Source organism: Serinus canaria, chromosome 5 (assembly GCF_022539315.1).
Source record: "Serinus canaria isolate serCan28SL12 chromosome 5, serCan2020, whole genome shotgun sequence".
NCBI classification, from domain to species: Eukaryota; Metazoa; Chordata; class Aves; order Passeriformes; family Fringillidae; genus Serinus; species Serinus canaria.
Window position 1 is genome coordinate 54,832,867 of NC_066319.1, and position 204,043 is coordinate 55,036,909.

General features: G+C 42.1%; 2 protein-coding genes across 3 annotated transcripts; one reads left to right on the plus strand and one right to left on the minus strand.

The window, feature by feature from the left end:
- Positions 1 to 28,748: 28,748 nt before the first annotated feature.
- BRF1 (BRF1 RNA polymerase III transcription initiation factor subunit) lies at positions 28,749 to 200,752 on the minus strand. The gene is made up of 18 exons (XM_009101684.4): positions 200,461 to 200,752; positions 186,724 to 186,804; positions 157,579 to 157,752; positions 132,196 to 132,227; positions 123,357 to 123,429; positions 114,226 to 114,375; positions 112,582 to 112,675; positions 102,805 to 102,931; positions 101,794 to 101,833; positions 101,612 to 101,704; positions 100,648 to 100,926; positions 76,636 to 76,697; positions 74,431 to 74,512; positions 74,277 to 74,332; positions 72,197 to 72,453; positions 37,779 to 37,830; positions 34,590 to 34,758; positions 28,749 to 32,418 (listed from the first exon to the last, which is right to left on the minus strand). The coding sequence occupies exons 1-18, from the start codon at positions 200,645 to 200,647 to the stop codon at positions 32,381 to 32,383; spliced, it is 2,046 nt and encodes a 681-aa protein (XP_009099932.2). The 5' UTR covers positions 200,648 to 200,752; the 3' UTR covers positions 28,749 to 32,380.
- Positions 118,300 to 121,527, plus strand: BTBD6 (BTB domain containing 6). Of its 2 annotated transcripts, XM_018907140.3 has the most exons (5): positions 118,304 to 118,648; positions 118,899 to 119,196; positions 119,391 to 119,481; positions 119,758 to 119,876; positions 120,111 to 121,527. In XM_018907140.3, the coding sequence occupies exons 2-5, from the start codon at positions 118,988 to 118,990 to the stop codon at positions 121,141 to 121,143; spliced, it is 1,452 nt and encodes a 483-aa protein (XP_018762685.1). In that variant the 5' UTR covers positions 118,304 to 118,648; positions 118,899 to 118,987; the 3' UTR covers positions 121,144 to 121,527. The 2 variants fall into 2 exon arrangements, with proteins under 2 accessions (XP_009099930.1, XP_018762685.1); XM_009101682.4 differs by having other exon boundaries at positions 118,300 to 119,196.
- Positions 200,753 to 204,043: the final 3,291 nt, after the last annotated feature.

Below are 204,043 nucleotides of genomic sequence, written 5' to 3' on the forward strand. Positions count from 1 at the left end.
CCTTCCCGCTGAATTTATGGCACACTCCAAACATGTTGCACTTGGGTTTTTCCCCTCTTGCGTTGGAGAAGGAGGAGTAATTGCATTTGTCACCTCTGAGGGCACACCCAGAGCCCAGGGAAAGTGAGCCATTATTCTCATTTACAAACAGGTAGGTAATCTCTTCTCACATGGCCTCAAAAATCTTTGTGCTATCGGAGCAGGCTGTGCAAATTAGCCGATACTGGGAGATTGTCTTCAGCAAAGCAGTAAAAGGCTTAAGTGCACTAGATTGGTTTTTGATTGACTTTTGGAGGAATAGTATATCAGAAGAATCCCAATATGCTCTCCCTGTGGTACTTTAAGTGGATATAATGGTCAGAACTGACAGACAGTAATGAGCCTTGTAGACAGGGGCAACTGTATGTTATTTAATTTCCACTAAAGAAGATATCTCAGCATGGAACCTCAGGTCTAAGACAACACACACTCAACAGCCAGATTTTGTTTCTAACACTGCTGAAGCACAGGCTGGTGCAGTTCTCTCTACGCCTTAAAATTTGGGGGCAAAAATCCTATATGTCACCAGGCAAGGAATGCAAATAAAAAATTACTTCCTCTTTGGAAAGGCTGAGTGAGAACTCTCTCATACACCCCACTTCCTACCATCTAATGGCTTTCACACAAATCATTTCAAGCTGAAAATGTGAGATCACTGATTAGTATCTGGGGAATTTCAGCTTGGATGTGGGAGAATGAATCCCCTTTGCATCAAATGTCAGACAGCAAAACATGGACACCCTGCAGCCAGGGATATGGTGGGGTTTTTCTTTGAAGTTGTGAGACTTGAAGTAGTAGTGGGTTAATTACCCTGTTAGACACTCCACACCAGGTCTCAGGAGGGCTTCCTTGGCTTTCCACTATCTCCTGATTCAGAAAGAGGAGAAGCAAATTTTAAAATAACACTTTAATGAAAATTCCGGACGATCCATAAAACATTTGCTAAAATAAACAGGCCTGGTTGGGTGCTTTCATCCACTCTACCAAGATGTAAACAGACTCCTTTCTGACTCACAGCACTGCTGTTTTCTCATGGTTTCTTCCCAATGGACAGCAGAACACTGAATTTCACCTCTCTCTTTTGGGATCAGATGGGGCTAAAGACAGAGCAGGCAGCTGCCAGGCCAGCAGGGAGGAGCCACTGCCCTGTGAATCCCCATCCCCATTCCTGAGAGAGAAGTGGAGCCAGCCCCCACTGCCTGCACTGCTCCAGCCCCCAGCCCATGGCAGGGTCTGTGTGAGCTCTGCTCTCAGCAGTGCTGGAGTCAGCACAGTGTCACCATCATATTTTCTGGAAAAATCCCCTTGCCCAGGATTTCTCTCCTGGGAAGCTGAGAAGCCTCAGAGAAAAAGGAAAACAAAATTATCTCATTGCTTCTCCTCTGTTTTGCTCATGTGGAATGAGTTTGGAGATTGTTTACCCACAGGTGATTGTTTCATAGCATTCTGGTGCGAGTGTTTTTTTACTCATTGTCCAATCAGGGCCAAGCTGTGTCAGGACTCTGGAAAGAGTCACGAGTTTTTCATTATTATCTTTTAGCCTTCTGTAAGTATCCTTTCTGTATTCTTTAGTATAGTTTAGTAAAGTTGAGTATAGTATTCTTTAATATAATATATTATCATAAAATAATAAATTAACCTTCTAAGAACATGGAGTCAAATGCATCATTCCTTCCTTCATCTGGGAACCCTGTAAATACAAGAGCACAGCAAACCAGCACAGCAAACCCCCTCTCCTGAGCCCCCTCCCAGCCCCTCATCCCACTGCCTGGCAGACCCCATCCACCATCATCCCCTTTCCTTGTGACAGGGGACTGAAGTGGAAGGGGAAAATATTATATTGCCCCTGCTCTTACAGTGGTGTAAATAGCTTTAATGAATTTATGACCCTCCCTTCCATTTCCATAGAGCTTGCTCTATGTGGCCCTAAAAGCTGCAGCTATTTTGAATGTTTTTTCCTGGTTTTCTCATATTCCTCTTGGTTGTCTCAGCAGTCACCCTAATGTTCTGTGCTGCAGCCCATCCACTTACTTCCCTGTCCTCTCATGTCCCCTTTTTAATTACATGCAGACAAAGATGTTAAGTCTTTGACAGATTTGGATAAAATGACCCTAAGCCTGGAGGTTTTCCTTTATGGCAGCTGCAGCTTGTCCCCTCACCTACAGTCAGTGCCAGCCAGCAGCCACCACGCCCTGCAAATGTGCTTAAAGTCCTGACACTGTTTGCCCCCGGATGGGGACCAGACTCATCCAGCCTGCTGTGGGAGGCACAGCAGATAAGAGGCTAATGCAAAATCTATAGGAAATTAGAAGGCAGTAAATCTGCTTGTTTAATGAGAGATTCGGGTGCTGAGGCTTGGTCTGCTTTCAAGAAAAGAGGAATTAGTCACTGCTCAATCCATCTGCTGCCGAAGCAGAAAGACCAATATTGAGAAAATGCTGTTTGTGTGCCCCAGATGTGTGTCCAAGGGGTCCTAGCTGAAATGCACTGAAATGTGTGGAGCCAGTGACAGCTGTGAGTCCCTGACAGCCCTGCCTGGAGCCACAGATAGGGACACACTCTCCCACAGCACCCCTCGTGGACTGGGGGGATAAATGGTTCTGTATGTCCTCAAGGGAAGGGGAAACTTCCTGTCAAGGAACACCAGTGGAATCCAGGGCAGGCCTCAGCATGGCTCTGTGGAGTGGCTTTCTACTGTGCTGTTTTCAGCACACAGGTGTGAGAAACAACTGCTCGCTTTGAAAATTTAAGAAGGTTTATTAAAATTTAACAAAAATACAACAAAGGACTACATAAGGAAACAGCTGCAGTGCTGGGAACTGCCCCTCATGCATACCATGCAGCCAGTTCCTCTTCAAGATGGATGCTCATCTTTTATACCCCTGGGGTTGCATCAGCCAGTCCTGGCCCCTCCCAAAGTCTGTCAGTCAGCTCTTCTTTGCCATTTATCAGTGCAAACTGCTCTCCTGTAGTTTGGCTGGAGGTCAGGTGTTGCCATGCTGCACCCTCTAAGCACCAAGCTTTTCCATTCCCAACTGCCCCATGCAAGGGACACGTGTGCAGCCTTCTTTGTACCTGGCCTAGACAACCCAGCTGTCTGATGGCAGCAATACAGGGAGGGAAAGGGAGCTATGGGGAGAAAAGAGGACATCTAAACTATAATAACATAACTCTACATCACTAAAGCTTTTACTAATATTCACACAATAGTTATCTTTTAATTGACAGAGCCAATCATCTCATTATCCATCTGTAACACAGGCAAGAAGAAGCCAGGTTGTGGCCAGGGCTGGCCATCACCCCAGGGCTCTGCTGCTTCTGCAAGGGCTGAAACCCCTGCTCAGCTGCAGCTGCTCTGAGGGGTGGTGGCAACACCCCAGCATTCCACCCCCTTGTGCCATGTTTTTCCATGTCCTCCTTTCTCCTCATGTGCAAATTCTGAGTAAATTAATTCACTAGCAGTGAATTAAGGGGTTAAAAGCTGCCTAAGTATATTTCTAATCCCACAAAGCCATCACAAGCTATTATTTTTCTTTAGTTAATGTTTTACTTAATTTCTTTGATTTTTTTTTTCCAGATTTTGCAGCATTCTTTTCTCTCTAGAGATACTCTGAGACTTGCTGCTGGTATGCCTGGGGATGCACTGGATATTTGTGACCCCACCCAACACAACCCCATCCTCCAGCCCACATGAAAATCAAAATCACATTTGCTGAATTGAGCCAGAGGTGGTAGAGAGGCTTTTCTGGTTCTCCTGGGGTAGCAGGGGGCTGTGACAGCTGGGAGGCCCAAGAGTCTCCATGATTTAAATGGGCTCCACTGATCAGACAAGAGATGCAAATCCAGCACAGGCAGCTCCAGATCTTGCTATGACTGTGTATAGAAGATTTAAATAACAAAAGACACATACATAAAACCCCTGGTTGTCCTGCCTCCTAATTACAATCCCAATATACTAAAACCTGCCACTGCACTCAGAGACAAAAATTCACACAGGAGCAGTAATTCAACACACTGAGCAAGCTACAAAAATCTCCTTTCCAAACTCATCTCCTGGTGCCTCCCTTTCCCCTCCCAGTGGGATGAAAGCTCTCACCTTCCCAGAGGCTTTGCAGAAAAACTCACAGTCTGTAAATTCATTTTTACCGAGCTCTGCATCCCTCAGCACTGGCTCAATGGGCCTTGTCCTTAGAGGAAAGTTCAGGGAAATTAACTCACACAGGAAACAGCTAAGCAGGATTTGTCTTGCCTCTCACAACTCTTGTTGGGAGTTGAATGACAGGGGAGATGTGATAAGGCTCTGAAAGCTCAGGAGTCTGGAGAGGGTGAGCAGGGACTGATGTCTCATTGCCTTCCACAGCACAGGAACAAGATGGCATCAAACCAGTGGATGGCAGGTTAAAAACAAACAAAAAGAGGGCTTTCTAAAAAAAAAAACCAAAAAATACCACAAACGAAGAATAAGCCTAAAAAAATCTGACCAACCAAACAAAAAACACAAAGAAACAAACAAGCAAAAAAGGAATTAAAACAGCTCTGGGAGCTCCTTGCAGCACTGCCCTGGGGATGCTGATGGCTTCAAGGGGAGAACGAAAGAATGAACATACCTACAGCAAATAAATCTGGGGGTGGTGAATCAGGCTTGGGAAGTGCCTGGTAGGGGCTGGGGGTGTTGAGGGGAGCCCCTCTCTCACGTTTGCTCTGCTCCTACCCTTCTCCTGGTGTGACCAGGATCCAGGCATCCCAGCAGCCTGGGGGATCCTGGGGCTGCTCCTGTTTCAAATCCAGCCATTCCACAGGCTGAGCTGGAGCAGCCCCTCCAGGCCAGGCTCTGGGAACACTGCAGCACCAGAGGCTGCAGGCACGGGCTGGTTCTTCAGGAGTGTCCACACCAAGCAGGAAAGGCACAGATCCATCAGATGGACTGTGCAGGGCACAGCCAGGGCTGCCAGGCTGGGCTGGGGCTGCCCCCACACCCAGACATGTCCCATGGCACCACCTCTGACTGGCTCCATCTCCAGCTGCACGCTCAGAGGAAGAACAGCATCGAGTGCTTGGATAGTGGTTTTCACTTTCCACCACTTTTTAATCAGTGACTAATTAATTCTCAATGCCCCAGTGAGGTAAATATATCTGTTTCATGCATTAATACATATCTATATTATGTTTGATCTTTCCTTAACAAGTCCCTATAGCCCTGGAAATCCACACTGAAAACCGAGAGAGGGGGGTAAAAACAGCACCAGCTTTGAAATCCAAAAGATCTTCATTTGTATGTGAGAATGAAAGTAAAAAGAAAATAGTTATTTAGCAGGTCTGTTTCCACTGAGGGATTGGTTTGCCTCAATTTGTATTTAATAAGTGTACCACCAAAAAGTATTTAATGCATAATGTATAATATAATACAACTAGCACTACACTAAATAATATCCTCTGACTTTAAACATTAATGACTGTGTGTGATTATTTCTTTTGAATTTCCAACTACACAGAAAATATTTGTCAGCAGTAAAAATAAGCTTGTGATAGATAAATAAAATATTGGTGCAATAAACTCGAGCCATGATGTGCCTATTTAAATGCATATATACCTCTGTTTAATGCAGAACAGTGAATGCTGTTTTTGGATAATATTCTACTAATGTGTACACTACAATATAGTAATATTCAACATCTTTTTCCCTTCAGCTGCAGAAGAATTGCCAATTCAGTACAACACTTGCTGCTGAAGGATATGTTTATACCTTCTCATTTTTATAACTTCTTGGATTTATGCAAAGATGAAAGAAATTGTTTCACCCACATACAGACGGGAGATTTCACACCAAAGAGTATTTAGATGACATAAATCCAATTATTGCCATTTTATTTAACTGTAGTTTTTACATTTCTGGGAACTGTGCACTAGGCTCATTCTCTTTGCCCAGGGAGGCAACAGCTTTCATGGGAACCTTTGGGACAGCAACACACTGAGCTCTGGAAAACACATGAGCATTTTTAGGGCCATGCTTAGATCCAGTTTAAGTGCATTCCTAAGGCTGGGAACACATTTAAGTGCTGTCCTAGCTTGGGCTGAGTTGATTCAACTTCACAACTGTTATCTGAGTTGGGACTTGAGCTCTTCTATTTTTATTTTTATTTTTTCCAGTTGGATCTGATATCACACTTGGCTGGCAAAATAAGATGCAGTACTACAGCAACACACAGGCTTGTCACTCTGATGGTTATGTAGATCAGAGCCTAAAAGTTTGTCCCTCCCAACATTTTTTAGTCCTTCTGTTGTTCAGAAAATTGCTGGTCTCTGGGAAGCTGCCCTGAGTTGTCATAGGAGACCATCCTGAAGGACCTGATGCTCTTCAAGCCAAAGTCACGCTTGACAGCACAAATGTCAGCTCACCCACAGCTTTCACATGGGGCATGGTGCCAGGGGCAAGACTTGGGGGCGTAAGATTGGGAGCTCCACACAGGAAAACTAGCCAGAAATATTAAGGTGTAAAAATATTTTTTTTTTTCAATGAAGTTCTTAAGATGACCAGATTTTATTGGCTTGGACTGAACTTCTTGGGTATGTTCCAAATTAAAAAAAAATAAAAATGAGGGGAGTGGAATTCTTGGAAATTCAGGCATGAAATACATGGCTTTGTTTCAAGCTTCATAATGAAAAAATAACAGAGTCAAGTACCAGAACAGTCAGACTTTATGTTCTCAGTAAAACAAAATATTTTGCTTAATATTTCACCTTGCAAAAATACTTTTAAAAATCTACTTTGAACTGATCTAACCTGAGCTTCCTTCACATTTTGGCCAAAGAACAAAAAATAGAAATCCAGCATTTGCACAGTTCCCTTGTGTTCATGTGGGCGTTCTATTTTGTTCTGACCCAAAAAAGATCTTTCAGTCCTCTGATACTTGGTGAAAGGGAGCACCTGTGCCTCCCACCTTGCTCTGCTCAGGATATGGAAGCTGGGCACAGGCAAGTGTCTCAAATGCCTTACAAAGCCTCTAGAAATTCTGTTTCCAAAGAAAAGTTAAAAGTGTGGAACAAACACAGGTGACGCAGAAAAATTTCCTTGAGTGTGTTGAGAACCTGGAACAAAGATCTGTGGGGTGCCTCTCTCAGCTGATGGAGAGATGGTTCTTTCTCCAGCTCTTCAAGGCAGCATAGGAAAAAATAACTAAATGTATAATCTGGCAATCCCTGTAAATAGCAGTAGGTCAAGGACATGCTCGTTTTGGTACAAGGAGGCCTTTAGAAGGCACTCAAATTCTGAATGCTGTGAAAGTGCTGAGTTAACCTATCTGCTGGTAAGTGCAATTTTAACCCAGGGTGCAGGCATTCTTGTGGCACACAGTTGTCAGGGTGGGGTCAGAGTCAGGAAAAGATGGTTTCTGAGGCATTCAGGTCTGTGCCACTGCTTTATTACATGAGAACCAGTGATAGCTCTGAAGTATGGGCCACATGCTGCTCTCTGTTATACCGGATTAAATCTGTAACCCATAGGGTGCTAAATCTGGGTTTACACTTGCTTTGAAAATGCAGAGTCTGGTCTCTGCCCCTGCAGAGTCTCAGGAGGTGCAAACACTCAGACAGTCACTGCAGCATCCCCGGACTGCACTGAATGCAGCATCCTCTGCAACCCAATCCTCATTCATGAGCACCCAGCCAGTTTTCCAGCCAGCCTATCAGAGAAAAATGGCCCCAGAAGAGCAGAAGTATTCCCAAACCATGAACCATTCAGTGTTTTCATATGCTGCTCAGTTGATTTTAATGAGGTTTCTTCAAAGAGTTGCAGTGGACACTCCATGCTTTTACAAAGAGCCACGCAACCTCCATCACCTGAACTTCAATTATCCAATTTCCCTGGTACCTGGAAAGGCAATGCATGGTAATTACACTGAAAGTTATTTTAGCAACTCAATCATTCAAATTTCGCCAAGCTTCTCATAAATTCAGAGAAGCCAAGGTTATGCTATAGACATGGGTGTGTTCATATGTCAGCTTTAGGTATCTAAAAAATTAAAGACTTGACAGCAATTTAGAAAATGAGTTGCTGGGTTATTTCAAACACCAAGCAGATCAAAGGACTGATGCAATTTGGGGAGATGTTGTAATCATTAACTATTTCAGAAGGGATCTCCCAGCCAAGTGCTCAGCTTGAGGAATTGTTTGGAAATGTACAGGATAACTCTGCATGTCCCAGCCTCAGAGCCAGCACAGAAATATGCATGGGATTTACTGTGACAGGGAAAAAACCCCTCTCATTTGGAGTTGGGCTAATCTCAGAGCAGGACAGCTGAGGCAGGAAAAGCCATTTAAGTAATGTCGTGTTTAAAAGGCCTTCTCTGACCTTCATCTCTATCTGCTTTCTTGCAGGGCTGCCTCTGAAGTGCTGTACAACATAAATAGCATCTGCCCTGGGATTTTAGCCTGAGCTTAGCAGAAATGGCTCTGGTGGCTGTGATGCGCCCTCTCACAGTGATTAGTCACTGAAGTTTTCCAGTTCTCCTGCCATTTGGGGCATATGTTACACTTCTATTTATCCAGACATGATTGGGGAGGCTGCTGATTAGTAGTGACTGAGGGCACTCTTACTCAGCAAACCTGTGTGCCAGATAAAAATAGCAGAAAGCACATAAAAGGGGAGGATGAGAACTGGCCCAGCAGAGAAGGCAGCTTCAGGACACAAAGTTTTCCTTCAGCCTCCAAGTCTCTTGGAGTTAAACTTGTCTGCAGAGCCCAGTGATCAGACTGGCAGGGACTGCAATGACTTTCTTGCCCCCTCTGCAGCACAGGCAGCTTCCTGGGGTGAGTTACACAAGAAACTGCTATTGCAGGGACTTCAGCATTGCTGATTTGCTCAACCTCCTCTGCACCTTTTCTGATGCATTTACTCTTAAAAAAAAAAAAAAAGTCCTGGGTCATACAGGGTGTCAAGAAATTTCTGTAACCTATGGCAGGGTATTATATGGTTCCTCAAAATGACTGCCTGGTTCAGGAAGAGGCCAGAAGCAGGATCCCTGCAAAATTTTATGCACAGCTCAACCTGCAGCTGCTGCAGTTTTCATAATGCTTCTCCTCAGTTCATCACCTCCTGTCTGATCACATTTGCACCATCATCCCTTCTCTGCTCTCCGAGTGATGTGGTTGTCACTGTCATATTTTCTGAAAAATCCCTTCGCCAGGATTTCTTCTCCTGGGAAGCTGAGAAGCCTCAGAGAAAAATGTAAATAAGAATTATCTGATTCACTTCTCCTGTGTTTGGCTGCTTTGGAATGTGGTCTGGAGATTGTTTACCAACAGGTGCATGTTTGATTGGTTTCATGTGAATTGTTTTAACTTAGTGACCAATCACAGCCAGCTGTGTCAGACTCTGAGGAGTCAGTCACGAGCTTTCATTATCATTTATGTCAAACCTTCTGATGTATCCTTTCTCTTTCTTTAGTATAATTTCAGTATAGCATTTATAATATAATATAATATCATAAAATAATAAATCAACCTTCTGAGAACATGGAGTCAGATTCTCAATTCCTCCTTTGTCCTGGAGACCCCAGCAAACTCAACAGTGTGGTCACTGAGTGGAGCTGGGGAGCAGCAGGGGTGATGCTCACTCTTCCCTTGCACTGCACAAAATGTCCTGCAGCAAGGAAGGCAGAGGGTGACCTGCTGCTGGTGGAGAGAGGGAGGAAGGCAGGGAGGGGTGCTCAGCCCTCCAGGGGTGCCCACATGGACATCAGGGGCTTGGTGCAGACACAGGAGCAGGGACGAGTCTGCAGAAGCACAAAGGGAGGCTGATAAAACATCAAACCCTAACTGAAAGCAGAGCATAAAACAAACCAAGTGCCAGGCACATGGATGTCCTTATTGGCTTTAACAATGTTATTCATTCATTTAAAAGCAAGCACACACACTCACTTTCCAGCCAAGGACCTCAGAGGGGCTGGCAGGCAGCTACAAAGCCTTCTTGGAGAGGGCCTGAAACCAGAAGAGCAGCTCTAATTTCAGCAAAGATTTTGGGACAAATATTTCACGACATTTCCAAGCTCTGTCTGACCTTCTGGGAACCTCACAAAGTTTCTCAGAGCACTGGCAAGGACAGACTATATATTAAAGGCCTTTTAAAAGCCCAGCAATTCTTAGCACATCCAGCAAGCTGCCAGCACCTGATGGAGCAGAATCAACAGTCCTGACTGGACAGTGAAATCACTCAGAAACATTCAGCCTCAGGCACTCACTTGTAACAGCAATCGGGGCACTGAACAATTCAAGCATTTCTTCTCACTACATCTCACATGTTGTACAGGAATAAAAAAACAAACCACCAAACCATGAGACATCTTCTTAGTGCAAATCTAACTTGCCAGGCTCTTAATCCAGAGCTCTGGATAGCCAGGGACATAATTTCTCTATAGGGTTACCTAATACACCAGGGGGTGGGATGATCCCACATTTATCCTCTGGGAAATCTTGAGATCCCCATTAGCTATTTGTAAATTCTTGCTTGAGGTTTCTCTTACGGTTCCTGCCTGGACATAGCAGTGTTTCTAAATGCTCCACACAAGTCCACAGGCCCCTCCTGTGATACCTCATCCAGACCCCTGGGTTTACAATCTCCCACCCAGACAATGAAGGAGGGGTGAGGAAAATTGCAGAAGTGAGGATTGAGTGAAGTGAAGATTAAGCCCCCAGTTTTGAAATCCAGTTTCCAAAGTTCCTCCTTCTCATCAGACCCCAAAGCTCCAGCTGCAAATAGAGCCACTGAAATTACCCCAGGTTTGATCTGGTTTTAACCTGGGGTCAAAAGAACATGCATCCAAAAAGGATATCTTTAACCTGGATCAGGTCAGAGATTCAGTGTTCAGTCATTGTCAGGGCAGAGCAGGGCATTGTGATCTGACCCTGACATGTCCCTGTTTCTGTCACATCTAGACCTGGCCAGCTGAGCTCCCCCCTGGAGAAACCATTGGTCCCACGAAGGCACCTGGTGAGCAGAAAGGGTTTGCAGAGCTAGCAGAGACACTGAGGAGCATCTAAGTACTTTGGATTTCCCTAAAAAGCAAAAAACTGCTCTGGTAAGAACAAAGGTTTTGTTGCTTCCTTCTGCCAAGATGGAAGTTCACATCTCTCTCTGGAAAGACCTGGAGCAACGTGTGCCTCATCACTAAGTCAACTGTCATGAATGGGAGCTGGGTATTAACTTCCAAGACCAAAAGTTCCAGTCCTTAAACAAACAGAATATGAAATACAGACAGAAAGTGATCACCATTTCCAGCATGTTTTCAAAGAGTAGTGTTCACTCCCTGAGATTGAGGAGAAATCTCACAAAGACAACAGGAAGAAGTTAATAAAGTTTTTCCATGTGATTTTTATTTGGTGTCAAGTATCAGCCAGTTTGCCCATCTGGGATATTAATAATGCAAATAGTGCTAAAGGTTGCTTTGCTCAGAAAAAGCCACGGGAACTTATAGAGTTCATTAGACTCACATATTTCCTCTCCTCCCATTTAAATAAAGAGAGGGGACGCCATACCGTTTCCTTTCACACAAAAGTGTTGGGCTTTGGCAAGGTTTTTACATTATTTAATTAGCCCACTCAAATTTCACGGGATTGGGAATATTCTAGTGACAATAATGTCCCGCTCCTGCTGAGTATCAGAATGTGGAAAATGAAAAGCTCTGTCATGCAAATGCAGCCTCAGCAAAGTGCCTAAGGTGGTTGGAAAATATCGTTTAGTCCAATTATTCTTCCTGCAATTCTCGTGAATTTGGGGAAATGAAAATGAACCCGAGATGTTCCTTTCTCTGAAACCTGCTGCTGCCTCACCCCATGAAAAAAGCCACTCCACGGATCAGCCTTGCCCACTGTTGGTGCAGTGCCCCAGGAAACCCTGCAAACACACCTTGCAGTCACCAAAAGGAAAAACAACCAACACAACAGGACCCAAAATATGATTAGCAGACAAAAGCCCGACCCAGAGCCTAGTGTAAAATATCCTCCTGCCGTTCATGGGAGTTAGCAAGCAGACAGATGACTCACTGATTGATATATTATCCTGCCCTGCCAACACATCTGGGTACATGGCAAAGTGGAAAACAGTGCATTAATCTCTGTCAGAGGGAAATCAATGGGAATCAGGCACCTAATTCCCTTAGCTGCTTTGGGAAGTCCCGCCCTTTCTCCACTTATCATAAATCAAATTTAAAAGAAAATCTTTCTCTGCCTGTGAACATACTGTATCTGCCCAGCCATGATCTCTTCCCTCTGAAATTCATCCCTCAGCATCTGCTCCTGGGGCCTGAGGACCAGGTGCCTTCATGGTTCTTTCCAAGGTCCATGGATGATGCTGCAAGAGGCTGTTATGGCTTTGCTCCCTGAGTGAATCACCTCCTCTGCACCCAGTTATCCCCGAGCTGGTAGGTACAGGGGAAAGCAAAATGAAGGTGACACCTTAAAATAAATACAGATCTGAGAATCAGTCATTAGTTTTGCAGTCAAGTACCTGCTGGCTGAGCTACTCTGCTCCTCAAAGCGCTGGAGCTTCTGCCTGCAGTAGGAGCATTAGTCAAAATCACTTTTGTTATTGGGTTGGTATCAGTTCAGTAATTAAGATACATATCTATGAGTAATCACTTCCTCATTCCTGGCTTGCCATGTTCTGGGTAGGATTTTCATAGGAAAAGCTGATTAATCACAGGAATTGAGGGTAACAGAAGGGCTGAGCAAGATGCCCACCAGGTGAATTTCTCTTCTGCACAATATGGAGCTGGTTCCACAAAGTGGAAAAATGTAGTCCCTGCTGCCAGGCTGCTCAAGTTCACCCCCAAATCTCTGTGTGGTGGGCTGAGCACATGCACATCCCCCTACATTTCCCACAGAGGGAAGAGCTACACATGGAGGAGGTTTCCTGAAGAAGAGGTGGTGCTGCCTTCAGACAAAGAGGAAAGAGATGACCACCTGTCCACCCCCCTTTCCCACTCCTCTAGAAAGCATCTCAAACCAAACTATGAAAGCACAGGGCAGCCAGTCTGGGGCCAAGTGGGCCTTACACCCAGCTCAGCCATGCCTTCAGAACCCCTCTAGCCCGGTTTCTGCTCAGGTCCCTCCACCAGAGATGTGGGTCACTTCCAGCCTGGGCAGCAAAAACATCAGTCTCCAGTACCCACTGCTGAACAGCAGTACCACCACCATGCTAAAAGCAAACACATTTTCCTTTTTTTTGGTCCTCAGGTGGTGGTGTTTTGTTGTGGTGGATTTTTTTTTCATCTTCAAAAGACATTGATTCATGTTAAATTGTATAGAAATAATTCTCCTTTCACAGCACTGCCAAAGTCCCTTTCTGTCACAAAGTCCCACCTCTGTAAAGCTCTTGGCTCCCTGCCTATTAATTTTCTCCTTCAGAAATCAGGAGATTTCTGAATCAGGAGGACAGGCAGAAGTTATCCCTGCAGAGATGTGAGCTCAGCCAGGAGCAGGGAACACTGTAAGGCCGCAGCTGCACCCCAAAACCACAAGTGCTTCAATACAGAACAGTGATTTTTTATTTTTTTATTTTACACTCTGATACTGCTGCTCCAAAGGAGGGATGCAAAAACTTCCCAGACAAGAACAAAAGGGAGGAGAGGAGCAGGGGCATCTGGTGGTGTTGGGGGCAGAGGATGCAGAGCAGCTTTCTCAGTGCAGGAAGGAAATTCTTTGTTCAGAGCTTATGCAATTGAAAATGCAGATTCAGACAGACCCAAAGAGTTCACAGATGCATGTCAGGCTGGCTAAAGCAAAAGGGAGCTGACAAAGGGGAGTTTGACTACAGTATTAGCAATTTTTTTAAAATTAACTTTTCTTTGTGAAGCAGTGTTTTAAAAGTTTACACATGATCCTTTACTATAAATACTAGAACAAGTGTGCATTAAATGTAACTTACATTTCAGGGGTGTGTGTGGTAAATATGAAAAAATACACAGTTTCTCTGAAGTGAAATCAGATATCTGGACTGAGATCAAACAAAATGTTTAGAACAGTTTTTTTTTTTTTTTTTCCCCTTTCAGTGTTTTAGCTCAGCTGGCAAATCTGAGCATCCATCATCGCCCTGCTTATTCTTCCGTCCTGTCTGATAATGCATCTCCACATGGGGATCAGAAGCTGTGGCTTCCCATAAAGCCCACCTTCCAAAAGCACAAGTAAATCAGCCTCAACAAGCCCCACAAGAGCTGCCAAGGAACAGAAAAAACACACACATGAAAATGAACTAGATCAAATCAGGAGCTGTGCATTCGTTTGACAGGTTGTGTCCTCTGTAGTTAAAATAAACCTTCTGTAGCAGGGATGTTTTCTCTGTAGTGCACAAACATCAAGTGCTAAGAGCATTTCAGTTTATTGCAAAGAATCTGTTTCCCAGCAGCTGCTCCAAATCCAATTGCATTTTTCTCTGATCTTGCTATTTTTGCATCTATCAGAGACTTTAGTCTCCTGCTACTTCTACAGGATCTTAAACCTGACTCTGACAGGCTTCAGGAAGCAGGACAGCCCTGAGAAACCCCTGGCAGAGCAGGCCCTCCTCTTGCAAGCTGCTTTCCAGTTTGTTTGTGCTGTTGCTGAGTTAAGGAGGGTGTGCAGGCACATAAAAACCAGTGCATCATAGAAACCAGAGAATCACAGATTGGTTTGTGTTGGAAGGGAACTTAAGGATTCTTCTAGTGCCAACGCCCCTGCTGTGTGCAGGGACATCTTCCACCAGACCAGGTTGCTCAGGGTCACATCCAGCCTGGCCTTGAACACTGCCAGAGATGCAGCATCCACAGCTCTTCTGGGCAACCTATTCCACAGGCTCACCATCCTCACAGTAAAGAATTTCTTCCTGCTATCCAATCTAAACTTATCTTCTCTCAGATTGAAGCCATTCTCCCTTGTTTTGTCACTCCATGCCCTTGTAAAAAGTCCCTCTGCAGCTCCCCTTATTTAGGTACTGGAAGGTGCCATGAGGTCTCTCCAAAGCCTTCTCTCCTCCAGGCTGAACAATCCCAACTCTCTCAGCCTTTCCTCACAGGAATGGTGCTGCAGCAGAGCAGTGTCCCGAGGGATCCCAGCTCATCCTCACCTCATCCTCATGGCACAGCTGACAGCCCCTCCATCCTCACAGCCTTCCCTGAATGTGCAGTTCATTAATACAGGGGAAAACATGAAATCTACCACTGTTTTGTTTCTTCAAGCCTCTGTGCTGGCCCAGTCCCAGGCCAGTACTGTCCCACTTGCTGGCAGCACAGCAACAGCAAAATAAGGATAAAATGCTTCCCCCAGCCATCTGAGCCTCCTCTGGCTGCTTTCCTGGGGGTAAAGGGATGAGCTCCATCAGAATAACACTGCTGCCTGCATAATCCTACAGCAGGAGTAAACAGTCAGGCTTAACTGTTTTGCAAGCACAAACTGAGCTGGCACAGCAGGAGGATGCTGTCCCAGTGCATCAGGACTGCAGGTGTCAGGGCTTATCCCCAAGAACCTGAGCTCCTACAAAAGGAAGATAACCTCATTTAGGGTGGAGGATCTTAATACAAGTTGGGAAACTCCTGTTTCATTCATTCCAGCAAAGCCCCTTTGCCCTCATCCCTTGCAGAGCCTGTGGCAGCACCGGGAGGGAGAGTTCTGGCTGGGATATCACTGCTGGCAGGGTGTGAACCAAAGCTGGGGACACAGCTGCAAAATCAGATGGTGGCTTGGCAAACAGAATTAGCTGAGTGTTATCACCTCCCTGGCCTCAGAGTGGCTTCCAAAGCACATTAGCATTCCTGAGTTTTATCCTTGCCCATCCACAGCATCTCACCTTGCCTTTGTTTGCCAGCTCTGCTGCCATGGCACCCTGGCACATACCTGGAAATGCCATCATAACTGAGGAAGCAAGGCAAAGTTTTTGCTTGAAAAAGAAATAAATGCAAAACAGGTCAAGTTCCTTTTAGGGAGGCTTTTGCCCAGGCCCCATCAGTGGGTTCCTTCACTGAGTGATTGGTGTGAGGCTGCAATATGATGTGTGCTAGCAAGTGGTAGGTGGGAAAAAGAGCTGGCAGGGAAAAAGCCAAGAGCTATAAAGGTGCAGGGGGAAAAAAAAAGGAGGTGAGATTTCAGCTGTTAACACACAGCTTCATGTGTGCAAGCAGCACTTGGCACCCACAGTGGGAGGGGTGGGAGTCGCGTTCATTGCTATCACAGGTCACCCCACCAGCCCTGCCCCTGCTCTGGGGCCACAATCAAGGCAAAGCTCATGTCAGCCCATGGACTGGGTGCTGCAGGGGAGACCTCCATCTCCCAGGGGCTGGAGCCACCTGGGGTCCCATTCCCCTGGTGGATGGGCCCTGTGGGGACTGGATGCTGCTCCATGGGAGGACAGCTGGCTGAGAAACCTGTACCCACCACAGAGCAAAACCAGTATTTGATCTAATTAATGCCAAGAGTGGTCATGAAAATCAGTGTAATCACATCCCTCTTCCCGTGACATTGATGCATTCACTTTAATTGGCTTTTCTGTTTGCCCAACATCCCTTGATTTGTAAGCAGGAGAGGTTTTGCATCACCAGTGCTTGACCCCATTGAAGACACTTCCAGGAGCCAGCCCCAGGCAGCCCTGGAGGTGGGATGGAGGGATGGTGATGCCCACCAGGGGTGCAGGGCAGGGCCCAGGATCATTCATAAGCACATTCATTTTATGTTGCTGCCAGAAGCAATCAGCAGCAGGACAGTCAGAGATGTTGGCATGAACATGTTGGTCATTACATTCCAGACTCATCCTCTGGGATTCAGAGGGAGCAGCCTTTATCTCCCTCTCCTGAATAAACAGAACATAAAACCAGGAGAAACTCCCCAGAATACCAACAAACCTTCTAGTTTTCAGCCTAGATTACTTCATGGTTAATTTATTCTTATTTATTCTTATGCAACCTTGGGGTTTTTTTGCTTTCTATTTTCCCTGGTGCCTGCCCCTTTGAAGTATTTTTAGATTGAACTCAGATCCCCTCTTTGCCTTTGCTGGGTAAGACAAGACACATTCTTCTGAGTCTCTCCTAAGATAAATGCTCTGTTTTTCTATCAATCTGCTCTCATTAACAGCCACATCTCAGAAGTGACTACGACATAGGATCTGGTAGTCCAGGGTCATTCTCACACAACCAACTCCTTCCCCTTTGGGGCTGCACTTCATGGTGACTCTCCCTTGCTCAGCATCCCATGGGCCAGACATCCCTTCTGCAAAAGGGTCCCAGGCACTGGAGTGAGGATAAGCACACAATTTCTGTTGTGCAAGGTGGTCCTGTCACAGAGTCACAGCATGGTTTGGACTGGAAACAAAGATCATTTATAGTTCCAAACCCCCTGCCATGGACAGGTTGCTCCAAGCCCCATCCAGCCTGGCTGAGAACACTTGCAGGGATGGGGCATCCACAGCTTCTGTAGGCACCCTGTGCCAGGGCCTCACCACCCTCACAGTAAGGAATTTCTTCCCAATATCTGCTCTAAATCTGTCATCTTTCAGTTTAAATCCATTCCCCCTCATCCTATCAAGATTCCCTTATAAAAGGTCCCTCTCCAGTTCTCTTGCAGCCCCTTTATGGTGCTGTAAGCTCAGCTCAGTGCCTTCTCTTCTGCAGGCTGCACAGTCCCAGCTCTCCCAGCCTGTCTCCATCAGCAGAGGTGCCTCAGCCCTCTGAGCATCTTTGTGCCCTCCTCTGGACTTGCTCCAGCAGCAACATGTGCTTGTTTTGGAGCACTGTCCTGGTTCAGGGCAAATTTTAGAGAGAACCCCCAAGGGGCTCCTCTAGGAAAGCAGATTCAATCGGCCCCTCCCCTCAACCGGTCCGGGAGAAAATACCTCCTTGGAGAAAAGTGGGGAAAAAACCTGTTTATTAAACAATAAAACCTAAAGAATATTAAACAATAAAACCCCTTGCTGCTCCAAAAGAGATGACAAACCCAGAAAGTCCCCTCTGTGGGCTGCAGCTCAGCTCACTCAGTCTCTGATCAGTCCCTCCAGCAGTGGAAATGCCGCGGCCCAGGCCCGGCCCGGTGGGCCTCAGGTGGAGCTGCCGGTGCTCTGCTGGGTGCTCAGGCCAGAGCAGGTTTGAACAGGGCCAAAGAAAAGGGAAAAAAACACAGTCCAGGGAACTTCTTTGCCTCAGCCAGCTAACACTAACTAAAACAAAGGAGAGCTCTGTCCTGCTGTCTGTCCATCCGCAGACATCGCAGTCCAGGAGCAGCGATGTGGAGGAGCAAGTGCAGAGTCTGAAAACAAACTGCAGCTTCTCCTCTCCCCCTTCACTCTCTGGAACAAGTCTTAAAGGTGCAAAACTTATTATTCAGCATGAACAGAACATGACAACTGGGGATAAAAGCATCAGATAATCAACCCAGGCCAGAGCACTCCAGAACTGGGCACAGTGCTGCAGGTGGGGTCTCAGCAGAGCAGAGCAGAGCAGAGGAGCAGAACAGGCAGAATCCCCTCACCCTGCTGCCCACACTGCTCTCGATCCAGCCCAGATCATGTTTACCCTTCTGGGCTGGGAGCACACATTGCTGGGTCACAGTGAGCTTCTTGCCAGCCATGACCCCAAATCCTTCTCCTCAGGGCTGCTCTCTGTCCATTCTCTGCCCAGACTGAATTTGTCCCTGGGATCGTCCTGACCCATGTGCAGGACCTTGCACTTGGCCTTGTTGAACTGTGCCCAAAGCCCAGCAGGTGACTGGGAGCTCCTGAATCAACACCAAAGCTGAGGAAGGGAAGAAGCACAAGATCCAGGGATGCAACCAGGAACACCCAGCCCTCCTTTCTGCCAGCTGCTCTGAGAATCAGTGGTGGATGTCACCAAATGCCCTCTTGCTGCCACTCAGGATCCAGTCCCTCCCAGCAGGATGCTCCAGGGTTTGCACAAAGCTCCTGACCCAGAACCTTTTAGTGGCTGCCCCACTCAAACCCCAGCAGCTCTCAGCTCTGTGGTCCTGCCCTTGCACATCTCATCTTCTCCTCTCTGGCAGGAGCATTTTTGGGAATTTCACAGCAAGGCAGCTCCGTGGTGCTCAGCAGTGTTTGCCTGGGAAACAGCAAGCAGCAGAAATGGTCTAAATACTTTCAGGCTTCTGGCAGTTCACAGAGCAATACCCCAGGCAAAGAAAAAGATATCTTGATTAGAATAATTATAATTGTCTTTTCCTTCGTTCTTTCTACAGAAATTCCAGTCTAAATTATCATCTAATTTCAGAGAGCTCCATGACCAAGATTATCTATGAGTCATTTGTAATTATGTGCCAGATTGTATTAAAGCATGAAAATACAAAGGTTTCTCATCAAATACTAAGGGGGTTGGGGGAAGAGAATCAAATTACATTGGAGCAAGATAACTGTTCCAGCCACTTTCTGATTCATGGCATCCAGCAAACGCAAAGGAAAATCATGGAGAAAATTCTCATTTTAATAATTGTATAATTGCGAAAGCCGACAAATTACAGGAAATCTCAGTTTAGGGCTGACACACCATCCCCTTCTACTGCTGCTCTAGAAAACACTGTAAGGAGCTTTAAGGCTCTCTGATTCTGACTCTGCACTAATTCCCATGGGAATTTCTACAGCAGCTTCGCCCTGAGCCTGAGTTTAGTGTTAAAAAGTGGATAAAAACTGCCCATTTAGAAATGCAGTCTGTATCTATCCAAACAGCTTTAGCTGGGGGCAGCAAACACAGCAGCTGTCTTTCTGCACAAAAGAGAACACTCCAGCAGCAGGAAACATCCTGGGACTTCTGCATCTCTCCTTGGCAGCCTCCCTAGCCTGACTCTCCTGGGACAGGAGCTGGAAAACTGGGACTCCTCTCCCACAGCAGCACATCCAGGCCCCAGCTCTGCAGCATCATTGAGGAGCCCAGGGTCAATCCAGGCATGCTGCATACTGCAATTGAAATACCCAGAGGGAAGCAAAGGAGAAAATGTTCTCCATGTGGATGTCTGGGGAGGAGAGGAAGGAGGAGAGGGGATATTGGAATGAGGGTCATTGGCTGCAGGGGCAAAGTTTGGGGTTATGTGTCAAGGGAGACCCAGATGACAGCCTTGACAAGGCTCTAATGTATTCACTTCATAAACAAATGCACACATGAATCATAAAAGAAATATTAACATACTGTAGAACTTGGATGGGACCAATTGTCCTTCCTGAGAGAACTGAGTCCTGTTTTCCCCATATAACTGTGCAGTCCTAAACAGCAGGGAGAAGTCTCAAATCCCAACAGCCATGTAAAAAGAAAGCACAAGATGATGAGAGCTTCCATGTGATACAAAGGTCTGGGATGAGTGTCCCACAGATTTTCACACCTTTGGTTAACTTGAATGCTGCCCATCCAGCCAGAGCCAGGGCTCCTGCACCTGCCTGCCACATTCCAGGGCAGCTCACACCTTCCTCTGTTCTCCAAAGTCACAAACATGGCAGGGAACTCATCCTCACCATCACAGGCACAGCTCTTCCAGAGAGCTGTTTTGGGAGGAAATTAACTTATTTTGTTTTCCTTGACTTTGCTGATGGCCTCTGACAAACTTGCATTTAGAGCTCTACCACAGCCCACAGGAATTCCCCATTACCCTGGGAAGGTGTTGCACTGGGATTCCCTCCCTGGAGCCCTGCTCACAGGTTTGCTCAGCTCCAGGGAGAGAACAGCTATAGGGTTACACAGGTGCCTTCAACCATGCTTGGCTCACACAAGCCAGGTGAAGCAAAGTGCCAATAACAGCATTTGTTTACTCAAGCAGCACCATCACAAATCTGTTTGTAAAATCCAGGGAGTAATTAAATAAAAAAATATTGGCATCTGGCATCCCTAGCTTGCCCTGGGAACTATCTCCCTCATTCCTGGGAGTTACCCTGTGCCTTAGGCCACCCCTGCCAGCTGACCCCATGACACACCTCACTGTGGAAAGGAGAACCCTCCACATGTGCCCATAGCACAGCTTTGAAGCCTCCCAGGGGACCTGAAAACTTTATCTTTTACCCAGAAACTCAGTCCCTTCCTGCTGCCAGGAGACATCCTGTTGTTTCACTCCACTGAAACGAGGACAGCTTGTTCTCTGTGGGATGCAAGTGTCTCCTGGATCCTCAGGTACCTGTCCTGCCCTTCAGTGACCCCCTGCCCCAGGGAAGGGCACTGACTCCCCTTTCCCTTCTCCATCACTCTGGTGTGCCTGAAAACAATAAGATCTTTCAGGTGAACCATCATTTTAAAAAGAGTTCCAGAGGCAGATGGAGCAGTCACTTCTGGAGGGATCAGAGCATCCTGGGAATCTCCCTGGAGGGCTTCTGATGAGTCCAAGCTGCAGCACATGGACCCAGCACCACAGCAGTGAGCCAAGGGACAGGAGGAGACCCACAGCATTCAGGATGTGGCTTAACTTGGCACACATGAACTTCAGATTTCACTGATGGAGCCCACATTAAACAAGCACAGGCACCAGGATGTGACACAACTTGAGTAATAAAGTTTCAGTGTGGGAACTGCCAGAGGAAGAAGCCAGCAGCAGCATCAATAAATGTGCAGGGCAAACGGGCCAGCTGAAATTTATTCTGCATGTGCTTCAGACATTTCACATTGTCTTCATTCCTCACAAAGTTTTTGTGATGCCTGTCTCATGAGCATGTTCTAAATGCCAAATTTAGCTGCAATGAGCATTTCTTAGCAGCCTTATTAATGCTCCCCCTGCCTATTGTGGAGGGGAAAATATACAAATTATTAATCTGAGATATTTATGGTGCAACATTTTACGATGACTAGTCAGCCTGGCTATACATTAAAAGCTCTTTTGTTTTGTTTTGTGGCACAGGATGGCTGGTTAATAGCAGAAGGGAGGTACTCCAGCCTCTCCTTTCCTCAGAACAATTAGGACTATAATGGAAAGGTGAGGCAGGTGGGAATGGGATTTCCTCACCTCATACCTGGTGCCTACAAGATTGACACTCTGTCCCACCAACTCACTAGCAGTTCCTTTACATTCAGTGGAGAGCAAGAGGCAGCCCATAAATCCCCAAGCTAAGATGGATGGCTTTAAGTGAAGGAAAATGTTCCTAGAGAGTAGACTGCCATATGTTTATCCATGGGTGTGGCTGGCACTGCCACACCTGAGAGCACAGAAGGGTGAATTTGGAAGCCAGTGAGATAAATGGGCCAAATCAATGGTGCACAGGCAAAACAGAGCAAGAGTGAGTCCCTGTATGTTTTTGTGTGACCATGGAGACACAGGTCTGCTTCTTCCCAAGAACACCCTGGCATGGAAACCTTCCCAACTGCAAAAGTGTTTCTTCACCCACCTGAACGCATGGCTCCTTCTTGCCCCTTTGTCCCCTTGGCCACCACATAAGCCAGCACTGCAATCTGAGAGTTGGAAACTGCAACCTCTGCAGTGCCAAGCCTGGCTGAGCTGTCAGGAGTGGGTTGACTGGAATTCTGCAGGAATCACAGAGCTGTGGGTGGCAATTTGCTGCTCATCAGCCCTGTGGCCACTTGAAGGCTGTATGCCAGGGCTCATCATGTAGGGCATCTGCTGCAGGGGGCAGAGATGCTTCTTGTCCCTGGCAAAGGGAGGGATTGTGTTTCTCTTGGCAAGTGACCCTTCTTTCAGGACAGGGCTCCACAGAAATACCCTCTGTTGGACAGAGAAAGCAGCAGAACATGACAAGGGTCTGTGTTACCAAAGAGCTGCTCAGGAGCTAATGGGAATGACTGTAGGGATGGTGACAAAATGAGAGGGAATGCTTCCTATTTGGTATTAATATCACAAAGCTGGGGAGAAGATGAGCTGGTGCTTCCCTTGATACATCCCTTCACTACTGGGATCCTGAAAGGCAGTTCACCCTGCCCTCCACTTCCCAAGCTCCTCCTGAGCAGCTGGCAGGGAAACTGCTTTTTGAGGAAGGAAACTTCATGACAAGTCTTTGAAGCTCAAAGGGCTTTTCAGACCAACTGTTGTTTTCCTCAGGGCTTCTAAGTAGAGAAATTCTCCTCTGCTGAGTATTAATATCCCAGTAAACAGTCCTGTTTTCCCTTCTATGCATTGGTCAGGGCATTTCTAACAAGTCTATCACCAGAGCTCCTACACACATTAGAGATGTTATTTCTTGCTGGTGTCTAGTTGATCCTACACACACTATTTGGAGAGAAAGGGGAAGGTTTTCGTTGAGGACCTGTGCTTAGCTGTAAGGCTCTTCCAAATCTGAAAAAAAAAAAAGCATTTGAGATTAGATCAGCCAGATCTAGAAAAACCTGAAGGACAAAGGTCCCCAGCAGTGCAAAAAGCTGACACTGAAGCTTGGCCAGGTGTAACATGGTCAGCAGTCCAGGGGAGAACAAAGGGTTGGACAGCCTAAGGAGGTAGCCAGGCAATTACTCATTTAGGAGGCATTTTTATTGCTTTTGTGAAGCATGATTCATCTCTCAGTATGTGCATGGACAGTCGATCCTCTGGCTGTGCAAATGAATCAGCACATGCTCCCCTCTCCCTGCTCCCTTGAGGCTGAGACCCTGCACAGCCCAAACCATCCCTGGGAGGAAGCAGGTCTGAGAGTCAGCAGCTGCTCACACCACCACAAACAAGAATTCACATGTTTGAAGGGATAAAAACCCCTCTTGTCATGGACTGGGTGTTGTGGATGTGAACATATTCCTGTAAGGCAGCTCACACCTTCTAAGAAGGTGGCCCTGGTTGCTCAAGAGAGAAATACAGAACTGGAAGAACCATCAAGGCCTTGAAAGGGTTTTTTGTCAACCATGTTCCTACCTGCTTTCAGCACAAGCATCTTATGCCTCAGGAAATTAAGCAAGAGTGGGATACAAGGCCAGGTATTCATGGACAGGGTCTCAGTGCTCTCCAGCCTCATTTATCTCATCCCCACATGCTGCTGGTGCTGACATCCAAGGATGTCCAGAGGGAGTTGGCACATTGCTGCACTGCCTGTCAAGGGGCTGCCTCTAAGCTTCCCGAAAAGTGTCTTGACTGCAGCAAGGGAATGAGGTGAATAGACAAGAAATGTACTATTTCTCCTGAGCTGCATCAAGTTAATGATATTTTCCTCCCCGCCTTGCACCTCTGTAAATCAGCACGTGACTGTGGGACTCAGCAATGCTACACTGATGTAGAACCACACTTGGGAGGGAACTGGTTGGTGTAAATCATCCCCTTCTATTTCCTAAAACATAATCTGGTGCTAAGTTCTGTCAAAAACATGGAGAAAACATTCACTAGATTTTTCCAATGGCAATAGTCTGTCTAAACACAACTTTAAAAGTCTGCCATTAAAGTTTTCTTCATCTCATTAAAGTGACTTGCAAAATCATAATGAAATATACGAAGGGGAAAACAGGACAGGTATTTAGAAAGACAATGGCAACAATCTGCTGTTCTTCCATAGAAAGCTGATGATGTTCACTCCCATGGCTAATTAAAGTGACTGAATGCTTCAGCCCCTTGAATATTCCTTGTACAAATAATACAATTCCTATTCTCAGGATATTTGTCTAACTCACAGCAAATGAAAGCAACACTTCCAGGAACTATTTCTCAGCACCCCTCTCTTCTAAAAAAGCAGTGACTGGTACATTACAGAGAAGGGCAGACATTTCTGCTAAGGGTCTACACGCCCTTGCCAAAATCCCTTGGTGGTTCTAGATTCCCTCAGCCCTCACATTCACTTCCTTGAGTTACTCAGAAATTGAACAAGGGATGAGAAATCATGGTGAGGTCATCAAGGACAGTGATCAGCCAGACTCAGAGCAGAGGCTGGGCCAAACCCCAAGGGACAGCACTACTCTTTCCAGGATCTGGCTGTGATCTGGCTGTAATCACCAGCAGGAGGAGAACCAGGTTCATGCCCCTGTGAGCAATTAATGCCAAGGAGCAAGGGAAGTCATGGGGAGCCATCTGAGATGGTTCTACCACCCCCCTCAGCAGTATTAGGGAACAGAGAGCCCATCTCAGAGCTGAAATTAGGAGGAATTTAAGGTCACAGCTTACCAGACCAGGTCTCCTCCACTTGCTGCTCGCTTCTTCACCTCTGATGTGGGACATCCCTGGCTCTGATATCTGGACAAACTGATACTTTCACACTTCATGTCTCACCATCATTCTCTGTTTGTGCTGCCTTCCCCTGCTTTTTGTTCCATTTAACATCTCTGCTCCTCAGTAGTGATTGCTTACTCCTGCTGAGCACCAAGGACTGCTCAGAAGGAAAGCTGCAATCCTAAGCACGGTCCTTGCAAACTATGGCAATAGAGGGAGTAACTTAAAAAAACACAAACATCCTACCCAACCCCCCTACCCCAAGCACTTTCTTGGACAGCAAGTCACCCTATGGCCCTATCAACCTAAGATATATCCAAGAATTTAATGACAGCTAAGCCTGACATTAAATTCTTGGATATATCCAAGAATTTAATGTCAGGCTTAGCTGTCATTAAATTCTTGGATATATCTTAATTTTGACTGTGAAAGTAGGCTTGAAATTGACTGGCAGAGCTACAGCCTACCTTCCAAAGCTCTGCTACATCCTATAATGGCTGAATCTTCATCCTGCCTACTGCTGATCTTCACTTGAGGTGTCACAGATGGCCTTAATTGCTTATCTCCTGCTGAGCTTCATACCTGCTGTGGTATTTTCACAGATGGGACTGATCAATGGGCTGAATGCAGCCCTTGGGACCCCTAAACTGCCTCCCTGCACAGTGATTAGTGCAATGCTTCTCCCCACTCACACAAAATTTGTAATCTTCTAACTGAGGTACTGTCACGTCCCACCTTTGGTGTAGCCCTCCTCACTCTGTGCCACATCCACAGGCAGTGACAATACCTGGGGGCTGTGCTGGGCACCTTTACAGGGCTGGCACTACCCCTGCTGACAGAGAGCTTTTACCCACCAAGAGGCCAGGGGAGATCACAAAGTCCACACTTGCACATATGCCAAGAGCACTGACCAAAAGTGTTTCAGATGGCATCTTATTCATGCAGTGCAGCCAGCAGCTCTGAACCAACATAAATTATACTGGGAAGATGAACAAGATGAAAGATCATTCATCTTACCACAGGCAGAAAATACACTCAGACTCTTCCTTGTGGTGCCTGATGGCCCAGAAAGAAAACACAATGATTCACATTGTGCTGATTTGCTGTTGGAGACCTCAGAGCTTATGGTAGGTCCTCCTGATTTAATGCACCATGCAGCAGTAACTAACAATTTCTCAGTGGCCTTGCCCAAGAGTTTGCTTGAAAGCAGTGAGTAGAGTTTTGAAAACATTTGCTTTAGCTGTATTTTATGTCATGCCAAGCCATGAATCTTACCTGAATGTGCTGGTGTGTGTTGGACTCTCCTCTGCTGAGCTCCCAGAACATGGGCAAGGATCACAGCCAAAACAAGGATGAATCTGTTTCCCAGACACAATGCTGTGCTGAAGAACTGTTACTCAATTACAACACATCCACCTCAGGGTAAGGCTGTGACCACCTAGAAAGCTCTGACACCCATTTCTATTAAAAGCAGCAGAACAGATAACTCCTCTTTGCTGTTTAATTAGGCATGGCTTGACAGAGTAAGGAGACTTAGCACAGTATCTGGTTTTACTCCAGGACTGATTTTACCCACAGGCCTCTGTTTTACCCCAGAGCACTTCCATCCCCTCCCTTACTACTGCTACCACCTCTAGAGACTGTTGGTAACAGCACAGATCCTGGAGTGATGCAAACCAGCAAAGCTCTTCTTGCCTCATGCTCACTGCTCATTGCACAGTCCAGTGCACATCATTACAAAGAATATTCCAAACTACAACCCTTAAACTCACTCTAAATAATTAATCTCTTTTTTTTTTTTTCCACTTGAGAAACAATGGTAGCTCACCATCTCTTCTCATCTGGCTTGGCATCCTACCTCTATCAATACCCTCCAGTGGACTGCTCAGGCTATAAATTATGAATATCATGCAGGATATACCATGAAACAGAAGAGTCTGGAACTCTTGTGTGGAAAAGGGACAACACTGCCTCACCTCTGCTGCTGCCAAGATGCAGCTTTTGCCCCTCTTGGTCTCTGTGTACAAATCCCTTCTGCTTTTCCCACAGAAGAGCACTGAAGGAAAATCACCAGAAAATCAGAGTGTTGGTGCTGTTTCTTTTCATTGCTCTGCTCAAATTCCTTTAATTTGCTGTGCTTTTCTGCTTTTAAAGAATTGAGAAACTTTACTAGGAGCACTGAAAGCACTGAGAAAGCATTCTTGCTGCAATTTGGCAATAGAAATAGATAACACAGTGATTGCCATCCCTGTGCCCAGTACTGTGTGACTTACTGCCCTCCCACACAATAAAAAATGTACAGTTCAGGCTAAAAGTTGTTAAATCCTGTGCTCCTGGAGTCCCATGGCAAGAAGGGAATTTTATTTTGCATTTTTATGAACTGTATGTGCCTCCCTAATTTCCATGAGAATGCACAACAGGTCCTGTAAGAAAAAAATAATTACAATGAAGCAACTCACCAAGTAAATTTGTTATGTCCTAAGTCCTGAATTCTCACTGAGCCTCCTTTCTCCTGTACTTAACTCCTTTTGTTAAACAACCATCACTCACCAAGATCACTGCCAGGTATCAGGGTGGGCAAAAAAACCCACCTGAATAATGTGCTGTAACTCTTCTTATAGATGAGACAGGAGCAGAAAACTGCAACAGCCTCTTCTGTATTACAAAACACGAACATAAGAACAAATGTGCTATGACCTACTGGTGACAAATGAAGGTAATATAAAGCCTTGTAAGATTTCAGCTTTATTAGCATTATTTAACTTCTGAGACCATAAAAGGAGGTATATTTGATGAATGCAGCTGTGGGGACTGAATGGTTTTTGTTATGAAAGGCTGGTGTGGCAGAGAAGAGAAAAATTAGAGGACAAAGCCAAGAGCTGTACAGCTTGAGAAGAGAGAAAAGACGAGGCCAAGGTGGTCAGTACTTTTAACAGCTCAGATGCTAGCAGGGAGAGGGCAGCTGTGATGGGCACGGCTGGAGAAGTTCCCAAGTCCAAGTGGAAATGGAAGAGAAATTCAGATAAAAACATCCCAGTGTCAAAGAGAGCAGAAGTGTGCCTTGATCACACTATGGGAACACAGTGAAATGCTGGAATGACACATACTGCCTTATCAAATCCACTGTTAATCATCCTTTTATAGGCTAAAACTTTGCAGGAGACCCTCCTGAGGATCCAGTAGTACCTCTTTTTCCAGCAAAAACTAAAAGGAGCAAACACCCATCTGTACAAAGGGCAGATGAGGATTTTTGTCTACAAACTGTGGCAGCCAGATGTTGATGAAATAACATGATTTTTAACTCAGCACACACCTTATTTATCAAGATACAACTTTGAGAAACAAGCACTGGAAGAGTTCCACTAAATACACACACCATATATTGTTCCCACAGTCAGTTAATTATACAGCTTAGTGGAAAAGCCTCGTTAATGTTATGCACTTTACAGAAAGTATCTACATCTATCAGTGGAACAGTATCTTATAAAAAACACTTGCCTGATTGCTGTGTCTTCCCTTTTAGAACAAAAGAAAGCTCTAAATGACAAATTTTGGCCATGACCAACCAATCATGCAGCAATCAAAACTGAACATTTTTAAGAACTAAGACAGAAAAATCAGAAATCATCAAGAGAGCATCATAGAAACAGATGGACTATGTAAAGGTTTTATTTTTTATTTACAGCAAATATATTACAGTAAAAAAGGTTAACATGACTCGTGGTTGTGGAAGGATGGTACACATGCATACATCAAAAACGTTTCAACTCCTTGGCACTATCTGAACTGAATATGAGGATTCAACACAAAAATAAGAAACAGAACATTTATTAGGCAAACTCTAACTGTACACATCTGCAACTGGGGTTTCAATGCAATCCAAAGAACACAAACAAGTCATCAGAATGGCAAAGACTTTTTTGATGAACATGTTGAACCCTCAAGACAAGGCTGTCTGGCACCATTTAAAAGTTGCTGTACTGAACAACTGATTTTAAAGAAATGTCACAGATGATTAAGACACTGAAAATGCATTCAGCACACTGAAGAAGCCCATTATTTTCCTTATTTCTTCTTCTACTTCCACAGTACCAGAGTGTTAAAAGGCTGCATGGCAGACAAGCTGGATGCAACAGCTGGAGAATTTTGCCTGTCAAGCAAAGTGACTTGTAGCAAGAGATGTGCTTTCTGCAACAAACCCAATGATACACAGCTTGTGTGCCTTCAAGGAAGATGATCTAAGAACAACAAATGTTGAAGCCTTATAAGCTCTTTACATCATAATCAGAATCCTGAGAAAAGCAGGATCCAAATTACTCCAAGTGAATTTGGGCTTACTTATACACAACAAAATTGTCCAGATATACCAACAGTAGTAAACAGAGTTAATGCAGTGTTAATCCTTTTACATTTAATGACTAGCTATAAAAACAGAAACTACCATGTTCAAATCTGTTTACATTTCCTGAGCTTAGTTAAATGAAGAAGGAATGAACGTTACAAAAATCCCGGTAAGTCACCAATAAATTAAAAATGTACATAACCACTATAGCTTAAGAAGCTCAGAGTGAAGTCTGCCTATCCAATATCCTTTCTTTAGGAATTCTGTACAGAAACCATGCCATTAATTTCACTAGCAATACTGAGATGCTATGGAATTGTAGGTCTTTTTCTTTTTTTTCCCCTTGCTCTTCCAGCAGATTGTCTGATGGCCTTTCCTAATCAAATCATATGAGAGCATTCAAAAACTGCAACCCTCTACTTGCAGTGCACAAACCAATGTTCTCAGCAACACAATGTACTACTGAAATTCACATTTCCTAGCTGCAGTTATTTGGGTGGGCTCTCAGCTCTCACACACACCACCACCACCACCACCCTGGGAGCAGGTTTGGTATCCTTTAGGAGAACAAAGCAGGAGACTGGAGGAAAGACCCTCAGCAATATCCATCTTAGAGGTTTCTTTAAGAGCCAACATCTTGCATTTGAGAAAAGCATTCGACCTACATGAGTCATACACATGTTTATTTATGCATGTTTATTTCCTGCATAGAGAATACTGTGTACCTTGGAATAAAACCCAAGTCTTGAGAATATACTGAGTATATTTGTAGCAGTGCTATGGAAGATTAATTCAAACCCAAACAATCAAACTCAACGGTCTCAAAGACTTGCAGAGCACAAACTTTGATAAAACAAACCACTTTTTAGAAAACTGTCTGCTTATAGCATATTCTATTTTACGGTGTAGATAAAAGAGAGGTAGAAAAGTTTATCTCCTCAATATCAGCTTCTGTGCAGTATTTATAAAATGTCAGAAAAAAAATCTATAGCTTTTCAGTGAAAATGCCAGCTTTTCTCCTAAGAATTATAAGGAATCTCTTCTTTCCACTTAAGTGCTGTAAACTAAGTAACTGGAATCTGGTTCAGAAGAGCTATTCTTTCCAGTAACCTTACCACACCAATTTTGTTACCAAGTTCTGCTTTAAGAAGTCATTACAGAAATACTCCTATACAGGGCTCAAAAATTCCTCACAGATACAATGCACCAAGCCATATTCACCAGCCAAATAGTATCAAGTCTGCTCCTAAAAAAATCATTCACTCTTGCTTGACTTGCATGATCCATCTTATGCAAGCTACCAACGAGGACAGACTGGAAGTATAGAAGGCTGTGTGGTCCTTCCCCTCTTTGGTGATGATCTCAGATGTGAGCACCATTCTCACCCTGTCTGGCAGAGCATCCTGAAGCAGCTCCTCTTCCTGCCATGAGCCATGCTCTGCAGCAGGAGGATGGATGGTTCTTTAGTAACGAGCGCTCCTCAAAAAAGGCAGGAAGGAAGACCCGACCAGGAGACAGCTGAACAGAAACTGGGCTGGTAAGATAAATATCCATCTTTCCCTGGTGTTAAGAGAAGCCTGCAGCACTGCAGTGTTCATGATTGTCACCAGATAAGGGAGAGAGATGGAAAGATCAGTTGCAGACATCAAGAGTGTGATCCAGAGTGCAGTGCATTTCCCACGGAGCCGAGAGCCTCGGGCCCAGCAGTGCCAGGGGAAGGCAGGTCAGAGGCACCAGGGTGGGATCTGCCCACTGGGGCTCCACTCCTGACCCCTGCTCTAATGGCACTGCCAGAACAGATCTATCTGTGACAGAGGACCTGCCTGCTGACATTTCAGGGCACACAGGGCTGGAGCTCCAGCTTTATTCACATAGCAACGACTGTTCAAGGATGGGATTTGAGCCATGAAAGTCAGGCTGCTGCATGGTGACCTTTAATTTACCCAGTGAATGCTAAGCAAATTACATTAAATTAAATTCAGTCAAAGCAGATGCTAGCTTATTTATTAAAAAGCTCAGCTTTCTCTTTCTTTCAACTGGTTTCAGAGACCAGCAGCTCTTGCGAGCAGACCTTCACTCTAACTAAGTCAGGCAAGAGCAGCTCCACAGAGATGGCCAGAGTGACTCTCCTGCAGCAACACCAGGCTAAAGAAGACCTGGCTTTCCCTAAGGATGCCCAGCAACAGCTCATGAGCACAGTATCTTTGCCTCCTTGCTCCCTGCACTTCCTACCCAGCCCAGGGATTCTGCCTCCTTCCACAAAAACCACACCAGACTCACAGTGGAAGACAATTGTTCATTGCCTTCTACTGCCAGATATTTTAAGAAATCGATGAATTTACTAATATGAAGACGTGTTTACTCTGTTTCAGAAAACCAGTACTGCTCTGCAAATTTATAACTTGTCATTAACTTTTGACAGGGTTGGGTAAGGGAACTCGTATACAGTAACATGGTCACGTTCACAATCCAGGTTGGAAACATTTCCTTCTGTCAGTTGTAGCATGATGAGACTGACTAATGCTCCTGTACTCAAATAATCAACAGACCCTGTCCTTCAACCTGCTCCCTTTCAGCAGTATGCCTAAAAGCAGTCACATAAATAAGAGATGTGCTGCTTTCAGCCACACAGCCTTCATGCACAGTCTGTTTTGGCTCTTTTCTTTTGTTCTATGGAAACATTACTCTCATTAATTTAATTCTCCAACTATGATCCACCAAAATAAAAATAAATTCAAGTAGGAATCCAAACTGCTTATTGCTGGGTTATGGGTCAATGTAAACTGACCAGACCCAATGCCAACCTCGAATTCACTTTACAAAAGTAAGGATTGTTCGATTACATTTGCTGACCATAGACAGCTTCTTTCACTATTCATACAGCTTGAAGACCGAAGATTTGCTGAGAACAAGACACAGTCCATGTCCCCTGGAAGTAAATGGAGCTAATAGCCATCATCTTCATCCATATCACAGCCATAATCTGAAAGACACAAAGACAAGGGCATATAAAAATGCAAATATTCCGGGTAGATGGAAGAGACAATAGAAATATTGCTTCTTTAAGGTTGTTTTCTTGCTATGTAACTACAGGATAAGTTTTGCCTTAGGCAAGCATTTTAAAAATCATCTATTTTGTTAGGCCTACATAAGTCCTTGCATGTACTTCCCTCAATGAAATAAAATTATTTTTAAGCATGTCTGTGTAAATATCTCTTCTCACTTGTCCCTAGACCCTCATTTAGGAATACTTGGCTCATATATATGTGAAATACTGGGCTTAATTTAGAGGCTAAGGTGATCAAGCCTGATTGTCACAAGTGACTTGGCACACAGTGGCTGATAAGCAGCAGCACTACATTTACAAGTAGGCACGTTTTCCACTAGATATAGGCACCCAGGAAAAAGCTGGTTTGTTTATATTATTCATGGATTTATGAGCTGAAATTGCAAGGGTTCAGAGATAGCTCAGAGTTCCCATCAACATCAAAAGAGTCATGGAATGAATCCTGACCAATGCATCTGACTCAGATCTCCCTTATCTTTTTACTTCTGGACTTAAATTTTTTTCTCAGCTTTTTTAATCCAGTTTTATTTTCTTAAACAATGCTGAGTGCAAAGACTGTGTGCTGCGTGTCAGAAGGCATGTCTGTATGTTTCTAATGCACCAATTTCTCTTCTGTGTGCTTCTGAATGCACTGACACAGATACTTTCTGTTGTGTAGATGAACCTATGGATAATTATTGCATATGAGCACTGAGGAAAGTTAAACTTTATATTCCAAATCCAATACAAGGCAACATCTCACCAAAAGAGACAAGCAAATGCTCAAAAGCAGAATTAAGTGTAATCTATAATGATTTGTGTAGAATGGGTGAAGTTCACCATCTGTAATTCATGTAGTTATTCCAGGCAGACAGGTCTAAAATCCACAGAGAAAGCAGCTAGGAAAGAGTTATTTGCTGTGCTGAGCAGCTCTGTACACCTGCATTCGAATTCTGGCAATACTCCTTTCCTTTTTCTTTTTCTTTTTTAACTCTAATTTTTCAGCTGTTGTCCAGACCAAACAGGGAGTAGTGGAATGTTCTCAGAATGGTTCAAAATTAGTAACATTTACAAAGAAAAAAAACTCAGTGACCTTTATTCTATTTTTGTGGGGGGTTTATTAATAAACATAGACCCACCCTCCCCCACATGGATGCCTTTTCTTGGGAACGTTATTCTAATAATAAATGCAGGCAACAAACTGTTTTTCCTACAGTTCAGCAATTATTTTCCAGCAGAGAAATCAATTTAAAAGCAACAGACACTTTTGTGAAATGTATACATATTGTCCATGAAAGCTAAATGAGCAGTGATGGAAAGACTTTTTCAGTAAATAACATTTTCAGTGGGAAACTTATTCCCATCTTGCGTCTTCACAACCCATAATTAGCAGCTCCCATTTTAAAAATAATTTTGTGTATTTTCAAAGCTTAACTTCTAAAGGGAAGTTTTTAATAAAGGATAAATGTGGATGTGTCCAGCTAGGAAAAACCACAGTGGAGAGGAGACTGCCTTTTCCTGCCAACAAAGAAATCTAATTAAACCAGTGGCTTTGCTGGGTAACCCAAAGAAATTAGCACACATCTGTGTACCATACATGCACCACCAATGCCATTCCTGCACTTGGGGAACAACTGCTTCCTCCTATCACCTTCCCCAGAGACAGAGTGTGATGATTTGTTCTGTTTTGAGCTGGACAGACACATCCCCAGGGCTCATGGACAACCTGGACATCACTGCAGCCTCCAATGAGGAGGCACAAGGAGAAGGGAGGGGAGGCTCAAGGGGCCCCAGGCACTGCTAATGCAGGGGTTACTGACCCCCTAACTCCTCAGATCCACCTTAATAAACCTAATTCTGGAGAACACCTCACACTTCAGTTTGTTCTTGGGAAGCCCTCTTAGCCTAAAGCTCAAGATGCAAAGTTTTCTCAGGCGGAGTCTCTAAGGTCGGGTTTCAGACAAGGGTGATTCCAGGCTTCCCACAGGGACAGGCAATGCTGAAAAGGCAGCAGGAGCTCTGGGACAGGGACAAGCAGGGGAACCCTGTGTGTCCCCACCCCTGCAAGAACAAAGCCCACAGCACCAGAGATGGTAACCCCAGCTCACCATTTCCTCCCATTAACTGCAAGGCGCTCATGCAGTGATCTTCATCTTCTTCTGCCTCTTCCTCTTCCACCTCTTCATCAGGGTTGTAAGCTACTGGGCCACTCTCCACAAGCACAGCTGCTGGTTTTTCTACATCAGAGGCCTCAGCCTGTGCATTTGGGAAGGTTACCTGCACAAAAGAAGAGAGAACAGTAGAGCAGCCCTTCCTTTGGTCCAGTATTTGTAAAGAACTTAAGCAACTTCCAAACAATAGAGACACGAGAGACAGAAGCTCATGTCCAGTGCTACAGGTTCAGCTGTTCTAATGGAAGTCTGAATGAAAGTCAGGCAAAACCACCCAGTTTTCACTTAGTCCAGAACCAGGCAACTGAAATATCCTGTAATGGTAACAGCAGAACAAGGATTCTCTGGCAAGCACAAGGGGAGGAGAAATTTGGGAGCGAAAGCTCCTCAGTAGAGCTCTGTGGGAAAACTTACAAACCTCTCCCACAGTGTGCTCAACTCACATCAGGCCTATTACAAAATAACAACATTATTGACAATTTAATGATAGCAGAAATGTACCCTTCAAATCAGAAAAAGCCCAACATGTATTAGTTTTGACAGCTCTGCTTGGATTTATTTGGCGGCGCAATGAGCTGTGGAACAAATAGCACTCTGTAGACAGCACTTAATGTGATGGCAGAGCACTCAGTTGATAATACACACTGGCACCTGTAGCATTACCTGTGGAATTCAGCAGAATAATGATCTCCAAACACTAACTTGGGAACCAATCATTGACTGACCTGTTCTGCACATGGTCCTCCCCAGCTGCTCCATGGTTAGGCAGGACAGCATGGAGGGAGAGAAAGGGCAGCACCACAAGGGAACAGAGGTGAATTTGGAGTAGGTAATGCTGTATTTGGTTCACTAAGGAGAGATCTGGGAATGGCAGGAAGCAGCAACAAAGCCTGTGCAGCACAGCCCAGGCTCTGCTCTTTCTTCTCATTTTCAGGGTGTGCTCAGTCTGGAGCTCCACCTCCTTCTCTCATCCAGGCAAGAAACATCACAAGAGCTTTACCTCCATCAGCGATAGGGTACTTTCCACACCCATTCTGTACTTGGACTGCTGGGGGCTCATACATGGCACACAAAACCAGCCAATTAGTAGCAATTGGAAGAACCTTAAAGATGAACCATGAATGCTGTGTTGTCATGTAAAGAATTCTGAGAAGGGAATATTGACAGTACCTGTCACCAGACAGCTGTTAGCAGCACGAGTCATCTTACCTAGCAAGGAAGGTGGAAAAGTCTGGGACCTCTTCCTTGGAAGGACCAGTAGTGAAGTCCTTCTAAAAATGAATGGTCCAAAGAAGACCAAAAAACCCCAACTCCTCTGGTCCACACCATGAGAAAAGTGCCACAATGCTCTAGGTTTTAAATTACAGTACACAACTATGTACTGCTACATGTTCTCCAATTCCATAGGCAGCAAGCTCTGATAAAATGCTGCAGTTCCCTTTTATTTATTTATTTATTTATAAATGTATTTATTTGGGATGCAGTAGCTCCCAGAATCCCTGTAACTCCAGGCACTTCAGAGATATACCGTAAGAGAAAATCCCTATACCAGAAAGTTGATAGTCTAATTATTCAAACATCAAAGCTGTTCCTGAACTTGTCATATACCATGACAGTCAACCTAAAGAATCTGCCTGAGTTTTTCAAAGTCACCTCAGGGTTTGCTCCAACAGCTCATTAATAGGGCAAAAGACACCCATTAATTTTAACAGAAAATCAAGTATTTAGATATTCGGATCAGTCAAAGACAGGTTTTCATTATTTTTTAATGCTCAAATTAATCATATCATTTAGAGGAACTTCCCTCCAGTTTATATTTCCTACCACTGCTTTTGCCTCTAGAGTGATCAAATTGAGTCCATCTTGGTATAAGCAGAAATAGACACAAGAGTTTGAAACAAATCAGCATCATAATATACATCAATTTATATGTTTAAAAGTATCCATCTGCTCTGAAAAAGTGGGTGAATATAAAGGAGCTACAATTGAGTCATTATTTTTTAAAATTGCTCCATGCTAATTAAAATGTGACCTTCTTCTAATTATCATGTCCACTTCCAGACTGCTGTACTTCTAAAAATGTGCAGAGTTTTCTAATGAGCATAGACTAAGAAGTGAAAATGTATTTCCCTAGGCAGGATATCAAACTGTTTCTGAAAATCAATGACTTTTAGTCATGTTAAAAAAAAAAAGGCAGTCAAACAACACCTTTAAATAGAACTTCCTGAATTCACTTCCAGACATCCTGGACTGGAGTTTGGCACTTAGCTTTATGTATGGATGGGCAATTAATTGTCAAAGGTGTTAAACTATCCTAGGGAACTGGTTCACTTTCAGAAGGGTGTCAGTGTCACACATTCATGGGCAAGAGGCACAAATACTTTTGGTATACTGAATTTTTAGATATGCAGTAGACATTTTGTTATATACAAAATGCCTGTGAATACTCTGTACAGTGTGAAAATAATAGTGAAAGAAAGCAGCTATCATTGTCACCTGCTTTCACTGAAAATAATAATGATGTGAAAATAATCATGATGCCTTTGGGAGGTGCACAAAGCCACCTAAGGAGGGCTTCTGGCAGTGGCCAGTTACCAGCACTAACTTTTCTGTGGCACTATTACATTTCCAAACTAGACAAACAAAGCAAGAGTAAGCCAGGCTGTATAGGGTAAGCTCTTTCCACACTGGTCTCTGACAGAAGCCCAGCCCATGCCCGGGGTCAGCTCTGGCTGCACAGAAGTGGGGTTTGCAAAGTCCTTCTCTGTGAGGACAGTCAAGTGCAGAGAAACAGGAATGAGCTCTGCCCCCTCCTACTCCTCCTGACCATTTATTTACCATGGACCTTTTTAATGCTTGCAGGGAGTTTTCTCGTTTTTGCTGTCCAATGAAGCATCATGAGGCTGTGCTAATGTTCCTGATGGGTAAGTAAGGCAAGTCTGGGTTAGCAAACAGCCAATCTCAGCTTTGATGTGCTCACAGTAACCAATTCCTGGCCTGATCAGACAAACAAGACTCATTTCTTTTACCCTTATCTACCACACGACCAGAGCTAGGCTGAAAATAGCTTGTGGGAATTCCCAAACTCAACCTGTTGCACCAGGAGAAGTGCTGGACTTTTCTTACCTCTTCAGTGGCAGCCTTCTTAGCAAACTGGGTTGAAATCAAAGGTCTTAATCTGCAAAGAAAGAAAGAAAAAATGCTGAACATCAGAAAAGTTGCACAAGAGTTTGACACAGAGTATTCATTCTCCAAACAGTGAAAGCACTTTGCTAGTGTTAGGTTGTGCAATTACTTTTTTCATGATTTAAGATAAAGAGCAGAGAGCCACAATTGCCACGATAATTAACACACACATTCCCTTGGAAGAGTCTGGCCCAGATCAAGGTAATAATAAAAGATGCCAGCACAGTAGCAAAACCTCATCTCAAACTGCAGCCCCAGCTTCTCCCCAAGGTCTTTGAAATAGCTGTGTTTGTCACATTTTACAAAAATCAAAAGAAAACTGATTTTTGGAAGAATGCAGACATGGCAAGACTGGGCCACACTCTCTGATCACCTAGCACTGGTCTGCAACTGCTCCTCTGCATCTGATGATTCAGAGAGAATACCAGTAAGATTATGCATGCAGGATACCATAATCATCACAGACAAGAATTTAATATCCAGCTACAGAAATGATAAAAAAACAACCCAGGGACCCTGAATACCTTGAATGAGAAATGACAGAAACTGAACATAGACATTTTTAAAAACTCTGCATCAGATGTGAAAGAGACCTGAATAATTGGGGGAGAAGAGCTGGATCAGTGTAACTTTACAGCTAAGTGTTAAATATTATCACTTCTGAAAAGCATTTCATAGTCTGTTGTTTCCTCACTGCCAAGAAGGCTGTTCTCAATCCATCATTTAGTGTTACTTTCTGGTCTCTCCTGCTCATCTAGATGTATCTAGTCATGAAGAGGATGACTTGCTTTCCACAGAAACACTGCTCAGACAGCTCCTCAAGCACGTCTTTTAACGAAGTCTAGGCAAACAACTTAATGAACACCAATTTATGCCTCCAGAGATACAGTCTTTTATGATAAGCAGTATTTTACTCTCATTTTTCTCTTAGTCATTCCTCCTTGTTAACACACAGAAACTTGTTGTTTTCCTACTTATTTATTTATTTCAAATAATCAGCAGGAGGAAACAAAACCCCAGAGAATGAGCAGGGGAGACTCAGATCATTATCTCTGATGGTGGAGACAATATTAAAATACAAGATATTAGCTAAGCTGCAGAAAGGTTGAAAAACTGGTCATCTCTGAAATGCATTGCAGGACCCAAAAGGCATTTCAGCAACTCAAGTAATTGAAGGTGCCTCCTCCTAGCAGATCAAAACAAAAAGAAGCTAAGGGAATGTTTCAGGAGCTGTGCCACTGAAGAATCCAGAACACATTATTCTGCTACAGATAATTCTTGTCATATTATATAATTACAAAAAAATTTCAAGAAAGAGATTCACTTGACCTACATAAATATCTATTACTTACAAATCCTGGTCGACTTCTGGGCTCAGAGAGATTATATTTGAAGACATGGACACACTCCTCCCTGTGTGCTCAGCCTTCTCTTTCCATTGTCTAACCTCAGTTGTACAGTTTTCACCTTTAAGTGCTGTCAAGTCCAACCTGCTGCAAGGAGCAGGGATACCTTCAACCTGACCAGGTTGCTGAGAGCCTGTCCAACCTGACCCGGAATGTTTCCAGGGACAGGGAATCCACCACCTCTCTGGGCCTGTGCCATTGCCTCATCCCCCTCATAACAAAAAAAAATTCTTCCTTAATTCCCAAGATTTGAGAGTACCTACCTACTTTCAATCACTGTTTTCCAAAAAAATCACCCTGTTTGGATGCTTATAAACATACGGATCCAGCAAAGCCAAAAGGTTGCATAGCTGAAGAATTCTAATTACCAAACAGGTTGTGTTTCACTGACATGACTGAAAACTACACAACTACATTGATAAGAAATGAAAGACTTTTATTTTAAATTCATAGTCATGATTATTGCAATTAACATTGTACCAAAGATAGCACCTTTTCCCTCCTGCTACCCAAAGACATCAGACCTCCCTGGAGCACCCTGAAAATATTTCCTCCCCCCAATTAAAATCAAGCTGTTGAGTAAGACTCACAAGGTAATCAGAAACTGCTGACATTTCTTTTAGAGCAAATTATACATGTGCTCACACAGTGAAGAAAACAATCACAGCTACAGGAAGCAGAGTAAACATTCCAGTTTCATTTTAATTAAAATGGTCCCCTAATGAAAATAAAAAGATTCACATTTATGAAAAGCCTATTTGCAAAAACTTTAGTGCTATATCCAAGAGCCCTTCTATACCATTTCTCAGCAGCAAGGGATTCTCACACCCAAACTGAAATTAAAGCTGTATTTCTGTTCCACGAGAGCCACTCATAACATGCACATCTTCCTTACTACAAACACAGCACTGCCATCTGATTTGGCAATGCACTTTCTCTCTCAGCATAGTATAAAATGCATCCAAAAGCAGTGGGGTGGATCCTGCTCCTGCCATGGATGGTCAGCACCTGCTGCAGGCCAGATCCAAGGGTGGATCTCATCATCTGGTGGAATGGCCCAGTCCACTGCCCCTCCATACTATCTGCTTCCTAAAGCACTAACCACGACACTGGAAAAAGGTAAAACCATCACAAAAACTTATCTCCCTGCTGAAATAATGGCTTTGATTCAAACTACAGCTACAAAAGTTATAAATATATAACCCCCTTGGCTCTCCTTATGCCTAGGGAGAGACCTACTATTACTGTACAAAACCATTTAAGAAGGTTTTATAGTTGGGGTGTTGTTTTGTTTCTTAAATGCCCCAATGTCCTGACCTCCTTAAACCAGAGCAGCTGCTGCCACACCAGCCATATGGAGCAATAAATTACTGGCTGCCATGGATACAGATACAGGCTCCTTCTGCTGTCTGGCTGCACCCCAGAGGGTGGAAAAAGCTGTCTTCATAGAAAGGCACGACCCCTTTTGAGGCTGGGACAGGTCTGAGTATTAATGATCAAAAAGTAATTGAAGTATCTTATCCAACTTTCACTGGGCACGACTCAACCTCATCCGCAGAAGTCTCCAAGGGACACACATGCACAGAAGAAAGATCTTCTCCATCAAAGTCCAGACTGAATTAGAGGTTCCCTAATTCAATAAACAGCTCAATAAATAATAACAGCCTACATTAACGTACAATTCCATACAATTCCACATACTGATGTGACAATAGCATCTATGTAAATGTAATGTTGTCACTGGGAAATAATGGGGCTCCTGGTCTTCCAAAGTGTGTCAGTTGTCGTTCACTATTTATGATGACTTTTAGTTTGGGGCATTTTCCTTTTGAACTTTGCAAATTAACACAGTACCTTGTGGGAGGGAAAAACAGAACAAGCAACTTTCTGAACAGCAACGTGATCCGTAAAAGGGGATAAAAAAGATTTCACACAGCCCCAAGTGTGTTACATCCACACTTCAAACTACTACAAAATTATGCAGATCTACTAATGCTCATGTCAGCCAACACACATAACACTGGGAGCAGATTATCTTGACATGTTTGTGACAAAAACTAATGGCATGGTACAAGGCATCAGAGGCTGCTCCCTGCCGAATCTGCTCCGCTCTCAGCTGAGATGTGCACGATAACGTCTGGGTTTGTCCTCCAGCTTAACAATTTAAAAGAAGATTCAATATAATAGCTCCTGACAGGGCTGGAGATCACACAGACTGAACTTTCAAAGTGTTTTTCTCTGCAAAACAAGCTGGCTGTGACAAACAACAGTTTTTATTTTGCTTATTATTTAATAACAAAAGATTACACAACATAGCACATAAAAGAGAAAGAGCAGCGAGGAGTAATAAACCCACCTCACTTGCACCCGACTGTTCATCCACCAAAAAGTTTGACAATACCATAACAATCTCCTCACTGCAATCCTACAAGTAATTTGGAAACTCACCCAAAGCTCTTTTCTTACTGAATTTTAATTTAATCCACCCATGTAGGGAACATCTTATTGCTGCCTACCGCCCATACTAATTTTATACACGGATGGTCCCAGAATACACAATGGGAAGCAGAGATTGAGCAGAGCACACAGCCACAAGCCTGCAGTGTAATTATGGTCATCCAAGACAACTGCCCATGAAACCTATATATCCATGCACAGGCCTTTCATGTGCAGGGACAGAAAAAACTATTGAGAAATGACTCAACGAGAGACAGGTCAGGTTTTTCACGCTGGCCGAGATCCTCCTCCCACCTGAGGCCAGATGGTTTTGCCTCAGGAGGTCAGTTTACTAGACATCTGTGTGAGAAGGAAATTAATATAAATGTTTACACAGGCTAAGAGTACCCTTTAATTAGGTACCATCAATGTTATCCTTACCGGAAAGCTGGGAATCACCTCTCTGCAAGGATTCAAATCTCTTCTTGGAAACACAACAGCATCAGGAGATACTGCCTGCTGTCCTGCCATTGGGTCAGGACAAAGGGGTGACCCTCCCATACTTGGATGACTGCTGTTTTCCAGAGGGCAAAACAAAGGCTGCAATAACAACTATAACCCTGGAGCACTGCAGGGTTTGCACATCCAGCTGTGGATCCCACCATCTTCTACATCTGCTTCTGCCTGAGAGCCAGATGCTCACAGGAGCCATTCCCTCCACTCGAGGGGAAGTGGAGGCACACAGCCAAGGCCAGGGCTGGCCATGACACCCATGGACAGCAGCATGATGCCTGAAGACACGGGCTGGGGGTCAGGGTGCCCTGCACCACCTCAGAAGTCCAGGCACAACCACAGACACCATCATGCTCTGCAGAATGACAAAGCACCTGTGATGCTCACACCCTGAAAGCATGTGTACCTGAACAAGAGGTAAGCAGGTGGTTTTGGCTTTCTCAAGACCAGGGTCTTCATCCTGTCCAGCTCACCATCACTGTGAAAGCCCCAGGGAGCTTCCCTGAATCGTTCCCCCAAGTGCCAGGGTTGCAGAGACCCCAACTAATGGCAGAAAGACTGCAACTAAGAGCATGTCCAAACTGCAACAAGCTCAGCTCCCACACAGCAAGGTCCCTTTGGAGATGGCTCAGTGCTGCCAGCTGTACAGATGTGACTGATGGAGCAGCAGGCAGGGTGTGAACCCTCCTGGATACCAACAGACAGCTGAGCCAGTTCCTGCTAACTCTGCTCCAACATCCCTGTGTGAACTCCAACTCCACCAAGAGTCAGTGCTTTTGTCCTGTTTCTGAGCAAGCAACACTACAGAAAGAGCCATTTCAAGCAGGAAAAAAGCAAACTGAAGTTGACACCAAAAACTAAAGTGAAATGAGAACTTGTTCCCACTTCTGATTCCTACTCAGTCCTCTTTCATGCTGGATCAGAGGAGCTTGGCTTTCATCAGTGCAGCACCAGACAACATGGCACTGAGAACATCTTCAGTGCTAATGAGAGCAGCCTCTCCCAGCAAATGCCTGGAACTGAGCACTGAGGGACCAAAACTAGCAGGAGGAAACTGAAAAAAAGTAAGAACCTCTATCATTCACTAAGGAATAGATTTACCACTGAGGAACTAAGCACCTACATCACTCACCAACAGACTTTTGAAAAGCAGGAACTTTGCTAGTGTGTTGTGAGTTAAACACCTATTCAGGCTTTTCAGAGAGGGGCAGGGGCTATAACATCTGTCTTCAATAACCCAGCTCAGAGTGGGCAATATTTTTCTGCATAGCTGCAACACTTTTTCCTCAGTTAGATGCTGGAAAACAGCAACTTGCTGTTCTTCCCACTGACTAAACCAACAGATTTTCAACAGCAAAAATGAAAAGAATGACATCTAAGGCCACCTCATTGGGACCAAATGAAATTATGCTCCTGCAGCAGATCCCAAACAATATCTCCACATATCTGCTTCTAAAGGAAATTGCTGCAGACCATGGGAAATTACAATTGCTTCAGGACAAGACAAGCTGACTGATCTAATATTTCTGGTTGACACACCTTCTTCCTGAGTTTGTCAATAAAGACACTGATGAGCTCATCTCTCCACAGGTCAGGAAAGTATTAGTTGAAAATATGTTATTCCTTTCACTACGGAAATTTTTCCAGATGAAATGATGGCAGCAAGGCAAATCTGCACCTTGCTGAGAAAAGCTACTTAAAATAAGGAAGCTATGAAGCATTTTAATGAAGGTAAATGAGTAATCATAATGGTCTCAGTTAAGCAAGTCTAATGGCAGTGTCACTTTTAAAACATGGGCATGAGACAACTCATGTGGTGACAATCCATATGCCTTAACTATCATGTAGTGCAGTCTTTCAAATGGTAACAGTGCAGAATGCAACTGCTATGGCAGAAAGAGCCATTATTAGCAGATAAGGCAAATAAAAATAAATTTCAAACGGTGCTTGAAACTATAGTAACAAGAAGTGAAATTTTAAAAGTTAAATGAACACATTATCATCTCAACAGAAGGATTATGCTATTGAAAAATTCTCAGCAGTAGCACTGCCGTCTGTTTCTGGTGCAAATGTATTTTTCTAGACTCAAGCAAGGAGGATTACAGATATTTGCTTTTGGACAAGTGTTTTGATCAATCTTAACCTTATGAAAGTTTCAAATGAGGCAAAAGATAAAAAGAAAACACCTTAGTAACCTGCAGTCTCTGGGAACAATTCATTGAGGTTGTTATACCCAGAGGTGATGCCAGATCGATCGCTGGATCTTCCCTGTCGACATTACAAGGACAAAAATCATGCCAGACAAAAGAGGAACTCACTTCTTCCACACCTCTAGCAGCCTATACCACTGGGCAAATTCAGCTTCTCTCACCCAATTATGCAGGCAACACTAATACTTCAGAATTCAGGCAACTATAGATTCATACAAGTAGTCCATCAAGGAATAAAGATGGATGACTGTTTTTTTTTTTCCTTGTGTCTGGTCTATTATACATTAAAGAACAATTTCACTGGCAGCCATCTGGAAATCAATGTATTCCAAGCTTTATTTTATGATTACCAACATTCCCCTTCGTAACTCATTTCTAATTATAAGCAATAAATCATTCCTTCTTGCTTGTAATTTATAACAGCCAATTATGGCAAACCTCTTATTTAAATAGCAAATCTCACTGTAAAACATCACATATTTTGAGGTATGCACAGAACATCTAATCAGGCAGCTGAATGGTAGAACAGAGATTTAATGTGGGTTTTGCAACCACCAAGAAGACACAAGAGGAACTATCCACCCTCCCCTGTGACCTGTACACACCAGAACTTTTCAAAACTGAAAGCACAGGTCTCACCTGCCTGACTTGATGTAGAGGAGAATTACATGCAGCAGTAAGAGAGCCAGGACACAACTCAGGGAAGGCTGGTGTCAAGAATTCCCTTTACTGTGTCAGGAAATGAATAAAGAGGCTGCAGCAGAAGAAGCTGTAGGTTGGTTAAGTAAGAACTTCTGGGCAATGTCTAGTTTCATTATATGAACTAACAGTGAAAGAACACAGCTCTAAATTTAATATTTAAAAAAAACAACTCAAGTGGCATTTCCCATGTCTGTATTTGTGTTTGAAATGGGCTGGCCTCCTCTGCCCAAGCCAAAGGACTCCCCATGCACTGCCCAGGTGCTCAAATCACACCTACTCCCTGTTACACAGGTTTTGTAGGTGTTAACATGGAGTATGAGCAAGGCACTCACTCAGATCTCTTCTCCCCTTCCCTCCCAGACAGGAGAGAATCAGGCAGAAAGAACAAAGCAACGAAACAGTCGGCAGAGAAAAAGTGTCACCAAATAAATCCAGATTCTTCTTTCGGGGAGAAGCCTTTAATGGCGGTTTGCTATAGCAACCTTTACCAGCAGAACACCAGCAAAGAAATGTAGTGGAGGATCTCAGATAAGACCAAACAGGGTCAGTCCAAAAGCACAGGCAAGGACACAGAAAAAATGTTAGTTATATTTGTTCTTCAGTGTAGGTCTGAGTAACAGGCATGTGAGTGCAAACACAAGAGAGAGGCTTCTTATAAATAGCTCTGCTGGGATTTGTCCGTTAGGAAAAAAACCTCACTCTTGTCAGAAAAGTATTTGATACAATTCTGGATACAGAATTTATTACATGAGAAACTGATCTCAGGAACGTGGAAGTGGCTCCCACTGAGATTTTATTCGGTCATCACACAGTTCGAGTCTGTTCCAGCTTCACATTGTGTCATCTGGTAAGCGTTTACAGTAGGAATCCAGGGAACTGGATTTGGAAAAAATCCATCACAACTGACCTAAATCTGATCTGACCTGAATAATCAAACTAAATACCAAATTCAAAAATGGCTAGACAGGAGACAGGAGTGGGAATTCTTCAGCTGCAGGAGTTATCTCCTGCTCTCCTCAGCCATACATTGGGTTAGGCACCCCTCTTTTCTTTTCCCAAACAGCCATGGTGATGGAGGCTATGGGAACATCCCCTTGTTTCAAAGGTGTCAAAGACAAATGCACAAGTGCTGCAGGCTCCACTGTGGTCCCTTTCCTTTTGAGACACCATTCACTCATGAGAGAACGTGGTGGTGCATTCCTCCCTGTCAGGCTGCACTATGATCTAAGCAAAGCACCTGGAAAGGGGGAATGGAAGAGAGCAAGTGAATAATAAAATCCAAAGAGAATGCTTTGGAAGGGCAGTGGTGACCATGTCAGTACCATCTGGCTATGTCTGTGCCACAGAGTCACCCCAGAGGGTGGCCTTGGCTGACCTGGTGCTGCAACAACCACAGGGAAATGTTTTGTTAGAGCCATGGCCACACCAGCCCACCCTACAACCACATGTCAAAGTCACAACCTGCCTTGTCACCAAGCCCTGCCTGTATTGCTGCTCCAGGGGGTTACGCTGCCAGCACTTTATTGCTAGACACTGAGCTGAAGATGTACAGGTGCAGCACCACCTAAGCAACACACAGCAACTCTCCATAGATGGATCATTATTTACAGAGACCTTGTAGTGATGTGTTCAACAAAAGGTTTCACCACTTTCAAGATTCCTTATCTTCTTTTTATGAGAGATCTAAGTATTATTTATTAGTCTTCTCCAAACACAGAGCTCAAAGGCATTTTGGCATCTGGTTTACTCTCTCAGCACTGAGAATAAAAACACTCTGAAGAAAACTAAAAAATCACTGGCTTGATGTTGGTGAAACTTGGGTAGTATTTCTGGCAAAAACTTTGAACAAAGATGCAAAAAACAGCCTGTAGAAATCTAAAGGGAGGGAGAAACTGACACCAAAGCCTATAAATTTCATTTTGAAAATAAGGCGTCATTCTTAATGTGCCTGTGGATGTGTATCTTCCCCATACAAAGTTTGAAAAGCTTTATATAAACTACACTTCTAAGCAAGTTTGTAATTAGCTAGGGGCAGGCTTGGCTTTAATTACAGCTTGGAGAGGCACACATGATGGAAATACTTAGCTAATAACCACAGCCATGCTCTGCTGATGGCTGAGGTCAGGCCAGCATGTGATTGCCATGGAAGCACCTGAGTACTTTCTGTCCTGGCTAAAGCGAGCAGGACCGGTCTGTCAGGTCTTCCTCCCTGCTCTGCCACACAGACTAAGCCAGGCTTTGCTGGCAGCAGTGCTGAGCTGTCCTGAGTGCCTGCATCTGGCCTCCCTGCTCCTCACAAGAATGCTGTGGGATACTTGTTCTCAGCTCACCTGGAGATGGTGTGCAAAAGGAACCTGACAGAGAGAGATGAAACTGCACCATTTCAGCATCAGGCAAGAACAGCCTGCACCCAGGGCATGAATTGGTCAGATATCAGCACACACTGTGAATACATACACATTAACCTGTACAGCCTTTTTCAAAGTTAATACGAGGTTGATCCCACATCCCATCCCAAAAACCCAACGGGACAGTCAACAGGAAGAATATACCTGCAGTACAAAATTCCTGCAAGTTGATACAGCTCTCTCGCAATTTTGGATCCAACCTTTACTGGCATAAGAAAGGACCAGAAAGTAAACTGTTCTTTATTCCAATCTCAGAAACTGCTTGCCTGGCAATCTCTACTTGGGTATAGCTACGCATGGATAATGAAGTGCAAAACCAGTACAAATCACTGGGAAAATGGCTATTTACCATTGAATATGACACAAGCTTAAAATATGCATTGCTACACACTGTGGGTGGTTGCTCATACACTCTGTTATGAACCAGTGAATTGCTGAACTGGGTCACAGGAGCCCTTCATGATCTACAAGTCCTGTCTCCTTCACAAGGCATTTGGTACAGATAAATAGAAGAGTATAAAAATGCAGCCACATTTTTTTACAGAAAGAAAATTCCAAATGGAAAAGTTATGAAGGAAAACAATAGTAATTGCTGTTTTAAAATCTGTGTAAAATACATGCAACTGCTTTTGAGAGATGAGAACACTGCTGCTGGTGTGGGGAGCAGACAGCACCATCTTCTCTGATGTGTGTAAGGTTGCACATCTGTGGTGAAGTTAGGTGAGCTTTTTAGGGAAACCTATGGGTAAAGCAGACTTACTTGATAGTGTTTTGCTTTAATACAGCTTAATACTAGTGTTAACAGATAGAATTATCCAACAGAAAGCTCACTCTAACTGCAGGGGAGATGCCTCTCACAGCTGCTCACACTGGTTTAACTGGATCAATTGGAAAACCCGTCCAGGTGAAGAGTGCTGCCCGCAGTCAGCTGCACGTGGCTGGGAAGAGGGGGCAGCTCTGGGCCACCACTCCCTAATCTAGCTCAGTCAAAACAAGCCAGGTCAGCCTGAGGAGAGCTCTGCTAACTATTACATTTGAAATTGCTGGAGTTTTCACAATCAATCAGCTGAAGAGCACTTGCACAAGCAGGTCAGGCAGCAGATCTGAGCACGGAGAAGCTGAGTTCAGCTGGGAAGATGTTTTCCTGACCTTGACTTACAGCCAAGGCTTCCAACACCTCCTCTGCACTGAGCCCTCACCTGGAGAGGTGGAAGGCTGACCCCAGTCTCCAACACTCAGATGGCCAAAATTTCTGTAAGTGGGAATCAGCCACTCCCAAAGCAAAACATGGCAAAACCCACGTGACAAGATCCATTTAAAAATCTTAGTTCACCTCAATTTTTTACTCAGCCCTTCCAAGAAATTGTGGCCCCTTGTGTGTAGTTCTTCAGCCAACAAAAATCCAGTTTCTGAGAAGGGCCAATGTGAAAACCAGGCAAGCAATTCCTCTTGCTGAACATCCTCTCCTGCACTTCACTGTAGCTATGGAAGATGCATTAAAAAGAAAATTACTACAGCTACAAGACTCCATTCAAAAACTGCTCATGCACATCCTCAGCTCTGTGTACACAGAAATACTGAGGGGCTGGAGTTGTCCTTCAGCATTGTGCTGCTCCATCTGAGAGAGAGTCACATAAATGCTGTGTAAGCTACACTCCTACCACAATTACTGAGATATGGGCTGTGAACAGTAAAAGAAGTTCAACTGACCATGAAATGTGCAAATAATACAATAAATAGATATTTATACACTGTCTTATTCGTACAGATTTCCTCCTTCCCATCCAAGCATTCATATTTTGTCACTGTATTGTGTCTAGTTTTTCCAGACAATTTTGGACATACAACAGATTTTAGTACAACTCTAGTGACAATATGTAAAATCTTAAACAAATTCTATGCATCTCAAGTAAATCCCTGCTTTTTCCTCTGTACTTAGCAGAGCTTGCTCTCCAACCCCGTAGTGAAATAATTGTATTGAACAGAGAAGACAGCAAATTCCTACTGTAGTTCAAATCCCTCTAAATACTAACCTACGTTTGAAGATCAATAAAAAAAATGTACGTTCAGGTTAATCTTCTGCCTCTCTCTTTTTTTTTTTTTTAATATTTTGAACTTCAACTCCTTGCAATAAAAAATCCCAGTAAAGAAAGCAATACTCCTGCAAGACCTGAGCTAGTTGAAGTGCTCAGCAGCACTGTGAGGCTGGGTATGCACAGCCCCTTCCCAGGCTTTGTGCTGCATGCACCCTCTCCAAAGGCAAGGGGCTCCCTGCTGCACACAAAGACCAGGCTGTTTGGGCTGAAGTCACAACTTCAAAGACCAGCAGCACAGAATTTGCCAACTTGCTTGGCCATTCAAACAAATGTCAACTGAAACAAAAGCACACCAAGGAAAAGTTGTCACTGAACACCACGCTGGGAAAATAATGCAAATTTGTATCAATGATCAACTTAGCTTTAACTGAGCCTAATAAGCAAGCTGTTTATATTCTTGTTTTTTTATCACCACACTCATTTTCCTCTAAAGGCATTTCTGAAGCATCAGTTTCAGAAAAAATTTGATTAAAAAAAAACCAAAACAGTGACACTCTCCCTTGCTTTTTTAAGAAACCTCAATGCATAAAGTTTAGATCTCCTACATTCTGTACTTGGTCAAAATATGCAGCAAATGCCTAAGAAGTGCTCGGCCCCAGGGAGACAACAGTCTGCACAGACTCACTGGTAACACACCCGCCCTTCAGCTGTTTAATCTCCATACACTGGATTTCCTTTATCAGCACCACAGCATCGCTCCATTCTGCCTTAGTTTTCTGTGTCTGCAAAGCATCGTGAGAACATCAATATTTGGCAAGCTAACACTTGGGCTTTTAGCATGACATCACAGATCTCTGGGTTACTTTGCTCCCTCGGTTAGTAAAATGTTACAGCAAATAAATAGTTGTATAAAAAAAGGTTTTTGGTTTTTTGTTGTGTGGGTTTTTTTAAAATGCAATTTAAGTGCTATATTGCAACATAAACACTTTTTACTGTGAATGTTTTTATAGAAAAAGTTTTACAGAGTAAACTGCTTTAAAGAAACTGAATCAGATTTAACACATGCACAATAGACTTACATTAGAAATTAATTTGGTAGCAATTTATGATCCTTTGGTGTGAATTTTCACAGTCATTCTTAGAGCAAGAATGTATAAATTCAGAAGTGTTATGTTTTGCCTGGCCTCAGTGGGGAAATTACAGTTCTAAGGTTCTTGTTACCTCTGGGCTTCTGAGTATTAATAATTTATTTGAAAATACTAATACAAGAGCACAAGAAAGCAGCCTAACCTCTTAAACAAAATACATGTTTCTACCATAAACACACTTCACACAAAGGTGCTAAAACCAATTGCCAACACTGGCAAAAGTTGATCAATCCAATACTGAATTCATTTACTGCCTCTACATCTTCCCACTGAATTCTGATGCCCATGCAAGCAGTCCTAACCTTCAAACTCCCCATCCATCTCACAGGATAAATGATAAATATGAAAAAACACACTTCAGACACGGCATACGAGTGATGTGGTGTTCACACCAAATGGCAGCACCACACAGAGAGTCCAGGAGCAGATTTCTCTCATCTCCCAACAAAAGCAGTCTGGGGAGGTGCTGTCACTGCAGCCATGCCCTGGGCTCCTGGCCCACCAGCCCTGCTGGCAGCACAAGGAGTGTGTTTGTGTTTGGCAAACCCACCCTGGAGCAGCTCCCCTCGCCTGCCATGCGCCGCTCCCTGAGATCCCTGCAGCCCCCACTAACAGCTGTGGGTGTTTAATGCACTTTAGTTCACAAAATCCACAGGGTGTTCCAGCTCCCAGGAAGCTCAGGGCACAAGCTCTGGGATTGCCAATCACTCTCCTGTAGACATCACCTGAACAAATCCTCCAGAAGGATGCAGGAGAGGCCAGGCTGATGCTGATGCCTGACCCATCAAATCCAGCTCTGCCCTCCTCCCATGTCCCAGGTCTCCATCAGACTCACCCCAGCTTCAGCAACAGCATCTCAGACCTGACCAAACCCAACTGCTCCCAAATGCTGGTATCCACCTTGGCCAGCAAGCAAGCCCAGGTGTGTGCCCTCTTACACAACCAGCATTTTTACAGCCTGGCTTCTGCTTTCCTTTCCCTCACACATTTCAACATCACAGTTCAGATGAGAAGATGTGAAAGCCCCTTACATTTTTTTAAGGATAACAACACCCTGAGTAGGTATCTTTAGCAGCAAGAGCAAAAAAGTGAAGACTCTACATGTCAAACTGCAACTCAAAGTTGGCTTTAGTTCTGACATGAACAGCATGCAAGCCTCATATTTATTAAAAACAGATGAAACAAGTCCCAATTCTTTTTGAATGGCAAAACTACTGACGAGACCTGGTAGAGTTTAGCACAGTGGGAGGTTTAGTTGTCTAACACCACACGTTTAAACACTTGAGGTCTCTGCAATAAATGTTGAATTGAATTCACCATCAAAAGACAAAATCCATGTTCTATCTGCCAAAATCTTTAGCAGCCTAAACAGAAAATGTCACAATTGATTTTCAGCAAGGGTATAGAAATAAAAAACAACGTTTTCTAGTCTTTAGGGGACAGATAGATAGACAGATAAACAGCATGATAGATGAATTTATTGCTACAGGTAGTTTTTTCATTCCTCCTAAGCAAAAATTAGGCTTCAAATGGATTGTTACTGCTAAACAAATTAAGAAAAAAACCCCAACTAATGAGTTATTTTATAGTTAAATTCTCTAGTCTGTCACAACCATCGGACTAGAGGTAGAAAGCAAGCAGATTTTTTTCCAAAAACACTACTGTTTTATTTGCATTAAGGCTAAAGAGCTTTCTCTCTCCTTGACTGGTATCAGATATGGTAAAATAAAACCATTTGAAAGGAGAAAAAAGAAAATAAAAAGCCCAGAGAGATTGAAAGTGCTGTTCTGGAGGCTCTTTTCCTCTCTCTGCACTCCTCTGACAAAGTCATGAACTACCTTTGGGCTCACTTCACACCACAGAGCTGCTGCTGCTGCTGGGTTTGTCTGCAGAGCCTTCCCAAACTCCATCCCCCTCTGGCTCTCTCTGGCCAGGAGATGCACTGCTGGCCATGCAATTCCAGCAACTGGAATTCCCTCTTCTCTCTAAATTTAGCCTGGGTTTAAAACTCCTGATTTCAAGAGTGCAGTGAAATCCAGAGCAAAGGAAACACGAGCCAGTGTCTGTAAACTCCCAAGGTTGACTCCCAGCATTTACTGAACACACGATGCTGCAGAGGCTGCCGAGCTGATAAGCAGTCTGCTCTGCTCACAGCCAGGCTCCCACGTTTGAGAGGACTGTGAAATAAGCAACTTCATACACTGCTCTAAGGGAATTAATGCCAATATTAGAAAAACTCATTTGAATAATCAGGCTCTGCAAAATGCAGACCTAATAAGCAGCAAGCTGGATCACTTTCAAAGCCACCACGTGACCTGTTTTCATACAACCCTTTCGACATGAAAACTGACCTGCACCCAGCATCAGATTTTACTTTCCCCCTTCTGTTTGTTACACTGAAAGTCCCAAAAAAACAAACAAAAAACTTAAAACAACTGCTCCTACTTGAAATGGTAAAACATCTGTGACAAGGGCCACCAGAGTGGGGAAATAATTAGCTGATGATTTGTTTCTTTAGGACTAAACTCACTTTAACAGGGTCAACAGGAGCAATGGTGGAGAGAGGTCAAGACAGCTCCACACCAGCAGGGCCCAGGGTTGCAGGCAGGAGCTTTTGGCTGTCCCCATTCCAAAGAGCTTGTGACAGCCCCACTCATGCAGGAGAAACAAACCAGCCCTGGTGATTTACAAACTCCTTCTGAGATGTTTTCAAACCCTTTTGCACTTCTACTTGTGTGAGTAGCCAGAAAAAAGAAACTTTTCAAGTGCTGACTTCAATGAAGGGAGATGAAACTGGCCCAGCCTGGCATCCTCATCCTCCCCTCTCATCCATTAGTGACTGGGACATGCAGCACCCTCTGACTGCACACAGTGATGGCTCACCTCCAGCTACAAAGCATCCTTGGAAGTGAGTAAATTCTTCACCATCCCCATTTATCTTTCTTCCAGTTCATGAGTGCACTAAGGAAGAAATTCAGACCTTGTCTAATCAGATACAGCTCCAAAAGGAGAGCCTTAATTCACTTCAGTATTTTTGGACCTGTATTTTGACTACACTGTCTTCCCACACAGCACCCAACCTCACCACCACTGAGACTCCTGCTGTCCCACTGAAATCAGCCTTTTCCTCAGCTGTATCCCAGCTCTCTCATGCCATGTGCTGCTGTTTCCACCATCTACATCCCAAAAAGCTTGCACACCTCCATGTTTCTGGGCTTCTCACTCCACACTCTGGTTAGGGCTTCAGCATTTCCTCCATATCAACACCACTATTTTCTCTCCTGCTGAAACCACACTAATGACTCCCATTCTCTCATCTGCAGAGGCAAATGGTTCTCCAAGACAGGCCTAATGCCTCCCTAATCTGTCACATGCTGTTCCTCCAATGACTGGCCCAAATTGGTCTTTTTGTAGAGCCTCATATCTAATTTGCAGTCCACTATCTCTTTATCTTTTTCAGCCTTATGGCTTTTACAGCTTCTGCTCCCATGTTCCTCTGCATTTCAGATTGTATTTCTTTGGATGCATTAGCCTGGATGTTTTCCAAGATGTTCTTTTTTATTTCCTATTCTCAGTTATATTTTTTTCCCTTAGCAGCACTACTTTGCACAGCCATTTTCAGTCGACTTTGCTGTGTGACTCACTTTATTGTCTCCTGCAGATTTCATTAGTGCAGTTCTCCAAGTCATTATGGGGTAGGACTGAATTTCATGCATTGTTCAAGCTTTCCACAAAACATCTTCTTGCAAGTTAGCACTCTCCTTGCTGTTCACTTTGGCAGTTGTGGAACTGCTCCTCAAAAGGAAAGATTTTGGGGTAAGAGAATCTGCCTAAACAGGGCAAGTTTCCTAAAGTGCTAGGAGGAAAATGCTAACAGAGGAACCGGGTGTGCTATCACCATTAGCTCCTGGAAGACTTTGGTTTTTCCCATGACCTGTTTTGTTAGGTATTTGAAGGTAACTCCTTGCCAGGAACAGATGGTGTTCAAGCAGACAACTGGCAAAGGATCCAGAAGAGTGCACGGAGATGGTGGTGTGTGAAAGTCTGGCCCGTTATCCAAAACAACGGCATGAATACACCAGGAGCTGCCAAAAGGCATTGTTTTGGAAAGAAAATGCAGTAAGTAGGACAAAAAAACCCTGTAGGTGACGAAATTTCAGAAACTTTCTGATACAAGGATGGTGCCTTGGCTATTAGCTCAATTTTTGAATTTGTATCAAATAGTCTACAGATGGTTGGAAGTGAGTAATGCTTTGACACGTGCCCGCATAAAAGAATATGATAATGATCTTCCACAGATGTGATGGCACAATTAAAACAGCGGACAAGAGAAGCACTTTTTGAGAAACACTTAAAACTAAACAAATCTTAATGCCTTCAAGAGGCTGAATAAATTTCCTCCCCATTTTTACTCCAATATTACCTTACTTCAGACAAAAAAAAGGATAATGCAGGAGACCTTCAAAAGAATTACATTATACATTATGTATGGGTTTCAGATAATCCCTGCTAACTCCAAAAACATTTCATTTTCAGAAATTGCATACTCCCCCAGCATAAACATTTCTAATGAGACAAAATAGAACCAAAAGAGATCCATCCCCTTTCTAATGCTAAATATTGCACAAGTAACTACCATCTTTGTAATCTTAATGCTGCATCAACACAATATCCAAAATAGAATACAAAATTGAGAATAAATTGTTAGGAGATTACTCTTCAAGAAAACTATTGCCAGTATGCTCCTAATAAGACCTGTCACTTTGACCTTCATGCATATTTTTTAACACCCTCACTTGCTGCAATGTTTGTGTGAGTCTAAGTGCAATGAAGAGCCCATTTAGGGAGCAGTCCCTTGGGCACTATGCCTCAGCAAGCCACAACCTTGAAATACCCATGGAACCATTTAAAATATTTACAGCCCCCAAGGTCAAGCTCTGGAGTGCCTGGACAGAAATCTATCACACTCTGAGAAATGTATACATTTCTGCCAATCCTCCCTCCCTGAAAAAAGTATGGTTAACAACGTCAAAGAATTGTTTTAAGCAAACCCAGCAGATACAAGGAAACTCACACATTCTTCCTCATAACTCGCCTCTCTGCAAAACAAAGGTAACATTAATCTTTAGAATGCCCCCTATAAAACTGAGAAGGAAGCAATCCTAAGCACAAGATTTCATGCCTTTATTTTGAATGGCTGTATTTCTGGGGAGCAGGGGATGCTGCAGGGGGGAAGCCAGGGCCAGCATTACAAATCCAAGTGCCAAACACAGCAGCAGAAAAGCCCCATAAAGCTGTTTACCAAAGACTGCCCTGTTACTCTATTACTCATCAGGGGGCAGTGGGGCCAGAGCAGCTGCTGCATTTCAGGTTGTGATGTAACTCACTGCATTGCTGCAAAGCCTCCCTGAATGCCCTGAGGTGTCATCACCCATCCATGCCAGCTCCATATTTCTCTCATATCAGTGCATGTATCTACCATGTAATGGACATATAGCCAACTCCACACTTTGCAACATCACAATCCATTTAGAATTCACTTTTTGTACCTTAAGCATCCCTCCCTGCACATCATCTGTAAATTATTTTGATTAGGGCATCTTAAGTACAGTCAAATGATTTTGATTATGATATGATGTTCTCATAATTGAGCAATTCAGGGAAAGTTCTAGTTTTATGCAGGCACCATTCTGAAAGAAGTTGTCCTCTGTGTTCCTCCCACTTAAACAGCAAGTTGATCTTTCTCATCCTAACCAACAACTGAAGGCTACTGAAGAGCTACAAAGCCCACAAAATGATACTTGCATAACCATTAACTGGATGTTTGCTGCAATCAAGGCAATAATTAAAAGCCATTAAAAACAAGCCACAGGCTGACCCAGCATCAGTCTCAACCCTTTCAGGCAATGAGAACTGTCACTAGAAGTGACAACTTTCTGGCTCATCAGGACACTGGCAAAAAAAAGGCCCCAAGAAATCCTGTAATTTTTTAAAAAAATATCCTAGTCCATCTCACAAGTGAGGTTTTCCACTGCCAGATGGTCGATAGGAATGCTAATGGAAAGAGTTGAAGCTGAAATAAATCTGCCACTTTTAATCAATCACAGACAACCGTGTCATCAATAAGGGACTCGTGTTATGACAAACTCCCTTTGGTTCTCTACAAGTGAAGTTGATAAAATGCATCACACCTATGTATTCATTACCAATATTGGGCAACTCTAACAGTTTTTGAGGGTTAAAGGTTATTTTTGAGATTATTCTTCCCCTAGCAATGAGGCGATTTTGGATTCATCTTGAAAAAACAACAGTTTCTAAATGTTAGAAGATATTTAGATAGTCAATCAGTTGGAAAAAAAAACAAATAAAAACCAACAAAACCAAACCCCACACCACTATAAGCTCAGAAAGTCCCATTAATTTATAGAATCATAAAACAATTTGGGTTGGAAGTGACCTTTAAAGTCCAACCCCCAAAAATCAGCTATTATCTAAAAGAAACTCACTCCTTATTTCCAAGACAAACAGGGTGCTCTCTCCACTGTTTAGAAAATATAACTATGCAAAATATAATAAATTATAATTATGAAAAGATAACTATGCAATATCCTGACAGCTGGATATCTATGTCTCTTACACTCTACTCCAACCCCTCCAAACATCTGGTGACCACAAAGAACTATGGAGGCAGAAGTCACCAAGATAAACAAGTTCCTTTGTGAAAACTGGAAGTACAAAGAGTTCCCTCACCAAAGGGTAAGGAATCAACCACATGCCACACAGCCACCAGCTGTAGAACTGGGGATCTTGCTTCAGGAAAGGAAGAGAATGTCCAAGGGAAATTAGGTGCCCACCAGTAGAAAATTAGACTTTGCTACTTCCATTGTTGACTGCTTGTTTTCCAAACATATTTTTAACAGAGACTTCCAGATTCAGCCTCAGTACAAATTGTGTCTTTTTGCTTTCACTGACAATTGTCCATCACTGCTTGAAAATGTAATTGCAAAACCAAGACTCTACGATTAGGTGAAGGAAATCTAATATTTTCCCAGATTAGAGGCAATATGGGATTCAGTTGCTTGAAAGAAAAAATAATAAATGACCAAAGTTACTATAGCACAGGAGCAAACAAGTCATTTCAAATCCATTTACAGAGACACAGGAAATTATAATTAGCCCAAACTTCATAACTTGTCTATCAGCACAGCCATAAATACATCACTAAAGATGCTTCTCCCTCCTCAACCAATTACAAACTCACAGTATCTAACAAACAAAGACCATAAGTCAACAGAAAAAAATTTCAAGGTGGATTTGCAGCTCTCACTGGGAAAATCTGACACAGACACTCCTTTGCCTTCCCTTCATCAGCCAACTGAGAGATGACATCTTTGCAATGATGAACAGCAGAAATGAAGCTGTCACAGTTTGCTTGGGTTTCTTGGGTTTTTTTATATCCCCATCCAAGGGTAACTGTGCTGGACAGGATCACTGGAACAGCATGACCATCCTTCAGTATGATTTTGAAGGAATATTGAACTGTGTCTGCACACAGAGAACACTCTGGATCCATTTTATGAAATAATGAATGCCAGGATGAGTATCCTGATATCTCCGAAATTTAAACCCAATAATTTTTATTCCAGTAATAATACTCTGAAAGATAATATGTTGGAGTGATTATAGACTCCTGCAGCATCATAGATTAGTTTCACAGTATTGATTCTCAGGAGACCAAAATGGCAGATACGTGAATGTTCCCTACAGTTAAATCAGTGAGCCCCTTTCAGCGTTTCTGAATTATTTTTCTCTATTTTCCTGTTTAATTTTTTTATGCCTTTGAAGTTCTAAGGGAAAGAAAAACACAGCTATTTTCTCCTCTTCATGCCAAATGAAAGGTTCTTTTTCTAGATTTTGAGAGAACTGCAGTTAAAAAAAAACATGCTTAGGAGCCTGTTAGACAGAAAAATATTAAATCACACTGAGATATACTTGGTAAGAGCTGAAGAAAGATCATTAAAAACTAGGGTGATGCCCATCCTAAAAAGTCTCACAAAATAAGAAAGGAAAACATTTGCACCAGTAGAATAGACAGCATCTACAGTAACTTAATTATCTGAGAAAGCTGAAGCATAAATTGGCAAAAATTCAGATATTTTAAAGAAGACTGTTTCACCATTTTGTCCCAAAAGCATGCACAATGCCTGAGAACATCCATTCAGTCAAAGGACTGCCTTGTAAGGGACAGAGCCTCACCATCTTGTCTGGTGCCTGTATACATACCAAAAAATCCCATATACATACCCAAACACACCAAAATACACATTGCTCAGGTGTGAGGGCATGAACCAAAGTCCACCAAGGTCAGTGAGACAAACTCCAGGCTGAGATAAGTACAGAAAATCCTCAGGTGATCCATTAACAGCAGATTTGGGAGATTGGAATCACGACTCACTAACCTAAAGCATTCCTTATCTCATCTTAATGACATTTTAAAAGCAGCTCCATCTAAATACCTCCTCAAAAATTCTCTTGAATATCAGTGCTTCTGCAGCTCCTGGCTTCGACCCTTTGGTTATGGTGGTAAATTGAGAGTGTTTAAATCATTTCAAATTTCCCCTATTAAGTGAATTTAAACTGGAAGCTGGCCAGATATCTCTGGAGCAGTGATGTGGAGCAGAGTGCACAGGCGAGAGGAGCTCTGCTGTTCAGAGTGCTTTAGGAAAAGATAAGTCTTCCAATAAAAGCCTGAAAATCTTCATCAACTTTGAAAATTACTTGGAAGTAGAGCCTGAAATGGGTCGCCTCTGCTCCACTATGTCTCCCACAGCATATACCAACACCCTGCCCAGCACAGGCCAACCACAGCACAAACATCAGCTCTTAAAACTGTGGTCTGAAGAGAGGTAGGGTATTAAAGGTCTTGATTACTGTGCTAGAAAAACCCTTAGCTATTTCATTTGCTTTAAAATGGGTTTTAAAATGAAATCAGCAGATACTGAAATTGAAAAGAGAGGGAAAGTAATTTAGACAAAAATGCATCTGTTCCTGTGGTTGGCCTCTTACAAGCACTCTGCAAAAGCCATCTGAAGTCTGGACTTCCCTCAGTTGCAAATCCTATCAGCAAATGCTGAACCATAAACTTGAGTTTTCTAGTGTCTGGACTTCACCAAAAAGTTAATATAAAGCTGTGCTTAATACCTGTGAGCTACTGAAGTAGTAACAAAATCATGAATATATACTATACTGCAAGCTCACTCAGTGCCTTGGATCTCAGGATTTCCTACTGCTTCATAATTTAAGACTTCCTTAAGCTTTAAGGAGTAATTTTAAATTGTGACCCAAAGCTAACAGAAAACTACAGCCTAGTAATCATCAGATCTCAGAAATGTTGTCAGTTCTCCCCACGAGATAGAAATAAATGCATGAAACCTGCATTTTCCTCCAACAAGTATCTGAAATTTTTTTTCTGTAAAACCTGTGTGTGTGAGTGTGTGTGTATAACTGCATGTGTAAAAAATATATATATTTAATTTCTGTAAAAATCCAGACTCTGGGGATTACTCTGTTGAAAGGCAAACTTTCAATGTGATGCAATTACATTCGTATTTTCTGCCACTGAGCACAGGAGTTCTTTATCCACTCCTGGATAAAACACAGGAAGCACCTGAAAAATGTTGGCTCAATAAAGCCAGCAAATCTTCCAAACAAGTTTGGGCAAATGAACCCCGGAGTCGGGTTTCCCATCCATCATGTCAGGAGTGGTGGGTTGTTTTTCCAAGGATGGCCAGGCTGACCTGCAGCCAGGGCTGCATTGTTGGTGCCAGCGGGGGAAGGCTCCGGAGCAGGAGCAGGCTGCTGCTTCCTGAGAAATCCCTCCTGAACACAATGGGGGAGACATTGCTGGGAGACAATGGTGGCTACGGCTCCTTTTGATGTTTGGAGTTGTTCTAATCTCTTCAGGTTAGATTAAGAGAGAGGCAGCCAGGGTCAGCAAAGGTCAGCGAGATGAGGTTTATTTTTACAGAAACCTTTCCCTTCCATCCAAGATCTCTTGAGCTACTCAGTCATTTGCTGTGAAGTTATTTTGCATTATACAGAATTTATGTTCAGAATTTATGATTCCTTATAGCTTATACACACACCACACTTTACATTCAACTCGGTTTGCTGGTGGCAAAAATGTCCAAACCTCAGTGGCTTTAAATCCTTAATTAGCCCTTTTTCTTTGTCTTTCTGCCCTTCATGGCTTCCCCACCCTCCTTATTTTTTTTTTTTTTTCTTAATCAGAGGCAACTATTATGTCATCTCATGCTTTTAGAGTTGCTGAATTGGTACAGCATTAGGTTTATTTTCATGAAATCTGACAAGGTCTATCTGAGCCATACAAGATCAATGCATGAAATCCAGTTAAACCAAATGATTCCATTACCCCAATGCTTTGCTCTTGAAAAGGAACAAGAATGTTTCAAGAAATAACAGGAAAATGAAAATAAGAATGGATAGAAAGTATCTCTATTCCTACAGGGATTTATGGAAATTTAAGGTATGTATACTCTGGAGTTTTCCCATGATGAGACTAAAACTTTCTCAGCAAGCTTCTCTCTTGTACTTTTGGAGTATTTATGCTCTGACTTAAAAAATAAATTACATGTAATCTGATAGTAAGGCCCAGTAATATTTTATATTCCAGACTTCCCAGGGATCAGAATCATATTTGGACTAGATCAGGTTGTAGGCAAAGCAAGCTCTCAACTCACCACTGCCTTTAGATGGCTTTAGAGGTGGGGCAACAAGTGAACACGTTGGCAAACAGCAATATTTTTGCAGTGCCACATCACTGAGAGCCATTGATGATCCTAATCTCCTGGACAGTGTCCAGAGGTGGAGGAGAAGGCTCAGAAGGTACAGCCTGACATGAGAACACCCAGACAAAGCCCACAGTAGGCACCATCAGTGATATGAGCAACCCAAGCTGCTCTCCCAGACATCTTGTTCCACAAACAATCCACACAAAGGAGCTCACTGTTCTGCTGCTCTGTTCCCACCATATTTCTCTGTAATATTTCAAAAGGAATGAATAAAGTGCAAACATGTCTAAGACGTGCTGTATTTGCATATCAAATTTTAAGCCAATATTGCTTGCACACAGTTTATCTGGCAGGAAAAAGAACAAGCTTCTAAACCACCTCCAGTTAAGCAGCACCTTCAGGCAAAAAATTACCCATTCCATTGACTTACTAAGCCCAGACTGGGTGGTCCCACTTGTGCCTCCAGGAACAGGGCAGCAAGTGACACTGCCTTGTAATAACCTGCAATGTTTTAAACTACCCTGATTTCTGTCTCGCTTCTCTTAATCTAATAATTTGATTCATTGTTGACTTTCATCTCTGTTATTAATTCATCAGATGACTGACTGGTTCAACTACAGCTTTAATCTGATGATTATCTCACTCAACTTCAGCAACAGCTTTAGTTAGGATTCCAAATTATTTTGTTTCTTTACTGCTCCATGATAAAATCCATACAGAAGCGTGCAAAGCCATTTTTCTCTTAAAACTACTATGTTACCCCTCTAGACAGGCAAAGATAACCTTACAAAATAAATATGCCAGCCACTTCATTCCACTTCCAAATCTGTGTGTCCTTCATACTTCAGATTAAGTATCTCAAACCACTCAGATTAAATATGTTGATAACTTCTTAAAAGAACACTATGCTGTAACAGCATGTATTTCTTTCACATAAATACCACATCTAAAACCATTTCAGAGTAAAGAGGTGACAGACTACTTAAGATATATCTGAATACTTCTATTCTGCACGTGGCCTGAGAGGGCTCTCAATGTCCAACATCTTTCAGTGCTTTAATTCAGCAGGAAGGTTACACTCAACTCTGAGCATAAATAAAGATTTAAAATCTATAGCACCATGTCATGCTGTGGGCTGTTACAGCCTCACTGTATCCTTTCAATTGTCTGGGTTTTGACAGCTGTTGAGCCAAGCAATGCCTGGGAAGAGTGCTCAGGGCCAGAGGCTCTCCACTGCAGATGGACAGCAGGTCCTGAGGTCCACACATGCTGTACTCTACTCTGTGTCTTCCCATCTGATCTCTGTGACAGCAAAGTGTTCTGTTCATGGGCAGAACTTTGGGGGAGAGCAAAAGATCTATAAGAAGTTGGTGGTTTCCCTCCATCATACTTTGTAGGTGACAAGGAAGGGGCCTGTATGAGAGAAGGAGATGAGCTGCTCCAGAGCAGGTCAGGAAGTGTCCTCGGTTCTGAATATCCCTAACACAGCAATGGGTTTGCTCAATCCATGGTCTTGCAGCACTGCAGGAAGGGGAAAATGCTGGGCAGAGATTTCTGACTCACAATAAATTGGAAATCCAACAACAGAAGAAAAAGTTATATTTGCTGCATATATCTTCCAAGACCACATGCAGAAGTTATCTCACAGAATGCTTCACCCTATATTTAGCAACAACTGCAGCCAAGGTAAAATTGAACTCAGTGAGTGCACCAGCAGCATCACTGGGTAATGGAACAGCACTTACACAAATGACTAAGTTCCAGCACACTGGCTGATTTAAAACTAATTATGTGGATGCTGTTAAATATTACGTGAGCAAATAGTACTTCAAGTTTTGTAACAAACTGCTGCAACTTTCCAAGCCTTTACCCTGCCATGGTGAAGGAACTGCACTCCTAACCACAGAATGGCTGCCAGCCATCCCATCTGGAAATGCCTGCACACAGCAAGGAACAAGAAGCTTCATGTGACTGCTCCCCTAGCTTGGGTATTGGCCTTGGTAAAATAATGTATGCCATATTGCAGTGAGGGAAAGTTAATATTTTGTTTGGTTGGCTCCTTTCCCTTCAACATTTTACAAATACTCACTGAAGAATCAACTTCACTGACACATCTAAAACACATCAGACATACACTTCCCGTGGTTTAAACCGGAAAAATGAGCAGACACACACTGCAAAGATCAACAAGCAGACCCTGCTGGAAAAGGGGTCAAAGAAAAATCAATTCAGAAACCAACCATTTTCCACCCGTGAAAAAAAAAAAGAAAAAATAAATCAAAAAATAAAACCTACAGACTGAGAACAAGCATTTCACAGTGCTGAAGCCCTCTCAGCCACAGGACATGCACCTCCAGGGTTTGATAACAAGACACATAACACTTCCAATTTTTTGTTTCTTCCCACTCTCCTCATCCCTGCACCACATAGAACCATATAACTATTTTTGCTAACACGCTAGAAAGTTCAAGAGACTGCACATACATATTTATATTGTCTCCCATTAGACCCACTGAGTGTAATTTGGAAGAAAAAAGCTCACAGAGTCTTTTCTTATAACCAACCTGAAAATGAGAACATAGATAAACAAGGCGCTCGCAATCCAACTGTCACACAAAATTATCTTCTGGGCTCAAATTGCTCCTATTTGGTTTTAAAATACAAGAAGAAATTATTTAAAACCCCTCTGCATTTTTGTGCTGCCCAGCCACCCTCCCCTAGAATTCAACAGGGGGATGACTTTCTTGAGTGGGAGGCAGAAAAGAAATATCCAATTTATATTAAACAAACAAAAAGGCTGCTGTACAAATAAGGAGACTTGACCTGGGTCTGGGCCACAAGGTCGAGCTGGATCAATGCCCTTTTAGTTTTAAATTGAAGGCATTCTAATAATTAGGGGTGAATGGAACAGAGCACTGGATTTGGCAGATTCTTGCTATTCCTGAAACACTCACACAAGTCAAGATGTGTCCTCACCCAATCTTGAAGGGTTTATATATGTATATTTCTCAAAGGTTCTCATAACTCCTAGTAAATGACAGCTCAGAACACTCCTCTGCAGTCCCAGCAGACAATGGTCCCTTATCCTTACACTAAACCACATTCTGACAGCATTTAAAGTCTGTACTCTAAAATTTGAAAGCTCTTAATGAATGATGTACAACTAGGGATGGATGATTTGCAGCATCACTGAACTTAAATAAATTGGTACAGGTCACATCAAGGAGGCTTCTTTACATTATTTCCCCTATCACTAAGCTATTTTTTCTCCAACTGTATTTTACAGAGTGAGGATACAGGTGGGTTAATTGCCATACTGAAATTCTGGCATTTTATTCCAGTATTCAGAAACTAATGAACCCCAAACTGGGATTTTTAACAAGAATACTCATTTTACTAATATAACAGGCTAGAAAATATTTTAAGTTGGTTTCTCTTGACTCACTGGCAGAACAGGCATGAAAGGGGAAATGATTCACCTCCTGCTGAAGGAAGGAAAGAACTAAGGGATGAAGGAATGAGGTTTTTGCTAACCTCACCCTAAGAAACAGGACAAAAAGTTCAGAGATGCTGGAATGAGCAGGGAATGACTGTCAGCAGCAGCTCCTGCAGCAGGCTGGGGACAAAAGCCATGCCAGGCAATGGCTGGGTGGGAGCTCCCTTCCCAGTGATGCACTATTCATACATGTTTCAGAGTTTAATGCAGCTGTATTTTGTGAGGCTGAGCCTGACAGATGTGAAATAAAAATGATATTATATCAGGGGAATTGATCTTCAAAACAGTCTGAATAATAAGAATAAACATCAATTCCTGACAAACACCTGACAGCTTCTGTAAGGACAGGTTTGGGGACAGTTTAGGGGGGGAGGAAGGGTTGCTTTTTTGAGGCTTTTTTTGTTTTGTTTTGGGAATTTTTTTAAAGAAAAAATTGTTCTTTCCCCATCTTTCTGTCCTAGCTCAGTGCCAAGTGAATTTCAGGGTAAAGGAATAAGCTGCTGTATCATTGCCTGGACCCCAAGCTGGCTCCTGCCTCCCAGTCTCACAGGGGCATTTGCTCAGCTCTGCATCCTCTGAGAGAGTGGTGTCACATGCAGAAGATGATGCCTTTTTCCTCCTGTGTCCTCACTTACTGAAGAAGGAAAGACTGCTGGTCATCACATCTCAGGGTTCAGACACAAACCACACACTCTCCTTTAAAACCTGGGTCAGATCCATTTCTCTCCCATTCTTGCCTCTGCTTTATCTCTTTATTACAAAAGGCTGCTTGGCTCACAGGAACAGCAGCAACCTGCAGCATTAGCCAGGTTACAACACTACAGGCTTGAGCAGATCCACTCCTCAAATCAACTGTGAACAAGCAAACTCCAGTGTCAGCTCCTTTCAAGGTCATTGAGGAGGCTCTCCCCCAAAGAGCTAACTTTAATAAGGAGATGCATGACTTAAAAGGCAGAACCCTGGAAGCCTTGAACTCATTTTTTTTCCTTGGCTTAGCTTTTTGTAAATAAGATACTAAATATAATTGGTATAAGCTTGCCCCTCTAAAAGTTACAAGATTGGAAAATACTGGTAGGATTTATTTAAAGTGGAGGTACTTATCAAATGTCACCATTTTCCTGTTCAAAATGAGTAATCATTTTGATTAACCTTTGATTTAAATGATTATATACCACAGCAAAGCAGAAACACACATGAAAATACACTCCAAAGAAACTCCCAAAGTGCAGATCACATAAGAAAACAGTTATGTCCAAGTGGTTAAGAGAATTTATTCAGCATGTACACAATATTCAAACCAAAAGCTGACTCCACATACTCCCACCACGTGTGCCCAGGAATCACAGTCTAGCCAGAATCCTGCAGCCAACATGAGACTGCTTCCATACAAAACACTAAATAATATCAAATAACAACTAAGCTATAGAATAAACTCCTAACTATCATTTCAGCAAGGAATCACAGTATTTTCTGTAAGGAATTTTATTCCAGGTGGGAAATCAGTGTTACCCCTTTAGTCACATATAAAAAGAAGGCCAAAAGCAGCACAAGAAAAGAAATAAAATTTAATATCTCACTTTGAGTAAATACACATGAATTCCAAACCCTGTAACGGAATTCAAAGCAGAGAGAGAAAAACAGGATATCAAAAGTAAATTAGACAAAGAGCTGAAGGCAATTCTGAAAAATAAAAATATATGGTAGAAAATTAGAGCATATTAAGATCTCATCTGAAAGGGCCCATTTGTAGAGAGAATGACCACCAAAGCCAGCACAGAAAAGACTCTCAAAAGCTTCATATCTACAAACACAGGAACTGTCCCTCTTCAGGAGCTCTGCTTCATCACCAATTGCCAACCTGTAAGGACTGGCTGCACACACCCACCAGCCCACCAGACTCCACTGCACCACTTGCAGACAAAGAACTTTTAAAATACCCATTCCCAAACTTTTAAATTATTACTGCAATGTCATTTTTCTTAACAAAGAAGGTTCTGAACCAACAACTCTCTTCTTGATGCGGTGAATCAAAAGAGCTCTAACTTTTGTAATCACCTGGTTTAACTAATACAAAGGTTTTAAGATGCTCAGGAATCCCTTAGATTATTCAAGCTGAGCTTTGTTTCATGCTGTTTTGGAAACATTTTGGAAACATGAGCTGATGCTCCTCCCCTCCACAAATACCAGTCTCATAACGCAGAACTAAAAATACTGCGCATGGAAAAACCCATTTCCTTTGGTTTTATAAAAATCAGTGACAAGCCATGGCCAATGTAGAATAAGCATTCATACAATCAAGGAATCCTAGAGTAGTTTGGCTTGGGAAGGACTTTCAAAAGCCACCTAGTCCAGCCCAAGGGACAGCTTTCACCAGACCAGGTTGTTCAGAGCCCCATCCAACCTGGCCTTGAACAGTTCCAGGGATGGAGCATCCACAGCTCCCCTGGCCAACATTCACACTTGCAGCTGAGTTTGGAGCACCCAGCCTTACAGAGCAATAACCCCATCCTGGACACCAAAAAGAGACAATTACCACAAGGGTGGAGGCTGGGGGAGGCAGCTGAGGGCCTCTCATTGTTTCCCCAGGGTTCCTGGCAGTGTGGCTCCTTGCAGGCTCCTCCAAAGCACCAAAATTAGGCTTCTGCCCATGTTTTACTCTCCAGGGAAATATGATTCCAATTAGAGGCAAGAAAGCACCATGCAATTTATCTGGGTAAACAAGATGTCGCATGCTAGGCTGCAGAAATCTCATACATTCTCCCTAATAAAAAAGATTTTTCTGGAGTTGTGACACCCATTCAAAACCTAACAAAAATTTAGCTGGAGCTAAAAATTTAACTAGAGCAGGAACTTGAGCAGCAGAACAAGCCCCTGGTACTGAAAGGGCACAATTCCCAATACCCAAATCCCATGGCTCTAAAGCACAGGAGGAGCCAGGCACCAAGCTGTACTGGCAATGTGGACAGTCAGCAAATACAAGTGAGACTGTGGAGAGAATCTGGAGGTGAATTTTCAAACCTAATCAGATCTGAGATCACTACCAAGGGTTTTTGTCATACTCACAGAAGGCATGATTTGGTTTGCTATTATCTATTCAGATGGTTCCATTCAGAACAACCTTGTTTCATTACAGCAGATTCCACTGTGCTTCACAGTCCTGCTTCATTTCTTCCAAGGCAAATTCTTCAGGAGATTAACCTGACACATTTACTCCCTTGATAATGGATCCTGTCTTTTCTGATATCATTACCAATTTCAAGCACATAGCAAGAAACAGGCATAAAATTTTTTAAAAGTAGTGCCTTGAAAGCTTTCTTGTTTCCACATTTTCTTGGTACAACACATTTCACTTTACATGTAATGTTGTAAAATTCAGCTCAAGTAAATATAAAATAAATTATTAAGCTTCTAACCAAATACTTCCAGTCCTAAAACCCTCTTTATTGAACTTGAAGTGCTCCAGTGCACAGCACAGCTCTAACTAGAGTTCAGATTTTAAGGAGCTGAAGAAGCAATTGTTCTTTTCTTGGAGTCCAACAAATTCTTATGTTTCATATGCACAGGAGACATTAGTGAAGATAAACTGTGCAACTGGTAATTGAAATTAGAGTTGCAACATCTATTATGGTAACATCCACTGTGCCACATCTTCAACACACTGGAAAAAAAAGGATTTTGCATATGAAGCACCAGTCGTGATACTCACTGGAGCAAAAATGCAATAAGAAACAGAATAAAATACATTTACACAATATAAAGTTCCCTAAAATTACTTACATTGTCATTACTAGTCTTCTACCATCTTGACAGATAAATTAAGTAAACCCCCAGTACAATTCTGGGAGATGTGTCTGAGGAAAGTCAGACTAAAGCTCAAAAAGTTCGCAGTAAAGAAACCTGTTCAAAACATCAGTTTCCTTCTGAAAATACAGATATATATAATATCTGCCCACCTAACAAGGAGAAACCTGCATGATCTTTGTAAGAATTCTTTGAACTACCTTCCTACCAAAATTGAAGAATTTACCAAACATTTCTGAGATTTCAAAACTAGGATTTTTGATAAAATAAGACATAGATAAAACTATATTGTCTTTGAAATCCAAGAAACCATTAAGTGATTAGAGTATCAACAAAGCTCAAATAAAAGGGCCACCAACTGAAAGACTATCCACTTCAAGCATATTCCTGGGACCTGCTTAGCATTTCAGCTCTTTATAAATTTCTTCCAAATCAACAACTTTTTACAAGACTGTAAAATTTGCCTTCATTATCACATCAGGAAACAAAAGCTTTTCTGTATTTTAACTGATTATCACAATAACTGCTACTTGATGTGATATTAAAAAAAAAGAAAAAAACCCACAGAGATTGCACCCTGTCTGGTTGGGGTACCCATTCCTAGGGGATAATCTAAAGTCCTCTGTGTGGAAATAACAGCACAGACTATTTTAGAGCAAGAAGCAATTAGAAAGATGGAAATTAATATCAACTTCCTATTTCCAGAGTGCTTCAAACTGTGTATGAAGATGGTTTCTAAAACACATGACAATCTAGGCTACATCATCTGTCCAAACCTGGTGTGCTAAGTAAAATGACTTAAAAGGAAAGCAAGAAAGATATTTATCTATAGATATATAAAAAATTTAAATTTTTATACCATTACAGGAGCACTGCTTTAATCAGCAAGAATGAGTAATCATTTCCCATCCTGTAACTTGGTACTCCCAGTATTGGCATCTTTTAATTGGAATCAGGACTAAAGAAACAGCTCTTTAAAATCTGACTACAACTCCAATGAACTAAAGGACTGGATCAAAGCCTGGTTATCCACGGTGATAACAGAGTCAGATTCAGCTTACTAAATATTTAAAATACATAAAGCAAATATGCTGGCCTGTAAATCACCACAAACCAAAACAAAAGATGATCTTTAAGGTCCCTTCCAATCCAAACTATATGATCCTATTTCTGCAAGTGCCTCCTGGAAAAAGACAGATTATCTGCTTCATTCATTTTCTAATGAGCAATGTTCAGGAGTTTTATTATTATTAATTGCATATAAATTATCATGATTTTTGTATCCCTGGGAAAGTATTTAGCCATTCACCTCTCAAAGGAACAGAGCTGAACAAAGGCAATGAATGCAAGGCATATAAGAACAATGCAGAACACAGAAATTTATGCATGCCATGTAAAAGGCATGGCATTTAAAAAAAATCAAAAGTATGTCATAAATCTTTAATTATAAGGAAAAAAAAAGCCCAACTAATGTTTGTCAAGTCCTTGATAATATTTAAGCAAGAGCACTGCCTACTTCAGGAGTGCAAAATCTTCTTAGCTCACTTATCTGCATGTATCCTCAACCTCCTCTGAAGTGTTCTGCTGCAAAATTCATTGTATCTGAGATCTGCTAATCATCATCAGGAAACTCTGTTATGCATCTTAAGGATGTACTTTAGGCTCTCAAGAGGAAAAATAAATACATTTTATTAGCTGCTTTTGGAAAATACTGATTTGTATTTATTTAGAAACCTTTTCAAGTTGCACCACTGTTAAATTAAATATTTATGGCATGATTTTCCAAAGGGTTTAACACCTGTTAAGAGTTTTACATGCTGAATTCAACAGGAGTTCCAAGGGCTCAACATTTCTGGAAATCTCAGCAGCGACGAGGTTGGGATGTGGCAAAGGATTTTCAGCTTGGATGTCACTGCTGAGCTCTAAGATGCAACCAGGATCCTGCCCAGCCCCTACTTCCCACCCAGCAATGCATTTCAGGCAACTGAATTGGTCCTACTTTACTTGAAATACCAGAAATATGACTCATTAATACCTGTTAATTGCAAATAAAGCACAAGCTAAATGCTGTTAAGTTAATCCTCAATGCATCTTCCCCTCCTTTGCCAGTGTAAAATTTACCTGCAACTTACAGGGGAGCCTAAAATCCCCAGTGAGTCAAGAGCTGGAAAGCAATGCTTTTCATACTGAGAATGAGAAGCTGAATGAGGATGAAGCCAAAAATACAGAATAAAGAAGAAAAGATATCTGATATACTGTAAAAATCTGTATCTGGTGACAGTGGGGCCAGTGACTTTGGCATCTGGCTTCTCAGCCCAAACTGAAGCCCATGACTCTGGCCTCACTGTTAAATGAAGTTGAATGAGGAGTTAGGTTTTGCCATCCTTATTTTCCTCAGCTTCTGAGAGATTTGCACTTAGTAATCTTCCCAGCATCATGTTTTCAGGTACCCCATGTATCCTGTTCTTTCACAAACAGGTGTTTTCTCACACCTTGTAGGTGGCTGCCCTCCTGTCCTCCCTGGTCCCTTACTTGGTTTCAACACATGCCTAAACCTGAACAACACTGCAAAGACAACATTTTATATTTCAAAATTAAATACTGAGATTTCCTTGTGGCATTTGGCCCATAATTCTGGCAGTAAATAAATAGACAATAAATAAATAACATTTAAGTAAGAAATTACTATACGTCAAAATTATTCAAAAGATGATCCAACGTGACTTCATAAACCCCAGAGAGATAAAATAGCTGAATATTGCAGATTGGACACATCAATCTCCTTATACATTTTATTGCACACTACAAATCTGCCCAGCAAGTTGAGCATTTCTCTCATTAAAACAGGAGCTTTCATCACACCATAAAACATTTTCAAATGCAGACCAGAAAACCGACAAGCATATTTACTGTAAAGCTTTGTATTTGTGTCATCAATTAACAACAAAAGTTTGGAATGAAACTAAAATAAAAGCTAATCAAAGCAGCTAGCTGTCAAAACAGATGGGAACTATAGTTTTCAAATCAAGCAAAAAGGAAAAGCTTTCTAACATTTAGTGTCACATCAGCTCACACAGACAACTTAAAGGAAGGACAGCAAATGTCAGGTTTTTAGGAAAAAAAGGTGTCCCTGTCTGATAGATTCACATTTGTGAATTTCCATTGATTTTGCGGGTTTTTTGGCTTTGGGATGATTAACCCACACCAAAGCAGACCTCTGAAATGTGAACTATAAATAAGGTGTCGCCATGACAGTGCAGGCAAAATAAATAAAAACAGAGCCTCGACATTATTTTAGCCTCAAACAAATGTTTCAGTCCCTACATTGTCTGGCTCAGAAAGATACATAGACAGTCTCACAGACAGAGATATAAATGAACAATTGCAGTACCTTTTTCCCACACTGTTTACAGGGTTGGCTATATTCCTACTGGCAATAGATTTTCTTCTTGACAGCTTCTTGGTGTTGGTGCTGTCATCAGTGCTGTCATCCTCTTTCTTTGGTGTGTTACTTCCTTTGCTGTTCAGGTCCCTTAGCACATTATAATTAATTTTACTCGAGATTTTCTTCTGTTCTAACATCTTTTCAATTGCCTCTCCTGCTGTGCTGGCTTGAATTGGCTCCCGCTTCTTTGCAGACTTCTTTGGCTTAATTAAAATATAAAATTAGTGATGTAGGTACAAACAAAGTTTCCATGAAGCAGAGGGGCAAGCTGGAGTGCAGCAGTCCTGACTCAGGTGCTGCTGATGTGGGGGATGCAGGTGATGTGCCCAGGCTAAGCCAGTGCTCCATCTCCTGCCACTCAACAGGATCAAAGGGTCTCTTTTCTCCAAGAGATGAATGTTTGCTTTTTTTGCCAAATGCCCAGAGAGTTTATTAGAAATTCTTTACTTAATAGAGAGAGAGAAGAAGGATGGGCCATGTTTCACATATGGAAAAAAAAAAAGAAAGGGAGAGTGAACTCCTGTTACAGGAATAGGGACCTCACAGCATCACCCAGCATGGAAATAAAGAACCTCCCCTGCTAAAACTGCCTTTAAAGTGAGAGTGAAGCTGGGTCACGACTCCCCAGAGCACTGACAGCACCATGGAACTGCGGCCGTGCTTCGGATCAAATCTGAAGGCAGCGTGGGAAAGGCTCTGCCCAACTCCTCCTCCTCGCTGCCAAGGGCCCAGAGCAGGAGCAGCAGCAGCTTCCCAAGTGTGGGATGCCATGGGACAGGGAGCAGGAGGCTGCAGGCACAGGAGCTCTGGCACCTGCAGCTGCCTTTCCCAGGCACAGGCTGCGAGCCCGGCTGATGCTGTGCAGAGCCAGGCAAGCAGGAATGACACCAGAGAACATTTCCACTCATGTCCCATGCCTGGGTAGGTAGGAAAAAGAAAACAACCCAGAACCTCTGTTTCTCATTTGGCATTTTCCTATTCAAAGGAAGGTTTTAACACCAAGCTCTGCAGGAGATTTATTTTTTAATGGATAATAGCCCCTCTGTTTACCTACATGGGTCAAGTGCTACCTTGAAATTGGAAAGCACCATATTAATCAAGTTCTACTCGAGCTGTCAGAAACAATAAAAGGTTAGAGAAAAACTCCTGTGTTGTCCGAACAAAAAGTGGGTGTTTGGGCTACTTGGCAGTGCCAAGGAGTTACACAATTTTGAAAATTGCTGGTAGACTGCCACGTCTGCATAAACGCAGGATGAATGAGAAACTCTGAAGTCTAAAACAGTGTTTCATTGTCTGCTTTTGTTTTTATTGTTGAAATACCTAGGGGAAGCAGGAAACTCTGCCTTTCACATTAGTCAGAAAAAAAGATAGAGGATATACATGCTAAAAACTAACATGGGTTTAGCTGCATGTGGAAGATTTGAGTTGTCACTTGCTCAATTACACAAAATACTAATGCTGTAAATTGTGAATATACGGCCAATTAGGCTTCTTTAAACTGCTACACATGGAGACAGGACATGCCATTTGTTAACATAACTGCTGCATTCTTTATGAAAGGTAGAACAAAATACCCCTTCAAGTGACTGTAACAAGGATCTGTTCAGTTCTTCATAAAGAAACCATTATAGTAAGAGCAAAGAAAGCCACTGAAGTTATGGCAAGTACAAACAAATTCTCCGTGCACACGTTAAAAAAAAAAAATCAGACGTCTTAAAACCTGTATTTTAATAAGCAAGCAATTAGAACAGCAATCATAAATGCAAAGAGCTAGCTCTGACTTTGACATGCACAGAATTTTCTCATAACAGCAATTTAAAATAAAAGTTTGGGCAAGAAAGTGTTTTACTCACCACCTAAAAAAATACAGCCTTGCAATTCAGTAACAGCTAGATATACTATAGCTTTTGCTCCTTTAGTGGTGACCTGTCCCATTATGTCCATACATCTACATGGAGCTGATCAGCAGATAAAATGAATTTGCAGGACATTTTCAAACAGACACAATTAACACATAATTTAATACCTTGTGTTCCTTATAAATCCCAAGTTCTTTCTCTTTTGCTATTCTTGCTTCCTTTTCTGAAAGATGACAAAAGGGTAACCAGCATGAAAATTACACAAGACTGCATATTTCAGCAACACCAGCCAAAAGGCAAATTTCAGTCCTATGTATTTACCTTTTTGTTCCTTCAAATAATCTGCATTTTCTTTCATCCATAGCTCTGCTTTTATCTGAGCTTCAGCTTCATTAAGTATATACTAAAAGAGAAAAGAAATTTATCTACATTCAGAAATCAAACTGAAAATCACAGAACAAAACTGAACTAGAAAAACACAGGCAAAGTCACTCCATATCCCATGTTTGAAAATACATTAAAAGAAAACATGAATGATATAAGACAATCAGAGAGTATTTCTAGTAACATCTGAAGCTGGCACAAGCAACAACCTGTTTTCAAAAAACAGTGCTTGGTTTCCAAACTATGATGAAGTGACCAAAACCACCCAGGACTCATTATACATGGTCTGTTAATTAAACAAAAATGATCCTGGGTTTATGATCTTTTTCAGATGATACAAGAGGTTATCATGACAACATGGTTGTCTGCAAGTAATTCTGTGTGTTGATGGTGGTCTGTAATTCAAAACAGGATGGGAACCATTGCTCTGTGCGACCAAAACAAAAACATGTGTCTTCTGGGTAGGTTTCTGTGAAGCTTTACACTGAGATTATTAGTTCAATGGCCACATCTGTGTGAAGGAAACCAGCTCAGATTGCTGGAGCTTCAGCCCTGTAGATTTCAGCTGGGTTCAGTAACCACAAGTAGATGTTTTGCAGTTAACTCCACCTAGTCTCGGTGACATCTTTAGTGGGAATGGAGCTGTAAAATACATCTAGGACTATTCAGATGAATCACAGAAATAAATAGACAGCTAGGTAGCAATTACTTAATTGTAAATGACCTAACTGTAAAAATTAACCCAGTATTCAGCACAATTAGCAATGAAACAGAAGTCCTCTACAGATGATGGTGTTTGGGAGTGAAGAACAGCAGAATGGAGAAGACAAATGAGGTCATCCATCATGAACAAGACACTTTGGTTTTAAGCAGTGCACCTGAGACTTGTAAAATTATGTTTAAGTGCAAGAAAAGCAATCTGAGGTTTCTCCATCTTTTGGGTCTGAGCATTCAAGATTTTCTCCAAAGTAAGATGTACATCTAGGATTTCATAAGAAAAATAATTCCAGTCAAATGAAACTAATGCAGGGAGGGGTCCTTTCTCCAAGGGCTAAACAGCAGAGCAAATGGCTGTGCAAGTCCTGGTTTATCAGACTAATATTTTCACTCTTTCATCTGCTTCTATTAAAAGTGGGCCATAACAGTAAAATCCACTTTTCCCTAGCTCAGTTATTCATCCCTCTTAGGCTTTCACAGATTTCATAATCTTGGACTTACAATATTACAGTCTATTGCCACAGAAATGAACATGAAGTCATAAAAGCAGAGTTATGACCTCATCACAGAGCCTAGGAAGAGCAGCAAATGTGTTCTTCCCCTGTGATTGTTTTAATTATGGACTGGCTATGGTGAAAAACCTCAGCCTTCCTGCTCCCTCCATTCAATGTCTGCTCAGACTGTGAGACCCTAATGCCCAGCCTAGCAAATCCCACCTCACAGCCACGTTTTGGAGATCAGCATTTCCTCTGCAACCTCATCAGTCTCAGTGATTTTGTACCCCAAAATGAGTTTTTAGCACTGGCATTATCTGTTCAAATGACACTGTAAACCAGTGTGGCAGCTGGAGAGGGCATCAGGCTCACAGAGCTGGACTGTGGCATGTCCACGTGCTGACCAGCTGTGTGGCCTCCAACAAGCCCTTTTCCACAGCCATGTGTCTGTCCCACTCAGTCTGTATGTTAAATGGTATTTTTTGCTGCCACACAAATAAAAATAAATCCAGAAAACATCACAGAAATCTTTGGAAGTACATAAGAGCCGCACATACTGGTTTTACAGTTTGGTTTCCATGGCAGCATCCTATGTTGAATCTATCTTAATTAAATAATCAATGCAGAGCTCCACCAAACTTTTTAAAGTTCTCCTTTGGAATAAAAGACATTCTAAAACATAATTATTCCAGCATGTTAAAAGCAAGCAGCAGCAGCCTCATAAATATATATGTAACTTGGGCAAGGAACACCAAATTCACAGGTTTGCATGAACATTAGATTTCAGATCGCTGAAATTGCTCAAACCTCCCTATAGATCAGAGAGAAGAGGCAGCTGCAGAGAGGATAAACCAGGTTAAGGACCATTTTGTCTTCCCCAGTTATCCAGACAACCAGGAAAAGAGACACCAGGGACAGCAGGGCACCTTACCCGATCTATTTCATTGTCGTCAATTCCACTCAGATCTAATTCTCCATCCCCTGTATTCTCACCTGGAGAAAAGAAACACATTTTAATCAGCCCATATGTTTGTCCAATACCTATTGCAATTTAAGTTCTGCAGTAATGCAGCACTTCAGGACTGTCCTTCAGAGATGTGCATCCTTCTGCCTTCATCTGGGAGGTTTAATGTGCTGCTGAGTATTTTCACTACAGAACTTCACACACACAAATGCACCACATTGGATTAATTTAAAATTCAGGAACCAGCACAGTCTTCATCAACACTAAAAATCTGCCAGAGACTTCCAGTCGCCTTTTTTTCCACCCATTTTAATTTACAGGCACAAATGTTCAGCAGGAAGCTGGAGAAACCATTTCAAAAAGATGACCACTTTCCTTTCATCATAACAAAAGTTTCTCTGTTAGAGCATATAGGTCAGTAATTTATCTGTAAATTATGACTTAAAAAATATTTTCTATTTTCAGGGAAGCAGCACAGACCACTGCTGACAGTTACACCATGGCTTTCTTCTTGACTTTCTATAATTACAATTTCACTGCAATTTTGCTAGTTTGGTAGTTATTAAGACTTCTGAAAAGAAATTTTCAAATATTCCACCCATTAAAAAGCATAACAGCACAGAACCGAGGCTTAATTTGGGACTGGAACAGCGTACAGCTGCAAAACCTGATTTTCCACATCACATTAAAGAACTATAGTAATACACTATTAATGTAGTCCAGGTAGAGAAGAAAACAAATTATTTAACAAAGACTTATGCTGGGGAATGAAGCAATCTTCTTGGTCATCTCCATTACATCTAATAAAGATCAAACAAGAGATGACCTCACCAGTTCACTTGCAGAAAAATATAAACAAATTAAGTTTCAACAATCAACAATAACAAATTAAAACCAAAGTGGTGCAGAACAGCATGGCATGTTCACAGCTCCCACTCCCCAGTACTGGGGATGTGCCTCCCCACAAACCAAGATCTCTGATGGATTGGTTCCCCAGCCTGGTGCTCCTGCACAGTGCTGGACCAGCAGAGGGTGATGCCAGGATCCAATGGCAGGTCATGGCAACCAAATGGTAATGTCAAGCAAAGCTTAGAATTAAGAGCATTCCCAGGAGATAAAACAATGATCTGCTTAGCAAAAGTCAGGGGTTTAAACCAGTTGCCTGTAGTATGTGAAATAACAGGGCTGGGAATCCAACCAAAACACCTGGTTAGGAATACAGTCTGAGCTTGTGCAAAGGATATGGCTGCTCAACTCAACAGAAATTCCCTGGGATCAGCCACTGAGCACTCACAAATGTCTTTTCAAAATCCACCTTAAATAATCAACAGAAAGTTTTATACTTTCCACCCCAAGCCACAAGCAAAAGGGGTTTTAATCCCCCAAAGATGTCCCATCACAAGGAACAGCACAGAACCAAAGAATGGTTTGAGTTGGAAGGGACCCTAAAGATCCTCCCAGCCATGGGCAGGGACACCTTCCACCAGACCAGGCTGCTCAAAGCTCCATCCAACCTGGCTTTGAACACTTCCAGGAATGGGGCATCGTCAGTTTCTCCAGGCAACATATTCCAGTGTCTCACCCACCTCACAGTAAACAATTTCTTTTTAATATCCAGTCTAAACCTTCTATCAGTTTAAAGCTGTTTCCCAGTCACTCCATGTCCTTGTAAAAGGTCCCTCTCCAGCTCTTTCGTAGCTCTTTAAGGTACTGAAAGGCTGGAGATGGCCCTGAAGCCTTCTCTTCTCCAGGCTCAACAGTTTCAGTTTTCTCAGCCCTTCCTCACAGGAGAGGTGCTCCAGCCCTCCCTAACACTATAGTTTGATTTTTTTCCTGAGATTGTCTCATAAAGTAATATCAAGTTTACCAGCTCAGATAATGTGGAGCTAATTTGACCAAGAAAGCTTTAAAGAACATTTCTCACTGTCGTTACATTTATAAATCAATTGCATTAGTCCCAGGCACCAGATTTACTTTACAACCCTTTTTCCCCAAAATACTTTAGAAGTGCAGAAGATTTTATAATAAGTACATAACTGATCAGTACATATGCTTTTCTTCTGCTCTGATCTCTGCACAGTGCAGTAAGAGCAGAACTTTCTGCACCAGTGCCAGCAGCTCCTCATGCAGGCACCCTGCTACCAGCCAGGCAGGGATGCACCCCCAGGACATGGCCAAGCACTCCCTGGCTTGAGGATGGGAGGAAAAACAAGGTGACAAAATACATAATGCAACTGACTGACATTTTTTTAGCAAAGAATAATCGTTCAAAGCATGGAGAGGAGTCAGCCAAGGGAGGGCAGGGTATTCTTCAAGACAGCACTGTCCATCTCTCCTGCTGGAACCAAGACAGAAACACCCAGTGAGCAAAATGGCTGAATTTTCACCAAGGAAAGGAGCAAATACTGTAGCCCACTGTCTAAGAAACCTGCCCAGGAACTGGTCTAAATGTTCCATCACACAAAATAAAACAAGTCAACAACAGAGTGCAAGGTGAGTCCAGACCAGGATAACCTGGCTCCTAGGCTGGAAGGAGTTCATACAAAAATGGGACTTCAACTGGGTCTCCCATATTCTGGGTAGCACTTTAACCACCAAGTTGTAGGACAGAAGGGGGGATGGCCTCCAACTTCATTGCATTATCTACCCCTTGTTTCCTCAAGGGTTTTTTTGGGAGAAAAAACCCCAAATTTTTAATTTGGTTTACCTGCACAAATAAAGGATTTCTTTTTCTTCACTATTCATTGTACCAGATAAACTAAATTGTCCACTGTCAAAACAGGCTTGGAATTATCGACAGAGAAAAATGGAGCCAATCTTGAAAATCACTAGTGAGTTCTAAAAATCATAGGTTATAAAACCAAAACTTGGAAGTGGTGATGGACATATTCACTGTTCAACTTTACATAAATTGATCCCAGTATTTATTGTAGTAAAAACTGCCAAAGCATCTTAAAAACAATAAAAGTAGCCCACTGAAATTGAGCTGCCACTGCTTTTCATCATTATACACCTTGCTCCTCCTATACCCCACTATATTTTTGGATCAGAGGTTTAAATTTTAATATGTCACAGTACAGTAAGTGCCTGTTTTCTTATACAACCCTAACATGCCAGACTGAAAACGATGCAATTTCAGGCACCATGAACAATTTCACTTGTCATTTTAAATATAACTTGTTACTGAATTAGGTGCCAGTTTTTCTCATTGGATCAATTAGCAACAGGGACAGAAAACTCATTCTCCAACTGTTAAATTGCAGAGAAGAATCCAGAAGCAAGTTACATGTAATAAGCATTTCTTAGACCCCTGTAACAGCAGCAGAGGGAGTAATTGCAGGATATCCCTCTGCCTGCAAATCTTCCTTTTTCCTGCAATGGCGATAGGCATTCATTAAATGAGTTTTTCAGAAGCAAAGGTGCCTTCAAATCCCTATTTTAATGCTTTCACTGAGAAAAAAAAATACATGTTTCATTACAGAATGCCAATTCAAAATAAAACACATCCATTTTGGCATAAAAATTTCCATGGCAATCGTTTCCAACAGGAGTAGACCCTACCAACTACAAATATTTGTCTTCCTGATGCTACATGGCTCACTGCAGGGCATGGAAAGCAAACCCACTGCTTTTTTATATACCAGAAAGATCTTCCTAGCTGCTAAGCTTTAAAGTGATTTTGAAATTATCATTTTCTCTTTTAATAAAAGGGTCGAAATGAAAAGTTTGACGAAATAAAAACACAGATGTGGCCAACATCTGGTCCAGCCTCTTAAGAGCTTATTTAAAAGCAGAAGCATCACGTGGCACAGCTCTGAGACATCATGGATTTCTTCTGTTAAGAAAAACAACCACTTTACTGCAGGGCACAGGCAAAAAAATAAGTTGGGCATTAAGAACAACAACATTCCTCCCCTTCCTTCCAAATCCAGTTGTTAAATGAAGGATCACCAGGAAGAGCTTAGAGCAAGGACCAGCCTATTCCACCCTCACCCAACAGCTCTGTAGCAAGTGGAAGAGGACAGACACTTCAAGAGCTTTCTATCAAGGTACTGAATCAGCAACATTCATACTACCTAAAACCATCAATCATCCAGCCAGCTCCCCAAAAATTTAAAAACAAACTCCCCCAAAGCCCTCCCTTTACAGCCTTCTAACATCTTTCCAACCAATTCCAGTAGACATGAGGGCTACAATCAGACACTGGGGATTAGGTTTGTAAACCTGTAGGATTATTTACTGTTCTTGTCATTACTAAATACCCACTAAATCATCTTTTAACACACCCTCTGCCTCTCTCCCTACCTCTGTGCAGCCAGTTAAATGTATACATAATGCACTATTATGGGGATTTATTACAGAAGAATCATTCCACCCGATATATTTTAAACCCCACATTTTTAAAAAACAACCATGTGAAGAATATGTTTTTCTGTTTCTATTACAGGAGGCAGCACTATTTATTGCTCTGCCCAGATAAGAGGATTTCCTTACAGACAGAAATGGAGGCTGAACACTTCCCAGGAAATCCTCTAGAGCAGATATAATAGAAAGGCACTTGGTCCTCTGGACCTATGGAGCAAATACATCCTTCACCACAACGTTTCACAGCAAGGAGTTTAAACAAAGAACCTTTCCACCTATTTTGCACAAAACCAGACACTAAGCACCTCCAGTATTCAAGAAATACTGTGGGTCTAGAGCACAACAAAATCTAAAAAGAATTGGGAGATGCATTTTCAGCGACAAAAAATCCTTATGCAACAAACCAAACAACCTGAGCCTGGGGCAGCAGAAACACTGGGATTGATTGCTGCTCTCCAGGGAGGGATTAAATCCAATGGGAGCCACAGAAAGCTCCCACACAGACCATCAGAGAGACCTCATGGGCAGAAATGCTTTAACATCTCAAACTGATGAGCGATGCCGGTGCCACTTTGGGGAGCTGAAACGAGTGCGAAGGGAAGGCGGTGGCTTAGAGTCGAAAAAGGCTGTGCACAACCATGCCAGGATATAATTGATTGGCTGATCAGAGGGGACACAAACCCATCTGGAGGGGGAGATACCTGATTTACAGGGGGAGTGAAGGGAGCAGCCATTAAGGGTGGGTACCCGGGAGGGGAGCGGCGCCGGGCAGACAAAGTGATCGCGCTGCAGGGACCAGGCAGGGAAGAGAAATGGATGTGAAAATGCAGCAGCAGCAGCAGCACAGGATGAAGTACAAGGATCGATGGGTGTGCAAACGAACACACCACACATCAAGCCGTGAGCAGAGTCTGCAGGGCCGTAAGAGCAGAGAATACTGTGAGTTTCACTAACACAGGGCAGGAGCCTCCCTCCAGAGCAGGCTGGGAGGTAATCCTGGCTGTTTTAAGCTGTTGCCAACCCATTGCTCCAGGTAAGGCACCTCTTTGTGCATTCCCAGCCCGCCCTGCCATGCTCCCATCCAGCAGCAGGCACCCTGCAGCTGCCAAGGACTCCAGTTCCCCCTGCTCACCTTCAGCAGCACAATCATGTGCTGGCACAGAAGAAGTATTCCACAAAAACAAAACATAAGGACAGAGCAAAATGAATTGCACTTGCTGACGAAATAAGGTCACAAAACACAACGTGTACGCTCGTATTTAGGAGAAAATGTTTTTTACTTTATTGTACCTGGAACCACCTTGGAAATTACAGCCTACTCCTTCACAGTGCCAAATCACAGTGCCAGGATTTAGGTCTGGTGATGTACGGAGCACACGAGGCCACGCACACAGCATAAAGATAAATGAAGTCTGTCACTTTATTATTTCCTTCTGCCAAGACAAGGTTAAGGGGTCCTCTCCAGCCAAAGCCAAGTTTCCAGCCTGCTAGTTCCTCAGAGAAAGCAAACACATCACACCACCCAGAACGAGGCCCCGACTTCCCAGAAACATTCATTGCTGCCGACAAGGATGGTGGGAAGCGCTGCCGGCTGGCACCGGGTGCCCAGCACTGCCAGGGCACACAGCCCTGCCTCTGCAAGGTGCCCACGGGCCAGCTCCTCACCCTGGGACCATAGGAAGTGTAGAGATAAAGCCCAAAGTGGTGCAAATGAAGGGCAAAGAGGGAAAAGGCACCATTTTAAAGAGGCATAATTAAAAAAAAAAAGAAATTCCACATAGTCCAATATTGCAGCTGTGCAAGGTCAGCCTGTACTGGGATGAACAAGCTCATCAGCTATTTCCTCACTCCTGCCTACTGAAAATAGGACTTCCTCACAAAGCAAAGCAGTGTAACAGCCAGGGCAGGGCACTGCATGGGGCTCATCTGCTGTAGGCAGAAGATTTTCCTACAGCATTGGGCCTTAATGCAGCACAGAACTAGAAACCCATCCTTATTAAATGCCTGCTTCCATTTCCCCACACTGAGACTCCAGCTGCAGATGCTCTGTCTGTCCTGCACAGCTGAGTGACACCCAACAGCATTCCCCCATCAGCCACCTTCCTATGGTGGTCTCAGAACCATTACCCCGTCACAGGAATGGAATTTCAGATTTCTGTGCTTGATGATATATGGGAATAAATTATGAGAAAAGCTTTTTCCTGCAGTCAATCACTCTCACAGAACTTTTATTACATAGTGAACATATCTTTTATAAATTAAATTTCAATTTTGAAAAAAAAAGCACCTAACCACCAACCCTGTTGCTTTCCTGAGCACATCCATACTGAAACAAATGCTATTGTTTCACCTCATAGTCCATGGAGGACAAACCAAACCACATCCTCATATTTTACATCCAGTTAGAGGTTATACCACTCATCTAACAGACATGGAAACTTTTTAACTTAAACTTAATGCTTCAGAGAAACACTTAATCTCACCATTCTTTCCAGAAACCCTCCCTGAAATATATATTTCTTCAAAGCAGATAGTACAAAACCAGTCCAGCAATAAACAAAACCCTTCTGATTCTGAAGAATTTTCTTTGAAAAGGTAAGCTCATGTTAATTGAACTACATAGCAACATAAAAAGCCCTTAAGAAAAAAAACCCTTTTCAACCTCCCAAAATAAATACAGCTGAAAATTAGGCTTTTGAACAGAAGAACATCTTGACACTGTCCTCAAAACCAGCAGCAGATGTTCTTCTTCTGGAATAACGTTCATGTTCCCCCAACACCTTTGGAAAACAATGAAAAAGAGCACGGTTTATGCAACCTACTTGTTGCAACCTGTCTTTCCCTTCTGAGCTCTCAACCCCGCTGCTCTGAGTGCTGAGAGAACAGCTGCTCTGAGCAGTACCAAAAGAGCTTTCTTTTGCTGATGGAACCAATAACCAATAGTCAAACCGACCAATACTCACCAGGAAACATACAACCTAACTACCACAAATGACACCTATCAATTTGACCCTGGAAATTGTAAGAGCTCCCATGCACAGACACAAGTCTTCTCCAGCCTATGATTTCTGCACCCAGCAGTGCCATGACTGACCATGGCACTAGTGCCGAAAGTGCCACACGCTCACGCCTCAGCCTACACTCGTACATCCACCCCCTCCTGCCTGAACAGTTATGGACTTTAAACTTTTTAAAATGAAAACTATAAAGACAGATTTCCCCTGCTTATTGTGCTTTTCCAGCCAATCACCAATTCCCTGCAGTATTTTCCTCCTTTGCCTTTTATGCTGTTCTTGGCATCTTTTCTCCCCTTTTCCCTCCCCCAGCCTTCTTTTTTTTTTTTTTTTTGGTGCCTTCTGGCCTGTATTTTCTGCATTTTTTAAAAATCTGTGCAGGGGGATCCAAGAGTAACAGTTTATACAAAGGGAGAGACCAAGGAGAAGAACTGATCAGCATCTCAATCAGCTCCCCTCTCCAAACCCCACAAGGGCAGAGCGCTGCCGCTATCTCTGGCAGAGGGCGAGGGCAGCCCAACACCCTGGAGAGCCGACAGCAAAAGCAGCCAGGCTCAGATCCCACTCCAGCTCACTTTCCCCATTCTGACAGACCACTATGTAAAACAGCAAGAGCACTTTACACCCGAGCCAGCCACAAAGGGAACAGCTGGCTTCATGTTTAAGTGCTGAAGCATCATTTCTGGAACTCTCCAGGTCTTGCTGCGGGCGCTAAATGCTCTGCTGTCCGTCCCTGCAAGCCCAGGGTCCTTGGCTGGGCAGCACTCAGCCACCCCAGCACATGTTTTATTGAGAAGTAAATCTCCTCCTGTAACCCCCCCACCCCAAAATAAAACCTCTGCACTACAGAGAACTTAGAAGCAGATCCTAGAATTTTGCTTGGACTATTATAGTTGTTTGGGGTTTTTTTTTTGGTGTTGTTTTTTTTTTTTTTTTAATTGTGAATCAATTTCTGTTCCACCAGGAAAAAAATTTAAATATATACAGCCATATAAGTATTGAACATACACAACCTGATCTAGTGGGTGACACCCCAGCCCATGGCAGGAGGTTGAACTAGATGATCTTTAAGGTCCCTTCCAACACAAACTGCACCAAAGAACTGCTCCAGGTCAAAAACAGCTTACCAAAATAACTTACCCAGCTGAGCAAGAAAGTGAAAGGAGTTGAATTTTCCACTTATACTTACATCTACCACCCCTTACCATCTTTTAGCAAAGGTGGGCTGATTTCTAACCCCTCCTTGGAGGTTCAGAGCTCTTCTATGGTAGATCTTGTGACAAACTCAGCACCAGCCACCAGAAGCCACCAAGACCACAGAAATGCTTCAGCAGAAAATTATTAGCATTAAGGCAATATCAAAACACAGAGTATGAAATTATATACACAAGTCTTTATTTAAAGGAAAAAAATCAATTTGTGGCCTGGCCATTTACCACACTGTCCGGGCGGGCTGAATGGTGAGAAGCTGTTAAGTGAAAGAAAATTATTAGGTAAGAAATTTCTCATTTTGTTACCCAGCTTCTTCCTTCCTTCATTGCTAATGAGAAATAGCAAGCAGGGAATTACAGAGATGGGGAGAGGAAAGAGAAGTTAAAAAATTATTCTTATTATTAAATAGAACAGACAAGAGCAGAAGCTCCCCTATCAAAAGCAAGGTGGGTACCTGGCCCCCAGGAAATCCTCTGAGGTGGATGGGGGCTGGACTCAGAGCAGGTACCAGGCAGAGTTCCATGTTGCCAGGACCATCAGAGACATGGAGCAGAGAGAAAGGACACATAAGATCCTGACTGGTTTGGTGATCAGGATCACCAGTTGGGGTTGACAAAAATGTAAGTAGGAGATACTTGGTTTGAATTCTTAAAAGGTGGCAGCTACAAAAAATGGGGAGAGCATTAGCCATTCTGCAGCAGAGACCTGCAGCCAGCACAGACCATATTTTAAAATAAGAATTACTGCAGTTGCACTGTTTCTTGTTGGATGAAGTGCTATCTTTTTGTCTCTGACCATGCCTAATGGCTGAGAAACACAAAGGTGATAAAGTATTTCTCTGTCTTGCTCTGGACCAAAGAGAGCTCTTGTAGGAGACTTTCCAAAGAGACCAAGGCAGTTTTGTGTCCATTCAGGCAACTATATACATGAAGCATATAAGGACGTGTGCAATCCAAAGTTTAGGCATTGCCTGCATGGCTCCAGGTGCCACTGGAGCACAGGAAGGTCCCTCGGTCACCTGGCCACAGCACAGGCTGCTGCAGACAGCTCAGCTCCTGCAGGAACTCCTGAGGAGGACAGGCATGGGCTCTCCCTCACCTCCTCCTCCTCCTCTCCCCTGCATTTTAGTGACTACAATGAATCTTTTCCCCAGTGCACAGCAGACAGAGGAGAAGGATTTTAACATTTTGCCTGCAGCAGCTCTGAGGCCTTGGCATTTGGACAGACTGATCCACAAGCACAGCACAATTAGCATGTGTACTCCATATGCTTGAGATCCATCCATTACTGCAATGCCCTCTGACACTGCAACTCTCCAAGAGAAGAAAGTTGTGCGAAGTTCCTGGAGAATAATTTGTCTTATCATCCAGGAACAGTGGAAAAAGGCACTTTTGTGCACAGGAGGTTTTGGTGGAGCTGGAGAAATAACCTTTTCCCAACAAAGCCCAGCAGCATGATTCACCTATAAAGCACGGAGCTGGTTTCAAAGCCAGCCTTTCAAGCTAATGGCTATCAGAAAGGCCAGCCATCTGCTTGTGCAACCTGTCCTTATGATTAATCTCAACATCTGACTTGTATATAAAGTTTATATACTAACAGGACTATACTTCATATGTCATTTTAGCTAAGTTCTGCATTGCTGATTACAGTTTCTCCTCAATCTGGCCATCCTCTCCAGGTTACAGGCACACAAAGGAGCCTGCTCAAATGTTCATTAGATGTACAGCAAACACTTTGGAAAGACTTTACTTAGTCTCTAAAACCCAGTAAGCATTTCAGAGAGCTTACTGGAAAAGACAGGTCCCACATCCACATGTAATTAATTCTTTATTTAAATATATTAGGCCTCTACTTAACATGGTGTTGCAGAGGCAGAAAGTAACAAATCATGTCTCAGGCTGGAAGGACTAGTGGCTCTTTCTGCCATGCAGCCACTTGATTGTACAGCATATGGCACAGTATCAGAGTTGTTCCTCTTTAATTAACTGAATAATGATACTTTCTGGAGCTCAATCCAGGTCCTCCATAATACACAGTATTATAGCACCCATTAGCAGGAACATGAGTACGTGCCCAGAGCCCACTGGGAGGGAGTGATGTGCTTTTCTTGTATGAGTTCATTTAAACACATTCAGCACCACAGGTAACTAATCTCTCTGAAATCAGGAAAGTTTATTTTGAATTAATGAAACCAGAGTTGTCTTCTGAAAATAAGTTCTGGATAACATTTTACTGTTTCATTACAAAATCCCACCAGATCACTATTTCAAATTCAGATCTACTATCCTCTTCTATGGAATAGACATTTATTTATATATTATTTCTTTTATTTCTTTAGGTAAGAATAGATGGATTGTTCCTTATGCTACTTTTATCTTTCCACAGCAAACTTTAGCATCATGAACTGTGCAGTGAAATAAGCCCAGGATAATGAGCTGACAGAAGGGACCAGTGAGGGAAGAGCTTGCAAGATGCACTGACAAAAGCCCTGTCTCCTGAAGGAGTAAGATTTTAAATCTTGCTAGCAAGATAAAGCAGAGAATACTAAAGTCCAGACAAAACCCTCCCATGCAATTTCCCACCATCAAAACCAACATAAAAATCATTAAATGCTAAAATAAAGCCAAGCAAAGGAACATTTCTGTCAGCAACTGCCAACTGAAATGAATGACCGGGGTTGAAAGCGTTTGCTGACGTAGCTACAAGTTACCAGAAAGGCTTGAGGGCTGTGGCAGCAAACTGGTCTGTGGAACAGCTCAAAGCAGGGACCCAGGGGATGGAGCTGGAGCTTTGCCACTCAAGGGCCTTTTGGGAGCAGGACCACCTGCACCCCTCCCTCCAAACCGGGAGCAACAAACCCAACATCAGGCCAAGTCCCTATTTCAGGCGGCAAAGGGAAAGATGCCAGGAATTCTGGCCTTTGGCCAGAAGAGGTTTGCAGGTGGATGACAGCACCTTGTAGCTCTGACCCCACTGACAGGCACCAGTGGGGCTGTGCCAGGACCTCAGTACCCCAGCATCACCCGGGGAAATCCAGCAAAGGAGCTCCCAGGGCTGTGCCAGAGGCTGCAGAGGCACAGATCCCAACATCTGCAGCCACTAAAGTTTAATTTTCAAGGTGTTGCTCAGCTGCTACCAAGAGACAATTTCATCACTGCAGTGACACTGCAATCAACCGGCTTGGCTGACAGAAATTACATATCTACCAGCCATAAAAACTTACAGAATATGTTATTCTGCATTTTGCCCAAAAGGAGAGGACAGATTTGAACAATACAAGTCATCTAAATCATAGTCTTAATTGTGCTGGCACTTAAAAAGAAACAAGAACAACAATTTCAGGCTTTTGTGTTAATTTTAGATGTTACATTTTCCTTCACAGTGTAGTAAAATCAACATTAGAAATCTTTGGATGTAGCAAAGAAAATGAGGAAACTTGCCAATTTTTGATGAATCAACAATTAATATTATAGCAATTAATTCAGAAGAGTAACTACATGATATTGTAGGGTTCCCTGTGTGTTCTATCCAAGGGATTGCTTAAAAAAAAAATTTCAGCAACAAAATGAAGTAAAAAATGTTCTGTTTGTTTTTTTCCTAAATTACCAGCATTGCAAACTCATGCTGGTATTTGGAAGTTAGTCTGAGCTCTCCTAGTTATATATCCTTATTATCATAAAAATTCTACAATTGGAAATCACTTTTCGTGACACTTCAGCCAAAAAGAAAATAGCTCTATTGCATCTGCAGAACCAAAAGTAGTAAATTGTAATAAACATTCATCTTTGTCAGTGGCTCTGCAAACCAATCTGTTCAGCACGAAGGTGCCATTTTTACACAGTTGCTTTATTACTACATAATTATTGATGGATCAGCCAAGTGCTCTCTCAAGGAAGACCAATCTTAAAAACGAGCTTGTTAAAAATTTAAGTGTAAACCCTGGGATAGAAACTAGCAGTTAGGTTTCATCTGATATAAACTTTTAAAGAGGGAAAAAAAATAAATTGGAGGGACAATTTTGAAAAATGCTACGTTTGAGGCAGGCATGAAATTGAAGCAGACAAGGAACTTTAATGTGATAGAAAGAAAGAATTGGGGACATCTGTACTGAGAATAAGCTGTAAGAAGCAAGAGGAATTATCAATCTAGTGATGTGCCAGCTCTCTGCATTTCAATTGCTTCACAGGCCATACCATAAAAATTGTTTGCAATGAAAGAAGTATGAAGCATCCCTAGATTTTATTGCTCCCAGTGATATTTCCCCCCATTTATGTGTGTACACCAGTTGCAGCCTTTCAAGTACAACACTGTTCCATATTAGTACCTGTTTAAATTACCTGCCCACAAACATTGTTCAGTGTTCAAAATGCCTCACTATTAAATTTTCTGTTTCAGCCAAAGTACTTCAAGAGTTTCTATCAAGCTTTCAAAGGCAAGGAAGTTTCATGCAGGTTTTCCTAAAGTCAAGCTAAAGCAATAAACTTCGAATTTAAAAGGAGGCTTTTTCAGGAGAGAATTCAGCATACCTTTCTGAATTCCCTCCCCACCTTGTTAAACCAAACTTCTTCACTGCTCCCAGATTCCTAAATGCTGCATTTCAGGAGCTGAACTTCCTAGCATCAACCTTACTCTCTAAAAAGACCCTGCATGCAAAGTGACCTTGGGCAAGAGCACACCTGAAATTGCCAATTCCAAGTCACTGATAGACTGTTAAATTTTTCCAGCACTGGAACCCCAGCACAAGCACAAATACCACTCTCAGCCTCCAAAACACACATTCTTTGCTGCTGCAGAGACATGCTCTGAAATACTCCTCCAGCCCCAGCTGAACTGGGGGAGCTGGTCCTTCTCCCCTGACTCAGCCCTGTTCCCTTTCCTTCTGCTGCCCCCACCAAGGTGTCATTCCCTAATACACATCCATCAAAATAACCCTGCTATTAAAAAACCTGCACAAACCTGTGACATTTTTGACAGACCTGGGTGAGGGAGGCAACCACACGTGCACTGATGCCAGGAGATAGGAGGGGGATGAGCTACTGAGGCAAGGCACTTCTTAACCTCAACCAACAGCACCCACAACATCCCAACAAATCTGCTTTGTCTTAGACTGGAGGCCAAATCCAAACAGTGCAGTATAAAACAGGGAACAGGGAAAGAACTTGGAACAGGAGTTTTGAGGTAGTTTTGCAGCAGCTACCAAGCCATGAGACACAAAAGAAGTGCTCCCACTTAGAGCAAAAAAACTCTGGGTTGAAGTGAGAAGAGAGACTTCATGGAAAAGCAACTTCTCACTCAAGTGTGTTTTATTTAATGGAAGCCACTGCCAGAATATAATTCTGCCATGAGTGACATCATTTCATGTTGATAAGATGCTGCTGCATTTCAATACTTGACTTCAGTGGTAGCGTGGATTTGCATTTCTCACTTTTAGCTGGAAATTAATAAGAACCATTAAGCACAACTCCCCAAATCAGCCATGTGCCCTGGTCCCATGCTAGTGTTAAGGATCACAGAGCACCATCTTGCTTCCTTCCCATCTGTGAGCACACAGAGGCTTCCACACCATAACTAAATCAAGCCTGGCATGTAAGCAGTGAATCTGCAGAAAAATGGTACCCTTCTGCCCCCTGCACAGCTGTTTACTTCTGGCTTCTGTGCTTATACCTGTCTCAAGAGCCCTGTTCCTTGCTCCAAATTTCTTTCCAGGTACTACTTAACAGCATTATTTACTCACTCTTATTTCATATACATTCCCTTATTCCTGCCAGTTGTAGATATCCAGGTCTTTCAAAGCAGAAAACAACTTCTACATTCTTATGTGTTCATGTGTGTTTCAGTATGAGAGCTGAGCTTTACCTTAAAACTGCTATCTTCAAAAATAAAGTATCTTCTGCTTCCTTTCAACAAAACTTGGCTGTAGAAATTCCCTAGAGGCAATTGTTTGCAATTTTCCATTAATTTGCAGCTACCCCTCCCTTGGCAGCCTGCCAGCATCTCCTCCTCTGACCGCTTGGGACATCGGCCCAACACAGTCCACCCAACTCGAGATAAAAGATCACAATTTTTGCTATTAATAACCAACCCAAGTTGTTCTTATCTGCCCACTTCTTCAGCTCTGCACCACTGTAATTAATGAACACCCAAAACTCTACCCATAATTTTTTCAACCCAGCTGAATGCATTCTGGTGAGTGCCTATGAAATAAAATTAAATTGAAAAGCTGAAGACTACAGTAGCCTCATGTTGACAGGTCACTCTGATTCCAGGTCAAAGCAGACTGTATATTTGGCTGCTTTGATTATAATTGCTTGCAGGATAAAAAATAAATAGCAATTATCTCATTGTCACACAAGGAAAAAAGACCTAATAAATGAACCAATCCTGAAGTAACACTGAAAAACAAATTATTTCAAAAGCAATCAGGAGAAGTAAAATTCAGTTTCCAGGATTGTTTTTAATTGCCAACAGTGTCAACATTAATATTCTTCCTATTGGATAATAAATCCCTTTCGGTTATGAAAGCATTTAGCAAACTAAAAATGTCAAGCTACAATTATACAAGGCTAAACTCAGGGCTGTTTTCATCCCAAGTCCACAGTGCCACAGCTGAAATCCCTAATTACAAGGTCATCTACACAAGTCACAGTCCAGCCCATGCATCCTGCCTGCTGTGACAGTCCCACAGATTTAAGACCAACAAACAAAACAGATGAAGTGTTTAGGGGTGTGATGAAGTTAATCCTTAAGAGGATATAGGAATTAGTTTTTCAAACTAAATTCAAAGCTACTGAACAAAAGCAAAACAACACAACTGCTGCACAAAACCATTAAAACCTTGCAGAAGCAGCACTCCATTTAAAGGGTTTACTTTGGTGGATTTTCAGTTTCCAGGTACCGCCTTTACCAGCTGAACCTGTACCACGAGAAAATAAAGCACTAAATGGAGGATTATTTTAGCTTTTTCAGACAAACCCAAGTGGTCAGGATCCACCACAGCACTGCACACAGATTTATTACCCACGGTGTTAAACCCAAAGTAGCTAAGCCTTGCAAATCTCCCAGGGCTGCATTTCCCTCCTCCAAGGCCACGTTTTGTGGCTCCTTGACCTGGGTTAATAAGTCTTTATTCTCAATAACAACTGGGACCATGGAGACTCCCTGAACTGAACCCACTCCTGACATTTCAGATACTGTGATGAATTGCTTGGATAACATCCCCCTCAACAGTCAGCTTTCCCTGCAAACTCACTGTCCTTTCTGTAGCCTCCACACTTTTCACTTTCCAGAGGTTTCTAAAGAAAAATTTTGGTTATCACTTGAGTCTTATAATGACTTTTCTTCCTTTTTGGCACAAGGGCAGGGCAGGAATGTCTGTTTCTTCTGCAAAGGGGCCACCCACCAAATAACAGCATTACTGGGCTCCAGCTCTGGCAGGTGCTCCAGAAAATGATCAAATAATTCTTCTATCAGCAGGGAGTTCCTTTAGCCAGGTTTTCTGAGTCACCACCACCAAACATCATCTCCCCAGCCTGGTTTTAGTCTGCAGTCTGTGGGGCTGAGGGTGGTAAAACACTGGAACAGATTGCCCTGGAAAGGGTGGTGGATGTCCCATGGCTGGATGGGACTCTGAGTAACCTGATCTTCTTGAAGATGTCTCTGCCCACTGCAGGAGGCCTGGACTAGATGACGTTTAAAGGTCCTCTCCAACCCAAACAATTCTGTAACTCTATGATTCCATTTTAACCAAGGTTTAAGAGCAGGATGGTGATTCTTCAGATGGTTACACTTCCACAGATTCCTTGAAAACTGACCCTCAGAAAGACAGGAGAAATTATAAACGCCCCTGAAAGTATCTCCCATGCAGAGAACCAGTATCTTTTCAGGTGCTTGGGAGTGCAGAAAGGAGAAAACCTTGAAAAGAAGCCCCAACAGAAGGAAAACCTTAGACTGGCATTTACAAATGCTGAGGCATGCAAGCCAAAAACAGAATACAACCCTCCCTTAGTATTTGGGGAACAACTGTTTATGCAATTCTGTCTTTTAGATACAGAAAAAAGTCCATTTCCAAAGCCCCAGCTGAGCTTCTCCTCCCTGCCTGCCCAGCTCTGAGCTCCTTAATCCCAAGCCTAGAGCAGGTGACAGCAGACCTGGACTTCCCATCAACACAATGGAAAACAATGGATAAAAAAACCTGCTGGGGCTGGCTGCTTCTCCTTGCCCCACTAAAGCAGGATCAGTGCCACAGCACACACATGTCAGTGATCTCACACAGAATGACACCACAGAGCCCCTTTTCCACACATCCAACCTCTCCAAGCCAGACACAGCCCTGCTGCCACCTCCTCCTCCAAAGAGCCCGTGGCCAGCAGCCAGCTGAAGCAGCCAGAGGAAAAAGCAGTTTTTTGCCCTATTTTCCCTCAAGCAAGGGAGGATGAGGGCTTGAGAGGCTGGTTGGACTCATCAAAGAGCAATGCAAGGCTTTTACACTGCTCAAACTGAAAATAAAGCTCATTTTCCACCATGCTTTTATTAGAGAAATTCAAGACAGAAAAGACACTGCAGTCACAACACAGCAGGCAAAAAAAAAAAAAAAAAAAAAAGAAAAAAAATTCTAAGCCTGGAAAATCTTTCAGGATTTTAATATCCCCCATTCCAGACCAGAATTTTATCAAACCAACAAACCAGAAAACTAGAAGGCAGAAAGGCAAGAAAGAAGGCAAGAAGGGAAGGGGAAGGGGAAGGGGAAGGGAAGGGGAAGGGGAAGGGGAAGGGGGAAGGGGAAGGGGAAGGGGAAGGGGAAGGGGAAGGGGAAGGGGAAGGGGAAGGGGAAGGGGAAGGGGAAGGGGAAGGGGAAGGGGAAGGGGAAGGGGAAGGGGAAGGGGAAGGGGAAGGGGAAGGGGAAGGGGAAGGGGAAGGAGAAGGAGAAGGAGAAGGAGAAGGAGAAGGAGAAGGAGAAGGAGAAGGAGAAGGAGAAGGAGAAGGAGAAGGAGAAGGAGAAGGAGAAGGAGAAGGAGAAGGAGAAGGAGAAGGAGAAGGAGAAGGAAGACCCTCTGCTCTAAAACAGTTGGGGTAGGAGGGGGCTAACAGGACAGCTGGCTGGTCAGCCAGGTGTTTATTTACAGACAACATAGCCAAGTAAGGTTTAACAGATGGGTCTTCTTCATTTGGCTCAGGAACCTGAACCCAAATTTTCAGTATCTTTTCCTGACCCCAGCACCCATTACTCAAGGGCACTTTGACCAAGACTTCTGATAAAAATGACACAAATTTTCCTATAGGGAGTGTCTGTATTGACAACCAAATCCTTTGGAAAATTCCTAAAACAGCCACAAATTCTATAAAAATGTATTCACATGATCCAGCTTATGCTTTCACTCAAATTTATCCCCTTGATGGCTCTAACAAACTGCAGGTCTCTCTCCAAAACCCCTCTCTAAATTTGTTTAAAAATCCTTCAGCCAAACTCTATGATTAGTTTTCAGCCCTTAACCTTTCTAGTTACTCAAGGCATGAATATGGAATGAATTTATGGCATTCCTATCCCTTAATGAAATGCAAAGATCCTGCAGGAAAAAGCACGCACAAGATTCTGGAGTGAGACACGCACACACACACACTACTTTTGAGTGCAGTGTGAGTGACATACAGAGCCAAGTAAGAAAATCCTGTCATCTGTAATTCACACCCAAGACTCCAGGTATCAAAAAACTGCACTCAAAGCAGCTGGTGGTCCTGCATTACCGTGCTGGCTGCAGCAAGCTCTTCACATCTCATTAACGGCGTAATGAAGGCTCAATCAGGGATACAGCCTATCAAGTCTGCCAAGCACAGGCACACACAGGCCAGAGGAGAAAGATCAGCTTGTACCAAGGTTTTTATTGTTTAGATCTTGGAATTGGGAAAGAGCTAGTCCTGCCACAGAAAATATTTTCCAGTGAGCAAACGGCACACAGAGACAAAGATCAAACCCTCAAAGTGCTTGGAAGGCTGTGCACAAGGAAGGTGGCACCAAGCAGGTCATGCACAGGGCTCATTTCCACAGGTGGGGCATAAAACCACTGAAGCAATGGGGGGGCTGAAGCCCGAGGCCAGAAGTGCAATCAGGATGGGGACATGCACTCTTGCACTGATGACCAAGTGTCCCTTCAGTATGCAACACAATTGGCACTAAACTCAGCAGCTTTATTTCTCATGTATGCAGCAATTACTTGTAGTAGGGCTTCCTAATGTTCTCTCTACTGATTATATCATAGAATCAGAGAATAACAGGTTGGAAGAGATATTAAGAATCATCCGGGCCAACTTCCCATAGTCTACACAAGATGGCCCAGCACTCTGTCCAGGCAAATCTTATCAGTGTCCTATTTGGAGTGTCCATCACTTCCCTGGGGAGATTAACCCAAAGGATGATCTCACCATGAAAACATTTTCTCTTCTGTCCAATCAAAATCTCACCCATTACCCCTTGTCTTTTCCATTTGACTCCTTGCACAAAATGAATCTCCATCCTCTCTGTAGCCACCCTTAAAGTACTGGAACATGGTGACAAGCCTCCCCTAACCCATCTGTTCTCAAGTTTGAACAATTGAAACAATTGAACAATCTTTTGTATGTAACATATACATTTATACATTTCCAAGCAGTTGGCACTGATGTGTTCAGACAAAATCCAAGGAAGAAAGGATGCAGGAAGAAGAAATCAATACAAAGAGGGATCCAACACCCAACCATTGATGGAGCAACAACAGCACCAGCAGTGAGGCTGCTGCTCACCATCCTGCAGTCCATGCTGGGATCCCAGGTGGGGTCAACAACTCTCCTTGCACCTGCCTGCAGACCCTCAAGCATCCTTCCAAGGCAGCTCAGACCCTGCCAGAAATGCCACATTTCTGCAATCTCCCCTGCCCATGGTGCTGCTGGCACTGGTCATCTACTGCTGTCAAAAAAAGGAGGAGGATAGAACACACACGTGTTCTTCTTGCTGGGCAAGAGAGCTGAATCTGCTCACAGAAGGACTGGTGAAACCCCAAGGCCAGGATGAAGTATGAGGTGGGAGCTGGCAGCTGCAGGGGATGAAATGCAGAAGACAAGAGTAAGAACCAGGAGGATGAGCCCATCCCCACCTCATACCAGATCACCTTTAGCCATTTTTCACATCCTCCTCGAGCAAGAAGCTGAACAGACTGGTACAGAGGGTCAAGGACCACAATCAATGAGCACTGCCTGCATGGGGCCTTTAACACCCCCAGAAATCAATGGCAAAATCTTTCAACCCCAGCCCTGCCAGATCACACTTGCAGCAGTAACGGAGGCGTAAATACGAGGAGCAATAAATGAACAAACTGCTAATTGTGAAGCTTTCCCCATGTCTTCTCTGTGAAGCAGGAGTGAGTGCAGGGTGCCTGAGCAGGCACAAGATGGTACTTGCACAGAGATTGCTCACTGCTACAGCTGCTTGCTTTCATGGGGACGTGCAGGAGCACGTTACCACCCACCACACACACTTTACTTGAAATTACTGCCCTGAGTGACTGCATGTGAATTTTGACTCAAAACAAAACATAAATCAGGTCTCAAACCTTACCTAGATTATGAAGGGGAAGTTATAGAAAGTAATTTGGTAATTTACACCCTGTATTTTACCTGTGTTTCTGCTATTATCAAACGTTTTCTTCGTGTGGCAAGAGATGAACTGGCAGTGTACAGCTCAGTGTGGGAAGGACAAGGTGACAGCCAGCAAACAGCAAAATGTCAGAAATACCAAGAAAGATGATAAAATATTTGAAATGGTATAAAAGACACATAAAATAAATTGCAGAGAGAAATTTCACACCAAAGGATGTTATTTCTTGAGAACAAACTCCATGATAGTCTCCTAAAAAAAATGGTGCACTTTTTTTGAAGGAACTGAGAATCAGAAAGAGTATGTAGAGTGTAGAGAGGATGCTGGGATGCTGCATGGCCAGAAAAATGGACAGATTGATGTACCTGGTCTCCATCTCTGAAACTGAGATCTCACCATAAAGCACTTTTATCGTGAAGAATAAGAGAGAAATAGTTTGCAAAGACTGAAACAGTTTTCAGCTTAAAGTCTCTGCAAATTAATACACTTTGTAGGAAAAAACAGTCAAATGCAGTGTTTATTCTAAGCACTTTACTGCCTCAGACTCATTACCTGGTACCTTACATGCTGTCTTTGTAATGCAAATTTGTTAAAATACTGTGCTTTTCATAAAACATTCATACAGACAAGCTCACACTGCACAAATATCAATTTTAAGTGGAGCAAAAATACACTTACTTTTTCCTAATATTTCAGCTTTGCACCTAAGTCTTATCCACATAAGCAGTCTGTGAAAAACCTGCTACTGCTGCCACTGCAGCACAAAGGTGCAGGATTTCCCAAAGCAGCTGATGTAGGCAATTATAAACTGAATTACCACATGCCAAAGCCAAATGAAAAGACTTTGTAGAAGGTACCTGCAGCAGAGGTTTTTTGAGGAAGATCATTACAGAGAGGAGGAGAGATACCCTGCACTTAAGGAGGCCAAACATTGCACATACTGCACCTGTTTGCTGAGCTCCTGTTTAGGAGCCACCTGCCCTGTCTGCAGCACATCACCACAAGAGTTTGCTGGGCACCCTCACCATGCAGCACCAGGCATGCTGCTTCCAACTGCTGAACTGGCTGGACATGATTCACCCATCCAACAACACAGGGAGTCCAGCAGGAGATACAAAATCATCCCCATAAGGTCTCCAGCCAGCTTGACCCACACAGTGAGAGATGACTCAGGGCTGGAGAGGGCTAAGGGAAGGAAAAGTTCCTGATTTACAACTTACACAGCTGTGGAGAAGGACCAAAACATCACTTTCAGAGTTCAGTGCTATGACAGCACTCTCCCTCCTCCAGTGGACTCAGATCTTGGAACATGAACTACCACAGCAAAGCCATGGCCAGCTGCAAGTCACATTATAAACTGCACTAAACCAAATTCAAACACACAGGATAAATGCAGGGAATCTTGTGAGCTTTTCCTCCTCCCTCCACACTTACCAACTACTTTTGTTTCAAGACAATCTAAAACTGTGCTAGTTCAATTTAAACTCTGAGCAACTGCTCTCATCCTGTGTATTTAGTTTTAAAAACTGTCATTTCTTTTTCAGGCTTGAAAAAGGGCCCCCAAACCTGGAAAATGTCAAAGTTTTACAACTGTACCAGTTGGTCTGACAGAAGAAAATACCACCTTTCCAGACTTCCCAGAGCTATGAGGCAGAACTCAACAACACTGCCTGAGGTGCCACAACCATCCACACTGGTTTTCATCAAGTTCAGAGCTATGACACAAAGGTAACCAACATGAGGCATCCTAACAAGAGGTTTTCTTTATTCTGCATAATAACATGCCAACTGCAAGCCAGGTGTACCTCCCAACCTGTCTGCCAGACCTGGTTCCTACTCACCCAAAAGACAAGGTTCCATTACTGCTCCTGAGCACAGATGATTTCCCAAAGAAAACCAGGTCCCCAGGGGGATGATGCACACACCACTGGGATGCACCCACACCACACAGGCACCTCATGGCAAGGGCCTGGAGACTGGGAACTGCACCCAGATTGACTACCCTGCAGTACAGGCATAACCAAAGTGAATTGGACGTAACACAAAACTTCTAAATTGTTAAAAGACATTACCAGAGTCACAAAACCAAAATGAAACAAAACAACAAAGAAATCCACCCAAAAGTCCTTCAAACACCCTCCTCACCACCCAAAGAAAAACTCCAGATCCAACAAAGATTGGGGCAGGATCTATAATCAAAATGAAAACAAAACAGTAATTTTGCATATGTGCTTCATAACATGTTAAGAAAATAAGTACTTGTTCAAACACCTGCAGTGATTTCTCAGATGCAGGAGAAGAGAGTGAACATACTGAAACCTGCTTGGTTTCGAAATTCAGTTCATTTGGCACATCCTCCACTTTTGCAAGAAAACAAACAGCAAAGGCAGACAAGCCATGGCACGAGCAGCCCTGCACTCTCCTGCCCACCTGCCTGCAGCCCAGCTCAGAGGAACCTCCCTGGCTACACCAGCTTAGCTTCATCTTTACACTCAGGCCTCAGCCTGCCCATTAAAATGGTCAATAGCAATGCCAGCTGAGAAATGTCCATCACTGAGAACTCCTTTTTACAGGTCACTGGCCAACCAGACAACAACAGCTTCTAGCCATGACTGACCTCTCTGCGACACAAACTGCTGATTTCCAGGAGAGAGACAAGCCATGAGCCATCCATTTTCTTAATTGTAATTAAAACAAAACCAAAGCCACTCAACTGTTTCTATATGAATTTTTTTGTACAAAATAAAAACATGCAATCATCCTGCTGTGTTTCTGGAGACTGAACAGTAACGTAATAAAAATCTGAATGTGTTCAGTTCATCTACTGTTGAACAGAAATCATCATCACAACAGTTTGGATAACAAAATGTTCTGCAGCACAGACCTCCAAGAAAGCTGACAAAACAGATTCAGATGGGTGTGTCTTATGATGGAAAAATTAACTGTGATAAAGAATAAAATGCCCCTTCGATATGTTTTTTTCAGAGTCATTAAGACGCAAAAGGAATTTAAAAAAAAATGCTGTCTCCCTAAAGTTCAAGCATGTGTGAGAAAACACAAACAAACCTGCCTGGATGACTGACTGTTTGCAACACTGGCTCTGGCAAAACTGGCTTCTTTAGTTGATCAGTCCTGCTCCCACTGTGCTACACAGAGCTGTATGATGCAAAGAGATCTGTGGGTTTTAAGAAAAATGGAGCAAAACCAGCACAATACACACTGAAGTTTGTATCAAAGAAAAAAGGATAAAACAGTTATTTCCTCTTGCAAACATTTTAAATGTTTGCCATTTCCAGAGACTCTCAATCAGACTGCATCATGTTTGATTCCAGCAAAATGTCTCCTGAGGAAGTCTGCCTTGATCTAAGATTTTCATACTTGGGTTTTAATTTCCAGTCATATTTACAGGAATCTGCTTCCTCCAATTTACTAATTGAGAGTGCATGGCTTGAAATATGCCCATCAGCTATCATATGACTGCAAATCAACTATCAACTTAACCAAGAGATACACATTCTCAGGCTTCAGAAAATAATTAGACACCCCAGATTTTCCTGCAGCTTCCAGAAGCTTCCAGGTTGTGTTGAACCACATCAACAACCAAGACCACAGGTCCCATCCAGCCTCGCAGCTCCTGTACCCCGACCTCTCAGCAATTCACGGAATTGCTACCACAGTAACCAACAAAACACATGGAAATGACACAACAAACCCACAGCTGGCTGCCTGTGTCCAGTTTCTGCTCTGAGCTGAACTCCTACTCACCAGGCTCTTGGTCCTTTGTGGATATGCACTCTTTGATGGACTCTGTTATGCCAAGACTAGCAGCAGTGGGCAGTGGGCCAAGCAAGGATTCCAGTGCAGGGGGTCTTACAAGAGTTTCACTTCCATTTCTGCATTCTCCATCTTCATTTCTTTTACCTCTATCCTTCTCATTAAGTTCATCATAAAAGTCCTTGTTTAAGTGATTAGCAGCTGCTTCTAGCTCCTCATCTTCAGCCTCCTCCTCTCCAAAAATGCTAGAGGCATTATCTTCTATAGAATCTGTAAGGGGAAAAAACCCAACAGATCATTGCATACCATCTGTTACAGAAACTAAATAAATAGAGAGGCGCTCACTTAAAGAATAAAAATCTTAAGAGGAAATCTGTAAAAGAAATACACAATATTTTCGTTCAGTGTATGAATACATGGAGTTTCCAGATGCTCTTCAAATTCATTACCTTGACTATTAAAATGTATTTTTGTGACTACAGTCACCATTTAAAATAGAAGCATCATCTTATCATATTAGGTAAAAGGGCTTTGTGAGAGAAGTCAGCTATTTCCTGGTATAATTACAAATTAAAAATAGCCAGTTAAACCAGCACAAAGCCCTTCCATATGGGAAGTCAACTGGGGAATTTGGCGACAGAAGGGTCTAGATACTGGTCCACTGCACTTTCAGTGATAAAAAGAAACATTCTCAGGTGCCAATGCCAAGCTTATACTGCACCAGGAAAGAAAAACAACTGAAATCATTAATGAACTATCCCTGCAATGAACAATGTGGTTGTTTTGAAGACTGATTTATGAACCACCTATTTGGCAGAGAGAACCCCAGCGCAAGAGATGTTGTACTATGCAGGCATATATATGATCACATTTATCACCACAACGTTCATTCACTCCAGACTGCCAGATCTGAGCTCAATACTATTTAAGGAGTCATAAGACTTTATAGACTTACCATCTTTAGTGAAATTTGCAAATATGCCTTTTGCTTTTGGTCTGCAGTTTTCTAATTCACTCTCTATTTCATCTTGGTAGCTCGATATTTCTCCTGTGGTGTTGAAATAAAAATAAAACTCAGCGATCATCGATGCAATATTGAAGAAATGAGTGATATGTTACACTAAACACAATTCATACCTTCAAAATCCTCCAGCTTTTTTGATAATGCCTTTTCAAGCTGAAATGACAATAGACAAAATAAACATGAAATTACTAAAAAAACATGCACAATTTTAAACTGTTTGTGAGCTGTACACAGAGACAGAGAAAGGCAGGGTTTTTCAAAAGCATAAGCAGATTTTGAATTGCCACTGAAATTACTTTGTAGTGTCAGACAGGCATGACAGACAGGTCTCAAAACACTGACCAGTTTCAAAATGTTATCTCCCCCATCTTTATACTTCAAAAAGAGCCTCCAGTCTGCAAGCTGTAAATAAAAGGCCTCATTCTCCAGCAGTCAGACCCTGTGACTGTGCCTGTAGATGTGAGAAGTGCAAGGACAGTGCTGAGACTGGAGTGCCCACACCAGAGAGAGCAAACTGGTGATAGCAGAGTGAAGCTCTGACCTACAGCATCTGGCTGGCTCTTGAGAACATCACTGAAACCCCTACAGACCTTTAAACGATAGCACAGTTAGAACAAGCAAAAACCCCAACAAACCAATAATACAAGAATTTACTAGGGCAGCAGTAAAATCTTCTCCTCTGCTGCCAGCTTTAGTTCATGATTTGTAAAGAAATTAAGTCACATGAGAACTAATCTCTGTGGAAGTGGGTGTTGTACCACACAACCCACCAGCAGTTTAATTAAAGTAAGTGGGTTATTGTTTTCATATTTATTTTAAAAAAGTTCTCTGTAATGGCATTTCTCCTAACCACAGGTATCACCTTAAAAACAGTGCATGGTTTCTAATCCCATAACATTTTTAATTGGGAAACTATTCCTTTGCCAATAAACAAAAAAAATATCTTTAGTTAATGGGTACCATATGCACTAATGCTCATCCCTGTCTCAAGAACCTCAAAATAAATGTACTACATCTTACCAAGGGCTGGTCAGTTAGGATTTAGCATTAACTAAATTCAAAAGGGAATGCACAGAGGAAGGAGAAAGGAAAGAACCACAGAGAGCATCCAATTCAGAATTTACCTGCTGTATCTTCAATTTTTTTTGACCAGCTGTAAACGAAGGAGGATCACATTCTTCCTCCAAGTCAATCTTCATAAACTCATCTATGGTCAGCTGACTGGTTGGTGTATCTTGAAACTCTGTCAGCCTACCAAAGCACACAGCACATGACCAAAACATCTATAAGAACTCCTTTGAAAGTAACACAATTTGCAAACTGCCAAGCTATGGAATGAACATGCCATCCTTAGCAGCTCTGGCTCAAACACAGACTACATTAAAACTGAAGTGCTACTAATTGTTTCATCTGCTGCAAAAAAAGGTATCTTTTCATACCCCAAATTACCTTTTGATTTATTAGAGTATGTAACATACTTTTTTTTTGATGAACAAAGACTGAACAGAAATACTGCAGCCTCTACAGTCAATTAAGTATAGACAAAACTAAGACAAGAAGCACAGCTCATTCCTCCCCTCTTGGTCCTTTTGTTATCAACAGCAACAACAAAATGGATTCACCAAATAAAATATCTGTCATCCTGGTTTAGGAGTTTCTCAAAAATCTTGCTGATATGTCATCATGATTAATTTACACAAAGCAAATGTTAAAGTAACATCTCTTCAGCAAGCTGGAAGAGGGACAAGAAATAATCTTCTCAGGACACACAGAAGCAGTGGTAAAATAAATTGATCATTTGCACATCACACAGATTAAATAGATGGATGAATATAATTTGACAATAATAAACTTTGGATTTGTTTAATGTTTGCATTTTTAAAGTTCCTACCTATGTGAGAGATTGGACTGGCTCCATGGGGAATTGCCATGAAAGCAGATGAATCTTTCACAGGAATTCAATCTTAAATAAGACCACGTGGTCATAACTTAATCCACAAATACCAGCATTTTATACAGGTGGCTGGGAATAAGCACATCCATTTTACAGATGGAGAAAATGAGACAAAGGTTAAGTACAAAGCCAGGTCAGGAAACGTCTGGCAGAATGCTTCTCTGACAGAAAGTGCCCTTTTAATAATATCAACATTTTCCATGGGAAAATGGCAATGATGGGTCTGCAGCTGCTTCACTGGAATATTCCCATCTTTCAGAGGAAGCAGAGCTGACAACAGCTTCCATCTGCAAAGCTAGGGAACTAAAAATGGTGATTTGCTGCTCTCAGCACGGGACCTTTCTGCATTACTCTCCCCCTAAAAGCAGTTGTGGTTTTCTCCTCAGTTCTCTCCACTACCTCTGGTTGCAATAAAAGTCTCTCTGAAGAGGGAATTTTCTCCAGGACAGAAATTCAGTTTCTAGCCAACACCAGGGTCAAAGTCAGGAGCACGGGGCCACACTCTCCTACTATATCCTCATCAGTCTCTGTGTTTCTTCCTTTATAAAGTGAGAAGCAAGACAAGACAGCCCATAAGGAGAGGTGTAGGTAGGCTGCAACTGCAGGACATTTTGCATGGAGACATCCCACTCCTGGAGCAGGGGCCAGAGGCCACAGGCAGCATCTCATGTCATGAAGTGCTCAGAGAGAGCCAGGCACCTCTGTGTGACTCCAACAGCAAGCAGCACACGAAGCCCATGCATGGCTACACCAGCCAGAGTTAGTGCTGCTGAGGAGAAGAAAGCCTCTGAAAACTAGACTTGCTTTTGGAATTCAAGCATCTCCACAAAGCCCCAAATTAGCCATGTACTTAAGAGTGAGTGACAGCCCAAACCCTTCCCTCAGAGTACCAGGGACCAGCTCCCTCCTCCTCTCTTTCAGATCAAATTGGAAAGGAGAGGAGGATGCTGTTGGCAGCAGCAGCACCCAGCTTTTAATTAAAAGACCAGAAATCTTTCTTGGCGTTAACAGGCTTCCAGCATGCATTACCCACCTTCCAGGAGGGAGCCACCTCTATCAGGTTAGAGGGAAAACCTGGCTAGGGCACTATTATTATTATTATTATTATTATTATTATCATCATCATCATCATCATCATCATCATCATCATCATCATCATCATCATCATCATTATTTAAATTCAGGATTCACTTAATGCCAAACCCATGTATCATTTGAGGATCATGGATCTTCCCAGTCACAATCATTAAAGACCAGCCATCCATCTCTCCACGAATGAATCATGTACTCACAGGCAGCCCCACTTCAGCAAGACTCTCCTCCCAACCAGTCTCACCCTATTAAAATACCACTCTCCTCCCAGTGTTAAAAGCCAAGGTGCACTTTGGCAAAAACACACAGTTTATTTATCCAACACTTGCTCTGAGTCTGAGATGAGCTGCCAGGGCCCCACCAAGGCAGCACCACCTCTGTGCATGCCGAGCAGCCAGGAAAACACCAGGAGCAAAACCCACGAAGCCAGGCTGGGGACAAGATGACCATGCTGGGTGCCAGCACCTAAGCCCTGCAGACACCTCAGGCTCTGTCTGTCCCTCTCCTGCCCACAGTGTCACCTGATTGATGTCACGTACCCTGCACCCATCAGAGGTCAGCCCTGCAGTGAGACAGTGAGCAGGAGCTGGCACCAGCTGCAGCCCCAAGCCCCAGCTCCCACACAAGGCAGGATGGGTCCCTCCCAACACCTTCAGTGTGGCTGCACTAGGACAGGGCAGAGCTACATCATGGTTACTGCCAAGGAGCTCAAACCCACAGCACAGCATGGTTCAGCCATCTGACCAGGCCACCTGCACCCAGTCCCACAGCCCTGCCCTCCCTCCTTTCCTCAGTCCTGATCCAAGTCAAGCAGGGCAGGGCTGACCATATCAGGAGGGGGCTGCCAGCATCACAGTTTAAGCACAGACTGGTGGTGATGCAAATTTAGAGCAGAATGTTATTTTTTCACTTCTCTCAAGTCCTGCCCCCAAGGTTCTAACCCTTCTCTCAAAATGAGGAACCATCCTTGACGGTCAGGATCCCAGCTTGAGCATCATCTCCGTGGGAGAGCAAGCTGCACACTCAACATTTTCTCCTTTAACTGGATATAAATAAATACCTGTGTTTGCCAACCACTCGCCTGCCTCAACATTTTACATTGGCTGATATCCTGTCTACATATTTTTAAACATTCTTTAATTTTATCCACTGTTTGGACACATGCCACCAAGGCAACAAACTGATGCTGCAGCAGTCTGCACCACATGAAACAAAGCAACATTAGTTTGGCAGTTAAGAAAAACTGACACAACCTTAATTATAAACACAATAATTTCAGGGGCAAGGGAGTGGCTTCATGAAAAAAAAATAGCCTGTAGCTATTTTTTAAGTCCCACATAAAAATGCTATCCAAGTTCATATTTCACTTTTGTTAACCTAAAAAAATCTAATAAGAGTTGCCACTTTAAGTTATGCACAGACAGAGGGAAAATAAACAGATATACAAATTAAAATATTATTTCCTTGGCACAAATTCAAAAAGGCTTTAAAAACTGAAATTTGGCAGACAAGGACTTTCTATTTATAGTCAAAGCAGAGGCAACCACTAAAGCTCAGGCTAAGATTCAACTTCCAGTATAAACCGTCCTCTTACAGTTTCTCACAGCAAACTCTTTCAAGAAAATTCCTTTGGGAGAAAAGTTTTTCCAAAACCTAGTGTCATCTGCCTCTAACCCCAACCCTTTTTTACAAAGAAAAAATTCCACAGTTGTTGTTTCCTCCATTTACAGACAAAACCACACCTCTGCTTCTGATAAGGCACTTTTGTGCACAAACCAGTACACCAATTCTATTCACCCTTAATTTAACTCCCAATATGGGAAAATGGGTCAATCATTTTGAAGTTACATGCAATGTCCTTTTTACTTTGTTTTGTTCCAGGGATACCCTCCAGTGGAGACTCTAGAATCCAGTCTGCAGTGATGGAAAAAACAGACTCATGTGTGCAGCTAAGGGCTCAGGTTTAGTGTTTAATTCTGCAGCAGTGGGGTGTGACAAAGAGCACAAAAGAACAAGGACTTCTGGACTCCAACTCACAAATCCTTCAGGAGCCCAAGTTCAAAGCCCAAGAGGGACTTCTAAGCAGAGACTATTCAGGAACAACAGCCACAGTGTCCTTCTGCCTATGCACAATCAGCATCAAGCTCAAGAAAGCAGGCAGCATGAGCAGAACTATCTCCATACAGGAGGGCAAACAAATTACAGCTGCAGAGAGAGCTGTTTTGTTAAAGAGGGAATGTGGGGTTTAGCCTGAGCCATCAGCCTTTAAGCTACCTGTTGTGAGAGGTCTTTTTAAAGTACTTAAAGTATTTTATCAGTGGATTAGAAAAATAGTAACTGAATATGCCACACTGTTAGCAGAAATATATGAAAAAGAACCTTTATTGCAAGATAAACTAGTGCTAGCAACTAAACTCCCCTGAGTTTTCCCAAATTAACAACATAATTAAAACCATAAGTAATAACTTACATGATATCTACATAATCTGAACTGTCGTATCAACTACAAACATTCTAGAAATAGATGATCAGACACCTCAGACAATTCCAGACTCTGGAAAAGTAAGGGATACACTTTTGTGTCTTAGTGAAGAACCAGAATATTGCAGAGCACCCCCACTGTTTTAATTTAACCTTCATCAGTGCCTCCTGCCACTCCAAACCTGTGCACTCACAGCAGAGAAGCTCAGAATTCACACTGGTGTTCAAACCATCACTATTTCTATGCTACAAATCTAACAGTCTGTTAGAATATTTATGGAAGTATGTAAACACATACCCTAAAAGTGATACTTAATATAGAACATATATCTGAAATAGTTATTAAATGCTTCCTACATGACATAACAAAAAGTTTTCCAGCAGCCAACAGTAAGTAAATAAATAGAAAAGTAATCTCCTGATATATAAACATTATATATATAAAATTTTACATGTATTTGCAGTAATATAAAAGGTAGTTTTAAGCCTGTATGAATGAGTACCTCATTACTAAAGGTAAGGACAAAATCAGAAGTGTTTCAGTTGCTGTGGTTTTACAACTTACAACTTATCACCCAAGCTGTGCTAAATTATTCTGTCTGTTCCCAGGCAAATGCAACTGTTAAAGAGAAATATTCTCCGTTTATACAACTTCCAACATTAATACACATCACCTCTTTTTGCAATGGACTAAGAGCACAGACACAGTCATTTACTTCCAATTAATAGGTGACTGATAATTTATGGAGCTCATTTGCTGGCAACTTTCTGATGTTTCTCTAAGTATTAAGAACAGGTACCTCTAAAGATTGTACTAAATAAAGAACCCTTTAGAATTAGTTCCTGTTACTTACTCACACCAACACAGAGATTTAAAACTGTCACAAATTCATAAGCACAAATTTTAAAGCTCTCATTCTACAAATGCTTACACACAGAGTTAACTTGCATTAACACTTTGGGCCCACTATCAGCCCCTGGATAATCCCACCAACACCTCTCTGGCCATCCCAGAATTCTGTCAGTCTAAACCACCAGAAATTTTTTGCTCTTTTTTCCCCTCTGATTCAAATGCTCACACTGTGCTAATGAAACAAAATGTGTTAGCATTCCTTAAACTTCTGCTTCATTAGCATGGTTCCTCTGCTGTGGTCTGTCAAAAGCACTCTATGATCTCCTGGAAAAGAAAAATATAACTGTTTAATTTCTCAACAGCCACTCAGATGAGGAAAATCAAACACAGGGAAACTATTTACAAGATCTAAGCCTGAGTTAGTGCAAACAAGTTACTGATTGTTCCAAAAGTAAGAGTCACCAAATAATTTTGAAATTATATCTTTAAGTATGATGTACTAAAACATATTAGGAATCTAATTAATGTATTAACTTGCTAATTGTATAGAAGCTGGATTTATAAAAAGGAACATTGCCTGTGAAATTGGATTCCTCAGAAATAAAACCTTTTTTTTAAATTAAACCAGACCATCCAACTTACAAAGGTATGCAGTATCAGCCCACACGGATCAAGTTGTATTTTACTCACCATACTAGAAAGGTTTCTGAAATCATCTGCAAGCCACTTGAATTGACTGAACTGGAGGCATGAGATATTTCTCAATTTAGCTTATGACAGCCAGCAAAGGAGCTGCTCAGTTGCTGAGCTCAGATCAGAGCAGACACCACCACCAGGTCCTTTACATGAAATAAATTTCCTGGTGTTCTAAATGCTTCTCTCCACATCACACTTCAAGCAAGAGCCCTCTTGCCATGACTCTGACATTTTGAGCATCCTCAGCCCCTCCACGGTCAAACCCCTCAGGCAGCCAGCTCTCTCTGAGTCACTGGATACCCTCCACAGAATTTTAGCATGGCTGTACTTGGATCACAGCCCAGCTCTGACTCCTACACACCTTTCCCTTCTGTCCTGGCCTTGATGGGGCTTTGCTGTTTTGAATAACAACAACCTCACAGCCACCTCACAGCTGCCCATGTCCCTGTTACCTTCCCTTCTCATCCTGACTCATGTACAGCCCCTCTCTCTTTGCCTGCTCTCTCAGGCATCTGTCCAGCTTGAGACAGACACAAGGTTCATGCCAGCCACATATTACAGAAATTAAAAAAAAAAAAAAAAAAAAAGAAAAAAAAGAAAAGCTGCAGGCAGCACATTCAGGACATTTATCTCTAAGCACAAATTGTTAATTTTCCCAGAAAATTATCACCTCAGTCATTGAAAGAGCTGGAACAGGGTCCCCAGGATAGAAGAAAAGGACCCCATTTATGAAAGTCCCTGCAGCATCTACAACTGGTAAATGAAGCTCCTTTGTAAAGAGTCTTGTCTTCCTTTCCAACACACTATGAGGCTGTGAGAAAAAACCACTCACCGCAAAACCAAGCTATTTAAACCCATTCTGGCCTTTTGTTCCAATTTCTTCTAAATGAAGCTTTACTGCTGCTGAAGTTCATCACAAGTAAGTTTTTTAGCAGACAGTACTTTATGGAACTGAGAAGAAGTATTTTTTTATGCAAAAAACCAGTTCAATTTAAAGATAAAGTGAGCAAGTCAAAGCAGCAAAATGCAAATGTTAAGAAAGATAAGCTGATTTTTTTTTAAATTCTATGGAAGAAGTGTTTAAGATCTTCAAACAGGCATAAGGACTGCACAGTATTAGATAATGCACAATGGACAAGTATCACAAAAATTACTTTTACTGAAGGTAACACAAAATGTAGAACACAGAGAAATCATGCAAGAGGTGAATAAAAAGATGAAGGGGCAAAGTATTTAAAGGTTAAAAATACAGAGGCAAAGACATGTGCATTGAACATAGGCACAAATGTGAGAACTTAACTAAATAAAAGGACTGGGTTTATTAAAAGTTAATTTCTGCTACCTCCACGGATGATTACATAGAAAATAACAATTTGACTAATTAGCTAATATTTGTACAGTACTTTGAATATATGAAGTGATATATAAGTTAATATAATTTCAATTAGACTGGAAATGAGATAGAATTATCAGTGCATTTATTAATATTTAATAAGTTCGGTTTCAACAACAGCAACAAGCTTTACATTTTAATTGTGTGCTTCAAAACATAAAGCTAGAAGGCCCTGCAAAGTGACTTCAAAGTTTTCTCTACCAATATTACCAAAAACCCACTCACATTAAAAATAAACAAGCACTGCTTTTTAACCAAATTGATGCCCAAATTAAGAACTCTTGAGACCTGGAGATACCTCACATTTTTGTGAACCTCCTCCAGAGCTACTCCTTCATCTCAGAGCAAAGAAAGCCTCCAGGCAGGCAGGCTTGGTGCTCTCTAGCTGATGGACAACAGGGTGAACTAATCCAGACCCACCAGCTGCACTGCCAGGATCAGAAACAGGGCCCTCCTCAGGGAAGGGCTGCCACCCCTTTCTGAGGATCTTCCCCAAACATTCCCAGGAATTCCCAATCAGGATTTCTTAAAGAGCATCGTTGCTGCATCCTCACCCACACATTCCTGTCCTTCCCAGGCAAACACATACAATGTGGGACCTTCCCTTGCAGATTTCTGCCATGGGCACCAAAGCAAACCCAGGTTCCAATGGTCTGTACTTCCCCAGGAAGGCAGCTGGGAGCTAAATCAAACCACACAGCAGAACCTGCAGGCTGGAAGTGCCAGCATTATCTGGACTCATGCTGGGTTTCACTTCTGGAGCTGTCAGGGCAAAGCCATCAGCAGTGAGCACAGCATCCAACACCTTCATAAAACACAGCAGCTACTCTTTACCAACCAGAGTAACTATAATTAAAAGGAAATAAAACTGCACATCAAACTGAGAAGCAAAGGAATTTTTAAGAATGTGAAATAAGTTCTTATTCATTTAGACAAATTCTATTTGATGGCATTTTGAAAGGAATTCTTGAAAGAAGAGGAAAAAAACTAGAGTGCAGAAAGAGTTATTCAAAGGTATTTTTTTTATTTGCCTCCCTTAAATACTATATAACGTGCTCTTATTTGAAAAACATCAATCAAATTTATAGATTCGTGATAAATAGTTGTAATTATAGCTGCCTGAAAATAATTCAGCTGTCACGTTTACCCTGTCAAAGTAAATAAGGCTGTCATTTCAGTTGATGTGTGTGACTTGAGTAAACATTTCAAAGCATGAATTTTGAAGTAAGATTTTCTCGCTTGAAACAATTGCTCAAATTAATTTCCCTTCCAACTCTAATTTATTATGCTTATTTTCTTAGTAAGTACAAACTCTTTAGCTATTTAACCAAAGCATCTTGGAGTAGATTATGGAGCATAACTCATTAATCATACAAAATGCACAACTGAAACACATGACCTTTTGGCCAGAGGAAAAAAGGTGGCATTGGTACTGCTCCATCCTTATACTTGTAGTACCTGGAAGCATTCAAAACACTTTGAATTGATCCCTATATTACCCATGCATTGTGGGAAAATAGCATCATTCTTGTTCCACCAATGAAGACCTGGGACAAAAACATTTTTAACAATTAATAAGTGAATATTTTTAACAAGTATTATGCTCAGTTGGATGTGCTTAAGCTGATCCCAACAAGGTGAAGAGAGACACTAAGGAAGCTTTCTAAAGACAGACCCTGGGGGAACAAATATCAGAATATATTGGTGCTAGAAGAACTTCCAGCTGTGGGCAACAGAAATCATGGCATTTCTGCTGGGTCATTTTTAACTCAACCTATGGGGAAAGAGCATGTTACAACTTTTCAAAGGTAAAATGACAGAAACTGGGTATCTGCCTGCATCATTAAACTATGGAAAATACTACTTGATACTAATACTACTTTAAAAAAATAAACACACAAAAAGTACTTGGAAAATTCCCACTTCCAGAGGATTCTTCACTGAACTTATAATTGGATTCACTGTGCTGTCTTCTATTTATTAGCAGTGCAACACTACCAAAAATGAACACTTCAGCAAAATATTTTGAAAAGTTCTGTTCAATAACAGCTTAAAGACAAGACTTTTCATCACTTGGCTTCTGGATTAATGAAAAAAAAATCTCACAGTAGACTGTCAGCCTTGAGAATCAATAAATTATTTTTTTTCTGAGGACATGACAATACTGTGAATATTACTGACATAGCATTATTTTGCCTTCAAGTCTTCACCTGTTAAATAGGTACAGTGCTCCTTACCATCTTTGCTGAGCATGTGAGGCCTTACATAAGAGGTGAGGTGTTAGTACTTCAAAATGACCAGCTAAAACAAATATTTATTTGATTCATGGCACTTACAAAAATAACCTGGTTTTCTCCAACATACATTTATTTTAGACTATATCACTGTTCAGTACTGTAAACCAAAGATAAAAGCAGTAAGACTGCACTGACCTTTTCCTTAATGTGGACTCACAAACCTTCACCACCCTGATGACCTCTTTAACAGTCCGTCGGAAATCATGCATTCTTGCTGCCACTAGCAGAGCTAGAGAACAAGCAGAGGAAGTTAATATCAAAAAGAGGGAAACTTCCTGAAGAAAAAAAGCAGAAAATAGTCAGGTAACTATACCCTCTCTTTGCCTTCAGGAGCTGTAAATGCCTACGCTCAGCTGTGTCCCTGAATACCGGCGATGGACCTGACTTCACAAACTCTGCTTTCTACCCACTCAGCTGAGTGCAAGTTGCATCCTGAAAAATTCTGTGCTTTAACATTTGGGAAACAATGGTTATCTACAGCCCAAGAATATTTCAATGATCACTTATTTTCAGCTACCATCTTTTTAGCAAGACTCACTGAATTATGTCCTGAATAAAAAGATTTCCAGACAAACACTGAATGTGCCTAAGCTGCTCTCCTCATTGCTGCCACTACTATCCCTGCCTTGCTGCTGCCCAAGTGCTCTCCTGCAAGACCCTCTTACACAGCCAGATAACCAGTTGCATTTACATGGGATCTTGATTCAGAGCACCAGCTCTGTTTTGAAGCACCACCCTTACTCATCATACAGCAGCTCACTGCACAGAGCAGTTTTAAGCATAAAAAAGTGCTTTTTCATAGAGGAAACTAAACCAGAGCTCCAATTCTGGTATGTGTTTAAAGTGCTCCTAACAGGAACATCAGGGCTGAACTAACAATTGGTCATTTGAGCTATGTGTGGCATAGACTTAATTTCCAGCCAGGGAACCAAACTAAACCCAGTCCACAGTCCAACACGTGAGCTGCATATTGCATGGATGGATGGAGGGGGCTCAGCACCACCTGCTTCCATCTATTGATCCATGTCTGTTGAATTAAATTACTTGCTCGTGTGGATACAGCCCATGGAGCACATCAAAGAGCAGACTGATCTCCCATAGCCTATACTCAAATTTTTAGCAACGTGCAACAATCAAATACTATTAACAAAAAGGGGCTAGAAATGTCAAAAAATTGCATAGTCCTAGGTTCTCAAAGGTTTGACCATTACTTCTCATTCATGCATAAACATGTAAGATCTTTCAAATAAAATAATGCACATACATGAACTCTGTGACTACCTACACTCTTCATTACTCTGACTCCACTGGCTACTATCTTTTAACCTGGCCCTCCCAAACCCATAGGTTTTATGCAAGCATCATGACAGCAATGGATCTTGGAAAAAGATGAAGAAAGAGAGAAAAAGAGTTTCACAAAACAGGTCAAAGAGGGCACTTCTTGCATAAGACTCTGTGTAAAGACACAAATCAAAGTGCTTGTACTAATGGTGTCATTTTAGCTGACAAAAAAAAAAAAAACCCTTTTAGCAGCTAGAGCCTGCAGAGTGGGGGCAAGAAAAGCACCAGAAAGGAGCTTAAAAAAAAAAAATTCAAACTGTAAACTACAAAGTGTCTGAGCAAGTACTGCAGGAGCAAGGGCAAAAATAAAGTTATAGTTTCAGAAACTATTTCGATAAAGACCTATATAATCTGTAGATGCCTGACAGAACAAAACCCCTGGAAGGTGGATATCACCAGTGAGAAGGGGGGAAGGGACACGGCCAGGCTCGGACGTACCCGCCCCGCAGAGCCCCGAGGGCCGGCGCCCGGTGTGCATCCAGTCCCTCTTCATCCTCTGCAGCAGCCTCAGAGCCGTCATAGACACCTCGTGGTTCTTATCCCCGAACTCCAGCATGTGTGCAAAACGGGGAATATACAAACACGGATCTGCAACAGAAAGTAACACAGTTAAGCCTAACCCTAACATGGATTTAGGAAATGCAGCGCAGCAAGGCTGCTGGGCTTGTCTGGCTTCACCTCAGCAAACACAGACTGTGCTGCTGGGCAGACCCTCTGCCACTACGCTTTAGAAGTACTTTTTTAGATAACCTAAACCAAAATAATTTCTCACTCTCTAGACAGGTGATCTTTAAAGCACTGCACAAACATTCCTACGTGCTTTTCAGCATCCAAGGCTGCACACACTGACTGTGCCATGAGAGCAGTGTTGCTGGTATCAGGGAAACCATGCCCAAAGTGAAGCTTTTACAAAAGCTTTTGAAGAATGAGAACACGATTTAGGCCCAAAACTTGTAATATCTCTCCCAAAGGTCTAACATCTCTCTTCCAACATCTCTCAAAAAGTAACAAGATAACTTGAACGTTTCATCTCAAACCTAACAACCAACTAAGCTTAAAAAAAAATTATTTTGCTTAAAACCCTCCCTAACAAAAATCTAGTTACCTTCCAAGATAATTCCAGCTGCTTCTCAGCCTCACATTCCAAGAATACAAAACACTGTTTATTACAGACTTCCATCAGCATAAAGTGCTGGAACCCAATTAACATCATTAGCACTATGACAATTTACATCGGCCACAGATCTGCCTCCAGATGTATAAACTTATTTCAAGCCTTGGTGTTAACAGCTTCAAACTAACCAAAATATGTCAGTACAGACTGTGCTCTGCCTAAACCAATTTATAATTTATCAAACAATCTTGTAAAAGCTACACTTAACACATGTTTACTCTTAGTTGAGATATCAATTTCTCATTTCCTGCCAGCCTTTTATCACTTGACCGAAAATCCATGATGTACGGTAAATTGTTAACTATTAGTCTCAACTCAATTTCCTCTGCTGATCCCCTACGTGGGCACTGAAACCGATAAAGATGAAAATTCACCTCAAAATACTGTAAAAATCTTAGGGATTTACAACTAATCAAAGCAGTTTCATTTAGCACCAAGTTCTAACAATGATGCCCTGTTGCTATCCATAATTACCAAGATCACACCAGAGGTGATAATGCCTGTCAGCCCTGTAGAAGCATTTAAATGAAAGCACTTATAAAGCAAGAACTTCCAACCTCAAATTCCCTCAAAACTGAAGAAATTCCAGCCTGCAAACATGACCCAAACATGACTCGTGAAATCAAAGGTTTAGGAGAACTTTACCAATCCCCATGATTCTAAGGACAGGCGTTCTGCACTTCCAAGTATAATTTTATGAAGCTCTTCTTTAGAGAAATGACATATTCCAAATTCAACAACAAAAAACCCAAGCTTTCAGAAGCCATACCCTACGGTTCAACATACATTTAAACTTTCCCTGGTTTGCTTTTCCATCTCTTCTTATCCAGAGAGGGCCCAGCTTCAGCTCCTGCAGCTCCCAGAATGGAGCAGACAGTATCTGGCCACACATTGCTTTAAATATACATAACCTATTTCCACCTCCCCACTAAGATGAGAATTACAAGGGTAAGGAATTCCAACATCAGTCCAAAGGGAGAGAACTATCTCCTCTGGGTCTGGCTCTGATTCTTGCCAAAGCCAGTGGAAAGAGCTGTACCCATGGCATCTTAGTTTCTATGGCATCTTAGTTTCTATCTATCATCAGCTTCAAAAGGTGTTTCTTTATTTGTCCATTCATTCTTCCAAGTCAGCCCAAGCTCTAGGGCTGCCAAGGGATATGGAGGTTGCATTGTATTCCTAAATCAGTCATAACCCCTTGAAGGATCTTCCCTGTAAAATGAGTTCCCCTATCTGAGTCTATTGCTTCCACAATCCCGTATCTTGGAATTATTTGTTCCAAAAATACTTTAATGATTAATCCTGAAGTTGCTGAAACAGTTGGAAATGCTTCTGGCCACCCTGATCGCTGACACACTATTACCAGAAGAAACCTTGCCACTTGGGGGATTTTGGTAAAATCCACCTGGCATCTTTGGAAGGGACGTACAGCCCAAGACCTCCCTCCCCCCGCAATTTTCTTTCTAACCCTGTTATTGGCTTTAGCACAAATCAAGTAACCTTCAATAGCTCACTTTGAAAAAGTACAACAACTACACTTACCACTGGTAGGGGTACCCTCTAGAAATTGAACTGATTTAATAATAGTAACACACAATGCAAAGAAACAGGAAAACCTTTAGGAAAACCCCCTTTTCAGCTGTCACTCCTCAATCAATCCATTATTTATATGGAGTCAAACTTCACAGGACAAAACTTTGGCCAGTTTAATAATACTACCAATTGGACCAGAACTACCTCCATTCTATTCACCACATACCTCACCAGATTGGGAGGATCAACTCTCAGCTCTCTCTCAGGAGCTGAGTTTCAGAGTTGAATTTCGGGAGCATTTACACATTTGCATTGTAGCTATTCAGACATTTGTGCTGGCATTCATGCCCACAGGTCATTTGACAAAACATTGCACATCGTTAATTTGAATTCTGAAGCTACCAAACAGTCAGAAAATGAAAACGTGGGTGGGTTTTAAATAGCAAGCCTTAAAGAAACCAAAAAAAGTAGGACAGTGAATATATAAATCAGAGGCTAGGCCCAGGTTAGCATATACAAGTCCGGATGTAAACATTTGAAAATAAATAAGAACTGTTAGAAGCTGCAAACCCCAAACACATTGCTTCGTTCCAGGGGCACCAAACCAGCATGGATGCACTTGCCCGCAGGAGGGTCCCCTTTGACTTTGGGTGACGTGTGGGGCTGCAACTCCACACACACAAGCAAGTTACAGTCGGGCAAAACCCCGCTGGTTTACCTCAAAGGGGATGTTGGGGGCCATGGGGCAGATCACAAGAAAAACATTATTTCATGTTTTAAGCAAGGAGCATGTGTTCTGCTGAAGACTTTCCCTACTCTCCTGATCCCAATTCTGACTTGGAACTTGGACTTTCTGAAGAACTTTGACGCCACACAGTCACTAAGAGGGATGTAAGAACAATTTCGAGTTGTGCTCCAAAGAGCGCTCCCCACCGAAAGCGGGAGGGCCCGCAGCGAAGCGAGCGCCGCCCGTCGCTGCAGGTCGTCCCCAGGGAACGGACACAGTGGGGGGACAGTGTTCGCCGAACGACACCGGAGGTTGGGTGGGACAGCCCGGGCGGGAACGGCGGGCACAGGGAGGGAACGCCGGCTGGAGGGAGAGGGGAGGAGCCCTCTTCGGGAGCAGCCCCGCAGCCGCCGCCGTGCCCCCCGCTCCCCCGGCGGCGGCCCCGCGGGGCAGCGCGGCTCCCCCGCCCAACGCAGCGCGGAGCGGCGGCGCCCCCGCCCGGGCCGCCCGGGAACGGCGCTGAGCGCTCGGGGCCGCCCCCTCCACCCCGCCGCGGTCCCCCCGCGCTGCCCCGCGTCCCTCCGCGCCTGTCCCGCTGCGGCCGGAGCTGGGACAGCGGGAGGAGCAGGGACACCGATCGAGGGGGACCGCGGGGCTCGCTCCCAGCGGGCGCCCGGCGCTGCGCACGTAGGCGCGGGGGGGCGGCCGACGGGGCGAGGGGCGGCCCTTTCCCCGCCGCGCCCCGGCGCTCGCCATTGGCGCGGACGGCCGTGACGCGCGGCGCGGCCGCTGCCTCTTAGTGCGGGAGGCGGAGGCAGGGCCCGGCAGAGCCGTGCCGAGCCCGGCCGCGTAGCGTTCCATCCCACCGCCAAGGGAGCGCCCAGGGCAGCGCCGCATCCCTCCCGCCCGCCGCGGAGGAGCCGGGGCGCCCCTGGCGCGGGCAGCAGCGCCCCTGGCGCGGGCAGGAGGAGCGCGGAGGAGCAGCAGTAGCGACGGCGGCGGCCGCCGCGGGGACCGGAGCAAAGTTGGTGCGAGCGGCGGCGGGGCCGCCCGGGAGCGGGACTGCAGGGAGCCGCCGCCTCGGCTCGGCCCGGCCGCCGCGGATGTGCCCCCGCCGGGCCGGGAAGGACGGAGCGGAGCACTGGCAGCGGGGATCGGGCGGCTGGCTGCGCTTCACCCTCGCCGGGCTGCTGCACTCGGAGGATTTGTGGATTGACTCTCGCTCCTGACCCACCGCCTCTGCCGGATTCCTGGGGTTTTGTTGCTGGATTTTGGCTTTTTTTTTGTTTCTCCTTTTTTTTTTTTTTTTTTCTTTTTAATTTTTCTCTCCCCGTTCCTTGGGGACGGAACTGCCTGCCGGCCCCGCTCGGGCTCCCCGCTGCAGTCGTGGCAGTGCCGTGGAGGCTGGGACCCCCCCACAAGCCAAGGTGAGCGCTGGCACAGATCCGACACAGCATCACCCCTTTCCCCCCGGAAAGGTGCGTCGGGCCGGTAACCAAAGAGCGGGCACACACGCCAAAAAAAACCAAAGGCCACCCTGCATCTAGAAGCATACAAAATATCCTGATAGTGGGACTCGCATTTGGGATCTGTTAGTTCTCTTGCTCATGCCACTGCCCCCTGGTTGCCTCAATGGCAGGATCATGAAGTGTTTGACTTTTTTTCTTCTGCTTCCAGAGACCTTAAAGAAGTCCAAAAAGAGTGTGAGGTCAAACGGCAAGGTGCCAGGATGCTATGAGATAGTGCCCCTGTCCCTGAAGAAGAAGATGGCTGCAGAACTTTACCCTGCCAGCACCAACACTAACATTGCAAACAGCAACGCCGCCGCCGCCGCCACCGCTGCCAACAGCAAGAAGAACGCCCTGCAGCTCCAGCAGAGCGCCCAGCCGCCCCCGCCGCCCCAGCTCCAAAACCTCAACAACAACAACTTGGAGAGCGCCAACTGGCAATCCTTCCATCCCACGCTGCGGGAGAGGTAAGGGCCAGGCCCGCCGGACCCTCCCCGGGCGGGCGGGAGAGAGAGAGGCGCCCGCCCTATGCACCTGCGCCCCGGCCAGGCGAGAGCGCAGGGCTGGGCTGGAGCCCCGGGGGCCGCCGGCGGGAGGCTGGGGCGCCGGGCGAGGGGCAGCCCGCGGCTAACGGGGCTTCTCCCCCCTCCCCTGCTTGCAGGAACGCGCTGATGTTCAATAACGAACTCATGGCTGACGTTCACTTCATCGTGGGCCCGCCAGGGGCATCCAAGAAAGTTCCTGCCCATAAGGTTTGTGCATATAATTTCTGGCTTTATAATGCTGCTGTGCAGGTCGCCTTTTCCCCCTGCGTTACAACTAGGTTCCACTCTTATTTTTTCTAATTATAGCTCTTGTCTAATCCCAGAAGTAATTCACATATACACTGCAATTAAAGGGAGCAGTCTAAGGCAGTGTTCTGCTTCCACTGCAGCTTGTAACTTTTGCTAAATGTAGCTTTTAGGAAAGCCAGCACGCTCAGCTGTTCCTTACCATGTTACTGAGGCTTCTCTCTCTTTATTTTCCAGTATGTTTTGGCAGTTGGTAGCTCTGTCTTCTATGCTATGTTTTATGGCGATCTCGCAGAGGTCAAATCTGAAATCCATATACCAGATGTGGAACCTGCAGCCTTTCTAATCCTATTAAAGTAAGTGGCCACTACAAGTCTGCTAATTACATGGACAGAATCAAAGTAGCTTATAAAATATACATCTCCTAATTGACATTGTGCAATATGCACTTATTGCTGTTTACTTAATGTGCTGACAAATACTGAATGTCAGATTCACTGCCAGCAAAGACGAATATAGATTATTTTCATGGCCTGGTTTTGGGGTTTTTTTCCCTGAGAAACTAATTTTTTTTTCACCCCTCCATCTAGATACATGTATAGTGATGAAATAGACCTGGAAGCTGACACAGTTCTGGCTACACTCTATGCTGCCAAGAAGTACATCGTGCCGGCCCTAGCAAAGGCTTGCGTCAATTTTCTGGAGACCAGCTTAGAAGCGAAGAACGCTTGTGTCCTGCTGTCTCAGAGCAGGCTCTTCGAGGAGCCAGAGCTGACGCAGCGCTGCTGGGAAGTGATTGATGCTCAGGCAGAAATGGCACTGAAGTCAGAGGGCTTCTGTGAGATAGATCAACAAACACTAGAGATCATTGTAACCCGGGAAGCACTCAACACCAAGGAAGTGGTAGTTTTCGAGGCTGTTCTCAACTGGGCAGAGGCTGAATGCAAAAGGCAAGGGCTGCCGGTTACGCCACGCAACAAGAGGAATGTATTAGGGAAAGCTTTGTACTTGGTGCGGATTCCAACCATGACTTTGGAAGAGTTTGCCAACGGAGCTGCCCAGTCCGACATCCTCACCCTTGAGGAGACTCACAACATATTCCTATGGTACACGGCCGCAAACAAACCCAAATTAGAGTTCCCCCTGACGAAAAGAAAAGGACTCGTCCCTCAGCGCTGCCATCGGTTTCAGTCGTCTGCGTATCGCAGCAATCAGTGGCGGTACCGGGGCCGATGTGACAGTATTCAGTTTGCCGTAGACAAACGGATATTTATAGCAGGACTGGGATTGTATGGGTCAAGCTGTGGCAAAGCTGAATACAGCGTCAAAATCGAACTGAAGCGCTTAGGCGTTGTCCTTGCTCAAAATCTGACAAAGTTTACCTCCGACGGCTCCAGCAACACCTTCTCGGTGTGGTTTGAACACCCTGTGCAGGTCGAGCAAGACACATTTTACAATGTAAGTGCTATTCTCGATGGTAATGAACTCAGTTACTTTGGACAAGAGGGAATGACTGAAGTGCAGTGCGGGAAAGTGACGTTCCAGTTCCAGTGCTCCTCGGACAGTACTAATGGAACCGGAGTACAAGGAGGACAAATACCTGAGCTCATTTTCTATGCATGATGCATTTCACCTTGATTGTATTCCAGTGCTGCAACGATGCACATTAAGGGATTTTTTCGGTTTTACTACGAACTCTGCAGCAGTATGGAATGTTATGCTACTTACCTATCTGCTACATCAGGCTATACAAATAAGTGAAGGAATGCTCTTGAATTTAATCTTATTTTATTTATTCATAAGCTATTTGACTTAATTATTAAGACTGCAACAAGCAGAAAAATGTTAAATTTTGCACGTACTGTGCATTTATTTTGTATATAGATAACTAACTTGCAGACTGCAGCTGACTCAAACAGAATGTTCTAAACTAGAGCAGTTTACGAATCTGTGAAATATAAAACATTTTTACTTGCCCTAAAGCCTGTGTACTTGATCTTTGCTGACCTTATGGCTCGTGTGTGTTAATTCATGTACAGCTAACAGGGGTGATGACACTGTAGTCTGGTCCCTGTGTGCATCCACACCCAGCAAATAGGAATGTTCCCTCTCTTGGTAACTGAAACTATCCATCAGCAGCCTTTATTTTTCCTTCATGAGAAAAGGAGCTGACATTTGAGGAAGCTCAGGGTTTTTTGTGTGTTACCCAAGCTGGAGCTAGACAAACCATCAGTATAATCAAAGCTGATCAAAATCATCCTGTGGTTACATTTGAGAACTCCTAATGCCCCTTCACATGCAGCATCTCTGTTATCCTCCAGCCTGCCCACCATACAGCAACACTGCCACTTGCACCTGTCAAACTACACACCCCCCTTGAATGGCCAGAGTCAAGAAACACAGATGAAGTTAATTAATTCAGTGACAGGGCTGCATCACAAATTTAGCCCAGGGCTGTATTTACTGGCAGACACTATCTGAATTTACATCCCATCTTTATACAAAGCAGCAGGCATTAGAAAAATACTTGTAAGATGGTGTTTAGGTTCACTTAAGATTACTATTAGAAATAAGCCACCTTAAAAAAAAAAAGCTGTTGGATCTTTCCTCCTGCTCTTTTTTGGAAAACAACAGTCTCAGGCATTATCAGCAATCATTCTGTTCTAGTACTTTCCTCAGAAAGTGATAAAAGCTTTTTCTCAAAGGTCTCATGATGATAGCTGAGCCAATTAGAAATATTTAGTGGATTTTGTAAATCTTAGGATGGGCTTGGAAGAGAGTGCTGAAACAGCAGTCTAAACCAGTATTTTTTCCATGTATAACAAGTACCTCTACATCTAACAAGTTTGCCTTTTCCCAAGCTGCATTAATTTTCACCTTGAAACTAAGCTGCAATGCAAATCCTGCCTGTTTTCTCTCTCTAAAAAAAAAGACCAAAAAAGTAATAAAAAGTAAAAAGGGAAGTGGATTACTGAGAACAAGACCCCTGCAGCAGAGCTGCTGTGGCCATGCTCCCTGTGCAAGCTGCTGCTCCCCTTGCTGCAGAGGCAGCAGCCCTGTGCCAACCCAAAACAGCTCAAGGGGTGTGCCTGTGTTGTCCTTCTGCAACTCAGCCATTTGATTCTCTTGGTACAGATGAAAGAGAGTGGGAGTGAGAGTGGGTAAAGATGCAGGCAGATAATTCCTACACAGAGGTGGGTAACAGTCACAAGATCTCAGTATAAATGCACTCTTTTAACTGGAATTGGCACAAATTCCCTTGGCTTAAGCCCTCAACCAAGAGAATGGCTTCTATACCCTTTGGACAGGTTAAACCCCACCTTCCTATCACAGTTACAATTTCAGTGTTGACTTATTAGAAGTTATTCACATGTTTGGAAAAAGTTGCTCATTTTCCACCAAGCCACTTGTATTTCAAGCACTGAACAGCTCAGCTACAGGTGATGGACAGATAGTAAATTTGGCAAATACTTATCAAATGTTGCATCTGTGGAATTGAAGCGTGACAGGCCTGCAGGAGCTTGCTGACACACACAAATTTGTTCCATGTCAGTCCATTGTCTTTGTATAGTCCAAATTACTCTTGGAAAAAGCAACAAAACTATTTGCAAAAGAAAATAGCATCTAGTTCCAAAAAAGCTCTTCCATAAAGGAGAACAGGCTCTTATAGTCAGCAATGCTCCTCGGCCTGGATTGATTCCAGCTTCACTATGAAGTTTCTGCTTGGGTATTATCATACAATACTGTGTATATATACATACATGCATATTTCTGTTCAAGTAACCACAGGAATAAAAGACTCAAATAGTCAAAAGTCAAATAATTAAAAAAAATACCTATGGCTGGAGCATTTATGCAGAGTTCTCTGGCCAACACAAGGAAGGTTTTTCCCAGTACATAGACATTCACCTATTAAAAGACAAAAAAAGCATTATGTAGATCATAAACCACAAATGTTTTTAACAGAACATTTATATGGAAAGGAGAAAACCCCAACTTTTAAAATCTTAACCTGCTCAAAAAAATTCAAGTTATACAAGCAATATTCATATGTACAGGATAATACTCAGAGCCTGTCAAAATCTGCACAAATTAGCATTGTAAATCAAAGCATAAGTTTATATTGAAATAATTATAAAAAGTTGTTCATCATGCTCTTCAGTGGGCTCAGTGCTGCTCTGCAGTACAGTTTCTCAGTTGTCACATTACATCATAAGGCATTAAGCAGACTTAAATGTAATATCAGTATCTATAAAGTGTCATTTACCTTGCACCATTACAAAACCTGAACAAATACAAGTCAGTGCAAATTTCAGTTCTGCATGATCATCTGTAATGGCATAATTAAGTATTGCACAGGCACACACCAAACTTTTCACCAAATCAAGGAGTGGTGCTACATGCCCCAAGGGGTATTTGTCATATCTTGCTGTTTGGACATTGCCTCAGATCACATTAAAAACATTAGGAAGAAAACAAAAAACACCACCAAAAAAAAAAAAAAAAAAAAAACCAGAAAAGCCCTAAACCACACAAAACCTGCTCAGGCACAAGGGACAGAGCTCTGCTCCCATCCCCTACTTCACTGCTGCACCCAGGAGGATGTAAATTGAGGGTAGGAGTTACTCTTCATATTCTGATTTGCAATTTATAGCACAGACAACCATATTTGTATTTTACAAGTCTGAGGAAGTTTTCTTTCTCTATCTTAAGATGTGTTTTTGTGGTCAGCAAGAAAGGCAGGATATACTCCAGTTCCCAATCAGTCTCAAACATTCCCACGGAGCTCCATGAACACCTTGCTTCCCCCAGGGTATATGTAAAGGTCAAGGTTAGTATAAAATCTCCATCCTCCTACACTCCAAGCAAGTAGGTTTTAGGTTAGTTTTGAACAATGGTATATACTCTGCTGCTTTTATGGAACAAAACTGCCCCTCTCTTCCCTATGCCTGGATAGTGAAGTGTTTGCTTAGCAGTCAATTACACAACTGACTGATGATTATGGCACAAGCCTATGGAATTAAAAAACTATTGCTCTTTCCATTTCATCAAAGAGCTTTGCCAACATTAGGTTAAAAGCAGGCTTTCCTCCCAAGTGTATGGATGGTTCTACCAAGCCAGCTAAAATATTTTTATCTCAACAACATCCAAACCCCCAAACAACTGACATATTTTCACCTAGCCCTTCAAAATGCTTATGTGAAAATGTTCTTAATGAGTATTTTTCTCAAATGTATTTTAAAAATCAGAAATTAGAACTTAAAAAATAGCCTCAGAATGATCACATATCCTGACAGTGACTGTGCAATCAATTATACATGAGGTGATGGTAATTCATTCCATATTTAGTGAGAAATGAGTGTATTCCATGCTGTGTCTGACCAATGCTTGGACTGGCCTAAAAGATGCAAAAATACAGCCTTAAATTTTACTGCCCTTTTTCTTCCTGAAATAGCAGACAACATAGAAGCACCATTCTAGGGGAAGGAAAAATGCAAAATATACCCTCTGAATGAGAAGTCTCTTTTCTAGGAAGTAAGTCACCAAATTTTATGCAGAAAAAAAAATATATATACCTACTGAATCTGGCAATTGATACTGGAGCCTGAGAGCGTGTGACTTTCCATGAGCCACTGAGACAGAACAGATATCACTAAAGCAAAATGTCTGCAGCATTTCAGCTGGCTTTAGATTCACTGCAAGCTTGAAAAGGGTTGTTTTGACCTTTTGTCTAAAAAATATTAACATAAAGAATGAGTGTTTGGCTGTAATTTCAGCCTTCTAAGCTGGCAGACCAAGTTACTATAAATCTTGAACCTCATCACTTAGATCTTGTTCTGCAAGGACGATTTCACTGCACAAATCAATAAAGTTACTTCAGTGGAGCCAAGTACATATGATGTTTCCATTAGAGGCCTCTTAAACTCAACTAGTTCTCTCATATTAGTCTAGAGGAAAAAACAACATAAAACTCCAATCCAAACAAGTATTTTTTCCTTCTAGCCTTTTTCCTTGTCACTTGATGTTTGTCACCATCAAATCACGTCACTCTCTAAAACTCCTCCCAAGCAAACTTTCCATAAACTCAATTATAAAGAGCAAATAAATATGAAGAGGCATAAGGAAGCATGTTTGTTTTTTTTCCTAGTGAAGTTCTAACAATCAAAGTGACTTCCAAATTAAATCTAAAGCAAAGACAAATTAATAATAAACGTGCTCAATTACTATTTATCCTTCTTTCCTGGACTAACTAAAGTCTCCTGATCTATGGTTTATTTGAGAAGTAATGCACTTAAATCTAACCTGCTTTTCCACTTCACCCACATCATCAGTGTTTTATGGCTGACTTGAAGGTGCAGGCAATGTATTTGCACAAAATAAATAATTAAAATAGAAATGGTAAATGAGGGATTTTCTTTCTTTTGCTCACAAGCCCATCTCTTTGTAGGTTCTGGTTACTACCTATTTAGAAAGAAAGCAAAATATACAGTACAGTCCATGTTCTGTATTGTTTTCCTCATGAAGCTCACATATTTTTAATGCCAGGGTCACAAAAAGAATCAGGAATATTTAATTGCTTACAGTTTTTCTGGCAAATCAGTAGGAAAAATGACTTCAGGCCCTCTTAAACAATATGCTTCTCAACTTTAAAAGTTAACAGATACTTACAGGTTCTGGGGCACTTCTCATAAATGAAAAATTAAAGATGGCATAAAGTTCACTCAGAAATCTGTAATGCCACTGAACTCCTGAAACATGATATTTAAGATCTCCTGGATTTAGTGGAAGGTGGCCCTTTCACTAAAATTTTATTCCTCTACCACTGATTTCAGCTATTACTCACATGCACACACAGATCCCGTGATAGAAGAGATATGATATAAAATAGGCATTTAGAGAGGGCTTTCTTTACTCTCATCATTTGGTTTTTCTGCACTCCATTAAGCTTAGAAAATTAGGAGAATTAATTTAGAGGCCTACTTTAATTTCTAGTTCTTTCTTCATTAAGAACTTCTTATAAAAATTCATATACTCCAATCCATCAAAAGCTTAACGTTCCAAATTTAGAATCATATGACATTTGCATTTATAAAACCTAATTTTATATGAGTTCTTAGAATGGTGAATAAACAAAAATGCCCTTCTAAAAAGGTATCTCTGGCTTAAACTTGAATTGGTGCAGCTTTAAAGCTTCAGCCTCTTTCCCCTTAATTTAAAAGGATCATACTGAAAAACAGTATTTCTCCAAACTCTCCCCAATCAAAACTGCTGAAGTGAGACAATTGCTTTATATACTTTCATAAGACTTGTGCTCCTTTTTTTCAGATTTTCACCATATATTAAAATTACCTAAACTTGATGCAATCACTAGGTTTAAGCATCAACACCTAATGCAAAAGAGGGGTGTCAACCTCTGTTAGAGGGGAGATTTTAAAATATCTGCATACCCTGATAATTTTTACCATATTCTCTTGCATTCAACTCATTTTTAACAGAGTAAGTTTACAAGCATGTGGACCCATCAGATTTTTTATTTAAAAAAAAAGGAAAACCAAAAAACTAAGCAGTTTCTTTAGCAGGAAGACATTTTTCAGACAAAGAAGTATGTGCTCACCAAGGCACTGCCAAAACCTCTTTTTACAGGAGACCTTATAATTCTCTAAGATGTTGTCCTTTACCAATAGTTAATCTCTGTTCTCATTATCAAACACATTATGTTAATTAAAAGGGGCATTTAGTGAAGGAATGGCTTCCAATTATTCAGTTACATCTTCACAACAAGATCCTTCTACTTGTTATGCTCTTTGCCCTTCACAGCATTTTTTGGAGACAGTCTTTTCATTTCACATCTGTCAGTCATCAGACACTGATTTCAAAGGGACACTTCCAGAGAGACTCTTATCCTTTCATAATTTCCTCTTGCTTTCACATCATGCCTGATCTGTTCACAAATACCAATATACTTCCACTTTCAGGAGTAACAACAAACACCTCATTTCCAGGAACGCAGGAATTCATCAGCCTGACACCTTCCAGAATTTTAAACTCTCTGGGGAAACAGAGAATCTCCCATTCATACAGTTACCAGGTTACCAGGTCATGTTAACTTCTGGAGAGTAGCAAAAAATAAAGCTGCTACCATTGAATGGAAGTTTCTGTTTGACTGTAAGTTATAAAACAATAACCCTTCTACAAGCAATTTCCAAAAAGGCTTTTCAAGACCATAGTGTGGCAGTCTGGCAGAGTACAACAAATGGTGACAGTGGTTAAGATATTCCTCTAGAAAGACAAAGACCGGGCAGTTGGAACACGATGAGAATTCACACTGTGAAACATCCATGGCTGCTTGCCTAAATAATTAAGCAAGCATGAAAAGCAAATGAGTTTTTAAGGAGAGTGTCTGTTGCTGGGGAAAGAGGCACCTGTGGTTATTTGATTCATTATTAACATTTCTAGTGTAGTAATGCCTGAAGGTCCCAAACAGGTTGTTTAAATTAACTCAATCAACAGCAATTTGCATAGGGGCAATAAAGGCAAATACAGTCAACATGTTAATAACTTTAAATGAACAAAGGGTATTAAAAACTGAAGCAAACCAGTGCAGTCTTTAAAAGAAGACTCTATTTTACCTTTTTCCATGCAATAAACTGAAACATCCTAATTTTTTTGATCCATTCTGCATTTGGAGCAGTCAAAAGGTAACACACAAAAATACAAACAAGTATCAAACTCAGCTTGCCAGGCTGTTGATCAAAAGAGACACAAAGCAAAATTAAGCAGCTTCCCTCTCATACTGGGCTTTAAAGCACTGGCTTCAGTCAGGGGACTCCAAAGGAGACTCCTTCTGCTAGTCACATCCATGGCAGTCCTGGAGTTCTTCCTCCAATACCACAGCAGTACAATAAGCCATTATCAAACCATCTATGCAAGAAAGTCAAAGAGCAATCAATTGCAATAATCATAGAGGAGTCAGAGAGCCCAATGCTGCCTTTAGATTAATTAAATGAAAACAAGTGTTCAAAAGTAATTCCCAATAAAAATCCTTCTAGACAAGCAAGTACTGTTACTTGACAAGACAAACTGCAGATGAAGAAATAGGGGTGAGAGTTGTGTTCTGAAGTGGAAGAGAGACGAAGCAAGTATTAGTTACTGATTTTCACTTCTTGGGCATCCTCTTCCCTTACCTAGAACCACAGTGTAGCTCAGGTGGCAATGGATCTCATCAGGTCTCCAGCCCAACCTCCGGCTCCAAGCAGGCTCAGCCACAAGAACAGACCAGGTTGCTCTGGATCTTGAGAGCCTTGATGGATAAAAACTTCAAAACTGCTCTAAATGACCTGTTTCTACACTTGGCAGTCCTCACAATGAATAACCTTTTCTTGATATTAAGTAGACACATCCCATTTTAATTAATTACATCTATTGCTGGTAATTTTCCTGCTGCACACTTATAAAGAGCCTGGCTCTTCAGATGTCTAAGATCTCTTCAGTGAATGCCAGCCTTGTTTAACAGCAGGACACACCACAAGGCATGCTAAAAATTATATTCTACTAGGCTGAAAGTGGGGATCAGAGCAATGCCAAACCCTTCCCAAAGTCTTTTACGACCCTACTGCAAAGACTGTGACACTAGAGATGACAAGAGACTAAAAAACCCCAGCCATTTCTAAGGATGTGAAAGGCAGCTTTTCACCACACTGAGATGAAACTTCAGCCAAATAGTTCTCCAGGTGCAAGGAATGGGATGCTTGGAAAGATGGGAGAAAACCTAAACTGCTCAGAACTTGGCCAAGGCTAGACAGGCTTTGCAGCTCTCCTAAACAAGCCAGGCCTGCTGCTTCGATTGGACTAACAAAAAAGCAAACAAAAGGCCTGATTGCAGACCTCTCTAAGGACTGTATTTGCAAGTAAAATGCAGGATCTGAAAATATAAGCAAGTACTTTCCCTGTCCTTCCAACTCAATCAACAAGCAGCACAACTGCTCGGCACAAGGAAGGCGCCGGATTTGTAGCAGTGCTCTGGACATTTTCAGATCATTTCAGATCATGCTTTGAAGTCCAAATGTATCAGAGGTATTCTGGATCCAACAACACTTTCAACAGGAGATTTTTCAAGATGTAAGATGTATTTTACATGAAGATAAAACACCAAGGAAATTGCCTTTCCAATTAAAAAAAAAGAAAAACAAAAAAAGACTTTTTGTGTTTTCCCAAGATGGCAGCAATTCTGAAGCTCCAAAAATTATTATGAAAATGCAGCAGTTCCCCAGTGGAACAAGACAAACTCCCACATCTCAGTCACCAGCTTAAGAGGAAAACTGATATGACTTTTTAAACAGACTGCCATTAACAGTAAAAATTAGTCTCCTCTATTGCTAAGTTTTAGCAGCACAATACTATCCTAAAATTACACTGTAGAGGACTCTTTTTGTTTGTTTGTTTTTTTTGTTTTTTAATATTTTTAAGTCCCAAAGCAATTCAAGAAAGACAGGAAGAGGGGTTGTACAAGTACAAACCACAGCCTAGGAGGGCATTCTTAGGATTTCCTCTACCACTTTTTTTCTAAAGAGCAACAAGAGAGAAAGAATATAAGATAAGTGATTAAACAAATACTGAGTTGCAGGTTACATCAGATTCAGGACTTGTATAAATGGTGGACATGGTGGCTAGACTTGGTGATCTTGGAGGTCTTTTCCACCCTTAATGATTCTATGGGTGTTTTTGTCTTCAAATGCACTGAAACCTATTTCGGGGTGCTCAGTAATTCAGTCAGTGGCCTCCATGGAGACAAGCTGTAAGGATGCTTCATGTGGTGACTTTCCTACAAAATTCCTTCAGCCAGACGACAAAGAGCCCTCCAGGACCCTCACCTCCCACTGCAACTGAGCTGTATCAGGAACATTCTGAAGAAAAATCTCAACATTCACAACTAGTTTCTAAGCCAGAGTTTGTGCAGATCAGCAAGAGCTCATTTTTTAGTCTTCAGATGTGATTTTTTTGTGATATAAAATCAACACTTTCTCATCTCACCAAGAAAAACCAAGTTATCTGGAGCACTATGACAAATTTTGTACAGATGAGTATGAACAAATTAAATAATTTGGAAAGATAATTCTGCTACTACCACTACTACTACTGCTCTCAACTCTTCTTCCTTAAGAACATTTATATCCCAACTTCAGGATGGGAGAGTAGTCCTTGGAAAAAAGAGGCACTTCAAAGTAAAATAGTATCATCTAATGAACTATATTTAACAAGCTAAATCTTTTTTAGGTTTTGTGGGGAAAGACTTATGTAAAGCAGAATGTACTAAATGTACTGAAATTTACTGCCTGGGCCACAAATGTTTTGCTACCAAGGTGGCTTGGGTGGTTTTTTTTGGTTTCTTTTTTTTTTTTGGCTCAGTTTGTAGTTGTGGTTTTCCGTGTGGTTTGTTGGTTTGTGGTTTTGTTTGTGGGGGTTTGTTTGTTTGATTTTTTTTTTTTAAACAGACTTGGGGAGGAGGAAAAAACCATCAAGCTAGAACCTGAAAAACTCATTTATGTATTCTTAAACAGGACTTTCTGGATAGGTAGAGTTAACAATAACATTCAACATTCCTGTTTGCTCAGATTCACCTTAAAGAAGCCATACAGTAGAGCTCATCAGAAGACAGTTAAATGCAAATCAAGATACTGAAATCTTGGATTTTTCTCTTTCAGGGGTTGATTATTTCCCTACTACTAATATATTTCTGTCACTCTTATCTCCTCAATTGCCCCTCTTTAACCTTTTGGTCCCCCATAAGCCCCATCTCAGAATCTTTTCTGCCTGGAATGCACAGAGGGGAAAAGACAAATCAATCTTTCTTGTCTGTTTCTGCTGACAATACATCTTTTCTTTTTCTTCTTACAGATACAATTCCTCTTCTTCTAGTTCACATTATGACTGTTCTTCATATTACTGTGATCATTCTATTTCAAAACCATCACCATGAAAAATTACCTGTGTTTAGAAGGAAAACAAACCTTTCATTCTACACATGTAATGTTTGGTCGTGAGCAATCAAAATAATTCAATCAGAGTTTAGAAAAGAGAAGAAAGTTACTAAATTTCAAAATTAAAGATGCATTTGATTATTGCAATTCCAGCAGATTGCTTCAAGCAATAAATAGTCTTCAGAGGGATGCCATTTACCAAGACAGCTGGGAGGACAAAAATAGATGCAAGTAACCTACTCGCATTGTATGTAAAACAGTTGTAACAGAGAGAATGAGGGTAAGATAACATATGTCAGTAGAGCTTTCTATTTCTATTTCCACAGACAGAGCAAGTTCGTATTTCTCTCAAAATACATCTTATAAAACACAGTTCTGAAGTGCACAAATACATTTACACAGCATTACCTACCAAAAAGGTTATTTTTGTCATCAACAACTGTTGTTTTAAAAATATGCAGCATCTGACCCGGTGCCACTGCAGTGACTCTGAATCCTGATGAAAGGATCATACCAACTCCTTCTATATTGTTTGCAGCATTAAGCAAAAAAATGTTCTGACATTTAATTTTACTGAAAAATTACTCAGATTTCCAAACCCAGTGATTTTCCACTCAGAATTTTTAAAGAAAAACTGAAACATTTTACACTTTACCAATTAAAAAAACAAAAGTCAAATTAAAAGAGGGTACAATACCTGAAGAAGGTCGCTGAGGTCAAGTAACATGTCTGTGAAAGAAGTCAAGGAACACACATGCTTCTTGAATGTGACAGTATTTCTTAATTTCATTTCATTAGCAAGCCAAAGAAAGGGAAGAAATAAACCCAGGTTAACTGTTAAAGAAACCAAATATGGGTTAGGTCAATTCACCACTTATGCTAAGAGCCAACATCTAGTTAATTGTTCAGCTGCCTAAAACACCCTGCCAGCACCTGCTGGATTTACTGCTCAAGCTGACACAGTGAAGGTCTCAAAGAGCAAGCCAACAACCTGTGTGACCTACAACACTCACCATATCCTGCAACCTAAGAAAAACCAAGGTAAGGGGGTCCTCTGCTCTGCTCAGACCCCATCCCAGTGCTGGGATCCCAGCACAGGAAGGACACTGAACTGCTGGACAGAGTTCAGGGGAGGCCACCAAATTGATCAGAGGGATGGAGCAACTCTGCTATGAGGAAAGGCTGAGATAATTGGGATTATTCAGCCTGGAAAAGAGAAGGCTTTGGGATGATCTAATTGCTGCCTTGTGGTACCTGAAGGGAGCCTGAAGAAAGATGGAGAAGAGCTTGTAGTGACAAGGGGGAATGGCTGCAAACAGAGAGTAGGGTTAGATTGGATATTGGGAAGGAATTTGTTAGTGTGAGGGTGCTGAGGTCCTGGCACAGGTCACCCAGAGAAGCTGTGGATGCTCCATCCCTAGATGTGTTCAAGGCCAGGTTGGATGGGGCTTGGAGAAACCTGGACTAGTGGAAGGTGTCTCTGCATGAGACTGGAACTGGATGACATTCAACTCCAACTCAGGCCATTCTATTATTCCATGATAACTAAAAACAGAAATAGCATCAATACAGAACACCCTTATTACACTTTGGAATATAAACTATCATCAATCTCCTATGCCAGCTTAGGAGCCCAGAAACACAGATGGAAGAGCAAACTAAGAAAACTGAAATTAGTTTCTTTTGCTGTCTTCTATGAGGTCAAAGAGCTGGGAAGGGAAAGCTGCTTTGGCTGCTCCCTTCTCAAGCAAATCCAGTGTTACCTTTCAGTTTTCCCTCCCTTCATGATATCCTGCGCTGCTGCAAAATATTAGGTCACCATCTACTCATTATGGGCACACTTGAAAAACATAATAGTTAAAAACAAGCCAAACCAGTACAAGTTTCCATTAGATTTAACTGAAAGCAAGCACACTTATGGCTGCATTGTCTAAACAGTATCCAGAAGAGAGGAGATAAAAATAAAAGAAAGGACCATGAGGCCCAAGGTGCAAAGGTAGCCCTCTTCCTGCTGTTAATGAGCACATGCTGGATATCCTATCAGCTACTCAGGTGTGGCTCATATGTTGTAAAAATGGTTTTATTATTGAAAGGAGTGTCAAGGTAAAGTGTGAGACAAGGGGAGAGAGTGAGGCACGCAAAGAAAACCTAAAGGGCTGTGTGTGAGTTTTTGTATGCAGCAGTGTGCTGAGAAATCCAGCATTAAATAAAATGCAGGGACACCAGTGAATTTTGGTGCATGCTGTGGTAACAGAAGTATTAGTGAATGTTCTTCAAGTAAGCCAGAGTGATACAGTGCACATTTCTCCTAAACATTATCAGCTCTGGAAGGAGAGTAATTCAGATAACATAATCAGTTTATACATAAACATTTTCCCTGCTAAGAACTTTTATCCTTGAGCATTTCTACCCTTAGTTTGCATTCAAAATTGTATGAATGTACTCCAAATTTGTTACAAAATTTAATGCATTATGTTAATATTATTTGGTGGAAATTAATTTCTACATTAAAAACCACAACAATGCTGGGTAGTTAATTAGCTGAAAATTCAGTATGGCTCAGAAAAAAAAATCAGAAATCTATTATAGGTAGTATTATGCAAGACATTACAGTAATCTGAAATTTTAACACAGTAAGGAAACTGCTAACAAAAACCATCTGTAAAATACACAGCTTAGAAATCTACACAGACCTATACTGAATTCAGTGCAAATTTTCTGTAAAAGTGAAAAAAGAGAAAATGGAAAGACGTTAGCAATGCAATTGCCAAGGAACCATAATAATTGTCAGCTCATCAAACAGATCTAGGAAGAAATCACTATGCCAATTTTGTGCTCAAATAATATTCCAAGTCTGAAAATGTTCCCAGCTCATTATTGACTTGAAGTGCCTGATTATTCTATGCCCACCCTGAGATACTGGCCCCAATGAGACAAAGCAAAATTATCACTCATATCTGATAGATCTCACCACAATTTAGGAGGAAAAAAACCCCTGAAACACCAAAAGAAATGCATCTCATAGGTTATTGAGGCATCTTGTAGGTTATTAAAGTGAATAACTGAGTGGTCCTAGAGCCTGGCTGCTGTCACTGGAGACAGAAGAGGAGCTGGAAGGAGCATCAGTGCTAAATGCTAATTCAGATTTTAGGTGATTCAGAGAGCTGCTTTTCTAACCCAGGTATTTCAGTTAAAGTCATGAAATCTGCATATCCAGAGTATTATTCAACCTCTTCAAACTGTTGAACACTTTGGTGGAAAATCTAAACTTACTAACACATTACAAATGCTTAGGCTTTATTACTGCAACGAAAACAAACCCAACTTTTAATGCATTTATAATGACACAAGATCATAGCTAAGGATTGGGAAATTCACAAGTAGGATTCAGGCAACTCTGAATCGATTTAGAGCTACACTATAGATGCTTTAACATACAGTTCCCTTGCTCCTTAGAGAAGTTAGTTCAAATGTCCACTGAAATTGTCAGCAAAGGCCACAATAAAAATGTGGTGCTTCTGGATTTCATTTAAGGTAGCCTCCAGCAATCTCTCTCCCTGATTAGATGTGCAGCTACTACAGCAAAGCAAAAGGGGAAACTTGAGTCATGCAGTAGCACTGGGTTGGCCTTTACTATGAACATTGTGGGCACGATTATCAGCAGGAAGTGGTTGTAAAAACAGGCTGTTGTTTTCAAACTCCTTTTCAGAGCTGGAACAGTCCAGGAGAACATACAACAACAGCTGAAAACAGCAGATAATACTTAATATGTATTCAAAAATTATACAATCCTAAGACAAATGTTTTCTTTGAGGCTGGAAGAAAACAATGATCGTTTTACATATGGAGACTGCTACCCACATGGAAAAGCTCCTGAAGGGATGGAAACCTACTGGTACTGTGGATATACCCATGCAAATAACAGGGTACAAGGGGACTTAGGTTATAAATGTGCCCAGGTTATAAAAAAATGGAAAAGAAAAAATATTAACAGTTTAAACTGGTTTTCCTTTGCTATTAAGTCTTTAAGCAAGTTTCACCCAGGTATGCAACTGTCTGCCCATCATTAGAAATGTCTAAATCAAGAGAAGTCTAAAGGCATTATTTCAAAAATTAAATTGAAGGGAATCCTTTGGCCAACATGATGCAAAAGGTCAGAGTGTGCGGCCAAAATGTTCCTTTTCTGCCTTTATAATGTGGATAATATGAGAAGTCCATGATTCACAGCAATAATGATCTCATTCTCAGCACCAGAGGAAACAAAAGTTCATGAAGAGATGAATAGTACCGGAAACCTAAAACCCAAAATACCAAAACAAGCATGCATTTGTACTTCAGAGAGACCTACATTTCACATATTCCAGCAATCCTAAAGTACTTGTGCAGCAAAATCCCCCTGATTTTCAATAATAACATCTAGCAGGAGGCAAATCTTAAATCTGCCATTTGCAGGAATAAATTGTGCAAGACACAGTTAAAATAACAACTATAATTTACAATACAGTTGTTACTCCTCCTGAGGAAATCTTTAAAAAATTAAAATCTTTACTGTCTGACAATCTACAATAATCAGGAAATTTTCAGATTATTTCATGCTCCTGTTTCAAAGTTCTTCCCCTAGGTAGCACGTTGTATCTGGGAGAGACTGGCCAGTATTAAGAAGCATGGAGAAGACAAAGGGTCTAGCATTTATTTCAGTTATTGAGTTAGTTTTTGTAAGTTACCCTTGGACCATTTTTTCCTTATTTTTGCAAGCTTACTACAAAAGCAGCCATACCATGGAAGGAGGACTGGTGTCAAGGAACTGTGACTGCAAGCCACTCAGGAGAAATTTGACATCCATAAAAGTCCTGCTGACTGTAATGAAGTGTCACTTTATTCAGCTTAAGCTAAAATATTTTCTGTTTCTCACAAAAACTAAAACCAGATCCATTAAACATATAAAATATTTAAACATAATCTCACTTTCTGTACTCAACAGCAGCAATTCATCTGGTTGCAAATAAAAAAGCAAAGCCTAAGAGAAAACATGTCTGAAAAGCAAAATTAAAAAAAAAAATCAGAATATTACAACAAAATTTTCTCAAGTCCTTAACAAAAAGAAATATTTGCAATTTCAGTGTCAGGGTTCTGGATAAACTACATAACAAATGGGAACCTCCCAGAAGCACTTTCTTTAACAAACACATGGAGAAAAGACAAAAGGGAGGCTGAACACAAAAGTGGGGTGATATCAGGGTGAAAATCTAGTGAGAGCATTTGTCTGGCCCAGAACCCAGTTTCCAACCTTTCAGAACAACAGCCAATTCACAACCTCCCCCTTCCATAATTTCATACACCATATGATTTCTGATTATGACTTATCAGGATTATACCTCTGCTGCTTTACAAACTTTCACCATTTTAATTAGCCATTAATTGAGAATGACTGACAATGGTAATTGTTTAAAGTAAACATTTCTCTTTCCAATGACACCAAACTAAAACAATTAGAAAATAACACCCAAACTCAATCCTTTTGTAGAAAACTCATTTCTGACAACTCTAATGAAAGTTTTGCCTCAAGGCTGAATTCCCACAGAGCCAGCTTCCAAAATTTCTTCAGTCTCCAATTTTGCCTCTGCAAAGAAGTCCACACAACACAGGCTGCACTTGAGTACACAAATAAAAACAGCACTTAACAAATGAAACTGCTAAGCAAAAATGCTGTTTTTATAAAAAGCAATCTTTATTTATGTGTAGATTAATGCATGATAAAAAAAGAACTGCATTTTGGTCTGGGGGCTTTTTTCTTCTTTGCACACAGCTGTATGACTGTGCTTCATAAAAATGTATTGCTCTAAATTCTGCATCCTAAAACCCCCAATTTGAAAACAAAAAGCAGTGCCCCACTCCTTCCCCATGTCCATCAGGATGTTTCTGCAGCACTTCTCTTTCAGCACGTGCAGCCTCCCTGCCTTCACAGCCAAGGCAAAGTCAGCAGCAGTAACTCAGCATTGTGCCAGCACCAGGCACATCAAAGGCATCTGGGGCTGCATTCAGCCTGCCTGACCCCATGGCATCAACTGGAGGGGTTACAAGGGGGCCTTTCTGGCTCACCTAAGACCTGAATAGCCTTTGACACCAGCTCTCCCCACCTGCCTCTCCAGCAGCTGCAGACAGGAGGGATCCAAGGCCTGGGATCAGCCCTCAGACTCCAACACACGTACAGTTCACTCTTTCCTAAATTAATGCTGCAGCCTTTTTTTCTCAATAATTGTCTTCAGAGTCATTGCCATTTAGAGGAACATTTTCCAAAGCACCCAGGCTGGCTGAATTTGCAGGGAGCATTCAGCACTTCTGAAAATGCTGCCCTTGGAGAACGTAGTCTTCAAAGGACAGGGGCTAAGCTGTGCTCCCAGTGTTACTGACTTCAAGTAAAAAAACCTGCTTTGTGGGGTACTGCCAAGTATTTACACAGTCACATGTAAATTTTTAATAGTCACATATAAATTTATAGCACAGTGCAACACAACAGAAAAAAAAAAATATATATTTCTTGTCTCAGAATGCTTGTACAGTAAACTTGCAATTATACAGGGTATCAAAGGGATAAAATATGCAAAGAATATCCATACTAAGCCCCTGAAAGATAATCTAGTTAGTATATTTGCTTAGGGCAAAGAAAATTTAGGCATAGAATGAAAATGTAAATATTAATTTAAAAGTTCTGAGAGACATGAGGTTAATCTTCAACTTGAATGATGTGGCCATGTATAAATAACAGTTGGCTATATTCAAACAACAAAAAGTCTCCAAACAAGAAAGAGAGACCCCATCCCCTGAACAGTAAATTGAACAAGCACTGGCAAGGGAAAACAAGAGAGGTTGCTAGGAGAAGAAAGGTTTAAAGAAGAACTTGAAAGAGCAGGGCTGGCAGATGAGAATGGGAGAGAGGCAGCAGGAAAGGAGCAAAGCTCAAGCTGCAAGGGGAAAAATAAACCAGAATAAATTGTAAAATCACTGCAGAAAACACAAGCAGGTATGAAAGGGCACAGTCCAAAAAACTGCACAGAGTGACAATTTGATAATAAAGTGGGCTTTTACAAAGGAGCTGTGAAGGAGGACATTGATAGTAAAGATTTAAGTAAATGTAAAGGAGTTCAGTTCTCTCTCTTTTCTGTGTGTACAAAGTCTATAAAGGTTATGACTCTTGTACCAACAGTGAAAGAAAAGTTCCAAAGAAGTCAGAGGTGCAGGCTTAGAAGAACTATTCTGAGATGCCTCTCAAGTATTCAGCACAGCAGCAGTGCACACATTTGGAAACGTGAAGCAGCTGGCTGAGAGAAGCAGCAGAGGAAAATCACTGCCTGCTCAGAGGTGGCAGAGGAAAACCAGCAGAGTCATCAGCCTGACACTCTGCTTTTTCAAAAAACTCCAAATGCAAGAGTTTGGAAATATGTAAAAATACGGAAAAAAAAATATTCTGCCATAACTAGCTTGATTGCAGTTCATTACCACCCCTCCCTCCCCCAATGGCTGCTATCTGTGCAGCAACCTGGCAAACCAGCCAAAGGAACTGTCTGAAATGAACAGTCTTGTCTTTTTGCCTGTTTTCAGCTGGATTAACTCCCCAGTTCACATGTAACTGCATCAACACCTGCACTGATAGAAGGCAGGGGATGGACTGAGGGAGGACTGAGAAAGCAAGGACAAAGCAAGATAGCTTCTTTCTGAGGCTGTGCCAGCTCACAGTGGTTTAACACATTCTCCAAAACCAGAGCCCGAGACAATCTCTCTGTCACCCATCCCACCTTCTCAAATTTCTCTTTAAAGTTTGCAGTTTTTCCCAGCTTGCTCCAAAACACAAAGACCTACCTTATCTGAAAGAGAAACCCTAAAGCAAGTAAGGAGAAAAAACAAGTAAGCAGTTACTGCAGAGTAACTCCTTTATAGCAACCCAAAATGTTATAAAAGTGATAAAACCTCCCCTATTTTAAGTACAAGTACAGTTCCTGTGTGAGAGTTGTCACAGTAGCACTCTGGTTTTACCCCCAGTAAGCACTCACCTACACTTCTTAAAAATACAGCATCACAGTGCTCAATTAAATCAGAGTAAAACCAAATTCTGTGGACACACAGTGTTTCACATTTCCCACGCCAGAAGCCAAGTGTTCCATCTTAGCTTTCATACCCCTACTGAGGCAAATGCACTGGTATTAAGTGCTCCTGGGTGAATTATCCTAGCAGACTTTTGCTGGGATGGGAGCATGGCAGCTGTTGTCCCTGCACTGGGACATGCACACAAACACAGATGCTGCTTTTCTGCCAGGATCAGTGGACTTGATTTATACAGGCATAGGCATGATCTAATATCATATCATAAAACACTGTCACTCACTTAGCAAAAACAAAAAAAAAAAAAAATTCTGACACTAGAGCCTTGAAGAGAAAATAACAGCTTCAAAAGGAATTAATTGCATCCTTGCCCTTCCAAGGCTGATGGCTCTTTAATGGCCTTTGGTGGGAAGTACAAAAGTGGGATGTGTTAAATTTCCCACTCTCAAAGGCCTTTAGAGAACCATCTCTGCATGTATCACATAACACGAGGACAAACCCTTCTCTATCAGATGCCCACAGGCACACACCTGCAGAAACCTTTCATGACCTGAACTGCACCAAAGGGAGCCCTTGTGGTCTGGAAGTGGGCACTACAGGAATATCCTTCCCCCTAATGGTGCATTCCTGCTGATCAGGAAACCTCAGCTGGGCAGGTGGAAGAGCTCTCTGCATTCTCACCCTCCCTCACACCCACAGCACTCCACTGGGAGAATGTCAGGTGTCATGGCTCCATGCATGGCTGGCTCTCTCTTGGGGCAATGGGGGCAGCAATGCTTCCTCAGATGCTGCCAAACTGTTAATTACTATTCTTGCAGTAATTAAAGTTTGATTAGAGGCATTACAGTAACTCACAGCAACTTCCTCCATCACCTGTGCTTCTTACAGAACTTGATCTCAGTGTGGAGCTGGAAACAGCTCTCAGGACAAGCTCACCAGCAGTGCTTGCAAGTCAGGACAACATCCCACTCTTACAACGGCTGAACTCCTCAAAGCAGCCTGGTTTAGGTATTATCAATAAATTGAATAAAAATACATGAAGTTGAACTGATGTACTGCATTGGTGGGTTGAAAATTCCTCAGCCCATGCTTTCACCTTAGAAATGCCTACACTAAACCTAAAAAAAGATTCCTGCGTGCTCACTGTAGCAGAGAACCACGTAAGTCATAGCAGCACTGAGGGATGCTGAATTTGGTTTGTATTTCAGAGGTATGCTGAATTTGGTTTGCATTTCAGAGGTATGCTGAATTTGGTTTGCATTTCAGAGGTATGCTCAATCTGGTTTGAAAATTCAAATTCAAATACAAACCAAATTCAGAGGTATGCTGAATTTGGTTTGTATTTCAGAGCTGCCTTATGGTTCATAAATAGCAGCATATCCCAAATGAGTTACTAATAAAGCTTTTCACCAGATTATATAATAATGCATCTTGCCCTTTAGAGTACCACTGGAGGAGTGTTCAAGGGAGGTTTATTTGGCAATAGGAGAGGAGAAAACTCAAATTACCTCCCTGGACAGCTACCCAGGTATCTTGGGATATGATAACAGACAGAAGCACTGAGTTAGCACTCAGTCTGAAGTTACCAACCTATGGACAAGATGCAATGTACAAACACATCTTCACTTCTACTTCCCAGCAATGCACAAGTGAGGGATTGCCTTTAGCTGTCACTGGCAGGGTAAGAAAATACTTTCACTGATACTTTCTGTTCAGCCCAACTGAGCAAAGCTCAGTAAGAATTTAAAAAACCCAAAAAGAACTGTAACAGCTTTTCTAACTTTCAAAATACCAAATACCAATTTAACATACCTTTCAGGGCTAGGGAAAAGTGATGCATCATACTTTGAAATGAATACAATTCTCAACATGACACATTCTCTTCAAGGACCTAATATACTGGCTTTTAAAGTTAAAACAAATTTATGCCTCAAAAGCTTCTCTCTAGAACAAGATTAAATTTGGTCCTTGAAGCAGCATAATGCAGCAGGTGGAGGGAGGACTTTGCATATCTGAGATTTTAAAGGCAGCTAACTTTTCAGAGAGTTAAATTACAAGAATAAATCTTTGAGGTGATCTATTAAGCAGTGAAAATACAGTCAGAGGCATTTGATACACTTTGTATTTTATCTACACAAAAGGATGGGAAACAAATGCTTCCCTTTGGGAATCTATCTTTCCCAAGAAATTGAAAGGCACAACCCAGAGGGACTCTTGGCTGTGCCTCAGGACTCGGGATTTCTGTTTCCATTTTTGCCACTGCCCGACAAAAAACATTCCATCCTTTATAATGTTTTTGTAATGAAGATAACAGCTTCCCTTTCCTTGGTAAAATGCTCTGAAATATCCTGATTATCTATCTACTATAATAGTCTACTGTTTTGACTCTGGGGTTCCCCAGTCTCCCCAGAAGGTCACAGAAACAAGCTTTCAAATGTATTTCAGCAATAATACCTCAGCAGGCAACTAACTTTATGGGCAACAATTCTTTTTCAGACCAGCTCTCTGCCTTTGAAAGACCCAAGCTACAGCTTTTCTATGCAAATCAACAAAGAAATCTGTCCCCCTGTGCAAAACATGCAAAAGGGTTTAACAGCTGAGAGACATCCTGAACTTCTTACAATAAAGAGATGCAAGAGATATCACAGATTCAGTCCCTCCTTTCAAGTATGACAGTCCTAATTTTCATGCTTCTATTATCCAACACACAGCTAAGCACCACCTACAATAACTTTAAAATCCTTTATTCAGTTTAATATTTAATTCAATTTTGCACCAATTTGCTCTAAAATCACTTTGTAAGCACAAATATCAATTTTCAGTGTTAAAAAAGAAAGACAAAGCGAGTCTCAACTCCTTTGTTATTGGTTACACATCTTTATGAAGAATCATTAAGGATAAAGGAAAACTCTTTACTGGAGCAAGGTGTGTGGGGAGAACAGAGGGTAGGAAGGGAACAGAATACCCACACTGATATCCTACTGAAAACTTGGGTATTCAGTAAGCAATCTGGTACAATTCACTTGTCAAAGATACTGGAATTCTGTTGGCATTACTGTCAATATTTCCTTCACTTAGGTAGGAACTCTCAAAGCATCTCAAGACAATGTTGCACAGCATCAGTCAATGAACATACTGAAGTTAATTTACTTGCAAATGGTAATTTCCCATATTCTTAAAAGTTAACAACTTTCATTAAATAGCTTTAATCAAGCTGGAAAATAAGGTGTTTTCCTGAAGTGCCATTTTAAACTTTTATCCTTTTATTATCTTCTTTTGAATGCTGCAGCAATGGCAAGCACTTATCTCACGTCTCTCTTACAGCACAGAGACTGCTCTGTCATTATCAGTTTTTAAGAAGCTGTAAACTTATCTCAGTGGCTGGAATTCTTCATGAGAGAAAGCAAAAAAAAAAAAAGTCAGTAATGATGTACATATCATCTGCCTCTGGGAAAATAAAAACTGCCAGTGATATGCTGGGAAAGATCTCCTTAGACGCCTTTCAGGGTGTCTTGCAGCAGTTTTATTGTAACCCAGCAGTGTGATTTCAAATAACATTATCCAGCAGGCTGATGGCAAGCTCCTAAAATACAGCTCTGCTCTGAACTACTGAGAATGCTATTGTGAGTCTCATGTTTACAGCTGCTCACTGATTGTGTCATATTTGCAAAGCTTTCAAAAAAAATTGATAACTTTTTTCTCACCAGTGAGATTTATAAATTCAGCCTAGAATTTAGCTAACAAGCTCAGTGCAGAATTTGCTCCTCTTGGAAATTTTAGCTAAAAATTCCAATGTACTTAGCCAATATACTTGGAAAAGTATGGTCTAGCATCTTAGAAAAATTAAATACAAAGCAATATGTACAACAGGGCTCCTACATTATGGGAGGCAGCAGCAAGAGGTATAGATGTACACAGGACACAAAAATATCTACATCCTGATGAACAAGTAATTTTGCATCCCTTCTATCCCTTGGTTTCTCCAATCAGAACATGACCTTCTCCATAAAACACTATAAATCCTACACCTCCACCAACAGGACCCTCAGCTGGGAGGAGGCAAACTGGAATTACAGTCCTATTGCCACAACTGTTTATGCATTAGGTCAAGAGAATAAGATATAATGAATACACTTGTTAAAAAGGAAACACCCAAGAGTAACCTTAAAGAAAGAAGCTGAACTAGGTATACCCATCCCCTCTCTAAGTTTGGCCATTCACCTACAAAAGATTCCACTTGTTTGCCTTTCTCCTGGCCTCACAATTCCCACATTTCAGATTGCACAGCAGCAACAGCTTCAAAAGGAGAATGGGCAGTGTTCAGCCCTGACTCCACTCTCAGCTTTTAATTCCCCTTACAGATGTGAATCTGGGGTTTGTGCAAGCCAGGAACAGGTTTTAGTCCCCAGTAATTGAAAAAAACCCTGAAATTAAATCAATGAGCACCTGCTGTGTTGCCCATCAGAAGACAGATAGCTCCAGACTTGGAGCAAAGAGAAATTCCTCACGCAGAGCATCAGCCAAAAAACCTGCTCTGTGCAGAGACACAGCTCAGCTGTACCCCAGTGCTAAGTGTCACCTACCCATCAGTTCTACATGGCCCCAGCCAACACCAGCTCAGGGACACTGCCACTGCAATGGAATGCTCACTGTGACTTCAGCAAAGCTGAACACATGCTCTGCATGGTGCTCCTAAAGCCAAGTTGTTGAGACATCAGGGCCTGGCTTGCTGGCCTAGGCAAGCTTTAAATTGGCTGCACTGCCAGGTGTGAAGGGCTGTGGTTAATAGTACAAAGTGCAATTAGCAGAGAGCTGCTGCAGGCATCCCTTGGGGACAATGGTGTCTCCACCAGCAGTGAGATGGAGGCAGAGCACCCCAGGCAGGTGTGCAGATGGCACAGAGCTGAGAGCAGTCCTGCAGCAGAGGGTGGGGCTGCACTCACAGGGACCTTAGAGGCTGGAGAACTGGGCTGACAGGAGCTGCATCTGTATTCCAACTTCCTAAAAAGCCCCACATGCAAAGACAGAGTAACCCTTTGCTACAGTATGGGCTAGGGCTGAGCAGGGAAAGAGCTGGCACAAAGGAGCTGCAGGGCCCACAGAAAAGCTGAGCAGCAGCCAGCACTGGCTCTTGCATTGAGAAAGGCCAAACAGGTACTGAGTTGTGGGAGCATAAGTTCAGCCAGCAGTCCAGGGAAGTGGATATTCCCTCTATTGACTACCAGTGAGGCTGCATCTGGAGAGCCTGGTCAGATCTGGGCTCTCCAGCACAACATCAGAGTGACACTGGCATGGTTGAGGGGCTGGAACATGGGATTTACATGGAAAAGCTGAGAGAGCCTGGCTTGTCAGCCTGGCTTTAGGGGACACCTGACACGGTCTGCCTAATGAGAGGAGCCAAATCCTTCTGAGAAGCAAACTGTAGCAAGAAAAAAATCAGTTTACAAATTTGGAAAAAAACCCCTTTGGCATGATGGCAGTAAAGCCCAGAGAGAACATGACATGTCCATTGCTGAAGACAATCAACATTCAACCAGAGCAGGGCTTCAAGAATCTACTGACCATGTAAGCAAGGAATGGAGAAATTACTCCCATAGGCCCCTTCTAATCTAAATTATTCTACAATCCTGCATAGGGCACAGGCTTTTCTACATATTTCATCACCTTCAGATACATTACCTATACAAACATTTTCCTGTATCACACCTCTGACTGCTGGAGTGGAAAATACACTGTATTGTCTTTCATCCTACCCTAGAGCCTGTCACTAGGAAGGACTGTTGTAATAAAACACTTTTGTCAAGCTACATTTTGAAGCTTTTTTTGATGCTGCCCTCACACTGTGGATACTCTCAGTCAATGTTCTGGGCTCCTGATGGTGCTCCCAAATTCTCCAGCTGAAACAGGAGGAAAAGTGACCAGTTCACAGCTCTGCTGGGAGGGCTGCCAACATTATCAGCAGAAATCAAGGACTGGAGCAGTCTCTTGTTTCATTCACCATTGAATGACTGTGAGAAACAGCTGAGACACTGAAGCCACCCATTCAAAGTCTGAGGAATAAGAACAGCAGCAGAACTCGACACTTGAGTTGCTTTCCTCTGCCACAGGGAGAGTTGAGAATTAAGGTGGACATTGACAAAAAATATTTTTTCACTGAAAAACTATCATCTGAATATGCACTGGAAATAATTATTGGCAATGAACTGGGTCCTCCAGATGTGACAAGAATGCAGAGATCTGGGAGTCTCTCAGAGACAGCAGCACAGATGCACTCCAGCTGGTGCATCCTTTAGAAGACTGATTCTTTAAGGACCAGAAGTTTTCAAATGGAAAAGAGAATTCAGCTTAGATTTTGGAGAAGTTAAAAGCACTCACATGGGAAAACCAAACTTTGAACTCCAGATAAATACAAATTGAATGTTCTCTGATCCCAGGTATCAAGTGAGAGGCAGCAGCTGCAACCTCCCAATGTCCCTTTAAAAGAAGACTTTCTCAGTAATGACTAAAAATTATTTTGCATTTTTTTCCTCATTTTCCTGGAGATCAAGGATGGTCCACTGGTGATTTCCATGGCAAATTTCAAAAGAAATACTCTTAATTTAGATAGCCTAGCTCTTTTGTCCAAAAGCAAGAAAGGCATCCATAATCTCACAGCCTTCAGAGATGGATAGGCAAAACAGCATTACTCTGAAGCCATGGATTCATTAAGGAAAGAAAAAAAGAATCTTTTTAATGAAAGTGAACTAGAACGAGGAAAAAACCTTGCAAAGCAAGGGCACAGTGGTGCTTTCTCAGAAGCAAGCAGGTTCAGGTAACCTCTCAAAGTTTCTGCAGTCTAATTTGAAACAGCAGCTCCCTGTTTGCCCTAGAGTTGTGCCACACATTACAGCCCCTGAAATGACAAAACCAACTTTGTTTTCCCTTGGAAGCTGCAAGGTCACTACAGGTACAATAAAAAGTTTAAAAGACCAATTGCAGAAGGCAAAATACTGTATAACAGATAAGGTGAGAATTTCTCCTGACAATAAGACAGAGGTAATGTTTGTAGTTCTGGTTTTTATGTAATGAGGACTTTTCCATTTCAGTTAGTACATGTCATGTTGCTGAATATGCATTTACACTGCACAGTCTTCTCTCCATATTAAAAATATTATAGCCCAGTAGAAGTTACATGCTATTTTTTGTCCACACTAAAAAGCTTCTTTTTTTCAGTCTGTATATCTCCCCCTCTTTCAAAATTTGCTTTCCATTACGATATATGACAACATAAAATATATTGTCCACTATTCCTCCTTGCATATCAACACAAAAGGAATCTGAAGAGCACTCAGATTTCTACTCCCTGCCTAGGCATAAGCTAATACTTTATTTTTGAGAGCCAAGCTGCTCCTTCATTGAAAAAACAGCAATATATCTCCATTTAAAAAAATACTGATTAGCAAATCTCATAGCACTTTACTAACACATGCAGCCAAAACATCACTGAGACTACTGTGTTTCTCCCAAACTGGAAGGATGTTGAAAACTTAAATGATTCACTTACAGCTGATCTAAAGATGAGAGCTCGGCAATTTATGTTTTATTGTCAAATGTTTAAAGGATTAAATCTAAATAAAATACACAATACACAAGCTTCAGAGCACACGTTATCTTAAACATCTTATTTCCAATTAGCAAGTCAAAATAAAGAAGACATGGGGAACATCTGGCTTCAAAAGAAAAGCTCTGGAAGAAATCAAGATTTTGGTTCTTTTGGGCCTCTTTTAAGGCTGCTATTTTCCCAGACTCTTGAAACTGGATGAGATGGAAAGATTATTCTCTCTCTCAAAGAGGGGAAAATAGCAGACATACCACCATGTGATTGAGTATTACATCATTCATACTCACAACAATACTGAGCCAGTCTGGCAGCTGGACTGAAAAGACATTTTCTTTGCCTTCGAGGAAGGACACGGACTTGCCGTAAAGGCAGATGAACAGGGGAGAGTTAGAAAAGGCTCAGCTCTCCATTGCACTCGGCATGAGCTACAGAATGCTAAAAATGTTTCACTGAGAAGCAATTCCAGTGTGAGGTTTAAGAAAATTACATCATGCAAACAAATTTCTAGTGACAAACCTCTGAAGGAAAGAAGGCAGCTCTTGAGAAGGACCTTTACCCATTTTTAAAAGGCTTCTACTTTACTAGGATGTAAGGAATCATTATCAAGGCCACTTTCAAGATATAAGGCCGGGTCAGGTGTGAGAATGAATCCTGTTTTTACAAAACAAATTTGACGGGTAATATTGTTTCTCTGATATACCTTCACTTTGTTCTTAAGACATCAAAAACTGCCAAGACAGAAAAAGCTGCATAAGACTTAAGAATAGGATGAAAGTGGACACAATTTGATAAAACCTCAAGCTAAAATATTTGCAGATAGCAAGCACAGAAGGGCTTATAGGTCTCAATGCACTGGCTTTTGTTCACCCTATTTTGCATTACTGATCTTAATTAATCTAATAAAATGAATTTGTGTTCTGAGGCAGCACTCTTACTGCATTAAAATTCAAATACACAATCTCGTATTTTAATGAAAGCAAGCGTTTAATTTTCTAATTGACTTTTAAAGTATTAAAATGCATAAAATATTAGTGATGGCTACAACCAGGAATATTTCTCAGTGACCAAATCAAAAACATCAACCATAATTGATCATGTTTTTTGCTATCAGGATTTATTTAAACAAAGCATCAGGTAATGCTTTTTTTCTTTTTTTTTTTTTTTTTTTTTTTCCTTAAGAGGAGCATGGCCATGCAGAGAAGGAAGGGGAAGAATCTCCTCCTCATCCCACACCATATCCAGCATATCCTCTGACAAAAGCAAGAATGTGCTGCACAATGACAGGCTGTACCCCACTGTTTTTATGCAGCTGGTGTTAGCAACATATTAGCTCCCATCAGGTCAAAACACCACCCAGTTATAATTCTGGTTTTGCTGACATAAGCCCCAAAATTCAGATGCAGAGATAAACCGTATTAAGCAGAGAGCCAACTTAATTATTTCCTCTTTTAAACAAGCTTTAAGAAGATTGTTAAATATTTATTTTCCCAAGCATCCAAGGATCGCTGAAGGTCAAAGACATCAGAGGTGTGATCCCTTCCTTATCATCCCTCCTCTGTATTTATTTCCCTGGAAGGAGGCCTCTCTGCCATCACACTTCCCTCCTCTCATCCATCACCCAGAACTCATCCTGATGTTGTTCCTGTGGTTATCCCCCCTGCCTTTGCCACCACCTTTCAGCTTCACCTCCTCTCAGTGCTGCCAGTGAGGGCTGTCCCTCGTATTTTTACCCCAGAATTACTGATGCCTTTGTACCTTTCCCACTCCCTGCTTCTGGTTCTATCCTTGTTTCACCCTAACCATGAGAATTAGAACCTTAACCAATGTCTCATCAGTTCAGACACCCCAAACTGGAAGCTAATTAATTACTAAGAGGACAGACCATGCAATTCACTTCATTAATTATTATTTTTATGCATGCAATAACAGACCAGTATTGCACACATTAAAAATCTGGCTCAGATGTTTCTGCTCTAAGTATTTATGAGTTACACAAGGCCTGACGTGGTGATGGAGGACAGAGTTGCCAAACACTTCTCCTACCCACACATCATGTAATTCAAGCCCACAGTCACAAAGGCTTCAGTGAACCTACTCCAGAAGCCTCTTTCTTCATTTCAAAAGGCAACAGTGATTCTTGTTTGTCCCAACACAGGAAGGTATGATGGGCAAGGGCAAAGGACCTCCAGAATTAAAACAATGCAGGTGCAGCAGCTCTACTGACTGTAAACCCCAAGGTTTTCAGCAGTTATAGAACATCCTGAGTTCAAAAGGACCCAGAAGAATCACTGAGGTACAACTCCTGAGCCTGCACAGAACACCTCAAGAATCACACCACATGTCCAAGAGCACTGTCCAAATGTTTCTTGAGTTCCGCTGGGCTTTGTGGTGTGATTACTTCCCTGGGGAGCTGCTCCAGTGCTCAGTCACTCTCTGGGTAAAGAACCTTTTCCTGATACCCAACCTGTAAACCCCCCTGACACAGCTTCAGGCCATTCCCTTGAGTCCTGTCACTGTCACCACAGAAAAGACATCAGTGTCTGCCCCTCCTCTTTCCCCATGAGGAAGTTATAGGCTGCAATGAGGTCTCCCCTCAGCCTCCTCTTTTCCAGGCTGAACAAGCCCCAAGACCTCAGCTGCCCCTCATGTGGCCTCCCCTCACCATCCTCATGGCCCTCCTTTGGACACTCTAAAAACTTAACACCGTTTTTATACTGTGGTGCCCAAAACTGCACCCAGGACTGGATGTGAGGCTACTCCAGTGCTGTGCTTTGAGAAAAAACTGCCCAGAGAGAGACTTGAAACACTCTGCTCTGCAAAGCAATAAAGTATTTCTGCAGACAGATTTCAAAAGAGTATTATTTTGACCTCTACTGTTCAAAATTTCCCTTAAATGAGGAAAACAAAGCTATCAACACCAGCCAAAACCCGTAATCTTGATAGGCCATCTTGTGACCCTGTCCCCCTCTCCATCTCTGCAGATGGTTTGTTTAATGCTGCTTTATGGAAAAGCTGACAATTTGAGCCACCTGCTGTGTACCAACATCCTGAAAGGAAAAAAGTTGGTCACCCCTCTACACAAAAGCTGGTGAGAATTTCATCAGTGAATTTAATGGGGCATGATCAGGTCTCCCCTTGGCAGGACCAAAGGTCAAGCTCTATTTTATCCAGTTAGTAACAAGTGAACAGAAAAGCAAATTTTCAGAGTAATTTTCAGAGTGTGCAGTTTTTAAACAAAACACTAGCCTGAGCACACACATATGCGTGCAAAATTGCAGTCCCCCTGCTTCTTTTGGACGATATATTTAGAAATCCTATTAGCTGGAGAGATCAACATTCTTATCTGAATTTCCAGGATGCTGTAACATGCAAAATTAGAGCAGCTCTCTTAAGTGGGTCAATTATCACTACTGCACTTACAGCAGCTTTTCCCCTCCCTCCCTGCAGCATCCATGATGGGCATTTAGCAGAAGGATTTAAACAGTCAGATGTCGAGTTGACACAAACCACAATGTAAAGTTCCCTTCCCCTTTTATATTTTCAGCATCTCAAAGGAACAAAGGAAATCACCCAAGTACAGAATCTCCACATTAAAACTGCAGGCTCCCAGCAGAAAGCTCTGATGATTCCAGAGCAGGGCACCCTGCAGGATAATTCCAGTCAGCAATCACGCTCACTGTTCTCCTGCCACATCTGACTCAGGTTTATGGCTTTCCCCTCCAAGGGATGAGAGGAGAACCTGAGGGCCACTAATCATGTCCCCAGCCCTGTCCCCCAGGGTGCAGAGCCACACAACCAGTTTGAAAGGCTTCAGGTTATTATCTCCTCAAGAAGGAATTCTCTTTAAAATTAAAAACACTGCTAAGCACCAGACCCAAGTGGAGCAATTCAAGTATCCAGCACCACTTCAGATGCTACAAAGAGATCCAGAGGAAACACAGGCTCTCCTGCAACACAGCTGGGGGCCAGGTGAGATATCTGAGAGGCTCCTTCTGCCCCACTGCTGCCCACCCATCAGCAGCCCTGGCAGTAAGGGGATGCAGCAGTGAAGAGGACAGAGCCACACAGTGGAAAATACAATGTCAATGAGCACATGGAAAGGAAATTTTACTTTCCCAGCAACTGGGAACACAAAACACGTGATTCTCTCAGCACTACACTTGCTTTATACATAGTTCTTTATAGGGGAAAAAATGTGTAAGGCAGCACTGCAAGTGAAAGATATGACTCTCCTTCATTCCATGGAAAAGCTGCCTGGATATGAGGCTTCAGGTCATGAGCCCTGCTCCTGAAATTCAACAGATCCAGCCCTGGCTGGAGGAGAGGGTGATGGGGAGAAATTAAGGTGCAGAAATTAAATTTCTATTGCTGTCCCTGGCTGCCCTCTTCCCCACATCTCTAGCATTTTCTTGTGTGGTACTACATAGGAATGATCTCAAAAGCCAAGCATTACCAAACACCTAACTCTTTGGAAATCTATGCAAATGGCATGGGGCAACAACAGTCACACCCTATTTAAGGCAGCAATTTTTTCTTAATAGATGAAGCTCTTCCAGCTAAAATCCATCTGCTCAAAAACACAGCAATTTTAAGGCTTCATTTTGAAATTAAGTGAACAAGGCTTTTGCAAGCCTTCAAGTTCAAGCAAATGCTTCATTAGGAAACATTTCTTCACCAAGAATGTGGTCAAACACTGGAACAGGGTTCCTAGAGAGGTGGTCAAAGCCCTCAGGCTGTCAGTGCTTAAGAAGCATTTGGAAAATGCCCTTAACAACATGGTATAACTTTTGGTCAGCCCTGAACTGGTCAAGCAGTTGGACTGGATAATCACTGTAGGTCAGTTCCAACTGAAAATATTCTATTCAATTACTACAAAGATCTTGGCATCTCTTTCCACACAGTGAGATGAAGTAATTTGCCTCAGTAAATATTATATGTATTTTAACTGTGCAATTTAAAATCCATTTTTATTCTCATATGTCCTTGTCACACTCCACACTTGAACAAAACTTATTTTCAATGCAACACCAGTTAAAAAAAAAGTAAAAGGTCAGTTACTAAAAAGAAAGTCCTTAACCAGAGAGAAAAAGAAACTGGTTTTATTAACCTCCCTAACCACAGCTTTAACATTTTCTTGATTAAAGCCTAATTTCAAAAGTTAACTTTTTAATCAGGAACACTAGGGCCTGCTGGCTCCAGGAAGTTTTAGTACAGGTCAAAAGATTGCTAGAAATCTAATTTTTCATTTCTAATAAAAAAGGAAGTCTTGCCCTTTTCTTTGCAAAGACAGACCTTGAAGTGTTAGTAGAGAAACAAAGATTGTATCCATCAAAGGTTCTCATGGTGAGGCTGTACAAAGCTTCCCAAGACCACATGGAGCTGACAGAGCTGCTAATGCTTGCAGGGAATTAGCTGAACTCCTCTTGCAAAGAACCAACGTGGCAGAAAAGCCCAGGAGCTGCTGCCTAACCAAGGATTAAAGAGACCAGTTCCTCATTCCATCACAGATTTTCTGGGTAACTCTGAATGTGTCACTTAGCCTCAGTTCTGCACCTGGAAATGAAGATAAATACTCTCAACTTCCCTTTCTGTGACATGAAAATAAACACATTAAAGCAGGAGACTTTCAAATAGCTTGGCAATAAAGTACAAGTACTGCAGACAGATAGGAAATAACAAAGTGCTGCCCCATTCAGCTGCCCAGCTTTTTCCCAAACCCTTCTTGCCTGCTGGGATCCGGCAATGCCTTCGTGATCTTCCCTCAAACAAAAGGGAGGTTCACAGGGCAGAGGAAGCCTGGGAGGAAAAGCTCCTTGTGCTTTCCCACCCAGCTCAAGTTTACATCTCAAAGACTTGTAGGCACCAAAGGTTCTCCTGACAGCCTTCTGCTCCCCACACCCAAACTGAAGAGGTCATTTTTCTTATACACTTCTCAGAAACCACTCAGGAGAGAGGCCTCACTTGGCTGCCTTGGTCTGACTCCAGGAGGATCCCACCTCTGTTCTCTGACAAAAAAAAGCTACCAAAGACCCCCTGAATAATTCAACCTCAGTCTCAGAGGCTGCCCAGCCCAGAGCCTCCATCATCAAGACTGATCAGCTTTACTGGAGGGAGAAAAACCTGCCCTGAATTTACCTTCAGAGGCACACAGAGGGATATTTACACAAGATAGCTAGTGAGGGAAATTTGCAGGGACTCTTCTCATGTGGAAAAGGTTTTACTTACTAGGGTCTGACAAGACAAGATTTGGTTTACAACTAAAGGTGCATTTTTCAGAGTGCTTCAAAGGAAAAGAATAAATAAATAGTATAAAAAAGGTGTATGTGTGTGAGAGATAAAAGACATTTACCATGTAAAATGTTTCTATAAAAGACCCCAGGTGGTAGCACTGGAAAACATGACACAAAGGAGTGGACAGTTGTACAGTTTTCCTAACTGCTGTGTACAGTAACAGGATTACAAACAGAATGAAATGTTCCTTGATTAAAACAAACTCTTATCCCACCTGGAAAATCCTGGCCAGGCTGTCATTGTTCCTGAGTGAGCCTGGGGCAGGCACAGGTTACAGCTGAGCCCATAAGTCACTCAGACACCCTGCCTGGCTCTTCCCAAATTCCCTCTCTCGGGAATGGCGAGACCAGCTACAGCGCCCTTTGTTTCCATTCTAACAAGGGCAGGGGTGGAAAAGCTGTTCAAAACATTAGAGAGAAACAACTCTGGGCTGTTACTATTCCAAGAAACAAATTAAAAGGCAGAGTCTGAATTGCCCAGAGCGCTGGCAGTGCCAGACAAAGTCAGATGTCACTGGAAAGGCTCAGCATCACTCAGTCCCTAGCAGAGGGACAACAGGTTCCATCACACCTGAGGGTTTAAAAACCACTGTCTCATTCAGATGGATTTCCTGCATTATATCTTTACTTCTGACACTGATAATACAGACACATTGACACATTTTATAAAGAGAATAATAAATTGAAGTTTTTATAGGCAACTCATCAGAGGAGTGAAACACCTCCCAGATCCAGCTAATAGCTAGCAAGCTGTTTTCCCTGGAAAACATTAACACTGACAAGCAATAAAGGAAGGCAAATGAAAAGCTATGCCAAAGTGGCTGCACTGGAGGGGTTTGTGTCACATAACCTAATAAAAACCATAAACTGATGCAAAATCAATTCACATCTCAAATAATACATGCAAAACTTTCCAAAGGATTACAAACAAAAGCTGCTCTTCAGATTAATAAGTTTTATTTTCTCCTTAAATAGTGGAACTATTTTTTCAGATTAAAAAAATGTGAGTTACCAGAATATTTTGCATTTTTGCATTAATTAAATAACACATAAGAACCAAGGAGAACATAATGTTTTCCTATTTCAGGCTGAGGTTTATTCAGGCATAATTCAGACTACACTAGTAGACTTGGCTAAAGTATTCTTCACATTTTCACAGAGGCTGCCTGGCGACATGTACATTATGAAAAAAAGAAGACTAAGCAGATAACCATGTCAGATAAATACATTCCACTCCCTCAAAGTGAACTTGCAGACACAATTACATTCTCTTTTCTCTCTCCAAATGCCTCCCACTCCTTTGGTTGTGCCACAAGAACAGAACATTTCTTGTCACTTCATTCCCTTACTACATCTCCCTGTACCTCCCCAGGATTTTGCTCCTTCTACCACCCAACGTTTTAAAAAACGTGATGTCTTCTACTGCTAACAATATTCAGTCCCCAGAAAACCTCTCTTGCCTCCAGAACTCCCAGGTCACTTGGATAATTCATTTGGGCCACCCTCTGTTCCGAGGATGCTGCTGCCCTTTGCTACTTCTTCCACATCACCTCTTTCCTCTAAAATACTTTCACCAATCTTCAGCTTTTAACTTCCTTTTCTAAATTTCTCCCACATTCTTTTGTTAGAATGCTAGAATGAACACAATACCAATGAACACTATAAACTCAGGAATGTGGCTGAGCAGTGTAGTTAAATGCTGAAGTGTTAAAAATACTGCAATTCTCCTTTGTACATTATTATTCAGTGTACTGCTCCTCTTTCCAAGCCCTCCTCATCACCTTTTCCAGAAGAACAAAACCAATGGCAAGTTTATTACCCTGAATATGGATTTTAATTCTTGTTAAAGCACTTTGTCACATGGCCATCCTCTCTACACCTGCTCTTGGCCCCTGTGTTCCAAAGGCCCTGGGAACACCCCTGCCTCCTGTGGCCCAGGTCTGTACTGCCAGATTTAAGCTGGGAACAAGTATAACATGCTGGTAATGATCATCATAATTAATCTACAGAGCCTTGAACATATTCAAATTTCAAAGGTTAGCAATTTGCACCCACAGCCCTCGGGTTTTCAAGTTTCTTCTGAAAGGAAAAGATTCCAGAAAAGGAATTTATTTGAGCTTTGTTTTTTAAACTACACTGGATTTTAAATAGTAATACAAAACAAAACAAGCAAACGAAACCATAGCAGAACACAGGCAGAAGCTAAATGAAATCCCTCTCCCAAAGTGACAAAGGTTAAACTCTTAATATCAACTATGAGGTTTATCTAATGGATTTAAAAAAAAATACACTAAAAAAATTGAGCTTTATGGACATGCACAACAACCTTTATATTCCCAGGCAGCACAGTAACTGTGCAAATGAGGGTGGAGTATATTGATTTAGAAAGACAGAACTCATCTTTTCAGTTTTATTCATACTTCACTCCCAGTATTTTATGTGAAGTATCACACAGGACATTATCTCCATTTAACAAAGAAAGCTGGGAAATTCATTTAGGGATTTATTAAGTGTCAACCAGATCAGTACATCTTGCACATAAGTGAGATATATGCTGAAATAATTTAAATAAGGTTAAAAAACAAGTAAATTATTTTGTTTTATTTGTTTGCTACACATTAGCTCCACTTGCTGCACAGATGGCTGTACATTGCAGTGCACCTACCTGCCTCTTACAGCCCACATTTCTTCAAATGCTTTTTATCCCTATCAGTGGGGAAAAATGGATTTGGAAATTACAGCTGAGCTATCATTCAGAAGTATGAAATAACAACTGTAAAAAATTAATTTTTAACCTGACATGAGCATAAATATAACACAGAATCATAAAAAGGATCTTTGGGATAATTTATTTTCAACATCCCTGCTGTGGGCAGGGGCACCTTCCACCAGACCAGGTTGTTTAGAGCCCTATCCAGCCTGGCCTTGAACACTCCCAGGAATGGGGCAGCCACAGCTGCTCTGGGTAACATGTGCCAAGCCCTCAGTTTCCTCACTATAAAGAATTTTTTAATAGCTAATCTAATCCCACCCTCTTTCAGGCAGTTACCCGGAAGATATATTATCAAAATATCAGTCTTAAAAGGAAAGCTAAACTGTTTAACTGAAAAAAAAAAAGAATAAGAGCAGCAATCTAGAAAAAGCATCAAATCAGAATACTGAAGATGTGGACATATTATTTTAAAGTAGAAAGGAACTAAACACAGAATTGTAGAATGATAAAATGATAGAATGGGGGGTTGGAAGGGGCCTTAAAATACATTCAGTTCCAATACCCCTGCATAGGCAGGCACACCTTTCATAGACCAGGCTGCTCAGAACCAGAGCCATGGAAGTGATTGTTTGATACTAAACTCTGAATTCCAGCAACTTAAACAGAACATAAAGGAAATAAAAATATATAAAACAAATTAATTTGCATGGTCATCAGTATTTAAAACTTATGTGGATTTTAATTAAGTTCCCCAAGACAAAAATAGGGATGGTAAAGCAGGGAGTACTCACTTGGAAATCTGTCCTGTGTGCACCTCCAGCCTCTGATTTCCCATATGATTTTTGAGAAAATTTCAGAATTTATGAAACTTTTTTTTTTTTCAAGAACTAAAAACAGGAGTGATACTGTCCTTCCTGCAAGTATCAGAAGAAGGAAATCCAAATATGTTCATGGAACTCTAATCTGTTCTTTGATGCTGACATTGTAGGAGGTTTGGGATTAACTGTCATTTACTTTAAAAGAGAAAAACAAAATAAACAAAAACAAATACTCCACAAACAATGAACCCTAGCAAAGCCAGGGGAAATGCAATTTTATACTTGAAGCAAATGTTGCAAAAGGAGAAATTCAGAGTTAGTGATGAGAGGCAGAGTGACATTGATAGCATTAAATACTAAGTATTGTACATTTAGATAGAGAACAAATTTACCTGAACCACAGGAAACACTCCCATTCACTTCCATGTATAAACCCAGCCATGACCAAGTCAGCTCTTAAACACTTACCTTTTCACATTTTGAAACAAGGTCTGACTGGGATAGTTGACTTGCTAAAAGTGGGTCTTCAATTTACTTATATTTGCTAACTGTGAAAGGATACGAGGAGTTCCTTCTGTCCTACACACCAGGTAGAGACAGGCAGCGATGACGTGGGTCCTCTTTCTGCCCCTCGTCAGATGTTTGCTCACAGCCATCTTGAAAAAATTAAAGGCAGTATCCAGACAATGCTGATTGAGTTGAAGCTGGTTTCCCAAGTGGTGAATCTGACGCTTTCCTAGGAAAATTAACAAGGAAAACAATAGCTTAACAACTATGCTGTTAATGTGTTTTTAGGCTGGGATCTTTTAGTGTTGGGGTGATTTTTTAAGACAAAATTAAGGAGGCAGATTTTGGATTTCATCTTTTTGTGAAATACAATGACCTCTCAAGTTTCAGGAACTATTTAGCCTGAGCTCTTTAGAACCAAAAAAAATAAAAGAAAGCCTGTTTTGGACTGCTAAAATTGAAACACATGCAATCAATGAGCTCTGGAAAACTAAGCCACAAACATCAGTCCCACAGAGGATCCAAGCCATAGCCAAGACTTCTTAGACAAAAGATTATGCCCCTCTCCCTTAGCATCATTTGCCAATTAGCACTTGATTAGCTGCAGCCAAAAACCAGAGGTCATGATGTGTTTGACACTGACGTGCAAACAGAGAAGACGTTTTGCTGCAGCTCTCCAAGAAGTGATGGAGTTTGCTGCTCCTCTGACCACAAATGAAGTCCACAAGGACAGAGCTCTGCTCCTGGCTTGCCCGTGATCCCAGTGATGGGAAGCACTTCCTTCCTCCAAACACATTCGCACCCCAGCCTTCACTTGAGGCTTGTCTGCCAGACTACTTAGATTAGCTTGTGGCTTCAGGAAACAAATGTGCCTTCACCCTTAAATAAAACAATAAAAAGAAAAAAAGTGTGTTTGGGATGATTCATGGCAGGAAGTGGTCCAGCTGCTGGGACAGATGCGGGAAGCGAGGTCCAACCCGTCCCCACAGCTCCGGCTTCAGAAGGATGTGCTGAAAAGACAGCTTAAGGAAAAGATGGGGGAAGTCAAGAGGAAAGCAGAGCACTCAAGTTCCTCAGCATACGGGGTCAGACAGCACATCAAGAAAAATCCTTTAATTCAATGTGCCGGGCAGATGTTTCCAGCACATGTATTTACAGGAAACTCTCATCTGCTCCCTTCAGAGATGTCAGGAGCAGCTTGTGAAGGGGCACAAAGGTGCCTGCCATGCCCACCACTGCTCACAGGAGGTGATGGCAACCACACGATGCTTCCCAAAACACCACCAGCTCCTGCACAAACCACACATCTTAATTTTATGCAAACCCCTAACCATCACTAACACCACGGTAAAAAATCTTCACCTCTGAACACCCTTTTGCCAAAGATGCTGGTTTGAACAAGAAGTGACTCCAGCCAGGCAGCTGGGTCAGCGGGACTCCGGCCAAACAGGAGCTGCCACAAAGCAGCAGCTTCTCCTTCCTGCTCACGTGGAAATTGCTGCACTCACCACCAAGATATCCTTTAAGGCACACTGGTTAACCAGGTGTAACATGTTTGGACAGTGAAGTAAGAGCAGAGGAAGGATCCATCACCCTCCAAGGGAGGTGTGGGCATGATAAGCTACTCAAGGGTAATCCAAAGCCCAGCAGGTGAGCAGTTTTTCCACTGCCATCAGCAGGCCCTGGACTAGCACTCACCAGCCTCAAATACAAATACCACACCTTCCTAAAATTAAGACTTACTAACTAGCACCTGGTCTTTCCAGAATTTTATTTCACACTCTACTGTCTGTATGCTGCTTCTTCTGTCCCTAAGAAAAAAATCAGTTTATACTTATTTGAGGGGGAAAAAAAATGCACTTGAGTACTAAAAACTCATTTTGCAACGGCAGCAAACCAGCTTCCCTTCAAAAACAAAGAACACACCAAAAGAGGAAAAAAAGAATAGCACAGAGGAAGATACTTGAAATTAATTTCTTTCATAAGCTATTTTCACCACTGAGCTGCTCCCATCCCCAAGCTACCATTAATATTCTGAGTATTTAACCTTTTCCTAATTTCAAATGTTAGAATATAATTAATTCATCATAATCCATCCTAAGAAAACAGTATGCTTGTTTGAGTAATACATGCTCTTTCAGCTGAACTCTTCATCTACCATCAATATTTTAAAGTAGAATTACTTTAGGGGTAATTGTCTACTGAAAAAATACCAAAGAGATCTAAAAGAAAGGTACTTGTCTACTTAGCAAATGCTACTTCTCTGAATGCTTTACTCAGCCTTCTGCAGACCAGAGAAGGCTTTAATTCTGTGTGCTAGGACTCCCTCAAGCTGCCCTGTGGTATTATATCAGTCATACAGTTTGTGGAAAAACAAGACAACTGTTACACTGCTGCTTATCTCCAAAATGAACAACTTAATTCAGGACAAGAATCATCCTAGAAAATATATGTATCTTGATGACTAACTTGGTTTTGTCCTTATTTGTGAGAAGAGAGAAAGAAATGTACTGCTTACAGCATCATCTAAGACAAACATTTACATTCTGCAACCAGTCTCCTATTTACTAAAGAAAGATCAAAAGCTTTGTTGTTTCCCCATCACCACCTCCGCCCCTTGAATTTAACATGACAACAAAATTCTGTTTTTCTGGTATCTTATGTAACACTAAGGAAAAAAAAATAGCTGGAAAAGTTAGCATTAGCAACTGTGCTTCTAGATTTCTCCACAGGAAACTTCAAGATACCCTTCACTCCTTCTGGTTCCTTCCCAGATTCAAGAATGCACTTCAGAGAGCCCAAGAAAAGGCAGGTATCAGCTAGATGGCTGTCACCCAGTAGTGCAGTACACAAGCAAGCCATTGTAGAGTGTCCTCACCCTAGTCAGATGAGAACCAAATACATGTAATTTTGTGACTTCCAACCTTTTCTGCCCAGCTGGCCAATCTGACATTTCCAGAGCTGAAAAATGTGTCTTCGTAACATTTTATTTAACTATAAATACAGTGATATAATCTGTTGGTACCTGAAGAGCAGATATTCATACAGAGAGAAACTGGGCTTTAAGAAAACAATTGATCAAAGGAAACTCTCTATCCAATGCTCCAGTTACTGCTGACAAACAAGAAAAGAGTCCAAATACTCATTCATACTGCCAGTACTCAACATGAGAAGTCCCCAAAACTGAGCAGTGGCAGCCACAAGCCCTGCTAAGCTTTGGGATGCTGCTCCCCCAGCAGCAGGGTCAGTGCAGGGAGGAGCTGCTGAGCAGCTGCAAGCTCCAGGGCTGGGAAGATGAGCAATTCCCTCCAGCAGACCTACAGCACTGCACTATGGCCATCAGCCCTTGAGCATCCTCCCACTCCCACTGCTCCTTGCTAGCTGGGTGGCATTTTAGAACCTTGCATTTGCTGTTTCCCTCCTGTCCCCATCTTTGCTCTGACTGCCACTCTCACTGTGTGCTCCCAGTGAGCTGCTCCAGCCAGCTGCAAGGATGCAACAAGCCTGAGCATCTGAGGATCTCTGCCAAAACAGTGGGAATATCCAACAATACAGTGCAGTTTATTAGCAATCTGCTCCACTCAGTGTTCACCTGATTCCATCACAGTGTCACAAATTCCAATGAATTGAGATTCTCTACTGGATGGAAAAGAACTGATACACCTTTAAACCCTATCATGATCTGGGTTATAGAACACTCAAAACAACACCTTCCTGACTTTCTTATCCGTTTTATCCTGCAGCACAGCTTTTGAAAAAGTTTCAATGTGACCCTGCTCTAAAAACCTGCAGCTACTGTCTCAGTACAATAAAGGAATATCATCACGTGGAACAGCCAGAATTAAGTATTGCATTTTTTTTTCTGAATTGCTATGTAGAAGCACAAGTTATAACACATTATATATAGGGGTAAAACAAGTCTCTTAGTGGATGCATCTTTTATCAGTAGCTTGCAATAAGCCTTGTCTCTTTTGGGCCTTACAGGTTTCTGACAGATGCTGGGATTCTTTTTTTAAACCACAAGAAATAGAACCTTTGAGGTCAAAGCTTACACTTCACGCTGCCCTTGCAATTTAGTGATGGCAAGAAAATTGGTATCTAAGCACCTTTGGGAGAAGGGCAAGGAACAGTGTCTCTTTAAAAAGGCAGGACAAGCCCAACAGCAAGATTTCAAAAATCCTCCCCCACCCCACACCAGTATAAAGTAATAAATTTTCTTTTATAGAGCAAAAGAACAAAAGTCTGGAAACTACAGATATTTTGCAATGCACAGAGCACACACCACGCAATTCCCATTTATTTCTCAAAGGCTCATCATACCATCGGGTGGAGGGGGAGGCAGGGGGAGAAGTGAGAGAAAGAGAGAAGTTTGCACTTCTGTAATCAACACACAAAATCAAGTTCCCAGGCTACCAAGTAGTAAAGTTTATCACGCTCCTGAATCTGCAGCAAAAAACAAAAGGCTCTTTTCAGCTTTTAGTTCCAAGCCTGCTAAAAAAAAAAAAAAAAAGTGTTTCTACCCATCTACTCCCAGCATGCTGAAAGAAACACCATCATCTTCTCATCCCATGCCAACCTCAATGCTTTGAACTGGCACAGCAGACCTGAAGTGACAAGTTCACATAGGACCACAGAACACTACTATCCTTTTATTTCAGATAATTTCCATTCTTTTGACAGAGGAAACGGTGGTTATTACAAAACAAAATGTGTAGGCCAGAAATCACTGTCAAAAAAAATAGATTTGCAGAATATCTTGGTTCTATTAAATGCTTACACAAGAGGCAGTTGAAAGCAAAACTGCAGCTTAAGTTATAATAGAAGCAAAGTAGAAAAAGAGGGAAAATCAGACATATTCTTTACAAGCAATTTTCTTTCTTTTATGATCTCATTACTACAGAAACATCTTGTTCTCTTCCCCTGTGGAAGAGGAATCATACCTTTTTTTGGACCCCTTAAAAGTCAGTAATGTCAAGCAGCTACAGCTCTACATTACTCTTATCTGGCTTCTACCTGCTCATCTGCAGCCTTCCTTTACAGTCTGACAGAGGCAGTGACACTGCTATTTCATATATTTGTCAGGATGAATCATAAGTTTCTAGGGAAATAACAGGCAGTACAAAGCCAGAGCCTAAATGAATTGTTATTACGATACTAAAGTGCATCATCAAAATCCAGGCATATGGATTTTCCCCCCTTTCTGCAATTTGCTCAAGGGGCCCTGAAAACTAGTGCTACCTGAAGCAGGGAACAGAGTCATGTTAACAGCACTTATCCTTCTTTTGCAAAAAAGATTGTTATGGTAACAAACACTAGATTCTATTAAAAGAAACATTTTGGATGGTTTTCACTCGGATATTCATTTCCAGCATTTGAATTGCTGCACCAACTGAATTTTATGTGCAGATTTTGTTCTGCATTTGGGTTTTCGTTCCTTTTCTTTCTTTGAAAAGGCTGCCCAAAGATCTCCAAAAAAAGGGAAAAAAGAGCAGTTTTTATGTGTGAGCATCCCTGCATGTTTTGTCACATCTTTCAATTTTAGCAATTCCCAGCTCAAAGCCTGAATGAATTTCCTGCTCTTTGCTCTATGCCAGGCTTCTATGTTATTTGTACTACAAATCAGTAAAACAAACAAACAAAGGCACAAAAGGGGCAGATCAGTGGGGCTACACTCATGAAGGCTGGTCCCAGCAGCCTAATCAAGGGAAGAGTCCTATGATCAAAGACAAGAACCCATTTAAAGGGAGGGAAGCGAGGCTGCAGGGCTCACAGCACATTTCCAGCCACTCACGCAATACTGGGAGCAAGGAACAGCTTCATCCCTGTGAGCCTGTAAGGAAAAAGGCCAATGAGCAGTAAAAGTAGCAGCACAGCAGGACATTGCAGCAGTGCTGACCCAGCACAATAACAAGTTTAATTTTATCAAGGTTAGCTAAGAGTTATTCCTAGTAACACCTAATTGCCCGTGAGGAAAGTGATGACCATGCTGGCCTCGTGCCCACACTCTGCCTAACTCAAGCTCAGCTCCAAATCCCTATCTTGCCATCTGCTTGTGGATGCACCCCACAGACCAAACCCAGGCTCTTCCACACAAGAACTCCCCAGTTCCCCTATGGGATGTGTCAGTCCCCAGGCTGAGCAACCTGGAGCCCGGGAACACTTGGCCCTGATCCGACTGATGCATCCCAGTGCCCGTGTCACCTGGCAGACCTGCTTCAGGGGCTGCCCAAGGGTACACTCTGTTCCTGTTATCTCAGCAGAATAAAACAGTTCCTGGCCCTATCCCTGTGATATTTCACCAACTGTGCCAGCAAAACTGTTTGTGGCAGTGAACAGAAAACCAAACCAGTAAACTGACCTGTGTTAAAAACAACCTTGTGAAATAAAAAAGACTTAATCCAGACCTGTTTACTGAAGGATTGATGCCTCCTCTTTATCTCTGTATGGCCAGACCCAGACTAACTGAGTGCAGAGACCTGTATTCAATTTCTCTGCCTGCTGACAACAATCCAACCCATCCATTTTGCCTCCCATGAGAGTGCCCCATCTCCCAGGTGCAGGTCCCTTCTGTCCTGGTAAAGCCCTTCCAGAGCACGTCAAAGGCTCATTCACTCATTCAGCTAAAGAGAACAACCATGCATCTTTAAGATTAATGTCTTAAAAATTCAGAGGGTGGTCACTGCTGTAACCACTTTTTAAATATTTGATACTAAACTACTTTTCTTTCACCTAGAAAATTTGCTGTAAACATCTCTTCTCAGCACTTCCCCGTACTCCTGTAGGTGTTCATTCCCTCAAAATTTGCCCTTGTATTCCATTAATGCCAAAACAGGCCTGCAAAGCACCCACATAACTTCTCCCACCCCCCTACTCAAGCACATTTTCCATTCCCTGATCCTATGATACCACTCCTTCTTTGCACATACAGCAACTGTCCATTTGAATTAATTTGTTTTAACCACTCTGAAAAATCTGACATCACAAGTGGTTCCTCTGATTTTCTGCATGCAGCTCCACCCTGCTGGTGGCACAGGTGGAGCTGCATGCAGAAAAGGTGGCACTTCTACTGCTGCCATTTCATTCCCATTATCCATCTAACTGCTACCCACACTTCAACAAGAGACTAGAAGCCACACAGCTGATGCAGGGGCTGCACTTCACCCACTGCTAATCTTGCCCATCATCCTCAAGACAGCAGCTTGCTCATTTCTTAGCCCTGCTTAATTATTCTTTCCAGCACAGCTCAAGAACTGCTTGCTCATAAAGTCCTTACTGAACTTCACTTATGGTGTCATGTTGGAAAATCAGAATCAATGCTGACATTAAAAGAAAACAAAAGCAAGAAAACCCCAACAAAACCCTTATCTGTTGAGTCACCAGCACTGAAGGAACTGGATCTCAACTGTTTTCAGTGAAGCTAAAGCCCAACTGTTCCTGCAGACAGCGTTCCCACCTCCAACATGACATTTACACGGCCACAAACTGATACAGATGAGGGAATTTGCTGTGCTGAAAATCAACCCAAACAACCAAAAAAGCTGAATTTTCATTTGGAGCAGCTCCCTCATGTAACTCAACAAGCAGCCTCGCAAGCCCTAACGGCGGCAGAATGTGGCAGGGGCGAGGAGAAATGCTGTCAGCAGCCACATACACGTGGATCAACTTAAAGAAATGTGAGACTGAAGCCTAAATGGGTCAAAGAGAAAAGTACACACTATCCCTACGCTTCCTCCTGCTTCCCTGCTACTGCTGCCAGCCCTCTCTGCTCCTCCTGTGCGAGGCAGCTTGCACAAAAGTCTGATTTACCACAGTTTAAACAAATGCTATCATGCTCATTAGTTATTTGTCTATTAGGGTTTCAGATTCATTTTGGAAGAAAGCAAATATGGGCTTTTTTATATCCAAAAGTTTAGCTAACTGAACTTTTTTTACTCACAGAAGATTTGCAGCTGTTTCAAAGCTGAAACAGCTGGAAAGCTGCACTACTGGCAAGAACTATGAGCACATGTATGATTAATGTAGCATAACCCTTACCTGTCTCATATTAAGGGAATTGGAAAGAAAAAATTAAAATACCAAAGAACTTTCAGACAGTGGTAGGTTTTGAACATGCAAGATTTCCTTCTGAAAGCACCACCAGTTAGGCCTTGCTTTATCTTCCTTGTCCAATTATTTGGACAGTATTTTTTTTTGTAAATTACATTTTAAAGGACAGTTATTCTTAGAGATTTTTCTATATGAGTATACATGTAAACCTTTTCCCTTACACTTATCAATTACCAGTTACTCTTGTCACAACAAGAAATTGAACATTTCTGCTGTCACAGAGCATTACTGCTGATCCAAGCACTACCTTCAACCACCCAAAATCATTTTTATATCACTGCGAGAAAAATAAAGAAAAATATTTGCTCATGACATAATCTGACAGTTTTTAAAAGATCACTTACCAAAAGTTTTTAAAGCCTGCAATTCTAGCATTCTGAGAATGATAGAACCTATTTCATACTTTTATAATGTAAAAAACATTTAGCTAACAAGCAACTGTCATCAATCTACCCAGCTAGAAAAATTCATGAACACAGCACAATATAGGAGAAAATTTCCAAAAGTTATCAAAATCTTTAAAACAAAACCAAAATGAAGAGTGAACACAAAGGGATCCATTGCTGCAGTGGAAAACTTTGCAGAGGCGAGCAGCATATAAATCAGAGCAGTGTTATCTGCTCCCTGACAGGCAGCTCTCCTGCCTTCCCTGCAGAGCGGGCTTGGCGAGGCACGGCAGAGTGAAAGCTGACAGGAGCCATTGCTCAGCCCTGCAAGCACCACGGAAGCCCACAGGAGCCCCGGGAGTCACAGTGCAGTCTCACCGACCGGGAGGATGCAGGAGCTGATGGCATCCCCTGCCAGAACTGCCACTGAGACCAAGGGACAGGGACAGGAGCAGAAGTAATTGAGTTACTACAGCTGAACAATTACCACTTCCCAGCTGCACTGCAGCAGCCATTAGATAAGGTCACACATACTAAGATTGTTTAAAAAAAAAAAAAAAAAAAAAAAAACCAAAAAAAAAAAACCAACCTTCCTGTTTAATCCATATTCCCTGCTATAAAAGCCAGTCCAGCCTTTCCCTTTTCCTGCCAAGAGGCCCCTGTATATCCCTGTGAACCTTCCCTACTTTCCTTGCCCACCTTTAAAACTCACCTTTTATAACATGTCTGAGAATTTACTTGTCCTCAGACATATGCAGAACAATTTTCCTCTCCTAGAGTTCAGCCCTGCTCCTCTGCACACCAGTTGTTCTGTCAAAATACAACTGTCAGTGGTAAATTATTTCACTCTCCATCATCCAACTGAGCAGGCAGGAAGGACCATACAGACAGACACTAATACCCACTCTGCTCTCAGCCTCTACTGAAGGTTGCTGCTGCTTCCTCAGGACTGAAAAAGGCCTGTGAGCCCAAAGCTACTTTCAGGCTCTGATTTCCGTTGTGGGGTTTGTTTTTTGGGCTTTGAGGTTTTCTTTCCTTTCTCTTCCCCTGTAATTCCACATAGACATCTAACAAAGGGCACTCTCTCAACATCCAGACCCTACCCAGCTGGCAGTCAAAGAAGATGACACAGTCATTTCCAAAGTAAAAATTTCATAAATATCAACTAATTTTCAAATTTCTTAAATCATCAAAACACATGGAAATAAAATGAGAAGGCACCAAGGTAAAAGGATGCAGAGATAAGTAGTTGAGGGGGTGAAGAAAAAGAGGGAGTTATTAAAGATATCAAAGGAATAAGAGATAAAACATGATCTAAAAATGGAAGCAGAAAGAGAGAACTGAAATGAAGCAGGGAAAGGCACAGAGCTGTTACAAAAGCAAGAAAGACTGTATTAGGTTAATACTTATTTAAGGTATTTTTATATGAAGCTGACGAGTGGTCAAATACTTATTCCTTTATACAGAAGGGATAAGAAACCTGGCAGTTAGGTAAGACAGCATCAATCTTTATCCAGGCTGCAGCTAGGAATTAAATTCTGCCCTTAGCTTGTCCCTGGCAGCTGAGTCCATCAGCTACAGCATTCATGCAAGCAGAGTGATTGTGCAGGGGCTGCTCTCCTCTAGCACCACAAACGGCTTATTTAGATCAAAGCTACAGCTGCCCCTGGTAATTGCACCTCTGTCCTGCCCAGAGATGACAGAAGACATTATGGACAGGGCTTCAGCCTCTATTTTGCATTTCCTTTCCTTTTAAACTAAGCATAACTGAAGGTTGCCACGCATCTCAGCTAAACCATGTAGTGAATCAGTGATGCCATTTATCAAGTCAGTCTCTTGTGGTATCTACTTCAGCCTGGAGTTGGAAAGAGATTTATGTTCAAAGACAGAATGCACATATTTCAGGAACAGCCTTGTATTTCTTTAAACAATAACATTTGTATAAGTAAAATGCACAGACTGTTTCAGTAAGGAATTAAAACTACAATGCCATCTACATATTTCTAGCAAGCTAACATGGCCCTCTTAGAAAGTATTTGGCATTTCTGAATAATATTTATCTGTATGTTTGTGATGCCTTCCATTTATATGAGGCTACAATTTATGTATGGGATGTCATACATCAACAACTATTTGGGATGAGGAAATTCTCACCAGACTTTGTTCTTCTCCTCTGGAGCCCTGATCACCCTGGAATAAAAAAGATTTAGAGCATGGCTGGGAAATAAGGGGTGGATGTTTAAAGACCCAGAGACTGAACTTAGAACCTTCACCTAATTATCAGACATGATTTGTTAAGAGAAAAGCAGAAGATCACTAGATCTCTGTAAGATGAGAGAAGTTTAAGCCATAAATAGACATAAGCATGAGTTCATGCTTAAGGGCTAATAACATGAAATTAAAGGAAAATGTAAGCACTGTGTTAACAGGACCTTACAACAAAACTCACTGGACCTCATAACAGTTTCCAAGGGAACTGGTGGAAACTCCCACTGCTTGGAACATATTAATCCAGTAAGGGCAAAACACAAGAAAAATCCATGATATGGAATGATGCTATATAAGAGAAATGGGCTAAGATGATTTACTAGGTTAAAGGAAGTTCTTATTCTTTTGCAAAACTGTAACCTTCAGAGAGAGGCTGCTTTGCATGACAGAATCATTCTGTATTCTGAGTGTCAGAACAAGGGGAAAAAAATCCCTCCACCCTTTCCTCCCCAAGTAGCCATCACTGCTGACTCTACAACAGCCTTCAGCCTGCTCAGCTTGACCCAGAACAGCACAGAGCCACTGTCAGTCACACAGAACAGCCTGACCTGGACAGCAAAGATCCACCTTCTCAAGTTTCTGCCTCTTAATTTTTTTTCCAGTCACTACTCCATTCTAGTTTTCCTAAATTAAATATTTATTAAGTATTAAATGGCATTCATTATTTATTAAATATTGTATTAACAGCACATGCCATCAAAAGAACCCAAAAAATCTCAACATTTGTTCATGCAACAAAATCTGAGAAATTTTCTCCATAACCAAATCTTCAGATACCAACTTCCTTTGCTCTTCCAGATGATCCACTTACCTCCTGTGTGCTGGTCCTTGGTAGTATAAGAAAATTTTAGGTAAGCACAATTACATTTTTCTGTTCTTTCTGTGCTGAACCTCAAAGATCAATTACAAAAGGGCTTTTTCTGTGCAGCCTGACTCCAAGATAGGATGTGAGATCATCCATTAAACATACATATCCAAGACTAGATGCATTATTAATTCCTTTTCCTCTAGGTAATATGGTATGGTGAAAAATAGCTACCAGAGAACATACTGACTACTAAAGACTTAAACAGAAATCAGTGGATTTATGTGATGATTGCTATGTAGCATCCTAACGGATCTCATTAAAGGAGACATGGATTCTTCTCCCCTGATACTGCCACTGCTCCTACAGGATGCTCAGCACAAGAAAGAGTATTGATTGCAGCAAACCCCCAAAATAGTTCTGAGACCAGCTGAGAGAATGATCTATCTGAATTTAATATTGCCTGGGTCTGACTACAGACAGGTCTAAATTTCACAGCATTTTCTGATTGGTGACAGTGGTTAGAAATATTTTTTTTTAAATAAGCTGACTATAAAACACAACCAACCTCAGAGTTTCAATCAGGCAGGTGCTGTGAACACCAAAATGAGCTTTTTCTTTGACTTTGTGGAGCTGTAATCAAAGAAGCTGCCCTAAGGAATCGCTTAACATCAGCATCATCTTGTACCTAACTAACATATTGCTTCAATACAGTCCACAGCGTAAATTCTATTTACTGACCTATTTCAAGATCCACAAAAATAAACAAACACTTCAATCAACTGCCCGCCTCAGACCTGTTTATGCTACAAGCAGTTCCTCACTGAAGGCCTCAGAAGTTCTATTGCTACATTAATCAGCCTCAAGGACCATGTTCTCCCTCTGCAAAACAATTATAATCTGGCCCTTCCTACCTTCTGTATTTTACTCGAGTGTTATGTAAAGCAGACAGGCTGATGAAATTCTGCCTGGCTTTGTGCAAGATAACCTTCCATCCAGGTATCCATGTCCCTGGCAGCTACAACAGCAACAGGACAGACCCAAGTTCACATTTCTCTGTGGTCAAATGTCTACTGCACTGTCCTACAACAAGCAGAATAGGTGCTGCTTTGTTTAACCCAGCTTTTATCATCTTAGGCACTCAACTCCTACTGAAAGCCATGCCCCCATGCATGGGAAGCTGAACTTGGCACAACCAAACATTTCTGAGGGCCTCAAATCAACTGTAGTTTTACCCTCCAGTAACAGTGCCTGTTATCATTTTGAAATCAGAGCACTCAAACTTTAACAACATCTTGTTGCAAGTGGCTGTTATTATGTCATCTCCCTTTTATGCTTTCTACAGACTGAATCAGGAATGGATATGTGACACAAGGATCCTTCTCAGCTTAACAGGGAGCGAGTGCTCCTGGAGGAGATGGAAAACCACACACCATCCCCTGTGCTGAGCCATGGAGGCAGGTGACAGCCCTTGACTTCTGCTGCAAAATGCAGAGGTGACAATTCATTCCAAATGTACTTTTTTAAGAACTTGATTTTAATTTCCATGTGACTGCTTGCATTCCCTTATGCTCCCCTTTTTCTTCTGCTGAAGTTTTCTTAGGATACTGAATTTGGTATGCAATATTCAGTGTCATTGTAATCCCACAACTTGACTTTGCTGGCATGACAAATCAGTGTTTCTCAGAAATCCAAAACAACCTCAAAGCTTTTTTCCCCTCTGTGTCAAACACCTTGATCAACATCAAGTTTCCTCTTCTTCTCAAAGCTGGAATCAAACACTGCAATGATCTCAGAATAAAATTTATCATACATGGCAGATCAAAAAGCAAAGAGCAATGTTGGGGGTAACAAATTACCCACACATGCAGTAGGAAAACTGTGTACCCGATGGCAAAAAGAGCATCTGGGCAGCGCTGTAATCCTGCAAAATGAACATTTTTTTTCTATTCCCAGTTCCCCCAGATCTATAATAGGATACAAACCACCCTTGAGGAGACCATGTGACATTAATGCACGGTGGACTCAGCATGGACAGAGAACACAAAGAGACAGAAGTATGTTTATGATCCACAGCATGTCTACCAACTTTATTTTGACCAAAGCAACAGATATCCATTTGCTCTCTTCTAAGAAAGAAGCTGGCAGCAAGCAAGAGTTAACTTTTAGTATAGGGCCAGCTGGAATAACACAGACCACTCAGACAACAAACGTCACCTCACAAGCACCCTGGATTTGTTCCAAAAATCACTTGAAAAGTGGTATTCTTTCTTGACACACTCAAGGACTGATTCAGCTTGCACCAGAAGCAGCTTTTTTTTTTTTTTTTTGAGGCTTGTCAGGAACCATAGTTTCTAAATCTACTTTGAGATGCCTTTGAATAGTCTCAAGATACACATTTTCCCACAGTATCACTAAGCAACCTTGTAAATTATTTTCCTTGTATTTAAGTTTAAAAACAAGATTTCATGTAGCTAAATATGTCAGATTATTTCCCCACCTCCTACCTTCTAAAAAGAAGAAACCTTTAGATATAGAATTTTTTTTTAAGGTGGAAAGGGACTGCATTGGCAAAGCTAGTCACCCACATTAGCACTGCTGTGAAATCACAAGATTTCTGCTGACATGCAATAATTTTATTTCTAGCTATTTTCCCTGAGCTTTCACAATGAGGGAGCAAGCAAACAAAACACCTGCTTGGATTTGGCAGGCTGCATGGGGCTCAGGATAATAAGGCAACCCCTCTAAAATCTCCTAATTTATAGATGCTGATTTGCTGACAATAGGAGGACAGCTTCATCTTCACCTTTGAAAATGAGGATGAATTTGGATTAGCAAATTGTAAGGATTCATCTCACATTTAAAATGGAGGCTGGTAATTAGAGAGGAGTGAATGATAAATTAAGAGCTATTAGTGATTTACTGCATTTTCATATAAAATCTGTTTTCCTCTCTTTACTCCACAGCAAACGTAGGGTAAAAAGCAGGAGAGGACACACAAAAATCTCAGCCTGAAGACTAGATTCAACTGGACCAGCTAGGCCGGTACTTTTCATAATTTTATTTTTTGTAAGAATACTTTCCCTGTCCTTCTTGGATTAGAAGAAATCTACTTTTTTCTTTCATAATAAATCAGGTAAAATAGCAGAGGATGAAGCTGCTGGGGACAATTGAAAGGGGAAATCCAACAACCCCCCCCCCATCCATCCCACCACCACCCCTTGCACCAGCTCCCAGTGCTCTGAAAATTTTGTGCTGAGACACAACCCAAGGATAAAGACAAACAGTCCATTTTCTACAGGCATCAGCCAGAGCAAGAAAGAAAAGTGAGACAAGCCTTGGCATGAAGTGCAGCCACAAGCCTTGAGAGAAGCTCATCAATAACACACAACTTCTTTGCTTTGTCTAAGGTTATAGAAACACCATGGGATCACAGAATGGTTTGGGCTAGAAGGGACCTTAAAGATAATCAACCTCCAACCCCCCTGCCATGGGCAGGGACACCAGACCAGGTCACTCCAAGCACCATCCAACCTGGCCTTGAACACTTCCAGGGGTGGGGCAGCCACGACTTCTCCAAGCAGCATCAGCTACTGTCTCATCACCCTAAAATGTAAGAATTTCTTCCTAATATCTAATCTAGATCTAACCTCCTTCAGCTTAAAGCCATTCCCCCTTGTCCTGTCACTACATGCCATGAGCAAAGACATCCATCTCCTAATCTAATTTACAAATTGTCTTTTCCCATGTAAAAGTATATGCACACGTGCCCAGTGGAACCAGAAATGCATCGACTGGTTCTGCCAAACTTTGGAAATAAGTACCAGGATGACTTTTAAGGATGATCACCCATGCTTCAGCACCTGTGCAAACCCATGAGAGTGTGGCTGGAAACTGCAATATTTATGTCTCCCTTTTAGACAAGATAATGGGATGCTTTCTAAAAAGGAAGGACATTGAAGGTGTCTTTGTCTTATCCATCAATTTTGTAAGGACAGGAAACAAAAAAGCAGCCTCAGGTTCCACAACTCTGTACTGCTACCAAAAAAGCCCTCAAGCCTCAGACCAGACCTAATGACCAGTGTCTGCAGGGCAACCCATTTTCAGAAATTCATCCTCAGTGGATGGACTACAAAGCAAAGTAGCAAACTCATGACTCCTACCATAAAAATGCACAGAGTGCTTTCCCTGACTACTGATTTGTAAGAGTAATCAAGTAGCATATCTGAGATATATATATATAAAATAAAAATTATGAAGATACAATGGAAACACTAATCAATACATTCTCTCTAACGAATGACAGCCCTACAGGAGAAGGTGTGGGTAAAGCTCCTGTATATCCTAAGTGATTCCACAAACCCAGAAACTCAGTAACTGAAACTGTCATCCTCATCTGCTTTCTTAATATTATGCATTTCATAATATACTACCCAAAAGTACAAAAAATCAACTGAATGACATTAGGGCACATAAAGGAAGAGTATACAACTTTCTTCTAAAAATCCCATTTCTGATTGATTTTATTAAAAATGCATTTATATGCTCATTCATATAATATAACTTCTTAGGGAGTCACACATTTGGATATAATTAGCCAGTTGTTTTGTGGCATTCAGTGCTAATGACCTTTCTTTGAAGAAAGATCCATGTTTGATTTTTCTATTGTTCAAACTTAAGAGAAACCTCTTTGGGTTGAAAAGGCAGGAATCCTCTGAACTGACATTAAATACCTAAGCAATCAATGGCCTTTCCAATTAATTTTCACTGTGTTTGTTTGGGACAGCTTTGTTGTAACAGCATGAAGGCTTTAAATCATGGTGATTAAAGCCATCTTCTAGCTACATACTTGGTGTCCCAAGCAGTAATGCCAAACAAATACAGCTCCTGCTGACAGCCAGGGCAGGTTTACACAGCATGGATCAAAATCAGGCTTAAGTATGCTAAACCCAGCTTGCCACACTGGAGCCTGGGTTTGGGGAGACCATGCTGTACTTCTCTCTCTGTTTGTTAAGTGTCATTTGCTTATAATGTCTCTTAGAAAACAAAGTTAAAAGAAAAACCACTGTGTAGAAAATAATTTCATTCATTTTTCAAGTGCTACATTCTTAATGTAGGAAATTACATCTAATATTACAGCAATAATAATGCCTTCAGGAGGGGTATGCATTTGAGAATTCTTCCCCCTTCCTGCAATTACTTAAAACTTCTTACAGTTCTATCTACATGTTTAGCACAACTCAGATTTAGTCTAAGCAGCCTAGTACTTGGCTGTTTTTATTTTCTAAAATGATTCAATTATTTGAATGCAAAGATGGGGAAAACATCTTCATCTAAAGGAAGAGTTTGCAACTTTTAACTCAAGATTCCCCATTCCACATTTAATCATAAACAACCAGTTCTGCAAAGCCTGAGGAAAAAAACAACTTTCTTTACAACTCTAATTACTTTACAACTGCTGAGAGGAAAGAAATTACTACATTTTATATGTATGTTGCAAAGTTTTTTTCTAAATATGGGAAAAAGCATTACATTTACTGAAGGCATTGAAAAGAAATTGTGCATTAGGAGCCTGGATTTCTTTTATTACAGAGAGTCTTTCCAGAGCAGACTGGAGTTCTTGCCCTTCCAAATTCACCAGGTTAAATTACATCTCATTCATGAAACAGGTTATGCCCAGCTTTTATGAAGAGACATCACTCTTCAGCCTTACACCTTTGCTAAAACATTCAATATTTGTATATTACACTCCTTCATTCCTTATTGCAAGCCTTCATAATCTCAGCACCCAAGAAGGAATCACACTGGCTACAGCCCAGATATGGTTCCACACAGCCAGCATCCAACCTCCTAAATTGTCCCATATAACATTTTTACATCAAACATGGTCATAAACCATGTGAGAGAAAATTCTGCTCTGAGCAGCTCTCACAAGAGTAAACCCAAAACTATCAGGAAAGGCTCTACTTTAAAGACGTGGTTAAAGAAAGAAATTCTCTTTCTCATCACTCCTCCCATGAAACTGCACTTGAATAAGTATGGCATTGGCAGAATTGAAACTTATTTTCCAGTCATGTTTTGAGCAGTGTGTAACAGCACCATCTGGTGACTGAGGCTGTACAGGATTCTGAAAACATCCACTAAGTAAAGGCATAGTCATGAGCACAGAAGAAGAGCTTTTAAGTCTGGTTGGGTATAATTTGGCTTTTTTTCCATTAAAAATACATAAAATGTTACCAGCAAATGGTAAAATTGTGTGATTTTGTTGAAAAATTAATCAAACTCCTCAGACCTAACATCAGCTGACTTCTGATGGTAAGTAAGGAAAACTTGACATAGGAAAACACAGTTTAGTAAAATACAGTAATTGATTGGTTCAAATGTTTGAACATATTAGGTTAACCAAATGATTGTTTAAAGGTTTGCTTTGTAGTTCAGACAGAAAAGCCACCTCAGAACCAGAAGCAGTCAAGCCTGGGTTACTAAAATTCTTGAAAAATATCAAACTGGATGTCATGTATGCTGTATTTTCTAAACTGATTAATATATAAATAGAATTAGCATATTGACCCTAAAATGCATCACAAATTTTTCTGCTTCTCCATCGAAGCATCACAGAACATCTAATACACATTGCTGGAAAAAATCCTTAGGGATCCTGAAATGAAAATGTGCTCCCCAAAGATGTCATGAGCGACAAGAATTCTATTAGAGCTGAGCATTTCTTCTTCATCACTCCTTTTAAGTTGTGACTAAATTAGCACAGCCTGCACACTCTGGGGTGTGTGCTGGGAGGAGGGAGGGGGAGAAAACGGAAGATATCAAGGCCTGAGGCACTTCAAGCGGAGAGCATCCATCTGCCAGCAGCAGTCAATGAACAGAACATTGCTAAAAAGTCTTCCCACTCATATTAAGTCAAGCCAAAAGAACAGAAAACACCTTCCTTCGCTCTGACTGTGCAGGACTGAACGTAACAGGACAGTGGGTTATAAATAAATGTTTAAAAAACACGAAGAGAAAAAAGAAGAGGAGAGAGAAGGTCACTCCACAGCTCTGCCTTCAGCCTCTCGTGCTGCAGAACGGGTTTAAGAGGCTCCTGCTCATCTCTGCGTCACCCATTCCCTCCTCCAATCTCTGGTGGCACGTGGAGGAGTGAAATGATAAAAGGAAAACAAGGGTTGGTTCTTTTTATTTTTTTTTTATTTTGCTTGTGAAGTCCAGTCTTTTCACTGCCCCAGTAAAGAGGGGCATTGCCCAAGCTACAGCCCAGCCTATTTGGATGAAGGGGGTGGGAAGGGTCAGTTGAGAGATGGGAAAGGCTGGGATTGAACTGGCTTTGCTGTTACAAGGTGGAACTGGACTCCAGAGCTGCAGGTTCTGATGGCAAAACCACCCAGAGGACTTCCCAACACTTTACACAACAACTCCTTCCACCCACACACTGCACCAAATCAGCCCTCTGGGCTGACAGGACAACCTGCAGGGAGGGCAGCAAAGCCCAGGACTGCAATCACCCAGCTCAAAGAGAACTCACTTGTGTGTACAGAGCTGATTTTCAGGCTGTGACCAGAGTTTAGTTCTGAGGTTTTTGGTGGTTTCTTTTTTTGAGCAGGGGTCTGACATAGATCAGTCTGCTAATAAATTTGCTGGTGTGGCTGTACTGAATACAGGAAGCTTCCACTGACACACATTCCACACCTGATAGAGAAACCCAGTAGTTTCTTAATTTTTCCTGTTGTTATTTCTACAGAGGTCCAGAAGTTTAATGCTGTGGCCATCATTTCAGAAAAACAATCTTCCAAAAAAATGCAATAGCTCCAAAAGCAAATCACACTTGCAGACCCTCGGGCTTAGGGAATGCTCTCCAGTGCTGCCACATCACCAGCACTCCAATTTATTCCACAGAGCAAAACAAAAAGCACTTTCAACACATGACAAGAACTCAGCACTATCAGAGATCACAGCATTAAAAAGCAACAACAACCTTCCTTCTCTCAAGTTTTGAGCCACAGTGCCTATAAAATGACACAAACACTTCAAAACTCACATTTCAATGTTTAAGACAACCCCATGCCACAAAAATGATGTACACAATCTTTCATTATCAAGAAAGAAAGCAGCAGTTACATGGAACTTAAACCAAAGCTATATTACCTGGAGGGTTACCTGCTTGTCTGACAACGTTGCAAAGTTAAAATGACTTAATTCAGATGCTTGTTAGAAGAAATCTAGCTCTGAAATTTATAGGTATTACTAGAGGGGGAGGAAGGAGACAGGCAGTCACCTATTTTCTGCCACACTGTACAAGAAGGAAAATAAACTTATTAATACCAAAGTTCATTTCCTTGTGAATTGTACTATAAAAAGCAAATGTTTTAAAAAACATTAGCCTACTAGGTAAACTATCTTTAACTACAGAATTGCTCTCAAGAGAAAAGACATGTTTCAATTACCTACACAAGGCTGCAGGGAGATAAATCTCTACCAGTGAATTCCAAAAATGGAATCAGTATCATGCTACTCTGTGTCACAGAGAAACAGTCAAATTTAAGAGAAATTTGGAAATAAAAAAGGCCAAAACTTTAATATCCAAGCCAGAAATTTCACAAGTGTGCAGAACTTTAGAGAGCATTTCTTCTCTTGTTTGATAAAATGAAGGAGAGATTTGTGCTTCTCTGCCACAATAGTTTTCTTGCCCACAGCCAGCTAATAAACCAAGAGACGGAGCAGAGACCAGAGAGGAGACAGAGCAAAGGAATCATGAAAGATGCTTTTAACTCCAGAGTCACAAACAGGCCAGTTCAAAGCAGCTGAACATGCAAATATTTCTAGTTATTAGTTAAGTCAACCCAAGTCATGTTAACTCATTTGATTAAGACTGCATTTTTTTTCCAACTTCAAAGAAAAGCTTCAAAATTAAAAGTAACAACAGAGACTGTCCTAAGTCACAGGACAATCTCTCTGTTTACAGTCACATACAGACTGAACCAACATCTCCAAGGAATTTTAGAAATGCTTTTTCTAATTTTTCCCTTTTCTGGCTAAGCAAACACAAGAACAAAGTTAGGAAGACCAGCAAAGCTTGACTCACATATTTCTACCCAATGAACTGCTGTGCTCAGAGTTTTAAGTTGCCAGTCAGCCTCTGGGCAAAATCTGGGCATTATCTCCAGCAGATCCTCTACTCTTAAAGGATCCCAAATCTTCTTCTTAGAAACATAACAGAACTTATTAAAGGACACATGGACTCTTCTCCATTAAACTGTCCCTGTAAGGATAAAGAGCACATCAAAAGCATATCCAAGGGAGGTACTTTATTCATCATTCCCCAGTGAAAAATGGCCAAGATTTAAGACAATAAAAATTTTCAAATTTCAACTCAAGTAGAAATTAATGAATCAATGTGTAACCAAGAGGTCATCCCTGATCAGCTGGATGAACTCAACTGGTCTTTTAACAAAGGTAACTGGAGATGATGAAGGACAGGGTCTCATCAGCAAAATGAGATTGAAGAGATTTTCCATGTGCCTAAGGAAAAGCCAGAGTACCAACCAGAGGGATCCCAGCTTCCTCAGAGGCCTCTGAATCAAACTCTAGAGTAACAGGGAAACGGGCAGGGAAATACAATTTTCTGCTTTTATCCAAATTCTTGCAGTTACTCTTGCTGGCTAAAGAGTAGCTTTTTTGCCCCTGAGTTTTTTTGCTTGTTTTCCTTAAGTGTTTCTCCTATCTCTTCAAGTCTTTGCTGATAGTGCAGTTGCCTGCAAACCTTGGAACACAAAGCTCTGAGAAAAGTATGCAAGATACTGAGATACCCTGAAGATACAGCCACCAGGGAGTCCAGCATTAAGCTGTGGAGCTTAGCAGAGCCTGCACTGAAGCAGAGGACCAGGAAAGCCCACACTTTCTGACATCCAAGCAAGCCTCAGAAGCACAGAGGTCCAGCAAGCTGGAGGTCAAACACAACAGCCCAGTAACACTGGGAAGTTCCCTGTTAAATTGTGATGTGATCAGTAACAGCAATCACAAATGTGAAAGTGCAAACAAGCAGGGAAAACAACATTCCTTTACAAATTATTTGATGAAGAAGTTAAGGACCAAAGAATTAGCATTCCAGGTCACAGCTTTTCTGCATTCCTGGCTCTGGAGCATGTTCTGATGAGAGAGAAAGAATAATGAAAGTCAAGAAACACTTATTCAAGAAACAAATATGTGAGTGCTATGGCTAGGACACATCCATGGTTTAGCAGATGCTGAAGAGGGTGGATCTACAAGACAGGAGGAAAGAAAGCTGTGAGTGGCCTCAGTGGGAAGAAGTTTGAATTTGTTAACATGCAAAAGACCAGAACAGTTGGATGCAATTCGTAGTTCAGTTTTGGCCATGTTAACTCTATGTCAACAAGGAGATACACAAATACAGACAGATTCAGCAGACACCAAAGCCTACAATTCATCACCCTTATCTTCAGAGATGAGTGACTGGGCTTAGTCAATATAGACTTCCTTTCAGTGAGTGAAGAGAAACAGACGCTTCAGAGAATGAGTCATTGACTTCCTTTCGGATTAAATTAATCACACCCTAAATCTGTCTGCCTCTATGCAGAGCCTCTGAAAGGAGATGAGAAACAGGAGCTCACACAGACATCTAAATTTTGCCACCCATGTCCAGCCATGACATTGGACTAGATGGAAGAGGTATGTTGAGGTTAAAGAAGTTTACCAAGGGAAAAGGTTGCACTTGAAACATCAACCAGCAAATAAAACAAACAACAAAAATCCACCACCCAACCAAACATACTCACACATGAAAAACATGTCATATCATCCCAAATGAAAAAGAGAAGATGCCCCCTTATTCTCCATCAAAGAGAGATGGGGAAAGTTAACATATGAAATGTGAAGATGAAGGAAATGGATGAGAGAGAAATTGCTAATGGTAGCAGAGGACTTGTAAGGGACAAGGCAGTAGGCAGATCAAAGGGTAAAACTGAAGCAATAGTCTGGCTAGAAGAAGAAGTCTTTCAAAGCCTTAGTGAGTAAAGAAATTTAGGAAGATATGAGGCAAAACCAGAAAAGGAGAACTTTAAGCAATGATTAGTTTAAAAGAAAACAAGAGAAAACTCAATGTGGTGCTTATAATAAATAGATGAGAGGATTAGGATTAGCTTCTATTGCAACAGAAATGAAGGCAAGAAGGACAAGATGATGGCAGAGAGCCTAGACCAGAAGTTTCATTATTGAAATCAAAGCTGGGGACAGGAATTGATACAGGAGGAAGAGTCAAAGAAAAGATTGCATCTAATGAAGGAGACAGTCTGGAAGACTTCACAGCTGCAAAACTACAAATTCACTGTGGGAGTTACAGACACTGTGGAACAGCTCACATGCCTGGAGTAATGAGATGGCTGGTGACAGGCTGCACAAGGACAGACAGGGAAGGTGACAGGGATTCATTCTATACAAAGGAACAGCCTGAAAGTGTGAAGCTCTGCTGAAAAATGATTGACAGGCCAATAAAGAGTAAACAGGTCTGGATGAGAGGCAAGGCCAGAAGAAACAGTCATGAGCACCTGCCATAGACCATCTGATCCTGAAGATGAAGCCTTTTTAGAAAGCAGGAAGACCTCCAGGTTCTCATTGTGAACTGCATCCACCCCAGCAGTTGCTGTAGAGGAACCACAGTGGGTCACAGGCAATCCAGTGGAATTCCAGAGCACATCAGGAACAGGTCAAGCAGAGGCTGTGATAAACCTATCACTCTTTGGAAAGGAAGAAGTGGTGGAGGATGTAAAGTCTGATGGCAAAGCTTGGTTACAGCAACCCAAGATAAACAAGATCTTGAGGGGTGTGAGAAAGATGGGTAGCATAATTACAATACTGGATTTCAGAGGGCTTCAGCTGGTTCAGAGAATAGGTAGGCAACTCTCCATGGTAAAGAAAGACTGAGCAAGGGCTCCCTTAAGCACAATCTATACACACAAGTTAATGGGACTTGATGATGTACATCTGAGAATGCAAAGGGAGACAGTAAAAAGAGTCATCTCTACCATCTTCAAAAAGCTGTAGCAATTTGAAGAGGTTCTCTCTGACTTGAAGGCAGCAAGCATCAGGCTTCTCTTCCAGAGGGAGAAGTCAGACTCCAAAGTGAGTCAGGCTCCTCTCAGCCTCTTGGAAGGCTACAAATCTACCTGGAAACCACTTCCAGACACACAAAACCCAAGAATGTAACCAGGAATTGCCAGCACAGATTCAATGAGGGTTGACCATGCCCAGCTGCAAAAGTTAGACTGCAGTCAAGATAAATTCTAACTACAGCTCTTCCCTCATCCCATTTCATCATTCTCCCTGGCAGCCAAATTGCAGAGATATGGACTAGGCCAGTGAACAGCAACTTGAGTGAAAGGCTGGCCTGGTTCAAAGAGTGGTGCTCAGCACTTTCACCATCAGACTTATACTGGGATCAATACTGTTTAATGTCTTCATTAACAACATGAACAATAGGCCAGGAGGTTTCCTTTGCCAGCCTACAGATGACATCCCACTGGAACAGTGGCCAATATGCTGATGGGAAGAGCCACTATTCAGAAGAATCTTAAGATGCTTCAGAAATGAGCTGACAGAAGCCTCATGAGCCAAATGCAATTTTTCTGCACCTGGGACAGAAAAACTGCAGGGCAAAAGCACAGGCTGGGGACTGTTTGACTTTTTTTGCAGACAAGGGTCTAGGTTCCTCATGAACAAAAAGCTGAACATGGCTCAGCAGCACCCAGTTGCAGCAGTAAAGGTTAATTTCATCCCAGAGCCATGTTATTAAAACTGCAGCCAGCAGGTCCAGAGAAGTGATTATCATCCCCTGTTGAGCACTTATGACACTATATTTAGAGTACTTTGTCCAGTTCAGGGCTCCTCTGCAGAAGAGGCACTGGCATATTGGAGCAAGTCCAGCAGAGAGTCCCTGTGATGATTTGGAGACTGCAGCACATGGATGAGGCTGACAGATGAATTTGCTGAGTCTCAGGAAAGCTGAGGGAGAATTCTCTTTGGTGCCTTCAGCTTTGCAGGAGGAGGTTATAAAGATGCAGCCAGAACTGCATCACGAGAGATGCACAGCAAAAGGACAAGAAGCAAGAGTCACATTTCATCAAAATAAGTTCTGACTCAACACAAGGAAAAAATTCCTCACAGTGAGGGCGGCCAACCACTGAAGAACAGGTTGTCCAGGGAAACTGTCATATCCTTCCTTGGTAAAAACTGGAGCTCAGCTGCCCTAGGCCCTCAGCAGTTTAATGCAACTTCAAAGCCACCATTCTGTCAGCCTCCAGAGGTCTCTTCCCATCTCAGTTATTCTAGGATTCCACTATTCTCCCTTCCCTTGCTGTTCTAGTTCTGTTAAACAGTGCTCTCTGTTCCTCCCCTTTGGATACTTCTGTTCTTCACATGTGTAATGTATTGTCCTGTTCTAATTCACAATGTATGGCTCTGGGAGGAAGCAGATCCCTCCATAATCACTCGTAACAAACCAGCTATAAAATAAGTGATGACAACAAATGTTAAAGAATTAAGCAAATAGTTTAAATGTAAACAGTAAAAAAGCAATACAGACCATCTTCAGGAACACTTTCCCATTTAGCATTAAAATACTGTTAGCTATGTTTTGGTATTTAAGAGGACTGAGGGAAAACACACATTCATTTAAAGAAATAATTAAAACCACAGCACAACAGGTCAGAAATTGGATTAAGCTAGATGCAGCTGCAATCTTCAAACTTAGTTTAAACCAAATTTGAATATCTGCAAGTGAAACTTTCAATAATCATATAATATATATAATCATGCCATTGACCCTCCTTCCCCTGTCCCTTTTCTTTTTGGTCACTGAAGACTATTGAAAGTATCAGAGCTCCAAGTCAAGAACAACTCCCTTGTAACAACGACTATGACACTGATACAGCGAGAGCAGATTGCCTGTAAGGAAACAAGAATAAACTGGCTATTTAGAGAGATTATGTAATGCAGCACAGAACTGTAAAATGGGATTTAAAGAGACATCACTCTGCATTTCAGCTCTGGAAGTAACCGTAAGTGTTGACCAATACTGTAAAAATTTGAAGAGGCTCAGGAACAGAGGAAGATGTCTTGTCAAAGAGTCTCCCCTCTGAGCTGGTATTTTACTCATAATTCTTCTTTTTCAGAAAAACAGTAGTATTTAGCTATTTTGCCATATTCATTCAAACAAAGTTGAAGCTGAAACACACCTGAATCTCACAGGTGTGCAGGTTTTTACTACAAAAATGAGGTTTGTATGTACAGGTACAAAGCATTTTGTGGGCCTGAGCCTGTTGAACTTGTGGAGCTTCATACTCAATTAGCACAGTACTGCACTCTGAAAATCAAAGTGATTATGAGCAAATACAACAGTATTAAATCTTCTCCACATAAATATTTTAGCAAGTGTAAACAAGACTCCAGTTTCTGTAAGCAGCCATTCCCAAACAAACATCAGCTGGTTCAGAAAAGAAAGGGAGAAACTGAACAGCCATGCCCTGCTGCATTATAAATAGTGAGGAAAGATACAGAAAAGACATGTGTGGTAAGAGAGAGTGGTTCTGTGTAATGAACATTCTTACACAAAACTGAAAACTACAAAATGGTCAGGGTTTGCTCATGGCTTTGTTTAGAGAGTAAATACACATATTTATAAAAGCACCAATGCACACCATGATTTTGTAGAACAGTCCAGAACTGATGAGCAGTTGCTGGGAGATTTTACTTTTGCATTTCTTCACTTTAGAATGCATGGAAAAAAAGGTTATTACCTTAAGCATTCTAATGCAAAACTGTTCTTCATCTAATTCTAAACATCCTTTCATTAAAAGCCTCAAAAAACAGCAACATCATACACTCAGCCAAGCCCAGCTGCTTTGCTGGTAATTAAGTCAGAGACAGTGAGTCCAGATCACCTCCCTTCCACCTCCCTTGGAAAGACAGACTTTACTGTAAAGAAGAATTTGGCCCAAAGCACATGGGGAAGGAGTGGGGGGAAGGAGGGACAGCAGGGAGAGGTGATTGTTTTTTAAAACCCAGCAAGTCCCTGCTCCGCGGCCGGACTTTTCCCTGCAGGTTGCTGGCAAGCAGAGCAGGCGCAGAGCGAGACCTGCCAGTGCTCTCGGACCACACACGGGCTCTCAGCTGCTCTCCAGCACTCTGGGGACTTCATCCACCGCCTATCCCTGCTTCCCAGGGCCTGGCTCTTCCCTTCAGCAGGAGCACTGATAGTACAGGAGAATTGACGTAAGAGCCATCAGTGGCTGCCCTTGCAGGCTGTCCCGAGCCAGCATCCCCGCGGGAACAAGTTCAGCACTTCACCTGCAGCAGAGTTAACTTTGGAAATGCCAACAGAGTGGCACCAGCAAATAAATAAGTAGCTCAGCCTTTTTTATAACTCTTCATTTTTCATACAGCCAATTACCAGTGCACTTCAGTTTCATTCAACTCCATACCTCTCCTTTAAAACATGTCCAATAATTTCATTTACCTTGCTACACTTTTAAGTCTAACCATGATGGAAATTTAACATCATTTCACCCCCAAAAAAAAGCCATGATCATGGGCTCACAGTGACAGGGTGAGATTTTGTAAGCTCGTTGCCATTGCTCAATTTGCAATTAAAAACTATGTAAAGCCAGAAGTGTGATTAAAAGCAGCAGACAACCGGCTCATTATTCAGCGACAGAAAAGAAAAGGCTTTCAAACACCAATTGCTCTACCTGAAATATCAGCTGCTGTTGTCATGCCTGGGACTGAGCAAGAACATCACTTAGCTCACTGAAAAGAACTTTCCCAGAGATAGATTGGCAGCATGACAAATGCAGGTTGGCTACAGAAATCAAAGACCAAACACTTGCTCCTTATATAAAGGATAGACACAGGGAAAAAAAAAATAGAAGAAAACCTGCAAAGGGCTTCAGAGAGGTGTAACTAAAAAGACAAATTATTTTCCTTTTTCAAGACTGTTTGGGAGATAAGTTCGTGTAAAGCAACTAAATGTTTTTGTATACAATGCTGATATACTTTAGCCAAGTCACAATCACTGTTTTTGATCAGGGAGGCCCCCCACACAAAAGCTGTGGGGAAGGAAGATGCTCAGACATATTCCCCAGCAAACACTCATCCAAGAAAAAAGCTGTGTTTAGATTCTAGAAAAACGCCTACACTGTCTTTACTTGTGATTACCTTTTGGCATAACCAAAAGGGCTTTTGAAGGATTCAAACACTCCATGAAGCAACAAGACAGACTTCCTTCCATCAGCATTTTACTTTTCTACAATTACAGACAACTGTGAAGTTCTTATGCACAAAAAGCCAATTTATTTTTAAAATGCCTGTTCAAAATTACAGTTTTGATTAAAATGCCTTAATCCAAAACCAGACTTCATTAAGTTTAGTGGCTTTATCCCACTGCTTATATAGGTTACATGTTAGACAGGAAATTTAAAATTCCTAAGATGGTAACTTCAGACCTGACACTGACACTAGCTCACCTAAAGTGCAAGCTTTACTTTGCCAAACAAACAGGGCTCAATACTCTTAAGTAAAAACAGCTGAATAAAACATTCTGTATATAAAACAACCTGTATATATACATATATCAGCTGAATAATGCTGAGTAGAGTAATCTGACTATACTTCAATGACACAGATCAATCTTAGCTTCTCTACACCAATGAAGATATAATATCAGATCAATCTTACTCTTCATGTACCTACAGAGGCAAAATATAGGCAAGTCTTCTGTACTGAGTTGCAAATGTAATATTAATTTAGGAAAATACTTTTCTCTAAAATATCTCCTCCAAATGAGTACTTTATCAGTAAAACCCATTTACATCCATGGTTAATTACATGTCAGCTTCTGAGACTTTGCTATGACAATCCATCAGCTGTCATCTCCAAGAGTCATGAGACAGGAGTATTAATTAACCAAAAAATGACAACTCCTGTCCCTTGATATGAGCAACAGCAAACTGGAAGACCATTCTGCTCCTGGAATAAAAGCTGGTTTTATTCACTCTCTTTAAAGAGTGTAGAATATGGAGATCTCAATTAAAATGTAAAGCATGTAATGAGAATATTTATTTTAATGTCATCTGTGCGCTAAAACCTTTTTTCCATTTTTCCTCTCTCTATTCAGTGATCCCATATTAAGCACATGATTACTTATATGCATTATCTCACACTTGCATTACTTAAGACCAAAAATATTTGAAGAATTAGACTTTTAAATAAACATGAATAAAGTATTTTCACAACCCTGAAAATTGACTAAATAAAAAGCCACAATAGGTTTAACAGATAATAAAAAGGTGCAATGGGCATGTCAACCTTGAAAAAGCCCTTTAAAACCACAGTAATATTGTCAGGTGCCATTACCCTCTGTCAGTCAGCCACATGAACTCATAAATCAGGTGTAGCAGCCAAATGAGAGCACAATGAAAAATCAGCACTAAGCAGACTTGTCCACTGAATAATGAGGGGCCTGCCAAGGTTTTGAGGTCACATTCAAAACTAAAAATTAATTGTATCAACCATATTAATAAAAAGAATTCATATCAGCAAGACTAAAATTTGCTAGTACCATTCTGTAGAGTTTTTGCTCGTGACTCCTTTCCCAGATTGGCGTGGAATCCTCCTCCTAAAGTCGGTGTTTTCCCTGCACCTATTAGGGGGGAAAAAAAAAAAACAGACATGTCAGAGAGAGTAACTTAATTAAAATATTAAAATAAAACTTATTTTGCCAATATAGTCAGTATCTGTATCATCTACAACATGCCAAACTACATTAAGAAGGTCTTAAAGTACTTAAGACATCAAGTACCAATACTGTGCAAATTATTTCTTTCTTGGGATACCATAAGAATTACACGGCTCCATAAGCCCTCCCAATCTCAGTTCCAAAGAAACTGCAAAAATCTCCCAAGGTCTATTGGAAGCAGAACATGAAAATCAGTACTGTAGAACATTTCTCAAAATAAAGGAGGAAACAATTGCTTAGTTAGTATTTTTGTCTGAAGAATATTCAATGAAGAATTTACAGAATTTTAATAGGTAATTATTGGCGTTAGAGAACATAAAACATGTTTAGCATTCAATAATGACTGTGTTGGCTACTACAGACATAACACTTATTTTAAAGTAACTTCAGTTTGTCATTAGGTAAACACAGCAACACTCAGGCTACAAAAACTGCAAGTCTGGAACTGCTACTTTTACACCCTGAAAGGCTGGAGAATTAAAAGAAGTCTGAGTTGTAAATCAGCATAAACCAGAGGCTGGTTTGGGCATCCATGCCAATGCTAAAGGAGCCTGAATGCAGAAGAGATTGCTGGGAGTCAGTGGAACTACTCATGCAAACCAATCTTGCAGAACAGGGAATTAAACTACCAAGGACAAAAACAGTCTCCCACTAAAGCAGGAAGAGTTTTTTTAAAACAATCAGGGTACCTCAAGCAGGATATCTGAATCTATCAGCTTAACAGCAAGTGAGACCAAAAAGGTAAATTGCACAGGAATGCAAACAAGCAATTTGTTAATAATGGACTTCTACTTAATTCAAGTAGTCTGGCCTTCGGGAGAGGGGAAAAAGCCATCTTGTGGTCCATGATGCCCACAGCTTTTCCTCAAGTTCTTGTGGCTGTTCCCTCCTCTCAGACTAGCTCTTCAGAACAAACTAGAAAGGCTTTGGGATAGACACAGAGAGGGGAATGAAGTTGCTCTTTAAAGCAGTTCAGGGCATTTCTTGTACACACCTGAATAAGATACTTCCACGGCAGGTACAACTGATGAGAAACTGTGACCTAAACTGTTCACTCTTACCAGACTTTTTTAGCTCTTTTTTAGCTCCTCTCAGTTGGACTTAATGTACATCAATACTGAGGAAAAAAAACCAAAACCAAAGCAAAACCAAAACCTAGAAAAGCTAATAAGCTAATATTCCTGCAGAATTACTATCAGCCTTCAAAGCTTATTTTTCCATATAACTTTTAAATTAGGTTTCCAGTGCTATCCACAACAGAAACCAACTTCACTTTGTTAACAGATCCTTTAACAAACAATAATCAGCTCTTGTGGCAGTGCTGTCACAGTGCAGCTGGTGTGTAGCTGGACAAGGTAAATCTAGATATAACACAAATCCAATTTGGCTAGCCTGATTCTTTCCAGAAAAACAGATAAACACTCCCCAGATAGGCTGGATTCAAACCTACACAGGGGACCCTCAGCCAATCCTGTTCAAGCCTAGATGCAGAAACACCACTGGCCAGAGATCTGGGCAGAGAGAGATCCCAGCTATCTGAGCCTGGAAAATTCAAACTCCCTATAAAAAGAAGATTTGAACAATAAAATATATTGTTTTTCCAAGACACTTGGTGAGTTCGTGTCATCCCTGGTCTCCAACCAACAACTTCACATAACAAGCTCTCACCTAAATGCCCCACAGATTAAGTACTGCATCCTAAGCAGTGAAAAACATTCAACAGTGGTCTTCTCACTGGGTACAGAGGCAAGTCTCCCAACTCTGTGTTTGACTGTCAGAGACATTCTGATAGTCAAACACAGAGTCAGATAGTCAGATATACCTGCCATTCTTATAGGTACAGCCTTGGATTGCCAGAAACACTTGAAATCAAACCAATGAAGCAAACCAAGCTATAAAAGAAGGCATAACATTTTTTGTGTACACTTAGTAAGAATGGTTTACCTGGCAGAAAATGTATCAATGATGGCAATAGTTTTACATTCCTTTTCTTCCCTAGCAAATCTAAACAGAAATTCCACCTCCCATTTTCCTTGTTTTTATTGTTTTAAGATTTGCCTTACTACAAGTTTCCTCACTAGTTTGATTTGCATCAGGAGAGCCCACTAGAGCATCAGTACATGGGAGGAGGACACCAGCCGCAAGGAAGGAGCAGGAGCAAGCAGCTGGAGGCAGGGGGCTCACCCATGACTCCTGTCAAAGGCACTGTTGGCCCCTCCTGTACTCAAAAGCTCCACCTCCCTGTCCCCTCTATCCTTGAATATACTGAACTGCTTTGGACTATCATTGGTAAAACAACACTTTAAAATGTTTCCCTATTACTATTAAAAAGCTTGCACAAAACAATCTTACAGTGATGATAAACAATACTAATAACTAAATAATTTAACTTACTCAGGAGTTAAAATCCAAAATAATATAAACAAAATGGAATTAAGTTGAGATTTCAATGATTTTGTTCTTTAAGACTCTTTTTCATTAGCCATCAAGCTATAACATCATACATAAAGTCATTTCTTTCCAAGCTGAAGAGACTGCAGCAGATACCAACAGAGCTATCTGAAAGACAGATTCTGCTATCAGAATTGATGTACCCATTTTTCAGCAAGTTAACTGGAAAGGCTGAACATCTCTACTTAGCATTTGTCTTTGAAAACTGACAGAAAACTAGTCTGTTGAGCACTTACACTTTCAGAACTGCAAACTAATGTTGCCATTGACTATGTAGCCTCACCATCAGCTTTAATCTTACAAGCAAAATGCAAACCAAACTCATTATCATAACTGTTCGACTGGGTAATAAAAAGATAAACTCTTAAAAAAAGAAAACTGAAATAATCAAATTCATTTAAAGACAAAAATCCCCACAAAGCTAGCAATTTAAAAAGTACAAAGGAATGGAACAGCAATTGCTAGGCACAACCAAATTAACATCCCAGCTTAACTGCAATTTTTACATTTCTTGACCTTTTCCATTCTTCCCCCACAACTTCAAAAGTGAATTAAGCAGGCTTTTGGTTTTTCACATTCAGCTTTCAAGACATACAAAAATATATCTGAGAAGTATTTGGTATCTTCAAGTACTGCCTGCCAAATCTTCAACATTAACACTACCATTTCCCTAAGGCAAATCCAATGCACTCCTTAATAAGGTGGTGCCTCCCAAGGTCCATTGCCATCTACTCCTCCTACCTGCTGGGGAGGGGCTGCTGCATCCTGGGGACATCAGGCACAGCATCACCAGCTGGGAGAGGGAGGGACTGTAGCACTCTGCTCTGCACTGGGGCAGCCCCACCTCCAGTCCTGGGGGCAGTTTTGGGCACCACAATGTTAAAAAGACCATAAAGCCATGGGCGTGTCCAAAGGAGGGCCATGAAGACAGAGAAGGGCCCAGAGGTGAAGCCACATGAGCAGCAGCTGTGGGCACTTGGTCTGTTCAGCCTGGAGGAGGCTGAGGGCAGAGCTCACTGCAGGTACAACTTCCTCCTGGGGGGAAGAGCAGGGGCACACACCGAGCTGTTCTCCCTGGTGACCTGTCCCAAGACCTGAGGGAATGGCATGAAGGTGTGTCAGTGGAAGTTTAGGTTGGCTTCTAGGAAAAAGGTTTTCACCCAGAGGATGGTTGGAAACTGGAACAGGCTCCCTGGGGAAGTGGTCACAGCACCAAGACTTGCAGAATTTAAGGGGCATTTGGACAATGCTCTCAGACATTCGCTGTGACGCTTAGGGCATCCTGTGCAGGGACTTTCATAATCCTTGTGGGTCCCCTTCCAACACAGTATATTCTATGACTCTGTTTACTTTTAGAAACTCACTCAGATTTGCAACTTCACGTAACTGAAGCTTCTTTTTCAAGTTTGCTTTGGACATTTACATGAAATATTGGACAACAGAAGGTGTGGAAAGATGTGTTAGGCAGCTCAGAAACACAGCTACTCCAGTTTTTGTGTGGTACTCTCAGTGGGCTACACTGCCTTAACAGAACTGAAGATGCAGGAGATCATGTCTGGAAACTTGATGGTACTCAGTCTTAGCTCACACAGGTCCAGACCCAGACCATAACCCTGCATCATTCGAGTGTTAAACTATTTGTCACAGCTGGGTTAACATCTGGACTCTACAATCTTAAAGGTCTTTTCCAACTAAACAATTACATGGTTCTACAGTGACTATCCCTCCATCAGCCAAAAGCAGCCATTCCCACTCTGCTGCTCACAGCACAAGCACCTCAGCAGTTTCTGTTTTGCTCCACCAACTACCTAACAAAGTCACATCACTCTGCTTCTCCATAAAACTGCTCCTCAAGCTGTAAAAGGTACAAGCAAAGCTTGAAGTCTGGGGTAATCTTGAACAGCAATAAAAAACCACAGGTAACAGGAACAGCACTTATCAAATCACTCCACACAGTGGAGGCAAAGAGCAGCCACTTGGGCATCTGCAGCCTAAAGGGCACTTTTCTGTCAGGTAGGGACATGATGAGTTTCAGATTCAACACCTGGAGGAGAAACAGATTCATTCCCAGCATTACAGATTTTGCTTCCTCTACATAAATGAGCAAGTGAAGACAGGGAATGAAGCTGCTTGTAACCTGAAATGAAGTGCATTTGCTATCTGATAGGACCAATCCTACCAAAATCCTTCCCTGTAAAATTAAACCCAAAAGCCACCAGTCCTTTCTTTAGCACAAGGTAGGGGCAAACCTATTCCAAATACACGTATTTATAGGTCCAGCATAAAATCTGGTAAAGTCTAGTAAAGAATGCAAACTGCATCACACCAATTGTTTCATAATTGGGGAAGACAAGGTAATCTGATATAAAAAAACTAATGAGCTTCCTACTGAAGTTAGGCCATAAAAGTAAAAAGGAGGGTTAAACCTCCCACTACAAATCATACTTGTAAAAGTAAAATTATGTGATTCAAGTTCTGAAGTTTATAACTGAATTCTTTTCTCACTTATTTTTCCAGGGAAGTGAACAGGTCTGCAGGCACCAGAGCCTGCTGAAACAGCACTGCCACATAAACTTACATAGACAAACTTTAAATCTATTCCATCATAGCTTATTTTCCTAACTACCAACTGTAGAGATAAATATAGTTGCATCCACCACAACCCAACTTAGGACTGCCCAAGTCTTTGAAATCAGTCTGCAAGTTATGTGCACTACTCTGCACTGCCACAGCTGACAGCAGCACCCTCTGTTGTTGTCATCCCAGGGACAGTATGGAAAAGACTCAATGCCAGAAAAAGCTTCATATTAACTCTGGTGCATGATTGCCACCTGGAGGATTTGGGGAGAGAAGCAAAATTGATTTCATTCCTCTCACTAAAACATATAGCAGATGATTATTTTAGATGGAAGTTTGCCCTCTTCCTTCCCAACACAGCATGATTATGAATTAGTTTTCTAATCTGGCACAGGGTTAAATCAGGTAAATACTCTTCAGGATTTCCATCAAAGGGTCTGCAAATCCAGCATACTTATATTTCCTTTCTCTGTATTGCAATTGACATCATGACCACTCTGCATAACTTAAAATTAACCACGAATTAGTGTCATATCTAAAAAGCTGGGCCACAAATATAAGGCAACTTGTTGGTATTAATATTATTTTAACTTTTCAGTAGCAAGTGTTTTCATTTCAAGTTTAGCATGTGTATTATTGGCAAAGCCCAGTTTGGGGGGCTGTACTGTAAGAAACAATGTCAGGACTTTGTCTATCAGTATATTACATGGAAACTGATTAACAACTACCAATTAAAACAAACCTTTACTCCTTTCACTTTTTTAATATTTGAAAATACACAAGAATCCTTTATTGTACATAAGAACCAAATAGACAAAAGTACAGAATCCTACACAGAGTTCATCCCCTTTCCCAACTGTCTCACTAACAATCACTGTGACCATAATTGATCATCTTAAAAAGTTCTACAGGACAAAAAAGTAGAGAAGATTAATGACTAGTAAGCTCAGCTTAAATTTTACATAAGTTTTTTTCTCAGTGTAGTCAGTCCCTCTCTTCTTTTCAGCTTGCTGACCATAACTTTTCATGTCCACAATCCCCAAAAGACAAATATTTAGATCAAGGCAAACTCTTGTCAAGTTCTGCATGCGAGGTCAATGTAGGTCAGATGCCTTGATGTAAAAACAAAGATTTTAAGGATAAAATAGTAAAGAAAATACTTCTGTAAGCTCCCACAGGTATACCTAAAACATTGAGCATACCACAGCTTTACTAAAGAGCCAAAGATGCATTAAATCTGCAGTGTCATGGGACACTGAGGAGTGAGAGTACACATTCAGGATTTGTGGCAGTGCTAATGGGTCTCTGTACTAACTTCATTATAATTCATTTGCAAAAAAAACCCAAAAAACCTGTAATAACAGAAATAAACTCTTCCTTGCTATTCTAAAATTTGAAGCAGGCTACTTACAAATGTTGTGGAACCTCCTACACCAAAAACTTTAACAAACACTTGTTGGTGTGTTAAGTATTACCATTTCACAATTTCTCTTTCCCCTTAAGAGCAAAAGCAAGATAACCTCCAACCAGCTTCAAATTACTGCACTGCAAACTCATGTACATTTGGAGATGCAGAGCCTTAATGCAGGTCTGCTGTACCAGAGCCAGAGAGCCTGACTGAGTGCTGAAGAACTGGTGCTGTCACTGCCCACTGCAGAATCCTGTTTCTGTGACTGTGCCTGTGTATTTGTCACTGCCCTAAAACCTCCAGGCTTAGTCACTAAGTAAGTTAAAAGATTTATTAATAATTCTTACTAATTTTTTACTAGAGATGTGACTCTGAATTCTAAAGCAGGGCAGGGACAGGCAGAGCTGAGGGCATCAGGCACCCCCATGGGTCCAGGGATGGGGTGAGGCCAAGCAGAACATCAGACTGCACAGGGGGGTCAGGGTCAGGCTCAGCAAGGGGAACAAGGTCAGACACACCCCAGTGTCCAAACAGGGCCACAAGGATGGGCTGAGGCCAGACAGCACATGGGCCTGGCTCTACAGGGTCCACGGGTGGGGAGGGCAAGGCAGTGGGGAGCTGGAGACTGGCCCTGCTGTGCAGGCCCTGGGACAGGGGCTGACATCCCAGAGGACTGGGATTGGCTCCTGGGCCATGGGCAGCCTTGGGGGAACCCCAGAGAGAAGCTGGTCAGGAACAACAAGTACCAATAGTACCTGGTTTGTGACCAAGAAGCTTATCAGATCTGTTTTTCTCAACCTAGTACCAAGCATTTAAAGGGAATTTCTGGAACAAAAGAAGCTGAGTTTCCCCAGACAGTGTGCTTAAGATCACAAGCTCAGTACACCCTGAAGCATCATTTCTTTGTGCTGTATTTCTTAGTTACATCTTCCAGCTTGCTTCTATGCTGCCTGCACATCAACCTTCCCAGGTGGGACTTTTCTTCTCCTTTGATTAGTGTCAGAAGTCCCAGCCTTCACCTTTCTCAGCTTCTTTAAACAAAAACCTGAAGAGAGATCTCGGCTGTCAGGTTTGCTCCATGCTCAGCTTTCTCTCACTCTCTTCAGCTTCAGTTTTTCTCCTGTCAGCTTAAAAAAAAAAACACTTGTGAAAACAGTTCCTCCCAGCAATTACCACAGGACAGAGGACTCCCACCCAGACACAGTGAAAGAGCAATCAGAGAACTCCAGACCTTCAGACATGGCCTTGCCTTTCTACAAAAGCAGCAGCCATCAAACCAGTGCAAACTGGCAAAGGGCTCAGTGTAACTCCATCCTCCAGGATGCAATTATAGCATAATGGAGAGGGAGAAATGTAGCTCACTCTCAGACCCTGTATTGCTGTACTTCCTGCTGGGATGTTTTCAAATGTAGCAACTGATAGGCTGTTAAGAACTTGGGGATGAAGAAAAATAAAAAGCAAGACACATTCACTACAATTAGCAGGATTTAAAAGCTCTCCAAATTTAAGTTAAGAAATCAGAGTGAACAATCTCTTTGGCTAGTCTGAACTGGCTATCAATTATAAAGTGAATAGTTATTCTTCAAAACTAGACTCAGCTAGGAAAAGCACATGCCTCAAACACTTTCTGTGCAATCAACAGAGTTCCTTGGAGCTAAAATAAGCATGATAACCCTTCTCCACTAATACCTGACTTAGCCAGGGTCAAATTAGTCAGGTTCACAAACCAAATTTCAAGGCAGGGCTTTCACAAGCTCCAAGAGAGTAACATAGCTAGGGAAGAGTACTGAAGCTGGATTCTCTCCTGTCTGTGATCCCTCACAACAAAATTAAGACCAAATTACGACCAACTAGACCAGCATGGGGCATATCCAAGCATTCAGAGGACTCTCCTCTCAAAAGATCAACAAAACAATACACAGCAGCTCCTTCTAGAAGGGTTATTCCCTTGCTAGTGAAATAACTTAGCAGTTCACAACCCAGGAAGTGCCAAGAACCTTGCAAGAAGAGCTAACTTGCCTGTGTTTCAGACAGACAGCATTGAAAGGAATGGTGGGATTAGCTCTGCAAAGCTCAAAGAACATGATCTTCTTTCCATGAAGCCTCAAAAGAACAACTGTGCCAAATCAGACTGAAAGACTAGTCCAGTATCCTACCTGTGAATGAGAAAGCCCATCAATATACATGCCAACAAGGGTAGCACAAAATACAGGAGGAAAGCTTGTTGTGATAGCTCTCTCATATAATCTCCCAGTGATCTGTGGCTCAAGGATTTCCTGAACCAGAAATAATGTATTTTATCAATAGCCAGGATACGTTTTTTATTCAGTCTGCCTAATCATTTTAAGCTCATGTAAACTTTTAATATTCACAACATCAGATTCATGGGGGGAGGGGGGTGTTCTGTAAAACCAAAACAAACCAAACAAAACTTCTAATGCTTCTGAACCTCCTACCCACTACTTTTGCAATCAGTTAGCTGCTTGATTTCTTAGCATTCCCCAGCTTTTGCATTATGTGACCCTGAGCACCTGCTCATCCTTGCTGCTATTTTACTGCATTTACAAATCCCTACTATGGCCCCATTCAATCATCTCTTTCCCAGCCTGAAGAGGCTGAGTCTATTCAGTCAGTCTAACTGAGAAGCTCTTCAGGAAGCTCTCCTCTTAATCACTCCATCTTCCTCTCTGTATCTTTTCTAGCTCTATTAGAGGTTTTCATGGGGAGGGGGAAGAAAAGAGAAACCCACCAGAACTGCACACAGAACTTCAGCTGGAGGTAACACTGTGGATATGCAACAGTGGACAGACATGCTGCATGTGATCTTTTAACTTCTAACATCCCCTTTCCCACCCAGGTTCTTTTGCACCATGAATGAACATCCATTATGACCTAGGGATTTCCTTCCAATGTTACCCCAGTCAGTCTGGATGTAGAAAAAACCATCCCACATGTGGAAGAAAGGAAAAATGCTAGCTCTCACAGCAACTCTTCATCCCATCTGCTATCCTACCACCCATCCACTAAAAGCAACAGGTCCTTCTACAACCCCAATAATTCTACAACCCCTACCCCAAATAATTCAGTATTGCCCACAAACCTCATTAACTCACCAGCCACCTGTTTTCCAGATCATCAGTCCAGATTCTATGGAATTTCACTGGCACCTCCTTCTGTACTCTCTAGAGTATATTTGCTATAATTTGAAGAGCTACTCTGCTCTGTCAAGACTTTTCCTTATCAATGACAGCTCAGATTCTATAAGAGCTTCTGGTGAAGGATCCTGCTGACTTTCCTTTGAAAATCCAACTTTCTGCTTTGTCCACTTACCAAAAAGGTTTCTGGTGAAACAACTTGCTGACCTTCCTTTGAAAATCCAACCATCTGCTTTGCCCACTTACCAAGTTCTTAGAAAGCTTCAAAGGATCTTCAAGGCAAGTCACTTTGCCAAAAAGCATTGTTACCCTGTATTTACCTGTGCAGAACACATATTTTTTGTCCTTCACTACTTCTACCTTCTTGGCTCATCCTGTGCATGCAGATGTGGCACTCAGGAACATGGTTCAGTGATGGACTTGGCAGTGCTAGGTTAACAGTTGACCTTGATAATTTCAAAAACCTTAAAAAAACCCTAAAAAAATCTTCTCCTACAACTTAAATGATTCTTTGATTTTACCCTCTTGTCCAACACACTTAGCAAGCCTGCATTTTCCCAAGACATCATGGAGAGCAAAGCAAACCCCCTCCTTCACGGCTAAGAACAAGCCCAGGCTTTCTCAGCACACCAAAATCTCAGCTGCTAAAACATCAAACAATGGAAAAGAACTTTCCAAAGGACTCACACATCTGCACTGGAAAACACTGGCTACACCAAACTTCTCTTTGGAAGGCATCAGTATTGAGGCTTCCTACACCAGGCACATAATTAGCTCCATGTAAAAACTGCCAGAGATAACTTAACTGTGATCTCACACCTTCCTCCAACCCTGAGAGGATAAAAGGGATTTCCAACGTTTTATAGGGATTCTACATGACTTATTAGCAAGGACTTGGCCATTTCATATTAATATAGAGAAGTAGAGGACACACTCCTTCAGTAAACAGAAGCAAGATTCTGAAATCTTAACACGTAGCTTGGCAAAATAAAAGGTTTTGTTACAGGTTAAAAAGAGAAATCAGTGCTTTCCATTCCGTTTGCTTTTCTATGATGAAGGTGAAAATAAGTTATTAATAAATGCATCTGTATTCAACATGTAATAACACACCAATGGAAGCTGCTGTGGATCTTGAAAGGATTTGAGGAATATTTTTGCACAACTGGTAGCTCTGAACTCCAGAAATACCAAAAGCCCCGTTCAATTCCCAGCCCTGAAATAAAGAACCTGACATCCCTCATCCTTTACAAACCTTAGACAATGTTCTCCAAGACACCCAGCCCTACTAACCATGAGCCAGGGACTCAAAAACAGCACCCCAGGCACCTCTGACACTGCAAATGCTCCACACATTAAGACACTCTGAGATCATCAGACCACAGTCCAAGGAGCCTCAGACCAAGGCATTTCATTCAATTTTAGTGGAAATTGACTAATATAATCAAAAGTCACGGAAAGGCATAACTTACCAGAAAATGTGGCTTTCAGAAAGTACGTGGTTTCTGACTTAAAAGAAATATACATTTCTTTGTAAATTTTCTAACCTTTGGGGAGATACAAAGTCCTTCTTTCACAGTAAATTACTTTTCTACCCATTCCAGAGGATTTTAATCAGTCATAAACACATTAATAGACAAGAACACATCAAGAGGACACTGTTATTGCAGTACAAATACATCTTTTCAGATTACCTTACATCACTCAGTTTACGTGGAGAAAAAAAAATTTTCACAACAGAAGCATCTGTTTTGGAACATAAAGAACTGCTCCAGCCTAAGTCACCCATATCCTAATTTCCTCAAAATATTTCTACTGTGAAACAGGGCCTGCACTCACAAAATCACAGACTCAAGACTTCCACAAAAAAAGAAAGGCTATACATTAAAGAGATTTTAAGTACTGTGCAATTCATCCATAAGGGTAAAAAAGCCTCAGTATGGTGCATTTCTTTCTTTTCCTTTAGATTTATTTTTTAAGGATAAAGGCATCCCAAAATGAGCTCTAGCTTGCATGCCATCTGTCCTGCATAATTTTGGGTGGGAGGGAAAAAGCAGAACAAATCCTTAAAAATGCAGTCTCCACATCAAAACAGGAAAAATGAAGGATACAAGAGCTGCTTATAGGCTGTAAAAAAAGTAATGCCAGCACCCTGAGTTGGAAGACAGGAATGGCATCAGACAACTCCTAGCCTACAGTAAACTCCCAAACTCCAATTTGCAGTGCTGCATTCTCCACCACAGGAAGAATTCCTCTTTCTTCCCCACAGCTATACAATCCATCAGAGCCACTTGTTTCACTGCTAAGCTCTTTCCCATGCTTTTGCTTATCTTTCTTTCTCCTTATACACATTCCCCATACAGATTTTCCATTTCTCCCCTTTCAAACACTACATCCTCCCCACATCCATTTTCCTTCTCTCCCATTCTAAACAGTGTTGTCTTCTTGATCTGGCCTTTTTCCATGTTTTATCCTCCAGAGGATTCACACAATCACCCCAACCCAACTTCTGACAGGAGACTCTTGACCCTTCATGTCCAGCCTGTTTCTCCTCCTTGTGCCCCTATATGTTCCCTCTATCCATTAAACACCCAACCAAGCCCTCCATCCCAAATAATTTCATCTACCTCCCCATTTCCTGTGCTCCCAGCCCTTCCACAGAGCCCCAAACTTTCTCACACACCTGCCCCAGTCCCTCACACATGTACTCACACTCAGACCATCTCTCTAATCCTGTACAGCTCTTTTTTGCTATTCATCCTAGCCTCCCCCACCCCATTTCTGTACAGCAGGCTCTCCTTCTCCCCATGCATTGCCTCTCCCATTTCCACTATGTGCAGCACCAGTTCCCACATGCACCACCCATATCCCATCTTTGCACCACATGGTTTTCCAGTCTGTCCTCACACCCTTTGCACAGCACCCTTTTCCCTATACATTGTCCTTCTTATCTCCCAGCACAGTGTCCTTATCTCCCCTATACACTATCCTCACTCCCCTGTAGCATTCCCATAACCCCACCCTCTGGCAGAGCATCTCCCCATCCCTTTTCTCATTCTTCCCACAGCTCCCTCACCCCTGTTCCCCGTCCCTGAATCTCACAAAGAGAATCTCACAATCCATGAGGTTGGAAAAGACCTCTATCTAAGATCCCTGAGTGCACCCTATGAATGACCACCCTGTCACCCAGACCATGGCACTGAGTGCCACAGCCAGCCTTTCCTTACACACCTCCAGGGACAGCGACTCCACCACTACCCTGGCCAGTCCATTCCAATGCCTAATCACCCTTCCCACGAGGAAATTCTGTCTTATGTCCAACCTAAACCTCTGGTGCCACAGAAGACTATGTCCCCTCGTCCTGTCACTTATTCCCTGGGAGCAGAGCCCGACCCCCACCTGGTTCCACCCTCCTGTCAAGGAGTTGTGGAGCGGCAATGTGCCCCCCGAGCCTCCTCTTCTCCAGGCTGAACAGCCGGAGATTTGTGCTCCAGACCCCTCCCCAGCTCCGCTGCCCTTCTCTGGATGTGGTCCAGCCCCTCAATGTCCTTTCCGAATTGAGGGATTCAGAACTGAGCACATCACTCGAAGTGTGGTCTCAGCAGTGCCCAGCACAGGTGGACGATCACATCCCTGGTCCTGCTGGCCACACTGTTCCTGACAGAGGCCAGGATGTCACCGGCCCTCCTACCCACCTGGGAATGCCTTGGGCTCATGTTCCGCCGCTGTCGATCAGCACCCCCAGGTCCTTTTCCGCTGGGTCGCTCATCCCCATGCTCTGTCCCTGATCCCACACAGCTCGCAGCCCCTTCGCCCTGTCCCTGTCCAAGCCTCTTCCAGCTCCCTTTCCCTCCTGCCATGTGCCCCATCTCCGCATCACCCTCTCTTCACACACCGCCCGCTATTCCCCACACCCCGCTCCCTGTGCCCCCGGGCCCCCGCCCCGCCCTGCCCCGGCCCGCCCGCACTCACCGTCCAGCGACACGAACTGCCCCACGGCGGAGGAGCCGCCGCCGCTGTTCTCCACGAACTGCACCTCGGACACGATGATGTTGTCCTCCAGCACGGAGCCGCAGCCCGTGCACACCGCGTCCCCGCGCGCCGCGTCCACCTCAATCTCCGCGCACCCGCAGGCGCCGCACACTCGCCCGCCCGGCATCCTGCCCGCCGTACCGGGACGGACCCGGCCGCCGCCCCCGCCGCTCGGCACCGCCCGGCACAGCCCGGCCCGGGCCCGCGCAGGCCTCGCTCGCCGGCACCGGCACGGGGAGGAGCGCGGCAGCCGCCGCCACCCCGCCGGCTCTCGCGAGGCTTCGCGCGCCGCTCCCGCCCCTCCGCAGCGCTCCTCCCTCACGGCCCGCGCGTGGCCCGTCCCTCGGGATCGGTTCCCGCTGCCCCCAGCTCCTGGTTCCTGCCCTCTGCCCGGGCAGGGATCCCTTCCACCGGGCCAGGTTGCCCTGAGCGCCATCCAGTCTGGCCCTGAACATTGCCAGGGATGCGACGTCCTCAGCTTCTCTGGGCAACCTGTGACAGGGCCTCGGAACCCTCTGGGCATCAATCAAATTCATCAATCAAATTCATCAGTCAGATCTATTCCATCGTTCTGTAATGCTGAGATGAAAGTTGTTGAGTCCTAATGAATTTATTGCATTACAGCACTTTGAGCCCTGACTGACAAAGGCAGCATAAACTTGAAGGGTGGTGTTTTGGAACTCTTGCTTATTATTGTAGAATTACAGAATGGTTTGGAAGCGACCTTAGAGATAATCAAGTTCCAATCCCTCTGTCTTGGACAAGGACTCCTTGCACTATCCCAGGTAGCTCAGAGCCCCATCCAGCCTGGGCTTAACACTCACAGGGATGGGCCAGCCACAGATGCTGTGGGCAACCTGTGCCAGCGCCTCAGCATGGCCACAGTAAAGGACTTTTTGTTAGGATTTAATCTAAACCCTCTGTGTCTCACTTTGAATCCATTCCCCTTTGTCCTGAAAGTACATGCCCTTGTAAATAGTCTCTCTCCAGCTTTCTTGTAGGGTCCTTTCAGGTATTATAAGGCCACAATTAGATCACCCCAAAGCCTTCTCTTTTCCAGGCTGAACAATCCTCATTCTCACAGGTTTTCCACGTAGGAGAGGTACTCCATCCCTCTCATTGTCTTGGTGGCCTCCTCTGGACTTGCTCCAAGGGGTCGATGTCCTCAATGATTCACAGAATCACTGAATCGAAGAACTCAGTTTTAATCCAAGTTATTGCTCACTTTAGCACTCAACCCACATGCAGCAAATCAGCACCATAACACAGATGGGAAGGAAGCTGAGCAGAATAGCTGCTGTAGCTGGATGTTTGTATAGATTTCCATCTGTCAGCTTTTGAAATGCAGAATTAATTAACAATTAATGCAGAAGCAGAAATTTTCACCTTGTAAAACTCAATACTGTCAGTATCTGTCTTCCACCAAATAACTCAGATGCAGCCAAGGATCAGGTACAGACCTCCATGAACTGACCAGTACAAATGTACCATTTGTACATGGCACAAAATGACTTGTTCGTTTAGAGGCACGCTGAGGCAAGCACTAAAGCAATATCTTTCCATCCAGAAAGCTGAGTGTTTTATAGGCCTCAAATAATGTCATTTGCCTAAAAATCTTAAGCTTCTGTGCTTTGGAAAAGAAAAACATTAATATCATAGTGGAGATTGTACCACTATGTACACAGTTGGTCTTCTTTCTTTTTATTCTATTCACAGAGGTGTATTTTTTAAAATAAGAATGTTGGGTACCTCCAAATTCCTTCTGCTTCTGGAGGTTATTTCCTTCCTGAAGTTCCTTCTGCTGCTGATGAGGTAATGAGTGCCACAGTAGCCAAGCATGATCTCACAAAATTATACTCTGTGTAGATAATATCAGGGGGAAATTATATTCCTGATAAACAATCCCTGATAGGCTCTGACAAAGGCCAGCATGAACACAAGAAATCCTGCAGTGAGCAGTTTTGAAATATCTTTCCATTAAAAAGTTTCTTTTTACCTCACTTAGGTAGAGACTAATGTAGTCCTGTCCTGTGAGGACTTAGGTTTTACATTCCTTTGAAAATTGCTGGTGCTTCAGTTAAGTGTTGCAAGAGTCCCAAACAAGTTCAGAGTGTTTCCCTTTGAATGTGAGCAGCAGAGGGCCCTTGTGAAAGCCTGATACAGCTGCTGTCCAGAGAAAGAATCCCATTTAATGTCATGCTGAAGAAGGATGCCTGTTCTAATTTTTATCTTCTTATGAGATGAGGTTAATGATGATGAAATAAAATGGGTTCCCAGTCCAGAAGACTTCAGTCTTTGCCTCCCACTCATGAAAGCTTTCATATACAATATCCCTTAAATATTTCAAACATTTCCATTGGACTGTTTTCTACCAGCCAAAATTGAAGTAATTTTTCATGTCTTTAAGTTCTTTTCCCATTCTGCTTGCTAGATGATTAACTAAACTTCTTTTGACTTATAGCATTGAGCCTGCTGAATTAATAACCCCTAGGCTGGTTTATTTAGGCTAAAAAAAAACCCTTTTAGTAAATTGTCGTAAGCCTGAGAGTAAGAGCTGGTCATTTAAAAATTTGTATTGACAAAGCTCCTTTCCCTGCATTATTTTGTCCTTTTAATTAAGAGGAGGAAAAGACCTGTTTTCCATTTCACCTAGTCATGTTTAATATCTCTTATTTTGACTCCTAAATGTGCCAAAAAGTGGTGATCAGGATGTCTGTTAGCCCAGACCAACCAATTTCCTTCCTGCTGTGCCTCCAAAAACATAAATACAATCTACCTGTAGGTGTATGGTTTTGACATCCAGTTGTTGAGGTTTCGAAGAGAACAACTGTTCTCATTTGCTTGAAAATATTTTTTTTTCCTCTTACAGCATCAGGAAGAATTCAAATGGGCTGTACAAATCCAGCCTGGAGTGTGAGGGAATCCTGCTCTGCTCCTGCAAATGCTGTGCAGCACAACAGGAGATGTACCAGGGCAAGCTGATGAACTTCCACAAGAGACAGATCCTCCTCTGTGAACATTAAGATTGGAAGCAGATACTTCAGTGTCATATGACAGAAAAGCCAGAGCCTTTCTGGCTTTCTGGTTGTAACTCAACTTTCTGGGCACTGAGTTTCCCACCACACCAGCCTGCATGGGAAATATTTTCCTATTTGAGGTGAACAAAACTTAATCTCTTAACTTGTTCAGCTTCTGTGAGCATCCTCAGCTTTCTGGCATTTCAGCTGGAATTGTTCCTCTTAAAATCATGCCTAAGAGTGTTGGTGAAGTCACTCAAGAAGTTTGAAAATACACAAAACTTGAGGCAAAAGACAAGCAGAGGAAGCCTTTTTTGGTTTTGGACAGTCCCAAGATAAGGCATAAGCGATGCACTCAACCTGAAAGTCTACACTTTGGAGATGAAGTCATAGGGTTACTAGACAGAGGGGTGGAAAAAAGGATTTCGAAATGAATTAACCTTATAAGGTGATAGCAAGTGGATACTTGGGGTTTTTTGTCTGTGTCAGTTCAAACTGTAACATTC

Coding starts and splice junctions, on each gene's coding strand:
- BRF1 (XM_009101684.4), bottom strand. CDS start 200,647: ATGCCGGGCGGGCGAGTGTGCGGCGCCTGCGGGTGCGCGGAGATTGAG. Junction 157,753..186,723: donor AGCAAAAACTCTACAGAATG/GTACTAGCAAAT, acceptor TAATTTTCCTAG/GAAAGCGTCAGATTCACCAC. Junction 34,759..37,778: donor AGAAGGCTGCCACTGAAGAG/GTAAGAAAAGTC, acceptor TCTTTTGTGCAG/GTAACCTTCCCAAATGCACA.
- BTBD6 (XM_009101682.4), top strand. CDS start 118,829: ATGCCACTGCCCCCTGGTTGCCTCAATGGCAGGATCATGAAGTGTTTG. Junction 119,197..119,390: donor CATCCCACGCTGCGGGAGAG/GTAAGGGCCAGG, acceptor CCCTGCTTGCAG/GAACGCGCTGATGTTCAATA. Junction 119,482..119,757: donor AGAAAGTTCCTGCCCATAAG/GTTTGTGCATAT, acceptor TTTATTTTCCAG/TATGTTTTGGCAGTTGGTAG.